The following is a 288358-nucleotide window of genomic DNA, read 5'->3' as shown; positions in this document are numbered from 1 at the left end:
AAGGGTGGAAAGTGGCTAGCAGGTTTATCTAGGTTCATCCTCTTTATCTGCGTGAAAACAGCCCTTTTCCAGCCTCAGCTTCCCAGGCCACCTCTCCCCACAGCACGTGGTGGAGATGAACGTGTGTTACAGGCACCAGTACCATATATCACCCATAGAAAGGTGTGGGGGAATCCAAGGAGATGGCCCCCACTTCCTTGCTGCCCAGCAGCTGTGCCAGCCTGGGGGCTGCCACCTCCGGCTGTTCATTTCCACTGATCCAGAGTCAGGAAGATGAAATCAAGCCACTTTATGGCTACAGTTTAATTGACACTCTTACTCAGCAAGTAAGGTCTCTTAGTACACACGGGTCATGACCATCCTAATCTGTGCTTCTTCTCACATTTATCTGCCCTGGGCATGGTTAAGGGACAACTTCCACACTCTGGTAAGCAGAGAAAACAAGCATTATGCAGGACACAGAAAGGTTTTTAAGTTCCCAGGGCAGGAAATTGGATGGGAAGTGGAAAAGCTACTCTGACTCTTCCCATCGCTATCAAGCCAGAGGCAGAATTAGGCTGCTTCTTTTGTTCTTTTTTAATTTTTTTTTTTTTCAAGTAAGATGCAGTCATTGATTTCATGTGATTTATCCCACATATAAGATGAGGGAATGGATCACAGGAAGAATGACTGCAAGTTGGGATCCCAGTGGAGTTTGTTTTCTAATTCAATCATCAAAGCATTTTATTCTTCTTCTTTACTTTCAACCCTATTATAGCTAGGAGTCCCAAATTATGTTTGTGGGTAAGTGCTATTTTGCATCTTCATGGGTGAACCACTGAGCTACCGTCGAGCTCTCACCCTGATTTTTCTGATCCCAGAATCAGCAGGGTGACAGGACTCAAGCATGGAGACTGTGACTGTTCCATACACAGCCTTGTTGGCTCCAGGAATTTGAAATGTGCAGACCAAAACAGAGGTCATAATTTCTACAGCATTTTGGTATTCAAACCCCGTATGACCTAAATGTTTTAGGGCAAGTCATAACCAGAAGGGAGCACAGTGATTTTATGAGAACCTCTCCTGCAGACTGCTGCCTATTGATCTTTCATGCCAGGAGCAGACCTGGTGAAGGACAGAGCACCTTTGCAGCGCTCAGAAATGGAATACCTCACCTGCTGACTTGGTGAATTTACTGCTGTCCATTTTTCTTCCCAGGATCATCATTCAAAACTTTCCTCTCCTAAAATGTCATCATGATTAGACAGCTGAAGGGAATGAAAAAAGGTAGAGCCATAAAATGGCATAGTATAGTCAGAAAGTAAGTTTAAAAGTTATGCGTCTCCTTCAGATTCCTGAGAACATAAGCATTATTGCCTATTTTGGCCTCTTGAAGTTAAATGACTGAAGTATAATATCCAGTCTTATCTAGTCTTATTTGCATATATTTAATTAATCCTCTATTAATGCTTTACATCTTCACTATTCTTACTAACAAACCTTAATTCTTGTGTGGGAATGAAAAGCTGGTGATGTTGTACATGACTAAATAGCTCCAGCACATCACATCAGACAACATACTGGTCCATACTGAAGAAAATAGCAGCTGAATTCAAGTTAAATATTTATATTTGTAAAGTAAACACAACGAACTCGTTTAAAATGGCCCACACATAAATACACAAGAGTTGATTTTATGTTACTTTGGTGCTCATGAGTATTAAATGAGTTGGCTTGATATTAATGAAGGAAAACAGAAAAATGAGATCTACAATAACATGTCTATCTAGAATAGACATACTTATTATATATGCTACTATATGTGTATGTGCATCTTTAAAGAATCAGGTGCAAATTCATTGAACCAGCACTAAGAGAAGCTCTGCTATCTCTGGTTTATACAGAGGAAGTGAAATTGAGCCATGAGGAAGGTGACAACTTCAATGTCACTCTGCAGCTCAGCCAACAAGAAGATGAAGGTTTGCTAAACCTCCCCTCACACTTCACTTTGCACATGTAGGGTGCTTCATCTGCCTTTTGTTCCAATATTTGATTAATCAAGTTGCACTACAGCCCTGGCTTTATTACCCTATGCAGAGCATCTTTATAAGTACCTTTGCTCCTCTTCAATTGGGAAGGATTATGCCTTCTTATGGCAAGGGAGCAAACTTGTCACTACTCCAGCCTCATCAAGGTTCCAGCAGCAGCAACAGCAACTATCCTGGTTATAAGTGAGAATAATAATAATTAAAAAAATTATTCTGTCATGGCTTCAAAGTTTCCTTATTCAGCCCATTCAGCAACAGTGGTAACTTCAATTTATGACTTAAAATAAATAAATTTTGTATATTAGATATTCAAATTTGCTTTCCACTAAGGGGACATGTGACTTAATCCCACTTGATGCTCCGAAGGGAGAGACTATATTGACTTCCATTAGAGGGAGATCTGGCCCTGCATGGCTACGTACATAGTCCATCTAGTTACACAGGAGGAACCAAATGGCATAGTTGAATCTATATCCTGTAACTGTCAGAATAACCAGCAAAGTACAATTATTTGTGATTCAGAGTTCATTTATTTACAGTAATGTTTTGAATAACAAATAAATGAGAAATTTTAAATCTGCTCATGGACAAGTTCATTGTTATGAAAAGTGGGGAGGCTCATCCTATAAATAATTTATTGTGAATTGGGTGTTCAACACCAGTGCTAAAAAAGCAATAAAAGTCTTTGATTGCAATCCTTTTTTTTTTTTTTTAATTGATTTTTAATGATGGATTTAAGCCATATGTGTACCTCTGGACTTTGAACATCTGTGAAGGATTGTTTTTACCCCTTGAATTTTACTTCAACCTAATATAAAAATAGGAAATACTTCGCAAGGTAGAGGTCTAAATGCACAGATTGGACACACTTTATGTTTCAATTACTTGGGTCTTGGACTTTGATCAAACAAAATAAATCAGGGACACATTTACACAGTACAGGTATTGAATCTGTGTGAATTGTTTCTAAAATGTAAACCAATTATAATTTTTCTTCTTTTCTATTTTGGATAATGGGCAAAAAATGTATGCCCAAAATCACCAATTTACTGCTACAAATTGTTAAAAGGTAAGTGCATTTGCATGCTACTGCTGCATTTCACTTGCTTTATCTTACAGCTGAAAGATAAAGTTCCTGGGCAGCACTGCTCCAGGCGAATAATTTCCTTTAAAAAATGGTCCGAAGCAAAACTGTTCTGTGAGACACTATGGGACACCACCAACCAAGGAAAGGACCATTCCAGGCCATATCTCCAAGTGCAAGTGATGCATCTTTTATTTACCTTCTTATATCAAAAAGTAGCAGCATGTACTTTTAAAATCATAGTTCTGCTAAAGCAATGTACCATCCTATATGCACAGTTCTTGCTTCAGAAGACAAAGAAGGTAAGAAAAACCTCATCCAAAAGTTATTAATGATATAGCTTAAAGAGTCATTGGAGAAGACCTTATTCCATCTGAGGGTCAGATAAGAACCCTGGTATCTGGGAAAGCCCAGGAACTTGGGATGGGGACTTCAAGAACATCTCACAGCTTGAACACAAACCAGCCAGACCTGGGGGGCTGCTGAAAGGGTGCAGAGCCAGGGGCAGCCACACTTCCCTGCTGCTCAGACATTGATACTATTTTCATGATCTCTGCATTTTGTGCTCTGAGTAGGAATCACCCCCATTTATCCAAACAGAAAAAATGCACAAAAATTAGCTCCTGCCAGAGTTATCCAGAGCCTGAAATCTTAATTTTCCCATTTGCAAAAGCAGTCAATAGTTTAGTCTGTATCGAGCGTCTCAGATCCTATTTACTATTACACAGGAGCTTCTTTTGGGAGAGGAATACAGATTTTTACAAATAATCATTCCAGGCAAACATTTGATGAAAATTACTAAGAAGGAAAGTATTGTCTCAGAAATAATTTCACTCTCCAGGAGAGGGAAAAACAAACAAACAAACAAAACTTTCATTTTTGTGGGAAAAACCTGAAACATGAGACAAAAATGCTAAGCATTATGTTTGGTAAACGTAATGAATGTGGTGCTTTATTGCTTTTGGCACTAGCATATATTGTTTTCCAGCTCCACCACTCATGTTTCATCACATGCAACCTTACACAACATGAGATGCATTCAACTTTGGTATCTTATGTAATATGAAATTCCCAGGAAAGAGGGTGGGATGACTCAGACGGATGAAGTGCAGCCGCACAGTTGGCCAGGAGAAGACAAGCTCTAAAGCATGGTGCATGGTAATGGTCCTCATGATTACTGAGGAACGAAGCCTGTGAGATGTACAGTGGCTTCTGCTGCCCACAAACCTCCCACAGGATTGCTGGGAGGCATTAAAAGATTACTTATTTTGCAGTAGTTGCAATCTGCAGCATCCTGAGTGTGGGTTTTCTGAGGAGGACCACACAAGTCTTGCAGCTTTTGATGTTACCCCGTCACGGCTCTCTGCTGATCAGCCGTCAGCCCTGACCATTCATGTCTGCTGTAACCAAGACTCAAACAAGAATTCACATGTTCGGCAAGCAGCAACTTATTTCTGGGTCAGTCATAACCTTTTCCTGCTTTCAATGATCTCCGTTGCTCTTTGGTTATCTCCAGCTTAAGAAGGTTTTTGCATATTTTGATTCAGTCTATCACTGTATGAACACAGAACATATATGAATACAAAATTCAGCCTGTGAGTACGGAGCAAAAACTTATTTGTGTGTTCATCTGATGGAAATCAGTCCAACTCTATTATTGGCTTTGCTATTGGCATTCTAGTAGAAGAACAGAATTTGACTTGTTGAGGCTGATTTTCATGAAACATTTTAAAATTATTTATATTCCTTCTTCAGGTATTAATTTAAAGGACTGAGTGAGATTTGGGACGTTGCATTGAATATATTAACATGTAGTTTTGAGGATATTTCTGGGCATGTATGCTAAATGTGAAGACTCAGTATACTTGCAAAATTGCAAGTATAAATCAAATAACAACTAAACCGTTTCTGCAGACCAATGGTTTTAAATGCTCGCAGCAGCTGGAAAAAGTGCAGACTCTTTGCTATGCAAAATTGGCGTGTATAGATTTAGAGCATACACAGACCTTTGCTAAACTACAGCAATCCGTCATGTTTAAATGTGCTTGTTGTTAGCAGGGCACAAGCATGATTTGATTATCGTGTTGTTCTGGAAAAAATAAAATTTGGAAAGGCAAGAAACAGAGCTTTTGAGAATCAGTTTAAGTTGGAAATGGCTGTTACGGTTGTAATCTCCAGCATTTTCTGTTTTGACTTTTTAGAACTTTTCTTGGAGAGAAATGGACAAGAAATTTGCAAAATACTGATGAATTCACAAAAGCACATGACCTTCAGAGTGAAATTTAGGACTGCAGCAGATGAAGTCTCATATTTTTAAAATTATTTATATAATTTGTTATCAATCTTAGCAGGTAAAAATAGCCTCATAACATTTTCAAGATAAATCTTGCTGGTCCCTGGGGCACAGATGGGTGCTGGGCTGCATCTCCAGCCCAGTGGCACCTGTGTCCATGGAGATGCCACCCAAAATCATCACTGAAGCAGAAAGGACCCCCAGGCATCCAGATGGGGAGCAGGATGGAGAGGAAGCTGGACTGAAGGGGGTTGTAAAGCTCCCTGAGTGAGGAAGACAATGGAACAAAACGGAAAGAACTGTGAACTGCTTTGTGATTACCAATCCTACCTCAAGTCTCTGTGGTATCTCTTGTAGCTAGTTAGATGAGAAATCCAGACAGCTTGCAGAATTAATTAGACTAAGGTTCACTAGTTTTACAATGCAATACTCACTCTGAGGTTCACAGAACCACCATTTCTTACAGCTTTACTTGTATAATTCACCTTTTATGAAGCGAGAGTCTGGGTGTTTGTGCTACTTCCACCAGAAGACTTCATAAAGATGTGCCACTCCAAAAAAACACCAATCTTAGCAAGTACCTCCTTAGTTATCAGTATGCAAGGAGAGGACCTGGGCACCACATAGAGAAGAGCTGGTCCAGGGTGTGAGACCCCGTACACTGTGTCCCTCACAGACTTCTCTTTAGTCTGTCAACAGGCTGCAGCACCTTGTCTGATCACTCCTGCTCCATGTCAAAACTCTGCTGTAGGTAAGATGCTGTGGAATGCACAGCAACCATCCCAAAGCTGGAGAAATCAGTATGTGAACATTGTTAAAAGGACTTGAAGATTGCAGCTGCACAGAGAGATGGATCTCCAGCATTCTGGGAGGAGTGGCTGACAAGCCAGAAGGCTTTGTTGCCATCCAGTGAGACCTGGACGGGCTGGAGAGTTGGGCAGGGAAAAATATAATGAAATACAAAAAGGGCAAGTGTAGAGTATTGTATCTGGGGAGGAACAGCTCCAGGTTCCAGTATAAATTGGGGAATGACCTATTAGAGAGCAGTGTAGGGGAAAGGGACCTGGGGGTCCTGGTGGACAACAGGATGACCATGAGCCAGCACTGCCCTTGTGACCAGGAAGGCCAATGGCATTCTCGGGTGTATTAGAAGGGCGATGGTTAGTAGGTCAAGAGAGGTTCTCCTTCCCCTCTACTCCGCCCTGGTGAGGCCTCATCTGGAATATTGTGTCCAGTTCTGGGCCCCTCAGTTCAAGAAGGACAGGGAACTGCTGGAGAGAGTCCAGCAGTCATGAAGATGATGAAGGGAGTGGAGCATCTCCCTTATGAGGAAAGGCTGAGGGAGCTGGATCTCTTTAGCTTGGAAAAGTGGAGACTGAGGGGTGATCTCATTAATGTTTACAAATATATAAAAGGTAAGTGTCACGAGGATGAAGCCAGGCTCTTCTCAGTGACAACCAATGATAGGACAAGGGGTAATGGGTTCAAACTGGAACACAAGAGGTTCCACTTAAATTTGAGAAGAAACTTATTCTCAGTGAGAGTAACAGAGCACTGGAACAGGCTGCCCAGGGGGGTTGTGGAGTCTCCTACTCTGGAGACATTCAAACCCGCCTGGACACCTTCCTGTGTAACCTCATCTGGGTGTTCCTGCTCCAGCAGGGAGATTGGACTAGGTGATCTTTCGAGGTCCCTTCCAATCCCTGACATTGTGTGATTCTGTGATTTCCCAGGCTGTGTGAAGAGGGCAGTGAGTTCTGATGGAGCTGTGTCAGCAAAAAACAACAGGATGCAACTATTTCTGCCGAAGAGAATGGGGAGAAGAGGGTAACATGGGCACTGGCTTTTAAGGAACTCTTGGATATTATGACTGCCTAGGTTTTCTCTTGGCAGAAAAAGAGAACAATTGTCACCTTCTTTGCAGAGCAGAGATGCTCACAAGCCAAGTTGTGCATGGGATTAGCTATCACAGAATGCTTTGCTTCCCTCCACATACATGCAGGACTGCAGTGCAGCATGCTTGTTTTGGGTTTAGAATAACCACGGTTACTCCATTAGCTGCCATAGCCACAAATTTCATCTTCACACAGTGGCAATTATACTTGAATTTAAGGGAGAGTTAACTGACACAGCTGAATTAATTATCAATAGATCTACATCCTATTTTAATAAAGTGCACATGGGTTCCTCTTGTAAACAGGCATGTTCATAATGGGCAAACAGTTGCAGGAGGTGAAAGTAGATACTGTCACTTTTCTTTAGTTATAATGCAGATGGGAATTAGGAATAATGACTGTGTCCTGGCACTTTAATAGGAACCTGAGGAGAAAAACTGCCAAAAGCAGCACTGAAAAGCAGTGACAAAATACTTATTATTTTCAGCCACAAGCATGTGCTGAGCTTAACTATACAAATGACCTTATATATCAAGGTCTTACATAAGAAATGAAAATAATTCCTGTATTTTTATTGTCCAAAACAAACAAGCAAACTACAACCAAATAGTGAGCAGTTCTGTTATTTTCTTTATGCTAATGGTGTTTCTAAAATCCCCTAAATGCAACAAATGTTCAGCTAAACTTGGAGAAAAAAAAAAGATCTGATAGGCAGAATCCAAGTAATATCTTCATTTTCTAATAATTTTTCTTTCATTTGAACATTGACACTCCTTTGTTTTCCTTTCCAAGATGCAGCAGTAAACCACTTTAAAAGATACAAATAAAATTTTCTTAAATTTGGCAAGGGAGAATAATGAATTGGTTTTATAGGCCTATAAAACAACCTGAGTCTGTGGGCATTTGGAAATAATGGTGTCAATTAGGATCTATAATGTATTGTGGGACATATCATAGAAAATATGGCAGCAAACTCATTTTTTCCTTTCAAAATGATCACCTGCAATATGCAATAAAATGCTAGGATGTACTCATAAAAGAGTCATTGCAGTATCCTCCCTAATATATATGCAAATATTTCATCACTTTGAAACTTCGAGGCACATGAGAAAGCTGTAACAAATTAAGATCAGCTTCCAGTTGCCATATAAATCAAAGCAACAGCTCTTCTCTAAATAAAGTACCTGCTTTGGGAAGTAAGCTACTTTGATGAAATGCTGATGTGAATTGGCCCTGCTCGGCATCACTGCAGTTGACAGGCAGTGCCTGGCTCTCATCCTTCTTTGCGGATGTTATGAAATCTGCCGTGGCTGGATGCTGCTGTCCGGCTGCAGGAAGGCTTTGCTGCACGTGCTGAAGTGCCTTATGTTGTTCTCACATTGAGACCGTCACCTTTACAAGGTGAAAACTTGCACTCTAGAAGACATTACAGTCTTCTTTGGTTACTGCACCAAATCGGGTACCAGTAATGATATCCTAAGGCTCAACCACTGCTGCTCACTCAAGGCTTCAAAAAGCCTTTACTTGTTCTAGGGGAATCCCAAAAGTTGAGAGGCAATAAAAAAACCCTGGTTCAAACCCCCTTTTCTGAAAATCTTATTTGAGATCATAGACAGTGGCGTGTTCTCTACTCTTTGTACTGAAAAGCACAATAATTCTGCAGGAGACTTCACCCTTCGCAGCAGCAGGAGGCAGCAGGATGCCTACCCAGATTAATGCATTTCTGGAATAAAGCAGCCTGAAGGAAGTAATCAATATTTTTCAAAAGTTTACTTGAGTTGGAAAAAAATACATAGTGCTCTCTAAGACTGAATTGCCACAACAAATGATTACGAAGAAGACTGAGCAGAAAGTCAGGAAGGTCAAATTAAATGAGTGCCTGCTGCAATGCTGCAATGGGCCACATCCATTCAGGAGCAAGAGTTGCTCAAGTAGAAGCTTACATTTTTAAGGTTCAGAACGTATTCTCACCCTCAGTGGATGGAGAAAAAGATCATTTAATCTGCCATGGAAGGCCATAAATGAGAATTCATTTGTTCATAAGCTGACGGAGAAGCACAGAAAAATGGGATTTATTTTAATAGGTGGCAAGAACCAAAGGATACAGATAGTTTATCAAACTCTTTTTTGCTTGGCCTCCTGTGTATGCGTACTTTTCTATGCATAATAAACCTTTTCATCCATCTCTGCCAGGTGAACATTGAAAATAGTATCTAGATGTCTAAAGAACTAAGAAACTCAAGCCAGCTACTGAACAAACTAGATTTGCAGCCTGCAATTTGTCCTGCCCAGTGTCTGATATTGCCCTGCTGCCCTCTCTTTTTTAAGACAAACTAAACGGCACCATGGGTGTGGAAACGGACACTCTGCAGTAGCTCCTCTAATCTCCTGCCCTGCTAATGCAGACTTGTTCCCTGCTGACAAGCAAGTGTATGCTCCTTCTACTCTAACTTTGAATGTGACAAGTAGCAAAGCTCCGTTGGAAGTTTATTTGACAGAATAATTGATTTCACTGTCAGAAACAGACCTGAGAAAATAACTCATGGCAAATAATGTATTCAATGAATACAATTTCTTCCCCTGCCCATGCTAAACCTGCTAGAAGATCATGAGTCCCTTGACTGTATTCACTCTTTGGGTGTTTTGCACATTGATTTGCCAAGAGGCAGAGAGCTGCTCATTGCAGGTGGATTCCTACAGGAGTTTGGGTTGCTTTGGATGGTTATGTTTGGTCCAGGGAAGCAAAATTTCCTCACTGGATACAAAACTCATATTCAGCAGGTAGATATGAGAAAACAAACGAAGCTCATAATCTCTCAGGAAAAGAAAAAGGATGAAATGTGAGTGAAGAGCCGAAGTCAGGAAGTCTCTTACTGGTGAGGAGAACACACATTTTATACAAGATGTTCTCTAACACTTTGACTGTATGATCAACATCATGGGGACAGGTGGTTTGCTGAGGCAGTCTTCTTCCCACCCAGCAATGTTTCTGACTGAAACCCTGTCAGTGTGCATCATCGTCAGTCCTTCACTCATGTAAGCACTGTACAGACCGTAGAACTCAGTACTAATTCACATCTATTTTAGACAGGGTCTCTACCTAATAGCAGAGCTGAGAATAAAGCTTGGATCTGACTCTCAGCTCTTTTGGCTCACAGTATTTCTGAAAAATTTCAAAATGACGACACGCAAAGGAAAAAAAAAAAACAAAACAAAACCAAAAAACCAACAAACTTCTGCATGCTCTGAAATTTCAGAAAAGGAAACATGGAAACATTTTCATAAACTAAAACATTTTAGAGCGAAACTCCCAGCTAACAACTGTCATTGAAAGCTCACAACTTCCCTCCAAGAACTAACATTTCTTTACCTTGCCTCTCTGGGGAAGAGTTTGTGAGGCTCATTCCTGAGGTGAGATGTTTTATTCTTGGGCAGGCACAAGGGGGAAACAGTAGGAGAGCAGCAAGGTTACCAGTACCAACGACCAGTGCCTTCAGATTTAGCTTGGTCTTATGAAAAGCAAAACATGCAGGAGAGGAAAGAAAGAAAAACCACTGATCTTGGCAAGTGCACAGCTGTAACCATGGGAAGGAATACTTGCTCCTATCAGCAGCATGGAAAGTCCAACACTGTGGGGGCTCACATTAACTGGTTTTATATTCTTTCATGGGAAAAGCTTCTAATTCAGTCCTGCTGATTGCAAAAAACGGGAGTTTCATGTTTTGAAGAACTATAATAATGCCTTTGTATGTGCTATTACCATGGAAAAAGAAGAGAAACAAACCTCTTGCTTTCACATTAGAGATGAGTGCTGGGTAACACTAGAAGTGGGTTGGATGCCATGAAAATAATTCAGGTAATATATTTGATTCCCATGAGGATGCCTTGTTTGTAAATTACTTTTGGATCCTGCACTCCTGTGGTGAATTATCTACTCCACTTAGCTCCCCAAAGCAGCACTGATTGGTAAGAGTGGTCTCCAGACCTCCGCTCCCCTCCTCACCTCCTGCATCTGGTGACAGAGTTCTGTCACTCAGGAGGGAAGCGCCAGGCACAGGCTCTGCCGGCTGGAAATGCTAGTGGGAAGGCAGGACCCGTGGAAAGGGCTTTTACAGGCAGTTTAGGGGCTGAAGTATTTTGGAATATTTCCATGGAATGGAAAAAGCTGATATTCATAACAGCAAGTGGGTAACACCCACCAGCCTGCTGGTGGGAAGCACCTGCCTTCTCTCTACAGGAGCTGGGGACCCAGAAATACATGGTCCTGAAAGCCAAAGGGTGCTTCCACTGAAGGCAAATTGGAAAAAGAATCCTCTGTGAAACCAGCAGTGAAGACACATTCTGTCTGTGCAGACTCAACTCCACTAAGTTAGGTTCAGTTTTTATGTGGTATCCCTGTGGTCTCAGTTTAATGAGAGAACTTGCAAACCGGAAACAGATATGTGAGCAGCCTGATACAGAAAAAGATGTTAACAGTGGAGGAGTATGGAGGGGGACAGATTTGTTGACTAGGAGGCTTGATCAAGAATGGCTGTCTATCAGTTTGACGTTAGCAGAAGAGCATTCCTGACAACGTTGCAGTGCTCACCACCAGGCTGGCAGCCGTTCCGCAGGAATCAATGTCCTCTTTGTAACCAGGTGGCCATTGCAGCCAAAAGCTAAGGACTGATAGCAAGTAGAAACTGAGCTAAATAGCTCTTGCTCTGAGCTGAACCTCTCCAAGGTCTATTGTTGCTAAACTCACAGGTAAACTTCTGTATGTTAGTTTTATCTATAACAGCCTGCTTTAAATTATCCTTTGTTTCTCTTTTTTTAATTATTTATAATATTTTGTTATGTTCCCATTATTAATTATCGACATTAGCAATCAAAACGTGCACATCCTCATTGCTATGTGGAGCTCATAACCAGACTGACAGATGCAATCTTCCAAGAAGAGAAATGATTGTGGGCTCCCAAGCGCAAGCCGGAGGTTGCTCCCCCCTGCACAAGGACAGTAGAAACACAAAAAGTGCTGGTTCTCTGGACTATCTGAGGAAACTTTAATAACCAATTGGTCAACTGCATAGCAATGAATTTGGAACACAGCTTCACATCCTTTGGTTTGCTTCCGTTTTATTAGACAGACGTGCAACATTCAAAGAAAGATTTTTGAGTAGGCGCATCTTTCTTTTTGCATACCCACCAGGGCTCGTGCTGGCACAACACACTAGGTGTGCATACGAATATAATTTGGTGCACAGAGTAAAAAAAGAAAAAATCTATTCCTTCCATGATGTTTTCCCATTCTAACACTTCCCAGATTTTCATAATACTTTTTTATGCCATTTTGTCAGCAAAAGACACCACTTTGGATGACAAAATCAGAATGTGCTCACTCCTTTCCTTGCACATGGAGGCCACTAAGTCCTTGACAAGACAAGGTACTGAATCACAGTGTGTTCTTGGCCTGCATGGATGTTGGTAAGGCCATTACGCTAGAGCTGGAGCTCAGCAGTAATCCCCAAAGGATCTGTGAGGAAGTGCAGGTTCTTGTATCTGTACCCCTTTGCTATCTGTGCAGGCAGAATCCCACTTGTGCGATTCCTTTTAAAGAACCGCGGTTCATAAAATCAATTCAGAGCTATGAATTTCAATGAGAATGTTGTGTTGTGTGCTAGGCAGCCAATAGTCTGCCTGGCATTTCAGGGGTAATTAAGGCAGTCATCTTACCTAATGGGATGGCTGAACCCAGAGAGTTTAAAGGGTATGTTTGGATAAGCATATAAAGCTTATCCCAGCCCCTGAGCCCAGAATAAATTATACTCCCAGCCTCAGTAGAATTATCATTTCTAGCAACTGGGGACTGGTCACATTTTCTTCAGCAACGTCATCTTTCATCCAACTAATGTCTAAAAAAAATACAACTGCAAACATTTATAGAAAGTCTAGTTCTGGCACATCTGAAAATTACTAGAGCTCTAGTTTGGCCCTAACTAACTCTTTCACAACTAATCACTAACCTCTGAGTAAACACTGATAGTTCTTCAATGTTACCTTATTGTGTTTTCTGTCCCTGCCCTCCCTTGATGCTTGAATGATATTTCCATTGGACTGGATCAAAACAATCAAGGCACTAGGAAGCAGTGGTTTACTAATGTGGCACCCATGGCATTAAAAAGAATAAAAAAAAAGTAAACAAGTGCTCGAACAAAAATCAAAATATGGAAAAAATAACATTTTTTATTGCAGGAAGCACAGATATGAGGGAAATAACTCTAGAGGGAGTGTAAAGACATATCAGTTTTAGAGAAAGGAGAGAACATGCAATCTGCTACATGATTTGGGGCTTTTCATTTGAATGACGCTGAGTAACCCTTCTTTTTAACCGATGCCTAGGAATACAAATTGTCTACTAAATATCTGCAGCTGCAGTCTGTTCTGCTATTAAAGCAGCTGCAGAATGTCACTGCTGTTTGCTTTGCATAGAAGAGTGAAGGGGGAAGGATTCAAAGAGAGACAAAGACCATGACAGCATTGCTAAGACCTATGTGTTAAGCCTGTGGTTTTTAATGTTTCCCCTTTCCATTTCCCCTACTCTTCATGGTTTGTTCAATAAGAGAAAGGGATGTGATAGCACAAGGATAACTGAACATCCTGGGCTTGGTCAGACCTGTGTTCATTTTGAGACAATTAGTATTTACCACTTACAATATGGTTGGATCTAGAAGCCCCAGTCATGGAGCAAGATCTTCTTTTTCATGGGACAAATGCAGACTATGTCGATGTAACCTCTTAAAGGACTACAGATTTATTGATTTTTTAAAGAATGTCTGTAGCATGCAAAATGTATTCCATAATGCAGCGGATCACACTATAAATAACACACAAATGGTATACTGGAAGCCAAACAGAATGCAAAGCACAGCTTTATCAAAAGCTAGAAAAGCTCACAGCATGCAAAAAAGATTACATTGAGCCTCAAGATACGAAACTCATACGACCCTCTGGGATTAGATATGATGTGCATCTTTCACCTTCAAATACCAGTGATTAGCAAGAGGAGTAGTCATAAGAAGGTTATACACTATCACATTGCTGAAGTTAGAGCTCTCTTTAAAGTCCATCTTATCTGTAATTCAGGAGTGCTAGGAAACCAAAATCACCTTATTTTAAAAAAGAGTGAACTAACTATAATACAATGTTAGACAACAAGACAAAAATCAAGCCGTCACATTTTAAAAATTTTATTATAATCAAATAAAGTATCTGGTTTAGGACACTCAGGGAAACACTGTCCCTTTACAATCAAGTATGCCATGTGTGTGTGGAAATCTCAGAATACCTGATGGTCCTCTTCAGCTCTAAATTCCTTCATTTAATGTCAGATAATATCTCCACTGTTCAGTCAGGAAGAGTGTGAAACCCACTATCTTCCCACTGCCTTCATGGGAGATAAGGGCTTTGGTCTGTCTGACTTTGAGGGACACACCTGCTCACGGTATTTAGTTGTCTGAATAGATCTATAGAGAAGGCAATGTGGTTGACTTCAGAAAATAGAGACTGAGAGTAATACAATACTTTAAATCATTTCAACTACACGTATTTATCAGAAAAAAAAAAAATCCTACCAATCTACTAAATAACAAACTTACTTAACTTGCATTTAATAACATCTCTCCAGCTCAAGGTATTCTTTAGCTACATTTTAAAATCCAGACATTATGCTAGTCAGACATACTTGGAATAATTTTGGTTTGTTTTGAATGGCTAATCAATTGAAAGATTATACCTGAGTCCTATAAATTAAACTTAAATTTACAAAAAATATAGCCCAGTTGCATCATACTTGCATAGTGCTTCAAGGTAGGGATATTATGATTAATAACAAATTTGAATGTTAGTTTGTTTTATCTTTCATATCAAACACATTATTAAAATATATTTAATCAAACTTATGTAACATACAATACACATAGCAGTGTGAATACAGGTTTTTTAAGCAGCTAAAGTGTCATTGAGAGACAGATGTGCAGTTCCATGAAAATAACTCTCATGTTCCACAGCAGGAGAGGAATGGGAGCAAAGAGGAAAAGGAGAGGAAAGAGAGCGAAGGTTTAAATCAGAAGCAAAAAAGACATACAGAGATGCTGAAGGGTGCTTAAATATATTGAAAGAAAAAATGCAGTGGCTCTGTAAACATTAGACTAGTCTCACTTTCATGCTATTGAACGTAATATATAAACATTAAACACTTCAAGATGGGTTTAGGTGAGTGTTTGTGGATAGCCTGACGGAGTCAGGGTGGTAGCATAGCTGAGCATTAACTTCAGTCACTGGTACATGTGTTCATCTGGACTGACAGAACAGGGCTTGACAAGTTTCACTGCATTTCAGCTCTATCAGTTGATTAAGACATCTTTTCAGGAGGAATCATCTCCAAAATCTCCTCCAGCCAGTATTTGATGGAGTGCAACTTGTCTGTATGTGACAGTACAGCAATCTCTTGTCAGCGACTGCGGACAAGATGAAACTGTTCTCATCTCACGTGCTGCAGCGCTCATCTCCATCCCTGCACCCTCTGAACTGAGGGCAATCAGGCAAAGTTTTGGGCTTCTCTCTTTTCAGAACGTGTTTTGTTGACCTCTGTGTCAGCACGCAAGAGAGAAGTTCACCAAAGAAAAGAGAGCCATGGAATGATTCACCTGGAGCACTGTGTGCAGTTCTGGGAGCCACAGTATAAAAAAGACAGTAAGAGTGTCCAGAAGAGGGCTACAAGGTTGGTGAAGAGTCTGGAGAGGAAGCCATATGAAGAGCGGCTAAAGTCACTTGTTTTTCTTCAGTCTGGAGGAGACTGAGAGGAGACCTCATTGCAGCTACAGCTTCCTCACAAGGGGAGAAAGGGTGGGCACGAAACTCTGCTCTTTGGGGGCCAATGACAGAACCCAAGGGAATGGCAGGAAGATGTGCCAAGGGAGGTTTAGGTTGGACATCAGGAAAAGGTTCTTCACCCAGAAGGTGGTGGAGCACTGGAATAGGCTCCCCAGGGAGCCCCAAGCCTCACAGTGTTCAAGAAGAGACTGGACAATGCTCTCAGACACATGGTGTGAACTGTGGAGTTGTCATATGCAGGGACAGGAATTGGACTCGATGATCCTTGTGGGTCCCTTCCAACTCAGGACATTCAACGATTCCATGATTTCCTGAAAAAAAAAGCTGAACTGAGCAATATTCATTGAAAGAAAATTATCTGAAGGGATTCATTGATTCTACACTGTAACCTGACTCTTTGAGCAGCTCTTTTTCGTAGTGCTTCTTTACAATTAGGAGTGAATTTCAGCTGGCAAAACAAATAGCTCAAAAACTGCAAAATGGGTCACCTGGGACTGCAGACACCATGCCAGTGTCAGGAATTAAACCTGCCTCTTGTTTCGCAGGGGTTTGTAAGGCCTCCTGGGACACCAGGACAGTGCCAATGTCTTCAGGGCAATGAGCCACTGACTACGCTGGCACACTGGGGAATATCTGGGGTTGCTGCTGCCAGTGTGCTCTGTTAGGAAAAGAGCTCCTCTTTATTTGAAATAAACGCTCATATTACTTTCCTTCATGGTTATATACTTCAGTTGAAGTTAAAGGACACTTGCCATATTTTTGTGTACAGCTTACAGTTGTTTCATTACGTGTGGTGTCTGTAATAGCCTACACAAAATGCCCTATGACAGAACCTGGCCCTACCAAATCTGTTTAATGTGGATTTCTGTGAAGCATAGCAATATCTTTGCTTCATGTAACAAATGATTCTGCTTTATTTTACCCATCCTAAATAGGCATAGTTCACATAAGAACTTTCAAGCTGCTCTAAGCAACAGCATCCTTTTGTTGTATGAAATACTTAGATATTTTTACTGTATCAACAGAGTGGAACAACTTAAATGTCTGGATCTGGCTTATGACTGTGCAGAATATGTTTATAAATATGGCACTTGATGATTTCACTTAAAAAAAAAACAAACAGTGAAGAAATGTTTTTGTCAGCCCCTCTGACCGATGAATCACGTTTGTGTTTTTAAAGTGTTGTATAAATTGAACAAAAAACATCACCGTGTAAGTGAAAGACATGTCAGATATTTAAACCTATAAGAATTCAGTCAGTCTGAATGTGTAAACACCTTTCATATTACTGTTTAAAGTATCAAAGCTGCTTTTCAATTAAAAATCATAGTTTTATTCAAAGAGCAACTTTCTGTAAAGGTATACTCTCTATTGAGAAGAAAAAAGAAAAGAAAAAACAACAACAAAACCCCCATATTCTGATAAACCCTCAAAACCCTTTTTGTTCACAGATATTTTTGACAGAGATGCTGCATGGCTGCTGTTCACCAGACCTCACTGCTGATCTCTCCCTCCACTGCTGAAGTGTAAATCCATTGATTCAATTTGCTTTTAAAGCCGGTTTTCCTTCTCTTTGCCACTTTTTCTGGAGGCATTTTTCCCTGGTATTATAAGAACTCCTGTTTATTTCCCTTTTGGATTTTAAACCAGCAGTTTGGAGCAATAACCACATTATTTGCTCCACCGATTGGCTGCACGAAGCTGCTACAGACATTTTAGTCAGTAACGGCAGCTGGCTAGGCAAAGGCAATGGTAACTACTATCATAACTATAAAAATAAAACAAAGTTTAAGATCATAACTGTAGCAATAACCTCACCCTAATAGTATAAAACAGAATAGGACACATTATGGATTTTTTTTTTAATTGCCATCTGTCACAATTTCCATTTTGGGTCATTCTGGAACAATTTCATAGTCTTTTCACACTAAACAAGCTTGGAATAAAATACAAGTCAGAAGGAAATGAGATATAGTATTAAATCAGCTTGTCCTGGTAAGTACAAACATTGGCATCATCACTCTGATTTATTTCTTCCTATCCTTTAGGATGACAGCATATGATCTCCATTCCTGTGAGAACGTATGAGCTGGAAAGAAGGGAACAGCACTGAGGCACAGATCATTTCAGTTTGGGTAATCTTGAAATCACAGCAAAACAGAAGGGGTACAGAAAGCAAATAATGTTACCTCTGTCAATAGGAGTTTCTAAAGAGGTTTGGGTTATATTTCCTACTATCAATTTGTCTCCTGTTCCTAATACTTGCTGATCACCAGAGAAGACCTCTCTGTGAAATCTCTGACCTCTTGCTTCCCTCTATGCCTTTTCCAGGCTTTCCAAAGCAAGAAGGTCCTTCAGGTAGAAGGGCTCAGCAACAGGTTCTCCCCAACTCATCAAAACTACTTCCAGTGTGACTGCGAAGATCACAGCAGAGACTTTGAGATCTCCTATGGGCAGCTAGACAAGGTATTCTGACAATGTGACTAGGATAAGAAAAGGTATCAAAACTTTATGACAGAACAGACTTTATTTTCTAGAGCTCTGCGATTTATACAAGAGAGAAGAATCATAGAATGATAGAATCATTTCAGTTGGAAGAGACCCTCAGGATCATCAAGTTCAACCATAACCTAACCTAACTCTAGCACTAAACCATGTCCCTAAGAACCTTGTCTAAACGCCTTTTAAAACCCTCCAGGGATGGTGACTCCACCACTGCCCTGGGCAGCCTGTTCCAATCCCTGACAACCTTTTCTGTGAAGAAATGTTTCCTAACATAGCTAGAAGGGGTACGATAAAAAGACTGTGTTATCATGCCACGAGAAACGATACTCTTTCGCTGTTTAAGAAATCAATACTGTTCATAAGAACTAAGTGAAAACTAGTGAAAGGATCATTACAAACAGAAGTAATAAACAAAGGGATACATTTTATATATTGGGAATGAGCCAGCCTAACTTTTGCAAATGGCAAGCGTGAGCCTTGTGTCTATCCAAGATTTGTAAAGGGGCGTTGTCAGTGTCATTGAATGAATTGATATGAATGATCTGGCCAGAGGAAGAGCAAAGGGACAGCTTTCCACAGCAGAAGAGACCATCATGGAGCTGACACATTGTAACACCCCTGTTGGTCTCAGCTCTGCAGCCCCCCTGACCCTCGCCCTCTCTGCACCCAAAATCTGCTGTCTGCACCTGCTCTGTGAAGCAGCCCAGATCACACCAGCAACTGACCCATCCTCTGTGTTATCCACTGCTTCATTAGTCTTTGATCTTCCTGGAAACTAGATTTGTCATGCTTTTAAGCTTTGCTGAGCAGGTCACCTATATGACTGCAGCACACAGCCAAAATTTCCCTCCATGCTCTGGCTGCCCACTGTGAAGACTCGCAAGACATCGCTGCTGCCAGCGATGACTCCTCGCTTGTAATCAAAGAGCTATATCATATTCGTCAATACTGACCCCACTTAAGCCAAGGCCACTGTATAAATTTCTGCCATCAAATCTATATCCATTAGGAGTATGCAAAGCTGTGGTCTGTGATTTACGGTTACACCAGCTGAAGACCCCAGCATAGATGGGATTATACTCTCTCTATATATATCGGTTTAAGTTTGTTTCAGTTTCCACCTACAAAAGAGAGAAGTTGCTGTGGGAAGAGCATAGCTGGAATAATTTAACTACAAATACAATAGCATTTTTTTAGAGCATGCTATGTAATACTAGCTATGCTGAAATGATTTTGGGGAGGTGTAGGTACAGAAACGTTGTCACAGAAGGGGAAAACAGTGCTTAGGAATCTCCCAAAATATGAAATTAAAGGGTGTTACTGTTAATATTTGCCACCAGAAAATGTGTCCTTATCTGGATAGCTACATGTAATTTTTTTTAATTTTGTTTCTGTTGAAATTATTTTAACATTGCAAGGTTTGTTTATTGAAAATATTTTAAATCTGAAATTGTTTAGTTGTTAACAAACTGAGTTATAGTAAGTGTTTATTTACAAGTTTTTACATATACTTCAAACTCATAATTTCGCCAACTCTTCTTTTCCAAAGAAAGGGATTTGTGTACTATAACTCTAGAGAATTTCCTTGACTTTATCTTTTCCTTTTCTAACAAAATTAGTCTGGAATTAGAGAATTTTTTATCACCATGACAAGTTTTCAAGTATCACTAAATGTAGGAGTGAAACAGAGTATTCGGGCAGAGGTCCTTGAAACAAAGTAAGGCAGCTGCTGGCCTGTCAGTATAAAACATCCTACAAATGCATAAATGTGTGACATATGTTCACTGGAACATTTTTGACATGATTTTGGCTCAACATACTCTATATATCTTTTCCTAAATGCTATATATATACTCTTGTTTAATATTCACAGGATTGTGTACTGTTTCCCAAAAGCATAAATTAAAGAGACAGTGTTTCTCTGTCATTAAATGTTTATGTCCTAAAATAACACTTCAAGGTTAAAACTAGTTCCCAATTGCTACGCTAAAAACAAAATACCATGGAAAATATACATACATGCATATTTTCAAAGTCATATAAGTGCTGTATGTTGCAGGGAGAGAAAATAATTGATCGTTTTTGTAGCAACTGAGACAACCCGGTGCTCAGTTTTGAGCAGCTGAGGGAAATCTGGCTGTTATTTCTCTTAAATGATTAATTGAGCAGCGTTGCCAGCATTACATCTAGCGCAAATGCTTTCTAAAGAAGGTTTGAAATTCACTTCTTCCTGTAGCAAAGCTGTATCATTTAATAATTTATCCCCTTCCTTCCAAGCTCCAGTTTGCCTGTTCAAAAGGGAAAAATGCTTTCAACAACCAAGCATTACCACCTGGTAATCTCTTTCTTCCAAAGACACAGACTGACTCACAGCCATCCTAAAAGAAATCCCCAAAGTATTAGGCACCCTGCAAGTAGCCCATACACCAAGGGGCAGGGTGGGAGCAGAGGAGAGAGGACAGGAATTTGGACAGGATCCCAATAACCCAGAGTAGAGCACACTAGCGAAGCTTTTCCGAGGTTTGCACACCATGGTTAGCAGAGAAGACCAGCACTGCTCATGTCCATCACAAGTAGAAACCCTTGCCTTATATTTTCCCTTCTAGCTCGGCTTTGACAGTACTTTGGTGCTATCACCCAAGCCATGAGCATCTTCCTCCTACCAGTATTTTTGAAGGGTCTGCTTGTGGGTTGAAAGTAGCCAGTGGGGACCAGGGGGTGCTTGGTAGTGGGATGTGGGCTCCCACTGGCTCCCTGCAATATGCTGGGAGATGGTGACATGACTTTTACTTGATCGCTGGATTTGGCTGGGTCCAAAAAGTCGCTGCTCCAAGATCTACCAGCAACACTTGCTCCTGGACAGGACTGGGGGGTTCCGTCCATCGCCCATGTGCTTTCATGCTGCCACTGCCACCGGGTTGGGGCTCTCAGGCTGCACACTGCTTGCCCCTGACAGGGCATGAATAATGTGTTATTTACATAGGCAAAACATTGTTTGTATATGATGTGCCAAATTGTATTTGTGTATCTTTTCAGACTCAAGCTGAGATTTAAGAGTCCATTTCGCTCGGCACTAGGAAGCCTTGTCAGAAAAGTAGCAAATTCCTTCCTTCAAATGAAAGAAATAGAAATTTTGCTTGGCATTTTCTATATTTAAAGGATCTTAATGTTTTACAAAGTGATAAGTTACATATTATTAATTTTTATATGAATAATATTAATTTTTAAATGAACTACATATTGGTGAATAAGTCTGTATCCACAAACTTTTTCCAATTCTACTGTTATTTATCTAGTATAATATTATTTCAGTCATGAGCAAAGGCCGCTACAGTAAACCGTTGCCATCAGTAAGTTCACTCAATATGTTTCCAAGTCTGATTTCAGAAACTGTCATTCTCGTTGCAGTTTTCATGACTGTTTAGGTACAAATCCCACTTGCAGAAACAGTGGCACAAATGAGAGGCAGCAGCTGTGTCCGGATTCATCCCGTGGGTTTGGTTTCTGCGTTTACTCCCATGCCACAACTGGGACATGGGAGAGTGACATTTGCTGCAGCAAAAAGCATCCAGGAGCATCAGCACCTTCATTAGCCTGAGCAAAAATATATCCTTGCCTTGGCAGAAACAAAGAAATCAAACTGTTAATTCAAACAATAACTGGCTTTTTCAATCAGGCTACACAATTACTTTTGTGATTTAGGTTGAAACAGTTGCAAATTATTCCTGTCGTTCATTGGTTGTGGAACATTTGAAAATACGCAGAGTGGGAAAGATACTGAAAATTGCTTGCAGCTAGTAGAAATACAATTTCATTCTGTATTAGAAGATGATGTATGTGTCATTCAGTGCCAATGGAAAATTTTATGTCTTTTCCTTTTATGCCTATTGTTAAGAAAAGTCAGACAAGAGGCATTATTCACAAAGGCTCATCAACTCATACTGTCATGAAAAGTAAGATGGCAGCGATTAAATCAGGTTGATGCTATAAGTCTCTTTCTGCTTCCTGTATGAACAATCAACCATCAAAGTAATTCTTGGACATGAGGTGTTCCAGAAGGCAAGTCTGGAAAAGGAGAGCTACATCAGAAATGTCTTGTTTAAGAAAATGGAATGAAGTGAACAAACAAACAAAGTTAAACCCAAACAAATAAAATCGGAAAGTCATTCCAAAACAAGAAAGCAAAATTACTCTTAAAGTCACCTTCAGATACTTTGGAAACAGCCAGAACAAAGGCGAAATCTTCTGATGACCTCATTTGGATTCTTAACATTTATTTGAAAGCAGGATCTAAGCTGACCAGTAGCATTTGCATATAGCAGCCTCCAGACAAACTGCAGCCTCTATTGTTCTCAGTGAAGTAGGAATAGTCGGTTGCAATCTCTATCCATTCATAGAAAATAACGTGGTCGAGAATTTTTTTTCTTAAGAATTTGAGAATACATTTTTTTCCTTAAGAATTAGCTTTATTCACAGCAGATGATTTGCTATATGTTGGAAGCAGTTGTAATTTAAATTCTCAGTTTCCATAATATTTAGAATTGTATGTATTTTGCTCTACAGTTGGGCATTAATAGAAAAAAGCAACTAAAATCTGTCAGTGTGAGCAGAGTGCTAAAACTAATAAAACAAAAGAAATTCTAACTCAGTTATAAGGGAAAAAAGACTGAACCGGCGGGGGGGGAAGGAAAGAGTTAAAGGATGTATAGTCTCTACTGTGTTGCAAAAGGAACAAGATCAATTCAGATTTTTGAAGATTGCCTAAATATCCATGAAGGCCTCTCCATTCTTTTCTCAAGGTTTCCTTTTATAGAAAACCTCTTTACTTTTAACGACAAGGGCTGGTTGCAGAAATTACAGGGTGAAAGCAAATAGACCCCGTTATGTAGCAGATCACATTCTGTGATCATAATGGTCTTTTCTGCTACTAAAATAAAGCAGTTAAATATTCTCAGATTTAACAAGCAGTTTACAAAGCACTTTGACAGCCTGCTGGAGCAAAATCTGTAATTAAGATTGTCTGGTATTATCTTAACAGGGACAGGCAGTGATACGGCCACATGTCCACTGAGAGGTGAGAGTGTGCATCGCACAAATCAGTGTTAATGAGGGTCCTTGGGCTTCCTTTGCCCTTTGCTTTCTCAGTCGCCAGTATTTCTCCTTCTTATCCAGAAATCATCCCTGAAAAATTCAAGGTCAGGGGGAACTATGTCTTAATTGAAAACAAAGCCCCATTGAGTAAGAAGATCACTACATTTTACTCAATTAGAGTCTATGTTTGACACAGTGAGCCATAATTTATCAGGGAAAAATGTGCCTGTAGTTATACAGCAGCCCTTCAAACTGACCCACATCCTTGGGGAATGAATCTTGCTCTTGTATTCCTTTGGATACATATCTACTGAACGTTGCTGATGGCATGAAGGAGAGGTTTGGGAATTGTAGGTCTTTTCATTTGTCTCGAAGCTGTCTGCCATAAATATTTTTGCCTATGCGATGTCTGTGAGGCTGCTAAATGAACAGGAGAACCGAGCATAACAGTAGCTATTAGCAAAGCTGACTTCTCAGCTTCTGTGGACAATACGGTCAATTTAACAGCAAAAAAAAAAAAAGGAGGAACAGCAAAACATTCCATAGTATCTAAATATAGATTCGCTATTTGAGTTTGGTTCTTTGTCAAAGCACTGCTTTGTTAAGTCACCACTTAATTCTTTGATTAATGGAGATCTTCAAGACCTCTTCTGAGGTTATTACTTTCTCTGGTCCCACTCTTCTAAGTATTTAACACCCCATAATCTCTAAAAAGCACACTTATGATATCTGCTTCTTTTCTATCAATATTCTGTCTTGTGGTTTGCTTGGAACTGGACACCTTTGGGACCTGGCCTTTATAATACCAGTTGTATCAGCCAAAGAGGGACACTCGTGCCTGACATCGGCTTATGCGTCATGCAGCAACACCTCTAGAAGACAAGCTGTCAAGCTCCTTGGTGCCTGAAGGATATCACTGATGTCACCAGTGCAGAAGCTGAATATATAGGTGTTCCTTCTTAGCAGCTGAATTAAAGGCACTTCACCAGCTAAATGATAACAGTCTGTTGACAGAAGTTTTAGGACCAGTAGAGAAGAAAATTTCATCCTAAAGTTCCTGGTAAATGGCAGAATAAGTGTACATGGTTACTGGAGGATATATGAAGGGCCACGTTGTCTTTGTAAAGACATTTTAAAGATACTTCAATGTCTTTAGAAGTGCAGCTATGTCTTAGAAAAACTACTGCTTGAATTCATTCAGGAACAGTAAACTTTTTGCTAATATAAAACTCTCCAAAAACTCATATATTTCCAGTATGAGACAAAGTTCAGAGGCTAAAGGTATGTTTAGATGACAGAGAGTAAAACAAGGTTAACCATTTTTGAACTTGTCACACATATGGTACAAATGCTTATAGAGTTCTTTGCCACATCACTGTTTCAATTTTCGTCTCACATTCTTTCTTTCTGCTTTTTTTTCCTTCCAACTACTTTTTTTAGATGAGGTTGATATTCTGCCATTTAGCCTACACATCGCTCCCATTGATGTTCTGCTTATCAGGAAGGAACAGTGTATTTAAGAGTTAAATATCTGAGATAACTCTTATTCACATATCCTTCCTGCATGTTGGCTGCCTCCACACCCATACATAATTTTCCCCTTTCCTGTACCTTTTCCCCTCCCTCTTCCTTTCTCCCCAGTTTTCCTGTTTGATTCCCTCTATTGTCCCATTTACCAGTTCTCTCTGACTCACCCTCAGACTCATTTTGTGTCAGTGAACAGTGAAAAATCATTTGCTCCTCACGTCATTGCCTTCACAGAGCATTTCACCGATAGTGTCCACTTGGAGAAAAGAGATTTTTGGTGTAAGAAGCTGTCAAGCCACCATAATCAAACCAGCACTCAGCTCATAAAACCACTGCCTTGTATCAGGAGCAGACTCAGGTTTATATTCTAATTCAGTGCTTTGCTTTGAAGAATTTGAAGTTTTGCTTGTCTCAGAGTTCTGGGAGGGCAAGAAGCTCTGGCTTAACAGGGAGAGTCTCACAAAACATATCATGCAATCTCATCATGCTCCCTGGGGCTGGCTACAGTCACTGGGAATTATCCCTATGAACTCTAGCTACTATGGCAGTTTTTACTTCACTGAGTGGTGGAGAATAGACAGCTGTAATTTATACATCAACAGATCTGAGGATTTAAGTCATGGAGCTTAGAACAAGGGATGAATTGTGTTGGTCAAGTATTTTTAGCATAAAAAAGGCATCTGTAGCCAGAGTAAAATGCTAAGTGACCTTGTACTTGACAAGTGTGTTCCTTCAAAAAGAAAGACAAAAACCTCAAAACTTGGAAAAAGAAAATGTTTCATTTAACTATAGTATCACCACATCTGTATGCCTTCCACTTTTTAATGAGTAAATTTTGCAAAATTTCTTATGTTTCATTTTAAAGGTTGTCCTTTGTATGGTATGTGGGTTGTCACTACTGACAGCACTGGTGTCAGAAGTCACAAGCATGGACTACTCAGAAGAAAAATGAGACAGCTCTATTACTGGCAAAGGTTATGGTAAACACCAGCATCCCAACACCGCTAACCATGCAATACATTTATCTGGCATTGCAAGGAAAAGCTTTTTTTCCTGTTCTTCTCAGCTATGACCAGGTCCATCAGCTGTTGCTCATTTCTATCTTCTCCTGCAAATTCATACTACAAAGAGCAGCTTCCATGTTCCTTCAAGACTTCCTGTCCCAGCCAACTTTTTTCTCCTTCACCTGGGACACCTCCTTCACTCCTTTCTCTTCCTTGCCCTAGACAATGCCCTTCCCTGAACTGAACAAGCTCCAAGCTCTCTAGAGAAATCAAACTATTTATGACCAGCAAAGGGAAAGAAACCACAGCAGGGGCCACATTACCACAGGTGCTCTCTGTGCTCCACCAGCCTGTAGGTTCCTCCTGGGGTTCAGTCACGAAAGACAAAATGTCAGTGATTGATTTTGTGAATCCTGAATGTCTTAGTCCAAATTTGCCCCGGTTTCTTTTTCTGCCTATGCGTCTGCTGTGGCCTTGTCGGAAAACCTCGAGACAAGTGGATCCTCAAGGGGACCTGCCCCCTGTCAGGCTTTAGTAGTCTGCTAGAGAATTCAGCTCCCTGCTGTGCTGCCTGAAAAACGCTGCAGAGGTAGTGTCAGGTGAAATGCCCACCACAGGATGAACAGAAGATAAATGTGCTCTATTACACCATTGTGTTTATTGATCCCATTCAGGTTGTGCTAGCTGCAAGACAAATAGTCCAGAAATCTGAGACAAGAACAATATTTATATGTCTCTGTATATATGAAATATAGATTGGGAAACTTCATATATCTAATGAAAACTTTACACAGGTTGAACAGCACTATTCCTAGTCTTGTGGATTTCTCTTGTACTGTAAACAGCTACCTCCCTTGCTGCATCTCCGAGAATAAATAAATCACACAATGCTTGAGATGGTTTCATATTTTAACAATCCTCTTTTCCTATTGTGTGGCTTGGAGGGACTTCCTACATTTCATGTGATCAACATGCAAATTTGAGAGCCTCCCATAAAATCCTGCAGTAAACCGGATATGTTTGCTCCAAACAGATTTCATCCAGTAACAATTCACTATAAATTCAGCTAGCATCAACAAACTGTTATTTCCCCTCATGTTCCTCTAACAGCTTTTCCCTCATGTAGAACAACAGGAGAAAATAGCTACTATTTGTCCCCAGGTTGAAGTATTTAAACAAAGCTAAATACACTGTCTACCAATAATGACAGTACCCTGGGAGTCAACTATGTTCTTTTTTCATTGTAAATGTAAAATAGTAAATGGAACAATTGCAATGAACTGGATTCAGTAAGTGTAGTTCACAATTAATGCAGAAAACTGAAATGGGGATAGGTTATTAGAAGTTTACTACTTGAGATAAAAAGCAATTTCAGAGAAGCTGTGTTTACCGAAGTGTAGATAATACAGACTTTTAGCACATCATTAAAAAATTGTCTGAAAGTTTGACTCTGCCACTATATTAGAAAGGAAAAAAAAAAATAAAGGGGAATTTCCAGTTTTACACATTCTGGAATTCCTACCTGCTAATTTTCAGTGCTGAAGATAGGGATAATAAGATGACAAGGTAACCATAAAAACAGTAAGAAAAATGTTCTCCCAGCAAATATAATGCTGTATAAGGTTGGGAGATGGCAATGAGCCTTATTAGCCATTTAAGTAATGTGGATTAAAATATATACTGTCATGATTCATAAGCTGCTCTTTTGAGATAAATACTATTAAAAACATTTTTTAGCTTCTAAGTAGTGTTACCAAGGGATAAAAGAGCAAACGAAGTAGATGCTTAAAGAAAACTGTCAACAGTAACTTTGGGACCAAACTGGTGCTGCATTAAAATGGTTTGAGACTGCAATCAACAGTTGACAGAGCAATAAGAGGGTGGCAAAATGGGTTGATTTATTTTATAGGGAACCTAAACATTGTGTTAATGTTGACAGCTGACAGTGAAAACACTTCTGAAAATTGAGTTCAAGACAGAGGTTTCCCGATAGCCACAAGATGTCCTTGGAACAGGGTCTGCATCTCAATAAGCTGGATGCCACCCACAGTATATTAGAAAGAAATTAGTTAAGGTTGAATGTAATTATAATGTCAGGTTAGTTTCTAGTCTGAGATCCATTGTTCCAGTTAGGAACCATGTTGTATTGAGAAAAAATTAGCTTGTTTATAAATGCACAACAGATTATTTCCAGACCAAACATCGTGCTTCTCTCCACCATTCTTCCTCCTCCTACTGTTTCTTTTAGTTTAAAATGCAGCTATAAAGGCTCGCATCTTATCTCAGCTGCTTTTGTCAAGACAGCTAATGAGCTGGGGCAGGAAAAGAAAAAAAAAACAACAGTAGAAATGGGGTCACGGAGAGGTTAAACATCATGAATTTATTCATTGGGATTCAGCTCACGCCCTTCTGAAATGAGATGTCATCATTAAAATTGTGGATGACACTGTTGCACAATGATGCTTCGTGACAATCTGTTAAAAAGACATGAAGGAAATAGTTTTCGTTTAGGCTTCAATACATCACTGTGATAAGAAAACAAGTCCAAATTGAACAATGTCAGAAAAATCCTGAAAACAATCTATCTATGTAAGATGTTTCTAAAGGAGAAATGCTACAATTTAATTTAAAAATAAACAGCAAGCATCTTGGTATTCTTCTCTTTCTTTCTTTTCTGAAATTAGCACTTGTGAGACATGAATAGCACGAACATCTTGGAAATAAAAATATTGCTTATTTCCTCTCAGTACTCTTGATACAGCAGAAACGTTGGCAAGGTGTTTTTAACAGGAATGAAGAATCTAATTTTTTGAAATGGAGAATAAGTAGAGCTACAAACAAACACACTGCTGCAGGCAAAGCAATTTCTACCTGAGACCTCACCAGAGGAAAGATTACCTGTCTCACAGCCTACACCCTTATTTATACAACCCAGGATGGCATTTGCACCTGATGAAACAAAATGCCATTCACCTTCTCATTCACCATCAAACACAAACCATTTCTGCAGAGCTGCTGCCCAACTGCTTGCTCCTGTCTTGCATTTTCACAGTTGGCTGCCAGCTTCATTAAGTGGATTAACATCCCTGTTGAACATCCCCTTATTTGCTGCAAACTATACCTGCACTTTCGGAAGAACATTTTGGATTTGAGTCCATCACTTAAAGTGCCTCCAGCTCTTCCTGACTCGGTGTGGTCTGCAAACCTAATAAGCCTACTCTCTATTCATACATCCAGCCTATTATAAGTGGATGTTTCAGTTATGAATGGTAACTTTCCAACCATCCTTGAAAACTGCCTTTTTTTTAAAGAATTTATGGGACTCTGAAGATAACTGAGTTGCCCACTGAAAGGCTGCTGGCTCATCAGTGAGATTTACAGCCTGCTAACTGCTATGTAATAAGGTAAATACAGAACTGCCGGGTCATCAGAGAGCCTACCACAGAAAAAAAACTGAGAGCAGTTTCTGTTCCATTCCAAAGCCCTTTTTCTCTTGATAGGAAAAAAAAAAACCACCACCTCATCTCAGTCTGTGATTTAAAAAGAAAGTTAAGTTTTAATAAAATGGAAACTTTCCATTTCAAGATAAAGCTCATCTCCTAGTGTTTCCCTTTAAATGCAGTTGGTGAGATTAAAGGAAGTCAGATCTGAATAAATACTGTGGAACGTTAAACAGGATTTCCATCAAATAACAAAATGCCCTGCAGAAGAAAGCTGGCTCACTGATTATTCTCCAATGCTGTATAATTACCCTCCATTATACCATAACTCTCCAATTTGAAACAGCCTTGATTTCACAACTGAGAAAACAATATACAGGAGAAAATAAAGTCTCATGAGATACTGATTTTATTGGCAGGGAAGCACGCACATGTCCAATAGTTAAAATACACTTTAAATTTATTCTAATGGAATTGAGATTTCCTGGAAAAAAATCTTATTATTTTCTAGCAGAACTTATGGCACTTTCTCTGCTCTCTATTGGCTGTGTCTCTGCTTTCATTTTGCATTGCTCTGGAATAGATTGACATTCTGGATAGCCCTTGTTGCCATGTTTCATTATGTCACAGCATTTTTGTAATCCTAAACTTTCAAAGACATTGCTGTACACCTACCGCTGGATCCTTGTTCTTGTCATCAGCTACCCAGGGAAAGCTACAGACTGCAAACAAATTCTTCTTTTCTCTTCTGAGAGTCAAAACATAAACCAAACCAAACCAGAACAAAACAAAACCAAACCCAAAACATATTTATCTGTGATATGAGCTACTAAGTAATGTATCTGGGTGCAATAAACTTTTTAATCAGAGCCAATATTAGCTGAGCTCCAACATTGTGAAGTACAACATACCTGAAGGATCACTCCTGCCTATGGAAAAAGTACCTCCACATCGAAAAGAGGCTGGTCCTTTCTCATCTCAGTATATTTACTGACTACAGCTGTGTAACCTTAAGTAAGACCGTCACCAAATGCAGGTTCTTCTAGTATTTTGGCTTAGATGAGTTTTTCAGAATATTCTACAAGATGGGGTTTTTTTAGGCTCAAGTAAACAGATACATAAGTTTGGTTCAGAGAGGCAGAAGTAGAAACTGACCTAGAAAATATCACATAAATGGAACTGCAAACACCAATCTTAGTAAAAACCTGGAGGAAAATGCCAAGTAGAATTACACATTACCCTGAAAAGAACAAAGCAATTTTTTTGATTATTATTATTTTTATTTTTTTTTCCCCCCAGAGATACTGAAGTATCTATTCTGGGTCTACAGGATTACGGTGTGTTTTATATTCCAGGTGTCCTCAGTTCACTCCCTTCACTACTGAATTTAAGACATTCAGTCTGCAATTTGTCCCATACATGTGGACGAGTGCAAGCAACAGAGTTATGCTGATTGTGACAAATTAGTACATTTGCCTGCAATTGCTGTCAAATGTTGCTTGGAGGCTGAGGTGATTGAGGAGTGGAATAGCAAAGATTTTCCAAGCAAATGGCAAAAATTCGCACATATAAGCATGCAAAAGCTCAATTGGAAGGTGGTAGTAGTGGACAAACTGCTATCCACAATACTGAACACAGCTAGGGCAAAGAAAAGATCATATGTAAAAGAAGAAAATTTGGGGGAAAGTTAAATCTGAGATTCTCCTGGAAGACCTAATTCTGCCAAGGACTCTGTTTGAAGCGGCCAGCTTATAAGTAGGGTTTGGAGAGAGGTACGGAAATGTCATAAAATTACTTCTTTATTTTGAATGGTTGCACTTTTCCCACAAAAATGATGATGTTTTTCATGCAGCAGGAGCTCCTACATGCCAAACCAGAGCAAGCCAGAATCAGCAAAAGCTTTTATGCCACTTCCTCTGAGAAAGGCAAGGTACAGTGTTTCATAACCTCATCACCATCATCCAGTCTCTTTGAAGGCGTTGCTTGTTTCTTTTGCATTTGAAACCCTATTCTCATTTCTGGCACAGCCTATAGGGACAGAATGAAGGTAGCTGTGCTGTGTGACCAGGCTCTTATGCAAAGGTCCTGCTTTCTGTTCTGCTGCTTGATTGTTCAGTCCTCTGCTGCTGCACACCAATATTAAGTACAGAACAGGTACATTGATTGTTACATATTTCACAATGATGCCTTTCATACACTGGTAGAAATTACATCTGTGCTAAAACTGCTGACCCAAATCCATAATCCTGACCCGAGTTTCCTCCAAAAGGAAAAATGTTTGCAAAATAGAGATATGCCTGACCTCAGATCTTGATCTGGAGAGATAAGAAGACAGGGCTTTGGGACAAGAAGAACTAGTATAGCTTACATTCTCATTTCTGGCAACTGCTCACTCTGTGACCCAAGGGAGTAGTTTCATCCCTGTGTGCCTTGCTTTCTTCATGTAAACAGAGGTAATAACACTTACCCTTATAAAGGTAGTTGGAGGTCTATCACCAAAGGCAGCTATACATATTTACAACTCCCTGGGAAAGTTTGTGTTTTGTTTCCTAGAGAATAACCAGGATATGCGGCTTCTACATAGTTTTGACATGTTTACTTGTGGCTGCCCAGATCAGCCCATTGCTAATACAAATCTCCCTAGGTCTATGAGGGCCTCCATATATTTATGGGTGGTGAGCACTATAATTTAGCTGCAAATACAGGAAGAAGCTCCTGTTTGGAGCCACTGTTTCTCTGTTACAGTAAATTTCTACACCAGTTGCCTTGTTGCAGTGTAGCAGACATGCCGGGAAATGAGGAGGGAAAGGCAAAAGACGCAGCTTTTTGCAGCCCTGCTATGTCTCTCTGGGGCCTTTGCGGCAGACCCTTCTCTCCATGCCCAGATTTGCTAACGGGAGCCCCGAGACCCTCATGGGCTGCAAGGTGTCTTTTCACGATGCCACCTGGGTACATGCTTGCTGTCACTGCTACCTGCTCTTTAGCTCAGCCTTGCTCTCTGCTGTGCGAATTTGACATTTTTATCTAAAAACCAAAACAAACAAACAAACCCCAGATTTCTTTGTCCAAGGGAACAGTCAGTATTCAGACAGGCGAGAACTGGGCTGATGTCTGTGGCAGCCCTTTGTGGGTCAGCTGCTGGTGGCAGCTCCCTTCAGAGCTGCTGCATCACGTTAGTACAGCTAGCCCCGGCTGAGTCACTAACCCCAGGATAGACAGGGTGAACACCCTTCATTACAGGAACTTTGTCAGCTAGATACATGGCCTTTCTTCTTTAACTTTGAAGTGGTTTTGCAGTCATACAGAAGGTCTTTAGTCAGCACAGCTTCCCTACCAGGCAGCAAAGTAGTTATTAGGAGCAGGGATGGAGTGTCAAGAAAGAAAGAAAATGCACTTTTGCATTCATTTGGAGATTTTGTATTCTTTAGCTGGTATTCCTGCAAGGTGGGAAGCATTTCAAAATTCAATTAGAAGAGCCACCATCTTCAGCTGTTCCCATCTTGTGCTCCGAGTGCTGCACTGACCCCAGCTGTGAGGCAGAGTTGAGTCAAGGAGCTGCAGCTGGAGGAACACGGGCTGCCAGTACATATGGCAGAGGTGGTTCCCCATTGCCTGCCCTCTTCTTTGTGATAGAAACAATCTTATGCTCCCATTTCCCAGGCCCTAAAACTGGTTCTGCCTGCAGAAATCACCTCTAAGTGTCGCTAAATTATGAAGCTCCTTGCTTCCCATTTAAAGGCTATCTGACAACATATAGGCAAATAGGTCAGACTCTGCAAAGGCTTTTCTACTAAGTCAGAAGGCATATGCAGATTAGGAAAAGGTAAAAAGCCTTGCCTGGAAAAGCATTTTACTAACCCTAAATGTCCATTGATTTTAGAGCAGTCATTTCAGGGGACCCATTTCTTATACCTCTTTACCCAGCCTCAACCTTTTGTCTACCCCTTATATTGAGGGAGATTCCCTCTTTATAAATTTGCAGTGCTTTTCATCAAACAATGCACAGCCACTTCAAGCACCTTCAAGGAACCCAGACCTTGTCTGCTGGGGAGAAAAAAAGAAGAAAATGAAAAGGGAAAATCTCTCTGGTAGATGAATTAAGAAATACTGATACACTTGAATATGTGGTCTTTCAGGTTCACAACTCTTGATCTCAAGTGGTAGTTCACTTTTGTAAGTGTTTGTAAAAAGTCTAGTCTGGCAAGAAAAGAGAAAAAAATGGAAAACAACATAGCTACCCAATCAAAAAGCTGCTTGCAGAACAAGATGGAGCTTTTAATCTAAGGTAAGTCTCAACTTTTCTGGCTTTTCATTTAAACATCAGATACCGCCTCTATATGTGAAATTAGTATTTATTTGTGTTATAGTATTACTCAATAATTGATTCACAGAGCAGAAGTTCTATGTAGTTCCTTAGCAAATACAGTCAGAATCACAGAGCTGGTTATTGCTGCAAAGAGAAAAAAAGATGGAGATGCATAAACTTTATTCCAGATCTTTTAACTCAGTAATTTCTCTAGTCTCTTGTCTTATGTAGCTGATTAGTTAGTTGGTGTTTCTGCCATTTTATAATCTGTGATTTGACATAGATTTGTATATGAGAAAGCTGTATTTTACCTTGATGTTGTCTACATGTATGAAGTCGTGAGTGGCTTCATTTACCTGCAGAAAATTTGGTTGGTCTAACAAGCACATACTGACAAGAAAGTAATTCACTTGATTTTCAGGACAGTCAGGTTTTTGCACGTCATTTTTATTTCCTTCTTGGTTTGGCTTTTCCATCTTCTCTTTTTTTTTTTCTTTTCCCAGTAGCTGCAATACCGTCTGGTTTACATTACCCTCTTCTTTATGGTTATAAATAACACCTCTGCTGAAAAGCAGATAAGAGACAACTAGGTGTTTAATGACAGAGGCTGTTAGGTACAATAGGCTGCTATGCCCTCCAATACCTACATGATACTGAGCAGAGCGTTGGTGGGACAGCTAGTGAGATACTGCTCACTGGCTCCAAAAATTTAAGCCTTCTTTTTCACCTTAGAATTCTTTTGTGAGACATACCTCTTCTCAGCAATATCGTTTCTTCTGCTATGAAATGCAATTATTATTACTCCTGCTCCCTTAATTTAAAAGGATTTACACTAAAGGATGATATCTCTGAAAGTTTTAAAGTACTAAACAAGCTAAAAGACAAGAAAGCTTCCTAAATAGACAAAAAAGTTATCCACTGAATGTTTTTTCCTGCTGTACAAACCAACATAATGGTTGTTAAAATTCAGTGTTCAGGAGATTAAAACCTTCAGTTTGGAAAAGCTCTGAATGCATTATTTTCAAGCCAAGGAGACTACTGTCCTTCAGAAAGGACTTCGAATTGTCACTTGTTTTTATACAAAAGATGATACTCAGTTAATATGATGGCAAAGTTCATACACTACCCTGTAATTAAAAAAACAGAGGAAAGACAGACCACTTGAAAGGGTTTCCCGCTGTAACAAATTCTGTGGATAATAACATTTTCGTACTGCCGTAAAAAGCTACTAAGTTGGCTGTAAATTCTCCAGCAAGGGTAATGAGTAGTATAGTTAGCCTTTCATTTGTTTTGTAGTCTGATGTCTAATCTTTTCTGAAAACAAAAGCAGAATGATTGCACTGCTTGATCAATTGTTCCAAAGTATATCTTAAAGAAACAGCTTTGCTTACCCTTCAGTGCCTAATTTCAATTATTTAATAAAGCAATACCATTTGCATTTCTGAGGTATGTGACTTTTGATCTGTACAAATAAATACTCTGTCTGATTTAATTCTACTCTTATTTTTTTCTCTAGCAACTCACTTTTCATATCTCTTTGTACATTGGCTCCAATTTATTTTTTTTAATTTTATTTTATATTTAATTGAGTGTCTCAGACGCTCCCATTCCCTCCTTCCAACATAAATTTTTGTGGCAGGAACAAATTTCTTTCTTCATTTGCCAGCAGTCTCTTAGCACATAACTCTAGGTGAAGACCACTTCACAGAAGGTAGCGTTTCAAATCTTAGAGGGCTTGATCTTTAAATTTCTTTTGCACCCTTTTTAACCTCAGAACAGAAATATAGCAAGTTCACAGCTTGCTTTTTTTTGTCCAAAGTATAATGGGACCTCTCCTTCTATCCTCCCATTTCCTCCTGAAATGAATTGAAATACAGCCCTCTAAACCTCCACTAATTTGTTTTGAAGCCAGCTACTTCCTCAAACAGTTGCAAAAGATGAAAATTGTTGATAGGAGCTGCAAATTTTTTTCTGTTCCATTGCTACATGCCACTTAAATCCCTGGCTTTGCTTCCTTATCTCTTGACACATGTATCTGAGCTATCATGGATAAAAATCACAAGGCTCAAATATATGTTCATTTGACCTACAAGAGGTTTGGTTTACTTTCTGCTGAGCAGTTTGGTAATGGGCTGTGAATGTGGCAGTGGAGGAGCTGGGAGCAATGAGCTGGGTTTTTAGCATTTAAAATTATCATTTATTTCACTTCAGGGGTCAGATTTTTCCACCTTCTCTCATGCAGCTGCTGGGCCAAGCACTTGCAGAGCCGGGTGTAGCGGTGTCCATGCACAAGGAAGGCAGAATGAAGGGCTCTCATGTTCAATTTGAAAAAAAATACAAAAAAAAAATTACAAAACACATTCATTTGAGCTCTGGAATTCAAGACAGCATAGGGAATAATTTTACCAAGTCACTGATTGAGAGATTAAAACTTGTCTTTCGTATGTGCCTGGTAGTACTAGCAAAACCAACTCTTCTGAAGGCTTCACATGACTGAGTTGTTCAGACAAAGCTCATGCTCCCTTTTTATGTTGCTGCAGTTAGCTTGATTTCATCTGAGTAATTCTCATTCTTCACATGTCATGCTCTATGCTTGCCAGCACATTTACATCCTAAGATGATTGTGTCACAACCCTCTGTACAATTTCTTTTTCTTCGCTTCTCAAATGTAGATGTTTTCTTTCTGGGACTGAATCCCAGTTTCCTTCTGTTTGTTGTTGTCCTTAGTTTTTGACTTGTTTGGGGCGAGGGGTTTCCACAGTCCTGTTGTGGGGGGGGGAAGCTGAGCTGCGACTGATCTAGCACTTGACTGATGTACTCTGTTTGTTTCATCAGCTTTCCACACAACCGACCACAAAATTTAACCTACATTTCTAAAGCCTTTCAGAAAGCTGTAAAAATTATCCACTAGGCCCATTGATTTGGTCCATGGGTTTTTTATTTTATCGTATTGTATTTTTTTGTGCTGGTCTAGTACTTTGCATCTCAATGTTCCCATTAGTAAAACATAAAAGGGGCATCTAAGGGCCACATAAGCAGGGAGACATGCAGCCATCAGACTCTGAATCATGGGAGGCGGGGTTCTCCGCTTTTGTTTCTACTGGCATTGGCAGTGTTCAGAGCCCAACAGAGTCTGTAAGAAAGCTTCTTCAAAGTGCAATTCTCTTGATGCTTGACTGGGTTTGTCTATGGGTTTTTTGGCCATCACTGAAGCATTGACTTAAGAATCACTGAAAACTATCATCAATTTCTGATGAGCAGGACTTTACCAAGCAGGTGTTTAAACAAAGAACAACAAACTCCACTTTTCTTTCCACCCCAGCTGCTTCTGATCCCATTGAATACTGTCAAATGGTTTAGACTCATGCACGAAGTTTGCCACTTCTGAGTTGCTGACAGTGTCTACCTCAAGGTACTACATGCTGTGTGTTGTAAATTATTTGAATGACATAACACAAAATTTATCGAAGTATTGACATCTGTTATGTAGCACTATTCCCACTGGCAACTGGGAAAAATAAGACAAAGTGACTGCACTTTGCCATCAGAATTTTTATTTCCAGGAAATGCAGACATTTCAGACAATGAATACAAGTATTTTCTATGCCATATTCAACCCATGTACTCCAACACAAGTTTTATACTAAAATACAACCTCCCACTTATGGCTGGCTGTGCTCTTACATACATAAATATGTAAGAGGGATAAATTTTCTGTAGGCTTATAGTGATATAAAAACTTAATAGCAGACAAAACCAGCCTCCTTGTCTTCCTGCCTTCTAAAGGACACTCTTCATCAGATGTGTGCCCTCTCTATCCCTCAGCATGTTTTCATCAATACTGAAAGGCCACGCACTACTGTTGCACATCAGAAGATCCATCATGGATTTATGGGTCCGCACAACAGAAGGTATAACGTTTCACTCAGGGATACATTCAGTATCCAAAAGACTCATCAGGATTAGATTTAGTTTTGTATTGAAGACTTTTTTCTAAGGGCAGTATAATCAAGTAAAATATTAGATTTCTTGGCAAGCATCAAGTATGAGTACCGGAAATGTCCCTATCACTTACTGTGAAGAACACTGTTGCTATAAAATAACCACCCCTAGCCCATAGTACCACTATTTCATCACATTTTAAAACATTTTTGCATCGCTGTGGTAAGATATTAAGCGCAGTTACTTTTTGTTTTGTTTTTAACCTTCTAAAACACTTCAAGTCAGGACCATCATATTAAGTGGGGAAATAGAGAAGGTCCTTTTTAATTGAGTCTTTCTGCTCGATCCACACTAGAAAGAAGAGTTATTTTCTTAGGTCACCAATTCTTTGATAAGATCTGTCTGTACCCAGCTATCTGATAAGCTGGGAAATAGAGATCCAATATCAACTTCTTTTCTTATTAACTTACTCGTCTGTCAATGGTACAGGAATCTGCAGATACAGTCACTACTAACTTTTCACAATAGTTTCTTAGAAGTTATTTAGGAATGCAAATCCTAATTTTATTTTTTTTTATTTTTTTTTAAGTCACTAATGAAATACAGTTGTCTGAAAGGAAGAAAGGAAGAAAATCTCATTGCACAGTAAAGACAACCGACAGTTGTGACTGAAGCTCTTGCCAGCCGACAATGTTCTTAGCACAAATACATTTCTTACCCCTGTGGCTCCCTTGTTTAAAGGTTGTAAATCATATCTCCTAGAGATATGTCTTGGCATTAGCAGTCCAAGTCAGGAAGATTTGCCACTGCTATTCAGAGGCCACTTGTGTTGTACTGGTCTGGCATTTTGACTAAACAAGTAATAAATCAGATTGCTAAAATGTTAACTGGGCTAACAATCAGGTCTTAACGCCTTATAAATCAGTAGTTACCTTTTTTGCTCACAACAAGATTTTGTGTGAAACACTTTGGACTAGGATTTTGAGATGCATCCAGGCTTTGTATTTTGATCTGTCCACCTGACTGTATTTAATGTTTAATGTTCTGGTTTGAAATTCAGCGTTGCTACTTCAAAAGAAAATGGCCTGGAAAGATGATTTAAATAAATAATGATCAGTCATTTACTATTATACAGGGGACATTGCAACATAATGTATATTTTAACACCAACAGGGTTTGTATAATTAAAATATTGTACTAGTAATGTAATTACAATGAAACCACAGTTTAGAGCTGTTGATTTATTTTTGTTAGTGTGTGCATATATAACTCAAGCCTTTCCACACATCTTCTGTATGGATTTTTTTTTATGTTATGATTTGACTATATCTTGCTTTCCGTGACTGAATCCATTGATTTGCAACTCTCTCTATGATATTTAAGCTTTAACTTTAAAAAAGGGTGCCTAGCATATCTCCGAGCATGCCCACTCAATTCTCTCTTTTATCAGACAAAATTATCACGAAGAAGGAATCACAGGAATCCCACTCTGGGCTGTGCTAGCCATTAAAGCTTGACCTGTGACTCTGTGGCATTCTTCACGTCTCCTGTGCAGTCATTCCTTTGCTGCTACAGAAACTACCAGTTATTGCTGGTAGCAATGCTGCTTTGATCACCTGCCTTGCAGGGCACATTTGCTATAGAGAAAAATTATGTATACTGTTCCAGCACAGCTAGAAAAGCAAAACTCAGCATTTTCCTCAGCTTCTCCCAAAGTTAATAGTGCCTAAAAGAAAAACATGGCAAGTTTAGGCATTATTTTGATTATGTCTGCACAGTGAGGAAGATGCTCAGCTGGTAGGATTGCTTTAGAGGTGTGATAACTGTAAGCAAAATGATGATCTGGCTCCCTACCTGGGAATTCCCTGTTCTGTGTTACTACTGCTGCTCAGTTATTCACGTGAAAGGTGTCGATTATTTCTTTTTCCTTAAACACTGAAAATAACAGTCTTTATTTCCATTCTGAACCATCACCTTCTAGTGATACATCAGCTTAAATTCGAAAGCTCATCCCCAAGCTTGTTCCTTATCTTGTGCTATGTTTTTCACATACATCTACTTTATACTTTTAATATTCTTTAAATAACTGCACGGACATTTCCATAACTATACAATAATTTATTTTTTTCATACAGATTTTGTTTCATTAAGTTTTTTAAAGTTGCTCTGGTACTTCATTTCATGAACACAATCTCATAAATGCTACTGTGAAATAGACCAAAACAAATCACATAAGAAACAGAGTCTTAGTAGTACCAAGATTTTCTTTTCTTCATTGCACACGTAAAGTTTTTCTAGTTAATTAAGAACAAACACGCATACAGCACAACTACCTCTTACAACATGGATTTCATTTCCTTGAAGCTAAATTAAGACCAAACAAAAATGTTCTTGTTACAATTCTGATCTTCAAAGGAGTTTATTTATTTCCTTTTATAGCTCTGGACAGCCTTGAGCTCTCTGTGTTTAGATTAAATCAGCTCCAGAATCCTCCTGTCCCTCTTAGCTGTAAACAACACTGAAATGTGAATGATACTTCACGATTAAAGCTGAAACCCCCAAGTCAGGGGGATTAAGTGAAAAGATGTTGCTGAGAAGCAAAAGCAGCCCCAGCCAAGACTCCCAAGGTCTGGAGCCCCTGCAGGTCTCTGGTGCTGGGCAAACTGCTGGGAACAAGCACCACATTCTCTGTTTATTTACTGGGACTGGTGTCTGTTCAAAATACACTAGCAAGAGTTATTAGAAGCAGCACTTTAACGTATGTGATGAATCTGTATGACACATTAAATACATTTCTTTGTGTTTTCTTTCTTTGTCTTAAAGCTGAGACTTTTGTCTGCATCTCTGAATTACAAAATGTAATCTAAAGTATTTTTGTCCACTACATTGTCCTCATTTGTAAAGGGTTTATGTCCTCCGCAAATTACTAAAACACATAATCATGGCATTAAGTGACTAGCCAAATATACTCCTAATTTTTTCTTTGCAGTATTCAAAGAAACATTTCGAACCCATAAGCTGCCTACGACAAAAGAAAATACTGTTGCTGCTTTTCCCTAAAAGCCAAGCCAGCAGTACGGTCCTTCACAGGAGTGAGGAACGAGTGTCCGGTGGAGCCGTGCTGGAGCGTGGTGGCCTAAGGACACTGGCAGCAGCGCAGGGATGGGGCTGAAGGCTGAGGGGTCAGCTAGCACAGAGGGAAATATCACAGACACCCACTATCTTACATGACAGGAATGGGCAGACGTATACCTGTCAAACTAAATTCTCGCCAATTTTTCTCCGCTTACATGCAGTATTGAAACTTGCTGGTTTTCTGTTCAGACTTGGGAAAGGAGTATCAACCTCCACATTTGTCTGTGTCTTACAGGATAATTATTGTTACAATAGGAGGTTTGCTTGTTTGTTTTATGTCTCTTGTCTGAATGAACAAGTTGCATTCTGGATACTTCGATGTGCAGAAACTTTGCCTCTAATAGGTTAGCTGAGGATAGGCAGTTGTTTGAGAGCTAGAATGAAGGCATACCAGAAAATTTATTTTGAAACGTTATCTTCCTGTCGTCTACTGGATTGTTTAATGATTTTTGATACACATTTTAAAAAGGCATAATATGTAGAAAGTCCTGTTTCCAACATGAGACATAGTCTGTATAGAATGTACTTCAGACAGAAGATCCCTTAGACTTAATAGCCTTGGCCCTCCATCCTATAGCTCCTGGCTAGTACCAGTGCGCTCATTCCCATGGCCACTAAAAGCTCAGCTGTTCACCTGAAGTAGACTACCTGGCTAGACTACTTGCAAACTCAATTTTCATGATAGTATAGAAAATCTTACTCAGAATAATGCTATTTACAAAGTGCTTTATTACATTCTGGATGTTTCTGTGCTGTCACTTGAGAAACTAGCTGAGATTGTCTTTGATGGATGAGCAGTGGGTTATAATCCAGGCTTTACCTTCCCTCTCATGTTTGAAAATGACAGTAGGTAAGCCTCACTAGAAGCTAGTGGAGCCACCACAGATTGATATTAGAAAGAAAATTACAGTGTAACATAATATTCCAATATAATGCAATATTGCAATAATCCCATATTGCTACTGCTTATTCTTAGCATATTGCCATTGCTGTTTCTTCTACTGAGGAGCAATTGTGTGGGCCAAGCTGCTGCCTCATCTCAGGTATAAAGCACCCACTGTGAGATCTCCCTTGTGTAATCCTGGAGTTTTCCATCCTGATCCCTGGATTCCATCATTTTCCAGGAACAATTCCTCAGTAACAGTGAATTGTTGAATACCCATGGAAAGCAGTCACTGTATGTGGGACATAAGCAGGACTGAGAGAAAACTGAATTAGAGAAAAGAGGAATTTACACCTCTGTCCATTGTCAGGACTGCATAGCGCTCAGACTGACATGGTATACATGCACCCTATCAAGACTCCTCTGGGAAAACTCACCCTATATATGAAAGAAATGCTGCACTGGGGGCAAAAATGTGATGGTAGCCCACATTTCCCCACCACAACAGGTCTCTATGAGGCAATGGACACATCTGGGGAAAGTTTTGTCCTCAGACATCCCCCCTCCTCCCTCCCTCAGGGTGTGCAAAGAAGCTGTTCCCCACCATTTCTCACCCGAGGTGCAGGGGAGTTTGCTGGTGTGAGTGGGTGCAACACTGCTACCATCAAGCCTTAACACCATGGTTATATTCCTGGGTGAAAGCTGCCTGGAGAGGGACACTTCCGTGGCTTGCTGTGACGTTGCACAGACCACTGCCAGCATCTTTTCTGCTAACAAGGGTTATGCCAGCAAACAGCTGGGGTGTCATGGCAGATGCCAAAAAAATTATGTTGACTTGGGTCTTGATTTAAATCTGGCTGACTCTAAGAATCAGGGACTGCTCCATATTCCTCCGTATCCTTTATGGCTCTTCATATCACCAAAGACACTTTCCATTATCTGATCCTGACCTTGCAGTCCCCCTGGAGAGTCCTGAGTTCAGCATTAATTGAGAGGTCAGACACCATGGTCACTGTGGTCCCTCCTGGACTTTTAATTGACAGGTCAAGGAGACTGGTCGTGTGAGTACTCAGATGGGTAAAATTAGCACTTTTGAGTATTTGAGCAAAACTGATTTTCTGATACATCAAATAGGAGATTCCTACAACCAGAAGAAAAAGATCTCTTGAAAAAAGCTAAAAGAGAGTGGTTATGAAAATATGACCTAAATAGTGACATAGACTCAGTCTGCTCGCTCATAGGCATATGTGCTCTTATGAAGGCATACGAGTGCATACAGCAGAATACGTGCCCTCTGGCACAGATGTCAGCTGGTTCCTCACACCCTGGGCTGCTCGGAGACTCCCATCTGGGCATCCCAGCAGCGGCTGCTGGTGCTGAACCAGTGGGTGAACAAACCCTGACTTCACACGAGGTGAGGCTCCAAATTCTCTCTCTTGCCAGTAACAGGAAGAAAATAATCTAGTTTAAATAATTCCCCAACAGAACACAGGTTGTGCACAATGACCTGCTGGCCGACTTTCATTATATTGCTTTTTATGTCCTTAAAAATAAATAAATAATGACTAAATTGGATTGCTAGCAGTTAATAAAAAGTAAAACAGTGTTTATCAAGAAATTTTTGATGAATTATTCACTGAACTCTGGTTAGGAGAAAGAAACCCATGAAGAAGAAAATTATTGTTTTATTTTAAATGAGGGTTGGCTATAAATGTATTCTGATATTTTTGGAATAGGTTCCGGTAAACACAACATCAACTTATATTGGATAGAGGTTTAATTGTTAAAATAAACATTCCAATTAAAATGATAAGAGGTATGGTGAAAACATGCTATATGTAAACTTTACATAGAGCCAAATATTTTTGTCCCCCCTCAATGAACAGGGAACTATGTCTGCCATTGCTCTGTGACTAAAACGGGTCAGAAGAGACAGAAAAAACTAATCAGTGCTGTGTTAAGATTACTGTGCTGAAAAGAACAGGAGGTTTATGAGATCCCCGACAATATTTTAGTACTTGAGAAGAACATACTAGTCACTGAAAGTGATTGATACAGTCTGTTAAGAAGGGACTAATTCTGTTCAGTAGGGACTAATTCTGTTCAGTTTATACTGGTGTGTGAGGAATTGTGTTGTCTAAAAGCCAAAAGCTATTTCTTTTAATGAAATTCATGCTTAATTGATATGGATAAAATCAATTTAAAAGGCTTTCATTTCCATTTATCATTATTTTTGTTACAAGTAACCGATCATCTGTAGTACTGAAAAGCCAGTAAAGGCAAACATCTCCACCAAGCTTGTCACTAATTTATATCACCATACTGGGCATGTTTCACAGGTTGTCTGCCTCTTAATCTCTTCTTATAATTGCAGAAATAACTGTACTTGCCCTCTTTTGCACAGTACTTTCAGATCCAGAGGTGAAAGTGCTATAAAAGTATTAAGTGTTATCTCACCAGTGGCAAGAATATTAAAAATTACTTCTAATCTTACATGGAGAAAATGCTGCCAAATCTGAATGTAATTTTTATTGTGTCCTTTTCATATTACACAGGCAATAATGTAGCCGTAATAAAGCTGAAAAACATGATTTTGAATTTTTTTTTTTTTTTGTTTTTTTTTGTTTTTGTTTTTATTGCATGTAATTTTGCAATTACTTCCACAGCATAGCTCAGGAGACAAATGAGACTGATAAAAGTAGTTAGCTGTTTCATCTTCAGCATGCATGATGGTTCAAAGATTACTGAACTGGATTTGCAGCCACCCTCTGAGATTGCAGATTGGCCACGAGCTGTGGGTGCAGTGCACCTTCCCCAGAGAAGTCCTTCTCATTTTGCTCTGAGCTACCCCTCCAAACCCTCCCCCCGCCCACAAAGGTCTGGGGGCTGCTAAAGCCACATAACCCACCGGTGAAACGGGCCACTTGTTTTTCTGCTGCTGAAAAGCAGGAAAAGTCGGATATGGACTGGAAATATTTCCAAAAGACAAAATTAGTCACAAGGAAGGTTTCAGCGTGATAACCTAGAGGAGGAAATCCTATCAGTGTGAGCAAGAGCTAGAATAAACAAGTCACTACAAATACTTCTTTCCCCTTTAATAAATATTTGACTGAGGTCACCAACCTTGCCTGAACTGGACCTGTATTTGACAATGCAGACCATTCCTCTGTCTTACAGCTGAAAAATGGTCTTGCTTGTTTTAGAAGTCAGACCTTGCAAATTTGTTTGCACGCAAGTTTTTCTGTCCTGAAAATCAGCAAGAAATCGAGAACTATTATTACTCAGGTATATCATAAAAATCTAACGATGTGGTTTCTATTGTTTTTAATGAAAGATAGTTAGTGAATACTTATTATTTGTCCTTCTGTTCCAGCCCACCACTCAAATGGTTTCTGAAATGTGATGCTGATCACAGCACCCAGAGCCATTTGCCCATGAGGGGCAGTCAAACTAAATAGTGGCCTTTTACAGCCATGCCACCGTGCCATGTTTGTCACTAATGATTCAAAAGAGTTTAGGTGACGTATCTGGGATGTTTCCTGCACTTGGCTTTAAAATATTTTCACAGTTAGCAGCTCTCTTGGCATTTGCTGTTAAGATTATTTCCTTGTATGACAGATTTAAAGTGCATGGTCTCACTGTACAAATATGCAAGTCATCAAAATATTTGAAGTCTCAAACAGTCAGAAGCAATTATCTCGAGTTTGGAGAAAGACACATTTGGTTTCAGAAACAAGCATGGCAATTCTTCCTCAAATCCTCCAAGCTGACATCGTAGTTGCACTGAACATGCTCTGCTTCGCTGTCAAAAGCAGAAAGCAGCTGATAGCTCACAATGAAACTGCCTGGATCCCTGGTAACCCAGAATGAGAACAGCCTCATTTTCCCTATGTTGACTCTGCTGGAGCACTGACTTTTAAAAAATGTGCTCCTCCTGTCTGTAATGCGGTGTTTCACATAACCAAATATTTCACAGAAAATGCAGCAAAGCTGTTGTAACTCTGTGTAAGACAATCAGTAAAATATCTTGTGCCCTAAAGGCTAAAAAAACACAGCACAAATAGCATAGCTGTTTGAGAGCAAAAGCGTCCAGTAATTTTCTTATCTCAAACTGTGTCCTGTAAATAGGGCATAAAAAAGACTGAGACATCAAGAGTTTGCAGCTTAATGGCCATCGCAATTCATGGTAGCTGAGGAAAGGGCATTTATGGGCTGGTGCTTTGTAGGGAACGCAAGGGGAAAATTCTCAGACCCCAAAACTTCATGCTTGATGTCACATCTACTACCTTACCATAGGTAGCAATTTCCAAAGCCTTTGGCTTTGCTATGGGTGTCAAAGTTCACAATCTCCATCGTCCTTAGACCAGTTGTGGCAGCAGAGTGGGCAAGCTCCCAAAATGTGAGAGACTGTCTGCATATATACAACTGCAAATTTTCATTAAGTCATGCATACACCAACTACTGACATATTATCCATACAGTTCAGCCTGCTCCAGACCATGGCAGGATGCCCATGACGGTGCTGTTTTGCTACTTGAGCCACTAGTAATAAAATTACTAAAAAATTAATAGCTGTAAGTTCACGTAGAGAGACAGAGGAATGAACTTTGCTTTCTTCTTACTAAACTCAAAATACATGCCAGGTTTGACTTCCACAGCCTATGACACATGTATAGATCTGGATGTTTAAGAGCAATAAGCTTTCTTAGACATTTTTCCACTGCTACATTTCTTTTAATACCATTCAAATCTGTTTTTCAGTATGTTTCCAGTGCATCCAAAGAACAAGAACAAAGTCTTTCTGTGGCTAATCTAGTGACTGTAAATTCTCAGGCCATAGTGAAAGCTTGTGTGACCTCATGGATAAAGTGTTTGCTTCATATTTTGAAGGTCATAAATTCAAATCCTGTTAATAGTCTCCCTTTATTAAATGTCTCATAGCTTATTTTCAGCAGCATAATTACACACTAGGTCAGTTAATTATTACTCAGTTCCTCCAGCAGCAACAAAAAGGGCGAACTACCCACTAAAAACAACTTAGAAGGTAATACTTACAAAACTATTAGCAGTTTAAACAGTCCAATTAAATAAGACAATTAAGTAGATTCCTCATTAAAGTAATTTTCTGTTCTCATAACTGTACAAAACTTTTGTAAGTTTTTTTGGGAACTGGGGAGCTTGATGCATTTCCATGAACGTAAACGTGCCGTGACTGGGGCTCACATGTGTGAATCTGATGAAAGAATTTGGCTGAGGAAACTTAAAAACACACATATGGGAGCTCTTTGCCAGCGAGAGAGATCTGTTTTCTTTAATAGACTCTTGTTTAACTTATTGAAAGATGTACCACTGGCTTTTCCTGAGTTTATTGGGAAGAAGAGCCTTATTCCATACTATAAGGGCAAATGAAACCTTGTTTTGAACCAATATTTCTAGGAGACATGAGAACATAATACAAATAAAAAGAGACTTCTCTAGGATTTTATGGTAGCATATGAAAATTAATGTGCTGCTTCATTTAGTAGTGGTAATATTTTGCATGGAAACAGCTTGCCTTTCTTGACGTGTGAGAACATATATTTGTTTCTGAGGACTCAGTGGCAATGCTTTTGCTTACGTCAAATAACACCTGATACAATAAATAACGATCCAGGGAAAACTATTGTGATATAAAGTACAGCCATGCATTAGAAAATCAGACTGGGTATTTCAGTCATGTTTCAGGATGTTAAAGAGATTTCTGATTATTAGTTGTGTTTTATTTCCTGATGCCCTCTTTGATTACAAGTGCTGGATGAACGCAATGGTGCCAGACAGCATGGACATGACAAATTACTGTAGCTGCTCCATCGGCAAGCTTGCTCAGGGAAGGTAAACCTGACCTGCCTGTCTCTGGCCATGATTGCTGGGAGACCTGGACGAGATCGCAGGATCTTTGCACTCGCCTCTGGGCACGTGCTGACGGACAAGTGCAAAGCTGGGGAGAAAAGCCTGTGATTGCCCTGGGTAACTGCAGCTCTGCCAGCAACATGTGGGTGGGAGGGCTGAGGCAGTCCTTGTTGAAAGAAGGGAGATCTTGATGGCTACAAAAGCCTAAACAAACCAGTCCTGAAAGGGGTCTTATACTTGTAAAAAAGTGCACAGTTTATTTAAAGAGCAGGTTTTATCACAAAATCATAGACTACCAGACTGAAAGGGACCACAGGGACCATCTTGGCCCAACATTTTTAGTGTAACAGTTTTATCTTAACATGTCAGACTTTAAAAAAAAAAAAAAAAAGAGAAAAAAAAAGTTTAAAATGACATGGATAAGAAAACAAATGCATTCTTTCCAGAGGTGACTTTCAAGCTAAAGCCAGGACCATTTGTCTTAAAGCTCATTTCACATCAGGATGTGTTTCTCACAATATGTTAAGCCCTAAGGGGATGCTAAGATGAAAAATGTGTTTTAATTATTTTGTATGGGTTAAGTAAAGAGACTTGAAACTTTATCTCTGCTTTCTACAGCTATCCATGCATGAAATGAATAGAATTATATACTACACAGCAAGAAAAATAGAATACCAGCAGTACAATGAGTTTCAAATTCAGCAAGGACCTCAGCACTAGGAGGAGAGGGTAGCCACTTTTCTTTGTAGAAATAACCTCACAAAATTCCCTGGTAAGGTGTATGTGCAAGATATATATGTATCTTTGCAGATAGGTTGTCTTGTGATTTAAAGATGAAATTAATTTTCAATAGCAGATTAAAATCTCTGAGTGCAAGTGGAAGTTACCAGTGGTCACACATGATCATATTGATTATGCCACAGGTGAGGATTTACCTTCGCTATCATGCAAAAATACTTAGTTATTCCTGTCATGTAGAACATAACTTCTGAGGCAGGAAAAGAGGTGCTAGAGGGTAGCCTCATGTATGCTTTCCTTCTCTGGGGCAAAAAATGAACCACTGTTGCTGTCTGAGTTTATTCTCCTTCATGGCTGCAGCCAAAGGAACTAAATATTTCCTTCTTCCAGACTGCTGGCCAGTTTGGCAGTCAGAACTGAACTTGTGCATACAACAGAGGATGAAAGAACACTTGAAAAGCGTTCAGTGATGAAGAATTCATCTGCTGAGCTGTGCCACAGAGACTCCGAGGTCTTGATTTGAGATAATAGTAAAGAAATACTGATGAGCCGAGGGTAGCGAATGACACTTCAGAATCCTCTTTTGGAAGAGAAGCGCTGGTTTTGCACATCTGTGTATTCCACCATACACAAATCTGTAATCAGTAAAGCCAACCTTGATGTTATATTTTTGTTATGAATTTAAAAGCACCTTTTATATCCCAGAGGTATAGGACACAGCCTGTATATTTGATGAAGATTTATTTAGCTTGTGCATTAACACGCTTTCTGATCTTTTAGACTTAATTAAAATGTAGCTTTATCAACGACTAATTTATTCATAAAATCCACTGTCACTAATTTAAATTTACAGCATGCTACTTATCAAAGAAATTTTCTTTGTTTCTTACATGATTGAGTGCTAAATGATTGTTCTCTAGTTTCCAGAAGATTTTTTTAAAAGGAAGAAATTAGAGGTGATAGTCTAACAGCTAAATAGTGCTCATGAGTAACAAGAAATCAGAACTGTGCATTAGAATACAAGCTGGGAAAATTATGCATCTTGCTACTTTATTGGACATTCAATTAAGAAAACTATATGATAACACGTATTTTTGTTCTTATAGTTTTTTCTATTTTTTTTTCTAAACCATAATTCAAAAAGGCAGAAAATAATAAAGTTTAGGGAAATTGATACACAAGCATATTATATACACAAAAATTTTTAAACTCATCTAGATTTCTTCAGTTGTGGCTAATATGATTTTGACTGAGGCTACAGAATATATCAACCCCTGCCTAAACAATGTAAACTGAGAAAATGACATCCTGCCCTTCTCCCAGCTCCAGAAAACCTGAGAAAAATCTAAAGCAACCATACTGACCTATGAAGTAAAAGTCTGAATATTGATCCCATTAAGATCAATTATTATACTTGTCTGTCAAACTGTGGCCATGATTATGGTTTCCTGAGAACAAACTTATTTGCAATTTTGCATATTCTGTGTTTATTTAGGTCAGTTCAAATTCAATGAATGGTTTCAAACAAAAGAAAAAATAATGAAAAATTAATTACCCCAAGCAGTGCAGAAGAGCAAATGGCACCCCATGGCTCCTTGCCAAAAAAATAAAGTAAATTAATTAATTTTAAAAGGTGCATTTTTATCTTTGGAAAATCCAGAAAAATAGCAGCAAATTGAGGGTTCTAAAATATTTACCATATAAGGAAAGAAAACATACTGAAAAAAATATAATGTTCCAATCCAAAGAATCATTGCATTAGGATTTCCAGTGGTAGCTCTTCTTTACTGCATCCATTAGCACTTTTGCCAGCTATAATAAAATGCAGAAGCAAAAGTTAACAGACTGATGTGGGATGCAATAGAAGTAAAGGAAAAATGTGAGGAGAACAGGAGCAGTCCGCTTTACTGTATTTGTACGACCAAAGTTAGACACGTCTGTGCAGGTTTGAGCCCAGATACATATGTTGCTTTAAAAACATTGGAGTGAATGAATACAAGAAGTTAATAATGCCAATTACTGCTCATTCAGTAGAGGTTTGCTCAGGATAATTATTCATCAAACAATGAGGGTGCTGCCCATTTCCTCTTGGAGAGTATCACACAGACCAGGTCCCACTTTTGGGGTCTCCTGAAGTATTACACCCAAGTTAGTCCCCTTTTCTCTTTTTAACTATAATCCCTTCCTTTCAGTGTTCATAGATTTCAAGTATTTGAACAGCCTCACAAATGTTTGTGGTTAGTTTAAGAGTCTATCTTTAGACAACCCTTAGTACTGTGTGTATTTGAACTATTTGGTTTGTGTTTTGTTTACATGCTCTGTCCTGCTACTGTGCCACCCATAGAAATCTCTCATCTGCCACCCCCAAAAACAAATAGCGCAGCAAAGTAAACACGTAACATGAGAGGGAAAATATAAAACTGGGAGAGGCCACAAATATATCTGATATAACAAAAAAGGGATCAGGATCTGGATTTCAGTTCAGTGAGAGCGTTGATTGCCTAGTAATTATCTCTGACCTACTGCATTGGATTTTCAGTCTATAAGCTGATATCTTTCAGATAAACCAACCTCAAAATGTACTACTGAGTAACCATGAAATACAGAAGTGACTATATGAGAAAATTAAAGAGTTTGTCTCAAAAACACATGAGAAAGTAGGGCTGAAGTGTGCAAAACAAGATGAGAGGCACACAGACATGGGAAAACCAAATTGTTGGGTGCATTGTGTCAGGGCTGCGCCTTGGACTCTGAAAACAGCAGATGAAGGTTTCAGGCACTGCCATAACCTTTTTGAGGTATTTGTACTGTGTCAGCTAAGGCTTCCCACATGGACATCTCTGCCCCAAACCCTCATACTATCAAAACTCCCAGCAGTTTGTTTCAACAGAAAGAGAGTGACAGGATTGGCTGCTTGTAATATGAGAAATCTGAGTTCTCAGGAAAATGCTTTAGGATGCAGTGAAGTGTGCCTTCTGACAGAAAACAAACAAACAAACAAAAAACCCCAGGCAAAGCAGTCACACAAATGTGCCACAGGAATAGGACAAAACCCCACTTCTGCTAAAATCGATGGGCACAGTGCCACTGACTGCACTTTGTACAGCACTCTGCTACTAGGACAAGGGGCTTTAATCTGCTTATTGACATAAAGAATCACTTCCTATAATACTGATATTCAAGAGACTATTTACAGAAATAAGGCATTTCAGATAGTTTTAATTAATGTCATTCATGACCAGTGTGTCCTAAAGGTCCCCAGAAACTCACAGTCCAGAACTATTAAAATAAAAAGGAGTCTTAAATTGCAACAGACTTCTCCTTGGCTTCCAGGTAGGGAAGAGCGAAATATGCAGCAGAAAACAGTATTGACATGTTGTAGTTACTGCATTAAAACATTCAGTAATGGGCAAATAACAGAAATTAAGGTAAACAGAAGGGTGTGCATTTGTAGAGGTATGTACTATATGTCCCAGGAGTGCTGTGAACACAGAAATGAAGTCCAAGGCACTCAGCATCCAAGACAAGCACATTTATCTTTGTGACTGCACACATGCTCATTGTTCTGTCTGCACAATGGCATACTCTATCAAGAACAAAGTATTAGGGTAGAAGTATTTACATGTTTTTAATGTATACAGCCCTTTTGTGTAATGAGTATTTCATTGTTTCTGTGTTATGGTGTATACAATTACTGTTAGGATAGTTATTTCTCTCTGTAGGGCTCTATAATGCTGTTCAGACTTTCAGTGTACATTTCATACAGTGACTGCAGTCAGAAGAATAATCAGCTTCCTTATGACTCCTTCATTAAATTTTAACCTTCAGTTTCCTATACCCAACATAGCTGTCACAAAATAAATACCAACTCCGTGGCCACTTGTGTGCTATAATCCTGGAACCCTTTGCTGTGCAGTGCTACAGGAAAAAGGAAACAGGTTTTTAACTCCTCGAGAACTGAATCATTGCCAGCGCATTAAAGTGTAAACAGTGGCAAGCATAAAGGAAGAGCAAAAATGAAAAACAAGATTGTGAAGGTAGAGAAGTCGATACTGCAAAGCAACAGGCCCACTCCAGAGATGAGAGAAGCTAAGAAAGCTCACCTGTCTGGAGGTGGTGTCAAAACAACAGCATGAACAAGGGCATAGGAAAGCAAAACCAAAACAAACCAATTAAACCCAGTACTTTATATTTTGACCTTCATTTAATCCAGTAACATGACAATTATGGGCAACATTGTTTTTAAATGACTGCTTTACTCAGGAAAACTTTAAAACCTGATGTGCTTTGATAAGCAAAATTCCTTTAAATTAAACCTGAAATAACAGTTTAAAGCTAAATGATATAGAGGAGGGAATTAAAATTCTGGAAAGGTTGTAAGGTTAGGTGAATGAACTTACCAGCAATTAGAAAATAAATGCTGCTTTCAGATATCTATTGACAGAATAAGCAGGACCATAGCTTATTATAGGATACTCTCCTAGGAGATTGAAAATCAGGTTTCCAGACCCTTCTCCACAAGCTTTTAGATATTTTATATAGTAATGATTTCTTGCAATATGAGTGAAAAAAATCATATAAAGTAGACATTTCCCCTTACGAGGTCTGGAACTTAGGCATTAACACACAAAATCATCTTCCTATTTGCTTCTCTTCTAGACAAATTAGTCCTAGAGACAGAGCAAGGGAACGAGCTACTGCTACTAGGGTTTTCTTGACTTTTTAGTGGTGCTTTGACAAGAGGCATAGCACTCTTCTGAAGTTTTTGAAGCCTTCAGTGCTTTCACACATAGCTCTGTGTTTTCATATCAGCCTAGAAATCTAGAGAAAATTTAAAGTCTGCTCTAAACATAAGAGGGACTTGAACCCAAGTTTCTGATGAAGAATGCACTAATCACAGCATCTGACTGACTGCATGCAGGTACCAGGGACTGCTTCTAAGTCCTTGATAACCTTTCCTGCAGGAATACTCTGTCTCAGAGCCCAGCTATAGCTAAACCAAAAAACTCTTAGATGTAACCAGAAAAATTAAAGCAAAATCCTCTATACCAAACCTGGATTTGTTTCTTGGTTTTGTTTGGTTGGTTTTGTTTGTTTTAAAAAGCATCCCAAACTCTATGAGGTAGAAAGAAGTTAAAGAGATATATTTTGCCAGAAACAAGACTATCAAGTGCTGGGAGTATAGCCCAACAACCTGAGAGATTTCTCATTAGCCACTAACAACCAAAGAAACCTAGAAACCCTTATTTCCCCTCAACTCTCTTTTTCAGGATTTTAACTCCCCTGGGCTCCACTTGGCACCCCAGGTGAAGGAAATAAGGTCTGGAGTCACAGTGTGGGTGTTGTGGTATATAAATAGTACACTTGGAAGAAGGTGGAATTGTTCTTATTCCTGAGGGTGATCTGCTAGCAGAGAAGCTCTATTAGAGAGTGTGATGTACATTGAGACCAGATAAAATGAAAGTGGTGAGTGTATTTTGCTTTAATTAAGGAAAAAAAAAAAAAAAAAGCAGGAGAAAATAAGGAATATGTGAAATTACTTATTTTAAGCTACTTTTTCCTGTGGGGGCAAATTCCAGTACCGGGAGAAGATGGACTTTATATTTCTTGATGCAATGTAGCAACGAGTACTTAGTGAGACTGAAGGCTATTTTGTGTATGGAGGGATGCCGCCTCTGATCGATTTTAAGGAAAAAGAAAGAAGGTGAGTTAAGTTATTTATGCAATGTTTGAAGCTTTTTTGTAGATCTGTGCCAAGAAGTAAGGATGGTCTAGTATAACATTTGAAGGCTATGTTCTTCAGTTTCATTCAACATTTGCTTAGCCCCGCCATAATGATTCTTAGGCTAACAATAATTTTTAAGGATGCAGCCAAAATATAAAAATACTAAATACAGGATTGTACTCATATAGAGAAAGGTTGTACTGCTTCTTCATTGGCTTGCTGATGACTCCAATGTCTTTTCAGCTTATGATATTAAGCCATTAAACAGTTTATGTAAGCCAGGGTGTAGAATTAAAGAAGTACAACAAAGCGCTTATTGTAAAGGTAAATATCTGAGGTTTGGGTTCTGTATGTAAATGGTATGTTTATTATGATCCAAAAGATGTAGAAAATAATGCGATAATGAGAAAGGATTGAGTAATTAAAGCCGTATTTCTGCAATAAAATATTTGCATAAACGTTCAAGAAATTCATTGGAGTTCAAATACAGTGTGATCGTGAAGAGTGTAATTAAATTATAATTTAAAATATGTGAACCATCTGTACTGTAATGTGAATCACAGTACTACATTTGGAATATTGATGATGAGCTTTGTATTATGTAGTAAAATAAAATCTATCAAAGCTCTGCTTATTTTCCAGTCCCTTTAACATTTGCTATTAATAGAGCATTCCCCTTGGCCTTGTCTAACTTATTACTGTGTTAGACTTCTGTGGTTCTGTAATTGCTTCAAAGACCTTGCAAAAGCTGAATCTAACATGTTTTATCTTGTAAATGTCTTGTTTAAGTTCATAGTTGAAATAAAAGGAAAGACACTATGAGAAGTAGATGAACCTGCAGGAGAAACCTTCAAGTGAAGAAATCAAAGCACCGGAGAGTATTCAAAATAAAAATTCTTCCTCGATTGTTGTTTTTATGCTTTTAGCAAATACATGAAAAGGTAGCAGCTGAACTTAATTTTTAAGCCTGTTGGAGACATACATTTGTCTTTGATACTTTGACTTCTGATGGCTTTTTGAGCTTAAGAGAAAGCTGTAGGAAACATACCAGGAAAAGATAGCTGACCTACTGAGCTAACAGGTACTGTCGAAAAACACTGGTTTATTTTAACAAAATAAACTGTAATTACCTTCTTTATTAAAAACAACACACAGGAACACTTCTGCCCCTGGCTTCAAGACTGAGACCCCTATGAAGATCAGCAGGATTGGGAGCAGAAGTTCAGAGGTGATGGTGTGGGTGCTGCAAATACTCCTCTTCCTGGACGCTGCTTTCCAGAAGTGACCAGGAAAGACCACATCCTCCCATTGTGCGTGAGCCTGAGGCCTCTCTCTCCAGCCCTTTGGGGAGGGTTCTCACCTGCATTGAGCCTTTCTGAAAAGGAACAGGTGGCACTGACAACCCACTCACCTTTAGCTCCCACTAATGGACTGCAAAACTTCAATATCAGGTGAAGAATTTTTCTTTAGTTTGCTGCTTTGATGGGTAATATCATGCTTTGCTTTCCAGTTTTACTTGGGTGCAAGGATAGAGGGCTGAAAGTCAATGTCATGGGGGTCCAGCAGCATGCTGCCAGGCAATGCTATACTGCAGCCTCCTTCTGCTTGACCTGGCTGCAATTTCCACAGCTGATGGCTTTCAGTGGGATTTCATGCCAATTTGAGGAGGCTGGGTAGAGGAGAGGCAAACCAAGGGAACTTTAGGAGCTCTGGTAGAGAGAAGAAATTGAATGGAAGCACTCTCTGAAGGGAATGATCAAGAAGTAGTGGGAAACAAGTAATTGAGAAGCGATGACCAGCCTTTTAAATATTCTGAAAGAGAAGTAGAAGGGGCAGAAACAATTTTTTATGCAGACTGGGCTGTACAGCTGGACATCCTGTTAAATCAGACAGAAGTGTAATCCAAATTGATACTTTGTAGGGTAGGTCAATGAAGTTCCTCTTTGCCCTGCATTTTCCATTGGAGAATGACAAAAGGAAGACTTTGCTCCTTTGTTGACAAAGGTAAAGAGGAAAGCTCTTGATTGTTTCAGAGAAATGATGTTTCTTCTTGGACTGTGACATGAACTAATTATATATTTTAATTACCAGGTTCCTGAAAATCTGAATATAGCTAGGACTGGATTTGTCATTCCATGCTCTTGTAAGCTTAAAAAAGAGGAAGGATTAAAAGGTGGGAGGAGGGGGCAAGGATGGATGGTTTTCTCCTGTTTTTATGAAGGGAAAAAGAAGTAATTGAAGGGAGAGGGGAAAAAAGAGAGAAAACTTGGCTTCGTTTGGATATTTGATCTTACTTAACCTTAAAAATTAAAATATAATAAATGGTCAGGACTCTAGAGAACGTATGGCACCAGGAAAGTCAACCAAGCTTACCCAGAAAAAAGAATTGATAACTGCATCAGATATCCTTCTGTGTTATGCAATAACGTTATAGAGAAGTCTCTATTAATAAACATAACATCAAAGTTGTGGCAAGAGTCCTGAACGGCTGATCTTCCCTCAGCTGTGGAGGTTGCACGTGGATCAAAACTTGATTTCAATTCAAAACTTCTGCAAAAGATAAATGATACACTAGCCAACTTTCTTCTAGCAAGTTTTGTATACTGAGTTAAATTAGTTATGAGCAGAAACTCACTAAAGTAAGAAAATTGCCATAAAATACTGCAGGTCTATAAAATCCATTAACAGTGATGCATTTCTAATCTAGTTCCTGCAGCACATTACTGATAATTGGCAACTCCAGTATAAATCACTCTGAGGGCATTCCTGTTATCTATATTAGCTGGGGACTCTGATCCTACATGGTCAGATGGCCATGGTGCTCCTCAAGCTGAGGAGATTCATGAACAGTACTTTTGGACTAGATCTGTAAAACACTCATGTGCCTTACAGGCAAAGCTTAAAATACAGCTGTATTGAAAATCCCAGGTGGATAACTTCCTTTTTACAATCAAACCAACAAATTGTGTAGACAGCCATAAGTTGTTAAAAGTAATGTAATTGTTATTGCTTCCTACTTCCTGTAGAGTAGTATGCTGGCATAAGTGTGTGTGTGCTTTGGTGGTTTATTTTTGTTAGTTAATTGCACCTGATGTTTCATTCTTTTATATACATGTAGAAATATTTGCGAACTGACAATTTCCTCACACCTAAATGGTCCTATTTTGCTTGAATAAATATTTCCTAGTACTAAGAGTGTAGAGTAAATCCCAACAATGTTGTTCCTTTTGCTACAACAAACCTAAATCTCCATTTTTTTTTCAATTCTCAGGCATAAATCAGAGGCTATTATTCTTAACTTAAGAAAACTTAAATAAAACTGAACTGGTTGCTCTAAATCTTTCTTCCTATTTTACACAAAAAATAAGGAAAGTTAATGTATTTCTCCAGTGTGAAATATGGATTTGTTAGATCAATTTTTAATCAAATTTAGTGTTTGTCTGGAGCAATTTTACTTTCCATAGCTCACTGAGATTATCATGGATGATTTGCATGTCTAATAAATAATGCATATTCCAACTAGTTTGTGGTGAAAACCCCAGAACAAAGACAGTGAACTCCCAAAGGACTGCTGGCAGGCAGAAATTTAATATAAAATATATATAGATGTGTCTTAACTTCCTCTCTAGACTTTAATTGGAATATCTGAATAAGGTCCCTGTTCTTCTTCCTATTGTTCAGATTTTGACTTTCAACACTTCTCTGAGCAACAGCAGTAATGCAGCATAGCTTTACTTGATAGAAATAATCTTCCAAAATTAGCACTGTCTGGTTTTGCCACATTTAATATTCAGTATTATATTAAATCATGCAATGATGTCATTAGCTTGGTTAAAAATAAAAATGGAGGGGAGGGGAAGAGAGGTGGCATGGCACAGGCTTATGAAGTGTGTTCCCACCATGAGCTTTCTTTTTTCATCTCTGGAATATGGACCTGCAAAAAGCACTAGGAGCAGACAACTGCACATACCTGGCCTCCTGGGTAGGTCTAAAAGCATATTCTGTATCTTGAGCAGGTTTTCATATGCATGTTCATGTCACTTCTTGCAGAGCCCAATCAGAGCCAGAATGTTGAGTTATAATGCAGTGTTCTTATACCATTTTTTTGACCACGGCTGTTATTGCACCTGCATAGGGAGGCTGTGACATCAAAGGCAACAGATGAAAGGGAGAAAAACCAGTAAATTTAGGATTTGATTATTTGTGTAAATCATCATAGATATGACATCTCTCTTTGATGTAGCCAGCACAGCAAGAGGTTAGGAGGCCATACTTAAAATGTAAACTGCTTCCCAGCTCCTGTGTTGGCCTTCCTTCAGAGCAAGATTTTGGCACAATACAGTTCCCCTCTTTCATTTTTTCCCCTATTTTCATCACTTCCATATACCAATTGCTTATTCATTACTTGTGCAACTGCTGGAGAGAGCAGTACCAAAAGATGTTGAGGTGCATCCCAATCTCCCTTTTGGTTACTGAGGTCTTTAAACTAGCCCTCCAGATATGGATTATGAAAGGATATTTCTATGAAGCTGAAATCTGCCTGCTGGAATCTCTTGGAAAATGGGCTAGAAGCAACACAGTAGAAAGTGATGGTTCTTGCAAAGCCAAGCCCCCACTAGCAACAGCCAGCTTCTCTGTGATGAGAAGTAGCCTAATGCTGAATGTCACTTGAGGTTCCTCTAATCTCAAATCTCACCCATATCAGATTTGGAATATCTGTTTTGCATCAATAAATGGTGACTTAAAGCTTTATGTTCAGAGTCTTGCATTAAAACCATTTCTTTAACAAAGATAACTTTAGCTCATTTGCTTAAGGTATTTAGCTGGGATACTGTTGTTGGTGTCTGCCAAGTAGAATGGGTGTTTATAAAGGCAAAGGTCTCCATTAAAGGTACCAGATAAAATCATAGAAAACATTTAGGTTAGAAAAGAGCTTTAATCTTAAAGATCACTGAGTTCAACCATTAACCTAACACTGCCAAGTCCACTACTAAATCACGTCCCTAAGTGTCACATTTACACATCTTTTAAAACCTCACATCACCGGTGTATTGCAAAATAGCATTGCTTGACTTAGCAAGTTTGGTGTGAATATGTTTACATGAGCTGCAATGCTTCTCCTTGATGTCACACACAGCATGCAATCTGCAAGGCAGGTTTGCTGTGGGAACCCTAGTGAGCAATTATTTCAGATTACAGCTCAGGCATACCTTGGACTCACTCCTGCCAACTTCAACTCATGAAAGAAATCTCAGTGAAGTCAGGAGGATTAATTCAGTGAAACAGAGTTTTTATATCAATATTTTTAAGGCATGATCCTATTCTTGCATCTGAGTAATTTCTTATGCCAGAAGACATCAGTCTTCCTGTGGTTTTTAACTAAAAAGTATCTTTCAAACACGGAATTTCAAGTCTCTCCTCTGTATAATAAGCTGGGAGGAGTGGCTGACACGCCAGAAGGCTGTGCTGCCATCCAGCGGGACCTGGACAGGCTGGAGAGTTGGGCGGGGAATAACCTGATGAAATTTAACAAGGGAAAGTGTAGAGTCCTGCGTCTGGGCAGGAACAACCCCAGGTTCCAGTATAGGTTGGGAAATTACATATTAGAGAGCAGTGTAGGGGAAAGGGACCTGGGGGTCCTGGTGGACAGCAGGATGACCATGAGCCAGCACTGTGCCCTTGTGGCCAGGAAGGCCAATGGTATTCTCGGGTGTATTACAAGGGGGGTGGGCAGTAGATCGAGAGAGGTCCTCCTTCCCCTCTACTCCGCCCTGGTGAGACCACACCTGGAATATTGTGTCCAGTTCTGGGCCCCTCAGTTCAAGAAGGACAGGGAATTGCTGGAGAGGGTCCAGCGTAGGGCAACAAAGATGATTAAGGGAGTGGAGCATCTCCCTTATGAAGAAAGGCTGAGGGAGCTGGGGCTCTTTAGTTTGGAGAAGAGGAGACTGAGGGGTGACCTTATTAATGTTTATAAATATATAAAGGGTGAGTGCCATGAGGATGGAGTCAGGCTCTTCTCAGTGGCAAACAATGATAGGACAAGGGGTAATGGGATCAAGCTGGAACACAAGAGGTTCCACTTAAATTTGAGAAAAAACTTCTTCTCAGTGAGGGTGACAGACACTGGAACAGGCTGCCCAGGGGGCTTGTGGAGTCTCCTACTCTGGAGACATTCAAAACCCACCTGGACACCTTCCTGTGTGACCTCACCTAGGCGCTCCTGCTCCAGCAGGGGGATTGGACTGGATGATCTTTTGAGGTCCCTTCCAATCCCAAACATACTGTGATACTGTGATAACGAGGAAAGGATATGAGTACTTTGAACTTGAAGAAATAAAGATGTTCCTAAACTGGAACTCCTTGGCATCTTTGTCATTATGCTACATATATGGGTAAAATATCAGTAATCACTTTGGGGATAGAATACCTCCAAGCTCAAGTTAAACTGTTTCTTGTGGACAGGCAACTGGAGACACACATATGTACTGGCAAATTACCCATAGGATATCACAGTGATCTATCCCATGGGGCTGCTGAGTGGATTAATTAGTAATGCTTGGTGAAACAGTCACAATTAGTGTATTTTATGAGCTTGTTTTTTCTTTTTCGTTTTGTTTTTCATCTCATGAAATTGCCTACACGAGTCCTATGGATTTTTAAAAATGCATGTAATTAGAATAATAGTCCATCTGGGTTTCAAATGCTTATCCAACAAAGCAACCTACCTGTCTGCACTATCATATAGCAATTGTGCAGACAGAAGTCCCCAAGTGATACAGAAAATGTATTCCCATTTCTTCACCTGCCTTCTGAATCAGACAGCTGAAGGGGGGAGCTGGTTCTTGCATATCTGAGACTAGACATCTAGATATCTCCAAGTCTGCCCAGCTCCAGGACACACAGTGAGTATGGGTCTTGCTGTGAGAGAGTAGGGTTGTTCACTCACCCTTCAGAGTTTGTTGTATAATGCTGTGCTAGTTCGACTGAAAATGGGTTAATTTTCTTCATGCAGTTAGAAAACTTTCTTTTTCATAGCTAGCAAGCTCATTATTTGGACTTAGTTTGAAAACAAGAGAACACACCAGCACAGAGCTTATGTTTTTAATTGCTCTGGTCTGAGAGCCGAGGACACTTGGTGCTCTTCCCACAGGTGTGAGGCAGTGAGGAAGGAGGGCATGGATGGGGCAGAGCTTGACTGACATCCAGACTGATCAATAAGAGTATTCCATTCCATTAGCATCACACTTCACATTTAAGGAGAGTTAGGACCTTCTGTTTTGCTCTTCTGCTCGCTCGCTCTCTCTGGTGCGCAGCCAGGGGAGTTTTGGTCAGGACGTTTAGTTCAACCTTTTGCTGTTTTGCAGGGGCCTCTGGGCTTTTCTGCCTTTTTCCTTTTATCTGTCTTTTGGATTAGCTCTTCAGGACTGGGGTATTGTTTCCTGGGACTGGCTGCTTAGTGTGGATGGAGTCTGTGAGGAATTGCCTTGAGTATCTTTCATTTCTATGTATATATAAATATATATTTACTAGTAGTGTATTAGTATTTTGTTATTTTAAACTGTGTTTACCTGAATCCAAGTTTCTCCCTTACCTTTTGATTCTCTCCACTATTAGAGGGGGTGAGCGAGTGGCTATTATGGTTGTTTTGCTAGCTCAGGTTAAACCGTGACAAATGCTCTACTCCAAAATATTTCGCATCAAGCAACAGTGATATCCTTCAGTAGCCTGTGCATCAGAGACTGAATTTTGCCTTCAACACATCAGTGGTAAGCTGTTGCAGACAATGACCTACCCACTTAAGTAATGAAGATGACTTAAAAAACATAATACCATGGGTGGTGACTTTAGGAAGAAAAAAAAAAAGGTACATTGTTGGGGTAGCATTTGAGCCTCTATTATTGAGGAAAATAGATGATCTTTCAGAGCAGAGTAGTAGTGGCTTAGAGATACTGTAATGTTTCAATTCAGAATTCCAGACATCTTGGAGAGAGGAAATTGCTGTTTCCTATCCCATAATAATGTATTATTACTTTAAAAATACTTCAAATGCATCCTGAGGCATAGAAAATTATCCTACATCTTGAATACAGATTATGCACAGACTACACAGAATAAAACAGGAAAAGTGTTCTTTGAAAAGCATATTTCATATATGTTTGTTTCAGCGAAGAAACTGGAATTTCAGCTGCTCTACATCAATTTTAATTGTGCTGATCAATACTGACTGGAATGTGTATGGTAGCCTGTTAGGATCAAGTGAGGTAGTAGAAAAATGTTACTCTTTCTTTACAGGCATGTGGCATTTTAAGCATGGTAATAAGAAAGCAAGCAATTGTATCTACATTACAGATTTTGTATTTCACAGCAATAAACCGCACTTTGTCTCTTGTGGCAGAGGAGTGAATTAAATGATATGCACGGAAGCAGAACAGTCATTCTCGTTTTAGAGAAAAAAATCCCTTGGTGATTTAAGAAGGAACCAGGCTGTTTAGCACCTATGGGCAGGTGGTGTGTTATGGAAGGGATTAAAGTTCTCAAATAAGTCAACTGTTCAGGATTTACTTCTAGATTCCTTGAGAATTGCATCTAGGAAAAATGTGAGAAATTTATTTTCCTGTGAACTTTCCTGTAAAGGTAAGATCCAGGTGTAATTCTCAGAGGACCAAAATGGATCCAGCAGCAAGTAAACTCTCTCTCTTACACATGCTCTTCACCAGCCCTGGGAAACAGCAATGAGGCACATTTGAAATCCTTGTTGCTTTCATAAAAAAAAAAGAAAATTCTGATTAGATTCATCATAGGGTTAAGAGAATACATTAAGGAAGTCTATCATAATTGGAAAGTGATTAAGTCTTTCTTTGAACATCTGTATGTATAGCAAGAGCATAATTTGTTGGCGTCTGTCATGTAGAAGGGAAGAGGAGCAAACCTCTCTGTGATCACAGCTGTGGTATTTATTCCAGCATAGACTTCTGCATGTGGATCCTTCATATCTCAGCACAGTTTAAGTCAGCATGCTTATTGTGACAAGGTCCCCAAACCTTTCTGGAGGGGTGATGCTGCTCCAGCAGCTGGGTCTCCAAGCGCTCCTGGACAAAAGCATTGGCTTTGAGATTGCTGATCTGCCACTGTTCTACTGTGCATAGCTTACACTGATTAGTTTTGATGGATGAATTGCTTTGGAAATAGTATTATACATCACTGCACTCAAAGCGAGTCTTTCATTCCCTTACGGATGTGATTACCCTCATCCTCCTTTTGACAGCATTTTGTCGGAGAGGCAAAAGGCAGCCGGGGCAGGAGGGGGAAGCTGAATTCTCAGCCCTTCTGAGCAAGAGCAGTTGGACCTGCTGCTGTTCACCATATTGTGCAAAATCTGAGTGGGCTGACAACATCAAATAAAGTATTGCAAATTACATTAACAGTAGTCCAGGTAACAGCTTCTTAAATATCCGGTGACTGATGCATATGAATAGCTAAAACCATTAGCCTTTCCTACTAATATTTCCACTAATGATTTCCAATTGGTTTCTCTAACGAGGAAAGCCACAAAAGGGAAGTGAAAACAAAACCCTTTGGTCTGTGCTAGGTAAAGCTCTTCAGCTGGAGAAAATGGTACAGTTTTAATAATTGAATCTTGTTTCTTCCTTCCCTCAACCCCCCAAGCAAACAAGAAAATTAACAAAAGAGCCCACCTAATAATTGGCTTTATGTCAGTGTTTTGCATGTAGCACTGAAGAGACAAAATCCTCCTGGAAAGGCCTCAGGCAAGCTGCAGGGATGCAGTATGGCCACTTTGTGTCTGCTGCTTCAGCCCCCGGGCTGGCACAGCAGCTGTTACCTTCTGCATCGCCGAAGAAGCCTTTCCCAGCTCGTTGTTTTGCATAAACACAAAGGGTCTTTCCTTCAAATCTCCCCTCAAAGGCAGCTTTTTAAAAGCTGGCAAGAAGCCTACCTCTCCACTGAGCCTTGGGCTTTGTGAGACCCCTTTCTGCTCTGTTGCAGATTTGCTTTTACAGCCCTGTCACCTTGCATTGGTTCTGTCTGTGGGGTAAATTTGGTCAGGTAGCTCGGCTGCAATATCTTTTTGTATCTCTGCGGCTAACTCTGCCAGCTTGATGGTAGGTAGGTCTGTATGCGACAGTTAACATTCAGATTTTTATCTGTCTTGCAACTCTCCCCCCTGTATCTGCACACCTTTGGGTGTGCTTGGCAGCTTCCTAGTGCAAATAATTTCAGAAATAGCTATGGATTTAGATGTGTCAAAAAAACTGTTCTGAAGATTTTTATATTTGTGCTTAACGGTATCACAAACCAAGCTTTTGCTTTATGCCTCGTGTATATTTATGTACAATAAATCTGTATCCAATTCCTTTCTTCTTATGCACATAGAACAGAAAACTCAATTAGGATTTCATTTGCTCAGTGCAATGCCTGCTTTCTGAGATAGCAGGCATCAAGTTAGTTTTAAGTGACTGCAGTGTTCTCTTGAACCTGCAGTTTTCCCTTGCAGCTTCCTCTGGCTCATCTGAGGCACCCCAAGGGTTATGCAGTGGTCTGCACTGCTGCGTCCAGCACCCATGTTGTCAGGTTAACCCTGAGCTCTTTCCAGGAGATGCTGTTTGCACACACCTCCTTTCCCAGCTTGCTGCTTCTCCAGGATTTGCTAGGCATCCCTGGGGAGAAGCTCTGGAACGGCCTCCTGCAGAACCTCTGCTGATCAGGGCTGTTCTCATCACAAATGCAAAAATGAAACCTATCCATTCCAAAGAAGCCCAACCAAACAGAAAGTGGTATTTAAACACCCCATCCTGGTTAGGGCAAATGCTGATGTTTTCAAGAGGCTTGTAGTTTTGATTTTATTTTATTTTTTTTGCCCACCAGCTACACAGCATTGACTGTATTGCCACCTCTTTGAAATCAATACACTGAATTCTAAACTTTACTTTTCTTTGATCAGACCCCATATCACTGCAGGCTTCATGGATTTGCTTCCCTGTGGTTCCTGTACAGACAGGTAGCCAAATCTGTTGGCCACACACAGCAAAAATTAGGGTCTTCCCGTTTATACTCTGAAACAAGGCTCTTCAGCAATTAGATAAAGGGAACCAGATGAGGAAAAAAATAAAGCGGGTTAACTAGAAGGACTCTTGTGGTGGCAGGGTAAGAAGTGGTTTGTGCATGACACGAATGCAGGTCAGAGGGATGGGAGCACAGGTTCTTCTCTCTTGCTGGTGGTTTCTTGCTTTTTCCTTGCACAAGGATCTAACAAGGACTTTCTTCAGACTCAGCCATATGCAGGTGAAAACCTATCTGCAGTGGTTTCACTGCTCCTCTGTGCTCCTTCTCCTCTTGCCCTGTTTGGCAAGTCATTCAGTGTTGACTCACAAGCCAAGGTTTTGTCTCTGGGCTGTCATTTGAACTCTAATAGAGGAGTTTGTGATATTACTCTTAGGAGCAGGAGGTAGTCAGCCAAAATGGACCCCAACTTGAGAGCTCACATCTGCCTACGTGTATGTAAAAATGTCTTCATTCCTGGAAATGAATAACTATGTGTTTCTGTGTTTCCTACAGGTGCTGTGCAGTGTTCCTGGCTCAGGTCAACTGCTTCATTAGGATGAAGGAAGATGAACTTCACCATTACTCAGGTACTCTACAGCTGGTGCTGCACTCATTTCAGGGGGGACAGTGATGGATAACTACAAAATTACAATGTTCCTGTCCACATAATGGGTTTAATTATCAGAGTCCACCACTTGGTGCAGCCCAGCTGCATCACCTGCTGCTGCCATGTTCCCCAGAGCCAGCTCTGATGTTTGCATCCTGTGGCTCTGGCGACGGGGACACCAGTGCCCATTGTCCCCCTCAAGAGAATGGGTCCTGGTTCCCAGGGGCAGCCCCTTCACCCTGAAATGAGGCACCAGCATCTCAGGTTACCCTATTTCTGATCACATGGCAGAGCCGTAATTTAAAAAAAAAGCTCAAATAGACATATCCAGTTAATCTGATAAAATGTCAAAATACTTCTGTGTACAAGATAATCATCTGCAGGCTTCCTATGAGTGCTCACTGAGAATAATGGCAGCCTTGTTTGGAGAAAATACCTGGATAAAACAGCACCTTTTGAGGCAGGTAATCATCAGGAAGATATTCTGATAAAACAAGCTCTATATTAAAAATGAGCTGTAGCTCTTGCTGCAGAACTCCCCACAAACAAATACTGGCATGCCGGTATCACAAAAGTTAAATAAACATCCAGCTCTTGGATGTTAAAACTGATGTAGACTCCTTACCTCCAGTGCAGCTTTTTCTCCTTTCACCAGATGAGGCTATGAACCGATGTAATGAGAAACTGTGTCTTGAGAAGTAGTTTTAGGAAGGGCAAAAAAGAAGATGATGGATAGCTGGACCACCTTGTCTTACATTTGCCAAGTGCCTCCATTCTTATGGTTTTCATTTTTTCTAAGAATATTCAACCTAAATCGTGAGCTGAAATTTCCTCTAGTGGAGGTCATCTTTCTGGGAGTTTTATTTACTGTTTACCCCAACATAATCAGTTCAGTGATTTTTTGAGCAGGAGAAAATGAAGTATTCTACCTTAACCCACAAACACACACCTGACTGTTCCCATTTTGAGACAGAACATTTACATCTGAGGAAGGAATGACCTGTGTATCACAGGAGTTTCCAGTTTCTTGACATGGTAAACTTTTCTCTTTTGACATGACAACATCAATAGTAATATGCTATTATTTTTCATATATTATATTTTCACATATATTTTCACAATTTATAACGGTGTAATAAATAGGATTACTTTATTTCAATTCAGACTGTTTCTATTCTCTCATTTCAACCCCTTATGGACAAAGAGATAGATGGCAACAAGGCATATAAGAACTGTAAATTGGAAATGAGTCATTGCTGTAAGGTATAGCTTCAAACACAACTTTCTCCATTTCAACCTGAGCCTAGGTTTTCATCTCACTTTTCACTATGCAAATTGTTAACAGTGTAGCAACAGTAAAGATAAAAAACCCTCCAAAAATAAGAGTTTCAGAAAGGCATGAGCTTTTTGCTTTAGGAACTCCCTCTAAATCAGAGACTGCCTTGTAGGCATTTCATATTTTTCTATTGTAGGTTTCCTGCACCTCTTTCTCTCATCAGAGATGGGATATGATTGATCAGAACCAGGAGGATGATTCTATTAACTTTATTTTGAAGTTCATTTTAAGCTGGAAGTGGAAACTTGAGACAATCCTCATGTTATTGAGAAACTAGAGAGAGTCTTTTATAAAAACTCTGAATTGAATTTAAACTCTGGTCTCTTCTTTTTAAAATTATCTATTTTTTTTTTTTTTCCCACTACCTCCTCTCTTTTATGAATGGAGGTTTTGTAAGGTGGTAACTTCTAGTATACTGTAAAGATTCTGGAAGAAAGGAATTTCAGTGTCAAATGTACCACTCAGAAGCAAAAATCACACTCCAGCGAAGAAATTTATTTTCACAATAAAAACAACCCTTTTCCTAGGTGCTTGGGGAGTAATGGTTCAATTCTTCATACAGGAGAACTGCATCTATTTAGTGTTTTAGAGGTCCTTATTAACAATACATTATAAACCTAAGTCCAGTATGATTCTCACGTCTCTATTATTAAAGATGAAATGTCTCAGACCAGAGGCAGCAAATGAAGACTGTTATATATTTCATGTGCACTGGAAATTTCAGATAGTCTGTCTTAGATGCAGTTTATTCTTTTTCTTTGCAAGAAGAGCTTTCAGCTTATGGCTGAGGAAGGGGGGTGGGGGGGAAATACACCTTTTCTGTGTTGTTTTGGATTTTCTTTGTTTCCTTTTTATTACGACAGTCACCTAATTACTCCCTGTACATGTGTGCTTCCTCTTCGCCCCCACCATCTCTCTGCTGCATCCTTTCTGGGTTTCCCTTTCCATTTGTTTTCTGCTTCAGCCCCACTTCTGGGCCTACTGATCCCTATGTCCTTGTCCTAATTTCTTTTCCAGACTGAACTCATTTCCTTTCTTGGCCATGTTTCTCCTGACCCAGTCCAAGCTTCCTTTACACCTGCCCAGAGTGATTTTCCTGCCAAACCCAAAATATGGTATGAAAGTCTCTTAACAAGGCCAAACACTGAAAGATGCAGAAAATAGTTGTGTTGTATGCTGTGTTGCTGTTCCCTTATACAGCTCGTGGTGATTCAAGCATGCATGCCAGTGAAGACTGGATCAGATATTGGGTAGCATCTATCTCAAAAACATTTCTGAGCATAAAAGGACAGATGCAAACTCTCAGTAAATTCGTGCAGCTCAGTTGTGATAATAAAATGATATTTTATACCAGATGTGGATTCAATCCCTGGAGAAGGAAGATACCAGAGATTATGAAATAAAGCACACTGGGTCTGCTGGTTTGTTTGTTTACAGTGCAATAAACTTCCAGAGCTTTGTTTTGTATTACGATGACATTGCTGGCATGTCTGTACTTTATCCCATGGAAAAAATTTATCCCAGCCTGTTCTGGTTTGTTCTGAGCAAAAACTTCTCCATTTATACTGCCCTTTTCTGTTTCCTGTCTCACACTTGGAACTTTGGTTGCTTTACGCACTTTAATTTAAAAGTCCTCTAAGGCTAGTCAGGCACTGAGCATTAACCCTGTAAAGAACTAGGTTTGACCAGAACTTGTAAAGTTTCATTCCTCACAGCCTCCTTTGCTTTAAAATTAGCCAGTGCAACATTTCCCACATTAGCTCTATGAAAAATGTATCATAGGAAACGAGTTACTATAGGAAGTTACTTCATGGTATTCAAATTGTGAAAGGAGCCTGTAGTCAAAGATTAGCTTTTGTTTTAAATCTGGCTGAACCAACAGGAAAGACATAGAGAAAATGGCCTTCTACACCCCCACATGCTATACTGTGTATGTAATTTAATGAGTGTTGATGGCTACAGATGGTAACGTATGTCACAGCCACCATGTCTCAGGCTGTGATCTTACCACATCTTAATGTAGCATTCAGGTCTGGTCTGCCTTTGGGAAATTTCCAAAGAAAACCTAAGTGTTATAAAAAGTGACGCTGGTGATTTAAAAGGTGGCACTTTCTGTATTCATCTTTAGCTAATGCCTCAGCATGAAGCTAAAGAGGATTGTGTTTCTAATGGTGTTACGCTTTGGGGTAGATGCAGAATGGTGATCCACTGCTCATGTCTTTATTTTCTGTCATTCCAGGATACCATATGCAAAAGTTTTGTTCCTTAAAAGGCAGCTTGGAGACCATTGTATTTATGCAAGAATTTGTTTCACGCTTGTATTAGGTCTTTGAAGTGTGTTAATGTAATGTGTTGGGTTTTTTTTTCTGTCACGCATACTAAATGTAGACTCTGACCACTTTTTCTTGATGATCTTTAATGAAATAGGGGAAAACATCCATAAGACTAACTTGCAAAATGCAGCTAGTGTGTAACCAAGTGCTCTTGCTACTCCTACATTTTATACAGCAAGATGAAGTTTCAAACCTTAGTTCTTGCTTTATATTCTTAGCATGTTCATATGTGCATATGCAATCCAAGCTTCTGAATGCACATAGGCACTTCCTTGTGCTAGTAGTTATTCTGACTTGATGCACTTAGATGATCTTTTTGCTCAACTGTTTCAAGATGCATCTGATGGAACTGTCTGGGAACGCATCCTAGCACATTGCATATATCAAGAGACAGATAAAAAATAGATGGGAAAAACACAGTCACTTGATAAGGAGCCTAATAACTTCTCCCTGTTGGTGGTATCTACAAGATACAGATGTGGAAGATAGCAAGAGGTCCTAATTGGTTCTGGTAGAGGGACACTGACAGCAAGAAAAATAAAAAGGTGGTTATAAACCAAATATTTTTTCCCCACCTGAAAGAATGGCTGTACTACTGGTAAATACAGAATGACCATATCAAGTAAAAACTGATTTCATGCTTATTTCCTGCTATTATTTAAAATAGAATATGGCCATGTTTTCAGTATCCCCCCTTTCTCCCAAGTGCATGTTCAATTTGATAGAGTATCTCCTGTTGGACTACACATTTTCCTGTATATTCCCTCTACTATATCAGCACCTCTCTGTGATGAAGATCAGCTGTACCACATCCCAGGTGCTTACAGAGGAGCCAACATCTTTCTGAAAACTCATCTTTCTTCTTGGCACTTGAAGGTCAGGGGATGGTTTTGAAATTTCTTTCTCTCCCTCCAATTACACATGACCAATTCTTTTCCAGCCCTTGGAAATCATCAGTTCCTCTGGGCTGCAAGTCCAGACAGCTCTAGTGAAGAAAACCTCAAAGTATAAAACTGCTGTGGACTGGGGGATTTGTTTGCTTCGTATTGAAGAGACTTCACTCAGCCTCAGGGTTTCACTGGGTTATGTACTGTGAGCACAGAGCAAGGCAAGTCAGGATGAGGAGCACTTGCAGAAGCAGCTGCAAGATTCAAAAAAATGAAAGAGAGAAAAAATAAATCTGTGCTTCAGCAAAGATTAATCAATCAGCAGGCAGCAATCACTCCTGTTATATATAAATGTAATCTGTGTAAAATGGAGCCATGGTAATTAAGTTCGCAACTTTTTTTTTTTTTAATGTGGCTGGAGAAGACATTTTAAATCATGGTATTCCAAAAAAAGCCTATGCTTCTGTTTTAAACACATTTTCTTTCTGAAACTTTTACTTCTTTTTCCAAATATGAATTTACCTCCATATGTCATAGCCATTCCCAAGGAAAGATGTCTGATACTATTAAAACATGTACATGAAAACTTGGGCTGTAATACCAATTTGAATGCCATAAGGTTTAATGCCCTCAGTTACCATGCAAAACTCTGATGATATTTTGAGATATGTATAGGGCACCAGCCTGTGGCTTTGCCAGAAATCCAAGGTCCAAACATCATTTTACTACATTGCCCCAGCAGTAGAGAGGGCAAATTCTCATCTAATTTCCTCATCAAGCTGCATTGGCTGTACTGGATATATTATGGGATGCTGACATGGATCCACTTTCTGGTGCATTTGCTGGAGAGGAGTAAATGTCCCACCTTCGTCCAGCATACTCACCCATCTCTTTGGTGTTCTTATTTCTCTTACAACACAAGAAGGAAATATAGGGGAGAAAATGAGTTTGTCAGACTACTATGATAGCAGATGTCATGGTTAGACACTAAAATAGGCATACAATGTGTCCTACTTAATAACTAAAAATGTTATGACACCTTTTTGCCTTGCCACTTCCATCTTTCATTTCACAAAAACCCTACGCAGTGATTGTATTATTTTGAGTTCTAATCAGAACAAATAGCAACATTAACAGTTAAATGGTTAATATAAACCAGAATGTGATGTAAAAGATTTTATTCCTTTCAAGATAACATAATAGCTATATTTATAATAATGGGGGAGGGGACACAACACCTACTTACAAACTCATGTCTAAATCCAAGAAAATTCTTAATCATTCTTCTTAAGGCAACTCCAGATATTCATGTGTCAACCTCTATTATTTTGTTTCTTATGCCGTAGGAAAATTCCACTTACATCATTGACTTCCTGTCACTGTGGAAAACAGTCTCTGGTAAGGGCTCAGAGTTAGAATTAGCCCTCATCTGCCTTGTTCTTTAGTTCTCAACCACACTAGTTAAATTACTCAGAAATTATTGGTGCAATCTTTTTCTTCCTTTCTTTCCCAAGCATTTCCTCTCTATTAAACAAAATCAAGTTTCTGCAAGCCAGAGCAAAAGTAGGATTTAAAGTCACGGATGCTGCTCAAAACAAAAACCTCCCTCAATTTAAAACCTGTACTGGCCATAGGGAATTCCAAACCTGTAGGGAAAATCATCGATTTCTACCATCGAGAAGAACTGCATTACTTATTTGCAGATCTTTAAGGTCCAACAATAATGCCTACATTGTCTGAGCAATGGGAAAGCCACTGTTTCTCACAGCTTAATCCAAAATGCTGCCACTTATTTTAGATTAGGATTGCTGCTGCACGTCAGAGCGCCTGATAGGAGATGCCCTTTTTCCTGACTGTCTTTTGACAGAGTTATCAAGTACCAGATACACTATTGGGAAGTTTCTGATGGTTAAGTATGTGGCAATGCCCTTTGATGAACTAGCAATGGGGATGTGTGATTTTTTAATTCTTGGAGGATACATGTGGCTGAAACATTGGTGTGACTGAATTAAGATGAGTGTGTTTAGATCTTGTCCTTCAATCCCTATTCTCAGTCTCGCTGTGCATGACAACATTTATTTGTTACTCATATCTGGCAAGCATAAGAAACAGAGGAATAGAGATGATCCATATGGTACTGGCAGCAATTTCATATATTTATAGCATTATCAGGGATATTTTCTTCAGGCAACATAACAGAAAGGGCAGCTGATCTTCTTACCCATTTGAGTGTTGAGAAGAGATTCAGAGCCTAAAATGGCAAACATTATCTTTCCTTCAGAGTAATTGCTTTATTGGTTTTATATTCATAGGCCTAATGGTGTATTTCAGGAAGGTAATGGCTCCTTACCTTAACTCTGGAGTAAATATTTGTGGGCTTTTTTAATGAGCATTTTGCAACTCCCTGTCCTCCTCCCTCCCTATCCCCAAGTGAGGACACTTCCACACGAGGAGGAGGAGATGTCACACTCATCCTTTCCCACCCCTCTTTTTAGGTTTCTTTTTCATCTGATGTGTTTGACACAAGCTCATTCCAAGGGCAGAGATTTCCAGTCCAGGGTATATTCCTGTTTACTCAAATTATTTTGCTGAGAGAAATGCCCCACTGTGATATCAAATGAGAAGAAAACAAAGTGGGAGATTTGATTAATGAGCTGCGTATTGATGCGGGGTTGTGTGGGCAGCGTGGTCATAAGAGCAAAATTGCCCAGCTAAACCTGGGTGCTGAGAAGGCTTCTCAAAGCATTAAGATATTTGCATGTTTCATTGTCTAGACTGGCATCTTAATTCAAGCTGTTGGATGCACCTTATTAATTGTGAAACTGGGAGGCTTTGCCATTTGTTAGCTTACACAGGTAGTAATTAGTCACTGGAGCGCACTTATTTTTTGTAATTAACTTTGTGACAAAATTTCGCTGTTCATTATTTGTGGAAAACACTCACAAAACAATCAACATGCATTTTACTAGAAATACTGTTGAATGCCCTTGTTTGCTTCAAGCTATTCCTTTCTGATATTACCAGAAATCCCCCTACCACTTGCTATCTCCTTCATCTTATCATGCTTTAGACAGACTGCATGAGGATGGGATAATTAGTACTTCCCAAATCTCAGTCAGTGCAAGTAAATAACAGATAATTTTAACAATCTAATATTTTTGTTTGTAGCTATACCTAGAGGCTTGGCATGTATCTATCTACACTTCAGTAATATCAATGACAACATAGCAAGGCAAATACATTAAACCATCTATCTGGTTTAGCCCTACCTAGATACAAAGTTTGTTAGTGGTAACATATAATTCTGTGATGCTCAGTGTACCCTTCTCTGTTATGTTACCTTAGAGAATGTGCAATGTTTATCACCTTCAGACGGTGAATTAAGAAGATGATATGTTGATCACAGGTTGATCCAAGTCACTTTGCTTGTTTAATTCCAGGGTAAATTAAGTTTTGTTTGTAAGTCAAGGCTGAGGATGATGCAATATGTGTCTTTTTTTTCCATACCCTTCTATTTTTATGGGAGAAGAACACACGAAATTCATCTTTTCAGAATGCTCTCTAAAAACAAAGGAGGAAATGGAGTTTGTTAGACAGTATGATCACAGACAAATATTCATTGGAAATGTCTCCTTCCAGTGAGCACCCTTCCACACCCTCAGGCATTGTGCAGATATTACATGCATTCAGGAATACAAAAGATACCAAAACCTAGTCCTCTCACAAACATTATTATTTTCACTACCCTCTTGCCAGCTGGAAATAGGTGAATCATTAACTTTGATGTCTAGGTGGTGAAAAAATATCCATCTCTGCAAATATGGGTAGGGGCAGATCATCATAGCAATAGAGAGACATTGACTCTCCATACCACGTAATCCCATCCTCTGTATGGCCTCTTTACTGCTAGCGAGCAAGAACTTTACTGGAAAAGGGACTTAGTGATGAGCAAAACAGAAACACACTAAGAGAAACTCTAGTTGACCTAAAGGACATTGTCATTCTACCAAACCCAAAGTGAGATAACAAAAACCCCTCACGAGCAATTGCACATCAGCTTTTCTTGTCCCAGGGCTTCCCAACCCACCTCTGTGTAGGCAGGTGGGTGCTGGCAGCCTGGAGCAGGGCATGCACCCCAAAGATTCACGATGGTGAACCTTCCTTCCCCTGTTTATTCAGGATCATGTGCCACTGCTAAACAGAACTTGGAGAAAAACCCTATATAAATAGAGATCACTCTTGTATTTTTAAGAGCCCCATCCCCAACAAGGCTGAAGGTGTCCTTCAAGGTTTCTCAAGAAACCTGAAGTGTATTCACTCTTAAGCCACCTACAAAGGAAGAGCAGGGAGGTCTGTCCAGCACCTCACCCTGACTCCTGCTTCTGTCCCCACCCTTCCAATTCACCTGCTCAGCCCAGAGGTGGTCCCCAACCTCTCAGATAGGAAAGCCACCAACAAGGAGACTTGGAGTTGTTGCTGCAGAAGGCCCTGCAAACTGTGGATTAGCCAAGCACTCCCCTGGCTTTTCAGCTCTTTCTTTATAGGGTCCTATTTTCTCTTCTATCCTAAGAGCAATTGAAAAAGGCAGAATATAGATTTGTTTTGTTTGTTTTTCAAGCAAATATATCACCTCTTTATGAAATCAACCCCAATCTTTAATAGATCTCATCCCCATTCATTTAAACAAAAGGGAGCTACCAGGTACAGCATTACTATTGTCCATAATTCTGAAAAAGCTTACATTAATATAACACAAATTGGCCTTCAGGAGTCACAGGGCCTAAACATAATGGTCCATCAATTCTAATTTTCTTAAAAAGTGATTGGTATGAACTGTGTTGGAGGAGGGAGTTAAAAATCCTGCATCACACAACTATTTGCTTGAGCTGCTTTGCAAAAGGACAATTTCTTGCCAGCTTTACACTCTTAAATGCAACCATTGCCTTCTTGGGCAAGGGAATGTCTTTTTTGAGAAGTTCTGATCTTTTTCTCAATAGAAATAAATGCTATTTTTTAAATTATTCGAAGCTTCACAAAATTTCTTGGAACAATGAGTTCCACCAGTCACTGAGTGAGCATGTATCTCTTTAAACATGGCAAACATAAAACCCATCCAGTGAATGCCACTTGCCATTAATTTTGTATTTGTAAGAATGGCAAGCCTAGCTTACCTCCTTTATTTCCTTGTTTGTTCTGCTCAGTTGTGTGTTTTCTTTTAGTCATCTGCTGCCTAAAGCGAGTGGTCTGATCTCAGTCACTCAGGGCAGCCATCCCTAACCCCATGTGCCCATGCAGGGGCCTTTGAGAGCTGACCTGAAGTCACTCATCCTGTTATAAGGTGTGTTCCCACCTCTTTGAGCCCCAAACAGGCAGCAATTGCTTTAAAATAAGAGTATCACATTTGCTTGCTTCAAAGGAGCAGTTTCTTGGCTCTCCCATTTCTAACTGTGCCTTCCAAGTCAGCCTGACATTTGAAAAGAGAAGAATTACTTCACTTTCATTGTGGCTTTTTGAGGTGAGTAACATATAGGTTATTTTGTAAAATAGCACAGAAGACCATAAAGCTTTAGAAAAAGGTTCCCTATTTATTGCAGAACACCTTGTTTTCCTTTTAGTGCAAAGACTAAAAGACACAAAGACCCTCTTTCCATCTAATCAGGTTACAGCATCACAATATGGCTCTTTTTATAGGGGTCATTAGATATTTTCTTTGGGGAAGAGAGTTCTTTCTATAGCTTTGGTGAATTAACTCTTTTGTATGTAACAGAAGTTGCTTCCCTCAAGCAAGCTATTTTAGGCTCTACAAAGCAATCTCAACTGCCTGGAAGTTGCACGTTTATTTTATCCCCTTTGTTTGCAGAAATACTTACTTTCTGAAAGAAAAACACTATACAAACTTCATGCTACCTCTTTCTTAGCTGTCTTTATTTACATACTGTCCTGTTGTTCATATGCCACTCAGCCTCTGAGGAAACTTGGAATAACTACCACAATATTCAAACAGCATAAAACTTGTCATGAAGGCTGTCAATGAAAACTCTCTGGTGCTTATTACCCAATCTGAATTCTGCAGAGCAAAGGCAATATGTTTGAATCTCTACTCACTAAAGCACCCATTTTTAAAAGGAACGCTTTTCAAATTTAAAAAATAGTTTTCATTTGGTGGAGTGGAGCATGTATTGGTTAGTATCATATGAGTTTCTTTCTGATTTGCAGCTTCTTTTCACATCAGACGAGGTTCCACAACCTCAGATTCCACCTAAGAACACGGCACTCTGCTGGCAGCACCTCGCAACTGCAGTTAAACTCTGAAGCAGATGCATAGATGTATGTAGTGGTTAGACAAGCCCTTTGCTGCAGCTTTCCATTGGAGAAATACAGGAGAGAAAGTTACTGTTACATGGCTCTTATTCACTAGCTTTTCACATTTGGAGAACTCCGCTACAAAAAAGCATTGTTGCATTAGAAAATTCTGTTCTTCTGTGTCGAGATTTGCTTATCTGCTACAATTAACAGTATAAAAATTAATACTCTCCATGCTTTTTATCTATTCATTGCTGAAGCAAGTTGTGCCCCTGAAGCTAAAGCGCCACGATGAAGCAATCCCTTTCCAAAAAGAGGGGAAACAATAATATGACTAAGCAGGCAGAGGAGCTATTTTGAAAGAGCTGCAGTGACCTTGGACTAGGTAGCAGCTCCAGCAGGAAAAAGACTGAGTCACCTTGCTCGCAGGTTACTGTAGGACAATTAACAGATTTTACCATAGCTCCAGATGTTATCTACAAGGACAATAATATCTCATTGTATTATACCCAGAGGGGATAAAACTACCTCATGCCATCCATGGGAAGAGATCCAAGCTGTTAAATTCTTTGCCTGCACTCTGCTGTTGCAGAATTGGTGTACAAAGCTGGATGGCCTCAGGCGCCAAGGACACAGGATGCCTGGTGGGATGTGGGTGCAAGAGAGCAGTCACTCGGTCATCCTGCTGGCCGCCCATGACTGACCCTACAAAAGGCTTGAAGAGCAAGCCGAGCAGTGCTGAGCAGGGGCAGCAATGGGAAAAGGTCCCCGTGTAAGTGTTCATAAGCCAGTTCACGTCCTGGAAATGTGGGGTAGGAGGACCAGGGCAGACACAGTGATGCTTTTAAAGAGGAAACAGAAGGATAATTCCTAGGGAGAACCACCCCTTTTCCCCCCTTTTCTCCCCTCTGTCTGGCGGGAAACACAAACACTGTCAGTCCCTGACTGTAGTACAGGGTGTTTCAAAAAGACGAACCCCATTTTAAATCACAGCACAAGGTGTTTTGCGTCCGTCTTTTTGAAACACTCTGTATTTTACTTGCCAGCCTTTGCCAGTTCCAAAAGTGCCAAACGCTCTCCCTGCTGTGAAAGACTAGATCGGGATTGCAGATGTCAGTCAAAAATCTACTAGCTCCTATTATATCCATTGCATTGTTCAGTGGATCTTAAAAAAAAAAAAAAGGGTTAAATATTTCCAAAAGAAGATGGGAAAGAAAAATTGAAGGAGCTACCTAATTCTTAACATGTTATATTTAAGCAAAAGATTTTTAGGTATTGAAAGTGCCCTCCTAAGTGTTTTCCACAAAGCTAGAGTAAGGTGATGGCATCTTAGTAAAGGTTGAAACATCCAACATTTCAGTCATAAAAACACATCAGGAAATCCCAGATGATCATGGTACACAACCACAGGTGGGGCATCTATTGACCACAGCACATTGTGATTGGGACGAGCAGCCTGGAGGGGTGAGATCTGCAACCGCCAGGTTGGACAGGTGATGTTTTTGCAGCCCCCCCCACTACTTTTTCAGGTGACTTGGGATTTACCTGGCTCTTTGTTAGACTTTTTTTTTTAATGTGGCTTTAGAAGCCAGTCACCATTCTGTGTCTATATAAAAATTATTTTGGAAATGACAAGAGCAAGAATAATTAGAACCTACAGGATCCTCCATTTTGGCTGGCAGCACTTAGCACAATTTAAATCTGTCCTTTCCCTTTCTCTCACTATTTTTTTCATATACATATCTAACACATGAAAATACTTTCACAATTTTAATACTACTTTGAAAAATCAAATAATAGAAAAAATAAGATGTTGCTTGAAAATTATTCCTGAGACATCATGACATTCCAAAAATGTCTTTAACCTTATGAAAAGGACTGGCTGCTAGTCAACACTGTTTAACTTTGTTACCACAAGCAGAAGTGCATGATTTCTCTTCCTTGAAGCGAGTCTAATTCTCTTTGCACATTGTAGGATCGCCTTCCTCCAGCAAATTAATCTCTGTTCTGCTTGTGGAGGAAATTTTTTCCTTCCCAGATTATACTGGAATATTGTAGTGGTTTCTAGAGAATTTAGGACTCCTGTTGCTGCACTTTAACTTGAATTTCAGCAATTCTATAGGCTTTTCTCCCCCACCCCCACCCCTTTTTTTTTTTAAGGCTATAGTGGCTTTCCTTGCATTTTTGTTTGTTTGTTTTTAACTTGTCCATTTGAAATCTTTAAAAACATGGTTTTAGTTATCATCAGGAGACCATTTTTGTTATTTCTCTTTACCTTCAACAGTACATACCTTCAGTATAGATCTTACTATTTCCTCTAGTCTTCCACATTGGCGAGCTGCTTCACCCTTAGTCATCTTGTTCCATTTGGTTTATTTCCTAAATACCTGAATTTGCTAAACAGTCTGAACAGCCTCATCTTAATTAGCAGTCTCTGGGCCAAGCAGTCATGTAATTTAATTCATCATTCCTTATACTTCGGGACTTTTATTTTTACCTTTGCATGATATCTGAGCTGTGACTCTGCTGTCCACCTCTAAAACTGGGACAAAGATGCTGCCAGGATTGCATCAAGAGAAGTAACAACAGCAACCCTTTGAAACTCCAGTTGAAGCTGGGTCCCAGTGTAGGTCTTGTTCACCATCTCCAGGAGGTCTTCCATGAAAAGACAAGCAGATAAATCAGATGGTGGAACAGTGGTAAAAAGAGGTGACATGGTCAGGCTTTATTACTGTCTCTGCAAGGAAGAAGATGCTGTTCTTCAGGCTCCTAATATTGTCCCAGCTTTTTGATCACACTTCCTCCTGATAATGTGTTTTGCTAGCAAACAATATTAATTATTATGTCATAAACTGAACGACCCAAAGCAAACAAATCAAATGCAGCCTGGCGGCAGAAAATAAACAAGAAAGCCATGGCAACACAACTGAAAAAGTAGTGGGCTGCTCTTCAAAAGTCTTTTCAAAACTGATATTGCCATGTTGTGCTCATTCAGTAACCTTTTAAAGAACAATCCTCTTTAGCCAAATATTATTTTGGCAGGAAAACTTAGGGAATAAGTTAATAAATCTAGCAACATCTAAGAGCCTTTTGAAGAGTATTTTCTTCCACTCACCTCTGCTCCTTACCCCACTCTCTCAGTTTACAGTCCTGGCTTTTGTTTGTTTCACATAATAAATAATAGGGTATATCGGTAGCATGCTACTAGAACCTGATACAGCATCAGACTCATGTAAGATGCTGACTCGGATGCCTGTTGGGTGGAGAGTGATTTCTGGAAGACCATCAAAGCCTGTGGCGCGTGTCCCCTCTGGGGTGCGGGTGTGGTGGCTGCTGGAGGACCCTGCAGTACATGCCATGCTGGGGAGAGGCTCATGGGTTCTGCACAAACTAAACTGTACACGGAGCTCTTCTCCCCCCTTTCAGCATGTTTCAGCATGGTTTTCATCCATGGAGATGTACAGGTATCATTTATTTATAGCACGTTTTATTTTTGTCAAAATACATCAAACACAAACTGCTGCATTTGGAGTCATCCAAGGAATTGAACTTCAGTGTGTAACTGAGCGTGCAACAAATCAGATGACACACAAGTTACACAAGTGCCAGCAAGCCTTCCCTCTAGATTTTGAATGAAGCCAAGACCACTGCATTTTCCATTTGGAAATCTGCTCACCCTCACAATAGTTAAAATACAGTTATGGACATGAAATATACTGATAATCTTTGTAAAGTATATAAGAATAACTGAATGTTTCCCCTAAACATAACTACTACAACAAAAATCAGCTTTAAAGCTTCCTTTAGACTTACAGATATTTGGCCTATGTTTGCAGTGCTGTCAATGAAAATATCTGTGAGTGAGACCTGTCACCTACAGACTGTGGTAGGGGTTTACTAGGGTAACAGCCAGTCAAAAAGCAGAGCTATGGGTGGAGATTTCTAGATCTGAGTCCTCTGGGGAGCGGAAGATGGAGAGGAAACATCTACCCGGCTGGGTGTCATTTTAACACTAATGTCACTGAGCAGAACTGTTCTCACCTTAGTTCTGGTTTACGGTCATCTTATTTTTATGCTCTGCAATTTCATACTGTAGTTATTTGAAGACAGATATTACCTCAAGATTAATAGGTCTTCTTTCCACAGTCCTAATTCTTCTTTAATCCTGATGAGAACAAACAAAAAGGAATGTATTCCACCTCTTAACCAGAAAACGATCAATTTGAACCCAAGGGAAATGAACACTTTTTCTTTCACAACTGCTTCCTTCTTCCTCAGTGAGACAGGTTTACTGTTCAATTCTATTTGGTTTATTATATTTACTTGTTTTCTCGGATTCATTCATTATCACAGATAAACTCAGATTTACCTCTTGCTGATCACAAAGCAAGCTATCAGAAAACCCGGGGAAAATGAATGCCCTGAAATTGCAGTGCTTCTAGTGGAATCGTTGCTGGTGCTGACTTTACTGTTTGGAGGTTTTTTTGGAAGGAGGTGGTAAAAGTAAACCACTCATACAAGTCTTTCTTTATCTGTTCACCATTTGAGTTGAAGTAATAAAAATAAAATGATGATAGTGTTTAATGGTAGTGAAGCAATTTTTTAGCTGATGTGAATAGTCGGAGATTCTGACTTCTCTATGGCTGTCCCCTTCTCAACCAGCTAATGTCCAAGTTAGAGGGTGAGGTAGACCACTTGTGAGCTCACATTTTTGTTTTGACTTAATGTTGTCTCTCCTAATCTTGACATCATTTAAAACACCAGGGAAGAAAGAAATTTATCACCAACTCATCAGACTTCTGGTTCTGTAATATATACATCAGTATTCATTTTCCTATGCTGCTCATCTTCATTTATCAGGCTGCTTCTTCTTTTTTTCCTTCTTCCATATGCGAGTCTAGAAGCAAACACTTCTTTCTCAGGCCTAGGACAGCTGATTTTTCTTTTTTGGGAGAAATGCAGAAGCTGGTGACCTGAATTATGACAGAATAGCTGTAGTTAGAGAAATTATGGCTTCTGATAATGGCTTCTTCATTATCTTGTCTTCTGCAGCATGAATACAAGATCTATAGTTTCTGTTACAATAGCAGATATTTTTGTTGATAGACAAACAAAAAACATCCTTAGCCTGGAAATAATATAATCTACTAGCAGTTCTATAAAACATTACACTGATGGCAGATAAACGATCATTTTGTTTATGATTTGCAAAACAAAACAGCTGTGTTAAAATAGGAGCTATATTTATTCAGATACTTTCATTTTTTATGTGTTCCTTCATTATTTGGAGCCACATACTTAAAAACAAAAACAAAAAAAAACAAACAACAACAACAACACAAACACAAACAAAAAACCGAACCAAACCAAACCAAACAAACAACAAACCAAACCAACCAAACAAACAAATAGAAGTAAACTGGAAAGCTCTAAGCTTGCCAATAACTTCCCAGACCTCATCTTTAACATCAGCTCTCTGCAACTAGGTGACAATTTATTGTCTTCCTGGATTATGCAGATGTTGAAAACATCATGAGGTTTTCTTGGTTCCACTGAGTCCTGCTAGGCTGCTTGGGCTTGCCTTCACAGTACTGGGATTTGGCCAGCCCAGCTTTCTTGGACTCTTTGATGTTCATATGCTCTGCTGGGCTTCCTGGGATTTGCTCCTTCCTGATTAGAAAAAATAAGTGCTTTCCCAAGCCCATCAATTCCTGGCACTTCTCTGAGCTGTGAGTCACAGGAGGCTAATTGAATCAGTGGTGCTCAGTTCCCTCTATCCTGGACCTGCCCCCAGCAGCCAACACGGACATCAGGGAATTGCAGCTGGGAGCTGCTGATATGCTGGATACATTAAAAAAAAAAAAAAATATATATATATATATATATTTTCTGCATAAAAAGGAGCGAAATTGTGACAGTTAAGTGGCATCTGAAAAAAACATTTACTGCAAAGAAGGGAATAATGCATGTTTATGAGGGCTGTTCTTTGGGATTTTTTTTTCAGGCTGAGACAGATTTCACACCTCCCTATTTATACTTGCAGATATTCTTTGCCATGTATGCCTGAGCTTGCTGTGTCTCCTATATCTTGCCCTTTCATTCGTTGTTTCTAACAAGAGAGGCAGGTTCAGCCATGCCCCATGCGAGTGACTCCAGCAGAGCAGACTCAGATGGGATATCGGGGATGCATGGCTGGGGAGGGAGCTCCAGAGGAGCGCAGGGCTGCAAGAGGCAGGCTAGGTAGTCCTACCAAAAGGATAGTCCTCAGCATCTTTCCATGCAAACTGCTTTCACAGCTCCTGTGGTAGCTGTTACATTTCTCAAAAGAGAATAGAAAATGCCTCGGTCTGGAGACTGAGCCATGTAGAGCCCGTGAGACAGAGCAGGGCACAAGCCTCCACCTGCCAGGCAGCACCGCAACCACAAGGGCAGGCAGTCGTGTTCCTTCTTGCAAACTCCCATTGAAGAGGGGAAGTACAGACATTTTGCAACACCTTTCATTGCAGTTTCTAAAGTTTACAGAAGAGCCAAGACACACAAATTATATAAAACAACAAGAGAAGCTGGATCTTCATGTTTAACATGAGGTTTGTGCTGGAGCTGTGTGTCTGCAAGGCAAATGAGACCTTCTGGAGGTTTTTGCTGGGACATGTCCTTTTAGCACATGTTGTCTTTCTTCTAGATGGCCTGATTGCAGGCATTCACTAGTGTACAGGTAGTGCCACAATTTCTTTGTACCAAAAGGCCTAGAGGAGAAAAATATGCCAGCTGTGACTATCTAAAGAAAAGCCCTATTGATTTACATTTAAATGCAGCTGTCACTTGCTGATTATAGCCAGTAAAGTAAAGGCAAACAGGACTGCAGGGCACTTGTACTTTTATGTGCTCGCAAAGCACCTCACTTTGCTATGGACATATCTGAATAGCACAAGGTGTCAGGAAGGACAAAGGTGGCAGCCAATGCCAACATACTGGAGTGAACAAGCAGCCCCATTTTTTCAGCTTAATACGCTTTTGGTGAGGTGCACAAGCAAAACCCACCCACCTCTGCTTCTGTTTTGCTCCTCCCAGGACACCAAGGAAAAGCATGGTGTTTTGGCACCAGGGCTCTCGCCCTCGTCCCGCTTGTCCTCTCATCTGGCCACATTTACTGTGGATTTGGGGGCTTCAATATCTTGCAGGGAATGGGGGAACTGGGCTGCACAGCGGGAGCCACAGCTGTTCTCCTCTGCTGGCTCCCTCTCCCATGTCCCACGTCAGGGCTTGCATGCATAAAGCACTATTGTTCACAGCCGAAAAATTGCCAGGGGAGCACTGGACGGTATCACTGCGTTACGGCATCAGAAACCGCACGTGTGTTCCCTCTCCCACCCGCACAGGAACACATGCAAACGCTCATCCCCAGTGTCCCACTGAGAGGGTATAAAAAATCAGGGCTGACTTCAGGCTGTCTTTTAGCAAGCTCCTGAGGACCACTCAGCTCCTCAGAGGGGTGGGAAGCAATGAACATCCCCACTTGACTGCACGCTGGGTGTGCATTTAAGTACTCCAGCTCGCACATCCAAGCTCAGCAATGACCGTAAAGAAAACCTGTGTGATATCCGAGTGAATAGCTGATGTTAAACTATGCAGCAAATTCGCTGCTTTTTTGTGTCTCACTTGAGATGGAATATTTGATTTTTACATGCAATTCTGGGTGTTTTCAAGCCTTCTGAAACACTTCTGAGTGTAGAGTAACACATACCAGCGATAAAAGGGAATACTTCCCCAGCGCGAGTTTTTAATTCTGTATGTAACAAACACTTCTTTCTTTAGTATTTCTTTCAACTCTATTTTTGAAGTAGATTTATATCTGCCTCATGTTTTGCTCCAATTTCAATCTTCTGGCTGTGTTCATTGCCAAGCCAGCCTAATGCCCACATGAGCCCCATTAAGCCACATGCTACTGTATAGGCAGAAGTATATTCTTTTTTTTTTCTGGGCTGAGCTTTGTTTGTCAAATCTGGGCCTGTTTTCACAGATAATGACTTCCTTTTTGTCTCTTTCTCCTTCCGTATGCTTTTTCCACACACAATCTTTTCAAAATGTAATGTGACCCTCATACATCATTTTTATCAGCCTTATAAACCCAGCATAGTACATAGTGTGATGTATGTAAATTCATGCACCTAACAGCAGTGAGAAAAAAAGAAAAACAGCTTTTAGCTCTCTGTCAGGAACAGAGGACACCTCTATGTCATTCATGTCATTTTTTTTTCTATTTGAAACGATTAGTTTCAGCAGTGTTGTATTCAGGATTTAAAAAAAATATAAATACCTTGTTTTCAAGTTGTCATAATTCATTTTTGGCATTTTTTCAAATTGTAGGATTCTGAAATTCTTTTTCAAAGTCACTTTTCATTTTGAAATGCATTTTTATGCAGCATTATAAAAGACTATAATCAACATTTTTTAAAAGTAACTGACCAAATAAAATTTCAGTATTATTTCACAAAACAATTGGTAGCTTTAGCCTCTTTTTCTCACTGCTAACGAAAAAAAATATTCTGGAGAAATGCAAAAGCATTCTTTTCAGTGTAGTATTCTTCATAGTCATATTTGTAGAGTGGTGTCTGTGTGCTAGATACAGAACCATAACCAATGAGGGCTCGCTGAACTGACCTTAGCCATTGAATTGGCACTCAGCTTTGCTGTGGTGTCCAACCATGGTTTAAGTTTGGAAATGTATTCTGCAATAGGAGCAGTATTTTAGTTAGGGGCACTCCAAGAACAAGGGGGAAGTTGTACCAAAGTGGATATTTTTCTTTCTCAATGTCCTGTGGAGAAAGCCCACACCAGCTACCAGCACCACTGCTGCAGAGAACTGTAGTCCATGACATGTCAGCAAAGGGTCCCCATCGCTGTCAGGTCCTGCAGTGTTGTGGAGAGGGAAATGCAGGTCTTGGTGTTACAAAAGCACCCTTGGTGCACATGGGGCTATGAGGTTTCAGTTTGTTATGTTATACCCCTGCCTATTGATACTCCCTGATAGCATCTGGGATTTCTGAGCCCTACAGGGACTTCTGTAAATGAAGTCGCCTCAACGATGTTTGTCCTGGACTGAATAGGCCAAGGCAGACAACTGATAAGGGACCTACAAGCTTGACATCAATACACAGTTGTGCTGTCATAACAATACAAGGGTTACCTCAGCCTCTAGCTTACAACTTCTCAGAAGTCAGGAATGCTTATTAAGGGGAAAGATAATTGGAAGCGGTTTCCTCGAAAGGAAAGCCACTCCAGGCAGCTGCGGTGTGGAGGGCAGGCCTTCACAACGGTGCCATTGTTTAAAAGCCATTGACGTCTGCAAACAAAAATCTATTTAACTCTGTTACAGAAAAAAATATCAGGAATCTGTTATCCTTCCGCTCTGAGTAGAGTTGATGGAGATTCAGCAAAGCTACCTACATCTGTAGATAAAACAAGGTTATGTTTCTGAAGGTGTTAATATGGATGCCACAGATATCCTTTGAGATTTTTTTCTCCTCCTCTGGTATGTGTGTGACTAGGGCACCTTGGTGAATATCGGGAGTCATGCAGGGCCAGAGGAGTAAAAATATTTCTCAGCAATGACTATAGTGAGGAATATCGTGGTATCTTGTCACTTTAAAATATTTATAATTAGGTTTAAATGAAAACTTTTATTTGAATTCTCCTATGTCTATCAAATTTTTCATATGTTACTGGCACAAGATGAAGCCATTAGTTCAAAGAAGATCTACCTAGAACAGAGAAAAAAGTGTTTAATGTACAAATACCTCTAACATACAGACACACAGATAGGTAATCCTTACCCTAGAGCTCTTTATTTTAAATTTAAAAAGCAGAGTATGAGAGACCAGCAAGCCAAGCAAAAATATCTCAGATCTGTCACTTCTATCAATAATTATTCTTTCCAATGCTACAGTAGAGACTGCAACCACATTCTTTTGGCCATATCCTGCACTTGCCTAATGTCTAGTGTAATTCCTCTTGTTGACTTTTACACCACTCAGCATTTTAGATCCTCTGTTATGTGGAAGGCAGAGAACGGTTTATATTTGGTTTTCAGAAGCTTTTTTTGCCAAACATGTGGCAGATAGAACCTGTTATGGCATGTCCTACATTCTTACAGATTGGATGAACCGAGGTATTTGTGGAGGTACATTAAATCTGTGCCCTTTTGTGTCGTAGTCTGGGTCAATACTGACCAGTAATTAACACCTCTGAGGGAAGTTTCCACCAAGAGAGCAATTATAGGAACAGCAGTTCAACCCTCTCTCCCTGATGGGCCTCTCCAGAACTGGAAAAATGATATTTGTGAGAGTATGTGTTAACTTTTTGATGGAATAGCTTACGTTGTGTGCCATCTGCGAACACACAGACCACCCAGAGCAAGGCAACCCTTGTACTGCTGAATTAATTTCCTTCACCATCCCTGCGGTTTCGGTAGAGCAATCTTCTTGCCTTATTTCTCATCTCATGACTATGGAATTCCCATTGAAATCAAAATTTGCTCGTGATTTTGTATGAATGCTCAATGAAACTCGTTGCTAAGAAATATCAAGGCAAACAAAAGATCTCCACATGCAGAGGAGCCCAACTGTAATTCCGACTTGAGTTACAATGACAACAGTTATGTCTACATGCACAGAGTACACATCTATGTAGGTCTGCTTCATCCTCTTTTAGTTAAGGTGGAGTCGAATTTTCTTACCAAATCTAAAAAAAAAGGGGGGGGCAGTTTTAAGTGGAACCATATATATACGTATTTGTTCTAACTCTTTTTTTCCACATTTCTACCTTGAAGAGCCCCTTCCTTTTCATTCTCCCTCTCTCTCTCTGTAACACACACATATGGATACACCCATGTACGTAAATTATGGCCAAAAATGAGAGAACAGAAGTGAAATAAGCCATAGGGAACTTCTGTATGTTTCAAATTGAAAAGTGAAGACACTTGTGCCTTTGTGGAACAAACATAATTTTCAGGTTTAAAATTATTATATTTACAGGTATGCACATGTTTCTTTGTTAGCAAAAATATATGTAGCTGGAAGAAAATCCTTCAGAGCCACCAGTTGTGCATCAGTAGCTCCAGTATGCTTAACACTCGATGAACAGAGAGGTAAAAGTGAAGTATGCATGATGGAGCTATAAATAACATCATTACAGAATCATAGAATAGTTAGGATTGGAAGGGACCTTTGGAGATCATCTAGTCCAACAAAAAATATTACAATGTACAATGTTTAGACAAATCTTTCATTTTCTATTCCTGAGCATTTTTCAATGGCTGTCTCTGAAATGAGAAACAATGGAAAAAATGGAATACCTAAATGCTTAATTCCATCTTTTACTTTTAATTCAATCTTTTTGACACAGAATAAATTATTTAAAGAAGTAGCTTCTACCTGAGATGACACTTTTCAGTTCTTGGTTGGAGAGTTATGCTGCCTGGGCTGACTGAGGTGACATTCTCCTCTGCAGTTACAGAGCATATGCCATGTCCCTGCCTTACAAAGCCAGCCAGAACAGACAAAACATATTCAGAAATGACCTGAAAAAAGCGTTTGTTTTTTTTTTTTTGCATTCTTTCAGCTTCCATTCTGTTAATTATGGAATTTTATGGACTGCTATAAACAAATTATGCTCCTTTTTATGAAAATTTAGATTTTCATGTTTTATTTTGTTTTGTTTGTCTTCTTTGGGGGGTGTCAATGGTTACAAAACAGAATGATTGCTGTAATGGTAATGGCACTCTGGGAAACCCTCACAGAAGAGGTTTCTGAGCCAACCTGGATTTTAAAGCAGCCCCTATCTCTGCTATTTCAACCTCTTTTCCCCTGACAGATGGGACAGTCCTCTCCTGGAGGATTTATAAATCTGCTGGATTTATAATACGTGCCTCAGATGACCATGCATTATTGAAGAGCTCTCCAGGTAAACACAGGCTGCTGGATTCTCTGGCTATACAAGGGAAATCAACGAGCCAAACCTGTTGTGACAGCAGCCAAGTCCTCTCGTTTCAGTTTCCGACTCCTGCCTGAATCCAAAGGAAGCACCTTTCCCACCGTTGCTGTGGTCAATGAGAACCCACCCTACAGACTTTCATGGGTTTTTATCTGGGGTCCTGGGTTTCCCATCTTTAATAATGGTTTTTACCTGTCTTCGCTGGCCATAAATAAATCTAAGCTTGACATTACAACATTCTCACACTCTTAAACAAGGACAGAGAATTTCTTAAATGTTTTATTCAGAAGAAACAAGGTGAGGATGTGGAGCCCAAGAACTTACATGGTCCATGTAACTGATAGACAGAGGTGATACAAGGAGCTCTCTGAACGTCCAATAGCTCTCTCTTCAGCTCAAAGCATGGCTCAAGGACTGAACATAATCACCCCATTTTGTTTGGCTTTTGAACAAGCAGTCGACACTTCAGCACTGGAGAAATCAATGAGCCTGAGTGACAGCCACAGAAGGAAACTGACACATCCGAAACCTGTTAAGGAAAAAGTGCATGTAGATATAGCTGGCTGTCCCAAGGGGAACCAGGAGGGGAAACGAATAAAAGAACAAATACAAATAAGCATGCATCAGTGTCTGCAAGGTGGATAAAACTATCTGTCTCTTAACTCATCCTGGACAGAGGGAAAATCATTGCAGAATAAACATTACTGAAGGTGTCAGATTGTATGAACAGCTCCAAGGATCAGGGTAACTCTAATTACAAGTGCTTAATCCCACCCAAAGATAATTCTTTCAGCCCTCCTGCTCAGGAGGTGGAGCAATACACACTGCTTTGTATACTCCAGGATACATCTCTCTTCTTCATATGCCATATGAGCTAATGTACTGCAAGTTTTGTCTGGTATTTGCACCAAAGAAAGAGTAAAGCATGTTGCTTGCTGGTTAACTAGCATAGAAATTTAATACTGACTGGTTTACTGGCTTACAAATATATTTCAGTAATTACAAGAACCTACTGGATACACCCACAAGGTTAAATCCTGGAAATTTTTCCATTGATTTAAATAAAGCCAAGACCGACCTCAATTCAGTAGAAGGAAGATGAACATTTTACCTTCTGACGCATCTCAGTATTTTGAAACCTTTCCTTTTACATGCCATATTTCACATATGAATATACACAAAACTTCATGGTAAGCTCTTGGCTTGTTTAATCTTATCTATGCTTTCTTAATTTACAATAACTGAACATGTGGAAATGGATGCATTTGCATAAGTTCAGTGTTGTTCCAAATTTTTTCACTTAATAAATGATAGTAAATATGCCAGTGAAATTCATGCTTAAATAATCTCTGGTATTCTACTACATAAAAAAAATGCGATACTCCCGTTCCTCTCCATTCACAGTACAGACATTGATTTCATGTTATCCTTACAGCCTGTATTACCAAATAGTTTTTTTTTCCAGATTCTAATGCCAAGTTCTAGTATTTTGGAAAGCACTTGATACACATAAGAGCCAATTCTATAAAACACTTCACAGTTCACATGTTCCAGTGTAACACTGACAACATGTTGTTAATTAGGAAAATCAAGTTTGCCCAAGGAGAGAGAAAAGGTTATCAATATTAATAAAGGCAAATTTTTCTCTCATCATCGGAATTACATATTTCATAATAAAAAAAACAAAATTATATTCTTCAGAGAACAGAAAGAAAACCAGTTTTGCCAGTCATTCGTTGAACAAGGATAGAGAGGTGGTCTGCAGGTTATGATGAGTAAAGTATCTGTTGTCTGGAGTGGACATGTGGCATAATGCAGCAGAAGCTTACAGATATGTTTTCAGGCTCAAAAATACTAGTTAATGTGGATCTAGCAGTAAGTATAACAGGGCTTTTCGTTTCTGTGATGCAGCATTTCCAAGAAGCTCAGAATCCAAGATGAAATTTGGCTCAACAGGATTAACTTTAAATGTGAAAGCAAGACATGGATGTCAAATTAGCAGACAAACGGAGGAGAAATCTGTGTAAAAGAATAAAAATGCAACTGCCCCGCTGGCACTGAAGTGATGCTGGGGAGAACAGAGTGCAAGAGCAGGAGAGCAGGGTGCTGCTCTGCAGTCTAACATGTGCAAAGCAGAGAGTCCACAGGGCATATGAGGATCACTGATGGTTTGTGGTTTGTTTGTTTGTTTTTGTTTGCTTGTTTGTTTCTTTGTTTGTTTTTTAAGGGGAGGCCTATCAAGTTATATCAGCAAGGCTTTAAGGAAATACACCAACTTGGAAAACAGAAAGGAATCAAGACATATTGAGGATACCACTCAACGCCTTTGCAAACCCTATAGGAAAAGAGTGACTAGTGTTGGTGGACAATAAAAAGAAAGAACTTTGGTGGAAGCAATTCATACAGCACTTGCTCAGTAGCACAGACAGGTTTTGAAATCAATGTTGATAACTGAGAAAAGATCTGTGTTGTTTATTACCTTGAGACTTCTTTGTTCAGGAACAAAGGGATGAGGGACCTACCAGGCAGCATGGGGTCCCAGCAGCCCCTCTGCCCAGCGGTACCTCCTGTGGGTGCAGGGTGGGGGAAACCTCGGCAAATTCCCGAAACTACAGGCACCCGCTTCAATGCAGGGGTTGGCACTTCCAGCCCATGCACACAAATCTACCTGCAGCAACCACCACTGAGCAAAACGCTGTTTCCATTTGCAGCTTGTCTCATATATGACACAAATTTATTTTACGATGAACCAATGCAGGCAGAATACAGAAGCATTTTCTAGAAAAAAAAGGAGTCAGTTTACAGCAAACTACTATAATTCCAACGATAACGGGAGGATTCTAATCAAGGATTGTAAAGTATTGTTCCAGTAATCAGTTATGAATTTTTTCTACATTTAGTCATCATTCAATTTGTATCATGTATCCTCCAGAATATCACCTTTGACAGTGGTGAGAAAGCTGGTGTACATGGATTTTTCTTGCTGCAGAATTTAATTGTGCCTTATGGGGATTCCCTTCTGTCAGTGATTAGTTGGCTATTGATTGACACATCTGGAGGAACTTTTTATTTTTTTTTATTTTTTTATAATTGATCTATAAGCAGATATTTGAAATAAAACACGTTAGGCAAGGTGTACTTTCATCTTTTAAAATTCTGCTGGAAAAAAAAGAACTATTAACAATCTGTAGATATCTTGGACCACGTCCTTTGCTGATGGGCAAATCAGATATTATTTCAAAGAGAGAACTGGAGTCAGAGTCATGATTTCCCTTGTACTTAAGGTGCTTGAGGTACTTTCCCAATGCGTGGTGCAGAAATCAGCAGCTGACAGGGACAGATAGTCCCTAATTGCAGGATTTTTGAACAATGTGCCTAAACATTACAGTGATGGGTTCAATCTCAGTTAATGGAGAATAGGAGCCCTGCCTGCTCAGGCTTTCTTGTGTGAGCAGAGAAGATGGAGAGCCTCCAGTGCATCCTATGGCCAGGGAGTGTGCTGAAGTGCTGTTGTGGCCACCGGGTTTTTCCAGCCACAGCCTGAAATCACAATGTGCACTCAGTTTAATATAACAAAGATCTTCCTTAGTTGTTTGGGCTTGCTTTTTTTTTGTTTTTATAAAAAATTATCATTATTATTATTATTATTTTATAAGACATTCTATTATTTTCGTGAGGCACAACAGGTGCAGGGAAGATTATTCAGCCACAGGCAGAGAGACCTAATCATAAGGCTGCTGTTTAGATGGTACCACCTTGATTATCTAAATGTAATGGGCATACTGAATATATTTGCATTATTAAGGCCTTGGCTAATGGTAGTGCTTTTAAATGTAATTAATAGCTATCTGGCGATAAGATTATTTTGCAAAACAGGGAGGTTGTAATAATTGAGGTTCAGATAACTGTGGCAGAAATGACAAGAGCTAGTATGAAATTAGAGGAGAATTACGCGAAACATCAATTTTGAGGACACTATCAAAACACATAAGCAGAAGACTTCCAGTCACAGTACTTATTAAGTTTAACAAAATGTATGATAGCAAAATTACATTTAGAACATTGAAAAGAAAATAGAAATGCCATATTAGGTTTAGAAAGGCAACTGACAAATTTATTTCCTCATTTAAGAACAGTTTACTTCCTTTCTTATTTGAGAAGTGGTCATTCTCACTTAATTCAAGGTCCCTTTGTGTACATGTAACAGGAATAAGATATTTTCTTACAGTACAATCAGCAGTTTTTAAAACAATGTACATGCTTCAAACGAGCTTTTATTGCCTTAAAAAAAAAAAAAAAAAAAGAAAGAAAGAAAAAAAAGTCAAGTAAACCTGAGAATGAACATGCAAAATACATGGGCCTCTCAGAAGGGCAGGACTACACCCGCACCGAAGGCAGAGCACGGCTGAGCTGTTTACCCGCTCCCCCAGACACCGTGCGGATGGGGCAGCCCCCAGTGCAGTGGGCAGGCTATTTAAAATAAAGATAAAAAATCTTTAACTTTTTTTCCCCCTTTTAAAAAATAACAGAGCTCTACTATACCCTGCTGAGAGCAACATCTGTGCAGACAATTAAACCCTTTTAGACTCCGAGCAGGGGAAACGCAGAGGAACTGGCCCTTTTCTACTACATCCTCTGAAGGATTACAGATAAATAAAAGATTTTGCAAATAGCTAGGCACATACATAATTACAAAGAAGTCCTGCTGATTTGTTTTTAAATAAATTTGGTTAACAATGAAGTTTTATTTTCTGAAAAATACTTACTGATATTGGCACTTGGATCTGAAATGTAGCACTAATATCTTTGTTGTGCATCCCCTTTGGAAGGAAGCCAGATCTACGCCGACAGAATCAGCAGCTGAAAAAGTCCTTGGGTTTTTATTCTTCAAATTTCATAGGAAATTATTTATCAAAACTTGATTCAGGATGATATGACACCAAAAGCTCAGCATACAGCATTCTGGTTTTGTTCTATAAGTGTCTTTCATTTTCCTGAACTTGTTCCGTCATTTGGCTAGGCTGGGGCAAGTGATGCGGAATGTTTCTGCAAGATATTTTCTCTAATGAAGTTCATATTGGTATGATAGTTAAGGAAGAAACTCCAAATAAGGATGAATGCCACTGTGGCATGAGTAGTTTAAATGTGGAGCAAGTTCAGTCCCTGTTCAGAAGGGCTTAAAATCTAAATGAACAAGGTAAGTGGTGAGAAAGGAAATGGAAATGTAGAGTCGTGCAAAAGGAAGATGAATAAAAAAGACACTATTGCAGATTCCATTTTAATGGCACTTTCTGCTGAAAAATGCTTCTGCTGAAATTATTCTGACCCAGGACTGTGTATTAACAGCTCTCAGCACTAATCACTGTACATACTTCCTAGTTCACATAACATTCTGTAGAAACAGAAGTCCTTACATTTATCAAATTACATTTCATTCTGGGAAATGCCCACCACCAGTTCCAGGTTTCCAGGAAAACAGGCAGATTAGCTGCGGATCTCCTTCCCCGCACCCATCCTGCCAGCCTGCTCAGTCCCTTGTGTTGCCCCAGGGAACTCCGAAGAGCAGGTGGGGGTTTTCCAGGGTGATTCTGGAGTGTTTTGGTTCACTTTGATAGGAAGAGGCAACACTAAGAAAAAGTACACCGTGGGAAATATGTATCTCCTTCAACTTGAGATGATAGGATGTGACAGACACAATTCCTATCATAGAGGGGATGCCTTAACAAAATCTGACCTGTCAAAGCTTAACCCCTTGCCATATATATAGTGCAAGACGCAGATGTTGCCTTTTATGACACCACCTTTTTTAAAGAAAAGCTCTCTACTAATGGTGCAATAGCAGGAAACAAGTTTTATGCTGTTTCTAAAATCTCCAGACCAATGCGATTCTCTACATACAACATCAAGTTTGTAACAGCCAGAAAAATTTTGACTTCACAGATTGGAAGCAAAAAGGGTTTGCCTCCTGAGCTCCAGGCAGAGATTTTCAAAAATAATTTGCCCTGCAAGGCTAGAAACATAAACATAGCAGTTCACTGTAACACCAACAAAGCAAAACTACTCCTGTATGCTTCCAACAGAAAATGGAAAATGACAGCCTTTAAGACAAGTCAGGCTATTTCTTTTGAATTTTAAGAAAACATGACCTACAGCAAAAACAGTTCAACGCTAAGAAAGTCCAGGGCAAGGAAGGGAACTATCTCATTACTACTCATCTGGCTCCCCGCCCCAGATGATTTTTCCCCTCTCTTCCCAGCACCCATATTTCCGTGCTACAGAAATATGTGGGCAGAAGCTGGGAAAGAGCTATGATGTTCCCGTGCCAGGGGCTGGGTGACCACCGTGGCAAGGCCACCATGTACACAACAGCACATCGCTCTCCTCCTCCCAGCACATTTGGCAAGAACACGGAAGCTGCATTTAACCAAAGGCTTCTCTGCCTTCACGGGTCTTCTTAATCCCTTCCAGCACCCTAATGAGGTTTTGCCTCCCATTTTTAGATCATTGCACCATCAGGGAAGTTATAAAGTAAATGTGAAGGTAGAAGATAAGGTAATTAATCTTTGGGCACGTCCACCGTGTAGACTGCACTGTCACCTGGACAGTGCATATTCTGGGTACAGCTGGGTACACACCTCATCGTCTGCAAACCTGAGCTGGGCTGGCAGGAGCACCTCCAGAGAGGACAGGAGCCTGGATAGGAAGAAAGGTTTGCGTATAAACAACGGAGAGAAACTTTCCTTTCTGAAAGTGTGATTACGCTTCATATTTAAACATATACCTCAAATCCAGCCCAATGCATGATAATACAATGATATAAACAGCAATGGTTTCAAAAGGCACCAAGACTACAGCGATGAAAATATTTATTTCTGTGTGAAAATATGAGCTTCCCTAACAGTTAGTGTGCATTTAAATATTTGTTTTTAAATGTGGCTCACGTTATAGAGAAAGACAAATATTTGAAAAGCAAATAATTGTTTAATTAACTTTTCACACCGGGTTAACTTCATAACAAGATTTACACTACATGTAATTATGCGTGTTTGTCTAATAAATGATCATGAGATGAAAGAAAACACTCCTGCCAAAGCTGAAACAGTCAAAACTTAGATACCTGCAGTGCCTCCCTGTGGTAAAGCATATGCTGTCCCTGCTCTGGGAGATGACTCCACTCACCCAGGGACTTCTGCTTTCAGGGGCGTTGTGTATGAAGGAATTAGTTATGTTTGTTTTCATGTAAGGACCAAAGCACGTTGTGCCTTTTTCCTACTGTGCCTTGACATAGTGACTCTTAAATCAAACACAAGCTTTCGAGTGGTGGGAGCATTAGAAAGCAGGTTCTGGTAGGTTTGCTTTGTAAGGAAGTCAATCCTTTTGTTTCCTCCGCTGAAGTCCAGGCTCAGAGAGGCCAGCTGAAGATGAAAACCTGTCTGTACAGCTCTGAGTGCCACACACAGGCCACCCATCGCTGCTGCAATGCCAGTTTTCATTGATTTTTGCCAGTGCTTCACAGGAAAGCAAAGCAGCTTTGCTATTTTCTCTCTGACTTCAGAATGAGTTCTGTGTTAAAATTCCTACCAATTCCTGAGCCTGACATATTCAGGAAATGTAATGGGGGGGTAATGGAAAAAACAATAGCAAGAGAAACATCAACAGAAACATTTTAAGGAGATTTTCATTCTCATTACCTCAAAATTAGATGGAAGCAGTCAACCGTAAAATAGAGGATGGATCAAATGCAACTGACAGTGGCTTTTCTATATGGATAGTGATTCATCCAGAAATTTTAGCCTCAAACAGAGCTTGCATATAAATAAATACTAGTTAGTGTAGGTGTTCTGTATCACAGCAAAAGCTTCAGGACAGCATTTATTCTGGAATAATCAAAGAGCATATACTGCAGTCTGTAAATAAACTATTCCCTAAGGAAAAACAAGGCAGAAATTTTAGTAATTACCACTACAAGAACATTTCAAATAATGAAGAGGTGCAAAAGAAATGCTTGCTGTGCTCATTCTCCCTCTTCTAGTATTCCATTTCTGTTGCTATTTCATTCCTTGACAGGCACACACACACATATATATGTACATACATGTTAAGTTACATGTACCAGTGAGATTTATTGTTAAGGTATCTAGCAATCTGAAACCTGGCATATCAAAGATCACCAGGTGGGCTTTGCTTTTTGTTCAGGGGAGTAGTCTGAGGGCGAGTTTGACTTATTGCTGATTTTGACAGCTATGGAAGAGCACGTGCTTGCTCTGCATGGATGCATATGGAGAGCAGGCACAGAGGAGCACATTAAGACAGAGGTACCTGAATGCATGAAATCAGCCCCAATATAATTTTATTATACTTGACTGTAGTTGTGATGTAAGACACACAACAAAATATTCTCATTTTACATTTGTTATGAGAATGCAAGAATCTTTGCTAGGCATTTTGCCAGTTGGTGTTGTACAAGGAATACACCTGCTGGGGTCCTCCTCGGTGCAACAAACGAACTCAGGCCATCGTTACTGTTGTGACAGAAGCTCCAGCTATGGATTCAACCATAAAAAGTGGCTTATAAAGAGGACACAAACACAAAATCTACATGCTTTCTTTATATTTTCTTGGCTCCGCATGTAACGTTTAATTCCAGATGATTATACCTTCTCAGCCCTTGGTTTGCTGTGGTAGCCTAATAGAGGATGTACGTTGCTTGTTCACTTTTGCAGTGAGGGAAAGCCCTTTCAGATCACATTACTGTCATTTGTGTTGTCAGACATGGGGCAGGAATGTCACGTTAGGAGACTGAGATGCCTTGGCCACTCACTACCTGGATTTAGTTACAAAATCCTCAGAGGACTTCAAGACTTCAGTGCCAGCTTTTCCTCAGTGTTGAGTCAGTCTTAATACCCGTCACTGGAAGCAAGATCAGAGGATCATAGCAAAAATCACAGTGATAAAAAAATTGGGTCAACTGACCCCATCCACTTAATTTTTGCACTCCATAACAATCAATAATTTACTTCCTGGCTAAAAAACCAACCAACCAACCAAACAAAAACCAAACCAAACCAAACCAAACAAAACAAAACCAGTCAAACAAAGGAAAACAAACCGAAATGAAACCAAAACAAACTAGCAAACAAAACCTAGCATGACAAAGGAGTTAATTTAGTATAAACACTCGTGAATGGACTGCTGAGGAAGCCCTTATTTCCCAGGAAATTCATATCTAAATATGCGAGGAGCAGAAGCTGCTTCAGCAGCTGAAGATCCAGCCTAAAATTAGGCAACACCACCACAGTGACTGTCAATACTGTTTGGCTGACACAACTTTTTCAGTAGAACAATAATATTTGACAAAGCAGAGGACTCATTCTGCATGTCAGATTTCTTTATTTCTTTATGACAATTCAACAGCAAAGACTGTATTCAAACCCAATATTTTAATGGAAAGCCTTATTTGCGGCAAATACCACTGTTGAACTTCATGACCAACTTAGTGTAAAAACTTATTTGATGTGAATGTCTGTATATTATTTGCCTTATTTTTATTTTGGTAGACCTACCATAAATTTCATATGCAAACTCTTTTTTACCTTTGATTTTTTTTTTTTTTTTAATCTTAATAGTGATGCACATTTCCAAGCCTTAAAAAAGTTAACAATTTTATAGCATTTGGTAGGAAAAAAAGAAATATTTTATAATCAACATTGTAGTTACTGACAAACCTTAGATATTTTTATTCTGATAAGAACTTTCTGCTGATTTTACATAAGACATTGTATTTGATTAAGCTTTCTGTCTTAGCATACATCATTAACCTCACCACAATATGCATTTCTGTCAGTCTTGTAACATTGTGCCTCAAAATGATTTGGCACAGAACGCATGTGAGGGTTAGTTACTTACTGTAAAGGTAGTGGATAGGTTTTACATGCCCCAGGGAACAGTCACTCAGCAGAAGGGGTAAGCAGTTTCTGATAAATTATTGTACATTAAGTAACGGTAGAGCCAACTTTATATGAACATCATGAATAAACTTCAAGAGAAAGTTCTTATTTTGCCCAGCTCCAGATTAATCCATCATCTCAGTATTATCAAATTATTCTGTGCTTTAAGGGGCAGTTCTGTGCAAAAAGGTTAGTGCAATATTCTGCTAACCAAAGTTTACTTATTTCTCCTCAGATGATTGTTCTCAGGAGTGGCTGTTGGTGCTTAACACGTAGGAACTTGTCTGTTGTGAACAGGGTAGGGGTTGCAGAAGAAATTGGCTCTTGACTATCCTTTGCTTGGGATTCAGCCACCCTTGCCAGGAAATTTCTTACCATTTTCAGTGAAGCTAATCTTGAAAACAGGAGTGCAAGTGATGCCGTGTGGCTCTTCCTCAGGAAGAGCACTATTGTTTCAGGGACATGACCTGCCCTGGTACCCCCAGCAGATGCCATCTCAGCTGTAACAGCACTATTAGAAGAGCCAAGGCACAAATTCTCCCGAAATCCTGCACTGTTTTTCCCTGGGAGAAATTTGCAGCCCTGAAGGGAGGGAGACAAGGGAACTGGCACACCAAGGGACATGTGGCCATGGCACTGTCACCTCGCAGGTCCCCATTACTGCCCTGTCTGTGGGGAGGGGATTAGAAGTCATGGGGTTCAACAGAGGCATTGCAGCTGCTTCTCAAGCAATAAGTTATCATTCCTCATATATTGTCACCTGATGTGAATGACAGCTTTCATTTACAATTTCCATTCGGCACTTTGTTATATGTTACCTTAGAGTAATGCAGGTACGTTTGAGGATGACATTAGCAGTGACATAAAGTGACTATGTCTTACCCTTAGGATTATCTTATAATGTGTTAGAATTATAATATTATTGGCATTTTTTGTAAAAATAGAACTCTGCCTTAGTTACTTAATCAGTGAAAGATGAAACATTTAATTAACATAAAACATGATGTATTTTGCCTTCTGTACAGCCTGAAAGCTCCAAGGTTTTTCCTTTTACTATCAAAAAGCCTTCTCAGTAAATCACCATATGATACCAGAAGTAAAGACATAAAAGTCTTGTTCTGTGTTAGTCAGAGCCTTATTTAATCCAGGAGATCTTTATTTTTTTGTCAAGTGTGAAATACAGTAATTTGCTTTAAGGTGATGTGGGATAAAGTCTATACAGCACCTATATCTCACACAACTCAGTACAGAGCCTGCATGCGTTTGTACTTGCATGCTTCAATTTTTTTTTTTTAAAGGTGTATTGTTTTTCTTTTTTTTTTTCCCCATAGAGAATACATATTTCTGAATGTTATGTAGATGCTGCTTATTAATTAAGTTTAGTTCCTGCTGTTTCTTCACAGATTATTCCTTATTAGCAGCTTGGGTTCAGCAGAAAACAACAAAGTATTCCAATGATGAGATGATTAGCAGGGGCTGAGCCTTGTTAACTGTCACTGTGTTGGCAGCTCAATATGAGCTCGTTTATTTGGGTTTATAAGCAGCTGTAAGTAGAGTCTTGTAGGGAGGGTTGGGGTAGAGGTTTGGGTTGCTTGGTGGTGATATAAATAAATAAATAAATAAATAAATAAATAAATAAATAAATAAGTAAGTAAGTAAGTAAGTAAGTAAGTAAGTAAGTAAGTAAGTAAGTAAGTAAGTAAGTAAGTAAGTAAGTAAGTAAGTGAATGAATGAATGAATGAATGAATGAATGAATGAATGAATGAATGAATGTATATGTATTTATCCTCTTCTCTGTGGCCCCTACCTGGATGCTGGTATGTGGGATCTGTGTTTGATGCTTTCAGCTCTGCAGATCAGCTGTGCAATGACTGGTGGAGGTAGCCTTTCAAAGCATATGTTACAGTAATGTATGTAAAAGATCTTTCTAACCAGACTTTTTCCTAGCATTTTTGCTTTATTCTCTAACTGCATTTATGCTGAAACAGCTGCCATTGCAGGCCAAATTTATATCCAAGTTTTATTCTTTAGAATTCCAAGTAATTTTTATATTAATGGTGCTGCTTCAAATGCTGCATTTGAAGTATTATGGGTGCTTTGCTTTCCTTTCTTAAACAAATGGCATCACAGCGAGAGTCTGTAAAGCGCCACTTAGCATCAGGAAGTCTATCAGTAAGGCTATTGAACTTCAGAGAACAGTTTTAATTTTCAGTTTTGTTGCTTTGCAGAGCTGTTTTACTGGATAATAGGCTGCATTTCTGATTTAGAGGGAGGGTTTTTTTTGTGTGTGTGGTTTGCTTGTTTGTTTTTAATGAAGACAGTAAAAGCCTAGCAGCTTCATAGTAATTGATGTATTAATGCTAAGCTGTAATACAGATTCACTGGATTCAAGACAAATGGTCCATTTTCTTGATGTTTCACTGTCAGTAGTTACGTCCCATTACTATGCACAATGGATGAGAAAACTCTATCCAAAGAGTATGGTATACAGATGCTTGAAGGAGTAATGAGATGCATTCACTTTCTTTAAAATAGATAACAAAGCTAAGCAAGCAATTAAAAACCTTCTAAATTTTTATACAGAGTATGAAAAAAGGTTGAAATTGATTTTGCTTCTGGAACATCAACAAAATTAATTACTAGTTAACAATGCTATCTCTTCATAGACCAGGCGACAGTAACACAGTGTAGAATGTGCTACTTCTCAGCTGAACTATACCATCTTGTGGGTTCCCAGGAAATTACAGTTTCGATATCAAAATTGTCTTCATTAAGTTTGTCAGTCTAAAATTGCTGAAAGCATTGCCATTTTTACAGCTAAGTGGAATGCTATGAACAGAACACTATTAAAGCTTTTCTGCAATTCGTAGCTTCCATTTGTGACTTTCCAAGCTGTAATGATATGTATATACCCCACACATTCCAGTGTTTTCCAGTTATTTGATAAACTTCTAATTTGACCTGTGGAAGTTTTATAGTGAAACTAGAAAGAGAATGATACAAATTTTCTGTTGTTATTTAGGCTTTTAAATCTAGTGACAAGGAAATTGGAACAAGAAGACTTGAAGAAGTAAACAAATAAGAAGCATTAGCAGTCATCTCAAGAATTCCTTTCCTCCTCCTGGCCATTTAAGGTGTCCCTAGTAAGTGTCAGAGATCCAGTACAGTTTTGTCTGGGAACTGTAGGGGTGGTGTCTTTTGTTGGGGTTTTTCTTTTTTTCCATTCGGAAGTGATGGGAACCTGATGGTGAACCTTCTGTTCATTTGATGGGAATCTAACTTTGAGTAGGATAATGCTGAATTTAGCACCTGATTGTAGCGGATATTTAAAAAAAAGTTTAAATGTGTGGAAGCTAGTGACTTCAGCAGGGTCTCACCAACAGTCAGACCACGAGCTATTAAAAAAATCCCTTAATTTAAAACCAAAATTGCCACAGCCACCATACACTGTAAAAAGTGCTGTTAAGTAGTCTAGCTGTTAAAGAAAAACAAAAAAAGGTTGTGGACAGGTGTTTGTGGGGGACTACGGTGAGTCCATGGATTCCCTGATGGAGGGCATGGGAACAGAAATTAGCCTTGAAGATGTTGGGGGCTACCCGTGAGAAAGATGGGAGTAACAGAGTATCTGGAGATGTTAGGGCTGTACCCGTGAGAGAGAAGGGAGTAGAAGGGTAACACTGATGATAGCAAAAATAGCCAATGAGATGTTACTGCTGTAACTTGTAACCAATAGTGAAGAGACACGTGAATTGGTAAAACTGTATAAAAATGCCCTTGTGGCAATAAATGGGATCTACTACTTTCATCCTAGAAGAACTTGGTCTATGTCATTTGTCTGTCTCAACTGCGACAGGTGTTGAAAAATAAAACTACTGGGTTCAGACCAGTATATTCCTCTGTGGCTGGAAAAACTTATTTTTTTTCCAAGCACAACGAGTCTATTAAGTGCTAAATATCAAAAGACCAATTCAACTCTCATTAATGTGACCGGGAAGGCAAATGAGAATTAAATCAGACTCGAAAGAGCTGACTCTGCTGTCCCTGTGTGGGATGACATGCCTCTCAGTAACACATTATGATCTACCCCAGTCTAAAATTTTTGGTGTCAGAGCAAGTAAAACTTGAATGCTATGAGAACTAAACATGGCATATCAATAACAGGGCTCCATGATGCATTATCTATTCTGGGTTGTTTGGGTTTTTTTTTTTATGGACACACTCTGCTTAGTGACATGTGAGCTTTAGCAATCTCCCCTGAAGTCTTGGTAGGACAAGTATGGGGCCACCATTTTTGTAAGGCAGAGAAGAAAGCGGTGGCTGGGCAAGGGAAGGAAGAAATAGCTGACTTCTGCCAGCTACTTCTGTAACCAGTGAAAAGTGGGTGTGCATGTTGAGAATAATAATGCCGCCCATGTCTTGCTCAGAAAAATATGATCATATTTCATTCCTGTAACATCAAAAGAGAAGGCAATGGAGCAAAGTCATTTTCCATTGTATCTGCCCCTAACTAAGATACAAAGTGTTGTTACAAATTTGAATGTGGTTAGTAAAAGGAACCAGCAGAGAAAAAGCTTGGTAAAAGAATTGGGGAGGATTAGATTTACTGATTCATCAAACAGATGCTGTACCCTCTGAAGAAACAATTGTCTCAGATGAGACAGAGGAATAAGACCAATAAATCTATTTTCAGATAAAAAGCTATGAAATTATCCTAGGAAATCAAGAAACTAAATGAGACGCTGGAAAGAAAGGGTGGGAAAGTCTTACACTTTGTGACTGTATATTTAACAGAATATGTTTAGTAAAACCCAGCTTTGCCACCACATTTTGTAGTGGGAAATTTACAATTTCATTATGAGACCTAGATTTTCCAGTTACCATGCTAGTCTAGGGCCTGAAATAACACCTTGGGGAGAAGAAGAATCCAAAATGTTCCTGTGATAAACCAGTGCGAAACCTGATCTCTCGGACTGCTTTCGAGGATGTTCCCATTTCTCAAGCAACTTGGTTGTCATAGCATCTCCAATGAAGTCCTGCCAGAAATATAGAAATATCACCTCTGAGGGGTTTTATAGGCCAGTAAAACAAGCTGGCTTGTACTGCCATTGAGACATGGGGCATAGGCTTTAACAACAACAAAAGGATTATCAAATGTTGCTTTATATGAGTAATGGCAAAACTGGTCCTCTGGTAAAAGCTCCTGGAAAAACTCACACAAGGCCACTGATGAGGAAACCATTTGTTTGCCTCAAACACAAAGAAAGAGAGAAATATAACAAACAGCAATATTTACTCCACAAGTCAAGAACTGTAGCTTTCATCTTGGTTGCTTTAAAACGGTACAGCTTCGCAAAACACACAAAACCTTAGTGAGCTACGTTGACTGGAAATGTATCACGTACTGCCTGAAATCATTCCCACCCCACAACTGACAGGTAAAACTGAAGTTAATTCTTTAAGGGTGCGGTCATTGCAGCCTGTAGACTTTATTGCTGGCCGAGCTGGAGTGCCGGTGTGACACGAGGAGCTCGGCAGCAGTGCCCGCACCGTGGTGCCGGGATGGTGCCTCTGCTGGGTCAGATCAACTGTCCTGGGCTACACTGACCTGTTGAGCCCCCAGATAAAGGGAGCACAGGCAATCAACCTCAACTGAGGACACCTACAAACACAACTTAGATCCTAACCCCAGTATTGAGTGCTAGTTTAGATACCCATATTTTATTTTAATATAATACAACTAAGCTTATTGAATTCTGACATAACACTAAGACTCTAAGAGAGCATGGCTTGAAGAAATGACTGATATATATTGATACAACCATGTGCTTTGAATTTTGACTGAGGTATAATTCTGCCAGGAAAACAAATATTTTTGTTAACTGCTTTCAATGGTCTGAAAGTTATCTTCCTTTTCTTGGTAGTTGCTGTAGCCTCACGGGACAATTTGTCTCTTTTCCTGGTATCCAATGGCTGGGTACAATAATGTCAGCAAAGTAGAGATAGTCGGGTTTCTGTGTACTTAAAAAAAAAAAAAAAAAGAAAAATATTAGAATAATTATTGGCTCCCAGAATTTGGAACGGCTTGTTTTAAACAAATCTTTTAACTTATCAGTGAAATAGAAAAATTAAGTCAAATAATTAATGCTGTACATTTAAACAGGCTGGAGAGGACAAGCTGGTTAGTCTGTTGTCTGTTCTACAATCATGGAAGGCTCCTGTGATGTGCAAGAACAGAATTAAAGCAATGAATGCCCAGCTGGTTTGTAGCACATTTAAAACCAGGATTTCTCTAAGAAACAAAAAAAATCTAATAAAAACTGGTTTGATAGTGGTTTTGTGAGTAGTAATACTAGGATTCTTTACAATTTTTAACTGAATCCCATATGAATGCTGATAAAACTTCACTGCTCAGAGCACAGTCTGTGTTCAATACACTGATACAAGTGGACTGATAGCTCTAAAAAATGAGTTAATGAGGTATCCTTGTTCTGTCAGGATGTTTTTAGTGGCTCTGTTGAGAACCATGTAGTCTCGGTCAAATACTACCCCAGATCTTTATGAGTGGTCTAGAAGGAAGTGAAATTATTTCTGATAAAAATATTAGCTGACAGCAAAATGTGTGGTGTAGCAAAATGATAAGTCAGGTTTTTTTGAGCAATTTGGAATGCTTTTTGACTGAGATACAGCATACACCATATGAAAACAAACATGAGTGGTAATATCTTCACACGAGCTGCCTTATCGCTTATTTTTGCTTAAGAGGAAGCTGAACGCAGACAACATGCATTTTAATGCAGCATAAAGTTTGGTATACAGGAACAAGGGGCATAGGTCACACCGAGAGGATAGCTGTTGGTATATCCCTGGACACACTAAGATTTAAAAAGATATCTCTGTAATTTCCTGACTACAAAGTTCCCCAGTGCAGTGCTGATAAGTAAACGGATTCAACTGCAGCACATAGGAGTACAGGAATATCTTCCTGGAGCCGTGTGGTGACATTTCCTTTATGTATCATCCTAATGAAACTAGAAACTACTTCCTGGGAAGACCTAGAAGGTCCTCTGAACAGTTTCCAGCTTCACCACGTGCCCTTGCAGGAACAACATTAATAAGGCAAGATGATCAAGGTCATCCTAAAGGGACTCTGACATCTCATCTCATGAACAAAGCTGGGGCCTGTAGATGATATTAGTGTGGGCAGGATTGCAGCTGCCTGCAAGGAATAATGAAAATGCCAAATGCCAAGACCCACATTACTCAGGAGAGTGATGCATCAAGCAGTTGGGGCTTTCGTGGTCTCACATTCAGCTCATCAAATACAAAACACAGAAACCTACCCACCAGATCTGCTGAATTCATGACCGGTTTCTATTCTTGCTACACAATAAAACTATATGCCTATCATGATATCTGATTATAAGCCAGAGACTTCTCATGACTATGTGAGATAACAGGTACACATTCAATTTTCAATTAGCTTACACAGGAAAAAAAGGTGTTCAATTTTTTTTTACTTTCCTATAATGTGTTGCACCAAACTACAACTGCTTTTATTTAATTCATCATCCTTCTACTTGCTTCTGTACTTTTTGTGCCTTGTAGCAAAACATTTCAGCAGCATCATTGGACACTTAGGAAAAAAACAGCATTGAAATGCATTAAACTTGACAGCCAGATGTGTTGATCTGTTGACACTGGACACTATGAGGTTGCTACTGAGATTTTGCAGTGGAATATGAGCTGGACAGTGTTGGGATTAGATTGCTTTTCTGTATCTGGAGGTGAAAGCCTGATGAAGTGTTGGGCTGTGTTATCAACAGAGCTGTAGGCAACATGAAAAGTGCAAAATGACCTTTTCTTCACTTTGTTCTTACAATTTCTGAATGGTGGAAACACTTCCTAGCACAGTCTTAACTGTGTTTAAATTTATTTGTGTTAATCTATAGGAGTCAAAACTCTACCCATGTTTATGCTGATGTACCGCCAGAGTAACCCCACTGACATGAGCAGAGCTACTCTGGACTAACACTAATGCAGTGTGAAGTAGAAGTTGGCTTAGGATGTCTCTGTCAGAGTTTACTCATAGACTCTAAAAACTGTAGAGAAGAAGGAGATCTGAGTGTAAAGTTTCTGGTGGGCTTCAGGGAAGAATTTTGGGGTTTCTCTTAGTTTTAAAACCTCCCTTCTTGTTTCTTCTCTCTATTTCATTCATGCTAAGCAAAAAACTTTCTTCAAGAGCCCAGCATTTTAGTTTTATGAAGCAACTCAGGTAGCACTTCCACCAGAGACGGTCACAGTTTCCACAAGCTTTAGTTCTTTAGCGGCTTTCCTATGCCAACAAAAACATAGGTTTGTTTTAGTTTCGGTCTAAATAACAGGCATAAACTCTGCTGGGGGTGATTAATGATTTCTCTCCTGCTTCCTACCCCAGCAAGTTCCTCATAACTACTCTTTATCAAGGCAAGACAGGGAGTCACCGCAGCCGGCACCGCTCTCACCTGAGCTGCTCAGCAGGACCTGGACACAGGGGACCTGCTGGCTGCCATCCTCTGCCTGGCAAACCAGCTTTCCTTATCGTCTTGTTTTCTTCCATGCTGGCCTGTGTTTTTACCTCTGATATGTAGAAATAATGCAGTGTTTGTGACTTTCACATCAGAGTCTTCACATAAACAAATTGTTCACCTTTCAGGAAGCGAAATTAGGGGCAGCAACAGAGAAGAGAATTGATCCCAAGAGATTTGTCACACTCTTCCAGTAGCTCATTGAAAACACATCTTCCTGACAGTACCAGCGACAGCATGGGGAGGTTTATGTTGTTTTATATCTACCATTGTTGCTTCAATTTCAATTATTTTTTTTCTTAGGCATTAAAATAATGCTTTTTTCTTTTTTAGAAAAAAAAAAAAAAGGTCAAATTGTTATTCTTAAAATATCTCCTGACTTTGGCTACATCTGAAATTAAACCTCTAGCTAATAATATAATACAGCTTCAATAAGAATGTTATCTGTTGTTTGTGTTTTTTTGCCTGAAAGTTGGCTGTAAAATTTTATATAATTTTCTGTAAACATTTTTATTTAAAAATTACTTTCTGGATCCTATGAAATAGAACTTTGAAATACTGAAACACTTCAGGAATTTAAGGTTTGTTGTTTTGGGTTTTTTTTTTCCTTTAGTGAGTGGTTATATCTAGAAATACATCTAGGACAGCTTCACATCTGTGGATACAAAGGCTTAAGCAAATTCTGTTTCTGAAACAACTTAGGAGTATTTACATTCACCATATTTGATCAAAGTTCCAACTGCAAATATTTAATTACAAGGCCTGTAAACTGACACATAGATATTGTTTGATTAATTTTCATATGGGAGTTGCAAAATTTTGCTTTGTATCATTGATGCTAATACAATGCAAGGGGCACCTGTTATTAGTCTGATAGCTGATATTTACAGGCATTAGTTGTGAGTGTCTAGAATAGTAGGAAACTAGTACTTCAAAACCTATTTTCTAGATATGTTCCTGTTTTCTAGATGTTCTGTTTTCTAGAATTTTATGCAATTTGCTTGCCTTAGAAGTATGGCATTTAAAATGCAGATGTTGATTTTTCATATATTTTAATTTACTTACTTTTGTAATAGTATTTTTAATTTTGGACATTTGGGAGAATAGGCCAGAGGAAACTCCAAACTGTAGGCACAGAAAAGCTTGAACAATGTTAGAACAAGACTGTGTCTGTTCCACACATAAAATATTCAATTAATCATCCATTCTGATCTCTTAATTTGTGAATGGACTAAAGTCCTTCCAGGGAGTGTCAGAATGCCCACCACATTTCTTAGTGCTGTGTTTTCCACGTGGAGCTCAAATTTAGCTGGCAGATGTGAATAATCCCATGTAGCGAGAAAAATCTCTAGTGATGAAGAGATGGTGAATGTTTGAAGAGTTATCCTAGCTGAGGCTGTTGTTAACTTATGTTTGTAAGGCTCTCCCTTCACCCCATATGTTCTTTTTTTCTTTGCAGATAAAGTATTACTGGTCTTTTTTCTGCTGATTCTAAACACCTCATCTAAAGCGGGTGCGTTTTTTAAAGACAAAGAAGTCACCTAGATACGCAGGGCTGCCTTTCGAGAAGACCTACTGAACTGCTCACTGCAGGCAAGGGTCGCTGCACGCCTGTAGATGGAGTTAAATATCAAAGAACTGGTGCAGACTGTAACAGCATTATGTGATCCAGGCAGTCAGACAGGACCGACCATCCCCTTTCAGTTGTCGTGTCTGTTTACTGTCCAGCTCCTTGCAAGAATAAACTTGCTATCTCCTACTGAACCCACTAGTGCAGCAAAAGCGGAGCACTTTCAGGCAAAAAAGTCCATCTCTAAGTCAGTAGCAGACACTGGAAAGTGCAGAGCTAAATACAGGCTGAGGACCACTGTGTGTGAGAGGAAAGGTCCCGGGAGATAACAGTGGTGACATGGGGCGGCCATGCAGGGAGGAGTGCTGGGCAGCAGGCTGCCCGGCCACATGGACCCCCCCAGATGGCTGCGGTGCCCACCAGCCTGTAGCCCATGGGCATGTTGCTCCCCAGGCTTCTGCTGGCTGCCAAATCCATCGCCTAAAGGAAACGGGGATTTGTGGGAGTTAATGGCCTGAAGTATCTCTTTGCATTAGATGACAATACCATCCAGGGACAGGAACCACCACTTCTTTCTTGCTAACTGCTTCCAGACAAGACTCCTGCTAATGTTTATTTGAGCTCCATTTTTTCATCATATCCAGGGGAACAGGGGAGAACAAAGCACCTTTGACACCTTATCCTCACAGTGACAAATAGTGCTCTTCTCACAACTCCACATTACTCATACCCTCTCCTTATTTGTTTTCCCCTAACTTCTCTCTTTCCTTGCTTTTCCATGTTGAAAAATCCACTGCCAGGTTCATGAACTACAGCACAAGGAAGGGCCACTAAACTCCCTATTTGATGATTTGTTACGTGGCTATGCTATATTTACTTCGTCAGCTTGATTGTTGCCTACAGGTTGGTTTACCACCATGTTTACATCCCTGTTTACGTTTAATGGTTACTGAATTCAAAATCAGACTTTTGCTTCCACCAGCACTGCTGGCTTTGGGGACATCCCTACCCTCATGCTTGGCAGTGACTGCAGGCAGACAGGGTCAGGGCTTTTGGGTAACTTAAAGGTATCGCTTTTTCCGGATGAAAGCGCTGGCTCTTGGTCGGGAGGACACCTCACCGAGACCACAGGATGCAGTTTTCATGGGATGCTTCTGCACCCGAATGCTTCACCTCTCCCACCAGGGCAGCGGAGGGGCAGCGAGGACCCCCTCAGCCCCTCCGGCGGCCGGTTGTGGGGCCGAGCGGCGGGACGCGGTGCAGCAGAGGGCGCTCCCGGCCCGCGCTTGGAGCACGGCGGCCGGGCTGGCGGGGGCGGCGGGGTCCGCGCTGCCCCGCACCGCGCTGCCGTTTGCGCTACGTGTACTTGGAAGTTTATCGCGGCACAGCGGAGCATCTTCCCGGGGATAAAACGCCTCGGCCACCGCGCAGCCCCTGATTTCCTTCAAGATCTACTTTAAAAATAACACCCAGCACCCGCCGCCACGTCCCTCGGTGTGGGGGGCAGGAGCGCCGCCGCAGCCGCTCCGCCCCAGCCCGGCCGAAGGGTCTCCGCCGCCCCGACTCCCTGCCCAGCCCACGCCAACAGCGAACGCCTTTCGGCGGGGAGCTGCGTCTCGCTCCCGAGCCGGCCGGCCGGGCGACCTCCCCCGGCAGCCGCCTCCTGGGACGCGGGGGCCGGGACAGACCCCAGGTGCCCGGGGGCCCCCGCCGGGCGGCCGGGGCGGGGCGGTGGGCGGGACGGCGGTGGGCGGAGCGGCCAATGGGAGGCCGGGGGGTAGCTTGTCCCGGGCGTCAAGAGGGAAGGGATCAATGAGCGCCGGGCAAAGTTGGGGCCGGGCGGCGGCGAGCGCCGCGGCCGTGGATTACAAACCCGGCGGCGCCTTGGGTAGCCGCTGAGCGGCCGGGCATGGTGGCGGGGCGGCGGCTGCTGAGGCGCGGCGGAGCGCGGGGTCCCCGGCGGTAGCGGCGGCTGTTGAGCGGCGATGCGGAGCGGCGCCCCCGGCCGTCCCCCAGCCCCGGAGCGGCGGCGGCGGGAGGAGCAGCAGCGGCTGCAGCAACAGCAGCAGAGCGTCCCGTGAGCGCGGCGCGCCGGCGGATCTGCCCCGTCCGCGGCGGGGCAGGGGGAGAGGAGCCTCCGCGGGTGAGGAGGGAGAGAAGGGGCCGGGAGCAGTCGGGGCGGCTGTGGGGGGAGGCGGACCCCCGGGGGGCTCCCCTGAGCACCGGGACCGCGCTCCGGGGCGCTGCCCCCACCGGGGCGCCATGGGCCGTCCCCCCGCCGCCCGCGGGGCTCCGTCTCTGTTTCTGCTGTCGCTGCTGCTGCTGCCGCTGGGCGCCGCCGCGGAGCCCCGCCAGGTCTTCCAGGTGCTGGAGGAGCAGCCGCCCGGCACCTGGGTGGGCACCATCGCCACCCGCCCCGGCTTCACCTACCGCCTGAGCGAGCACCACGCCCTCTTCTCCATCAACGCCACCTCGGGTGCCCTGCACACCCGTGCCACCATCGACCGCGAGAGCCTGGCCAGCGATGTGGTGGACCTGGTGGTGCTCTCCAGCCAGCCCACCTACCCCAGCGAGGTGCGGGTCCTGGTGCTCGACCTCAACGACAATGCGCCTGTTTTCCCTGACCCCTCCATCGTGGTGACTTTCAAGGAGGACACGGGCAGCGGGCGCCAGCTTATCCTGGACACAGCCACTGATGCTGACAGCGGCACTAATGGTGTGGACCACAGCTCCTATCGCATTGTGGCTGGCAATGAGGAGGGGTGTTTCCGGCTCAACATCACCCTCAACCCCAGTGGTGAAGGGGCTTTCTTGCACCTGGTTTCCCGGGGTGGGCTGGACCGGGAGGCTACCCCCACCTACCAGCTATTGGTGCAAGTGGAGGACAAGGGCGAGCCCCGTCGGCGAGGGTACCTGCAAGTCAATGTCACTGTCCAGGACATCAATGACAACCCACCCATCTTCAGCCAGACTCTTTACCAGGCAAGAGTGCCTGAGGATGCGCCGGTTGGGGCCAGTGTTCTCCAGGTGGCAGCAGCTGATGCTGATGAAGGCACCAATGCTGACATCCGCTACCGCCTGGAAGGAGGTGATGGTGGCGGTGGTGGGGAGGGGACTGGCAGCCTCCCATTTGAGGTGGACCCTGAGAGTGGAGTGATCCGCATCCGGGAGTGCTTGGACTATGAGATGCGGCAGCAGTACTCGCTGACGGTGCAGGCAATGGACCGAGGTGTGCCGGCGTTGAGTGGCCGAGCTGAGGCCCTCATCCGCCTGCTTGACGTCAATGACAACGAGCCCCGGGTGAAGTTTCGCTATTTCCCAGCCACCTCCCGCTTTGCCTCCGTCGATGAGAATGCGGCTCCTGGTACCGTGGTGGCCTTGCTGACGGTGAGCGATGCTGACTCCCCTGCAGCCAACGGGAACATCTCTGTGTCAATCCTGGCGGGAAACGAGCAGCGGCACTTTGAGGTGCACAGCAGTAAGGTACCCAACCTCAGCCTTATAAAGGTAGCAGCTGCGCTGGACCGGGAGCGCATCCCAGCCTATAACCTTACAGTGGCAGTGGCTGACAACTATGGGGCCCCACCCCCAGGCTCCCCCACTTCTGCCTTTTCCCCTGATGGGGCGGTGACAGCTCCTGTGAGCCGCTCATCGGTAGCTAGTTTGGTGATCTTTGTGAATGACATCAATGACCACCCCCCTGTCTTTGGACAGTTGGTCTACAGGGTGAATATCAGTGAGGAGGTGCCCCTGGGCAGCTACGTGCGAGGCCTGAGTGCCACGGACCGTGACTCGGGCCTCAATGCCAACCTCAAATACAGCATCGTCTCAGGCAACGAGCTTGGCTGGTTTCGCATCAGTGAGCACAGCGGGCTGGTCACCACGGCTGGCCCTGAGGGTGGCAGTGCTGGGCATGCTGCAGGCACGTCCGTCTCCAGTGGGCTGGACCGGGAGACTGCTTCTCAGGTGGTGCTCAACATCAGTGCCCGTGACCAGGGTGTGCAGCCCAAGTTTTCCTATGCACAGCTGGTGGTGACCATCCTGGATGTCAATGACAACAAACCTCGCTTCAGTCAACCCGAGGGCTACCAGGTGTCCCTTGCTGAAAACTCCCCATCGGGAACTGAGCTGCTGGTCTTGAGTGCCACAGATGGGGACCTGGGGGACAATGGGACTGTCCGCTTTTCCCTGCAGGAAACTGAGCCGGCACTGGCAGTGGTTGGCCCCTCCTCAGTGACTCCTCGACGTGTCTTTCGCTTGGATCCTGTGTCAGGCAAGCTCAGCACCATTTCACAGCTGGACAGGGAGGAGCAGGCTCACTTTTCCCTGCAGGTTCTGGCCACTGACTTAGGCTCTCCTCCGCTTTTTTCGATAACCCGAGTTAATGTGAGTCTCCTGGATGTGAATGACAATAGCCCCGTGTTTTACCCTGTGCAGTATTTTGCCCATATCCAAGAGAATGAGCCAGCTGGAACCTATGTGACTACAGTGTCTGCCACAGACCCTGATCTGGGACCCAATGGGACAGTCAAGTACAGCATCTCAGCTGGAGACACATCCAGGTTTCAGGTCCATGGCCAGACAGGGGTCATCACAACAAAAATAGCCCTTGACAGGGAGGAGAAAACTGCTTATCAGCTGCAGATTGTGGCTACTGATGGTGGCCATCTTCATTCACAGAACCAAGCCATTGTCACCATCACTGTCTTGGACACTCAGGACAATCCACCTGTTTTCAGCCAGGGCATGTACAGTTTTGTTGTCTTTGAAAATGTTGCCCTAGGTTACCATGTAGGTACTGTTTTTGCTTCCACCATGGACCTCAACACCAATATCAGTTACCTTATTACAACAGGTGACCAAAGGGGCATGTTTGCCATCAACAGAGTGACAGGACAGATCACCACAGCCAGTATTATTGACAGGGAGGAGCAAGCATTTTACCAGCTGAAGGTGGTAGCTAGTGGTGGAGCGATAACTGGAGACACTATGGTCAATATAACTGTCAAAGATTTAAATGACAATTCTCCACACTTTATTCATGCAGTAGAAAGTGTAAATGTGGTTGAAAACTGGAAAGCTGGGCATACCATATTCCAGGCCAAAGCTCTTGATCCTGATGAAGGTGTTAATGGCATGGTCCTTTACAGCCTTAAGCAAAACCCAAAGGGCTTGTTTTCAATCAATGAACAAACAGGTGCCATAAGCTTAATAGGGCCACTTGATATAAATGCTGGCTCTTACCAGGTTGAAATCCTGGCCTCGGATATGGGGGTGCCACAGCTGTCCTCCAACTTTATCCTGACTGTCTCTGTTCATGATGTAAATGATAACCCACCTGTGTTTGACCAGCTTTCCTATGAAATTACGATTTTGGAGTCAGAGCCTGTGAATTCCAGGTTCTTTAAGGTGCAGGCTTCTGACAAAGACTCGGGAGTGAATGGTGAAATAGCTTATAGTATAATTGAAGGAAATACTGGGGATGCCTTTGGCATATTCCCAGATGGTCAGCTGTATATAAAAAGTGAACTGGACCGTGAACTTCAGGAAAGATATATTTTACTGGTTGTTGCCTCTGACAGAGCAGTAGAACCGCTCAATGCTACTGTGAATGTGACTGTAATTCTGGAGGATGTAAATGATAATAGACCGCTGTTCAACAGTACCAACTATGTATTTTATTTTGAAGAGGAGCAGAGAGGTGGTTCGTCTGTAGGTAAAATAAATGCTGTAGATAAAGACTTTGGGCCAAATGGTGAAATCAGATATTCGTTTGAGCATATGCAACCAGATTTTGAGCTGAACACTGTAACTGGGGAAATAAGAAGCACTCATCAGTTTGACAGAGAAGCTCTTATGAGACAAAGGGGAGCTGCAGTATTTAGTCTCATGGTAATAGCAACAGATCAGGGGTTGCCAAAGCCTCTAAGGGATCAGGCAACTGTACAAATCTACGTGAAAGACATAAATGACAATGCCCCCAAATTTTTGAAAGATCTCTACCAAGCTACTGTATCAGAATTGGCTGCAAATCTGACACAGGTTCTGAGAGTTTCTGCCTCAGATGTTGATGAAGGGATTAATGGATTGATTCACTACTCTGTAATCAAGGGAAATGAAGAAAAACGGTTTGCAATAGACAGTAGCACAGGCCAAGTGACCTTAGTAGGCAAGCTAGATCATGAAGCTACTGCATCATATTTGCTTGTCATCCAAGCAGTGGACTCTGGAGTGGTTTCCCTAAGTTCAACTTGCATGTTGAGCATTGATGTATTGGATGAAAATGACAACAGTCCTTCCTTCCCTAAAACAACCTTGTTAGTGGATGTCTTGGAAAATATGAGAGTTGGTGAACTTGTGTCATCTGTCACTGCCACTGATTCTGATTCGGGTGACAATGCTGACCTCCACTATAGCATTACAGGAACAAACAATCATGGGACCTTTAGCATCAGTCCCAACACTGGTAGTATTTTTCTTGCAAAGAAACTGGACTTCGAGACACAATCTCTGTATAAGCTAAATATAACAGCAAAAGACCAAGGAAGGCCACCACGATCATCTACAATGTCAGTGGTAATACACGTTAGGGATTTTAATGACAACCCTCCTAATTTTCCTCCAGGGGACATCTTTAAATCTATTGTTGAGAACGTTCCTGTTGGTAGCTCTGTCATTTCTGTGACTGCTCATGATCCAGATGCAGATATTAATGGGCAACTAACATATGCAATCATTCAACAGATGCCAAGAGGTAATCATTTCCGTATAGATGAAGTCAGAGGAACAATATTTACCAATGCTGAAATAGATCGTGAGTTTGCTAATCTCTTTGAGTTAACAGTCAAAGCCACTGATCAGGCTGTTCCTGTGGAGTCCAGACGATTTGCTTTGAAGAATGTTACCATTTTAGTGACAGATCAAAATGACAATGTGCCTGTGTTCATATCGCAAAATGCTCTCGCAGCTGACCCTTCAGTTGTGATTGGTTCTATCCTAACAACAATTATTGCTGCAGATCCTGATGAGGGTGCCAATGGAGAAGTGGAATATGAAATAATCAATGGAGATACCGAAACTTTCATTGTGGATCGCTATAGTGGAGATTTAAGAGTAGCATCAACTTTGGTGCCTTCTCAGCTCATATACAATCTCATAGTTTCTGCCACGGATCTTGGCCCTGAGAGAAGAAAATCCACTACCGAGATGACTATAATTCTGCAGGGGGGTGACGGGCCTGTTTTCACTCAGCCAAAATACATAACCATCTTAAAAGAAGGTGAGCCAATTGGGACAAACGTGATATCTATTGAAGCGGCGAGTCCGCGGGGCTCTGAGGCTCAGGTGGAATATTACATTGTGTCGGTCCGATGTGAAGATAGGAGTCTTGGGCGCCTCTTCACCATCGGGCGCCATACTGGTGTCATCCAGACTGCTGCCATTTTGGACAGGGAACAAGGAGCACGTCTCTACTTGGTGGATGTTTATGCCATTGAAAAATCATCTGTTTTGCCCCGCACGCAACGAGCAGAGGTAAAGCTTTTTATTTAGTAATTATTTACGTGTTTGCTTTATAAATGAGCCACTTAGCGTATTTGTTGTTAGCTGTTTTTATAGATGGCAGTGCACAGCAGAAAACCTGAAACCTAAGTCTGTTGGTTTGTTAAAAATAACCTTTCAATTAGTATACCTCAAACTGTTTTCCTCAAAGCTACCTCTAGAAATTTGGGAGAGACTTAGACATAGTGCTAGTCTGGCTACCGTAGACACAATGTTGGTCAAATAAATGTTAGGTGCTAAACTTTAGGTGCTAAAAGCTTTAATCACAGGCAGTTCAGAGTTTTGTATGCTGCCTTCTTTTAGCAGTCATTAATTAAGTCTTTCTATTCCTATGTGAATTACAACCAAACTTCTTTCACTACAGTCGTCATGGCAGTATTTGTCTGAGAATTGGCCAGTAGGGGCCATTGCTCTCTAAACAGCTTATCTAGTGTCTCAAGTCTTGGATGTGCCTGGTGTACATGCCAGTCAAGTCCTTCAGATAGGTCTCCTCACGCATCTCCAATTTAGGTTACTTCTTTACCCTCACTGATGAGCATGAAAATTGTACTGTTTCTGTTCTCGGTTGTGAAAGATGGTATCCTTATCACAAAGCCATTTGATTTGGTGTTGACTGAAGGGTCTTTAACTGTTCTCTGCACGATTAGCTTGCATAGCACAGGGTGGCAAACAGGTTTGAAACATCAGCTGTGAAGTGTGTTTTATTTGCTCTGTCTGGTAACTGAGCTGCAGAGCTGATCACTTACAACATTCTTACTGTCTTCTGTGGGAAAACCGAGAAGCCTGGTGTGAAAGGGTGCCTTGTGTTTGTTTTAACTTGTATTATCTTCTGCAGCTGCCCTCTGCACTTCGCTATGAGCCTTTTAACTTGCAGTTCCTGGAAGTCTGAGGCTGGCACTGCTGAGTGGGTCAGCCAGCAGAGGATGCTGGTAGTGTGTGGTGGTTCAGCCATTTCCCATGCCAGCTGAGCACATCACCTCAGTATCGCATAGTTCTGTGCATCCCAGGTGTCACCCCCAGCTATGCTTCTACTTGGGAATTACATCTCAGTTTTGAGTCACTAAGTGTGGTGGTTTGGGTTTTTTCTTTTTGATTTTAGCAGACGTGTATTTCTAATTCTTACTTGACAGCTGCCGTTTATTTTTCTCTTGATTGGCACTTTGTTGTTGTTTTACTGTAGTTTTAATTAAAATAATTATAGGTATGTAACCTGTCCCTATACTGGCAGTGAGTGATGCTCTATGAAGTGGTTGTTAGGCAAGAAATTTGAGCAGTGTTCAAACTCACATTTCATAGCATCAATGAAAGAGTTCATTTTAGTGTGTGTACTATATAGTGTTGATTATAATGCTTTGAAGAGCAATAGTGTATTGTAAAATGACCTGTTCCAGTAGTGCTGCTGGTTTAAATAATGCATGCTATTTTTATTAGTACATTCCTGGTTTATATATCTTTGTACCCTGCTAGCAATTTGTAAAAGACTAAACCTTTACCATTTTTTATTCCTATTATTTTGTCTTGATGTACAGTTGTTTTGAGTATTAAGCCTTCATCAGTGGGTATCTGGATCACAGTCCAGTAACTTTGAGTCTGCCTGCATGGCTGAAACATTTCTTGACTGAAGAAGGACATACAGGAGACCCTGTGGTTGCAATAGGCTGGCACATTGTAAAAGTATTTAATATGAATATTTACTGAGCAGGGAAGAGAACAACCATTGAAACTTTAAACAAATTTTACATTGTTGAAAACAAACCACTCCTCAAATCAAAAACAAATGTTTTATTCTGTAAAGAACATTGAAAGCAACAGTGGGAGCTGGGATTTCATATTACTGGTTGCATCTTTATAGCTTCTAAAATGCTTCTTCCCCCAAATGTAATTAGCTTACTGTGCTTCTTTAGAAACATATTATAAATTATAATCAGCTATCAACTTTAAAAAATATAACCATATGCAGTCAGTCTCTTGACTGATTTAATTTCTCTGGAATGGCTTTTGCTGTCCCACACTTGCACAAGAACTGCTACAGTAAAATTCTTTGTGCAAGTTGACTGTCAGTAGGTGCTGAATAAGCAATGTAGCTTTTTCTGTGTTTCTTTTGGATCTTAACATTTTGTTCGCTTGGGTAGTGATTTGATGTATCAAGTGCACACATTCCAGTCTTAGAGTTTACTGCCAATCTTCTTTCATTAAATAATAAAGCAGCCAGCACCCAAGTCTGTGAACATTATCTCTTCTCTTTGGACACTCACCTTAAAGCACACTGATCCTAAGTCTTGGTGCATCAAATGTGTAATTCAGAAGCTTTCATGTTTTCATCCGATCCTGGTTTGTAAGGTGGTGGTTTGAGGGTTGGTGTAACCAGAACACTGACAAACAACAATGAATATATAGATATAAATATATAAATTACATCTATAATATAAATAAATACATATATTATATATATATTTATATTTATGAATATATAAAGCCACAAAACTTTAAGTGTTCTTTTGTACATAACGTCTTAAGCTTTTTTTGATATATATGTGGCATGATGGGCACTGGTTTTAGATTTCTCCATGAGAAGTTGCAAAGCATTGATGCAGGTATGCAGACAAAACCTAATAGGTCTGGCACCAGTGTACATGACAGTTTTCTGAGCAAATATAAGCTGTGTGGATATAAGTCTTTTTCGTTTGTTTTCTGGGTTCTTTGTGAAAGAAAACTTGAGTATTTTATATATATATATATTTTTTTTTTATTTCCTCTCTTATGAAGAGCATGGTGGGTTTTGTTTCTGAACCTGCTTAAAGGAAAGGGAAAAAAACAACAATGGGATATGCTTAACAGCTCCTCCATTCTTCTTCGCTGTCTGCTATGCCTTCTGCCCTGATGCCAGACATCATCTTAATTGCTCTGTGCCATGTGGGTGAACTACTGAGCACTCAGAGCCACTCAGTGTTCAACTTGTTGGCTGAGATTGATGAAGAGAGCAGCAGTAGCAAGAAAGTTAATAGATCTTTTGTTTAATGCAGACTTTAGGAATGGGTTTGGGTGGCAGATACCTGGTGTGAAATAAAGATATTTGCAGCTTTGGAAGAGTCACTAAGCATTGTCTAGTCAAGATGTAGTATAAAAGAAGAGCAGACTTGCGTGAAACCACTTGTTCTGTAAGTGAATCAATCCATGTCCTTGGGAAATTCTGCCTCTTTTTTTTTCAATCAACTCTATTGAAAAAATCCGCCCAACTCCGACTGAAAGTCTCTTTCCAGTCTTTTTCATCCATCTATGCGGTTTGCCTTGCAGGGTCAGACTAGTGATCCATAGCTACTGGGGCTGTGTTCCAGCCTTTGCAGAAGAGGGGTCCAAGGCAAGAGCTATGCAATGGCAGGACTGTGGTGAATCCCTTTCTGAACCAATAGAAGCTGACACGCTTTGAAACTGAAGGTTTACATTTTATTTTCAGTAAAGCAACAGCAAACAGACTAGAAAACAAAGAACTGTTTATTTACAGTTTGTGAATTTTCTTTTTAGCATTAAGGTTTCATATTAGTGTATGCTTCTGTGCTTGTTAATATTATTACTATATGGAGAGAAAAAGTGGGGTGTTTTCAGAAAAGTGAAAATCATGAAGTGAATCTTTATGCTTAAAGTACCAAATACTTTGAGATTTGCAATGAAAACACAAGCAATCATTCCTTTGTATTTTAGAGCCAAACAGTGTAATTTTGGATAGCTGTTATTGAATTTGCAAACTTTTTTTTTTTTAAAGTGGACTTTTAGCCTATTTCTGTGTTATCTACAGTGACAAACCAGATGATTTGACATTGTGTGAAAGTGTTATGTGATCAGTCTCAGTTTTTTCCCCTCTTGTATTAATCATTAGGTGTTGTACTGACTGTTCTTCTCTGAAAAGAAATAAATATAATCTAGGTGTCCTGAAGGGAGCCCTTTTGTTTGCTGTTTTATGTCTTTTTACATGTTCTGCTGAAGGAAAAAAAACCTCAACAACTGCTTAGCTCCTTTCTTTTGGGTCTCCAACATAAATTCTCTTTTTACCTCTTCAGGCAGGGCTGAGGGCTTTACTATCATGATTTTATATTTAATGTAGAATGACTAATGCATATTGGCATCACTTGAAAACCACGTGACTTTATTCAATCCTGCCTTCCAAAACAATAATCGTATACTGTGATATTTTGTGTGGTCGTATGTTGTGCCCTGTTTCTTGGATGGCAATAATAATAGAAACCTAGGGACAATACCTCATCTTCTGTGGTGTGTTACTAGGGATTAAACAGAATTAGACAGAATGTCTAGTTTGCATGCTTAACCCTTTAGCGGACAGCTTTGAAAGGACCAGTGGGTTTACTAGGGACCAGTGGTGCTAACATGTGTATCATGTTGTGAGAGATTAGATGGTTACAGTTTGGGTGTTGAACTACTTGTTCAGTTAAACATCTTTCATGTATTTTAAGTAAGTTGATAGTTTCTGAGGAAGGGAGAGAAGGATGTAAATGAAGAAAGTGTACAAACTTTAAATGAAAGATTTAGTGATGGTATTGATTTGAAAGGCAGAGGCAGATCAGTGTTCCTGTTAGCACTTTTTATCTGTTAACATGCTCTTGTCTCCATTTTCAGACAGGGAAACACGAGGCACTGAGTTTTCTTCTGCACTTGCACATTCGAAGCTTCCTCTTGTGCTACATTTCATGACTGACACTATTGGGAAGCTTGGACTTGCAAGTCAGGGGAGGCTTTTGTCCCTCAAACCCATAGTCTAGAAAAAAGGATTCTTGAATCGGGTAAGATATGGGGATTTTAGACAGTGCTTTCTGCTGGCATAGTAAAGATCTGGAAATAAATGAAGACAGGCGGAATGAATGGCCTCTGTCCCGCTGGAAATAACATCATAGCACATTTCATCTTGACTCAGTGTGAACTGCAGCCATGGTCATAAAACCATGATCGCATGGTGTAACTCGTTTATGTGTGGCTTTTTGTCTCAGCCTGGCCTAGATCCCGTGGCTTAGCTAGCTCCGTGTCACTCCTGCATGCTGCAGCTCCTCACTGGACCTAGGAGTGAGATGGAGACACTCAAAAACTGCCTCTTCCACTGCCTGTATCTCCTGCAGAGCTTCAGAAACTTGGACTAAGAAAGGGAAGAGGCTGCTAAAGCAGTTGTGACAGAGTGTGTTGTAGGAGAGGCTGCCTGAGCTGTAAGGAGCGTGGTGGTTCCCTTGTGGTGTTTGAGCTGGGTACCACCACAGGGATGCGTGGGTGCCACCAAGGTTACGTGTGGGCAAGACCGACCTAACATACTTTTGAGAGAAGGAAAAGGGTGGATTGGTGAGGCAAAACTCTTCAGGTGTTACTTTTCTTTCCAAGCTGGCTGATGGTGGAGTGCTTTAAATTTAGTAAGAGAATTTGAAACACACTTCAGAGAAGTCTTATCTGGCATGTCTCGTATTTACCAGTGCAAATAAGAACAATGGAGTACTCCTTGTATTCATACTATTTATAAACCATTTTATTCTTTAATGATGCATGGCACATTAATTGTAGCTTGACAAAGGAAACTACTTATGAAACATTTGAGTAAACAATTAAAATCTGCTGCCTTGTCCAAGCTCCAAAGCCATTTTTTTACCCTAGTGCTGATATTGCTGATTCTGAGAATCATGTAATTATTTAAGTTATTGCTGTCATTTGTACTGATCTGAAAATGGATCTTTAAGCTCTTCTTGAACCGAAGTGGGAGTGAATGTGCCTTATGTCAAACTGTTCCAAACCGATTTGTGGGTTTCAGTTCAAAGTTGTCCCTTTTTTTATGCCCTCTCATTTCTTTAATGATTCTGCCTTGCTACATTTTCTTAATATCTAGAATTTCTCATTTCTTTGCTGTTTTAGCAGCCTCTGGGCATTTTTGCATGTGAGGTCACTTCATAATCTTTATGTTAAAAGTCACTAGACTTTAAAAACAACATTCATTATTATGGAAAATATTATCTTTCATGTCTCTAATGTAAACACTAGAAATAATAGCCAAAAACCAGAGCAAAATTTTCATGTGCTTATTTTTGCTAAGTGTTAAATTCTTCATAGGAATCTGTAAATGATTCTTGGCTTCTATCAATGTTAATGAGCGAGTCATTTTCCATGTAAAATGATACCTCCATCCCTGAGCTGCTGGAGTGCAGGTTTCTTTCCATGTGTTAGTGTTATATGAAGCAATTGGCGGCTGTTCATTTAGGCGAAATTCAGAAGGTGGTCACCTAAGCCTGCCTGCCCTCTTGGTGCTCCAGCTCTCATCACTAGCTTTACTGGAGTAAGAGTACAATTGTTGTTGGCTCCTTAAATCTTTGCTGTTGCCTTTTTCTGTGAATATCTTGAACCTTGAGAGAGCAAGTGCTGCATCTCATCAGAGGATATTCATACCCTTTTGACTGACAGGAGGAGGCTCCAGGTGTTTCCATAGTGTCTTCTGAGTCTTTTCAGAGGTTGGGTGTTGTTGAACCACCATTCCAATGGCTGCTTCCCACCCCTCCAATAACAAGGTGCTCATCTTGTTTATATCAAAGCAAGCCCTTAGCATGACATGGTTATACTGGTGCAGTTTGTTTTAGCTGTGTCCAGGCTAGGGAGCAGCATTACTGTTAAGTCAGTTTGGTTTCTTACCCATATAATTGTGTCTGTGCAAAACCTGTGTGTAAGACAAGCCCTAATACTCTAGGGTTCTAATTAGAAAATAAATTTATGGTGACTAAAATTGAAGTAAAACAAAGAGTTTTCTTAACATATTCTTGTAAGCAGGAAAAGTGATGCCAGATCAGTATGGTACATAAGTACCATACTGATTTGTTTCAGTAAATTTATAGCCTGACTTTACTTTGCCAAGAATAATACCAGATATGTTACAAAAACTTTGTTTTGCTATGATGTTTCTCTCTATTCTAATAAATCTTATTTTTAATTAGACCCCCTTAGCCTAGACTGTCACCCAGGTTTGTGTTTGTAGTGATCTGTTTTTGTGTACTTCCTCAAAGCAGTAACATACCTAAAGGACAGTAGAACGGATGGAAACTGATTGCTCTGCTTACACTGTAAAAATACATATAGTTGCATTAGTTAATGCAAAATTATTTCAAAGAGCCTATTATGAAGTGGTAATTTATATGCCAACAGCTATGCAAAAAGTAATGAAAACAAACATTTGCCTTAGCATTTAATGTTCTGCAGTCTTCTCACATACGCACTGTTAATAGGCTGTCGCTTGTATTGACATAATGATCTTCAATTAGTGTATAAGGGTTCTACTATATTTAATGCAACCATCCTGACATCCAGCTCTACAGACAGAAAGGTGTGCTCATGGTGCAAACATTCAGCAGCCTCTGAGGCTCAGAGAGACAGAAAGGCCTTGGAGGGGTCTTTCTTTTGGAGAAGAGCATCTTCTTGCAGCGCATCACCATCCTCCTGTCTCTACCCTGTGTCCTGGAGGTGGCATCTACTAGCAGAGTTTGGGTCCCCTGCAGCAGCCACATAGGGGAAGCAACTCCTAAGAGCCCCATGAAGTTGGTCTGGATCCTCTAATACAGCAGAAACATGAAGAAAGGATGTATTTCACATGTCTTTAAGTGAAACAAATGGGAATAGCTTTGAGATGTGCCATATGACCAGTATATGAAGAATTAGTAACCTTAACACAAAACCATAATCAAGATTTTCATATATCTGTATTTTCCAGTCTTGTGGCTACCTAGGCCCTTCTAAATATGTGTGTATTTTAAGATGTGTCAAAATAATTCTCTCTTCAGCCACTAAGTTGGATGTGCTTGGAAAACAACAAAACTGGGTCAAGCAGCAGTAGTTTTCTTCATAGCATCTGCCTGTACTGTTCTCAGTTCCTATCAGGTACCTACCTGGACTGCTCCCAAGCGTGAGTCAAGCCCCAGCTCACCATTACAAGCACGAAAGCATGGAAAAGGCGAGGGAAGCATTCAGTTTTAGGAGATTCAGAGGGGAAATATGAAAGACACACATGTTTCTTCCACACTACCTGTGGTACACAACAGGTGATGAAGGTTCAGAGCAAAGTCGCTGTGTTTGGTGTGGTATATGTGTGCCTGTGCTGTGCTGCCATGTGTCCCCAGCACCCTGAATGTTGTTTTGTGTTTTTGTTGTTTTTGTTGTTTATTTTCATTTCAATAAGTATGGGGGCATCAGAGAACACTAAAGCTGCTGTTCCAAGGACTGACAGGGGTAGGTGTCTCCTGGGCCTGTGCTGCCCACTGCTCCAGCGTGGCAAGAGGTCCAGAGCTCCTGCCTCCCTTGGGAACTGGGTTTAGTACCAGCCTGCCATGCCTGGAGGGCATGTCATCTGCTTCTTACTTGATTCTGTATGAATGGCACTGATCGAACTGATGAGCTGGAGACTTTGTGTCTTACAAGTTAGTGACTGCCTCATTCCCGGGCCCTTGATCGGATGTATCTTTTATGAGGCAGCTTATTAGCGCAGAGCAGAATGATCACTGTCACTGGTGGGGATGAAGAGTGGGTTTACAAGCTGTGATAATAGAGCGGCCGCTTTTGGATGTCACTGTCAGAGCGTGGTGATTCATTCCTCTCCTCTCTCCTGCCGAGCGGAGCAGGAGCATGGCCGTGGCACCCCGGGAGTGGGGTCTGAGGTCCTGCCAGTGGCCCCTGCCGGGGGGCCAAGGTGGAGCTGCTCCCAGCTCAGTCACCACTCTGCTCCGATATTGCTGCTGCTGTCAGGTTAACATCTACTGTGAAGCAAAGAAAGAACAAAAGACAGTTTTTTGCCTACTCAGCAATGCTAGTGAGTGTTAATTTTAATTACAAAATATTTTTTCTTTCCTTAAGGGCTCCTTTAGAGATATATTCAATTTTAATGCTTTTGAAACCTTTTTGAATGTGTTTTTATCTAAAATATGAGTAACATGTTAACTTTTAAGCAAGCACTTAATGACCTTATTAATGTTTATAAAGGATGAGTGTCACAAGGATGGAGCCAAGGTTCTTCTCAGTGACAACCAATGATAGGACAAGGGGTAACGGGTTCAAACTGGAACACAAGAGGTTCCACTTAAATTTGAGAAGAAACTTCTCAGTGAGGGTAACAAAGCGCTGGAACAGGCTGCCCAGGGAGGTTGTGGAGTCTCCTTCACTGGAGACATTCAAACCCACCTGAACACCTTCCTGTGTAACCTCATCTGGGTGTTCCTGCTCTGGCAGGGGGATTGGATTGGATGAGCTTTTGAGGTCCCTTCCAATCCCTAACATTCTGTGATTCTGTGATCTAGTCCTCTTTGGGTTTTTAGGCAAACAGTATATAAGTTTTACTTACTGTAGCTGCAAAATTTCTTGAAATATAATCCATTCTAAGAATGCATATATGATGTTTCAGCGACCCAAATCTGTAGTCTTGTTTTAAAGCTATGCACAAAATTTATATCCTGCTTGGGCTAAATTAATTTGAATAACATCCAAAACTAGATAGTGCTGAATTAAACTCAGCAATAGCAGTTGGCTTTCAAAACAATAATTTGCTGTGTAGCATCCTGAAGCAGCTGGTGAAAGAAAAAGAAAGAATCACATCCTCGGGCATAAAGATATACAGACAGAGAAAAGGTACTAGTTCAGGTTTTAACTGGAGGTATGGGTTTGCCACAGGCACTGTGCATGTGGAAATATGTGATTATGTTTCCCTTGCAGTGTACTAGGAGATATATTGTTCCTTGGAGAGCTAGAGGGAAAAGTGAGTTGAGGGCTTTTTTATGTCAACTCCTTTTTGGATCATTTTTGATAAATTAAGAGAATTCTACTGAAATAGTTCAGAGGAATAAATAAGATGCCTGAGCCACGATACACGTCTGTAGTATATGTGCTTAAAGCTTGTATTTTCCGTGGGGGTTTTCTTCTATCATATTACATTTCAGGTTTCCTGGTGCTTTTCCCCAGTCCACATTCTTTATTCTTTTCAAAACAACAAATCTTTTTAATCCATCAAAATGTCATGCTGTCTGAAATATGAAGATATGTTGCAATTACCAGGCTGTTTAGAAACAGAAGGCAAACTTAATAGTTTATTGCAGTCTTATTCTTTCGAGACCTGCATTTTTGTTTGTGTATATTTGAATGACTTTTTTTTCTGAGCATGATTCTATTCCCTTTGAAAGTTGCCTAATAAAGTTTTTATGCCTGTCTGCTTTGAGAAAAGAATTTGGGCATTTGTGATTTCAGTGAACAAATTAATGAAAATCCAGATTTTAACCCCAGTAGGGTCATGTCAGATTGTCTGGAAACTAATTTATGGCAGTGGTGATCCTATATGAAACCAAGGTCTTTTTTCCACTGTTTTTTCTCTCTAACAACATTCTTAACCCCTGTACTTCTATTTTTTGAGAAGTCAGCTTGTTTAATTTTATTTTTATGTATAAATTTCTGAACTCCAAATAATTCCTGTGGTCAGCACTGAAAGTCGTATGGGTTTTTATCACCTGTTTATTTCTCCGTGCCTAGTTGGCAAGCAGAGTTGCAGTTACTCAGAATAAGGTTAAGCAGTTGCGTTGAGATCGTAATTAACAAAATGTTAGCACCGATGCCTTATATTATTTTAAGCCCTGCAGTCGACAGACTGAGAACACTGCCTGACCCGTGCGCTGGTGGGGAGGGAGGAAGCGGGAGTGCACGTTTGCTTGCAGGGCGGGATGATATTGGGTAGGAGCAAGCTGCGCACATGCCTGCCAAAATACTTGGATCAGACTAAAGGAACACAGATGGCTGAGGCTGATAAAGGTGTCTCTTATTGTTTTGTTTTGCCTTTTTTTCTTTTCTACTCCGTACTGTTTTGCGTTTGTGTGTGAGAGAGGGGCAAGAGGGGAGGAAGGCGACTACGTGAATATGTTTATTTTAATAAGTTTTTACAGTGTAGGAAAGAAGTTGTATAAATTCAATATTCGTGCGTGTCTGTGCTCAGTAGGATGCCAAGGGCTGGAGCTGAGCCCTCCTTTTAGATTTCTGTAACGAATGAACAATCCCGTGTCCTCAGGGATTTATCTCATGCTGTCTGGCCTTCAGTTCTTATCTGCTAATAGAAAAATCCCGATGCAGCACTGAAAGTAACTGCTAAAAACTGGACTGAGAGGTCTTAAAAGTGTGTGTCCACTTCTCTTGATAACCAGCCTCGATGCTGGCTCTCCTCTTACATGGCCTCTCCATGTCTCCTTGTTCCTCAGGTGATTCATTACCATGATTATTTGCTTTGTGTGATGTGTTTTGATATGTGTAGAAGTGTATATACACACATATGTGTACAATCTTGTCCTCTGAGGAGGTAGTGCCTATGTCTGCCTGCAGCTTGTTTGGCAGAGGAAGCCAAGCTACCGCAGGACAGGGACGTGTAGGGGACGAGCAGATCTCACAGACTCCGAATTTGAGCAAAGTCCAGTTCTTCTTATCATTTGTTATTTATTGTTGTAGAAATTATCCAGTCGCCACTATCTAAAAATGGTATGTCTGCTTGCAGAAATAAATCATTGTCACCAGACATAGTGGTTGTTCCAAGTACGTTGGATCGGTTACACCCATGAGCAACACCATCCATCAGGGCAAGGCTGAGGAGGAGGGAATAGAAGTCAAACCTTTTTTTCCTCCTCCTATTTAAAGCAAAGTCTTAAATGGGAGATTGCATTAGCAGGCCTTAAGAAAGATTCTTGTTTTGTAAGTGATGGCAGTAGTGTTCTTCTGCTCATGACAGCTGGAAATCCCGAAGATGTTCTTGCTAGTGAGCATGAAAGAAAAATGGTACTTCAGATTATGTTCTAGGGCAAATAAATTTCATTTTTAATCTATCTTTCAATTTGTAGGAATTAAGTTGTGGTATTCTGTTTTTTCATATAAATTAATATATTAAAAATATAGTTCCAAAGCAATACTCTTAATGGTATACCATAAGTAATTCAGACCAAACCTCATGCAAAACAGTGCTATTTTGGTCTATTGTCTTCTAAATACACCTTCTCTCCTTCCTTGATCACCCCATATGTATATGTTTTTAGAACAGACTATTTTTTGGTGGAGCAAAGCTGCTGAGAATTGGTGGAGATTGTGTTTCATTCTAAGATTCAGTGCTATACAATGAATGTGCCTTTTTGATGCCTTGAGGTCTCACATGGGCAAACAGTCTTTTCTGTAAACCCAGAATAACGTTATGAATATTAATTGTGGCTACTACTATACAAATAAATAAATGCAGCCCAGCTACATTCCCTCTGAAAAAAGCAGCCCTTTGTGGAAGCAGGGAAATGCTACTTTTTTTTGTGTGTAGAAATGTATCATTGTTATTACAGCTTTGGCTGTATAAGGAACTTATGAGCACAAGAATCTGGAATTTATAAAATATTGCTAACAGTGGACTGACTTTTCTTTGAATTATGCTAATTTTCCATCACTGTAACTATATTTTATTTAATTAAATTACTCTTCATTTACGTTGGTATAACCAAGCAGAAAATGAGGCCCCAAGTAAATAAGAAAGACGTTCTATTTGTGTAAATTAAAATATATATTGAAAGTGACACAGCGTAAACACTGAACGTCTAACAAAAATTTGCCTTTGCCATGGAAATTAGGAAATCAAGGCATTCTGTAGTCTATAATTGGGCACTTTAAATGGATGTAACTCAGTAAAAAGGAATATAAGACAATAGTATTAGCACAGTCCTCCAATGAAAAGAACTAGCAATAAATTACAGCATGAAGTGGGCTACAGGACAACTTAATAGAGAAGAGTTTTGTAGGATCCTCCATCGAGAAGTCAATTAAACTTGAGAAATTAATTTGTGAACATACACATTGCTTGCTGTTCATATGATTTAAAAATAAAATGGTGCTTTATCTAGTATTAATTTAGAGTGCTTTCTGTTATGGTGTAGTTTTTAAAAGACAAAAATTAGCTGCTTTATCTGGCCCAAGTCAGGGGTTTGGTACTTGATGTTTACATAGTGGTAAAAGAATGGAGAAACCATTTGAAGTAATTTGGTGGGGGCAGGTTAACAGCCTAAAAATTGTATTACCATCACACATGCCACATCTATTCCAGCTACCAATAGCTGCTTGCACCTAAGAAAAGCAAAGAACAGGAGGTGGTTTTTTTTTAAAAAAAGAGCAGCATTGAGTAGGGTTGTGTTGATATGGTTACCTACATAATCTTATGGATTTTATCTTAATGGAAATATTATTTAAAGTAATATTTCTTGGGAATAAGAATGGTTCCTTAGAGGGGGAATATTTAGGTTTAGAAAATGTGTTTGAGAAATCTGAGTGTGTGGGCATGCATAAAGACCTAACTCCAAAATCCTGTTCTTTACTTCTCTGGCTAGTTCCTTGGAGACCAGGAGGACTATGACTGTAAGGCTAGCAGAATTTGACCCAGACTTCTTGTAGGCAACCTCCCAATTTACAGGAAAATGAAGTATCTCCTATGCAAGATAAAATGTACTGCTTACTAAATGGGGAATGCTTGAGAAATGTTTACATGTGCAGTGTGTGGAAGGACTGTTCTCCAAAGGCAGTTTGAATGGAGCTGTTTTACTATTGTCAGGATCAGCAGTCCTTTCAGTTGTGGTGGTGAGTTTTGGTGCTACTTGGAAGCTCTCTGCAAGTTTTCTCTCTTACAGTCCCCACGTTAAGCAAAAACCAACACTATGGTTGAGGTATTTCTTCATTTGGCTGTCCAAGTGCATCTAGTGAACTTAAAGGTGAATTTGGAACATGTAACTTTAGCTTTGTAAGTCTAGTAAGCCACTTGTCAAGGCTTCCAGTATCTCCTCAGGAAAGAATGGCAGATCTCCCAGAGGCAACCAAGAAGGGAAACGTGCCCATCTAACATGGTGCTGGAGACTCGCCCTCCCAAAATACGCATGCCGGGATCTGTGTGCCTATGTAACTACATTTGAGACACCTAAATTTGGGTGGTGAATCCTGTAGTAGACACAGGTTTTTCTCTACATCAGGAATAGCGACCAGCAAATGCTTATAACATCCTTGAGAGCAGGTTGGTGGTAAATGTTCTGCCTTCCTATGGCCCACAAGTTCAACTGCAGATGGAAGAGTATGCCTGTGTATTAAATTGTTCATAAACATTTAACCAAGGCTACATGGCAATGTCCTGTTTAGAAGAAGGTCAGTTTACTAGGTTTTTAAAACAATTTAATTCAAGAAAGTTGTATTGAAAAGGAAGAATTGCTTTTAGTAGGCTGAAAGATGTTGTCTTTTACCACCACTCCAAAATATATTTTAATATGATTATAACAAATACCTGTCTGTCCGTATATTTCTCCATTAAAACAAACAAACACAAAGTCTAGTGTTTAAGATAAAGGATTCCAAAACAGAAACAATGTATTAGATTTCCTTCGGGATTTTCACAGACATTGATTAATTGGGACAGTCAGCGTGGCTTGCTTTTTAGAAAGAAAAAGCTTAATGATTAACTAAGTTCTTTTTCTGTCCCCCCTACCAAGCATATAAAATGCTTATAAAAGAATGTAGAAATGAAGCAGTTGGAGTTGTTGTTGTGCACAATAGAAACACAGCCAAATATTTCACAATATACTATATATAGCCAGAAACATTAATTTCCATGTGATAGCTGTCAAGACCTGAATATAATAATGTATGTTCCAAGTAATTTCGGTGTTTTCTGGAGATTAAAAAAAAAAAAAAAAAACAACTGTTATTCTCTATGCGTTGTAGATAAAGTGACACCTATATCAAACATTTTACCATCAGTTGTTTTTACATATGTTGCAATACTGGATTTGAAAACTGGGCATTTGATTAGTTATTACCAATTCTAAGCCAAAGGACATTGTTTTGCCTTGATGTTTCTAAATACCTGGTGAAAAATAATGAGACTTGAGACGTGCCCTCTGTAAATGTGTAATTTTTTTTTATTGGTGTCACCTGGGGAAATGAGAAATTTGTTCTATGAATGAGAGAATGGTAAGGCAACCTGTCTGATGCAACTGGCAATGGCTGTCATGTTCCACTTGTAATTCCATGTTGTTGGTGACTGCCAGCAATGACTGTAGCATGTTGAAATGTGTAATTGTCTCTTGAACGAAGTTTATGTAATATTCAGCATTTCTTTTACCTAGATCAAATTCAAGTCTGAAATTACATTTTCAAACTACAGTAATGTATAAAATTTGTGTGTATGCTTTAGCAAAATATGTTATTGAGATTTGTTATATCTAAATATTTATCTTCTTATTTGTCTTTCTAAACTGGGATTTAATTTTTATTTCAAGGGGCAGTGAGATGACAGCTGAGCTTCTGTTATGTTTTTGGAAATTATTTGCTTTTACATCATACAGATCTTCCAAATTATTTAAGCATACCTCCTTTGCATATGGGAGCCTGCAGAGCAGAGGTGCTCTCAGGAGGGGTCGGTTGATCTTGAATGAACTGGATTCAACAGGAACAGCCTGATGTGTGTAATAGCTGTAAAGTTTTTGGAGATACCATGATTTGTAGGTCACTATAGTTTTTTTGCTCGCCTTCAGTTACATCAGTTGCATTTCTGTGTTCTTAACATCTCTCAAGACCCCTGGTTTACTTTCTGGAAAATCTGCTATTTTGGGGACGTATTTTCCTTCTATTAGCTGATAGCACTTTGCAAATTACTGTGGCTTTTATTTATTTATTTTTCACCCCCCGCCCCCATCATGTGAAGAAGAATAGTGGGATGTAACTATATGATTCACCACACAGTACATAAACTTTTGTATTTTAAAAGTTGCGGTAACCTCAAATCCATTTAACAGATGTTACATATAGATGGGTATTAAAGTTACAGCAGGGTAGCTTCAAAGCAGTGATGGAAATGTATCTATTTTGGAAGTTTTATACCCTTTGTAAAACTAGTTTATAAATATGGCATTGTGGCTTACACAATCAATGTCTGTCCGTAGCTTCTAGCTCAATTTTCTTGTCCTAGGAGTCCTCTGAAAGACTTTTTTGCCCCCTCTGAGTTGTTATACTCAATCAGTTGCAGTTTCATAAGTGGAAGCTTCTGCATACCTAAGCATTTGAAATTTAGTTTTATCTTGATGGATGCTGGAATTTGGTCTCTTGCAGCATGTGAAGAGAGTTGTCAGAAAAATATATAACTTCAAGTACAAGCCTAACATACACTTTTGAGGGAATGTTTGTGTTACAGGCGGATAGGTTTTGTCTGGCTCCTCTGACTTTCTAGAACATTGACAAGATGATGGCATGGTGGTGTGATGGTCTCACCTCAAAGACTGAATTTCCTTTGAAGGATGTAAATTCTGCTTTTGACTTGTTTGTATTTATCTTTACTGTGACATTGGCTTTATATTCTGAAAGTGATGTGCATTTTTAAAAGTCCTTTGGAAAGAGCTGACACATCTCTTTCCAAAGAGGCAGTGGAAGTAGGTGAGCTGCGTGGTGGCTGCTCCAGCTCTGCTTATTGCTGCCCTGGCTCACTGCCTTGAAACAAGCAGTTCCATCCTCACATTGTGAACTCTTTCAGGAGGCTGACCCAGCTGAAAAATAGCCCCCAAAATAGTTATTACTCATCTGGGTCAGTTTTCCTAAATTGTATTGCAACGTAGTGATGCAAGAGCTTGTGTTGGCTGGCAGTGAGGGGCTGAGAGGCTGGGAAGAGAAAAGGAGGATGAGCAATGGCTTAAGTCCAGTTTCCAAAAATTTGATAATCCTGAGTGTTCTTCCCCTCACAGAGTATTTTGATTCCATTGGAAATTTCACATCTATGTCTAGGCATTGTTGTCAAAGCTTTCAATACATTTGCAGCATCTGGGCATCTCCTAGAAACTGGTTCCTTTCTTGAGTGCCTGTTTTGGGTGGAAATGGGTGCCTCTGTAAGGCTGGACTTTGCTCTGATGGGAAGAGCCACTGTAATATATTCTTGACCTAACTGCAGCAGCAGATGATAACCCTGTTTTCTCTATAATCTTATTTATACTGAGACTTCATCTATTTTTCAAAGTTTTGTATAAAATTATGTTATCTGTCCTTATATATTTTTTGAGAGGCTTGACTTTTTCTGGCTTTATCAAACAGATAACAACGTTCTCGATTTTTGAACATGTAACCTGTATTTAATTGCTGTTCTTTTGAGGCTGAGAATGCTGCAGTAGCTAGATTTCAACTGTCTTTTGAGTCTGCCAAAAAATAACAAATTTATCTAAGGATTTAGTTAGCAGTGCAACTGCTTCCTCATTTCAAATGCAGACTGGCCTGGCTGGATAATGGGATCCAGGAATGAGTGGAATGAAAGAATGCAGCTGCATCCTACTGCTACAGGAGAAGTCAAGGTCAGCCACAGCCACAGCTCCAGTGATCACTCAGGACGAGCACTTGGCCAATTGCAAAATGATCTTCCCAGGTACAGAGGTTCCTTGTTATTGAGTACCCTGGCAGAGGAGGAGGATAAACACCCATCTCTATCTTCAGAGTAGAGAGAGCCTTTGATGCATCCTGTAGGAGAGCTGGTCAGGGCCGAGTGTTGGAAAATGGGGTGACGTATCATGCATGTCACCTTCCCTAGGAAAGAGGTGAAGTGGAGCCCCTGCTCCAGCTGCTCTTGCCTTTGCCCTGGCTCCAAATCTTGTAGGCCGTATCTCCAAAGTATCATCTCAGGAGGAAAGTCAGGCAGACCATGAACTCTCTGTGTCCATGTGCAATGATGCTATGGAGAGAAGGAGGCTTGCCCCAAGGGCTCCCAATTGCCTGCCTCTCTCTCTGTTTTGTGAGCCTCTTACCAGGGCTATCGCCCAAAGTGAAATCATTGCAAGGCAATTCCCCGTGTAAGAAGTCAGGCCTTGACTTGAGAGGAACACTTTAAAACAATAAGCTAACAAACTTTTACTTTAGAAGGCAGGTGCTGTTTTTTTTTTTCTTGCTGTTGTACTCTAGCTTTCTCTGTCATTGACTGCATGGTACTTTTCTATTAATTTCCAAGTGTTAATTATACATGTGTTTTTATTTCAGTGTGCAGTCATTTGTATTTATTGTTTTTATTTAACACTTCTTCCTGCTCTGTTACTGGCAGCAGTATTTGATTTATTTCTGTGATTAATTCTTATCCCTTTTAAATCCATGGAGCCTTTAAAATAGAAGAAAGAAATCCTAACAATAATAGTAGCATTCAAGCTCCTTTATCTTCATTTTGTTCCAGTGCAGTGGTGGATATTCCAAATTCTCCATGGTAATAGAGAAGTATTTCAGAAGCAAACATCTTGCCAGATCTTTGCATTTTCATTACAATTATTGCTAAGGAGAAAGAGTACTTTATCAGCCATAGGCTTTGTAGCACCAGAACATGGATGTTTAAAGCAGATGCAAATGAGCGTTCTCTTTTCATTGCTGCTGAAGTAGTGCAATTTTTTTAAGAACCAAAGATCTTTTCTAAGAAAGACTTCACTGGCATCTCTTTGGTAAGCAAGCGGCGCAATGCATCCCTGCGGTTTCTTACAGGCAGAACAGAAAAATCTCCTTTACTCTGCCTATTTTGTTACTCACAGATTATATGCATTAGCTGTTATCCCATTATATGGTACATTCATAACTGTTCTGTTCAGGGTCTGAAGTAACCAGGTTGGGACTGTGTATAGTCCTGCTGACAAGAAAAGAGTACAGACAAAAAGGACTTGAGTGTTTGGCTACTGTGAGGACAAGTAATTAACCAAAGATTTTTATTTATTTATAGCAGTTCAACATGTTTTTTTCTTGTATGTTTACCTGTCCAACGGTTAGTCTCAGGCAGACATCCCCCCTCTTTCACATATTGCATCTGACTTCAGCCTCAAACGGAGAAATAATTTGTTGGTCCTGAAGGTTCTGCCTGATCTTACAGTGGCGCAAATAAGGGTCTGTTCTTACGTTGTAGACCTTATAAAAACAAGGGTTGGAAACCGTGGGGCTTCTCTACATGTATCAAAGAACTGGATCTAGTTCTCTATTGCGGAAAAACGGTGTTTCCTGAAGGGAGCCCAACTGGGGAGCCTGGCTACCGTGATTGCGGGGTTGGACGCTGGGTGCCCTTGGAAGGCAGGTGCAGGCACTTGGCTGGAGCAGCCTGTGGGACGGGCGACCAGCACAGCCAACGAGCACTTACGTTTATTTTTCCACAATAATGTTGAATTTTTATTTAATTTAATTCCCTTAATTTAATCCCATAACTGAGGTCCAATTTAGGACTGAATTTACAATTAGCATTTGTAGCGTTAAACCTGTTAATATCCTTTTATTTTACTTAGCGAATTTATGGGATGAACATGCTATCTTTCAGAAGAAATAATTTTGTTATTTTAATCTAAGCTTTCTTAGACTAAAATAGTTCTCGTTGAGTAAAGGCTAAGAATGAATGTAGCACTGTCCTTGAGCGGACCAGTTACGGAATACTTCAAATTAAGGATATTCATCAAGTAAACCCACAAAATAAGTGATCTAATAAAAAAATAGTGTTTAAAGAGCTTTTATCTCCAGTGCAATTATTTGCATGAGTCAGTTGAAAAATATTTACCATCATTCACTGACATCTAAGAAATTAAGTAGCTTCGAGCTATTCCTATTGTAGTTACCTAATAATTGCTTAACTACCTATTGATGCATGTATAATACAGATGATTAATTCTGAAGAAATTACATATGATAGCTAATGTGGTATGTGACTTTGTTAATTCCTAAGCTAAATGATTATTAATAGTGAAAGTTTAAAAAATAATAATAGTAATTATAATAGTAAAATTCCCTACATAACATAATCATGGTGTAAAATTCCCTACATAAAGTGAACATGGTATAATAGCTTATTAAAAATTTGTCCACCTACCAATTATTGCCTGTAGGGCAATGGAGGTTTGTGAGACTGGGATGCAGACGTAGGATCCAGCCATTCAGTTATGGGCAGGACAAGTACAGTTAATACAAGGCAGAGTGCATGAAATTGTCTACATTTGGATTCATTTATTAAGTGCCTTCACCAGGGTATGATGTGGATTCCTAGCAGCATGGGAATATGCATGTTGGCTGGGAAGAATAAGAAAAACCCACTGTTTCTTGCTATTGTAAGAGTTGAGCCTGGAAGACAACATTGGAGTCAGGTCTGTCGAGAATGTGTGTCCCTGTGTCAGCTATGTATGTGGAATAATACATAAGTAAAGAAAAAGGAATTGTTTCTCTCTTTAGAGGCTTCATGCACTTATGAGTTTTTGTGTCGACGGATTATATTTTGAGATATTCTTTTTACATAGATAAGTAGTTCAATCCAAATGGTAGTATCAACTACAGAAGATTTTACGCTTAGCAACACACATTATGGATTATGTAGAGGACAGGCAAGAAATGGATGTAATCATCCTATCATCAGCTTTGAGAGATTTGTATGGCTCTGTTGCTGGAACTCATCTGTCTGCTATGCTCCTGAAGACGATGACGTATCTTTCTATGGAAAACATACTGGTATCTCTTGAAGGTATTACTGTCTATTCTTTATACTGTTATCCTGGTTGCTTTCTGTCATAGCCTGGAAAAATTAACAAAAAAAAAAAAAGCAGAAAAAAAGACTACTATAATGGACAGATAAATTTCTGGTTAATGTCTACAATACTGGGCATCAATCCCAACCCAGACTCTGTCACTCTCAGGAGATTATGCAGTCTGTGCCATGACAGCTCACCCAAAGTGTGTCAGAAATATTAGTCACCTGGTATTTTAGTTTAATGAGCTTTACAAATGCATATTTGGCAGGTTTGGATAGATGTCTCTAATATTTTTCCCACAGTCTGAGAGGTAAGTCACATAGCAGCATGCCCTGTGGGGCAGATACCTAGACCAGTACTTGAAACACCTGCGTCAGCCCCATTAACTGGTACCTGCTCACTGAAGGTCAGAGAGCCCCAGTGTTGTCCATGGCTGTGTCTAAAGGCAGTTTTCTCCCACTGCTATTGGAAAGAGGGGTTCTTTGTGTTGATATCCTTACGGTGGTTGAAATGGTGCATTAAATATTAGCTTTTGATTAGTGTTGCATGTGCTTAATTTTTTTCTGGTTTATGAAGAATAGATGTTCTCTGCTTTGACTCTTACACTGCTTTTCTCTGGTCCTTTTTATTGCTTGAGCTTCTCCCTTTATTTTCACAATCCTGCCTTGCAGGTTGTCCACATCTCTTTATTGACAGGCTGTCTTGGCAGTAGGAAAACCAACAATTCTTATTAATTTCAATTCTTAATTTTACTTTATTGCAATTTTTATTAATTTAAGCTTGGAGGAATATTGGTACTAAAGGGCAATTAGAACTGTATCAGTTTGATATTGCGCTACTTTGCTGCTTGGTGTAGTTAAAGAGCTATTCAGGTAACCTGATTAACAACGGAAGAAGTCATCTGGATGTAACTTAGTTTCATTGATTTGTCAATGTCTACCTGTGCCGCAAACTGCTGATATAGATGAACAGCATTTCTTGACGAAACTTGATAGAAATTTGTGTTCATTCGTATTATATTATGAAATGTGGAGGCGAACTTCAAATTAATGTTTCATATATTTCATTTAAAGTTCATCTTACACTATCACTAATAAAAGCAAGTGCTTAGTTGTCCTCACAGCACAATATTTAAAAGTTTTGGAGTTTTTTTGTCTTATATGAGCCGCATCTTCCTGTTTTCAGAGATACAGTTCAATTGTGGTCTTGCAAGCTGCATGGGATTACTCATTTCTTAGGGTCAATCAAGTTTTTCTTATTTAGCTTGCCGTTAACATGTTGGTTTTTTTTAAAGTAATGCTCTTAGAAGGTCATTTGACTTTTGAGGGCCATTCACTTTGTTAGCCTGAACACTGAAACCTTGTGTCCTTGAGTTCTGATTAGTGACACTTTAATAAAGTCATTTGAAGTTCAGTAGACTGAATTTTCCACCTTTTCTAATGTTTCTATGGTCACAGGGAAGCGACCTGTATTCAGTCTTTTAAATGCGAATCTTTTAAAAGTTACTGTGCAATTTTGTGTACCAGACTTCTTCATGGGTTACAAAAAGTGCCTTTTTTCAAACAGCTACACCAGTGTCTTTTCTCTTCTGTTTTCCTCCTCTCTTTCCAGTGATGTGACAGCAATTGACTAAACTTGGGTCTTTTAGGATGACAAAGGATTGAGAAAAATCTTAAAGGTTTTTATTGCTGCACTTTTTTTTTTTTTCTGACTAGGCCAAGGCAGACAAAGGCCTTTCCACTTGATTAGATAATAAGGCTAACGTGGGCTTTGAGTGAAAAATATCTTCGCATTCTGCTCTTCTTTTCTCCTCCAACCAAAATAAGAGAGAGGGGGGAAAAAGAAAACTATGCCTAATCAGCCACAATTAAATCTTTCATGGTGAACTCACTTTGGAGGAATTAATGCATTTTGTATTGCCTAACAACTCGAGTGAACATTAACAACACGTGAGAACTGAGGGGAAGAAAAATTATGGCTGTCTTTTTGGTTCTCAAGGAAGAGGGGAGGCAAGTCATTGACTTGATTTTCATGGGAAGATTGACTCAGGAGCGCTCGCATCTCCAGGAGCGGAGCGAGCGGGTATTGACAGCTGGGCTTTGGGGAGGGGAGTGTGCGGGAGCATTGATTGTGCCAGGGGTTGTTGGGGACAAACAAGAGAAGAAACAAAGCACGGAGAGGGAACAGTAGCTGCAGTGTCCCAGGGCTGACGGGCTGCTTCTCCTCGGTGGTGGGTAAGTGTTGCACTTTGACTTGAGCAGTTGTGGTAGAGAAATATTAGTATGATGAAAGGGGCTGCCCTTAAGTGAGAAATAGTTTGCTCTTAATGAAGCCGGTGAAATGTTGCCATGCTCCTCCATGCACACTGTGAAAGGGTACAGGAGATGCTCTCTCAGCCCTTTGATCCTCCTCACCATTAAAGAACAGCTCATGCCTAAGAAAGTTGGGAATCCAGATGTGTTTTCCCAAGGTAGCTTGTAGTACTCATTTGGAAAAGAACAATAATTAAAGGTGTTTTTTATTATTATTTTAAAGATTTCTTTCTTCTGACACCTGTTCTGTTCATACTCCATGATTCAAAAAATATTTTGCACACTGAGGTGTGCTCACATTGAACATACCAATCCACTTGTTTCCTCTTCACCTGCACGGGTCCATGGCTTCAACATAGTCATCCACACATGCCTGGAAACACAGATATTTGCAGAGTCTCCTCACACCTTCCCCTCTAAGCAAAATATGCTTGCCCCATCCTCTGCTCATTGTGCAGCCCCACTGCCCTTGCCATGCACATCCCAGGCGTTCTCCTCCTCCCCTCTCCACTTATGCGTGCTTTTTCCCAAAGCGGTCACAACCCTATTCACTTGCCTGCAAGACCTCGTATCATCATTTGTCTCCTTTTACCCAATTAATCTCTTGTTTTCCTCTCCTCCCTGCAATCTCTTAATCCATTGTTTTCCATGCTCGCTGAATGCCAGCAGCTCTACCCTCAGCCAAGTTTCCTTCTTATGCAGTGTTTTTCTAACATTTTCCTCTGGAAGGTTTTGATGCCTTTTGAGCATCACATGCAGGATACAGAATTGTTATTGGAATTAAATATTTTTTTCCATCACTTAAGGTGAAGTTGCAATATGTTAAACCCTAATCTAGCTGGGCTATTAAAATAACTTAAACCAAACAGAAACACGAATTGTATGTGGTTTTGCAGGTAAAGAAAACATGAGAAGAGTCAAACCAAACAAGGCTGGCCCTTAAATGCTGCCTGAGAGAAGGCTCTTGCCAGTCCTTAAGGCTTTCACCTTGTTGCTTCATCCCCACAAATGCAGTTGTCAGTGCTGAGTCCATGCTCTCATGTAGGCTCTGAAAGACGGGTGTTCCCTGTAGCAGCCAAGCTAAACCCTCTCCTTGCTCAGGGTCCCTCACCTGGTTGTGTAGCCCAGTCCCAAAGGTTTCATCACTGCATGCAGAAAAATCACCACCTAAAAGTGCAAAACCTTTTTTTTTTTTAAGTACTTAACCAGGTTTTGGCAGCACAAACCTTTTCTGCTATGTCAGAAGTTTCTTCAGTTCATTCAACTAATTCAGGTCATTTAGAACGGGGGACCTGGTTGAAAGTTGGAAAAAATTGAGAAAGCGTGTTTTTCTTATCCAAAAATAATGACGAAACTTGGAGAATGAGATCTGCTAATTGCGGGCTTCTGGGCAGCAGGATGACAAGACACATGGACGTGACAGCTGGGTTTTTCCTTCCAGTCTCTGAGGGCAGAAGAAAGGTAACGAGGTAGCTAACTCGCTGCAGTCAGTGTTATGAGCTTTTGTCTGACTAGGGAATGAATGACTGGATTTGTTTTTATTTCCCTGTATTTATCAGACTCTTTCTTAGCATGCATTGCTGAGTTACCACAGTGTCTGTGGCTGTGACTTTATAGGTGGAATACAGTTAAGTACATCTTCGTAGTCTCGTAGCCAACTATTCATGAATTTTTTTTAATTGCCCATTGTGTGTTTATGAGCATGTATCAAGATAAGCAAACTTATGAAGTTTTAGTTAGGTGTATATACGATGTTCATGTCGATTGTGGCTTTGTTTAGGAAGTTACTTCATCTGGAATGTGCTACCTCGTTCTTCTCTCATTCCAATACTTATTACTAGTTTGGGATTTTATTTTATTTTACTTTTGTTGATTACTTAGCAGATACTCTTTTTTAAAAAAAAAATATTTTAAAAGCTCTCCTGAAATTCACCAGCTGATTTTCCCTTTTTAGAAAGCTGAAGTTATTGTTCACGTGTGCAGCTCTTAAACAATTTACACAGTTGCTCTGAATTTGAACTGTTTTGTGCAATGGCATGTAACAGCTATCCAAAGCAAAGTCCACAGTTTTTGATGCTGACTGAGAGCAAACCAACTCACACTCCCCAGCATCCAAAAAACCCCGGGGTTAGCACTGCACAAAGATCACTATAGGAAGCGGCTGAGGGTTTTTTTACCACTGGCTTTTATCTGAAGCCCTGCTTTGCTTGAGCTTTAGAAATCAAATGAGCAGAAGAAATGCAGTAGATGATTTGAGATGTGTGTGGGAAGAATGGAAGCTGAAAGATTGGCTTTCTTAAAGCTTCGCTCAGTTCCTGCCTTCCCAAAGAGACTGCGGGGAGGTTATTCTTCCTGACTGCCTTTCTGCAGCAAAGTAATTGCTTTGAGGATGGCACTGTGGAGAAACACTTATTTCAGATTATCTTTGTTTTAATGGAGGGAGGAAAAAAAAAAAACAGAAGTAGAGAATTGTTTTGGGTAAATTAAAGAACGTTATGGATAGCTTAATAATCATTAATGGCATCATTAAAATCAAACAGAATCATAGATTCCTAAATGTGGCGGCTTTAACTCTTGTTGTACTTCACATAGCGGGAGTCATGAGTGCTGGAATATATTACAGCTGTGCTTTGGGAGCTCCTCAGTCTGGATGCTTTATGCTTTTAACATAGTGGAGGTGAAACAATGCAAAGGAAGGAGGAGGATCAGGTATTAAGAGTTCCTGGAGCACCTGCCAAATCAAATCCTGACCTCAGTTTAGACCTACAGTGCCTTAATCGATCAGTCTTGGAAACCACTTCCAACTGTAATTGGTTTAATCTCTAATCTTATCACCTCTCCTGGTAGATTATCCATTTTTAGCTGATTTGTGGGCCAGCAACCTGCACGTCCCAGTGAGCTGATGCTGTCAGGTTGCTCCTGTTTGCGGCATTTCTGTAGCTGCCTCGTCCCTTTCTGGGAGCTCAGTGCCCCTCTAAAGCGGGGAAAAGAACTGTTTGGAAAAGTTACATGTCAGGAGAAAATGCTGTGTGAGTATTCAGAGAAAGCTACATGTTATTGCTACTCATTCAAGACAAAAAAAACCATCCACTTTCATTGAATTCAGAACTAGCATATTAAGATTTCAAATCATGATGCTATATGTTGGAGATCAACAAATGTAATACAGCAGCTTTGACTTAAGTATAGCAATATCTGTAAAGAACTGAAGGCACAAAAAATGAAAAATTTATTCTTACTAATTGGCAGTTGCCTGCAGAAATAATAATTTAATTCCAAAGCTGTTTCATAGCTTAATGGCTGTTATCCAAAATAATTCTTAAGTTGTAGCTCTCTTGTCTGAAGTTAAATGAAAGATTTCGGATCTACCCACTGTGCTTGTTTAACAAAATGTTTCCAGCAGGAAAGTAGGATGGAAAGTCTCCTAGACATGTGTCTTTATTTGTCAGGACATCAACATGACTTCTAGTTACTTGCGATACTTTCATTTCTACCCCAATACAAAAAGCAAGGGTGAAAGCATTTTCATTGCCAGCCCCCAGGCTCTAGACCTTACTGCTGGCCTTTTGACACCCCAAACTTTCCATTTGTATCAGTCTAAACCTTGAGTAGATTTATTCTCTCTCTTCAGTTTTTAGTATCGATAGTTTACCCAAGTTACTTGGCACTGTTTTGTTTTTTGTTGTTGTTGTTTGTGGGGTTTTTTGTGTGGTTTTTTTTTGGTGTATGTTTTTGTTTGTTTATTTGTTTGTTTTTTGTTTGTTTTGGGGTTGTTTTTTTTATTTTGGTTTTTAGTGGGTATGTAGCTGGACATTGCAGAAATTTAACATGGTGTATTTCTAATTTTTCTGAAGTTAGTAAAAAGTCCCATTGCCATTGGTTGCAATAGGATTTAATGATCTTGAAGAGCAAGCTGATTCTCTGTAGTTTCTCAGTTCTTCTGTGTGCATTTTTAGAATACAGGCACACATTTAGACTTGAAATTTGGAATAGACAATTTGGATGATGTAGTTCTTGTAAGTTAGAGAGCTTTTATTTAAAATGCATGTAAATGATTAAGTGGCTTGGCAGCCAGTCAGAAAGATTGCTTAAATACCGCAACATCACAGTAACTTTAAGTCGGAAAACCAGCCAGTAATTTAGTGATATCATTGAGAAACATACCATTCGTTCAAATCAAGTAAAGACTTAATACACAAGGGATAGACATCATCCTTGGCTTTGACCACTGCTGTCTCGTACAATCCTATACACGCTGCTTTTCTCCATTTTAAGCAAAAATTAATGTTGAGTATTTTCTTTAGTCTACTGCAAACTTTGTTTGCTAAAGCCATACAAAACATTAGAGCACATCCACTCTAGAATTACAAACTCTTGCTTTGTGCTGTATTCATTGGATTAAGTTGTTACTGTTACCTCTTCAAGAAGAAGAGACAACCTCTCCTTGGCAATGCTGGAATAGCTTCTTTATATGGAGTGGCTGTGCTTTGTTGTAGTAGTTAGTAAGCTAACTAGCAACTTGAGCTTGCCAGTGGTGATATATCTTTCCACCTATAGAAAACAGTGCAAATTATGATCCAGAAATCCCTGTCCTTTATGACTGTAGGCAAGATGAGAAGTAGCATGGGCAGAGACAGGCACAGAGGAGTGAGCCTTCTGAGTTTCATATCAATGCTGTCCCTGTGGTTTATATAATTTTCCATTTCTACTAACTTTTTTACCGAAGGCACTGTGCAGGCCAGTGGAGTGTCATCCAATGTGGACTGGAGAATTTCTGTTCTAGTTGCAAAAGCCACCTCGTAATTCTGCAGCGTTGCTCTAATTAACTACTGTAATGAATCTCTGTCAGGCTTGCACATAATTCCATGTTTGGTCCTAATGCTGTGGTTGCAGAGCTTGCCTATAAGCCATACACACATTTATACCATGGGAAATGTATTTTCTTAAAAACAGACAAGGGGAAGCTAACAACCTGTGGCTTGCTCTGATTTTCTTTGCAGAAAGGCTAAGCTAGTCATGTAAATTGTCTCTTAGAAGCCACTGGCTGGAGGCACACATCAATGTATACCAGTCTGAACTGTCATTTGCTTCAGAGAGGGTTGCTGCTGCTCTGGCAGCGACTGTGCCACCATGCTGGGGTGGTTGGTCTGCTCGGTGCTTTGGGGCCGACAGCATGCTGTGACTTTCCTTACAAATCAAAGTGGCTTTTAGGTTCTTTCCAGGCACAGTTCTTGGGCCTCTTTATTCCCGCAAAGGTGAACCTGCCTAAAATTGGCACAGGCAGGCAGGCAAGAGTCAGGCTGCTTTTTCAAAGAGTTGCGTGCATCGCAGCTGCATCCTGTGATTGACGCGGTCGCATCCGGAGAGTAGCAGTCCTGCTGTTTGGATCCTGTGGTGATTTCTGTCTGCAGCGTGTCTCATACACGCTCCTCGGTGGGTGCTGCAGACTCTGCCTTGATAAAAGGCCTCCTTGTCACCGTGTGTGGCTTTGAATTATTTTGGAGCTGAAGGTAGCAGCTGTGGCAGGGCTCCTCCCAGCCCGCACAGTGGTCTGGTTTCCGTACCCTCTGCTCGTGCCCTCTTCTCCCTCATACACCGCTGCACGTCTGTAACATGCGTGTCCGCTGACCGCTTTGTCCAACAATGACTGGAAACACCGATTACTGGATAATTTGGCTTTGCTTGAGGGAATAACAAATGAGACTTGTGTGTATTATGTTTAGCAATGCCACAGCTTTAGGGGAGGCAGTGCTGATAGTTAGAAGATCCATTTTCACATTATTTTAGGTCAGGGCTTGTTTTCCCTGCATGTCTTGCAGCTCCGTTTTTGCACAGGGCAAGGGCTTTTGTGGAGTCTGAAAGCAGAGGGTGCCCTTGCCCTCCCTGCCCAGTGGCCGTGGAGGTGGCCAGGGGAGGTTTGCTGCATCCCCCAGGCAGTTCCCCACCTGGAAGCCCTGTGTGCATCCTGTGGGCAGATGGGACCAACCCACCCCAAGGGTTTGGGAAAATGACACCGAGGAGTTCCCGTAACTCAAGCAGATCTTCATGGTCCCAAGGGCAGGAGCCAGCCTGAAGGCACGAGAAAGCCTGGTGTTTAACAAGCTGCCCGGCGTGTAATCCAACCCTCAAGCTTTACTGAACACCACTTGGTGTGGTTTTGGTCTGTGCGCTGTGATGTGTGCTTCCTTAAATTACATGTATCAAGAGCATTAAGATAACATTTTTTTTTTCCCTCCCTGTAAATGAAGGTGTTTCCTGAGAGAGTGCCAAAATAATTCCTATTTGTTTCATAGGAAGTGTTTGTGGTGTTACAGAAATTGCAGCTTTCAGCATTCAATGCCTGTCGAGAACAGATTGCTCTTTGGAAGGTTTCTTAATAGTATAAGCAGTTAAGACACACAAATGCCCCTAGTAATGACAAAATAAGAAAAATGCCAAAATTGCATAACTAGAAGACAATTTAGGCAGAAATCTGCTTCTTAAGCCCAGTTCTTCCATCTAATGATCTGCTTGTAGTTAGGGATATCGGGCGACTGCTACCTGGTGTATCTGCAGACTACATCACTAATGTATCAGTGTTGAACTGAACCATGAGGTAATTTGTTCAGAAGAAAATCTACCATGTAACTGAGACAGAAATGGGGAAAAAAGCTAGTTTAACAAATGACTTTTCATCCTCTGTCTCACAGGTCAAAAGTACTAACAGAATAATTGACTAAGTATGGAGCAAAAAGATCTTTTATAGTCACTTATATTGCAGAAAAAACGTGATCATATCATGTTTTTACTAACTTGCTTTTTAAACAAGTAAACAAAAACCTTGCTTTCAGTCCTGAGCAGCTCTGCAGCACTACTGTCATTCTTCTTTCCATTAGCAAATTCTTTAGACCCTTCCCCCATCTAATGTTATTCCTCACATGACGAAATTCAAAAACTCATTGACAAGCTGCAAATGATGTGTGAAGCAAACTCCGGGATTAAGTTTATAACCTTCCCCAGGGGAAAGGAATTTGGAGGCAGGAATGAACTTGGGATAGTAAAACAAAAGGGCACAACTGAGATGGATCAGGAAAACTCATATTCATATTTACCTAAATGAAAAATGCCAGGCAGTCCTAGTTTATACGGTATCCCAGGGGTTTTCTGCACAAGTATGTATAGGGCATTATTTTATAACCTCTTCTCACAGGTTTTACTGCTCTCACTAATGAGAAACCACATCTCCCTCTCTTCAGCTTTGCAGCTGGGATTTGAAAGTGTGATAAATATAAATGGTAGAAGATGGAGGGCTTATGTCCCATGGATATGTTTGCATCTTGGGTTTTGAAAGGCATATACCTTCCTTCTGGGGGGTTGTAATTTACTACTGAGTTTGTTGTCAGATGGGTGTGAATAGGCTTTGGGGGTCTTTAGACACTGTTAAATTGCAGATGTTAATGAAGTGACGGAGCGAGGGACCTCCTTCCCCACAGTAATCAAAGAAACAGCTAGTTCCTTCACATATCCACAAGATTATTTCCTTTCATCTGCCAGTATTAGTTTCTTTTGAAGTCATTTAATCTTTGTTCTGTATAAATTGAGAAAAGTTATTTTAAGCAGCTCGGTGGGCAAAAGTGAGTCTCGTGACCAAGCGTTCACAACAAAGGTCTGACGGCAGGAGTTAACCCCTGTCACCCTGGCATCTGGCCCCCACCGAGGCTGCCTCTAGTTAGTTGGCCAGTGCTGTCAGCAGGATGACAGCTTGAGCTTCACTGGGCAGAAATGGGGCTTTACTGGAAATAAATTGTGGTTCTCTCTTCAGTTATCTAAAGCAGCTTAAGGCATGCCAGTGCTGCCGCTTCTAAAAATAAATAAATAAAATACCTGGATTATACATGCAATGACAGGTATAGATTGGGCCTTGAGTAATTCCTAGGTAAGATAGATAACTTATTTCTGACAGTCTGCTAGGCTGTGACTCTGAAGAGTAGACATTTCACTTTTGAATCTGAAGTAGAGTGAGCCTTGTGGAGTTTAAATGAAGTTCAACCATGCCCATAAAGTGAGCAGGGCACTTCAGTCCTATGGAAGGAGTGGTAGTCTGATCAGAGCAGGCTTCTCAGTGCTCTTCTGTGTACATATGTTACTCGACAGAGCTTGACACTTGGGCTTTTGGCTTGTTTTTGTTTCCTGACAGCATACTTATGGAAATGAAAAATCATGATGCCTGGCGAACGGTTGCCAAAAATGCAGAGAACTCCAATATAAAACTGAGCTTCATCCGCAAGACAATACAACAGGACAAATTCCTCTTGCCAAATTAAGATGTATGTTTGGAATGAGAGGTCAGGGCCCTGTGTCGTTACTCTGTCTGATGCTGCATTATCACCAGTACCATAAATTACTGTCCTCTCCATGGTTAGCTGTGGAACGTCACTGCTCTCCCTTCTGGATTTCAGAGCTGTGGATCACGTTTTGTCTGTCTTTCAGGGAAAATATCACTTTTTTTTTTTCTTTAGGTTGCTACATGCTTTTGGCACTTCTGCTCCTTCTGCATGGGTCACTTTTTTTTTTAAGGAGGTACCATAGTATGTAAAGACATGAAATGTGTTCTTTTACAGACTCAAGATAGAAAATATTTGGCAAGGTTTTTTGTTAGATATCTTTTGGAAATACACTAATTCAAAACTGCTATGAAGAAATAAATTCAGGATGAGGAAAAAGCATTTTAGTAATAACTAGTCTTTTGCATGTAAGAGTGAAGTTGCTGGTATCATGTATTTTTTCAGTTGCAAAGCATGAGCTCATATTTGCCTTTCCAGCCCTTCTCTCAACTCTCGTAGCCTGGATCACAGGCATTCCTTTTGTGTGCGCACCAGGGATGATGGAAAGAGGCGACAAATGGCTGACAGAAACTAGCAAACTGAATTATGGAAAATACACAAACACATGTTGTCTTTTGCTGTTCCGCTAAGTATGAGAGTCCCTTGTAGCTGCAGTGTCCCTCAGAAAAGGCCTGGGCTCAGTCCCTGTGAAGCCCAGCCTTTGGGAGCAGGGTTTGCTTGGGCTGTGCTGGGCAGAGGGTGGGGGTCCTGCCTCCCCTCGCCCCCTGGGGGGTTCTGCCTTCGCCTCTCTCCTGCCCCTTTGGGAAACATGAGGCTGAGTGTTCTTGGGACTGACAGAGGTCTTATGGTGCGAAGGCTGGGGATGATGCCTTGCAATCTTCCCTTAACTCTGCTTGTGTAAACAGTTGTACTCGCTGCATTTCAGAGAAAGGAGCTTATATTTAAGTATCTGCTCTCATGAGTGTTACATCCTGAAAAGAAACTGGGTTATTGCAGTGCCTGATGGGGTTTTCCTCCCAAAAGAATTGAAGTATTGCCAATTTTGATTTCTGAAGTGCTCCTTAAAAAAGCAGAGACATACATGCACAATCTTTGGACAGTTTATGATATCTGAAAATGTGCTTTTGATCTTCTCACTCCTTTTATTTTTTAAAATAAAACCAAAGCCTATGTGTTACCATGCTTTGTCAGCACTCTTCATGACTGATGTTAATTTTGTTAAATATTAAAATGTCTTCAACAGTGGTAGGTAATTCAGCATCTGCTCTTCTCAGTCCTTGCCCCTGGGTGGGCACGACTGTTGGTGTGCTAGGGTGGCCCCTGTCCCCAGCTGTCAGAGGGTGTTGGTTCCCTGTGACCTGACACCTGGCTGGCAGCTCCAAGTGGTGACCTGAGGATGAAAGGCTGTGGGCTCCTCCTGCCTGCCCTGCCCAGGGATGCTGCTGTCAGGAAAAGGTGATGACAACAGGTGACATTTTACAGACCTAAATTAAAACCAGGGGAAGGCAAATCACCTCGAAGTGGAACACCCTTAACAGGAAAACATCTGAAGACACTGTTTTGTTTAGTACTCTGGAACAATTCAGTCTTATAGCCCAAATATTTTTTCCTGTAACCAGTATCAAGTCCTGAATATAATGCTTTGGCTATGTTTACTAAACAACGTGGTCAAAAAGTCTTGTTCCTGCTGAATAACATAATTCTTGTTGGTACTTATTGTTATGTTGTAAGGTTGTGTGTCATCCTGTGGCTTTGAGCTGTGATATCCATCACATGCTTCCCTATTATTACTTAAACCCTTATGGCAGAAAACATGCACATTCCTTAGGCTGTTTTGCTCAAATTTTGGTGTTGTTGCACCTGTTGCTATTGTCTAAGCCAGAAGATGAAGATAGTAAAAGCAGATGGAAGCCGCAACTATCCGGAACCGTGGCAATGGCCAGCTGTGAGATTCCCTCAAGCCAGACTGAGTAGCTCATGCTGGATGTCTGGCCTTCTCATTTTCAAACAGGCTTTGATTCTCCTTGCCCTTTCTTTGTAGTCCTCATTTATAGTAAAAATAAAAGAGCAGATTACTGTTTTCTGTCAGGAAAAAGGAAGAGGAGACCTTTGCACGGATGTTCTTTAGAGGTTATCTCAGATGGTTTTCAGATGATCATAGAAGGGAAGTGTGCCAAAAAGTTGAATCATTGCTACAGTGTCATACCAGAAGCTTGAGTTTTCCAGAATACTTTTGTGTCACACATAATGCCCACATCTTAGATGCTGAGCTCTGAAATGTTTCCTCGGTGATCCTGTGGTGCTTTGATGAGGAAAAAGTCTTTTTGAATTACAGGGATTGGTTAGCTGTCTTTTAGAAAAAATAAATTCCAAGTGGTCTTTGTTAGCCACTGAATGATAGGTTATTGTGGCACAAAATAGAAGTTCACTTAGACTGCACATTTTTGTTCTGAAATCGGCAGGAGGAGGAAATGCTGATATGGGTGTATACATGGGAGGAAGATTTATCAAAGAAGCATACATTCACACACCCTCTCTTTTTTAAAGTTATGGTCAGTAAATGATAGGCTTCCTTCCCTTATTGTTCAATGCCAAATAGATTTCTAACAAAATTATTTATAAACACATCCCTTTTAAAAATATAAAGCATCACCATGTCTGTGTGGGGCCTCAGTGTCCAGTTTAAAGTGGGAGACTAGGAAACTTGAGGCAGACCCCCCAAGACTTTCCTGTCAGCACAATTTCTCTTCAGAAAGGGAAGATGAGTAATGTGAATTAAACACTGTACTGTCAATAGCTTGTGTATCAGTTTCTTGCTGCTTATTTTAATGTGTATTGACTGCAACAGATACTACTTGTGGTTGGCTGATTTACAGCTGTAACTCTGAACATCTTTTATGGCTTTCTTGTTGCTCGTACGTTGAATAAGGCTAACGGTGACAATGGCAGTAGAGCTGTGTGTGTATGAGTGCAGTGGAGAGGCCAGTGCCACAGCAGGTCGGTGCTAGCAGGGGGAGCTGGTACCCACTCCCTTGAAGCATGGAGGGGTCTTCTGCCTCCTCCATCATCACTGCAGCTCAGTGCCATCTGCTCTTAGTTCCGGCCTTGTCTTCCAAGAAGCAGGTAGCTTTGAGTTTATAAAAAATGCAATCAAATGCAGAAAAACAACAACAACAACAAACTACAAACAAACAAAAACCCAACCACAATCCAACCTGCAGTCCTAAAACATTAGCTAGCAAGTGAAGTATTTTCCCCAGACTGAGCCAAAATACTTGTATAGAAAGTTTGTGCTTCGTTGTTAGACCTACTAATCATATGCTATTTATATTGTTGAACTCGCTGAGACAGTCAGGATGTAGGTTTCAAAGTAAATGAATGTGTGTGTGTGTGTGTGTGTATGCTTGCGTAGCCTTCCTTCTTCAAGGACATTCTTCCTGTTTCCTTTTCAGTGTTTCTCCTAAAATTAGTTTCTTTCTGTCATAAACACAATTGGATACTTTTATATTAAATATTATAAATAAATGGGAAAAATGTCACTGGTTTTAATAGACTTTCTGTGGGTCTGAGTGGTGCTGGTAGTGATTAATTAATACCACTTGTTGTTTTACTTGGTGGTGTTTAAGCTGTAGAAAGCAGGGACGTGTTTAACCATAAATGACCAAACCATCTTCTGGAAGGCTTTGTTTATAACTGTGTTGAATGAACCGTAATTCTGCAGAAATGTTTCTTTCTTTAGACTTTTTTACCAATCTTCACATTTTAATGGGCAACTGTAGTTATTTTTATTGTTCCCATTTGCCTAAAGAATTAAAACTTCTTTTTCCCTCCCTTCTTCCCCCCGTTAACATGCAGCCAGCCCTGCAGGGAAGACGTCCTGGCCCAAGGCAGAAAGAGGGGTTCCCGATGGCTGCCACATTACAAATGTGCCTGCAGAGGAGCAGCAGCGGTGTTTGCAAGTGTAGGTCTCTCGTACACCTCAACCAGCTCTGCATCACCCCTGGGGAGGGGACACTTCAAACCCTGGTGCATGTCCCCCATGCAGCTGGACCAGAAGTAGTTTGGGGTCCTGAGTGGCTTAGGTTCCTACTTTAATCTGTCCTCTCAGAAATCACTTAGTTTAAAATCCTTCATGTTTGCATACTTCACTACTCTGTTTTAAAACCTAATTGTTAAAAAAAAAAAAAAAAAAAAAAAAGAAAACAAACCAAGAGCAGAAAAATTAGTGAAACAGAACAAAGTGAATGGAACAAAATCCAGTGATCTTTCCGTTTGATCAAGCTGTATTTTGCTGTACTGCAGCAGGAGCAGCAGGGGGAGCACAAGCTAATACATAGTTCCTTTACCAAGAGCTGTCCTGTCATCAGTGATGACATTTTGCTTGATGGATAAAGATCAAGAATGAAAACAAAACAAAACAAAAAACAGCTTAGTGAGTTTGTCATAGGACAGGAGGATAATACCCTCTATATTAAATATAGAGGGATAACAAATGAAAATGTATCCTATTACAGCTTCTGTTTTAAATTTTAGGTTGTGCTTTCCATGCAGCTCCAGGTTACATGATGTCAGTACAGTTTCATGCCAGGGTGCAACTGAGGGAAGACTGATGCAGTGTGGTAATGTCCTGATAGACCTGAAGCAGCAGATTAGTAATTGTAGGTATTCAAAAAGAAAATGATGGTGGCAAACAACTGGCCAAGTTATCTTTGGTGGGTGCGATCAGAGCCATGAGCTGGTCGGGCTCTTAACGCACATGGCAGCCTGACCAGGCCACCAGGCAGTACTAAAAGCAGAATTCCATTTTCCTTGAGTTTGCAATCATGTACAAAAGAGACATCTTTTCCTTGAAGTTCATTGTGTCATTTGAGACCTGGGGAGTGGGGGCTTTCTTCATCCGCACAGCCCTTGCCACCCCACCAGGGCATGCATGTGGAGCCGATTGCTGTCACCAATGTCACCGAATCATAATTGTCACTGTCATCTTAACCCTTAGGCCTGGGATTTTGTCAGCTGTTTTTTCCATAATCAGAACTTTGGACAGGACTAAATTTCCTCCTATCAGTCCCCAAAGCAAAGTCCTGAATAGGGTCAAAAGGAAAGATATATAATTTTTTCCCTCCTGGGAGTTTTAATAAAAAAAAGCAAGCTTTAAGTTTTTCCTTCAGATTAGAGATTGCCAATAGCAAATTTTTGCTTTGTTGAATTATTCAACAGAAGCAAAGGTTATTGAAACATGCACAGATAGATGACTACCCTGGCAGCACTGGGGGCAGGAACCATTTCAGACAATAGAGAGAGCAGAAATTTATTTTCACAGAAAAAATAAACCACTGGTGTACTTTCACACATTCACCCCTTCCACCTTGCTGTTTTATTCAACGGTCTACTTTGTTTCCAAGGCCAGCGCTGACTGTACACCGGGGATACGCATGGACCGCTAAGAAGTGAGCGGTTATCTGAGCAGGTCAGGCAGCGAGTTCATTGTTTTCCAGGAACACTTGTTCAACACGCAATTGTGTAATGCTCAGAGCTATGGCGCAGGAGTTGGACACACAGATGGTGACCTTTATTATTCATTACCTGTGAAATTAATTACCAGCTCCATAGATTTTTAATGTAATTTGCTGGATAGCTGCTTTTAAGCACCTTCTGAAAGTATTTATTATCCTAAGTGTGGATTTTCGTGTTTCAGAGAAGCTTCCCTCATGTATCGCATTTATAGCTCTCCCTTGAATCTCCATGAGTATCAGCTGGACCCTAAGCATGTAAGCTGCACTTCCCAAACCTCTGAAGGGTTTTCTGTGTGTCAGAGCACCAGTTTGCTGCCACCCAGGAGCCCAGCTCCTGTGGCCATAAAGAGAGGATTAGTTGATGAATCGCTTTGGACTTTGAGACCTAAGAGACCACCATGACATCAGGTCTCTGGCATTACATATCTGACACAAAACACAGTTGTAGTATATCTTTGTAATTGAATCCCTTTCCTTACTCAGAAGCAGGGAACTAGAGATGGGAAGCTACAAGTTGGCATCACTATGGCCATCCCTGTTACCAGTGATGGATAGAAACATGGCTTTATCCACTGTTGGCATTTTTGCATTTAGGAGTGTCAGACTGATGTAGTTTTAACAAAAACCTCCATATGCTGAGAGGTAGAGTTATTTATTTTTATTTTCTCTTTAAAATGGTGTTGGTGCTATTTCTGCCATGAATATGAATATCACTTATCACATGCCTTCGCTTAGCTTCAGCCAGCTGGTTTCTATTGAAGAGCTGATCTTGTATCTCCTGCAGGAGAGCTCAGAAGTGATATAAGTAGCACCTGAAGTGCCGCCAAATTCAGAGTCTAGTGTCATTTGTACTTCCAGCATTGGCTGGTCTTGGTTCTAACCTCTTCTGTTTGTTTAATATAAAAGTTGTCAATTGATCTGTGGCAGTTTTGTGTGAGTGAGCAGTGAAGGTAGTTCTCTTAACATGTGCCTCTGTCTTACCAATATCCTCTGTGGAGAGAGAAAAACGTACATTCACAAGAGAAAACCAATATTGTTGTTTATGAGTAATATATTTTTTGAGATAGACAGCATTAAAAAGCAATACATTAGCATACCTGCCTTTGCAGATGTACAAAAAGTTCAGAGCGTTTGGGGTGGATTTACATAGATGTTTTTGCAAGTGAGAGACCTCTCTTCAAATACTGAGACAAAGGCAACTGGGTTTGTCACTTTTCTTTCCTTCCCCCTGCCCCCAGAAGAGCAAAGTTTGGCCTCCAGAGCTCTGCTTATGGTCAGTGCTTAGTGTTCCCTCTGATTCTGCCTTACTGGTGATACGTTTTCATAGGTTTGTCTCTGTTGTATCCCAGCAGGTAGGTAGCTATCACAAGGAACAGCAAAGAAGTGAACAGTTGCACACCTGGTAAATCCATTTTTTTCTATTTTATTAGATCCAGAGATTTTTTTGCTTTATCCTAATCCAGTTTTCAGCTAGTAAATTCTGTCAAGGCATTGATCCTGTTTCCAAAACCATTTTCCTGGGTCTTGAGGGACTGACCATCAAGATGAGTGTAGGGCTACTTGGTCTGTCAAAGGGGTACTTGCAACAGCACATATTGTGTCATTTTAAAGAAAAAAGTGGCATAAGGAGCTAGCAACTTGCTTTGTCTCCAGAAGAGATGGAATGGGATGGTTCACTACACAATTGATGGAGCTGCACAGTAGAGCTCCCCACCAAAATGTATTGTGTGTGCTAGAAGTCGACATGGATTCAAGGGAATGTTGGATAACATATAGAAACCACATCCTGCTTGAGAAGTCCTTGAACTGAAAATGTCTGGAAAGTGGGGAAGTGTGGGAGGAATTATTCTCACATGCATCCATGTGCTTTTTTTATTTCCATGGTTTTAGACTTGCGTTTTCAGCCCCAAATTGTTGGGGGGTGGGGTGGGGAAAAGGAAGGGAAAGCCCAAACTCAGCAATAAAATACCTTTGATCTGGCCCAGTAGGACCATTCTCATGCCATTACATAGCAGTACAGGCATCTAGAAGACAAGAAGGCACCAGGAGTGATGCAGCCTAACAAGACGTTTAAATCAACTGCATTATTATGATAGTATCTACAGAGTAAACAGAAGGCCAAACAGCTTTTGATCTTCATAGGTATTTAATAACTGTGTCAATGCTTTGTAAAGAGAATGTTCAAATAATTGTTGTTGGACTGCTTACCTTGAAGCAGAAGTAATTTCCACACCTCTTAGTGCAGGAAGGCCATTTATGTGCCCATCACCTAAATGACAGCAGAGAGGAGAAGGGAAGGCTGAGAGGAGATGTGCCAGCCCTGAGAAACACGAGTGGTTCCTGCAGCTTCATCGCTTTATTGGACAACAAAAAAAAGCTGTTTTTGGCTTGCTGCATCAAGGGAGGGATTGCTTAGTCACTTGGACAACTTTTTAATAGCAAAGTTAGTAATGCCTTGTAGGGGTACACCCAAGGAGTTTGTAAAATGATTTTTAATATACATTTCTCAGAGTGGTTTCAGAAGTTCCTGTCTGGCGTACCACAGGTACAGTTGATCCTCTCTTTGGGCACGAGGCTGAACCAACTAGTTGATTTCCAGATTTTTCCAGCCTTATTTTTTTGCTTGTACCGCAGGACAAAAGAGTTTGGCATTGTTTTTAGGACTGCTGATCCTAGGAGGGTTGGATAACTCAGACATACCAGAATTTTAGGCCAAACCAGAATATAGTAAAACTAATAAATAGCAATTCAAGCTGCAGTGTCCCAAAACAGAAACAAATATATTCTGAGCTGGAAAATAAGTTAAGAATTTTACAAATGAATTGCTGTCAAAAGTAGGAATTTTTTATGTGGCTTCTTACCTTTCTGCCTACTAATAACTCTTAGTCCTATAAACTTTCTAGGTAGTTTTGAAAAGAAATAGCTACAAGTTTTTATTGTTTCCCTTTTTCTCCTCTTCACTAGATCTGACAAGAGACACTGCCTTGCTTCCAATCGTTTGTCTGTCTTTAGCAAAAGCCCACCTGAGATGTCCTGGTGATCTGTTAAGGCACATGCTTTCACTGCAGACCAGGACATTGCATTGTTCTGGTGAGAACAAGGACTGCCAAAAACAATACTGAGCTGAGATTTCAGATTCGTTTCTTGTCCACTGTTGCCTCCTTGATGTGCATCGTTCAGCTAAGAGGATGTGTTTCACAGTGTCAGGAAGGGCAGTGTTTTTCCGGCCCCTGTGTTCATTTCTCCATGTTTTTTGTCATAATCTCGATGAATAATGAAAGCTTCATGCAAATAAATATATTTGGTCTAGTTTGCAATTTCTCAGCTGCTGTGTAGTGTGTATAAAAGAAAAGGGTTTGCGATTTGCACTGTTGGGGATGATGTGACAGAAATTTACTGTTTAAAAAACATGGGCAGAAGCCAGTTATACTGTCTGCCTTTCTCAGGACATCTTGAATGTAAAAGATAGCACAGGTTGCTAAAATATTCATGTACTGGTATAACTCTAGGGAGGAGGATATATCACCTGAAGAGGTCGAAGTGGAGACAGATAAATAAATAAATAGTACACGTTCAGAAGCAGTTGCTGTTAAGGAAAATGTGAGAGCACCATAGGTTTTATTCAGCTAGTGTGAAGTTTCTTATAAAATCTGTCAAGTATCAGGTGGGACATGTTTGATTTTTTTGCTGTCAAGGTTTGGTCATTATTGTATAATGGCATTATACAAATGTGTAGGTTACAACTTTAGCTTCATAGTGTCAATATTTGCTTATAAAGCACATGGGTTTTGAAAATACATACAGGTATATATAGGTAAATACAGCAAATAGCTTTAAACCCCACAAAGAAAACAAGTGCTGAGATAGGATTTAATTATTATTTTTAAATTCTATTTTAACCTCTGTTTCTTTGATTAGAAGTGGAAGAAGCTATCTTCCATCATGTACTTTGCCACCTAAAATAGTGTTGATAGTTTCAATCTTGAGTAAAGTATAAAAATAATTTGGAAGATTTATATTTTTGTGAATGTTTGTCATGGATGTAACCGAAGCTTCAAATCCTAATGTCCTGTACAGGTGGTATGCCAAAATAGATGAATACTGTTCTCTGAACTTTACAGATGATAATCTGTCTACCAGGGACAGATTTCATTAGGAAAGTGATGGGGGTAATTAGAATGAAGGACAGACTTGCAGAAATAGGAGACATTTGTTACTAAGAGCCCTATAAAAATATTTCCTTCTGTAAACACAGCTGCCGTATGAAATGTTATTTTAAAATATATTGTAAGTGTCACATAAATGTCTAATTGACAGCTGAGATATCGCAGAATGTAATCTATGTGTATAGGTCAGGAAAAGAAAGTGATAATTCAATGACGATATTGTTTTTGACACAGTAGTCGCAACTTCAAATTTTATCTTTGCATTTCATTTACAGATTTAAATAATGTGTCGCTTTTCTTGTTGGACTTAAATCTTCCAGGACATTCCTCCTCCCCATAACACTGGTTTCAGCTTCATCAAAAGCCTGTTTAAAACACTGTAAGTTGCTTGTGGAGGGGAGTGGAGCAGTGTATTTCCCTGCATTTTTATGGCTGGATCTGGCATAAAAGCCTTCAGTTGGCCATGTGTAGATGGCAGCATTTACCTACTGTAATTTCTCCTTAAATGACTTCGGGCGATGGGGAAGATTAATTCTCAATGTTGGAATGAATCATCTTTCAAAAAAAACCCCAATAAGGATAAAAACTGATTTTGTCCCAACCCTGCTCGTTTTTCTTAAGTCAGCAGAATAAGGGAAATATTTACGTGGGGAGGATGAGCGGGTGGAAGATGTGTGCGCTGCTGGTGGCCTCTGTGCGTTTGCCAGGAGGACAACAGTCCTTCTACGGGGATGGTGTTTTTTCTACAGGGAAGATGCTAAAAGCAGTGGCTGCCTTTCAGGGTTTGGCTATTTGGGCTAAAAAAGGGCAGTTCTGGTCATCAGTGGGCCCTGATATGAAGCAGTGCTGTGGGACCTTGCCCCTTGGCCATCGTGCCCGTGCCAGTAGCTTGCCTTTCTCAGCAACATATGAACTCACTATATGAATGGTCTCCAAACTGTTTTCATGTAATTGAGGTTCAACTTTTTTAAATGAATGGCTTATTTCTTGAAAGCTTTGAAGTTTCACTTGAATAACAAATGTGCAGGGTTTCTTAGAGAGCTCTCTGTAGGATTTTTCTTATGTATTTAAAAGTTTTTTAAGTAATTGCATGCAGAAGGATTAGGACAAAAAAATAATCTTGCCATCAAGTCTAACTTCTGGACAAGTAAGAAACAGTTTTTGGAAAGGAAAAAAACACATGGCACAGAATGTGAATAGCTGGCAAGCACTGCACAATGCAACCCTCTTCATTTTGCAGCACTGGGAAAACTTTTGAAGGAAAAATTTTCAAATTGTGTTGCTATTTGCTTTTGTCCTAGTTTATTCCTCAGCTCTGTAGCACACTTATAATCTGTTAAAGTGCTGTTATTATTGCTCCCATCACCTTTCCACTAAGCAATCCATTGCAGGCAGCTCACAAGCAGCAGACTGACTGCTTCTGAGCAGGCAGAGGCGACTTAGCTGGTGTGCGTGCGATGCTGTGAGAAATGCCCTGCCTTGGTTCCAGGATCGGCTCTTGCTCTGGTAGGCTGTGGGCTCAGTCTTAGCTGAAGGCAACACTTAGGTCAAATGATAAAGCAACGTTCCGTGTGGGCTAGTGAGGATCACAACTCAGTATTCTACCTTCTATAAACTCAGATTAAAAACATACAGTGCAGACTGCCTCTGCCCCAAAGAGTTTGCAGTATAAATAAAATCATCAGAGCAGAGTGCACTGGGGAAAGTGGAAAGGAAATACCTCAGCTTGGAAAAAAACCCTCTTCAAATTATTATTGTTGACTCATATTTCTGGCTATTATATTAAATACAAAATGAGAACAAAAACAATACCTGGAAACCCCATGGTGTCCAGAAGTAGGAGGAATCTCACTGTACGGGGTTTTAGTATTATAAGATTTTTATAAGAGTCCATGACTTTGCAAGTTCTGTTGCCATAAGGATTGGCAGTGAAGCATAGTAAAGTAATAACAGGGCAAGGCGTGGAGCCAAATACTTCTGTTTGTAATTTTGGTGGTGATGTGCAGAGCAGCAGGAAGAGCAAATCAAATGCAGATGTTTTTTGTATGAAGTCTTGACTTTCATTGGTGATGGTGCTCAAGGTGGTGTTGACACTGAAATACCTCCGAATAAAGGTTTGTGTTTAAAAGGGATGCAGACAGCTGCCCTGCACACCATGGATGGTGCCATGCTGTAATCTGGAGCTTCATTTTGATTGCCCTCTCAGTTTTCTCACTCAGCTCTCTACAAGGATTGTCTTATCAGCTGCGGATAGTAACTGTTCAACTAAAATGTTTCCTGAACTGTGGGGGTACTGGGGGAGAGTAGGGCCAGGGTTCCCTGTCTGGCGATGCCTGTGTGTTTCCCAGCATGGGGGCTGGAGCTGGTGTGCCTGCTTTGTTCCCAGCAGGGCTTTCTCCTGCTCCTTCTGACACTCTCCTCCCTTTCAGGGCTGCAGCATTTCCTCCTGTTGATGGCCTAATTTGCTTTTGTTACTGATTTTTAGGTACGCAGAATGATTTATTCTCCTTCTCTTCATGCTTTACGGCTATTTCCATATAATTTCTCTCAGTCTTCTTTTTATGGACTAAATCTCAGCTCTTTCAATTTCATTTGGTTAGTGGGTCATGTTTAATAACTATTATCATCATCATCTTTTCTGACCTCTTTCCTTTGGTTCCACACCATTACTGAATTTCCATACTGCAACTTGATCTGAGTCCTGTAGTTAAGGTGAGTCTATGGCTAACAGAATGGAAAGATTATTTCTCATGCCACACACATGGCACTCCTGGTTTTATGCCCTAGCATGTTGTTTGACTTTCCAACAGCTGGGGCATGTTATTGGCTTGTATTCAGAAGGGAAGACCTCCTCTAATAGAAAGATGTGACATCTGTGGCTTTTCCTCTGTACGCACGGCCTGTTTTTCCATCGCTGGAGTAAATTTGGTCTGTTTGGTGCAATTGGCTTTCTGCTGTCTATCTCCTTGTTATCTTTTAGGTGCCTATGAACCCTTTATTTGGTTGTTTGGGTGTCATCTCTCTCCTTTTGTGCTCCTCTAGAAAAGAAAGTCTGTGCAAAATCTCATGCTGATGGCTCAGGCATGAGCAGGTAATTTTTCCTCCTTCCCTCCCTCGCTTCTCCTTCAGGAGGAATCCATCATGACATGGAAACAATGCTGGGACGTAACTGCTCTCCAGAAGGTACATATTAAACAGCTGATACCTCCCATATCATGTTGGAAGGTCACTGGTAAAACAACAGAATATATTGACTACGCATAGCCGTCATGCTGTGTTGCCCACAGCGTTGCCTCCTATATTGTTCCTGCTCTCTTGGGAAGGATATCAAAGCATGCAAAGAAGAGAAATAAAAATTACGAGAAGATTGCAGGTAGAGAATGAGACCAATGAAGAAAGCCTAAGGGAACTACTTAAGTTTTCAATAGTCAGAAAACAGATGCCTTAGCCAGTATTTAATCAACTTATTTATTTACAGAGATATATGTATGTATTAATGGTAGTGGAATAAATGAAAGTAACGAGGTTTGAAAGGAACAGTAACCTGAGTCAACAGAAGGAAATAGGTAGATTTTGGAAAACTGTGCCTTCTGTGGCACCACCACTGCCCCTAGCAGCTAGAAGAGGAGGGAATGAGTTATGTGTGAAGTCGAGAGCAATGTCTTGAGTGATCTTTTCTTCTCTTTTACCTAAGGAAGCAGCAGACCCTACAAATACCACACTCCAGTGTGCAAGTAGGTGAATGCTCTGTCAATGAAAACAGTATTAGACTCTTCCCTAATAAGTCAGATTTAGTTAACACTGTTATATTAATACACCTATAGTCATGTTAACCCATTTTTAACTGTGCAGCTGTATTTTCAGTGAGCTACAAATGACAGAGGAGATCTCACAGTGTTTTTTTAAAAAATGGGTTATCTTAGCAAGTAGAACTTGTGTCACAAGGGTGTGTACCACCTCTGCTTCCATAGGACGAGAACACAGATAATACAAATCACACATCTTACAATATTTGGACCTCCTCCAGCTGGTTCACGTGTGCTTGGCAGAGCTGAGACTGAAACTGAGATAAATGCTTCATAATAAGATATAGCCAGTATTTAATATCTTACCCTGTTTTGAAATGGTCTTTCTGAGACTTTATGTAGGCTTTGAGGGTATTTTGTAGCTTTCATTTTGAAGTACATTACATTTCAAACTCCCACTGAAACTACTGGGTTATCCACCCCTCCTACCGAGATGCCCCTGCAGCTGGTCACGTTTTGCTCTGAACTAAGTGTTGATTTGATACCTTCAGAAACCTGCTTCCTAAAATATTAGGGAGGGTTAATGCTGACAGCTCTCTTTGGTTTAAAATGTGGTGCTTTGCTTTCCTACCCATAAAACTTTTTGTTTCGAGGAGAGTTTTTACTGAAGTAGATTTAACAGAACATTTTTATTAAATCCTTTGTTTATAAAACACCATTGCTAGCCAATGAATACTTATTATGAAGCTCTTCTATGAAGATTTTCTCTTGCTAATAAATTCCGGGAAGGTGGCTCTTCCAGTTTCACACAAACCCTTTTGTATTTGAAAACATAAAGCCTAGTCCTATTCCACAAATCTTTTTTCTAACTGAACTTTTGTCCGGTGTGTTGTTACTGAGTCCCATCAGTGGGTTCATGCCCACTACGTGAACTTAATACTTGCTTTTTTTCACTTGGCTTGAACAAGTTGTGAGATGATCTCTCTTCATGTTTTTAAGGTGGTTGCTGACAGTGCTGAGCAGATAAACACAAGGGCAAGCAGAGGCTTAAGATCAGATGCCATAATTACAGTCGTACTAATTTGTTCTTGTTTTCAAGACATGCATTGATAAGTTGTTAGGAATTAGATTTACTCTTTTTTAACTGTACCCTGTAAGTGCAGGTAGTTTGTGACAGGGTCTGCTGTGAGGGTGGCTTCTGCTGAAGCACTGCTCTGAATCAATTGGACTTTAAAGCTTAATCTGGTACCAAATGCTGTAACAGCCTCCTTTTTCTCTTGTGCATCAGCCCTGTACAGTTATCTAGGTTACTGGAGCATTTGGCACTTGGCAAGCGTTATCCGGCCCTATGCCAAGTGATACACACAACTTTCGTTGCTGTGGTGCGTATGTTGTACAAATAAGATTTTTATGCCTACAGGAAAAAACATCAACTGAAATTCTTGGTCACCTTTTCTTAGTCAGGTTTTAGAGAAACAAGATGGTATCATAGCCATTGTGCAGAGTTACACAATTTGAACGGACATGTGCTAAGAGTAAAATAAATCTTTTTAGTTGGCCTTATTTTGTTACATGGTTACTGTTTTCTGTTTTGTAGCAGATGCCTAACATAATGGACTGCTTTCTGGCATGGTTGTTGAAGTCAATAGGATTTACACCAGCAGGAATTTTGATGTAATTTAGTTATTATTTCAATACCAGGAAATAAACTCAAGTCTTGGGTTTTGTTTTTTTTTTTTTTTTTGTTTTTGTTCGTTTGTATTTTGTTTTAAAAAAGAAAAAAAAAGTACTGCTCTGTTTCTATGTACTCCGATGATATTATTTGTCAAAATGGTAATCAAATCTGTGGTGTAATTAGACTTATTCTTAGTGAGATGCACACATAAATGTACCAAAACATCAGAGGACCTGAGTTATCTTTGTACATAAATTAGCAAATTTGATAAGGTGCTGTGATATAAAGTAGGTGTAGTACAGAAAGCTTAACTAAAAAATACCAGTGAGGTCAATAACTGTACACTATAAAAATTAGTGCAGAATTTGATACGCTTTCTGTGATGATTTTATTATTTCAGCAATGTATTTGTCATGTTGTAGCTGTGTATCAAGTTAAAAAGCTATGAATACTGGAAATCATGGTTTGCTGCACACTTTCTAAATTTACAAAGTGCTAAGTTATTAAAACAACACTAAATACTAAGCCCAAGAATTATAAGTTTGAAGATCATTGAGCTCTTACTGAAATACAGTGAATAAATATGATTTTGAAGCTACTTCAGTATTCTTAATGAGTATTTACACAAAGTAAGTTATGATAATAATATGCTTCATAAGCTGCTTTCTAATGCTGTTCCGACCTCTGTAGTATTTTACTGCTAGAAATGTAGGAAAAAAACTTTTGTGTAACATTAATGGAAAAAAAATGTCTTCAAATGTGTCAAACTACTTTACGTAATTATCTGTCAGTAGAAAGTTGATTTAGAATCCCTATTTGCATTGCTGCTGTTCATTAAGTACCTGCTCAGCAGCCTGAAAAACAAGAAATGAGATGGCAGCAGGTATGGATTTACTACAAGTGCAAACAGGTCTTTAATGCCCTCAGTACGTAGCTTGTGTGTCTTGGGGGTGTCCAGGCAGCCTGATACCCCAAAACACTGCCTGAAGGATTCTGTACCCTGTGTGCCCAGGCTGCAAAGTCGTGTTGGGAAGCTCATTCTGCTTTGCAAGTTTTTTCTTTGTAGGGCTTTTTGTTATTGTTGTTTGCTTGCTTTTCTCTTTGTGGTAGCTAAGGGCTAAGATGGGAAAAATGTTAAGACCAACGTAGGTTGTAATTATCATAGGCCTCAATTGTGGCTTTGCTGCTACTCTACATAAAAGGTACCGCTGTCTGAAGTCTGCAGATCACGGGGGAAATGGAAGGAGTTTGCTTTGCTCAGTTCTCTTTGGCTCTGGGTCAGACCTATTGCACAGCTGGCCCTCTGCGGGCAGGATGGATTTGGGAGGGGAGAGGCAGCTCCGCGGAGCTGCTGTCCAATCCAAGTGTAATATCAGTATCCACTACAGAGAAATAAAAGGTTTCCCTATGTTTTTGTGGCCCCTTACACTGGGATGACAGAGCAGGAACTGAAATTTAATGTCTTCCACCATGCACTGCCAAGGGTACCCGCAGAGGTGTGGTGGCATCACTTCAGTGCATAGAGAAAAGCTTTTTGGAAACCTCCCACCTGCTCTGAGCTGAATTATTGCACAAAATGTCACAATTAGTTGCAAAGAAGGACAAGGAAGAAAAACATTGGCTAAAAGTAACTGGACAAAATACTGAAAATATCTTAAATCTACCTCTCACCCATCTCTAACAACATACAAAGAAACAATTTAAGACAGGGAAAAATATTATTTTAGTAGATATTAAACTGCAAGACATAAATACAGACAGTGATTGTTTAATCTGAATTCCTACAAGCTATTATAATCATCAGTAATCTGCTACTTAATGCTTAGCAAAGCACACACTCCTTATTGTACAATACCTGCTGAAACAAGTGGGTAGGCAGTAAGTAAGTTGCTGTGAGCTATTAAAGAAAAGCACATTGCAACTATTTGTTGGTTTTATCTCATGAAAGCAAACTGTTTAGAATCAATTTTTCCTGTTTGTAATTATATTATGTCAGTTTCTACCTAGCTCTAGTAGTTTAAGTCACCAAACGCTCTGTGCTGTCGCTAAATGTGACCATTTTGGTGACAAATAGCTAGCAAGACAAATTTTCTCCACATCATTTCCACATTTATCCAGCAGTAATTCAGCAGACTTTGAGACTTAGTATGACTGTTAGTAAATCAGATTTACTTCTTTTTCTAATCTCATTTATGTCCTGTTTGCACAAAATCAGGTTCTTTGGATATTTGTTTTTTTTTTTTTTTTCCAGTCATATCACAGCATCCATGATTCTCCAAGTTTTGGTCTTCATTAGTTAGATGCACATTGTCCTTTTTTTCCTGCGAATTTTCCTTGCAATGGAGAGAGTGGAAGAGGCAGTACTTAGCTAAAATTTGCACTGTTTACTAACTCATTTAACTGATTATTACCACATGTGTTTCTACTGTTTCCAGGTTCTGCATTTATTCTTCTTTCCAAGTTAGCTATAGCAGCTAAAATCTTCTTTGTAATAAATAGTGTTAGGTACAAGTATGCCTGCTACAGGGGTATGATGCAGCTTTTCACTTGCAAGAATATTTTGTTCTCAGGGAGTTATTTTCACAAACTGGAGGAGAAAGCTGAAGTTTCCTTCCTGGGGTGTAGGAAATAAATGCAAAAACATCTGTATTTCTCAAGTCGTAGAAGCATACAAGATTTCTATTTGTGAAATATCTCTTAAGGATGAAAATGTTCTGTGAGGTTCTAGTCTGGACTGAACTTGCAGTCTAATGTCTATTTTCTTCTGGAGGTCATCTTTTTTTAATAGACATGAGAGTGGTCTTCCAAGGCTACAACCAGTTTTCTCAGATGAAAGACCTTTCAGCTTTGCCCCAGCATTTGTTGTTTAACTGTTCTGCTTCCAGCCTTGAATCTCTAGGGTGCTATGGGCTCTGAAAAGGCAGCTGTTAAATTTGGGGGCTGAGGAAGTAGAGAAGCACAGACTCAAACAAGAAAGTTTGGCTATGTTGACCACAGGGTGCAGGAAGCTGGCACATCCTGTTAAATATCAATTTACCCTTCATGTTGAAAACGAAAAGATAGCTGTCATTGGAGATGGGAGACATGGTAAGACATTTCCGTTTTGCTCGTAGTGTAAAAAGGATAATTAATAAGCCAGATTTAATTCCTATGGAATTCGAACTCCTGCTGGCTGAAGCAGATGCCACATTACATCACTGCTCTAAGTCTAAAGCAAATGTTCATGTGTGTCGTGGTAGCTGGTTCTTCTGGGTTGCATTCACTTTGTCATTTTCAGTATATAAAATAGGTTAGAAAGGGTACTGCAATGACCATTCGTGCAATTAGAACTGGATTTTGAACCCAGAATATTAGCAACTTGCACCAGATTTTTAATAGTGGAGGAGACTGGCAGAACAGTAACTTCTCATGAAAACTTTCAGTTCAGGCTAAAGTGTGTGTGTCTGTCTGTCAGCCTTGCTTTCAGCGGTAAATGCCAGAGAAGAACAAGCTATTTCAATAGAGTATAAACTGATAAATTCAGGTATGGTGTAAGTGGTATATTTTTCTGGTTCTGAAATTTCTTGATCATCAATAGTGTAGTGGCGCATAAAATTATGGTAGAGCAACATCTGAGTCGAGCCTTCGGTTTTGACCAGTGTGCTGTGAAACACGCCATTGCATACAGAAGAGTTTTATCTGAGGATGCTTGCCGGTGTCTCAGTAGACTAAAGTTGCAGGGATACAGGAGGGTATGTTGCTGCAAGTCAAATGCTGGAAGAAATGAATTGTTAATATGCCAGCTGTCTCCTGTCTGCTTCTTACTTCCTGAGCTTCACATCCGCCTTTCCCAGTGGATAAAATGACAAGAGGGAAGGGGCTTGTTCCAGTTGCAGTCAACTCAGGTGCACTTGTGAGTTGTTTATGCTAATGACTTTTTTGTATTTGCTTGGAGGTCTGAAGTTAAATTGATCTCCAGAGACATTCCCGATTTCTTCAAGCCACATGGTGGAGACCTTGGGACTGACGGACAGGAGGGTTTTAACAGAGCTGAGCTTTATAGGCAATGAGGCTGTGTGACTTAGCTGTAACTTTTCAAATTAGCACATTCTTTCCTTACTATGAGAAATTTTTTCCATGGATTCATTGTTTTGAGATTAATATCCATGACTGTTTTCTAGCAAATACAAAGTTTGGCTGAATAAAGTTATCCAGCTTCTCAGCCTCATCTAACAGGCTGCCCTGGGAAGTGGTGGAGGTGTTTAACACCTCCCTGAAGGTGTTTAAAAGCCATTTAGACGAGGTTCTTAGAGACATGGTTTAGTGCTAGAGTTAGGTTATGGTTGGATGTGATGATCCTGAGGGTCTCTTCCGACCAAAATGATTCTATGATTCTGACCATGAGCACAAAGTTGTGTGCTTGTATGCACCCTGATTTGGACATTCATTACTTTTCTGTGGCCTGTTGTTAACAAGTTTGGAATTTTACTGTGGTCTCAAGAACACAGGTTAGCAAAGTTGGTTAAAATGTAGATGGATGACATTGCTCAGAGAAGTCCTCTCTGTTGCATTAAAGAGTAATTAATTTAAAGACTGTAAAATAATTAATTAAAAGACTGTAAAATATAAATACCACAGCTAGAAGGAAGGAATGGATTTTCTATAGCATTTATTAATGGGAGGCAGACTGTGGGTTCTGGCTGGCTAGACAGGAGAACCATAATGTTTCTTCTGGCCTTTCTCATTAATTTTGACAGATTTGAAGGGTTTGCATTTCTGCACAAACAGGTTTCAATTAACCCTTTTAACATTCCATTATCATAGGCTCATTTTAATTCATTCAGCAGTGTTTACTGAGTGCTTTAGTCTGTGCAACATGTGCAAAGGCATTAACCTTGCTGGAGTCTCTCAGGATTTGTTTTGGGGTAACTGAAAACAGAATGTGAATCCAGTCATCAATTAGCATTGCTACAAATATTTCCCTTTAATTTCTTTTTACTGTTGTTATTTTAACCTGAATTACGGTAATCATAACCTGTAACTTTCTCCCTGAAGCATAATGCAAATACTTAAAGCATTTTGCTTACCATCTCGTGTTGGGGAATTACTGGGGCCTGGCTAGAGAACATATGTGAATTATTGGACTTCAAGAAGTAAGAAACCTGTTGTGAACTGTCTGATGATGCCTGTGTAAGAATTATGTTTGAAAAAATGCGCAGGTAATAGTTATCAGGAAAATGTTTTCAATGTGCCAGCAAGCTGTAATTCATCATTTTAAGAAATATCTTCTTTCAGATAAATATAACATCAGCAAAAGGCACACAGTAGGCTGCGTGTCGCTAGTTCATAAAGCATAAAGGAGAGGTAAAGATGCCTTTTAAAAAACATTTAAATACTGTGTTGAAAACTTCACGAATAAGCAGATGAAAACTGTAAAGCAAAGTAATGTATCTGAAGTTATGAGAAATTTGTATTATTCTTAATATTTGTAAGTCAGGATGGTAACGTAAATCTGTTTTTAGTGTTAAATGTGCGATGCTCAGCAGATACATGGAAACAACCCTGAGTATTTGCTTGTGTTGGAGAGAATAATTTCCTGGCTATTTTTAATTTCTGCGTCATTAAGTCTCATTTTAATGGATTTCTGGTCAAGTGCATAATTAGCCTACCCCATAACTAATAATGAGAGAGTTAAGGGCCAGGCTACATATGAAGAATTTACCATATTTATTGTAGTTTCCAAGCCTTCCATTCCCTGCCTGTTTCATCATCAACTAGCATGTATTGCTTCCTACCAAATGTAATAGATGAGTATATTTCTACAATACTGTAGAAAGAGAGCAGCATTTCTTAACTTTATTATCTGTAGCTATTATAAGAAAAAAAGAAGTTCTGGGGAAAGTTATTTTAAATTAAGTTGACCTGGAAGATGAAGACATTAAGACTTATGAATATAACTGTAATATAAGGTGTAGCGAAGATGACAGATGGTGCTTTACCAGCTTGGCAGATACTTAACTTTTGCCACACTCTATTTGCAGAGGTGTTTAAAACTTAGGACTTGCATTGTGTCTGTTAGGTTCAAGCAAATTACCATACCTCTCCTAAGCATTATAAGTGACCTTTTATCAACTAGAAATATTGGTGCCTTGATCAAATTAGAGGATGTCTGGTTTCTGAGATACAACAACCAAAATTCCTTTAAGAAGTTGATGAGTGATGATGAGTTAGTGAGAGTGGTGGTACTTGTCAAAATTTTCAAGTATCTAGAATGAGATGCAGCTTGGTTTTTAAAAGGCAAACTGAAAGAAACTTCTGTTAAATCTAATTTATCTCATTTTGTACTAAATTCAGCCAAATACCAACCACCTGCCCATCTAAAAGTACTCTCAAGACTTGTGCCAGAATATTCTGTAGAGTCTGAATATGCATAGGTGCTTATAAAAGTATAGTCCAAAGTTGATGGCAGTTTTCACTGATCATCCATTTTTTTCTTCATCACACCTGTAAGTCTTCTCACAATTTGCTGCCCATTTATTCTTCGTGTAAAGGGTGGTCAGACATTGGAACAGGCTGCCCAGGGCAGTGGGAGAGTCACCATCCCTGGAGGTGTTTAAAAGGCGTTTAGACGAGGTTCTTAAGGACATGGTTTAGTGCTAGAGTTAGGTTATGGTTGGATGTGATGATCCTGAGCATCTCTTCCAACTGAAATGATTGTATGATCATAATGGGGTGAACAGGATCTAGATTATTTCACTGTTATGGTCATCACTGTAGCAATAGATGGTGAATATACTTTGACGATGTGCTCGTACATTTCCATGGTAGTTCACAAATCTAAAGTTACTGTGTGATTATTTTCTCCTTTTTCTGATGCTTGCAAACTGTGGATTTTCAAATTAGTGTGTCTTTTTTAGATGATGTACCTTAGGATTCCAAAATGGGGATACAGTTTATCTTACCATCACTTGAAGTATTTTCTGTATTAATGGGAGCTTCTGCTTCTCTGCATTATAGTTTAGTTACAGAAATGGCTGAAGAAATGACTGCATTATACCCATGCTTTTGGGGTCTTTTTGAGAACTCAGAGCAAGGCAAAGAACTCTTGCAAGAGGTTTCCTTCCTTCCTTTGTCATTAGCCTCCATACAGCTTTTGGATAACGTCATATTCTGACTGTGAAAATGATAAATGATGAGGGATTAGGCCAGCAGCCAGATCTGCCATAAACTGCACTATGCCAATCATATCACCTTATTTCTCTGTGCCATTTTTTTCCCCTGTGAAACAAATACAGTAATCACTTTACGCTACTACAAAGATGTCTTTAATCATGTTTTAAGAAGTCTACTGAAAGTTTGTAGTAGGCAGCTATTGAAAAATACAAAAATTGATGTTATTAATTTCTCACAAAAGCTAATAATGCTTTTCAAACAGTATGTTTCTAGATAGATATTTATATTTTCAATTATAAAATATTTTTCAATAGAGCATCTCCATCTCTGCTTCCTATGTAATGACTTGTAGTAAGAGAAACAAATCTCTGCAAAACACATTATGAGGTCTTTGAGGAGTAATGCTTTCCCAGTTGTCCTGTCACCTATCATTATGAAGTTATATTGGTAATTCTGTTGTTGTCACCATTAACACTATGAGCTAGCAGATGCCTTTGAGTCATTTCCATTTTAATTATTCAGAACTCTTTTGCTGCCCTATTTTCCCTTTTTTTTTTTTTTTTCTTTTTTCCCCCACAGGATTATTACATTTGTACCTACATATATGTTTTGCTCTGACATTCTTCTATGTTATGCTGAGGAAAACCAAACAAACAAACAAGCTGTATCATACTCTTTGGAATGATCAAACCAGGCTGAGATTTGGAATTTTAAGTGGTGGTGGTGAAACAGTAAAAAAAGGGGGGAGAAAAATGCAGCATTATTCTCTAGACCTCTCTGTGATGCCCAGGTTCATTGCTGTAATTTTCTTACTAAGAGTCAATATATGACTTCTTTGTTTTACTATATTAACTTTTCCCTACCCTCTGTCTTTGTTCTCCTACCCTTTAATATAATAGAATCCTTTCATTGCAAACCGTTCAGTTTTTGTCCTCAAAATACTTTTTCTTTGTTTGTAAAACTATTGAAATGCTTCAATTGTGAACATACAATGAATGATCATTCTCTAATCTGTTCCACATGGATAGAGGGCCAGTTTGTACATCCAGCACACAGGACTTGTTGATTTAGTTAAAAGCAGCAAGACTGATGCTGTTGCAGTTTAACCTACAAGATCACTTAGAAAAACCACCCATTTCTTAAAACTTACAACATGCCAAAATATAAACACCCCATTGAAGACATCATGCATATTATCACCTATGAGGAATGAAAAAGCCAAACAAAGAATAAACACAGAGAAATTGAGCTTAAGTTCAGTCTTTCACAGGAAGAATTATGTCTTAGTCATGCATTCATAAGCATGCTTAAACTCTGGGAAGAATTTCTGTATCTTTTATGGTTACGTGTGAAAAGTCATTCTGATTTGTTGTTTTTGTTGGTGGTGGCTTTTTTTCTTTCTCTTGAATGTGTTCCTCCGAAGGGAACTGGTAATTCTCAGCACTGATACAATTCTTCCCATACGTTTTTAAAACTCCAGAGGCTCGTGGTAATGACTGGTGGTGGTCAACTTTCAAAGGATCAAAGATTTGGCATGGTCAGAATAAAAATTGAAAAACCCAAGTGCTGTAACGCAAGGAGTAGCTGAGGACATCAGGATATCAGACAGGGACCTGAACAAGAAAAGTCTCTGGTTTCTCTTGTACAGGAAATACCATGAGAACAATTCTGTTGTGGCATTTCTGCTTTTTGCCACACTAAAATTAAGATACGCAGAAATGCCAGTAGACTTCTATTTTTTCCCCCTTTGAAGTATACTAAGATTATCAAAACTCAAAGTTAGTTTTGACTTGATTGAAGGGAGGCTTTGGTTTGGTCGTTCTTTGTCTGGAGTAACCCAACTAGCTTTCCTAACAGCTGTGTTTGTGCTATCATTGTCAATTGCTGGTGATATTTCTGACTCAGTAATCACGACTTGTTTAGGACTATCCACATTAAAACTACATTGTTCTCCTGTTCTTTGGGAGCAGGTGGCTGTGAAGTGTCCCCAAGCCAGTCATGGAGGACCAGAGGCTGCAGGACAGCATGTACCACCCGGCATTAACCTCTGTCCTCTCCTCCCAGTGTGCTACATTAAAGCTAGACAAAAAGAAAAGCATATCAGTCAGCCCTTTGAGGAAGGAATTAACCACAGAAACTGTTAAATAAGTTCACTGTCCTCATGTGTTGTGTCTGACTACCATCTCTCTTAGCTCTTCCCTAAAGGTGTCACCTTTTAATGCATTGAAGTCAATGAGAGATTGACCGCAGTGCAAAGTCATTGGTATTGGGGAAGAGTGCTGTAATAAAGTACTTGGATATTGATATAGGATTTGGATTATTAAAAGTTCTCTTATTGACTGTAGAGCATTCAGAGTATAACCTCATAGGCTGGTGTAGGTTCTACATATAAGGAAAGATGTAGCAGATCTTTAGGAACCAGTAAAAGTCAAATCTCTGAATTTATGCTCAAATAAAACACTTCATCTTCTTTATTAAGTAAGATGACTGTGAGAATCCCACATAAGTACACTATTTCAGCTATTCCAACTATTTCTGTGAATGCCTGTTTCCTTTTACTTTTTCTTCAGTGTACAAAGTCATACATATATATATATATATATTTTTTTTTTTACAGAAGTGATTCAATGGTAAATTTGAAAGGTACCTCTTAATTAGTCTTTAATGCTTTATTTTTCTGAACTCTTCTGTATCAAACACATCAGATGGCAGGGTTAAGAAAATTCAAAAGATAAATGTGGGAAATGAAAATTGTTGTTGGCTGACTTCAAGAAACTATAAATTGTGTTTTAGCCATTTTCCATTTTCCCAGGCCGATAGAAGTGGGTTATTCAGCTATTCTGAACATTTATGGAGATCAAGGTGTGTAGTTATATGTAAATTTTAGTCTTCCCTGTTTGCTAAAGATCCAATGTAGTTCTCTGTATTCAGCTTCAAGAAGGGTCTTACTGCAAAACCTCATTGCTAGAATCAGCAGCTTTTTAAGGAGGGATAATGTAGACCATTTGTATGATCTTGGGCAGAAAAACGAAGTTTAGAGGCATGCGGGCCTTTACTCTTTATTCTTTTTATCTTTTTTTTTAATTTTTTTTCCCAAGTGCATGAGTTGGTCTAATACACACTGCAGCAGGTTACTGTTAGCAAGAAAGACTTTTTTGGTAATTGTAGTAAAGGTGCTATAGTCAGGACTGACCAGAAAGAAAACTGAGGTAAGATTTGCATGAAGATACAGCTGCCTAAATAAAGATTCTAATATATGGGAGAAAAGTGGATAATGAAGGCTAGTTTACACAGAAAATTGAAGTTATTGGCTGTTTTGCTCATTTTTGCTGAGGTCAGCAGGAAAAGCAACGTAACAATATATTTTGAAGACATAGATTTGGAAAGAAAAGGGAAACAGAATGATCATCTTCTCCAGAGCTAAGTTCCCCGCACCTGCAGGGTTAACCTTTCTCATCGTTTGCAAGACCTTCAAGCAGCCTGTAAAGCCTTTGAAGCAAGGGCCGAGGAATGGCAGTGGAGTTCAGCAACTTACTTTCATGAACACCTACCCCACCAATGGGCATTTTGTTGTCCTTTTGCCAAGTTAACAGTACTCATGGACCTATTTTTTCCTCCAGGAGGAGGAGAGAGGCCTTTCCAGTTGGTTCTCAGCTGCCTGACCCCATAGTGGAGCAATGCTCCTGCTACCTTTGACTTGGGGTACATGGCTCAGTAACGCTGCACTGAGAGTAGCCAGTGGACCCTGGCTGAACGCATCCGTTCCTGTTTTGGAAGAGCTGAACAGCTCTGGTTTACTCACTGTGGTGACCATTGTATAGCTCCCCAGCATGGACACTTGGAGGATGTTGTCTGTGTCCTGCAAAAAAGACCCAACCAAATAAACAAAAAACAAAACCAAACAAACAATCAAAAAAACCAACCAAACAAACAGAAAAACCCCATACATTCCTAAATGGCTGATTAGAGTTAAGCCTGGTCTCTCTCCTTGCCAAATTTCCTTGAGAGTAAGGATGAAGCTGAATCAATCTAAGTTGAATCTGTTTCAGCCTTCCCAGCAGTAGTGTTTGCCCCCAAAATGTTTCAGAGGAGGTAAAATGTTTTACAAGACCTATGTGATGTATGTTTGAGCGGACCTGCAGCACCTTTCACAGCCGTGCAGCAGAGAAGGAGGCCAGGGGAGTGTACATATACAGCGTATAGCCAGGCAGTGGAAATTCACTAGCACTAAGCAAACTCATCTTAACAAACCTCCTTGTGATCCTCTGAGCACCCAGAACTTGCCCGGCTGGCAGAGGAGACTCTGCTGCCATAGCCTCGATGGTCAACTGGGTCTCCTGAGGGCAACCACAATGAGAAGGTTCATCTGTGGCCACATAAAAAGTCCTTTCTGGCCACAAGTGGCCTGTGGCCATGGGTAGGGAACCCTCCCCCATGCTGCAGGAGAAAATGTGGAGCTGCTTCTGAAGTCTGCAGATGAGGAATAAGGTGAAGAGAACATTTCCCTGAAATCTGTAGGAGGAGTGTGCCTACATGAAGGATGTGAAAGTATTTGGAGTTTCTGGCCCTGCAGTTCCCTGCTGACAGCTTGTTGATGCTGTGGTTGAAACATTTTAGGCATTTCTAGAAAATGGCCCTGTCCTTAAAAATGTGAAACTAGAAAGTAACACTTTGACCTTGTGTGTTTTATTTGCCCAAATCTACTAATATAGTGTTTCTTCTCCAGAAGGTGCCGATATAAAACCCTTGTAACACTGCAGAACGTCAGTCTGCATTCAGTACATATCTTTAGTTCCCTTCCACTCACAGGAAAAAAGAAAAACAACTTGGGTTTCTTAGTGACTATAACAATGCTTCTTCTACCATGGCTCTGGATAAAGAGCTTTCTTCTATTGTTTGGGCAACTTTCACTGATGAAGTAGATTTGTACTATTGTCCCGATGATTGAATGTATTTTAAATGCCACACCCGTAGGTTTAATTAGGTGATTTATTTAATTTAGAGGTGTGACAGTCCCATCTTTGAACTGCTAATGCTTAGCTTTTCTGTCTTTATCCTTCTTTTTTTTTTTTTTTTTTCAGTTTTTTTGGCATGGACAGATATGTTCTTACCAATTAAATCCATTTCTTATTACATGGCAGTAGACCTCATTTAATTAAATTCAAAGTTATAAACTAAATGGTTCCCAAATGTATGATATTTTGAGTATTTAACAAAAATTAAAAAAAAAAAAAAGTAAAACCTCACTGGAAAAGTGTTTGCCAAGCGTTTGTATTGGTTTGGCAGGTATTTGGAATGGGTTTTGTAACTAGAGGTAGTGCTAGACACAGAAGAATTAACATCTTTATGAGAAAAACACCTCTTTTATCTGGGGAAATGACATGGGATCACATGTGTGCGTGAGTCTCAGCGTGCACGGATAGGCAGGGAGAGGATGGGTGGAGGAGGTTTTCTGGCCCCTGCGGTGGCCAAGCAGCACTGCTGACTCAGCACTTGAGGGAGGGTCAGAGCCGCTCTGCTCTCTCTGTGCATTTTCACGTTGATAGCACAAGTCGTACCATCTATTTACTCAAGGTCTCCTGGACTGAGTGCAATACTGCCTGGGCTGTAACTTGTGCTGCAAACTGTTCTGAGATGTTCCAGTGCAGACTGGAAATCTGATGCTCTCAGGACCGGCTCAGCAGGAAAGGCTTTGTGACGGCTTTGACGTGTCCCTCTCCCTGTGCCTGCCCTGAGCAGGTGGGCTGGGTGGCAAATTGGTCTTTGTTATATGGGTGTGTACACGCACATGCGTACATGGGTGCCAAATACATTTAGAGCAGCTTATGATCCTTAGTGCCAGCTCAGCTCTGTGTTGGTCGCACTGTGTTGCCATTGCTGGGCAGACCTGGGAAAGGTCCTAGTATGTTAACTGGTCCTGTTGAGCATCGTTCAAAATAATTTTTTCAACCAATCAATTTCTTTTTTAAACTGTATGCGTATTAACTGAACTACACATGTTACTCGTTTACCACTACTGGCAACATAACCTGTATTTCATTATGGTTTTGGTGGTAAAGGGGGGGAAAAACAGGACTGCTTGTGGCATTTCTTACAGTTTTTATTCATTGTACCCTTTTTACGTATATCTCTCATTTATTGTGAAGTTGGATTATTTCAGGTTTCCATGTATATTATCCTATGTTATGGTGTGTGTTTTAAAATCAGAGTGATGTTTTTTTCTTAAATTAGCCAAGGTTTGAGTATTGCATTCCTTAACCCACTCTTAATTCCCTCTGTTGCATGTGAGACTGTGCCTCTTTTTAGAGAGCAGTAAATTACGTACCACTTAAACAATTACCTAAAAATATTGATTTCAGGAAGCACGAGAATGGCAACATGGCTTGCTTGGCCTTTAGACTTTTTTTTCTGTTCCAGCTTTTCCAACAACAGAGTCAGCCCACAAAGCCCCACTTTTTGTTATTGAACCCCACACTTGTCAAGCCTTCGCAGGTGTTTTGGGGCTGGAAGTGGAGGTACCGATGTGCTGTCCCAGCTAGTGAACTTCTGGTAGGTTGGTAGAAGTAGTCACCTTTGCTGGAGAAATGCCATCAGTCGTGGCTGTGTGCATGTAACACACCAGAACAATAAATAATTGGTAATTGAAACATAGCCTGAATTGTTTGCTTTACTTGCCCTTTCTGAAGGCTTGAATATCCAACCCTTCCTTTCCCTGTGCCCTGGGGTGTGTAACACAACATCGTGACAAATCTTTTCCTGGAGTGACCTGACAGGGTGTCCAAACACATGAATGGTTTAAGTGGAGGGAGTAAGTCTGGGCGGCCCAGAGCACATCTTTGTGTCTGATTCCTGACCAGGGAGCTGCTGAGCAGCCGGGGTGAGCGGCCGGATCCATCACTAATGTCATTAACGGCTGTATCAAGATATATGGCTTGTGTCCCTTTCTGTGATTTATGGTAGGCTTGCAACGATTAAGCACTACAAATAATATTGTCTGAAGTTAATTGCTGTACCCTGTTTCAGTGTTCATTTGTTTCCATGAGCATGCAGAAGGGCACTATTTATCAGCCACATGTGTTTACTCACGGACTAATAATGCCATTTCCCATGTTCCTGGTTTTAATGAATATTCTGCCCAGGTACCCCTAGCACAAATGGATATCATACTGCATGTCTGCTAAAACCGATACTTGCAGCTCTCTCACAAGAATGAGCCATTTCTTTTCAGTGGTGGGATCATCTGACTTTGCCGAAAAGTTAGATGTAGCCACAGTAGGTAACACATTTCCAGACAATGCCTTATTGTCTGCCTAGGCGAGCACAGGCTGGATGCGGAGACCTTGCATACCTACTTAGAATCAAGTTTAAATTACCAATATTTTTGGCATTTTTATGTAAAATGTTCTTTATTATGGTCTTCTCATAGCTAAAGTATGAGTCACTTGCAAGCCATAATAGATTTTGGCTATGCTTCATGATGAAGTGTTCTGGATGCAGTGAAACATTTAATCAAGGCTGCAGGCAGTGCAACTCTCAGTGGTCACCTTAACAACAACAGCAAAAAAAGAAGAAACAAATTAGGGCATCTTTTATTTGCAACGTTAAGATGAGTAGTTGTTAGACACAAGAAAGTGACTTCTTGTTTGTTTTAAATAATGATGAAAGCAGATTTATACCGATTTTTTTCTGATGTCAGTTAAATCACTGAGTTTGTAAAAGCATTCTCATCTCTCAGTGTTTTGTTTTTTTTAGTAAATATTGATGCTTTATTAAAGTGAGTTGGTTGTAAAACATCAAACTGCCTTACTAAACTGTACTTTGAAACTGTACTTTCCACTGCAACAAAGTTACGTGGTGTTAAAATACTGAAATTTGAACCCATGGATTAAAATTACCTGGGAAATTACAACATTACATAAAAATCTTATTAATCATGTTTCCATGTGTGGTTATTTAATGGAGAAAATGAAACGCTGACAAAAATGTGTTGAGACCTATGTTTCTAAACAATTTAAAGGCTGATAATCAGTAGTAATTCCTGATTTTGTGAGGGAAAAGGAAATATTGCTATAATCCCTATACAACATGGGCTCAAAATGTTGTCTTTGGCTGCGTCCATATGCAGTCTTTATGGTTCACATTGGGGTGATTGGAGTGGCAGTTTTTGAAAGTTAATTTTTGTGCCCTGGTCTCTTTATGTGGAGAGTTCCTCAGTTTCTAAGGCCTAAGCAAATGACCAACACATCCATTTATTGTCTAAGTGCTTGTTACCATCACCTAAAATTAGGGACTTTGCCTGAAAAGCGCTAGAAGGAGTTTTCATTATATTCAGTACACTGATATTTTTTCAAAGGTGTTACCCCAAAATTTGAAGATCAAGTGGCTGCTGCTGCCCCTGGACATTCAGATTTGTCTTTTTCCTAAATAGTGCCTGTTAGATTTTTTTTTTTTCCATTTTCTCCCCAGCTGCAATCTTCCCATTGTTAATAGTGGGATTCTTAACAATTTTGTATTTCTATTTAACACATTTGCTGGCCTTCAGCACAATAGACTAATGCAAATTTTATTGTACTAGCATGCACTGGAATTGTTTGCCTCCTGGAAAATGGGATATGCAGATGCCTCTTTCAGCCTCTTTCTAAGCAAAAGCTGTTGCCTTGTCTCAGAACGTTTTCTTTAAAAATGGGCTTTCCATCCTCTTGTGGAAATTGTAAATATGCATAGTCTGTAGTTCAGGTTTTCCACCTTCCTCAACTCTGGTATTTTTGGTTATTCAAGTAATTTTAAATCATGAGTGTTTGTTTTTCTCCCCTCATGTTTACTGTTTCCCAGTATTTTCCCTCTTTGCAGGCTTCAGAGCCATTTCTGCAGAAGTGACTTACGTGCTGTCCCTTTGCTGTTCCTGACTGGATGTGAGGAGCTGCTCCCACCACTCTGCAGCAGCTCTGCTCCAGTTAGAGCACGGTGGGGAAACCAGTTCAGGATAGCACTTGGTTTTTTATCATTTTTAGAAGCATTTTTTTTTTTAGAGATTTCCTGGGGATATCAGTAATTTTTGAGATAGATAAATAAGTAAATTTTAAAAGGATATTTCTTCTTTTCTTTCTGGAAATCCATTCTTGCTCGCTTGTACTCTGGTGCTTAATCTCTCTGTTCTTTTGCCTTCGCAGTTGGGAGGATGCACGCACGCACTGGTCCTGCAAACATTTAGTATAAGCATAACTTCACTGATCTGAGTAGCCAATATGATTGCTCACATCAATAAAGGAATCCACACATGCAGGTGTTTTTTTAGGATTAGCAAAGTATTGTTTGCTGGATGAACAAAAAGGCCAGAGTTATAGAGGTGCTATGACAAAATGACTCGTGTTGGCCAGGTTCTTGTGTTAGTTGCATGTGATAAATCAAGAGTTGAATTTTTCTCTTTTATTATCTAGAACAATAGTACTTAGAATATTTAACAAGGGATGGGGAATAGAAACTTTTAATTTTTTTTCTGCTAAAATTAGTGCTGACAATGCACTGCCATGGTCTCCAGCAAAGAATAAGCTCCTTAATTGTTTAGTACGAAGGATAATAGAATGGCTTATGCAAAAACAAAAGTCTTCAAGGCAGTGTGTGCCAATGCTACCTTTAGGTTAGATGGTATCTCTTGAGAGATGCAGAGAACATCACGGCAGCAAGCAAAGGGAAGAGGAATGACTCAACAACGTATAAATTGAAAGAAAAGCTGTTGCCTTTCCACTCTCTTTGATCTTTAATCAAATAGCTGTAGCATTTGAAGAAGTCTTGAGCACGTGAGACATCTGGGAGTTCTTTTCGTCTTCGATCGTGTTCTATCTATCAATCTCTGATTGAGCGTGTAGCATGGACAAGGGTGGCTGTGAGCAAGAATTACTGCACACATTTTGGGACTCACAGGAAAACTTGTTGCTGCCTCGTGAGCTAATTCAGGTTTCCTGTGGCATCTTTTTTTCCTCCTCATTTTCATTCAATAGATGGAAGAACTTTAGGTAAGTATTCTGTCTGTAAACCCTCCTGACCTTAAAATAAAAGAAAAATAAATGTTAATAGGTGTAATAAAATAGAGAGATAGATTCTGGCCAAATGAGCCCATTGGTTTATAGAAGGTGTTACAACTGGATAGAATTTGGCACATGGCCTTACAGTAAAATGTTTTATTTTGCATACCTTTGTAGCTCATAAACCCAGTAAGTTTGATCACTAAAATAATTTCTTATTCCAGACTGCAACTCTCATGTTAAGCTTTTTTATGTTGAGCGTAGATTTTGTCTAGCCTGTTCAATCATAATTGTCTGGAGTACTAGCATTTTTGAAGTGGGTTTGTTCTTTTGCTCTAAGAAATGAATCTTGGTCTTTTAGCAAGTGTTTCTTAATTTAACAAATTATTTTGAATAAGTATAAAAATAGATTATTCTAAAGCAAACTCATATTCATTTTGGTTAACAAAAACATCTATCTGTTTTCTTGCATTCTATCATAAATGGCTTCTCCTTGCCTCCAGAATAAATTGTTTCTAGAACCATCCACAAATAATGACGCTATTGAAGACTACACTGCAGCGTCACTCTTTGTTAAAAGCCTCTTTCACATGGGCTTCATAAATACCATTGGTTAATTCAAACAGTGTATTTTCTACTGTATTCAAAGTAAAGACAGCATTTTAAAACAACAGTAAGTTCCCACTAACTTCACTCTGTTCAGGCTTATGGCTTTAAATAGATAAATAGATACTATATGCTTTATGAAGTGAGGTCCTAGCCTGATTCTTTCTAGCTGCTAAGACCTGAGCTTTGTCTGAATGGAGACTAGAACTCGTATTATTCTTACATCTACATTTAAAGAAGTGACTAGAGTAAAATCTGTTTGAGGTGAGTGCTGCCCTACCTCAACCTGTTCTGAATTTGTTTATGGAGCAAAAGACCACAAGAGACTAATTTGAGCAGCAAATAAGAATCCTAACAAGATGAAAGTAATTAATGCTTCCTCTGTTTTGAAAATGTCTGCAGCAGCAGGCTGCAGCAATCAAATTGTTGCAGATGAACATGAGTCGACCATCTCTAATAGTGGCAGGGGCATGGCGTTATTCTGAGAGTGTTACTAAGCATGCAGAGTGAGAAATTTGATTCAGACACAAGGAAATTTGTGGTGTTGTTTGACTTGCTACTTTTGCTAATCTTTAGTTTGTTGTATGTCTGTGGTTTTGCATCTTAGTTTAATACAGGTTGAATTGAGCATAAGCCAAATGCACAAACAAACAAACCAAAAGCAAACAAAAAACCCCACCCAACCAAAGATTATTTCAATAGAAATTGATATGTAAAATTGCCATGTTTATTTTACAAAGCACAGTAAATAAGCAACCCATTTTTTTACACAAACTGTGAAGAAAAGCTTAAATTTTCAGTCTTTTTTCTAGACACAATAAATGTGTGAGGGGAAAGCATTATGCTAGAATTTATACAAAAGTAGAATGTTTTTGTGGAGATTTACACATATGTGGGTAAAACAAAGCTTTCTGATTTTTCTATTTCTCCTTGCATAAAGCAAGACAAGATTTTTAATCTTTTAATCAGTTTTCCATCACACTTACAAAAGATGTAGAAGTGTCTATGACTATTTATGTTCCCATGGCTTTGTAGAAATTCAAGGCTGTTCAGGAGAGCAAAACCCAGATCAGTGCCTGGACGAACAGAGAGTGCCATTCAGAGAATCAAAAGGTCAAAACGTGTGGGGTCTTCACTACTTTTGCTGCTGCTGTATTTTATTATATGTCTTCCTCTGAGTGACAGTAAGAAGTTTTTGTTCCTATGTTAAAGGTACTATCAGTATAAATGGGAATCAAGGATATGTCAGATGAGAAGTTGCAAAAGTTTTTGGTCAGTGACTGGCCAGAGCTCTCAGGGGACTGATTTGTGTGTGATCCTCATCAGTTGCACTGATTGATGAGTTTGAGGTCATGCAAGAGTATTCCCCATTTAGACAGATTTGGAGAAGGGGAGATGGTTATCAGTTTCCATGTAGCCTGGGAACATTGCTTCCTACAGTCATACAGATGTTGTCACCTAGTGGCTCCTTCCTGTTCCAGAGACCAAGATTTGAACAAATCTCTTGCTCCCTTTTTTTCTTCATATTTCAGTTTTCAAGGCCCTTGATTTCCTAGATACTTACTCTTGTATTTGCTGTTGTTGCTGGGGAGTGTTTTGCCTTCAGTGCAAGCTGAGATTGCAGTGCATGTTGTATAGAGCTTTCTAAACATGATGCTTGTGTACAGCTGGCAGGTAGTACTGCCATGGCCACTCTTGTCTTGCCTTCATTAAGTCTGGGGCAGAAGTGTACATACTTATTAATTGGTAGTATGCAATACCAATTGAACCATGTATTTCAAGAATCTGAGTGACATACATTGATATTTTCATGCAAATGTAACATGGGATTAGAAGGATAGATCAGCTGGTTGTGGGGGAGACATTTAGTTTAGATGTGATAAGACATGCTGAAATCTTCCAGTGCCCCATGGCAATGAAAGACTTTTGTGGTCATGGTTGCCCTGTGAGCTTCTGCTTGGGATGGAAACTTCCAACATGATTTAATCATTAAATAATATTTCTGATCTCCTGAATGGAAGACTGCACATCCAACTTACACCCTAACTCATTCAGGATGTATGTTTTATTAAATGAGGCCTTTGGCATAAAACTTATTGGACCCTTTTATTTTGGGGAAAACATTTTTTCCTCCGTTTTCTCAGATTTTTCTCAGTTTTTCTCAGAGACGTAATATTTCTGTGAAATTCCTGTCAGTGGTCAGATCGCATTGCTTAGGTTTGCAGTACTGTGTGTAAGCTGAAGTAATAAGTCATAGTAGAAGTAAAAAGGGATGCTAATTGCTTAGCCAATAGTGAATTACAAAGCAATATGCATTATCTAAGCTTTGTGTATAAATAGTAAATTATACTGTAAATGCTCTTTAAAAATATTTTTGTCTCTAAGCGTTTCTCTTATTCGAGAATTTCTTATTTTTCCATTATATAAAGCATATCTTCAGTATAAAATATGTTGTCTTTGTTGATGTGTGAGCCGATTTTTCAGGATAAAATTACTTCACCTATTATTATTCTTCTTTTTGTCAGTTCTCCAGAATCTGACTTTATAATTAATTTATTTTGTCCCACAACCCTTAGCCATCTGTATTCTTGGATTCTGACTGTTTTACATTATGCAAGCTGTAGGCCACGCACAGCTCCTAACCCAAAACCCCAGAAGTTGTCATATATTTTTCATATGATTTTTACAAAGCGCAATCTCTCATCGTGAAAATGGATTCTGGGGGTGAAATGTCACCTGCAGCTGAAACATTAGCTGTGCGTTACGTACATGGTGTGAATAGATAAATTATAGAGCTGTGCAGCTGCTTTACCTTGAAACTGTATCTGGGGAAATGATGTACTTGGAGCAGAGGAGCACAGTTTGCTGTGCCAGTTCAGGGGGCAGCACCCGCCGGGCCAGGATAGCTGACAAAATCCTTCATTTGTCATTTCTGCTGCCTCTCGCCCATTTCTCTGATTAATTGTCACCCGGATGCAGCAGTCACCATGAAAACCAAGGCGGGCTGTTTTATTCTCTGAAAGTTTGTGTTTGGTTAGACAGTTGTCAAATCATGGCTTGTGATGCTACTTGTACTTCCGTTAGGGATTTAAATTTGATGATAAAACCTTCTGAGTTCATCTGTCTCAGACCGTGAAGTGTTTTATCTAGTATTTGTGAATGACTGAAAGAATTAAATATGATATAAATACAGAATGGACATTTTTTAGGAGCCCATTTAAGGCTTATAAGACCGGTTTTGTTTGCACTTCCAGCAGATATAGCTATAAAATTAATGTAATATTTCCCTTGTTTTTAAAGACACTTTAGTTCTCTTTAATGCTGTGGAAAAGTTCTGGCAGGCGGACAGGAACAGTAGCCTACTGTGGCCATAAATATCGAACCCAAACAAAACAAAACAAAAACAAACAAACCAAAAAAAGCTCATTTAAGCTATGCCTCAGGTTCACTTAGATTCCCAGGTGGAAGGTACCTCGCTGTGTGGCACGGCAGGTACTATGGTGTAAATAATATTTGGCCTGTCAGCCCAGGTATCTCCTTTGAATCATCCATATCTTTGCCTCTCTTTCCATGCAACAGCCCAATCTACCTTCCTTCTTGATGAGCAATAAAGACAGACTTCCTTCAGCTACTCATTCTTCTCATTCGCAGGTCTTCAGTGTTTGGTGGCTATTTAATATCTTGGGTCCAAAACCAGCCTTTTTTTCTGTGATAAATGTAGAGCAGCTGTGTTTGCTCTTTCATTATTTTCTTTTTTTTTTTTTTTTTGAATATTACATGCCATATCTGGCAACAGGGGAAAACCAAGCTCTGCAGATTTTTAAATTAGCATCAGCAGCAGGATGAGAGCTCAGCAATCTTGCGTATGTAAAACTATGAATAAACAACACATAAAAACCTTTCAGTAACTATCAATACTACTTTGAAAAGCCAACAAATCAAATATAGCATGTGAAAAGAGCATTTGTTTAGGTGCGCATAGACAAGGGCAGTAGATGCTGGTGGGTGCTTCTGAAGTAATGTTTATGTTTGCATTTAGAGGAGAGATTTGAGAGAGAAAAACAGATTTATTTTTTTATTATATTTTATTTTATTTTATTTTAAATGAAGTGCAAGGGTGTTTTTTCCTACCTCAGAATGGAGAGTTGCCAATATATAAACATTTCAGAGAGAATTTTACACCACCTCATCTTTATGTCAGGCAGCATTTAACGGTTGAATGGTCTCCTGCCCCAGGACTTGTCAGCTGTCCTCCAGGGGCTGACTTTGAGGATTACAATGACAGTCTATCAGTGGATCTTTTCCAATATAAACTAGACTAGGACCATTTAAAATCAGGTGCTATCAACAAGTCAAATTAACTTTATTTATGTTAGGGGCTCTCCTGTGAGTATTTTATAACAATGTGGAATTTTAATATCCGGAGGGGCTTTTCCTGTTGTCAGTGTGATTTGGGAATGTTCTAATTCATGTGATTAAGAACAGTTTAGCTGATTCCTTTCAAAATTATGTGATTTGTAATGTTCAGGTCCCATCAACATCTAACTCAGTTCTCACACAACTTTTTCTGATTTCTACTTTTTACAGGTGGAAATAACACTTCAGGATATCAATGACAACCCACCAGTATTCCCCACAGATATGCTTGATCTGACTGTAGAAGAGAATATAGGAGATGGATCTAAAATATTGCAGCTGACAGCCATGGATGCTGATGAGGTAGGAGAATGGTTTCATATTTTAATTTCTGTACTGAAAATGCTGTTCTGGACATACAACTTGTTCCCTTGTTCTCTTTGTGAGATCTTGGCCTTGGGAGTTATTGCTGTTATGCTTTAAACTGCATTTGGCCCATTTACAGAACTATTCAGTGTCATGGCGTCACACTCAGGCAAACACACACACAAGCAAGCGAGTCAAACATTTTTTATTTGAAGGCTGCTCACTGGCTGGCATATTATGAGTTAATGTTTTCCTAGCATCTCTTATTGAGCACTTCCACTAGTGACAAAAAAAGCCCTGTGTTCTGGTTCTAGGTGGTCTTGTTTTTATCAGTCTCATCATACACCATACATACACCACACTTCATGCTGGGCCTCCAGCTTGTGATAAAAAGTTATTGACATTCAGTTTAAGACCACAGCTTTAGGTCTAAACTGACTTTAAAGCAGAGATGTCAAAGTTGAGTCCAATTCCAAGGTTTGTAATAAAACTCATGTGAGAAGAGCCTTGGAGAAGAAGAAAACTTTTTATAATGCATGTTCACCCTTTCCCAAGAACTATTTAATATCACTGTTATCCTCTCCTAAAGAAAGTTTTATTTCACCAAAGAGAGGAGAAAGGAAATAATGCTGAAATACATGCTCTGTACATCAACCTGTTTGCAAAGTCTTCATACCTGCTTAGATTCATTGCTGTGAAGATACTGCAATTAAAGAGCCGTTAAAAAACTACCAAAACTCTTTGTGCAACTGATATGAAGGAGTTGGCCAGGCAGCTCAGTGAGGGATGCTGCGGTCCTGCATGCACGTCAGGCAAATACATCAAAATATAATTCGATATATTCATCTCTATTTGAAAGTAAGTTATGTGAATGTTAATCATATTGTTTCATTCACTTGAACTGATTTTATTTCCATTGGGGAAAGGCTTAAAAAGTCAATATGAGCATGGAAAGAAGTTTGTGTTGTCATTAAAATATAGGGTTACACTTGACAACAATGTGCAATTCTTGCATTCAAATAATAAGGTAATTCGGGTCCCTCAAGAGAATTTTATTTCCGGCATTTTTTGTGTTAGCTTGGTTAGTTGTCCTGTGATTGCTAATTGATGTACTTAACCTTACTACTACAGGGGGAACCACTGACACACCCCCAGGAATGCTACTAATGTGTTAGGAACTTCTTGTTCTTTCCCTTATATCCTGGTAGCAGCCTGACATATAGACAAAAAATAGGATTTTTGGAAAGGTGTATGTCTGTATCAGAAAATGTAGCTGTTTGTCTTCAGATTAGGAAGAAGTAAATATTGAACTACCACTCTCTGCTGTGGTATTGCAAACGTATCTAAGATTTAACAATGTATGATACTCCAGCCTCTTTTTGACCATTTCTAAGTTGCACCTAATATGTTATTCATTCTGAAGTGCTCAACCCAGTGGGAATTTGTTTGTTACCTTAGACAGGAATCAGTCAATCTTTTTATAAAAAGGAATTATTTCAATTTGCCTATCAAAATATTTGTAACTCAAAACCTTTACAAAGATCCCAAGTTTTTTACCAGCATGCAGTTTAAGGTCAAGGTACTTGCATTTTTTTTCTTTTTTCTTTTTTGTTTTCCCTCTTTACAGTTGAGGCTACAGTGAATGCTCCTTGTTTTTCATATAACATTCCTTCACTGTTACACTTTTCTGGCCTCTTTCTTTACACATATATGTATGCATAGATATACAAGTGCAACCCATACATGCAGCTCAGTATAACGTAGTTGTGTGGGCGCACTGCCTTTACTATGTGCTTTCAGAATCAAAGTTTTACCTTCAAAAGGGTGACAGAACCCTTTGTGTACAAAAATCCCTCTTAAAAATATTTTAAAATTATAATATGAAGGCAGCAAATTTCAAGCCCTTGTCTGTTAGCAGGACTTCATAGAGATCTGAGATGTAGCAACATTCTGTAGGCGTTAAATGGTACCAAAGGCTTTGTACTATTACAACAGCTTCTAGCACCTTGCAACTGTTTAAAGCCATTTGTCAAAGGGAAATTTCTGTAAAGGTTTCTAAAAGGTTTTGCATATCTATATTTTGCTGTGCCTTTCACCTGACTCGTATAGAGTGACTAATTTGATTAAACCAGTATAACACTTGGCTGCTGTTTTAGCTGTGCTCTGTTGTGAGGACATTGGCTAGTCAAAGGCAAACAAGTAGTGAAGAATGTGGTCACCTCTGAAATCTTAAATTCTCATCAGATATGTTTGCGAAGGTACACAATTGCAGGAAAGCATGTTATATCCCCCAGGAACACCTGAGCACACAGATGCTGTGTACACTGAAGCACTCCATGCAACTGTTCAGTGCTGGGCACCTGTAGAAGTTTGTTTTCTTTCTAAGTTTAATTTATTCAGTTAGCTCTGTCCAGCTCTTTGAAACAACGCTCCAGAAGAAATGTTTGGCACAAGCCACTCTCATAAGGTCAGGTAACTAACGCTTGCGTCTCATCTCACAGATATGAGTGGGCATTTATCTTTGTTAATTTGCTTTTTTAGGCAAGAGTGCTTGAAACAGGTGTGCAGTTTCTTTCACCCTGGTCTCTTTGATCTGTTGTTCACCGCAGAAGTGGTGAGGGCACAGTAAATAGCTGGCTGTTGCCCTACTCACTCCCCATGGTCAGCATGGGGAGTGTAGGTACTCGTGTCTGATGTTGGAGGTTACCAAACCTTCAGTACCCTGAAGCATGTCTTAGAAAAAGAAAGACGTGACCCCAGGATCTCTTTTTGCTTTCCCTTAAAGACCAATGTCAGTCTGCTAAGCAGAAAAAAATATAGCAAAGTACTGGCTTTCGGGGGAAATGTCATCCAAGCCAGTGCACGGCGCTCCAGCCAGCCGCCTGCACCCCCTGGACCACCCTTCAGGCTTCAGCATCACACTGCGCAACCCATCCCCAGGACAGGGGATGAAAACAGCTCAGGTAGCATCATCTCTTTTACTGGAAAACCTCAGTACTCCTCACAGCTAAGACCTGTAAGGTGGATTGATTTTATTACTAATATATACTGGATCCACAGGATTTTTCTCGGTATTAGTGACAGGGTAGGACTGAGGCAAAAAGCATTGTGTTAATATTTTTTTAATGGAGGTTTCAATATTTTTTTCTGTTTTAATTGAAACTTTTAAAGGAGACAAAAAGAATGATGATTTTTTTGTATGTTCAAAGTCCATATGAATCCTTTTTCTCAAAGGATGAATTAGATATTTTGTTTGACCCCAAAAGCAAATGCTTTTGACTTCCCGGGCCTGCCAGCTCAACCCAAGAGATCAGAACTGTGATTTTAGTGACACATGATGTGTAACTTTGGGGCTGTTTATTCACAGGGATGAGTGCATTTGCATGCATAAACAGGCCTTTGGGGGGCTGCTCCAAGGCACCTGTGCAAGCGTGGTTTCTCTGAATTTCTCCTGGCCAGGAGCTGCATCTCTTGCCACGCGCAGTGGTTGGTGGCCCTGCCACATGGCCACCCCTGGTTCTCCCTCCTCACATCCCTCCCTGTCCTCTTCCATTCATCCCACCTCCAGGGAATGGGAAGGGCAAAGCTGATCCTCCTGGCAGGGATTTAATTTAACCTTTGGACATAAAACAAGAAGAATAAACACTGATCCCCATTAAGAAGGCAGATGTTACATTGCTCAGTGACACCGGCTTTAAATTAAAACAGGTATCAGAGCTTTATGGTACTGACTGGATCTGTGATCCTTTCATGAACAGTGGAGCGAAAAGTGTCTGGGTAATCTCATCATTTCACATCTCATAAATAAAAACTGTGTGTGTATGTGCCTTTACTGGGAGACTGAAGCAGGGACTGGGCAGGGAGGCTATTTGTTAAAGGAAAATGTTCTCGAATATGTTTGCCAAGCGCAGTTACTGGAAAGACTCTTGTCTTACTGAAAATTGTGGTGTGGTTTTCCTGGCAAATAACTTAATTTGACCACTTTCGGTTTTACTTAGGGAGCCAATGCCCTCGTCACATACACGATCATCAGCGGTGCGGATGATAGCTTCCACATCGACCCCGAGTCGGGAGACCTGATAGCCACCAAGCGCCTGGACCGGGAGCGCCGCTCCAAGTACTCCTTGCTGGTTCGTGCTGATGATGGCCTGCAGTCCTCGGACGTGAGAATAAATATCACTGTTAGCGATGTTAATGACCATATCCCTAAATTCTCCAGACCAGTGTATTCCTTTGACATCCCAGAAGATACCACTCCAGGTAAATAGGAAATGGCCCTAAAATGGACTGGCATTTTCTTTTTGTCAATACACAGGGGGTCAAGGGGGATGGGGTAGCAAACCTGACTTGTCCAGGAGGCAGAAGATGCTGAAGGCATCTATCGTATGGGATGGAAAGACAAAATGAATCACATCATGCTGACAGTCTGCTCGCTAGGAAACCTGTATTGCTAGTGGGGCCAAATTTCTTTTCAATGGGAAACAGAGAAATGGTTACTACTCAAAAAAATCCTAAATGCAGAATAGGAATTATGCCTGTACCCCCATAGAAGCTTCTGAGTGCTGCTACATTTAAAAAAAAAAAAAAAGGTAATAGGAGGAACAACTTGCAGGATACAAACAGTATAACCTATCATGGAAATATGTCTTGGTGATGCTAGTATTGATTTAGCAAGCCATCTTCAGTGAATATGGCTTTATAGTACTTAATTCATCAAGGGTAGGATTACAAAATGGGTGACCATTTTGTAAATCAGTAGTACACTGATTCCTTAATATTCCCTGCATGCGCTCAATTACTAACCCTAACATCATATTCTGTTGATCTTATCTTTGATTTCTGTTTTGACAAGGCTTTTTGTACAAAATTTAACACTTTTAAAATAATTAATTTTCATTCCTAAATATGATCACCAACCTCTTGAGTTGCTGTTTTCTTCTTTTAAATGTTTCATATGCAAGAATGCTTTGACATTTGAAAGTTGGCTCTTAAGCTGGAAACTCTTTAGGCTCTCAAAAACAGTTTTCAAAAGATGTGCTATATTATATGTCTCAAGATGAGAAATGAATATTACTTGCAGTAAAACATTTCCAGTGTATTATACAGAGTCCTAGTATAAAAGCAGTATCTGCATGTATTAGTAACTAAAGAATTTTAGGAACTTGTTCTAAAACATGGATTAACAAAGGAGGTGTAAGGGACATGGTGATAACTTTCAACCTTTTATTACGACTTTGACTTATAAGCATGTGAGGCTCAGCTCAGAACAGTCAAGATTACCATTATGCCTCCAGCTTTTGCACTCTGTCCCACAGTCACTATCCCAAAATTCTGTGGTGTTTTGTATTAAAGGATTATAGTACAATCAGCTGTGCCTCAGGAATTTGATCTGGAAGTAGTCGAGATGTCTGGGTAGCACGGAGTGATTTGATTGCTGATCCCCAGCTATGTTCTTCCCTCTTGTCAATCAGAGCAGACCTGTTTCAGCAGGCCTGGAACTGGTGAGCATAATTCCCTCCACGTTAAGATAAGGCTTCTCTCTTTAATCATTTATGGGGTGTAGATTTGTGCCATGTTCCTGGCTCAGCAGCGATGGATGCCTAAGGAAGGAACAGGCAGATTTTGCACTTGAAGTGCTGCAGCTTCTCCTGTTCCCTTCTCCAGCCATCCCAGAGCAGCCGGCAGGCTCACCCGAGGGGATGCAGTGTGAGGTTTCCCCTTCGGGGCTCCGTTCTCTGTCTCAAAGTGTCCCCCTTCCCCTTGCGGCATAAACATAAATGTTAAAGCATTAACTAATCGAATCTATCTAAAAGATAGTAGCAAATTCTGCTGGATTAAAGGAAGTTGTAGCACTATTCCTTATTACGATGATAAGCAGTTTTCGTTGTCACGTTGCTCAAAAATAGTTAACTGTACTGAAATGCATGTAATTCATCTGGCTCCATGGAAAAAGAAAATTAAATTATTTACTTTCTTGGAAATAAGCTGATCTTAATTATAATTAGTGTTTGAAATACTAAAAAGTGACACTTAATTTCCAAACTTTAGTAAGATAGGTCAGTCATGCGATCGCAGCTATGCAGAAATGAAAACAATGGCACAAATTCACAAGGAGTTGAATTTCAAAAAACATTGAAGAACAGGCCCCTATAAGGTTTCTAGTTTTCTAACCACAGTTACCCTGCAAAGGCACTTTTCCAAAAAGCAGAGCTGGGATATTTGATATGTACTGACATTTCAGTTTCTGCATCTAGAAAGAAATATCTAGAAGGTTTCAGAAGTCCTATTTGTCTATGAGGAGATGAGGGTCCTTTGAGTAGTAGAAAGAAAATATCTAGTAGGAGAAAAGGTATTTTTGACCCAGTTGATAATCTTATCAGGACAAGTTCTCATTTAGAGATTAGAACAAACTTCCTGGCCATTTCTTGTTTCGTTTTGTTTTGTTATTTTTTATTGGCCCTTTGAGATAATGAACTGAATACTGTTCCTGTCAGCCTTGAAAAACCTTTCACAGAGACTAGTCATATGATATTGAGGCTTGAATTTTTTACCAGAGGATATGCCTTATTCTAGAGAGCTGTTTGTTGATGAGCTGGCTCTGACCACGCCAGTGACCTGCCTTTTGTGGTGACTTGTTTTGTTGTTGTGCTGTGCAGGTTCCTTGGTGGCAGCCATTCTAGCCACTGATGATGACTCTGGTATCAACGGGGAAATCACGTACACTGTAAGCGAAGATGATGAAGAGGGTATGTTCTTCCTGAACCCCGTTACTGGAGTTTTCAACCTGACTCGCGCGCTGGACTATGAAGCGCAGCAGTATTACATCCTTACTGTCCGTGCGGAAGATGGGGGAGGCCAATTTACTACCATCAGAGTGTACTTCAATATATTGGACATCAATGATAATGCACCAGTGTTCAGCATGACCTCATACAGCACATCTTTGATGGAGAACTTGTCTCCAGGATCTGCTATTCTCAACTTCAGTGTAACTGATGCAGATGATGGTAGGTGTTTCCTCATATTCTGTATCTCTGATGATAAATACGTGTTCCATGTCAGCAACGCATTCAAAGACTAGAAAGGGCAAATTCAGGCTATCCTTAGGATGCCAATATGTGCTTAAATTCACTGCATGCTGTATAAATAGAGGTTGTTTTTCTCATATTTCACATTAGGTTTACGAGGGTGGTTTCTTCCTTATTTTTATTTGTGATAAATTAAGAATATAGTTAAATACTGTTTTCTTGATATTGCTGTTGTGGAAATGAGTTGCGGAGTTGTATTTTACAACAGTTGCCCACCATGATTTCTCTCCTGGTGCTTAGGTTGCAGTTTAAGTTAGGTGTAAGTATTCTTTCAGATTGTTTTTTTTCTCAAAATTTATAATATGTTCTATATATTGTTCTAGCAATATGAGACTCCACCTTCAATCATCACAGCAGATATCCTTAAGTGTACTGTAACTTTCGAGTGCATCAGGAAGAGAATTGTGATCTGTAAAGTACTGAAAGTGGAGGTTAAAAACTGATTAAAAGGGATCATGGGAAATTTGCTCTTAAATTTTAATTTGGGGATAATTTGTGACATCTAGAAGGTGTTAACATGTTGGAGTGTAAAAGAAACAATCTTTACAGCTTGCTTAAGCATTTTGCCATACCATTTATGTTCAAGCAAGAATAATTGTAGAATATGAGCGTTAAATACATAAAAATCATTCTTTCCATAGTGTACTGCATTTTCTTAAGTGTCCACAGACATTGGTCAGGGTGGCTTACTGTAAAATTATTCATAACACTCATACTGACTTTTCAGGTGAAGGTTATTTTTGTGACATGTTAAGCAAACTTGTCTGCTCTCAACTTGACAATGGCTCAGCAAAGCCCATAGAAATGCCTCAAACTGAAATGTGCACTTCAAGCACAAAGCATCTACATGCTTCAAGGAATCCCAGTTTATGCACGTAAAGCAACTGAGCTGATCGAGATTATTCAGTAAAACAGTTTTTCCTCAGGAAATGCTGGGTTGTTGAACTCAAACATTTTTGTGGAAACATAAATTTTGTGCTAATGGATAGAACTTTCCATGGTAAAAATTGTGCAACTGGTTTTGAGATCAGATTGAGAAAGTGAGAGAGAAGGGGTTCCATAAGATAAGCCAACAAGTCAGAAATTATAACTTAGTGGTATTGGCTGTTCTTGCATGGGTCTGTCTTTCAGCACTCTTGTTAAAGCTTTTATATTAAGTAAACTAACTATGAATTGGATGAGGAACTTGTGCTTGTATCACGCATATCCAGGGAAGTGATGGATCCTTCAGACCTGCAGATAAATGGACTTGTGTCTGATCTCTCTCTTCTCTTATTTCTCATTTTCCTGTTAGGAGTATAATGCTTGGTTTTAAAACTTTTCGGAAGTTAATTTCTCTTAACCATTATGGGTCTGTTTTCCTTTTCTCTTGCACCTCATACAATTAATTTCCATCTGCACACAGTGAATGTAAACTATACCGTAGCACTGACATACCATTTTACATTCATCATGCACTCAATTATGAAGGAAGCAAATGAGTATTTGAGGAATAATGCAGTGAGAAGTCAGACAGATATCTTGCTGTTTATATTTTTTGGCACAGATACTTTTCTAACAGGCTGGATTTAAAATTAATAGGGTAGAAATGTCATTCCAAGAGCATGCCAGATTGAGTTCCCCAATAAGACTATAACTTCAGCAAATGTTATGATCTATTGGTGTTTCTGTTTCAAGCCCAAAATTGTTATCCTGTTTTTTCATATATTTTTCTAGACTACAGAAATAACTAGTACCATACTCCTCTACATGTGGCTCACAGATAATGCACTCAGTGCACACAAATACAATTCCATTGTTTGTTTTTGTTACATGATCCCATAGTTTGAAGGAGGTCTGAAAAGACATGATTTCATAATGAGGTGTACCTGCTGTTTTAGCATAAACACTGATAAAAGACAAAAAACATGGTGAGAGTGAAACTGTTGCCATTGTCATTTTCTTGTTCGACATAGCCCTTGGGAAACAATAGCTCTTTCTGCCAGCTTGGACAGTTTCATATACAGATGCATAGTAAATATCAGCTATGGCTCTTGGTTATTTACAGAGCAATAAAGAACTCAGTTTCCTGAAACACATTCATTTTTAGATTCAGATTTTGACTTTTTTCCTGGTAATTCAATGTGGAAAAAATTAATGTCTCTTAGGCAAAGCACAAGCTCGTCTATTTGTTAAAAAGTATAGCAAGATATTCCTCCAGGCACAAACTGGTTGGATTTCTATGGGTATTTGCAGAAGGGGAGGGTGGGGGAATTAGGATTTTTTTTTTTTTCATTAGTAGAGAAATAAAAATTGGGACAAGACTCTTAAAAGAGCATCATTGTGAAAATGGTGGCTCCCTGTCTGAGCTCTCACTCAGTGTTTTATCAGATTAACTCTCAGATTAAATAAACCCGGAGCTCAGCTAAGAGGATGCCCCTACATTCTGCCTAAGAAAAACATAGATTCCAACCTGGGGAGAGTGGATGGATGAGGTTTACGAAATAATAGTTCATTAAGTGGCAGTCCTGGCTCCACTGATGTTTAGGCCAATCTCCTTCTGCTTCACAGTTTTATCTGTATAAGCCTTAGCAACATCAAAATTTGTGAGAGTACAGGACAACAAGAGAAAAAGTACATGAAGGTGAAATAAAGAAGAACAAGCAGTAAGTTTAATGTGAACAAACATCACCATAAAAAACACTGGAACAAAAGAGGGGTTTTTAAAATAACTTTTTTCAGTAACATCGAATTCCTACCCGTCTCCAAAGTCAAATGAAAAAATCTTGAATTGCCAAAAATTACTTCACTGAAATCTGAACACTTTCGTCCATATAATTAGTCATTTGAAAATACAGCTGAACAAAATATAGAGTAGCATTAAAGTGTCACAGTGCTTCACTTGATCAAAGTAATGTAGAAACACTAATATCTGGCATATAAATATATTAATTTCTTTAATTGCATTAAAATATTTTGTCTTTCATCTTCGGGTCTATTTATCTCATAATTAAGTTCCTACAAGGGAAGAAGAGAGCGGGAACAATGTTAGTTAGAGTACCCACTGGGGGAAAGACAAGTAAGACTGGTGTTACCAAGACCGAGCATAATCAACAGCAGAGATTAATAAATCTAATGCAGGAATGATTCTCTTATCAAAGCAATTCAGTCAGGGAGAATTACAAAACGCACGGCAACGTAATCAGCTATTTTTGCAGACAGCTTAGTTTCTTCACATGGAAAAGTGATTTTCAGGAGTAAATCAGTAGCGAGTTGTCTTTTAATCTGCTAATCCTAAATCGCAGTCTTTATGACCCAAAATAACAAACCAAAATTTTCAAAATTAATTAAAATAGGAGTAAGGGAAATGTATAGATAAATACATGAGAGAAGATTTATTTCCATTAAGTATTACCAAAAATTAGTTGTCTACAGTGAACTCTGGAGTTGCAGTGGCAACATACGTTTGTTTCTTGCATGGCATATTTAACGTCATTTCATACCCTTGTTAAAACTCAGAATGCATTTCCTTTACCAGAATTATGAATCTCTTCCTTGACCATAATTGCTAGTTCTGTTTTGATCATGAGATGAGCACTGTTCATCTGATATTTTGGAATACCATGCCATATATGGGAAGCATACTTCTCCCCACTATTCACTCTTGGCCTGCTCCAGCTAGGCTTGGGAGTTTCTGTTTGTGGGGTTTTTTTAATTGGATGGAAGAATTAACAAAATAATTACATTAATAATAATGTTTCTTAGTAGAACTGAGGAGAAAGGAGTAAACCAGCTGTTCGGTGAGCAGCAGAAATATTGACTCTTGGGTTTCTGAAAGAAAACCCTTCACAACCACTGTAGAGGAAGAAAAATTACTCATTGCCACCATGCAGCTCCTGCTGAGTGAAACAGAGAGATGAGCTCTGCTGGCCATTCCCTCTGTGGCCACTCCAATTACCATCCTTCCTTCTCTCTCTTTTCAACTCTTGTCAGAAAATTATTATTTCAAAGGCTTCTGCTGCACTGTGAAACTTAGCTGAAATTAGCTGATGGATTCAAAAATTGTGATGAGGAGGCTGAACAGGGAGCACGGTTTTACTGTCCTTATTTCCGTATGAAATGAGGCCAGAAACATTTGCATCTAGGTCAGCGGGGTGAAGTCACATTCTCTACCTTTTTACTCCCCACCCACCAGGCTCCAACTCACAGCTGTCCTTCAGCATCGCGTCCGGGGACAGCGGGGGCCAGTTCGGCATTGACAACAGCGGGGTGCTGAGCATCAGGCAGCCTTTGGATCGGGAAAGCCAGTCTTTCTACAGCCTTGTTGTGCAAGTCCACGACATGGCCCCTCTCCCAGCCTCCAGGTTCACAAGCACGGCCCAAGTTTCAATTATTCTTCTGGATGTGAACGACAGCCCTCCAAGCTTTATCTCCCCAAAGGTGACCTACGTCCCGGAAAACACACCAATAGATACGATTGTGTTCAAAGCACAGGCGACTGATCCCGACAGCGGTCCCAACAGCTACATCGAATACAGTCTGCTTCGGCCGCTGGGAAACAAATTCAGCATCGGCAGTATTGATGGTGAAGTGAGGCTTACTGGGGAGCTCGACAGAGAAGCCGTGTCCAACTACACCTTGACTGTGGTAGCCACAGACAAGGGCCAGCCGTCCCTTTCTTCGTCTACAGACGTGGTAGTTATTGTCCTGGACATTAACGACAATAACCCCCTTTTTGCCCAAAAGCTTTATAAAGTAGAGGTGGGGGAAAACACTTTGACAGGGACAGATTTAATACAGGTGTTTGCCACAGATGGAGATGAAGGTACAAACGGGCAGGTCCGCTACGCCATCGTGAGCGGGGATGCCAATAATGAGTTTCGGATTGATTCTGTGACGGGGGTGATAACAGTTGCCAAGCCTTTGGACAGAGAGAAAAAGCCCTCCTATACGCTGACTGTTCAATCAGCCGACCGCGGGAGCAGCCCAAGGACCAGTACCACGACAGTCAATATTATTCTGAAGGATGTCAATGATTATGTTCCCACCTTTGAACTTTCTCCCTACTCTGTGAATGTCCCTGAGAATTTAGAGACGCTTCCAAAAGTTATTCTTCAGGTGAGTATATTCCACAAATGCATATGTATCTGCTGCAATTATTATCGTGCCCCAGTATATGGTATTAAAATATACTGTCTTTCCTTCAAAATTAAAAAGGTGCAAGACAATTGAAAAGTTGTCTTTTGGCTGTAATCTAGTATGTAGTGGATGTTGGTTTGTTTTCCTTTTTATTTGTTTGGGTGGGGGTTTATTTTGTTCTGTTGTGAGTTTCGGGTTGTTTTTCTTGGTTTGGTTTGGTTTTTGTTGTTGGTTGGTTGGTTGTGATTTTTGTTTGTTTTTGCCAAAAGTTTATACTATGCCTTGAAGTTTTGTTTGGTTTTTCCTTACCTATTTTTCCACCTACACTAGGATTTCAACAACTTGCTCTATCTCTCATCTCAATATCAATTTTCATGCAACAAATCTCTCAGTCTGATCATTGCCTACATGGGATGAGGCTCTGTGCCAAATGCTGAAAGAGCACTAAATGGATACAGCTGGCAGGACATGCGATGCTTGCTTTGCTATGGAGCTCAGCCTATACCAGATCATCTGTGGTTTTCACTGAGCCCCACTAATTCTTTACTGTATTTATGCTTGAGAAAAATAAGTAATCAGCTATTTAATATTTTCAACGTACACTTTTAATCCATCACCTCAATTAAGTCATTTTACGATTACATCTAATTTATATTAGCCCTTAAAGCATTTGCCTTAATTAAATGTATTAATTTAGATTATTGTCACAGAGAATGTTTCCTCTGTCCCGATAAAATTTTACAGACCCTGAACTTATCAGTTCTTCCTATTTCTTCCCATGTGTTTGCATTACTTTTTTAGGTTGTAGCAAGAGATGACGATCAAGGCCTGAACAGCAAGCTCACTTACGTGCTGGTGGGTGGCAATGAAGAAGGAGCCTTTACTCTCTCGGCCAGCGGAGAGCTGCGCCTGGTGCAGAGCCTGGACCGGGAGACGAAGGAGCAGTACGTACTGCTGATCACAGCTGCTGATTCAGGTAAAGCAAACATGCAGTCTCTTCTTGTGAAACCTTGCCACGCGGAAACAGTGCATTCTGGTTAAGAAATAAATATTTTCATCATGGTCTGAAACTTTAGTGGATGGAGATTGTACCCAAGCTTCAGCTTAGATCTCTGTGGGGAGAACTGGGCTTACCTGCCTGATGTCAGAGGGAGTTCAGTTTTGGGGGATCAGGTTTTTATCCTCATATGTAGTTGTCTGATGTTAGTAGACTTCACTATAGATTTCAGTGGCTTGACTTTTGCCCGCCAGTAGTAAGTGGTCCTACCTAGGTCATGAGAGCATTGTGAATGGCAATTAAAAAAAAAGGTATATGTGTATATATGGCAACAAAACCCTATATAGTGTTGTCGTTGGAAATGTGCAGACATGTCAAATCAATGTCTAGAAACAGCTATGAACTACTCAGTTAATCTTACGAAAATCTTACCCCTGAGAAGCAATGACAATTTACATTTCAACATTTTAGTTTCCTGCTTTGCTCAGCATCCAGTCATATGTTTGCTCCAGAATCCCAAATGTATACCAAGTTCCCTCCCAAGTTTAAGACATAGCCATGAATTCTTTTAATGAAGATTAATTACACTTTCACTTGAGGTGTTCGAGCACAAGTTTAGTTATAGATTTTGGTATGAATATTAGTAATGAAGACATCCTGCATCATATTCTGGACTGATCTCTGGTCCCCTGCAGTCTAGTGGATTTAATTTACTTCAGAACTAGTTCTTATTTTCTAATAATAAAAATAGAAGCAAACCCAACTTGTTGACAAGTGGATACAAGTTTGTCTTCTGCCATATTGTGTGCTGTATCTTGTGTCAGTGACAATATCTGTGGCTTATATTTTCCTATTGCAGCAGTGCTCAGGTATTTCATAGTATGAGCACAGCTGAAGCTGACGTATCATTTGTCTTGTACTTTGGCTAGAGATACTGTATGCATTGTATTTTTAAGCTGGCTTTCCATTACTCTGTAGCCACAAACTGCTCACTTGTGACTTGGACTTGCTTGGGCTTGCACGTCCTTATGTTCCTTCAGAAGCTGAGGCTGGGTATGTAAGGGAAAGCAGATCCCTGACGGCTGTTTACTCTCCCAGTCCAAGTTGCCAGGAGTCAGTTACGACCGTACAGAACCCAGCCCTTCATACAAAATACCCAGAGTCTGAACTGATAAAGGGATGTCATGCGGTCAACAATTTTTGTTCCTCTTAGAAAAAGAAGGGGAGCAAGAAGTCAGTTGTACCCCATGTCTAGCACCATGTGTCAGCCAAAAGTTTGACAACAGCACAATCTTTTCCTAGACTCTGGTTCCTAAAAAATATGAAATCTGGGAGAAGATTTACTCAACCATACCAAAGGAAAATATTTGTGTTGAGAGATGTATGAGTTTCGGGTAAGCCAAAGGAAGACTTTAATATGTGAATTGAGCATGAGGCCTTCGCTGTAAGTGCCTGACAAGAACAGCAGCATGTTTCATTAGGTCCTGTGTCTAAATGTGTGGATATTATGCTGATTAAACATGACTTGAAGCTGATTTTGGTTTTATGAGGTTTTGTTTGGTTGGTTTTATTTGCTATGTTCTTATAAAGCTAACTCTAAAGTTATTATTCCCTCCTCCCAGTGTTAAAAGACAGTAACAAAAGTGTTCAGAAACAGTTGTTCAGTAGTAACTTCAAGCTAAATTAAGCTGTTCTACTGTGTTTAGGTTTACAATCTGACTGGTCCACAGTTAGTGTAATTTGGCATAGTTGTGTATAACTTTAGATAATATCTTCTGATTAGACTGAAGACTTGCTCTAAATTCATGCCATCAAGAAAACATTTTAAACTATGTTAGTTGTGGAGAGTCTCTGGCTGTGTGCTGTGAACAAGCCAGGGCTTGATGCGGCTGTGCTACACGGAAGGATTTCCCTGAGACACCAGAGACAAAAGGACAGTAAACAGAAGCCGGTCTGCCCTCAACCCAGGCTGCAGGAGGGGCGTTGCCGCTGCGCATGAACAGTCTGTGAACAGTGCCCTGCAGCCAATCACCATAGTGGGGGGGGGATGAGTGACTGTGAGTGTAACCAATTGTAGCCTGCACTTGCCGCATGGCCTTTTGGTATAGAGTATATAAGGCTTGGAAAAACGTGGTCTCGGGGACATTGATATTCAGTGTTGTTTAAGAGTTCATTAAAGAGTACGGATGGTAAATTCACATTGAATTAGACTCCTTACTCTCGCCCGGCCCGCCCGTTCGATCAAAGAGCTTATGCCGGCGTCTGGATTCGTCGAGTTTGCTACCGCCACATTTGGTAGCAGAGGATGGTTCGTTAGCAGAGCATAACGCTTCGGATCTACATATGGTAGCAGAAAGATGGATCGTTAGCAAAGCATATCGCTCCGGATCGAAATTACTGCGGTAAGCAGCGTTCATAAAAACGGAGCCAAGCCGGGGTGTGGGATAGTGTGCTTAGTCCGGTATCAAAAGACGGGCACCAGTCGAGCTGGCCACTCGCATCCTACGTTAAGACCGCGCTGATAAGATAATGGATATTGAAACAGCCGCGGCACTGCTGACGACTATTCTCTCTAAGAGAGGTATTGAATCGTCACAGGAAAAGCTAATCACATTGATTTTTTTAGCTCAGAAGTGGGGACACTTTGGGGAAGTTCCACTTTTGTTTTCCCCAACGGAATGGAGATCAGTGGGGGACACTATGTGGGACAAAACTATCAGAGGGGAAGAAGAGAAAGAAATTAAAGCTGTGAGAGAATTGTGGAAAACCGTATTAGAATCATTAGAAGTTTTGAAATCGGAACAACGTGCCGCCCTAAGAGCCGCGGAGGCGCTTGTCCCAGAACAAACCTGGACTGATAAAACTTGTCGTCCAAAAGAAAAGAGGGGCCTGTGGGCTACTCTGTGGGGTCTGCCTGCCGTTCGGGGTGGTCGCGGGGTCCCGGCTCAGCCAATACTTTCACAATCCGATCTGCAACGCGGATTAGAAACTGCGCGGCTCGTAAACAAAGAACCGGAAGTTTCCCCCTCCGAGTCTCTGGGGCAATGCGCCAAGAAGGCGGAAGTGCAACTAGTCGACTGTCCGGATGTGGGAGGTCCTGAGTGCCGCCCTCCTCCTACCGCTCCGCCTCTGCCCTGCCCCGAGCCGGACGCCCCCCCTGCCTCCGAGAAAAGCGCCGGACCGGCCGCGGCGCAGCCGCCGGGGCCGGGGCCGCCTCAAACTTTGCCTCCGCAAGCACCCGCGGAAGTTTTTTGTGAGCCTCCTCCTACATCATTGGGCTCGCCCCAAGCAGTAGAGCAGTTACTGCAAGTCATTACCAACAAGCTTGAACAACTTAACTTAAGAGTGTCAAATGTAGAGAAAAATAAGGAACAAATTGAGTTTCAAAAACCAGCTTGCCCTTCACAAACAATGCCATCAAAGGTGCCTATAGATTCTACTGACCAGCCACAGCCCCGACGTAGCAGATGGTCAGGGGTCATCAAAGATGCCATTCTAGAAGGTGATTGGTCTCCAGCAAAATTAGCCCTACCGGTAATTCAAAATATGAACACTCAGACAGCGGTATGGGAACCACACGATTGGAAAATTTTGCAGCAAGCAAAACAAACAATCACCAACTATGGTATACGTTCAGAAGCGACCAGACAAATACTGCATTGGATTTTTACCGCTGACTTATTGTGTCCCATGGACTGTCAAAATTTAATGCGCCTATTATTAACTCCAGCGCAATTCCTCCTGTGGGAATCAGCTTGGTATCAACGAGCGCAGCAAGAAACAGCAAAACACACCAGTCCAAATGACCCATTAACCAATGTGGTACCTGATGCCTATACAGGTCGTGGACAGTATGCTACCATAGAAGTTCAACTGCGATTTACAGCTGAAATTCACCGAAAAGCTGCACAACTTGCCCTAGATGCCTTCTTAACCTTACCGGGACCATTAGCTCCCTCATTCAGCGGAATACGCCAAGGCACCACAGAAGATTTCTCACATTTTATTGACCGGCTACATGAGGGAGTAATGCAAAATCCGGACTTATCAGAAGAAATGAAAAATCAAATGTTTCGGCTGTTAGCTTTTGATAATGCAAATTCAAAGACTAAACAAATATTAGCAACTCTGCCACCAGGATCATCAGTAGAACAAATGCTGACACGAGTAGCCAGATCAGAAGAACACCGAAGTGCAGAGGTGATGGCTGCCGCTTTCGAAGGGGTCATGCAGAGATCTCTCCGACAAGTTAGCCAGCAAGTCTCATCTACAATGCAACCAGTTGTAGCAGCAGTTCAGCGATCAACAAATAAATTCTGTAAATCATCATACAATTCCTGTCATCGCTGTGGAAGTAAAGAACACGTCCGAACGAACTGTACTGCAGCAGTTTGGTGTGATAGATGCCAGTCTAACACTCATGCTACAAAAATTTGCCGGAGATCGGGAAACGGTCAAGTGAGCGCGAACGGAGTGCGCGCGAGGACACAAAGAACATCTCCGAACCTGTATCACAATCAGCGACCAACTGTGAACCAGGCTTCTTTCACCTCAACAAGCCAAGCACCGCAGGAAGCCTCGGAGTTGATGTGGAGACAGCAGTAGATATAACATTGACCAATACTGCAATTCATAGAATACCAACTAATGCTAAAGGACCTTTATTTAGACAAGATAGTCTCATTGGAGGCCTATTGATTGGCCGTTCTTCTGCTAGTATCAAAGGTCTTATAGTAATACCAGGTATAATTGATGCAGATTTCACAGGAACTGTTCAAATCCTGGCCTACACTCTGCATCCACCAATTTTTATTCCTTCTGGAAGTAGAATAGCTCAGGTAGTAGCACTGGAAAACTGCCTACCAATGCTTCCAGGAGTTCCTCCAGCATCCTCAACACAAAGGCGTGATAAAGGATTTGGATCGACCGGTCCTGCAGTTTGCTTCACCTCATCAATGACTCAGCGTCCCATGTTACGTGTGCAACTATTTCAGTCTGATTCTACTGTTGTTGTAGAGGTAAATGCAATGCTTGATACTGGAGCTGATGTCTCCATCATTAGTCAATTTAAATGGCCACGAAATTGGAAACTTCAAAAATCAATCTCTTCCACTGTAGCTGGAGTAGGGGGTCAAACTACTCCAAATATAAGTGTTGATCCCATTTCCATTAGCTTCCCTGAAGGTCAATGTGTTACCCTTAGGGTGTATGTAATGGAATTGCCAAGCAGCCTTGAGGCGCTTATTGGCCGTGATGTCTTGGGTCAACTTGGTGCCGTGTTAACTACTTCACCTTTTCCTTAGTGGTCACTGGAAAGCAGTTGCCCAACCCTCCATTGACCTGGTTAACAGATAGCCCAGTTTGGGTTGACCAGTGGCCATTAACAGAAGAGCGACTGCAAAAGGCACGTGAATTAGTAGAAGAGCAATTAGTTGCAGGCCATATCAAGCCTTCTACTAGTCCATGGAATACCCCAATTTTTGTAATACCAAAAAAGAGTGGAAAGTGGCGATTATTACATGACTTGCGAAAGGTAAATGATCAAATGCAAGCCATGGGTGCTTTACAGCCTGGATTACCATCACCTGTAATGTTACCAGAAAATTGGCATATTCTAATTATAGATTTAAAGGATTGTTTCTTTACCATTCCTTTACATGAACAAGATACACAGCGTTTTGCATTTACACTGCCTTCAGTAAACAAAGCGGAACCAGCTAAAAGGTATGAGTGGGTAGTGCTACCGCAAGGTATGAAAAATTCTCCTACACTGTGCCAAATGTATGTTGCATGGGCACTTCAACCTATTCGTGCATCATGGAAACAAACAATTATTTATCATTATATGGATGATATTCTGTTCTGTCAACAAGCTGAGTTCACAGAAAGTTCCATAGTCCAAATTACGATCAAACTCAAAGAAAAGGGGTTGGTTATAGCTCCAGAGAAAGTTCAAAAGTCTGCACCTTGGAAATACCTTGGTTGGTCCATTTGTGATGCACAGATTCGTCCACAAAAAATTGAATTACATACTGATTTACAAACATTAAATGATGTCCAAAAATTGTTAGGGGACATACAATGGATTAGAAATTGCGTAGGTATTACTAACAATGATATAGCACCTCTTACTTCACTTCTAAAAGGAGGTGATCCAGCTAAGAAAATAAGCTTAGAGTCCGTGCATCTCAAATGTCTTTCTGATATTACACAAAAAGTACAGACAAATTGGTCTAGCCGAAGACTTTCTGATCGACCAATTTCCCTCCTTATTAGCAATCTAGAACATCCGTGTGCAATCATCTGCCAGTGGCAAAACAAAAACGGGGAATTCCCCATAGATCTTGCTACAGATTCTTCCTTTTGTGCCACTGTCAGATTGAAAACAGAAAATGATTTGCGATTATTAGAGTGGATTTTTCTCAGTGTCCAACCAAAATTCAGTATTCAAACGAGACCAGAAGCAATTGGAGAATTGATTCGAAAAGGAAGATCTCGAATACTAGAAATTAGCGGTCAGGAACCAGATGACATCAGTATTCCGATAAATGGAGCCGATTTAGAATGGTGGCTGAGACATTCGATGCCTATACAGAATGCATTATTAGGATTTATAGGCAAGGTACATTCACGACAACCAAAAGGTAAACTATGGCAATTCCTTAGAACAAATCAGTGGTTAGAGAGAAGCAAAGTAAAAGCAAAACCTGTTGAAGGCCTTACAGTATATACAGATGCAGGAAAACGAAAACACCAGGCAGCATGTGTCTGGCAAGAGAATAGTCAATGGAAACAGCATTTAATTGAAGGTTCAAAAGAGGATTCATTGCAGACTTTAGAGCTCACGGCAGTAATATGGGCCTTAAATAATTGGCTGAAATCTGCTTTAAATGTTGTCACAGATTCTTTGTATGTAGCAGGTGTAATACCCAGAATGGAAAATGCCCTGTTAAGACAATCGAATAATCCTCGATTAGGAAAATTGTTTGTACAATTGAGAGCTATTTTAAATCAAAGAAAAGGACCCTGTTGTGTGATTCACATCCGCAGTCATCAATGGAATCTTGGTCTAGGTGAAGGAAATCAAATTGCAGATAGTTTAGTAAGTTCAGTACAGCACATGCCTCCAACAGATAAATTCCAACAAGCGAGACAAAGTCATGAGAGCTTTCATCAGAATGCCAGAGGTCTCCAAAGACAATTCGATTTAACTTTAAATGAAGCAAGAAGTATTGTACAGGCATGTCCTCAGTGTGGAAGCCAGATGTTAGGTATAGGAATCGGTGTCAATCCTCGAGGTTTAAAAGCCTTAGAAGTATGGCAAATGGATGTGACACATGTGCCAGAATTCGGAAGACTTAAATATGTGCATGTCACAATTGATACTTTTTCAAAAATGATATGGGCTACTGCTTTACCAGGGGAAAAAGCACTACATGTATGTAAACATCTTACAGCTTGTTTTGCTGTAATGGGTGTCCCAGAAAAGATTAAGACAGACAATGGCCCTGCCTATGTTAGCCAGAAAGTTAGAACTTTTCTAATGAAATGGGGAGTGAAACACGTTACAGGTATACCTCATTCCCCAACGGGCCAAGGAATCATCGAGAGAGCACATCAAATGATTAAAGGGTATTTGAGCAAACAGAAGCAGGAAGAGTCAGATTGTCAACAGCGTTTAGCAAAGGTGTTGTTTACCTTGAATTATTTATGTCTAACTGGAGATCATGAGGAGCCTCCTGTGATCATTCATCATTATCAGATCAGACTAGGAAGGAAAAAACACTTTACCGGAATTCATGGTGAGATATCGTGATCCCACCACTGGATTGTGGAGGGGACCAGTGCCTGTTGTTTTTGATGGTGGAGGGTATATGTGTCTCTCCACAGATCAAGGTCCATTGTGGGTTCCAAGCCGAGCAGTAAAGCCGGAGTTGAAACAAACTCAACCAAGTCAACTCCCTGCAGCAGAACCCTCGGAGGTCACAGAGTGAGGTGTAACCTTTGCATTGATTTAGCTGTGACATGTATGCGTACTATAGTTATATAAGTAGATCTTTAAACACCACTACCTCTTGAGTAAGTTTATCAACACCCAGAACATCGTTTGTTATAAGTTGAGTATCTTTAGACCAAAGTTCTTGGAATTTGTTTAATCAATCCATTGCGATATTTAAATGGCAATGGAATACCTCAGGTTTATTGCAAAGTGCACTGTTTATGTTGATTGTTGTTGTTATTTGTGTGTTGTGTATAAGTTGTTTTTTATCACATATCAAAGAAGGATTAGTACACACAGCTAATCAATCCTGGCTTGTCCAAAAAGAAAAAAAAAAGGAGGAATTGTGGAGAGTCTCTGGCTGTGTGCTGTGAACAAGCCAGGGCTTGATGCGGCTGTGCTACACGGAAGGATTTCCCTGAGACACCAGAGACAAAAGGACAGTAAACAGAAGCCGGTCTGCCCTCAACCCAGGCTGCAGGAGGGGCGTTGCCGCTGCGCATGAACAGTCTGTGAACAGTGCCCTGCAGCCAATCACCATAGTGGGGGGGGGATGAGTGACTGTGAGTGTAACCAATTGTAGCCTGCACTTGCCGCATGGCCTTTTGGTATAGAGTATATAAGGCTTGGAAAAACGTGGTCTCGGGGACATTGATATTCAGTGTTGTTTAAGAGTTCATTAAAGAGTACGGATGGTAAATTCACATTGAATTAGACTCCTTACTCTCGCCCGGCCCGCCCGTTCGATCAAAGAGCTTATGCCGGCGTCTGGATTCGTCGAATTTGCTACCGCCACAGTTAGTCATGTTTTATCTAAACTAAAACATCACAGGAGAATGTCTAGCTTCTGTAGAAGCCAATGCCAAAACTTCCCTTGAGTTTGTGGAAGCAGGATGTGAACGATAGTCATAATAGATACTTAAAGTACTTTAAATATGTTACATACTTAAGAAATTCGAGGAGATCCTTGTTATGTTTGAATTAGTCATGCTGAGATCAAGCAGTCTAGGTGGTAAAGAACACTCTAGCATATGACTCGTTGGAGACCTCTTAAAGAAGCAGGTTTGTCACAATAATGTGGAACCAAGTTACAGACTCTGGGATTTCTGTCAAGCTACTCTCAAATTTTATATTACTGTAGATTACATTATCATATATAGAATGCACATGTACTTCCGTAGACATTTGGCAGCTGAGTTAGAAAATTATTATGTGGGAGGAAGCCTTTCTTCAAGAGTTACAGCTTATCAGAAGATGTATTACTTTAAAGCATACAAAACATTACAAAAGCTACCAGTATGGGTCTGTGATGGATATCCAGGTGTTCACACACTGACCTTTGCTGGTCGGTGCTTGCTTCATTAAATAAGGTAGGTCTGGCTGTACTATGAAAAAGATGGTAATGACACAGCCCTGAAATGGGTAAGAAAAATGTTTTGAGTATTATGTTCTTGAGTAGCCCCTAAACGTTTATAAAAGAAACTCTCACAGGCATGTCCGGTTCTTTGTCTAATGTAACTATTTCTTTAGAGTGTCTTAGTTTGTATTTGTTTGGTAGTGCTTCTGTTCTTAGAAATAAGGATTTTGTGTAGAGGCAATTTGACCAGAAATACAAATGCAGAACAGATAGTGCTCTTCTGTAGGAAAGCAGTGCCTGCCAAAATGCTGAAGAAAACAGACTGGTCTGAAGTTATCCACATCCGTATTATCTTTGAAAATAAATCAAGGGAAAGGTATTATAATTTGCACTTCAAGTTTGGCTTTTATTAGCTGTAATAAACAATCTTTTTGATTGTCTGTAGCAGCCCAAGGAACAGTCTTGCCATATATGGTCCATCTTATTTAGGTATTTCTTACAGATAAAAATCATGGTCGACATCCATATGCAGTGAACTCTGGAAATGTCTGGGTAGCACATAAAGAGCGAAATTCTGTCTGTCTAACCAGCTTCCCATTTTTCTTAGGATCTGCATCTCAATTTTTATAGGCTACACTAACTAGTTTAAAATGTTAAAGGACACTCTCCTGCTCCCATAGAAGTATGTGCCAACTCTTCCCTTTCTTTCAAGGAAGCAGACACAATACATGCTTAGAAGCACCTTTAGACAGAAGAACTTAGGGATTTTCAGCTTTGTTTTGGCTGTCTTCCTGATCTCCCTATACCTAATCGAGGATTTTGTTACATTTATTATTACTTAATGAACTTGTGACTGTGGTTCTTATAGTGTTACCGTGGCCTGCATACAGAGAAGTTGATGGAAGAAGAAGGATTTTTAATTTTTCATCATTTCTATGTAGAGGTACCAGTCCAAAGTATTGAGAGCAATCTGTGGCGTCAGGAAGGTGCAGCCGCTTTGGTAATGGCTGTTATTTCATCTCCGGTACCTAATGGGTTTTATAGTGTGTACTGGCAGTACATCTGCTGCATCTGTCTGTAGCAGGTGAAGGATTAGGAGATGGTGCAGCAGCAGCAGCCTGTGCTTGTGGGGCGCTGAGCAGCAGAGCTGCATGTGATGCAGTGCCCACCCCGGCTCGGCAGCCTGTGGGATTCCCAACACTGTACAGACAGGCTCTCCCAGAGCCCAGGGCTTGGTCCCGGGCACGTGGGAAGAGTTGCTGAGTTTCTAAGAGTCAAGCTGAGCAGGTCGGACAGGAATGGCTGATGAAACCATGTGCACCAGCAGCAGAAATTTGGGCGGTTGTTGGAAAAAGACATTCCCAAGCCAAGGGCTCCCCTCAGACCCAGAGAAGTCAGTCATGATACACATTGTCCTGGCCCAACTAGTCCTTAGCTTTGCTTGCTGCCCTCCACTCGGTCCTCAGAGTAGATCTTGCATGAGCAAAGAGTCTTGCCTTTGGTTCGCAAGAGGGAAAAGACTGATAACGAGTTTCCTGATGTGTGGCTCAGTGATTTGTGGCCATGCAGCCTGCTTCATGCCCAGTTTCCACAAGACAGTCTGCACAAAGGTTCTTGATTTCAACCTTGTTTTATCATCACTCTTCCCTCATTCTGACACTTCCACCCTACTCTAACTACTTCTGGGTCTCAGATACTAGACTGACACTCTAAGCAGTAGGGATTTATGAAGACATGAAAAGCATTCCTCACCAGGAGCATTCAGCATCTTCTAGAGCTGTACACCTGTTGTTTTGATCAAGAGAAAAAAAAAACACAATTCAACCACAAATTTCAGTCATCCCTATGTAGAGTCCCACTTGCAGCGCAAGCTGTAAACCAGAGTGTGTGAATTATAAATATAACGACAGGCAAAATGATGGACTGTGGAATAACTTGATAGTGTTTAGATTGCAGATGGTCCCCCAAAATGTCTGCTAACATGAACGCCAAGAAACCTACAGGCAACTATTTGAATGTGTCTTTATGGGTCTGTTTCTACCACATAAATCATTTGGGTTGCTTCGCTATACCCTACTTCATGGCAAAATGGTTGGGAAAAGAGACTTTCTAAATTTTTTTTTCACCCCATCTGGTGGGGATGCAGTGCTGGGTAAACATTCCATTCTGGCAGCATGACAAGAACTGGTGCAGACACTTTTATCATCCCTGTCTTTAACTCTTTGAGCAATTTTCTGGAGCAAATGTTAGCATTCCAACAGTCCTTCTCCTTTTATTTATTGGTTGCAGCGATGTAGAGTTGCACATCTGGAAACCTGCTAGCTGCCCAGGACTACTGTTTACATAAACTGCAACCACCATCTTTTGCTTCGGTTGGTCAGAATGGCATGTTGCCACAGTAAAACTAAGATCAAGATGTGGCGTTTCTAATTAGAAGCTGTGTTCCTGTGGGACTTTTAAAATTATTTTTTTAAAAAAAAATATATTTACCAATTTAGATAAATAGTTCTGAAAGAAATGAATCAGTGGACTGATTATTATATTTAGTTAGCTGTTCTTTGTATATATCCCTGGCCTGTATGAAAAACAACCATATGTTTTTTCTTTGGAAAATGTTGGCCCCTGGCTTATGCGTTCTTTCCTTCAAGAATGTACAAGGGCAACTAAACAGAGGTTATATCCTTCTCAGGAATTCTTTTTTGAGATAGGCTTTTGGTTCCCTTCAATCCTGAAATCAAATTAAATCTGACAACGGAGCTGAATTGTTTTTTTAATACATTTTAAGATATTTCCCAGTTCAAGGTGATAAGTAAAGGCCGACTGTATTTTCATATTAGAAAAACTGCAGCCTCCGTATTTTCTAGCAATGGTAAGAAAGAGTCTGGAGGGTTAACATTGTGTGAGATTTATGAGACTGGGCTTATAGACATTTATGCTCAACCTGTTTTCTTAGCATATGCTGTATTTCTACTTAACATACAGTCTACATTATGAAAAAATGTTACCTTGAAAGAATAAATTGTGTTTTTAAAACAAATTCAGCTATTTTTAAAACTTAGTCCTATCAAAACAAACAAGCAACTCAGAAATTTGGGTTAGAAATGTCCTGTTTTCCATGCTTTCTGTACTATTTCTAAATATACACACCACTTCAGGCTTAATGAGCTAAATGAAGCTGACTTATGCTTTCCGTGGTGCTTAGCAGTTTACATGATGATTGATCTCTTCTATGTTCTTGTTTTGTGCCACAACTGTTTCAAAATGAAAGCTCGTTTCTGTCCCAACCTCATCTATTTCTTTGGAAGTTCTTCCTCATGTCAGTGCTGAGTTGTACTCAGTCTAGTTGTAGTACTTTACTAGTTTTATTAGTTTAGCTCTTTTGCTACTGATACTATCATTTCAGTAGTTTTGCATGGTTTCATAGTTTATTCTAAATCACATGATGGGGGAACTGAAATGACAACAGGCTTGTCAGTGATTTCACAGCATTTGTTTTGCATTACCATCATCTGATATCATGAGGGAAGAGAACTGAGAGTGGCTCTTTGTAGTTGTGGGAGGCTAATAGCAGGATCTTACTCTTTCACAGAGACTAGAAACTGTTAGCACTTTTTAATTTTTCTCTAGAAGACAAAAGCTCAAAAGGTATTTAGGAAGTAGGATTATGGCAAAGTCAGTCTAATGTCCCCTAGAGAGTAATTGTCTAGGAAGAATGTATCCATGTCTATATGGTGTGACACATTTACTCCCCAAGGGAGATGAGGATTTAACCCATTGCTTCAGAGAACTGCCCCACAAGGTGCATAATCTAGCCCCAGAATACCATTTGAGGGATTTAGTCTTCTGTTTGGAGTTAAACCTTCATTATTAGATCATTATTTTCAAAACAGTTCAGCAAGAGTCTCTGGGCTAAATCCAAGTGTGTGTGTGTTACGTGAGGTGGGGTGCAGAAGAGATGTATATTCAGATTGGCAAAGGGATGTATATTCAGATTGACCAGTGCAAACTGAAATATCTGTGAAAACAATGAAAGTTTTTTCACTTAGGTTAAAAGCTTCAGCTTTAAAATGAACTCAAACCGATGGTGGCTTTTATTTGGACAAGGCAAGCAGAGTTAGAAATACATGTTAAAGATGTTTATTGTCTATAGTTCAGACATATATTTGAACTTCTAGAAAAGTCCTCAATTAAAGTGCACGCCTCTTGATTCAAACACTTCTCGCCTATGTCATTCCCTTTCTGCTATCTGTTGGGATAGCAGAGAATCCAGCGAGTAATTGACAGACATTTCAAATGGGATAAACTGCTTCTAAGCTGGGGCTTGTCAGGTGAGGTGTTGTCCATTTCACTCATTCAACAAGAGAAAAAGAAGGGAAATTATTTAAAATACTGTAACATCTTCTAATTTGCTGGTATTAATATATATAAATATATATATATAATTGACCGATTACTAAACTGTAGCCTTTAGAAGTATTATTCTTCAGAAGCAGATATTCAGAGATTTTGCTTTGACAGTCAGAGGTAAGAAGGTTCAGAAACTGGGGTGTTGGAAGTGCACTGGTTGTGGCACAACTGAGTTGAGCGAGGGACATCAAGCACAGGGTGTGCATGGTTGCGCTTTGCAATACAAAAACCCGCAGACTACCCGCACAAAAATATAGTAATGTTAATCAGGTCCAGATGGCGTTGATGAGAACTGTATAGGTTCTAACTCGATATGGATGCAAATCCCATGATTGTTTTATTGGATTTTTTTTTTAGTTTGTTGTTGGTTGGTTTTGGTTTTTGGTTCGGGTTTTTTGTTTGTTTGCTTTTAATAGAAGACAAGCAGAATCCTAGTGAGGCTAACATACTTCTCGTCTTTTAGAGTGTAGGAAAGCAAAAGATAAGATGTAATAACACAGCCAAAAATGTTAATCTGTCTACAGATATTCTTGGAATTACAGTTGAAAATATCAAGTTTTATTAGGTAATTAAATCTTTTGCTGCTTTGTATCCCTAATAAGAAATACAGAGAAATGGTAGAAACGTTCATTATTTATTAAGTTATTTTTGTTAGATGCAAATGTCAGTGAGAATTCTTGTTGTCTCAAGTAACATAATTTTACACCCGCTAAAAAGACTTAATAATCAGTGTAGGTGATGTTCTTGCTTACACTATCAAGTTGCCACATCACTGATGAAGTAAACAGGAATATCCAGTAGTTCAGTGTTGTTTCTCATTATCTAGAGTTTCTTACAAGAACCTTGTAAAAATATTAAAGGAAAAAAATAGAAATAAATGGCTACAAATAACAGTTATGGCATGCCTGTGTGTGCCATGGAGTGTCAAAGCTGATTTTTTTTCCTCCTTCTTGAAGGATTGGTTAGTCTAATAAAAACAATTAGCATCATCTTTAATGCAGGATTACAGATTTATCTGATTGAAGTTTGAAATACCTTCAGTCAAAAACGATAAAAGTATTGATCTATGGTAAGCTGAGATCAACTGCACTATGTACTGTACTGTATGGAAGACATAGTTCAAAGAATTTCTTACCACTCTGTTTTTCAAGTAACTTATCTACTTGGTACGGATATTTATTCTCCTTAATTTCCACCCACACTGGGATGGAAATTTCCATTGCGCCATTGGGAAAAAAGTCCTTTCTTGCTTTGGTTGAAATACCATTGTTTTCTCAAGTTGTGTGATTATATCTCATGTTGTATTCTGAATGCCACCCTGTGTTCACAAAAGACTCATGGGCACTTAGCACAATATGTAGCAAATGTAAATGTGATGCAGTCACTTCAGGGGTCTGCTCAAATCAGGGTGAAGTTCATTAAAAAAGCCAGTTACTGTCCTGATCCTCAGTCTCATCTCACATGCATGGTCTCAAGATCTTCTTTTCTCAGACCTACCACTGTTACAGTGCAGCTTTATCAAATGTATAATACATTGGACAGCCAGTTACGCGTTATTACCAATAACCAGTTTACTGTGAACATGTATGGGGGAGTGATGAAAAAGTGAGAATTGAACTTACGAAATACACCGGGGCACTTCAGTTTCCACGGTGCAGAAAAACGTTTTTCACTATTGATTCAAATGAATGAAAATGTGGCTGTCAGATCTTTAAGCTGTCTTCACTGTTGTCCTGGCTTTATTTTTTCTTCAACTCTATTATTTCTTCTTGATGCTAGTTTGAGGTGAAAAAAGTGGGTATATCTTGTTGAAAAAAGTTTCAGGTAGAAACTGGAAGACAAGCTAGAATATAGTGCTTAATATGTCAGATTTAGTAGATGATAAAAAATTTCAAGTAAGAAAGAATTGTCAATTTGCGAATTTTCAGGCTGTTAATTTCCTCTCTTATCTCTTCATTCATCCATCTTGCTATGATTAGTCTGAAAGCTTTAAATGAAAAGTAATTTAAAATTATTGTTCTTCTGCTTACATCATTGTTATATGAAATTCTACTTCAAATGTGCTAATGAGTTCGCTGAATGTAATCTGTTTTGCAGAAGAATAAGATAATTAGAGAAGTCATTATGCTATGCAAGGAAAATTCCTCACCCTTTGAGAAATGCTAAGATCTTAGAGTCTTGGCGATCTTAAACTATTTTTTAAATCAAATGTTACACCTTATAAATTGAATGTCTGCTAGCTCATTCTTCAAATACAAAGCTACAATTTCAGGAAGCCCTAATTGCAAGGATAAAATGAGTAAAACATGCACATATGGTCTGAACACTTATACTGCTGGTTAATCTTCACTATTTATACAGGGTGTTTTTAAAGCATAATTCAAAATCATGCATTACAGGAATTTCGCTGTGGGATATTCAGGAGTCGCAAGCAGTCAAAAATTGCCTTAGTCAGCACTCCCTGCAGGAGCCAGTTCCTCTATTTTTTCTGTTTACAGCAATAACTTATAACAAGGAGAAGTAATTTGGTGGTTTTAAGAAAACATTTTTTTAAATGTCTGTACTTTTCTTTTAAGTGGCAGTTCCACTTTCTTTGAATCTTACTTTGGTCACCAGAGGCCTTGGCAGTGCACATGGTCATGCCTACCCTCTCAGAACCTCAAGAAGTGCAGATATGGGAGGTGCACCCTTACAAATAGTCATTTACTAGTTTTTGTTTTATATTCAACTGTGAAAAATTGGCATAAGGATTTTTTTTCTGGTATGTATTTACAAGAAGGCAACTTCTCTGGGATTAAGTAAAGTTCTGGCTAAGAAACCTGCAATACCTGCATGTGTCTTTTCTGAGCACCATCTCCAGTGACCTGTACTTTAGATGTTAATAGATTACAAGTGTATGTCAAGAATTGTATGCCACATGGGATTAATGCATTGGTCTTTCGTGGAAGGAGAATGAAACCTGACAGCCACAAGTCACTTACTGGCATCTGCTCACGTCCCGTGTCCAGCTTAAGCTGTGCATGGTGGAGCAGGACTCGTTCAGCCTTTTCATGCGTTTTACAGTTTACTAAACAAAAGCATTAATGGGGAAAAATGCTGAACTGGATTAATATATTATCTACTATTTTTCAAATGAATAAGTAACAAATTTATTGTGTGTGTGTTGGTAGAAAGAGATGGTTACATGGAATAGCTTGAAGTTGTGCTAAATATATACTATACTCTTGCTTTATTGTATCTGGCATTTTCTGAATCTGTGTCTATTGTAGAAGGTCCAACTCTGTAGCAGCATGACAGCTTTTTTGCCTCTCTTGGTAAACAGCTGCAGGTAGCTTGTTCTGATGAGCAGATCAGAGGAAGAGAACAGGGGCAGGAGAATGTGCATGTACATCAGAGGTCTTAAAACTGTGTGTGCGTGCAAGTCTCACCCTTTCAACAGTGTGTTAAATATATTGCAATGTAACGTCGTGCCTGTTCAGAAATTGCAAAGCTTAGTGCCGTCATTCAGGAGTTTTGGTAGGAAACTATCAAAAATTTTAAAATTGTGTGGATAAAAACAGATGAGAGATCCCATCTTGCACCACTATTGGTAGTAAGGATTACTTTGGTGGAAACAGAGGCTGTCAAAACATGTGTGAGCATGTGCATTTGTACACATGCATCAGTCTAAATGTGACTGGACATGTCATTGCTTGAGCAAGTTTGGACTCCATGTAGTAATTTTTTTATTTTTACTTTGGTGGCTTATTTGCCCAAAAGTTAGGTCTGTTTGCTCCCAGCTTCTTTAGGCTGGGAAGATGAGGGGAAAAAGTTAAGGATTCTAATATCTGATGCAGTAAAGCGAGTTGTTTGTTTTGTTTTCTTTTTTCCTCAATAGATCTGCAGTTGTGCAAGGATTATCTGAATAGTTCCTTTGTTTTTGAAATACAAGTTCTGTTAAATCAGTTTCAGGAACAACTACTACTTTGTACTTAACTGTGAAAAACTCAGATTTGACACACTCAAAAATATGGAAAATGTAGGTTCCTGCCTGGTCTCCCTCATTCACCAGTCACCTACTCAACTGAAGGAGAGTAGGGCTAGCTTCTCAACTTTTAATTATATCTGTTTGTTAACTACTTATTTCAGCTTTTGTCTCAAAATAGATACTTTGACTAGTTATTTAAGACTTACTTAGCATGAAAAACTGAGTAAGAGGAAAATAAAATGTAATGCAGGAAGGAAAAAAGTGTAATGCAAGCTAGTAGCATTTTAACTTGCTTTATCCTCACAATTTAAAACTCACCATTTGTGTGAGGCTCAGCACACTCTGTCTGCATTTAAATGCATTTAGAAAGATTGTCTGCTTTATTGTGAGAAAGGCCTCGTTTACTTGAGTGAAAAAGTTAATACTCTGCAATAACACACACGACTTCTAGCCCTGGGACTCATTCACCAAGTGTTTGACTGGAGAAGTGAAATCCGCTTTGTTGCAAAGCAACACATTTAAGCAAAGCAAAAATTCCATGTCTGTTAAATCGCTTTCGAATTTTCAGGATAATGATGTGTTTAACTTAACACAAAACATCGTAAACTGCCTGCAGTATGAGTTTCAATTAGTCATTTAGATTCATTTTATTTAATTTTAATCCCTTTTTTTTTTCATTTTAGTGAAATGTATTGGGAGTTTTTTGCTTAAGTTTATTGTTAGTTTTCTAGCACTTACTTCTGATATTTAAATGCTGGCAAAACTTTGAGTTCCGGCTTTCCAAAAGGAATGATAGTTTTACTATCTGCTCTACTAACTAGGGCACAGACAAGACCCAGAATCCATTAAAACTTCAGACAATATGTGGATAATGTGCTGAACACATTCTCCTATTTCTAAATTTTACTATAAGCCGTACAGTACCACACAGCCAAGATAACTTCCAATAGCATCATATTTTCCTGAGTTTTCTTGAAGCATTTAAATGGTTTTGTGCATTTCCTTCAGTTGTTTGCTTTTACTGATGCAGTCCACTAAATACTCTGATCATTCCCCACTGGGGCTGGTGTCCAGCTGTGGTGTGGAGAGCTAAACATACTCTGGAGCAGATGTGTTTGGGGTTAGAGGGAGCTGAGAGAGCCTGTTCTCTTCATTCCCCAGACAAGGGTGGATGAAGATAGCATGTGGTGCTCCCTTCTTCTAAGGGTACACGAGTAGGTGAAGTCAAAACTGCCTTTAGGTGCATCTCTTTCAGATGACTTTGTGGCTAATGAACTTTGGCACAAGTTAGGGGAATGAGTGGTTTATGATGAGTTCACCTCAAAACAGTTATTGTCTTCTCTTTGCTGGTTAACCTGCATTTGGGAGGTAGAAATTGTGTCAGGTTAAATGATATTTCTCCCCACTGTCATCTTCCTATGTCTAGTTTCTTTTCTTCTACTTGCGTTGGTGCACGTAGCCAATATTTTCTCTGCTGGATGGGGGGAGCAAAAGGTTGACAAGGCTTGTTCTAACTTGTAAGCTGACACATTTCCAATGTCATCATATTTTTGTGGTAATCAGCCACAAACGAGCTTTGATGAATGGGGTAGAAGACCAACTAAGATTAGGTAAGGTAACGGTAGGTCTTTGCCAGTCCCCTCTTGCTGAAGAAGGCAGAAGTGAATGATAAGGGAGAAGAGAGGTCCTGCCCACCCCATGGCTGTTTGTTCATGTCATCTTCTCAAAGCCCAGGACTGGCCAAGACCAAGGTGGCCTCTTGTAACCTCCCCCTGTAACTCGTCCTCTGCCGTGGGCCTCCGAAGAGCAGGCTCCCAAGGTCTGCTCCTTCTCTTCATCCCCAGACACATGTTTACTTGCAAATGTAAGCAAAAAGCTTGAATTTTTGGAAGAACATCCGTGGGAAGCAATTTTCTTCCTGAACTCAGCATTACTATTTTGACACTATCCCAGGTTAATCTTTATTTCAACAATGACGTGTGGACATTTGTGGGACTGTCTGCTTAATGTATATGTACAGCTGTCACCTAGAAAATAAACTGGTCAGTTCATAGAAACAAACCACAGCACATGGATATAGCAAGTTCGAAATAGTATTATAGTAATGTCGCCTTTTAAGTTTTAAAGATTTGATGTTCACTGAACAGTCAATCCTATCTGTCCCATTTAGTTTGCATAGTTAACTTTGTTCTCTTGTCATTAATCACTTGATGGCTCCTTTATTCCTCCACCTTTCTAGGAAGCATTTTTTGACATGAATATCCTAAGCCTCTGTGAGACATGGTATTTGGGGATTTGCAAAAAACCTAATAGCATAGTGTATAATATATAATAGTATAGCACTAGAGAACTACTCTAAATAAGAGGTGTCTGACGAATAAATAGCTGCTGCTTCTGCTGAAAAATAATTCAGACTATTATGAAAAATGGGTAGAAATTTCAGTGCAAGTTCACTAAGGGAGAATCGTGTGTTTCTTGGTGGCTTTAGCCCTCGGGGCTGTTTCTAGGGGCACACAGAGGCTTGTGTGGCTGTGTACAGCAATTTTATATAGCTTGTGAACATGTCTGGTTTATTAAAAAAGTCTGGGAGGCATCCTGAGTGCTTGGCTAATATTCCAGAATTTACACAAAACTTACTATGCTTATGCAAAATATTAAGCTCCGTTTGAAGGAAAAAAGTTATGATGCTCTAGCATAATAAGAATAACCAACTTGGGGAAGATTTGCTATCGAAGCAAAATTAAGAAATCTGGGAACTCAGCCTGACCATGGAAACTACTTATTTCACCACAAATATGACATGTACAGTTTATGAAACCTACTTATTACCAGGGGCCAAATCCTGTGGTCCTTATGCAAGCACAACCTTCACTGAAAGTTCACTGAGGACGGTAGAATTTGGCCTCCAGATATTTCTTTTCCATAGAAAATTACTTCATTTGTAATTTCCTCTTCTTATATTTCTCAGTAACTGCAGAAATGTGAGCTAGTCATTTAATTTCAAGTGAATAAAATCTTCGAGGGCTCTCTGTGAATTTGCAACTCTATCTTTCAGTGTAATCGAATAAAAGAGTAAGTTTGTGGACGTGATGTTTTACTTAGACAAAAAAACCCCATATTTGGATAACTTCATAGACAGGAAACCAATGTAGATGCATGATTTTTTCCATCTAAGTAAAATGAGAATGATTTTGGGTTTTGACCTGAAGAGCAGTGACTTAGGATGTCAATATTGGACTTCTGGGATATTTCTGCCAGCAGAGCGCGGCCACAAGCTAGTACTGAATGGGATCTGAGTTACTTACATTACCTTAGTTAATTTTATTAGTATGGTGCTCAACTTTGGCTGGTATATTCACTTCTCTAAGACTAATATAAGTGTGTCCGTACTGCTCTGTGCGGTGCCTTGTAGATTCACCCAGCAGGGAAGTAGAAGTGGAAAATAATGGCACGGCATATGTAGGGGGCTGAGGCAAGGGCTGGGATTTGACCCTACAAACTCAGATTCCTCAGCTAAGAATGGGGACCGGTGCTGGTTGGAGTCAAATGGCTAAATCAAAAGCTGTGGCTTCCCGTGGCTGCCAGGTGGGACCGGGCCGGCCTGCAGAGCTGTGCTGAGCTGGTCCCATCGCCCCAGCGCTGGGTCTTCTCTAAAGGCACGGGTTGAAGGGGCTGCTGGTCCCATCGCCCCAGTGCTGGGTCTTCTCTAAAGGCACGGGTTGAAGGGGCTGCTGGTCCCATTGCCCCAGCACTGGGTCTTCTCTAAAGGCACGGGTTGGAGGGGCTGCTGGTGCCATTGCCCCAATGCTGGATCTTCTCTAAAGGCACGGGTTGGAGGGGCTGCCGCTGCAGTTTATTTTTGTGAATAAACAGACAGCATTAATTTTCTGGCGTTGGCTGTTCGTTAGCAAATACACATAAAACAATGAAGTTTGGGTTTTAACTGTGAGTTAGCTTTCTTTTCCAGACTGAATTGCATTACTGATGGTCTTTGAAAGTGACTTAACCAAAATTAATTTCTGAATTATGTATGGATTGTTTAGTCACCTGTGAAACGCAACTACTTTCAACTTTTCATTTCATTAGCTGTGAGATGAATGTCGATTAAATGTGTATGGAAGGGCAGCGCTTGATGACACATGCAGCAAACACTGCTGAGGACTCTGTTTCATTTAATGTAGTAATAATAAGCACTCCACAGGCAATATTTCAGCAATCAAGAATGCTTTTCAGTCTTTTCTATCTATAAGTGTTTGGCTAAATGACAAAATCGGGGGGGAAATAAAAGGGGTAAAAAATGAGTCAGACTTATTGCCTTAATGTAACCTTCCTGGCCGAAAGTGTATTATTTGGCAAAGTGGATTACCTCAGACTAAAGCAGAGAAAGGCCTCCATTGTGCATGGCTCTGGTGTGAAACCTACACTCTTTGGCGTGCACGTTCTTCCCTCAGTGCTGTGATCCAGCCCATCTGATCAGCAGGCTTCAAAGTCAGCCTTGCAAGATGTGTGGCACGTTTCAGTTCGAAGCTCTTTCATTCAGTCTGTTTGTGCATTATGCCAAGTTACTTTGAAGTATTTTGCAGTGAAAACCTTCCTTCCTGCGCAGAAGCTGCTCTCAGCTTCTTCCTGCGATGCAGTGTGGTGGTACTTCAGCCTGCAAGGGTTAAAATGGGGGGAAATGGGTCATTATTTTTCCTTTTACATGAGAGCTCGGTGTCTGGAGCCCTTGCCAGGACTGTGCGAGCCCTAAGAGCAAAGCCTGCCTCCTTCCCAGCCCTGAAAGCTTGAGGCCCAGCAATAACCTTGGGTAGCAGCCACCCAGTCGTCTGCTGGGGTGGAAGGACCAGGACGGTCACACAGGGGCTGCCTGCGTTTCATCAAATGACAGCTCCGTAAAATATATTTGCCTTGCAGCAAGGGCTTGAACCAGTCTCTGGGGTGCTTTTTCCCCAGTCCAGCAAACGATGAATTTATTGTATCTGTTTGAGATTGAAGGGGAAAGCAACGCAAGCTTGGGTAAAGCATGCATGGTCATCATCAGTCATTTGAGTAAAAGGGGTGTATCTTATGTGTTTTATGCTTCTCTCATTTTTTCCTATGTATTCAAAGAACAGAATGATCCTGTTTTTTCAGGGACCTTCAGTGGAGAATTTGGTTACCAGAAGCTGTCTTGCTGATTCTTGGCTCAAAATAAGCGTAATGGGCTGGCAAAACTAACATGAACTTGTAAAATTTTTCAGTGTCTTTTTTTGAATTTGACAACAATAAAAAAGCTTAGGAGGATAAATATTGAGAGGCTGCACATGAATAAACGTGCTATTTCTCACTCGTTTCTGCTCATCCGAGTTAAGTATTAGAATAGCATGGAGGATGAAAGCTGTAGGTTAAATAAGTTCAGTCCAATTTCCCATAAGCCAATATCCCACCTGAGCAAGCATTATTTGCTGCTCTAGATGGTTTCTTCTACAGAGAAATCAAGTCTGAATGGATGGGTCTGGAGACTGTGCAACCTTCTCACCCGCTTGGAGAAGGTCTTCCCAGGTCAGGGGTATGACCGGCAGTGGAGAAGCTCTGTGGAAAGCTGGGGTTTGCCACTGTTTCCACTCTATTTGTTCTGCGGATAAATAAATTGAGGGCTGGAGTCTTCACGGCTGTCAGTGTGCCACCTTTGAATGTCTTCTCTTAGAGAAACAGGAAAGTCAACCACATGTTTAAATTGGTCCTAATTGTTACAGGAAGGTTTCTGAATGGTTCCAAGACCATCTTTTTCCACTGAGCTTGTATTACAAAATATTTCTGGAATTAGATGAAGCAAGAAAAGATGATTTTTTTTTCTCTCGCAACTTATACTTGTTGTTGAGATGACTTTGGGACAAATATGTCCCTGTCCTGTATGTCGAACTGGCTTCCTTTCTCTGTGAACTGTGACCTGCTCAAGCACTAGGCTTTAAATTGGGGATGGCAGACCTCGGTTTAGCATGGTGGTATTTGTAACTTCTAGCATTTTGTATCCCGCTTTCCCACAGGATCTCCTGCCCTTACTGGCACTGGAACCATTGCTGTCACGGTGGATGATGTCAATGACAATATCCCCACATTCGCCTTTAACATGTATTCTGCCACTGTTCCGGAGGATGCACCTACGGGGACAGATATTTTGCTCGTAAACTCCTCAGATGCTGATGCTTCTACAAATGCTGTTATTAGGTAGGTCATTTGCTGTTGCTTTATGTAATAATGCCTCATATCTTGCCTGAAGATTTTTTATCTCCAGTGCCCATCACTAACATGCACTAGAGCTGTAAGACACAAAAGGACAGCTGTGTAAGTGCAGTTAAATTCTTTCAGCAAATCTGGGTTTTTTGTCGTTTAAAGGCCTTTAGAGTTGTGTCAAGAACAAGTTGAGTTGAAGTACTGTTTTAGTTTTTTACTAAATGAAAAGCAAACTAGAATTTAACTTACACATGAGTGTAATTATTAATAAGGGAGATTTATATTTCTCAATAACTGTAGAGGTAGATAAATGAAAAGAATAAAAAACAAAGAAACTCTGAAACTCCAGATCCTGTCATAAGTCGATTGAACACTTCAACTTACAGTCTGTACATGTGGATTCTCTTCATAAAGAAATATGATATAGACTGTGAATGTTCTTTGTTACTGACTATCATCAGCTTGTGTAGCCTTTGGAAAGGCTTTTCCCTTCTATTTAACATAGCTTTTAGAATTGAGGCCTTGCAATGAAGGATGTAGTTTATGTATATAATACAAATCTTGTGAAGTGTATTCCTGAAGAAGCTAGAAACAACTGTTCTTGGAGACTGACTGACTTCTTAAATACTAATCAAAGGAGCTTTTGGAAAAGGCTTGGTGGGAGAGAGGAAGGTGCAGTTTTCAAACATCATCAATGAATTTGCTACAAAAGATAACTTTGCACCAGAGTCAAATATATATATATATGGAGGGTTTTTTTACAATTATGTTCAAATGAAATGAGTTACTGCAATAAAAGTACAGAATGTACTTTGCAGTTTTAGACATCTTTAAACTTTAATTTTTAAGCCAGACAAATTTAGAAATTAGTGTCAATTTTTGCATAAGAATGTCGAAACTGGTAGATAGTGTTATTCTTGTGATAGCATACATATGTTTGAGGAAGTCTTCAGTAGCTTAATTTGGATCTAAAATGGTTTTTCAAATATAACTGTACTTTAGATGACTGCTTATGCATACTTGGATGCTCTTATAATAAACTAGCTGAGCAGGTAAAATATCACCCAACATACTAATATGTATGTTATGGGAGACACTGCAGACCACTGAACACTCAACAGAAACAGTTACCTGCCTTTGCAGCTGCTTTCACATCTTTTCATGTAGTAAGCAATTTTCTCTTGAAGCCATCGTGTTCCCTGGGTAAGTCTATGGTCAATTAATGTCTTCACTTTAGAGCCCCATTTATAGAATTAAAATTACACAAGGCAAGAAGTGAAGTTTTTCCCATCTGGAAAACCAGTAATAAAGTTAGAATTTGGCATTTTTTCCATTAAATGCCAAATGATTTCTACAGCTCAGATGATGCAACTAAAGTGGACACTGGGCTAAACACTGGCCATTCCCAGTTCTACAGACAAGAGTAATGAAGATGCTAAGTAGCAGTGACAAGCTGAAGATTATCCACTGAGGACTGATTTATTGCTAATAGAATACAATGCAGTTTCATATTACTTTTTAATTGGATGGACATGTAGGTAATCCCGTCACGTCTAACTTTTGTGAGTGCAAACACCCGCAACTGTTCCCATACTTAAAAAATAGGATCTAAAAGTAGCTTCTTTATTCACTTTTGTTATTTCTCCTCAGTTTATTCTTAAAAGTGTATAAGAACATCACTGTGGCTGTATATTAAAAAAAAAAAAAAAAAAGCACACAAAACCCCCCCACAGAACTATGTTCTAGAAAAGCAAGTGTATATAAAACACTTTAACATTTTCTTTCTGGCTAGCTACAAGCCAAAAATAGGAACTTTATTTTTTGGCATCTTTAAATATTTGCAAAACATCCAAAATTACCATTTATTAAATTGTGGAACAATGTAGCTTTTAATTCTATTCACTCTCACTCTAAGAAACTATTTCTGGCAAGCTTCTTTAGAAAAAAAAAAATCCATACAAAGCATGAGTGATTGTAATGATTGCATCCCATAGCCAGAAATTATCAGGGCACTCTCGAATTTCTTTAGTGTGGTTGAATTGCTTTAATATCTCTGCCATTAGTCCTTGTCATTCACTCAGTACCTCATAGTAGAATAGTTGATAATTTTTTTCCTTCGTAAGTAGCTATTTTAAAATTGGTTTAATGTTTTGTTTTGTACTTTTTAGACTCAGGAGCATGCTTTGTTTTTCTTGGACAGATTTTGTCCAGATTCAGCATTTACAGTAATGCAAATCTTAAAGTATGACTGGTATTACAAAACTGTCAAAAGCCAGAGGGATGCGAACACATATGGTCTTGTCAGAGGTGCTGAGCAATAAAAACTCCTTCTCAGTCTTATTAGAGCCTGTTTAAAAAATATATATATTTGGTTTCCAAAGATGGTATGTAAAATCCTATGCTGAGATTTTCATGTAAAGTCAAAAATAGGCTGCGTTATGCAAAAAGTAGGTAATCCTGCAAAACTGTTATATATCCATATGTGCCAACTCTTTCTCTCTTATTTCTGGTGGTAATTTGTGAAGTCATTAAAGCAGACTGATGAGATTGTTAATGGCAATGCATGCTGGACCAGTATTATTGAAGATAGTATAGACAAGAAGGGTGAGCACAGACTAATCAGGAAGGCAGATTTTAAGCACATCAGTCAGATTATTTTCATGCTAGTTGTCATGTTTGCAGAACTTTGTGATGTTTTGGTTGGGTTTGTTTGTGGGTTTTTTGTGGTCTGTTTGGTTTGGTTTGGAATTTTTTTTTTTGTATCTATCCTGAGATACTGTCTGGAAACACACTTTTTCCAGTTGGTTTGCATAAAATTGTACTCAGATATGACTCAGAGTATCCAATGGCAAGCGTAATTTGTCTGTCTTTAAAGAAAAATACATCCATAGTGCCTTTCGAATATTAATGCTTGAGCCATTCTTTATATGTGGAAATACAGAAAAGAAAGTCCTTGTCTTCTGTGACACCTAACACAGGGTTAAAACATAGCAAATCACAGGAGAAATTTGCCAGTGCTGCTGGTATTTGGGACATTTAAGTGGTGCTTTAGGCTTTGTGCACATTCTTTCCACCCTAGACGCCATAGCTGGAGAATAATTACATCTGGTCATCATATTGTATCATAATTAAGCAATTAAAGCATGCTCTTGGCATCCTGTAGAGATTAATGACTGAATATGAGAAGTTGCCACAGCTTATTACACAGACTGGCTATCAAACTTCTAGGTAAAGCTTCTGGCCCATATTATTATTTCTGTCATAACCTGTTTTGATTTTAAAAATGTGAAAATACGAATATTACTCTCTCTCATAACACCAGTTTTCTTCTGATTCTTATAGACTCATATACTTTAAAAAAATGCTATGGTGCTGTACCAGGCTCCTCTGAAGAAGAAGTGCTAGTGGTTTTTGCAATGGTTGTGATATTGAATATGACAATTGTTCATTTTAGCCAGGTTTTTTTTTTCCTTTGTTTTGTAGAAAGCCCATTGTCTGAATTAATAGAAATTTAATATTAACTAGTTACCTTTAAAAATACAACCCAGTGCTCTGTATATCTTCAAGATTTATTCTGTGCAAACACAAGCTGGGTAAGCATTCAAAGCAAGAAGACATTCACTGTGCCAGTAAGCCAGAGGTAGCCCATAGAATGAACTGCAGCAAGCACACAGTCATTTCTTATCAAATCAAATGCATATGCACACACAAGCGCATGGACGTACACACATACCAACACACTAGTCAAGTATTATCTTCTGTTGCAAATTAAGTCTCTATCAATGTAGTTCTGTGGTTGCTGATTTACTATGATATATTATGAATTACTATGAATTGTCATTGAAATCTTGAACTTGAATAGCAAACCTTAACTCAGTATCAGGAATAAATATGAATTATAAATCCTCATAATATTTTGTAAAGTAGTAATCCTTTTATTTCAGAAAATAATAATATTCAGTTAAGAACATGTCAGCCTTTTGGAATAACACTTAATGCATTAGCCAGGGGAAATCAGTACTAGAGGATGCCTGTATTAGACCACTTACAATTTTAAGAGTATGTCTGACTGTATCTCCAAACATATAAAGGCTCAGTCTGCTCCTCATTTATTAAAAATCTATCTTTGTTAAGCAGCTACATTTAGAAATCTCCAGAAATGTCATGTATGACATGTCTCGAAATACGGAGAGAAAAAAGTTAAGACAGATGGACTGTCAGAAGAAAATCTGTGTGTTGATATCCATCAGCGTGGTGATCTGAAGAGTGTAGAGAATTGCTATTATCTTAAGGCAGCAGGCTGCCTTATGAAATACTAATCAAGTTTTTCTTCCCTGTTTGTTTGGTTTTGTTTGTTTGTTTGGAATTTTTTGTTTTGTTTTCATTTTGGGGTGTTTTTTTTTTCTTTTCCAAACAGCTATAAGCTTACTGGTGGCGATTCGCAATTCACAATCAACCCATCAACAGGACAAATTATCACCAGTGCTCTACTCGATCGAGAGTCAAGGGAGAACTACACTTTGGTGGTGGTCGCGAGTGATGGGGGCTTCCCCAGGGCTCTCTCCAGTTCCACCAGCGTGCTCGTCGCTGTCGCCGATGTGAATGACAACCCACCCAAATTTCAACATCATCCCTATGTCACCCATGTCCCATCACCTACCGCTTCAGGTAACCTGATCAGTGACAGTGTGTGGGATACTTCACATTGCATAAGCACCTTACAAAATGCAAAGCTGTGCCGAGAGAAATGTTTCTGAGATGTTCCTCAGCAGCTGCTTTCCAGGTTGAATTATCTTTGTGTTGCATGGCAATGAATAATGGCAAGGCTCAATATATCACCTGAAATTTAGCAATTTTATTTTAGTTTGTTCCTTCCATCCAAATCCAACTATTTTCCTGCAGCGATGTGAAGAACACACAGTATAAATGAGAAGCCAGCTTCTGATTTGAAAGACCAAGCAAGTGATGAAATTATTTGGCCAGTGTTAGGAAGGCAACAGCCCCTTTTTGCTCTGAAAGTTTCCTACCACATGTAGATGTTCTCTTGCCACCCCAAGCAATTCTTAAAGAGGATTTTGTCAACCTCTTCCAAAAAGGCCCTGTCTATATAAAATGTTAGTTATGTTGTCTTTCCTTGAGCCAAATGGTAAAGTAAAATAAAAGTAAAGCCAAGCAGCAACCTTTCTTTTGTGGCAACTGCACCCAAATTAAAGTGACTTCACTCAATATAGGAATTAGTTTCTGATTCAGTTTATGTTTAAACAAGCCTAATAAACAATACATTAGAAGTGGGTAAGTGTAAAACACTAATATTTTCTATTTGCAGAACTAGCATTGGAAGGGGGAAGGATAACATATGTATTTGCATGGGACTGGGGACAATGTTCTGAAAGATGCTCCTATTCTGAGGGTTTTTTTCTAAGTTTTAAAATGGACTAATGCTGGAACCTCTACTATATCAAAGCAGTAAATGGCTTTTAAAATATGATCACTATATTACCACAGATTTACCAAACTGCAGTCAGAGTGGTTGGCTGTGAAGTCAGTGACACTGGGCATTTTCACATGCATACGCATACATGGATGTGCGATGCCAACAGAGAGGATTCCAAGACAAACGCTTTACAAAACAAATTTCCCTTTAGCCGAAAAAAAAAAAAAAAAAAAAAAAAAAGGCTTATTTCCAGGTCTTGGGGTTTTCTTTCTAAATTTTAAACAATTGCAAATACTTCTTCTTTTTATGGAAGAATGAATTTGTTTACATTTCTCCCCTGTTTCCAGAACAGCATTATGAAAGTATATTATTATTGCATTGGTGAATCTTTGTGTATTCTAACTAGGGCACAGTGCCTTTGTAACGTTCTTTTCTGGGTGTTTTGTTTGTTTTTTTTTTTTTTAATGTGTTTATGAGAAGTACGTGTAGGTTTAACTGATGTTTTCTGGCAATATCTTTTGGGAAGTTTTTTGTATGAAACCTGTTATAAGTAGAAACATATAGAAAGCCTAAGCTATGTTTACTCTGTTTTTAAATTAGCAAAAGCCTAGAGGTCCGTGCACTTTTCTTTTTACTTGCAACTTCCCCAGTTGATAGTTCGCTTTCATTTCAAAGGAAATGTTAATATCTTTTCACGTTATTTTGACAATGGTGTTACTAGCAGGCATGGTATCCATTAAAAACAAAAAAACAACCAAAGCTTTCCTGCAGTCTAATGTAGACTCTGAAGTAGCTTTTCCAAAAAAAGAAAAGAATAAACCCTCAAAACTTCTTCAAGGCTTTTGCTTTTATTCCAATCGCAGGATATCTAGCGTACACTCTTAAAGAAAAAGCTTGATTTCCTTGTTATTTTTTAATCAAGACTAAAAGAGAGAATTAGTATTATTAATATAATCTGGTTAACTGAAGCAAAAATCTATATTTTTTTGTTCTGCTTCTCACAAGGACTTGAATACTGTTCTTGTCTAAATATTTCTCCCTCTGGATTACAAATCATTGCACATGACAAATAGTGACATGAAGTGTGGTTTTCAGGGGACACTGTCAAAGTTGTCCCTGACTGTAAATGATTTTGCCTTAAGAGGTTGAAAACAACATGATTTTTATACAGAAGTGGTATTTTCTATATTTCAGCACCAGTAAAACATCAACAGAGCGTTCTACAAATTGGTTGGACAGTGTCAAATTTGAAAGATGTGTTGTGTGTTAGATCTGTAAACTCCAGTGCAAAATAACACCCTGGATTCTCCTTGCAAATAGGCAAATATAGGTGTTAATGCAAATGGTGCCTGTATAGTTGAGCTCATTGTGAAGCCTAAATTCAAAAGACCTGAAACATAATATATTCATGTTATTGCATTACTGTGCAATAGTTCTATATTTCTGTGATTTTACTGCTCAGTGGGCCAGCATGCTTTTAAAAATGCAGTCTTGTTAGTTACTCTCTTCAGAATGCTCTTACAAAATCAGAAGCAAGAGGGTATTGGAGACAAAGGAGCAGCAGGGAAATGAGGGAAGGTGGGTCTGTAGAGTTAATGTCCTTGGGTGCTGCCTGTTCACTTACATAATCTTAATAGTCATTGAATTCCAGGTTTGTTTTCATTTGGTTTGGTTTGTTTTTTTTTACCTGGATACAAAAAGTATTAGTAATTTAAAAAATAAAAATAAGATCTTACTAGATTTCTGGCTCTCATAATGAGAATGTTCCAGAATTGGGATGCTGGGCTTGCAGATAATTGCAGGTCCATTTTCCAGTGCAGATGCACATGCAGTCCCTGACATCTGTACATGTGTTTCTCTGAATGCAGTGACCTAGTTTTCAAACCCGCTTTTTCTCGCCATGTGCCTGTTTTGCAGGCTCACAAACTCACCTGCCCCTTGTTGAACTTCTCGTGTGAAAAAAGCAGTTTATTTTCAGAGCAGTGTATGGAAGAGCATACAGCTCCAGGATGAATAGCAGGAAGGGGAGACACTCACAAGTGATTCCAAGTGAAAAGCTGGCATCACGTTGCCCACCATGGGTGCATGCATTAAAGAACTGCCCTGTCTCTGTTTCCCTTTTAGGCTCATTTGTGTTTGCAGTGACCGTCACCGATGCGGATGCTGGCTCCAACGCCGAGCTCCATTATTCCATCATGGGGAAAAACTCTGAGAAATTCCACATTGATCCAGCAAGGGGGGCGATCCTGGCTGCAAACCCGCTGGCAGGAGAGTCTGAAGTCACCATTTCTGTCCATGTGAGAGATGGCGGCAAGTACCCCAAGACAGATTCTACAACCGTCACCGTGAGGTTTGTGAACAAAGCAGAATTTCCTCGTGTTCAGGCTGATCAGGAGACCTTCACATTTCCTGAAAACCAAGCAGTTGGTACGCTTGTCACCACCATTTCTGGGTCTTCAGCCAGGGGAGGCTCCTTGTCTTACTACATCGCCAGTGGTAACCTGGGCAACACTTTCCTGGTTGACCAGGTGACAGGACAGCTTTCTGTTGGGCGGGCATTGGATTTCGAAGCCATACAGAAATACGTGGTTTGGATTGAGGCCAGAGATACGGGCTTTCCTCCCTTTTCCTCATATAAGAAGTTGGAAGTAATGGTGATAGATGTCAATGATAATGCACCAGAGTTTGAGCAAGATCCCTTTATTGCAGAAGTAGCGGAGAACCTGTCCCCACGGAAGATACTGACGGTGGCTGCTGTCGACAGGGACAGTGGTCTAAATGGACAGCTGAATTATGAAATAATTGAGGGCAATATGGAAAATAGTTTCAGTATCAATCGAGCCACTGGTGAGATCCGAAGTGTCAGGCCCTTGGACAGGGAGAAATTGTCTCAATACACGCTAACAATAAAAGCTTCAGATAAAGGCACCCCTCTCCAGAGCACAACCGTCAAAGTTATTATTAATATTTTGGATGAAAATGACAATGCTCCGAGGTTTTCACAGATATTCAGTGCTTCTGTGCCTGAAAATGCACCTCTAGGTTTTACGGTAACCCGAGTCACGACATCAGATGAAGACATTGGTGTGAATGCGGTCAGCAGGTACTCCATAAGGGATACGAGTCTCCCATTTACCATAAATCCCAGCACAGGGGACATCACCATCAGCAGACCGCTAAACAGAGAGGACACAGATCGCTACAGAATCAGGGTCTCTGCACATGACTCTGGGTGGACAGTGAGCACAGATGTCACCATATTTGTTATGGACGTCAATGACAATGCCCCACGATTTACAAAGCCGTCCTACTACCTGGAGTGTCCTGAGCTTCCTGGAGTTGGGCTGAAGGTCACCCAGGTTTCAGCAACTGATCCCGATGAAGGGTCAAATGGCCAAGTCTTCTACTTCATAAAATCCCAGTCTGAATTCTTCCGAATTAATGCAACGACAGGGGAAATTTTCAACAAGCAGTATTTAAGGTACCAAAACTCCAGCGGTTCAAGCAATGTCAACATTAATAGGCACAGCTTCATTGTTACTTCTTCTGACCGAGGCAGTCCTCCGTTAATGAGCGAGACAACCGTCACTATTAACATAGTAGACAGCAATGACAATGCACCGCTATTCCTTGCTCCTAAATATTTTACTCCTGTCACTAAAAACGTGAGGGTTGGCACAAACTTAATTAAAGTTACTGCAGTGGATGACAAAGACTTTGGCTTGAATTCTGAAGTGGAGTATTTTGTCTCTGATGAAAGCAAAACTAATAAATTCAGATTGGACAGGAGTACAGGCTGGATTTCTGTGTCATCTTCACTAATGGGTGATTTGAACAAAAACTTTCTCTTTAAAGTGAAAGCAAAGGATAAAGGTAATCCTCCACTCTCATCTGAGGTAGCTGTTGAAATAGTTGTGACAGAGGAAAATTACCATACACCTGAATTTTCACAAAGCCGTATGAGCATTACAATCCCGGAGAGTCACTCTGTTGGATCAGTCATCAGGACGCTTTCAGCTCAGGACAGAGATGCCGCTATGAACGGATTAATCAGATATAATATTTCCTCTGGAAATGAGGAGGGCATCTTTGCTATTAATACAACTACCGGTACACTGACACTAGCAAAACCACTTGATTTTGAGTTGTGCCAAAAGCATGAGCTAGTTGTTACTGCCACGGATGGAGGATGGGTGTCCAGGACAGGCTCCTGCAGGGTCACTGTTAATGTAATTGATGTGAATGATAATTCTCCAGCATTCAGCCCTGAGGACTACTTTCCCAATGTGTTAGAAAATGCCCCCAGTGGGACAACTGTTATTCGTTTAAATGCCACGGATGCTGACTCTGGACCTAACGCTGTGATTGCATATGCTATTCAGTCCTCAGATAGTGACCTCTTTGTCATTGACCCCAATACTGGAACAATCACCACCCAGGGATTTTTAGATTATGAAACAAAGCAAAGTTACCATTTAATGGTAAAGGCTTTTAATATTCCAGATGAAGAGAGGTGCAGCTTTGCTAGTGTCAACATCCAGTTAGAGGGGACAAATGAATATGTGCCCCGTTTCGTGTCCAAGCTTTATTATTTTGAGGTTTCTGAGGCAGCCTCCAAAGGTACTGTTGTAGGTGAAGTTTTTGCTAGTGATCGTGATATGGGAACTGATGGAGAAGTCCACTACCTTACCTTTGGCAACAGCAGAAAGAAAGGCTTCCAGATAGATGAGAAAAGTGGCCAGATCTACGTTTCAGGACCTCTTGACAGAGAAAAAGAAGAACGAATCTCTTTGAAGGTCCTCGCAAAAAATTTTGGCAGTATTCGTGGTGCAGATATAGATGAAGTAACTGTTAATATCACTATACTGGATGCCAACGATCCTCCTGTTTTTACTTTAGGGACCTACAATATAAGAATCAGCGAGGGTGTTCCTCCAGGCACCCATGTCACATTTGTGAGTGCCTTTGATTCAGATTCTGTACCTAGCTGGAGCAGGTTTTCCTATTTCATTGGGTCTGGCAACAACAACAGTGCCTTTTCCATCAACCCGCAGACAGGACAGGTGACAGTCACTGCAGAGCTGGACCGAGAAACACTGCCTGTGTACAACCTGTCTGTGCTGGCCATTGATTCTGGAACACCATCTGCTACAGGAAGTGCCTCTTTATTGGTAACTTTGGAAGATATCAATGACAACGGCCCAACATTGTCCACCAGCCAAGGAGAAGTCATGGAGAATAACCGTGCAGGAACACTTGTGATGACACTTCAATCGTCAGATCCTGATCTCCCACCAAACCAAGGTCCCTTTACATATTATTTGCTCAGCACTGGCCCTGCAACCAGCTACTTCAGCCTTAGCACCACTGGTGTTCTGACAACAACAAGAGAGATTGACAGAGAGCAAATCAGCAATTTCTACCTGTCAGTGATTACGAGAGACTCTGGCGTTCCTCAGATGTCTTCCACAGGAACTGTACTGATCAAGGTAATAGACCAAAATGACAACCCATCTCAGCCCAGAACAGTAGAAATCTTTGTTCACTATTACGGCAACCTCTTCCCAGGTGGAATTTTGGGCAATGTAAAGCCACAGGATCCAGATGTGCTAGACAGCTTCCAGTGCTCCCTCACCTCAGGAGTTACCAGCCTCTTCAGTATTCCCGGGGGCACCTGTGATCTGCACTCGCAGGCAAGGTCCACAGATGGCACATTTGACCTGGCCGTCCTCAGCAATGATGGGTTACATGGTGCTGTCACCAGCAGTGTCCGGATTTTCTTCATGGGTTTCGGTAACGCCACCATTGACAACAGCATCCTCCTCCGCCTGAGTGCCCACAGCGTGCAGGATTTCCTAACAAATCACTATCTCCACTTCTTGCGCATTGCCAGCTCCCAGCTGATGGGGCTGGGCACCGCCGTGCAGCTCTATGGGCTGTATGAGGAGAGCAACCACACCTTCTTGATGGCGGCCGTCAAACGTGGCAACAACCAGTATGTGAATCCCAGTGGTGTGGCCACCTTCTTCGAGAGCATCAAAGACATCCTCTTCCGCCAGAGCGGCGTGCGGATTGAGGCTGTGGACCACGACTGGTGCCTGCAGAGCCCCTGCCAGAACGGAGGGAGCTGCCTGAGGAGGCTGGCGGTGAGCCCTGCTCTGAAGAGCCATGAGAGCGTCCCTGTCATCATTGTGGCCAACGAGCCCCTTCGGCCCTTCGTGTGCAGGTGCTTGCCAGGGTACGAGGGGACTCTGTGCGAGACCGACATCAATGAATGCCTGCCTTCCCCCTGCCACAATGATGGGACTTGTCACAATTTGGTGGGGGGCTTCTCCTGCAGTTGCCCGGAGGGCTTCGCTGGCATGGCCTGCGAGAGGGACGTCAACGAGTGCCTTTCCAACCCCTGCAAAAATGGTGCCGCCTGCCAGAACTTCCCCGGAAGCTTCAACTGCGTTTGTAAAACGGGGTTTACAGGTACGCTTTTACTTCTTTATATCTTACAGTCAAGAAGAGATGGAAGGAGGACAGAAACATACATTTTTATCTCAAGATACATTCTAGCTGCTATTATTTGAATATGAGCGTCCCCAATAGGTGAAGAGGTCATGAAAACTGAGGTATTTGTAGTTATGAAAAGTGAGAGGACCAGGTGCCCACAGTGCTATTTCATTTTATCTCTGTCCTCAGCAAATCTCGCTTACCTGACTTGCATTAAAACAGAAGGATTTTACAAGAACTATTTTAATTTATTAAATATGTAGAAAGCATTTCCAATGCTTAAGTTTGATCTTTCTGTTATTGTTATGCATGTTGTGGTAGCATGTCAAGCCTGCTAGGAGTGTGCCAAGCAAGAAAATTGACCTCTGCCCCAAATTATTTAGTCTTACAAGACAGAAAACTGATGAAAGATATAGGAAAAAAACAGAATTCAGGCAAAATGACCCAGCATGTCTGTTCTATATATTGTCCCTTCGTAATTTTTTTTTTTCATAAAAACAGAAATGGCTGCTGCATTCCTACCTCTTCTGAGTAGTTTTTCTCTAATATTTATTACACATTTGAATGCAGCAGGATTTTATCCCTAGAAAAGCAGGCTGAAGTTTGCACTAATCAGGGGAAGGCTCTATTCTCTGTTGTCTTGAAGGAAGATAATGAATTTTATTTGCAGTCTTCAAAGGGTACAGTGATTAGCAAATTAAATTTCTGGCTGCTTCTGAAAAGGTTCTGGGTGTTTTCAGTCATTCTAAGAGAAATATCTACAGATTTAGATCACAAATTCTCTTAAGCCACTTCAGCCATTGTAATACATAGTGTTAGAGGCTGGATGAAAATACAGAGATGTCCACTGAAGAAAAAGAAAACTACTTGGTTATTGTGACTAATTATACCATCAAACCTGTGGCCCACTGAATTTCTCTACTTGAAATTGTTCTAGCATGACTATTTTCCAGCCTGCAACTTCCTTTGTTATTCAGACTGACATTTGGGAAAGCAGCCCTCCTCCAAAGAGCTTGCAAGTTTGAATTTTGTATACACACTTGTTTTGATCAGACAGAATCTGTGTCTGCTTGGGTCTTTTTCCACCTGTGGTTCCCGTGCACATGAGAAATTTGCTCATTTACTGGGCTTTACATCAGGAGCAGTAATACTTTTCTTGTTATCATGGGATATGAGGAGCATTCAAGAAAAAAATAATTTTTTGAAACTTTTAAAATAATTCAAACAAATCCACCAAAGTATCTGTAGAAAATATGCTTTAGAAAAATGTCACTTTAAAAGCTGTGTGTGTCAGAAAGCAGTATGGTTGTACACTGTGGTAGGATTCCCCTCGCTGAACTTAAGACGTCTGTAGCGTAGGTGGCCAGGGGTGTGGGATCAAACAGGAGTTGATCAGGGGATTAGCTCCCAGTCTTTAATTATAATTTCTGAATGACAGATTCTCAAAACAAAAACAGAAATAGGGATTTGCCATTGGATGGTGGTGCAGGGTTACATCTATCCTGTCTTACCGCTGCTGTGAAGCACCACAGTTATAAAACGTGTGTACCACAGCAGTGCCTCAGACTTTTTGTGCACAGCCTTTGAATAAAATGCAAATTTTGGCTCAAACTTTCTACCATTTATTCATTGTGTCTGTAGAAAATGGACCCAAATGAAAATGATAATTTACGATTCCATTTTATTTAGGTTCAGACATTCAGACGTTCCTGCCGTGCTTAGAGCACCCTAAGTGAACAACAGCAGAAGAAATTAAAACATTGTCTAGCTCAGTATGACATTTAAGGAAGGTCTGAACAATTTTAACCATTGCTAAAGCCTCTTTTTACAGACATCATAAAGAGTCTAACCAGAGGAGATAAGGCAAGGCTTTCATTACCTCTTCTAAAGAGTATTTCTGTATCTCAGATGCCCCAGGGAAGCCCAGGTCGGCACAGCCATGGTCATTATGATGTGAGTGTTCGGGCTTGCCACCACTGCCACCAAAAGTCCTTAGAAACCAGTGGGTTTCTAAGGACTAAGGCGGTCAGGGGGTTGACTGGTTTTGGTTTTGTTTTCTTTCTTAAACTAGGTTGGTACAGGAGATGCCACATACTTAATTGCAAAGGAGGAGGTTAATTCCAAAATAAAAGCTTAACTACTTCATTTAAAGTGCAGCTACATCAGTTGATACATACTCAGTGTGAAAGGCCTGTTGATATACAGGACACTGATGTGATCTTTTGTGTGAACCTCGCCAGTGTTCTACTGAGCCTCAGGTCAGGAGCAATTATTCTTAATTGACAAGCAGTTCTAATTAAGCAAACTATCCAGGATTTTATTTCATGTTGTATTAGTGCATCAACTTATATTGCCAGGAGCATGGCATAATAATTCTAGGGCACCTATCCCCTGTAACTCTTTAGGTCATTAGCACCAGGATTAAATGGGCATATGTTTGCTGTTGCAACCAAGCAAAACACTTCATTAACTGTAGCAGCATACTGTAATATATGCTTCTAGCCTATAATTTGAAACATTAAAGAAATGTTCAGCTGATATTTTTCTGGTATTAAAGCTCATATCTTAATGTTCAACCCTTATGTCAACTAAAAATAAAGCCCCACATGTGACAAACTCAAAAAAAAGAAGGTTTTAACTAGGAAAATGTGGTGAGAGACTCTTACAGTTTGAAGTGTTGGATTTCTTTCATGCCATGAATTAAATGTGGCATCTGAAATGAGATTTCTTAAACTCCTTGTCAACACAAATAATTTTAGAATAGACTACCACTGAGGCAGACATTTCTGTTTGGGCGTCAGATCTTTTTAAATCAGTTGGTCATTGCAGAATCAAGAATTATTTAAGTGTCTGGAGATTAATTGGTCAAGATAGAAAACAAATGGCACCGAAGTATGTAATTAAATAGCAAAATTTCTTCAGAGTTGAATGTCAGTAGAGCTTATTAGATAAGATCACAATTAATATTCAGTATATTTAGACATTTTATGTCTGCAAAAGCATATTTGAAATTCTGCAAATTTAGTATTCAATACGTTCTGCAAACAAATGTCAGAATACAGATTGTTTGAGAATGCTTGACATAGAGACTATTATGTCGTTATTATACTGCCAACAGAAAGAGAACACAGCTGCTTGGGTGTCTAAACCTGATTCATACATGATTAAAGATAGCCATAGTGAATGTAAAAATAAAGTGTGTAACTTTTTCTTTATTAATATAACACTTGAGTGTCTCAGGAAAAAAAAAATCAAAACAGTAATTTCTAATTCAGTTTTCTATATACGTAGCTTTGCTGCTTCTCTTGGAACAAAAATACAGTCTCATAATTGAATTTGCATGCTTGGTAAAAAAAAAACCACACAAAACACAACAAACTTACACAACATTGCATATAAGTAGAAATTAGTATTTTCTGAGACAGAGTCTCTGTTCGCTGTAAATTAGAGTACATGAGCTGTGGACCTTTATAATGGTTTACCTGAAAACTGAGAGTCTTTTCCTTGATTTATTATGTTTTGTCAGCTGCATTTCACTTCATTATACTGCAAAGGTAATTTAGTTCTTTTCACTGAATAGGATTATAAAGACTGATTACCTCAGAGCAACATCATTAGGGTTTAAACAATCTGTTATAATTACATCTCCTAATGATGATCAGGTTTTGTTTTCAAAATAATCACTTTCTAGAGGGAATATACTTTGTGATTTACAGTAGTTGTCTTCCCTTCCTTTGAACCCTTCATTTCCCGTTTTCCACAACTCATTAAGATGAAGGAATGTAGGTTTGTGAAATTGTTTCAAATGCAAGACTAAAATATTAGAACAACCACTTTAAAAGATGGACACAGAGAACCACAAAAGCTGATACTCTCAAATCAGCTGAAATCTAACCCAAGAGCATTCAGTTAGTATCTGCTTCTGTTACATTTTTCAATTAAAAAAATCCAGGAAGTTAGATTTTTTTATAAGCCACTGCATGTGATATCATCAGCTTGAGGTGATGAATGATAAATGCTTAGTGTTGTCTGTTATCAGTTATCCAGTGTTATCTTAATTTTCCTGGTCTTCAGAAAAAAGATCTTTCTGACATAAAAATAAATACCCTGAATGTTTTGATAGTTCAGCTGAGATCTGTATACTCAACTAACTGTAACATTCACCTGAAATGGTGTTACTGGGGATGGCTTTGGTTTGGAGTCTCCTTGTTTCCCAAAAACTAGCTGAGATGTTTCCTTTCCCTTACTGGATTTGATACCCTGAAATACTAATCTAACATATATAAATAGCTTAATTCTTTATGCTGTCCAAATAAAATTGTTCCCCAGCTGAGAAGTGCATAGTAGTCTGAATTTGTGAAAATAAATGTTTCTTGAAATTTGACTTGCATAAAGCGTGAAAACATGTACATCTCATAATTTTTTAAGGAAGGTTGCTTCGGTGGGATAAAAGTCTATCAGAACATTACTCTTAAATTCATGGTCTTACACTTAAATTCGCAGACTGTTGTGGAAAATGACCTCTGAAAACCAAAACCACTCTGGTTTTGTGAGGTTAAAATCATTGGCTTCATCTTTCTGAAAAGCAGTAGAACTGAGCACTGGGGTTAAATGAGGGTACCTATATGCATAGTGGCAATCAGTTTCTTATCCTGTTCAATCCAGTAAGATTCCTTGAATGATCTGGTTTATATGTGCAAGACTCTCAAAATAGCTAGTACTTGTGTAAGTTCTCTACTCACTAGAAACAGTCCTCTCTACAAAAGTAATATCTAAATATAAACATAATATCTTAGGCAGAACAGGAAGAAGAATGGATTTGCAAGCTATTTTTTGTTTTTCCAAATCTGAGTCCTTACTACATATCCTATTGCGTCTGAAACCCACTAAACAGGTGGCCCATCAGCACAAAAGTGAACAAATACAGTCTTTTATTGAGATATTGGAAAGCTAGTATTAGCACACTGCAAGGGAGATAACTGAAATTGATGGGACAACCTGCTGCCATCTTGGATGGCTCTACTTGCTAGAAGAATAAGAAGTAAAAAGAAGAAAAATTAGAAGTTTAGAAGAAGTTGCAGTTGTATCACAGCAACTTATCTGGAGGAATCTCCATATTGAAGAAAAGACAAACCAGAGCAAAACCCTGCTGGGTAAACCACTGAGCAACCTGATCTAACTTGGGAGGTTGCCTTGCTTTGAATGGGGCTTGGATATAGTGACCTCCAAGGTCCCTCCATCCTAACTTCTTCCATGATTCCTGGAGTATATGTCCTTGTTCAAAGGCCTAGAAAGATTCACTTCTGCAAATCAAGTCTGGTCAATAACAACAGAGAAATATAGTTTAGATTAGAAGGGAAGGTTAAGAAGGTGTCATTTGAACACTGGTGGACCATCCGAAAAACAGGAGTTGATAGAAACTCTCTGAATCTCAGCAGAGTAACCAATGCAGGCTGCCAATAGTAGCTTGAAATATGGAGACGTTTCCATAGAGGATGGACAAGGAGTGTGTGAGACTTTCTATCTAAGATGAGTCCAAGAAGGGACTGACTTGAAGATGGAAGGAAATTTGGATGAATATTTTCTGTCCCAAAGCAGAAAGAAGATGAATGTCTTAAGAGTTTTGGGTGGCCATGTCTGGATAATTTGTTTTAATGAAAATTAGTTATATACTGAATAGAAATAACTTTATGTTCTTTTGGTAGTTACATGACATTATATTATACTGTTTACCTATTTATTTATTTGTCAGTTTCTGGCTTATAACTCTCATCATGTTTACCAGGTTGTTCTAATGAGATTGCTTTATCAAGGTCATTTATTTTAAAACCTTAAACAGAATGGCTGTAGTGATAAACTGGGGAAAATATGCCCGAGTTATACTTTTTTCCTGCCAATATCTGGCTGAAGGACTCTTGCTTTCTAGGATAAGCATTCTTAATATGCATTTAAAGAGGAAAAGTAAGCTTCAGAGACATCTTCTGTTGGATCCTTATTCCAAATGTAAATAGATACGTTTTTCCCAGGTCTTTAGCACTTCAGTGAATGGCAAAAAATAGCCAAAATGTCGTCTTCATTTTAAATAAATATTAGTTTTAATAGCTCTGATTAATTGTTTAATCAGAGTATTCGTCTTCTCCTGTGTCAAAACAGTTGGAATAAATGCAAACACACTTTTATTAGTTTCATGAATTATTCAAACAATTGTTAAATATGAAGAAGATGTTGTTATTCACTGGTTAAAATATGTGCAGCTAAAATAAACATCCATATTCTGTTGCTGACTCAGCAAATATGACAGCTTTAATGCTGAGAACAAGAGTATTTAGTTAGTTTGAATTGCAAAAAAATAGTAAGCCTTATTAGCTACACTTGGGTTTTTTTGAAAACTAGGAAGCATCGCTGAGCTAATTTAAGTATCTGTGCCGTGCTCTTGCTATGTGTTCTCCTTGATAAGTCGAAGATCTGTACTATGTACATGATTTTAAAATAAAGAAAACAGTAAAATCTAACATTAAAAAGTTAGCTCATCCTTCAGTCATGCCAATTAGAGAATAAAGTATAAATAAATACCCCCAAAGCATAATTAGATTCAGGCACTGGAAATGTTTCCTGGATTTATGGTGACTCTACAAGTTATGTATTAACCACAGGAATCCTCCAGCGCTCCGTTTCCATCCTGCTCGCAGTTGCACATGGAGGGCTGCTGCTCACATGCAAGAATTGCCTGCAAACTTCTTTAGCTTAAACAGAAAAGTAGATGGAGGAAAAAGGAGGAAGAAAATATATTTTCGAATTAGGTGACGGAAGTTAGGAAATTCTGAAAATGCCAGCAGAGTTAATATAGCACAGTCCTGGTTTTCTGCAGTTTTAGGAACCAGCAATCCCTAAGGACTGTATAGGGTGCATTGCTGTCATATGGATCGCAGGACTGTGCTATATTAACTCTGCTGGTGTGACATATAAGGATTATCAGATATATGTGACATATAAGAATGAACACTCTCTAAGTTCATGTTGTACTCTTAGTTTAAACATATATTACATTCCTATGGTGTGAGGAGTAAAATAATTAATTATCACTGCAATAAGACATGTAAGGCAGTCTTAACCTTTGCTAATTAACTGTGCGCATCCTGGCCTAGGTGAAGTTCAAGGAAAGGTCTTGAAGAGCATAGTTGATTTTGCTAGTTTTTGTAGAGAAACATGAGGGCCAAACACGACAACTCTTTGAAGTTTTCACTAAACAGGCAGCAGAAGGAGGAAGGCAGGTACCAAGACTGGAGTGTTGCTAAACTGATAAAAGCTAAGCAATGAAAAGTGCAGAATTGAAGACTAATAATTTTGCAGCTAATGTTTCCATACAAAGAAGATTTTAGTTTTGTACAATGAATCTCCTTGTCGGTGTACAGCATCTGTTAAAATCTTCACTTTTTCTCTTGGTTCCCTTCCTTGTTGAAATGAATTATGTGATTTCAGTTTATTCTCTGGTGAATAATATTTACCACATGTGACAATGTCTTCTTAGAAAAAGACTGTATCCAGGGTAACTTGTTTTAGCTGCAGAGGACTGTGGTCCCTCCGAGTCAGGAAGGAGGTTGTAATTGATGAGGAAAAATAAGAAAAATCATATAATATACAATAGCAGCCTGTGTTCATACATGGTCCAGCACTGATGATTACATTGTATTCAATAGGGTATTTTTTTTTACTTTTTTTTTAGTTCAGTATGAGCTTTACGTCATGATAGCACTTTTACAGACACCACTCAATGAAAACAAACCAAACTAAATTAGCAATAATACTTATATGAGATAATTACATTGAGACACTTGCAAAGCAAAGTTAATTTATCTGGGCTACATAGCAGCTCAGCATCATCTCTCTGTTTCCTTCCTCTGTTTCTTCCCTCCCTGAGCTGCAATTGGTCCCTGGCACCCTCCTTCCTTCCCATGTGCCAACGAACCACGTGTCCAGCATTGGGACATAAGCTCGTCACCTAAACACCAACCTGACTTTCCTATTGACCTGAGTACTCTGACCTGGAAATTGCTTTTTTTCCTCCCTAATCGCAGGGAAAACGTGCGACTCTGCTGTCAATTACTGTGAATGCAACCCCTGTTTCAATGGTGGGTCCTGCCAAAGCGGGGTGGAGGGGTATTACTGCCACTGCCCCTTCGGTGAGTACGCTCCTCCTTCTCTCAGCTGTGTCTGCCCTTTCCCTGTTGTGGCTTATTCTTACCTATGGAAAATGGATAGGTGCATATAGGTATATACACATACCTGTGAACAGGTAATGATCGTCTCCTGGCCCTGTCTTCTCTGGTTTTCCTTGGCTGCAGGAGGGAGAAGCTGATATTTTTGCCAGTGCAGTGAGAGATGGGAGAATGCGGGTGGGGGATCACTGTGGCTTGGCTGGGGAGCACAGCGGGGGCTCAGAGCAGCACTTGCTCTCCAGAATAATCACAGATGCTTTTAGGAGGGCTGAAGAGTAAGAACATAGTAAATAACATCAGTGTTCCTGTGTTCTGTGCTCCTGCAAAGTGTGGGTATGTTGCCATAACACTGACTCAGAAAAAGGGATATTGGGATGATACTGAGCATAGAGGGCTTGGTTTTCTTTTGAAAAATTATGTACAATCACCTGCATAATTTGTCAAAATGCTTGTAAAGCAAGAATTAGGGAGCACATGCATTTTTCTTCAAGTGAGGAGCACAACATTAGATACTGGCACTTTTATAGCTTTGATTAAGAAAACCTGATCAAATCAAAACAGCTTTCTCAGCCCATACAAGTATTTGCGCATTCGATTTATTGTATGGTAATAAGTTTTGAGTTCCAAAATCAGAGTACAATTCCTAGAATCAGAGAAGCATGTAGAATTTAATTATCAAATTATCTAATTATCAAAAATTTAGTTTGTGGAATAAACCAAATAAAGACATAAAATAACATAGATATTTTAAGGTATCAAGATATAATTGCAGCAAGATTGGTTCTGAATGCAGATGAATCTAGAATTGTTATTGTTCATATAGAAAAGCATGAAAATAAGTACAACGGCTTAATCAAAAAACAGATAAACCTGTTTTAAGGCTACTGAAAACCCTTGCACAAAAATATGGTTCTCAATACACATTTGAAACTACCTCTGAATAGTTTTCTGCTAACATGTGGAATAACTTCTTTATTCTATTTCCTTTGTTTTATGTTTCCTCAGAGTTTATTAATTTCCTATACAGTCATAGTCCATTGTAAATGTAACTAATATTAATAAATTATTTTTTTTCTCATTGTTGCTGCAGTAAAAAGAAAAAAGGGAAATCATGTGACAGAGATCTGAAAATAAATGTGTAGAATACACCTAACTATTCAGGTCAATAAAAACATGGAAGGCATAATGTTTTAATCACACAAATGTTTAAACCATAAGTGTCAAAAATGAACAATCACTTGAGACAGCTATAAAGAGAAAAATAAGCTCAAGCTGTGAATTTGTTTTCAAAACTGGATTAACAAATGTCTGATGATATGACATATCCAATACCAGATTTTACTTTTCATTTTGCAGGTGTTTTCGGGAATCATTGTGAACTGAACAGCTATGGATTTGAAGAGCTGTCGTATATGGAGTTTCCCAGTATGGATCCAAACAATAATTACATCTATATAAAGTTTGCCACTATAAAAAGTAATGCTTTATTGTTGTATAACTACGATAACCAAACTGGAGAGCGAGCAGAATTTCTGGCCCTGGAAATAGCAGAAGAGAGGCTAAGATTCTCTTACAATCTCGGCAGTGGCACGTACAAGCTTACCACAACTAAGAGGGTGTCTGATGGACAATTTCACACAGTTATTGCCCGGAGGGCTGGAATGGTAAGAAATGCTACAATGAAAACTTAAGACAAGTTCAGCCAAGTCACTTTGGCTTCCACATGAACTCAGAGGAACATAAAATTAGTAATGTTATGTTTGCTAGCAGAGCCTCCAACTTTGGAAAAAACCTCCCTCATTTCTGTCTTACTCCAGCTCACTCGAAGACCTATAATGGTTTGTTTAGTATGTTGATGATAAAGAATAATTAAAAAAACATGTGAAAGGCCTTATACTCTAAATGTGAAAAATGAGAACCAGGAATAATTAAATAAATTACTACACACGAGGCTAATTAACTGATGCAGATTGCAGGGATGATTATCGGGAAAGGCTAATTAACTATAGTAACTACAAAAAGCCTCAAAATAATTTTTCTCAACATTTGGAAAATAGAAGTGGACAAACTTAAAATTCCAGGCATCTCTGACCTCCTTAGGCTAGTTTAGAGATTTTACCTATCTCATCAGACTGGAAGCCTATTTTTTCCCTGTAGCATACATGTAAAAATTTCACAGATGCTACATTGAGAGGGTTTTTTGGGGTGGGAGGAGGGGAGTTACTTCTTTTTTTGTCCCCCAGAAAGCATCTGAAGGGAGGAACTCTGCCAAAAACTGAACTGGGCCAACTGATTGCCATATGCCTGGTACTCTGACTCTTCTCCTGCCTTCATTTTTTTTTTTTCCCAGTAGATGTTTTCTATTCCTCTTCTCTCATTTTTTAGTAATATTTGCAAAGCAGAACATAAACCAAATGCTCTTTGAATTCAAACCAGGCTTTTTGACTCCACAATGTTTGAGTTAGAAATGAAACCAAATCTATTTGCCGTCCATAATCAGTAACTATTGCACAATAGCTCCCTTCTTAGGCAGGAATGGCCAGCATACGTGGGGTCCCAGATTCTTCCCACGTTTGGAATTAAAGTCATGTAAGAATAATATATGGTTGGGGCTCCACAATTTTTTTTATATATTTCAAGACAGAGGTGATGTGGGGAATAGAAGAGTAAACTGTTCTACCCAGCATGGCTCCCCCTGAGTCCTTGTAGAGGTTTCCCTTTACTGTGAAGTGCTGCAGAAGTCAGCACTGCTGAGATACAGCCCTTTTACAGTTTTCAACTGTCCTGTTTGGAGCACCCTGCTGAAGAGCTTCAGGTCTGGAGTGAGATGTCCATAGGCAGAAATGTCCCGAGAGCAGCAGAGGAATGTAGTATCTAGTGGTCTGAGGTTTTGTATAGGAACAGGTTGTCTCCTGACCTTCCTAAATGGTGCTTTTAAAAATTCTCATTTAAAGGTTCTTAAGCCTGAAACTGCATTTCGGTTTCGTAGTGCGAGACCTGATTTCTCCATTTATTGAAGGGGAGATAATTTAGTGTTCAGCTGGATTTGCAAATCCAATTAGTGTGTGTTTGTAGGAGTTATATATCCAAATAAGATGAAGGATAATTGTGATGTCGAGTAATGATTCTCTTTCAATTTAACTTAATATCAGATACGTAATAATCACAGCTTCAAAATAGTAAAGCCCAAAGGTGGACTTAAATCTTGAAAGGTACCCAGTTCCCATTTTAGCAACTAAATCAGTGTGATATTTCTATTGATAAGATTTAAATGGCTCAGTATAAGAGTGCACCTTAAAAATTGCAACAAATAAATGAACTACAATTAAGGAAAAAATAAAGCAGGCAAATGTTTAACTTGTAGATAGGCCACAGGGCTAGGCTATAGAAGAGATAACATAAAAAGGTCTGTTTATAGGGAATTTCAGTTATGAATGCTTCAGATTGAAACCAAATGCTTAAGATAACCTATACCTTTTATATATATACATATATTTATTTTTTTTTTATGTTTAAACCTTTTTAGTAATGTCAGCTGTTTACAAACACAGTATGTGAAAAGAATTGCCTTTGTCGTAAATATTTCTGCTGCAGGAAAAATGTCTCTCAGGTGTCCAAAACTGTATAAAATAGCCCCCAAATCTGTCATTTCCTACAGCACAGTGGGATTTCATCGGAAACTGGTAAAATCATTAAGTTGTCAGTCCTGAGCTATTGCGGAGTGACAGGATAGAAAGTCTCATAATGCGGCAAGGTAACTGTAGAGTAATTCTTAAGTAACAAGCAGGAACATTTGAGTAACATTAGAAAATAAATTGTATGAACTCTGGTCCAAGTAAAATATATTCTCAAATATCCAGCCCTTCAGCTGGGGTTGTAGTTTGGCTTTCACAGCGCATAGCGATGTAAGTTAGGGAGATTACACTGACTGAGCTAAGAACAAAAAGCTCATTTCGTTTTTTATTGTTGATATTCTGAAGGAAAATATGTAGGCATGTGATGGCCTACCGACCAGCTTATTGTTCTTTCTATTAATTGTTTCATTTATACAGAACATATGATCTGCTTTGGAACTGCAGACTGAGGTTTCTTGGGAGAAGCAGTCTGCTCGTTATGTATGGAAATAAAGCAAAGATAAGCTTTCATTACAAATAGCAAATTGAACAATTTAAGTGTGCTGTAGGACATGATTTGGGGCTGAGAACTATGAACTCATTTGGTCAATACAAGGCATCAGCTCACAGTGCATATTTGGAAATAGCATGGACAATCTATGGGGATTTCAACAAGATGTTGTTAGTGGACTTCACTGGAGGCAGAAAAAAGCTATTGCACAGTAATGACATACTGATAGCTATTGCTGTTTGCTCAGCTCCTGTAAAGTAATCTAAATCAAAATATAAACCAAGGCATTTTTAAAAGTGACGTGTGATTTAAATTTGCCATAAAACTGTACCACACATCTGGTTGAAACATGAGAAGCTGATATGTACAATTTGGAGATTATGTTTATTTTTCTGAAAATTTGTTTTAAGGAGTAACTAACCTTCAGGGTTTTTTCCTTGGCGCATCTGTTATTAATAAATCACTGTGGAAAAAATTCTTTGCTAAATAAGGAATAAAATAAAAACTCCTTTTTAAATGAGGAGGAATTGTTTCATGATTTAGTCAAAGCTTTGGTTAGACTTTTAGAGATTACAAATAAAATGTCATGATTTGCTTTAGCGTAAGTGACTGAGATGGATAATGAGGTAACTTGATTGGGGATTGCTGGCTTGGGGATAATAAAGAGGAAGATTGCTCTAAGTGCTGATGATGCCTTGTACTTCTCCGAATGTCAGCTTGGTCCCACTATAGGTATCCACACGTTTTACCATTAACGTGGGGCAAACAACCTTCATGACGTATCAGCTTCAGAGTTACCTTAATCAGGTCCACTTGGTTACTATTTGAGTCCTGAGTGGTCCACTCGGTTGTTATTTTTAGCTTTAATCTTGCGTGCTTTTACTCCCAGCTTTTGAAATGTACTTTCATCAAATTCAAACAGTGTGTGTAATATCATGGTCAAGCCCAGAAGAAATGCTCTTTTTGTTTGGAGGGAGCAGCTCTGTTCTGATGAAGAGTAGGATATGGCATGCGCCAAAGTAACTGCAAATTTGAGGAGTAAAGCAAACAAACACGAAAGAAACCCTACCCAAATCTGAAAACTTGGTGTTTCACTGATTCCCTGTATGAAGCAGTCAATTAGCTCATTCTCTGTTAGTACCCACATGTTGGTATTCACTATGCTGATGTAGAACATAGCTGATCAGTGGCTCTGAAGCACCCTGCGGTCCTGAGTGAACACAGTAATATACAAGTGTTCCATTCTAGCCAAGTACTAAATACAATGTATTTAATCATAAATATCTTATATGGTTGGGAACTACAGCCTTGTGATATTCAGCATATTTGTATGTGTGGCTTTTGCAGGCAGCATCACTGACAGTGGATTCCTGCTCTGAGGATCAGGAGCCAGGCTACTGCACTGTTAGCAATGTCGCTGTTTCTTCTGACTGGTAAATAACTCTTCATTCTGTGTGTCTTTTTTGCTGTAAAATAAAATTAAAATGAAAAAGAAATCATCCTCCAAAGCCAGGGAAATTTGGAATAATGATTACATGCCCTTAGCCAAACCTCAAACAAAGGATAGATACTTCAGCTGCACTACTTCAGAGGCATGCAAAGGCAAGGCTCTGGAGTATCCTTTTTTCCCATCTTTGCAGAAACAAATTAAATTTTCTACATACACTGCTACTTGCTAACTCTGGCTACATTTCTGCATGGAGTTCATTCACAAAAAGGAGTTTATTCAGAAATCCCCAGTTCTTGACTCTATCTCTGTCCCCAGCCTCTGATGGCACATAAGAAGCATATGGCCATGAGTAGTCTGTGCTGTGGTGTAAACAACAATAAGACTTACTGCTTAATGCTGTGAGATTTCACATCATAGCGTAGGAAGAGTTAACAAATCAGAATATCAGGTGCCCATAATTACTGATAACTTATAAATCTTAGACAGTAAAACACCAATGTACTTGTTATAATCATCTGGCTCTTAAGTACTACACTTTGACAGTTTGAAGTTCGACAGTATTTAGCGCAACAAATCTCCAGCAAAGCCTGTTCTACTTTTACATTTTGAATCGGATCTCTCTTACCAAAAAACAGGCTCAGACTCAAAATGCTATTACTCTAGTAGCACCCGTATCTCACTCCAGTGTCCAGTTTTTGGCTTTGATTTGGGGTCTTCATTCATTGATTTATTTAGTTATTTAAGCTACATTTGTCATCTGTTATGAAGGTATAAGAAATAATATCACTGCTTTCCTAAAAAGAAGTAACTTCTTTGACATTGTTTTCGGTAATTTCCAGATGCTATCTTGTACAGTTTTCATTTCTTAAACATTGACTAGTACAGAGAACAAACCTTATTTATTATGTTTACCATAACTAACTTAGAAGCCTTTCTATCACGTCTTTAGGTCCTCTTTGGAGATAGCAATAACTTTAATCCTAATTACTTTTACTAATTTCTTACAATAATCACAATCCTACTTCCTGCCTTATGTGGTTTCTCCACTGGCAAAGCTCTTACATCTTTGTAAAATAATGAATCCATCTTCTAGCTATTTAAATATCATCTGCAATTTAAATCATAAGTGAGTAAAAACCTTGTTCATTAAGATTTCAACACACTGCTCATTCAAGTGAATCGAAATTTTGACATGCAATAACTGAGTGTGAATGTAGAGTCATTCCCTTTATAACTGTTAGTTCAAGCACTACTGATCTCTCTGTCTCCCCTTCTAAATATAACATACGAATTTTGGAAGAGGAGCTTCAGCTGCAGACTGTAGCTGATGGTCACAGCCCCTGTGTTGCCATTGCTATCTTAATGTCTGATACTGATAAATTATTTTTCTGACTCTTTTATAGGACTCTTGATGTACAACCAAATCGAGTTACTGTTGGTGGCATCAGGTCTGTAGAGCCCATCCTTCAAAGGAGAGGACAGGTGGAAAGCCATGATTTTGTGGGCTGTATAATGGAGTTTGCAGTCAACGGACGTCCCATGGAGCCCAGCCAGGCCTTGGCAGCTCAAGGAATCTTAGATCAGTACGTCTGCTATATATGGTATCAAATGAACTGCGTTTACAATAAAGGAAGCCGTCACGAAAGCTAGACGCTACTCCATTCAGACACCGTCAGATATTTCTTGTAAAAAAAGTGACTGTAGGATTTATTGTAAAGTGTGAAAACTTTAGGAAGAAACTGAATTTGAATGAAAGGTTCACAGAGATTACAGAGGCTTCACAAGAGCAACATAATTATATTTCTATTGCCAATTACTATTAATGTTGCTTTGCAGGCTGAAATAGAGTAGCCCTGTTACTGAGTTTCTTTATTAATTCCACCTGGGTTTGGCTGTACTCATACAGTTTACTAAACCTCTACTCCCTCCCATTTCTTTTTAATCTACAGTGTCTGTTCTGTCAGTTTGCCTCTCAAGTATCACTGAATTTCCCTCATATCCTCCAAGTGGTCTTTCAGAAATGATGGACTATCTGATTCTATTGTTTTTTCATCTCAGTCACAGTTGTAGCAATAATGTCAGTCTTATGTTCAAATTTGTTAGCTCACCCTTTCTCTTTCTTCCTCCATGTTCGCTCTTCTCTGTGATACAAAGTCTCCAGAGGTCTATAACATAAAAAGCACATTTAAAGAGTTTTGACTTCTCTTGTGTAACAGATAAAAGGAGTTTCACTGTCTCTGAATTCCTTTGTCTTTTGGAAACCCATTATAACTTAATGCTGAAAACTGGGATCTGTTTAGAAACATGAGCTGCGTGTGGAGAAGAGCCTCTATGCTTTTGCATCTCTAGGGGGAAGAAAGAGAGTATCGTTCAAACACATGACGCTTCCCAGCACATTTTCTCCACTTATTTGCACATACGTTCTGCAATATCTACTTTTCTGATTTGTTTCAGATGTCCCAGACTAGAAGGCGCTTGCGCGACCAACCCCTGCCAACATGGTGGCACGTGCGTTGATCACTGGTCGTGGCAGCAGTGTCACTGCAAAGATGGGCTGACGGGAAAGCACTGTGAAAAATGTATGGCGAAGGTTTTACTGTCTTTCTCTTTCATGTACACCTAACTACGGTTTAACCAAATGTCATTAAGAGTTTATTTTCAGGGGCATGGTATAGTTAATTCTATAAAATAATGAAAAAGCAGTACGCGTGCCTCTTTAAATAATTAGGCAGGAAAAGTCCACAATGGACTATTGTCCTTTCATGAGTTAAAAATAGCAACAAATTACATATATTAGGTTTTTTGTGTGATATATCACATTTCAGATAACTTGCACTCATTTAAAACTACTACTTCCCTATAATGTATAGTCAGTAACCAAAATAAAGATATCCCAAAGGAGGGATTTGTCTGCCATGGGGAGGTAAAAGGGTAAGGGAGGACCCTTCCCTTCACCTAAACATGGTGTGTATCTGCTTATGGCTTCTCTGAACTGTAAGGCTTTTAATAAAATGACGATCAGATTATGCGCAAGAAGGTATGGTAAATGTAAATGAAAGCAAGCCATTTACAGTCTGGGGTTATTAACTCACATATGGGTAGCTCTGTAAATCAATACAGGATTGTCTAGGAAAGCAAAGTGATTTATTTCCATGTAGTTGCACTATAATGACTGGGCTTTGTTTTCTTACATGTCCCATTATTGTTTAGCTGATTTATACGCTTTTATTGCACCAGTTTACAAAAGAATTCAGCCATAATTTTAACAGCATTTGGTAGTCAATGTTCTGCCATTTTTTATTCTTTTTTTATGCCATGACAAATAGAAAGTCATTATCTCTGCCCTGAAGAGCTTAGAGTTCGATATATCATGAAACCCTGCTTGCAGTAATGGAAACAGTAACATCCCTGGGAAGGAATTACAGTTCTGAGAGCCAAATTTTTTTCCTTACTCCCTCACTTGTTCCCTAGTGAGTTTTAATTTACTATTGACTGATAGCAACAGTAAATTACTTGCACACTCCCACTCTCAAACACACATTCTGGTTAAAGCCAAAGAACAGAGAGGGTGAAATTGCCGTTCGCTCCTGCTCTCCCCCCTGACCTGCTCTGAACTTGATCTCTGCTCTGAAAGAAAATGGTTGTTATTAGGCAGATGATGGCTATAGCTGTAACGAGCTGCCTACTCAGCGCTTCCCCATCCATGTCCCAGATATTACTGCCGACACCGCCCTGTCGCTGGAAGGCAAAGGACGACTTGACTACCACATGAGCCCAAACAAGAAGCGGGAATACATGATGAGACACGGCACTCGAGGCGCTGGCCCGGGACCCCCGAATGCAGACCGCTTGGAAGTGAAGTTCAGGACAAGAAGCGAGAACGGCATTTTAGTTCACATCCAGGAAAGCAGCAACTTCACTACCGTGAAGGTAAGATTGCAGCTAATGCTGAGTTTGATTTGATTGGACTGCCTCATGCATAGTGATCAAAATCACATTTTTCCATTACTGTTTCTGTTTCCTTTATAAAATATTGGGTCTTTAACTGAGGCTAGGCACTGCTCCAGTATCATTCATCTTCTCAACAATTCCCTTGATATTTGCCAAGGTATCAGAAGATCTTGATGCTTTTCTATCTAATCATTTTTGTCCAGACTCCAAATAGTGACTGTTCTAAGGCTGCAGGAATGGTACTCATTGCCATATTTGTTATCAACTTTAAGTGACACTCTGCAGAACAAATCGTTTTGTTATTGGCCTTTTATCTTCTGATTTCTCAGGCCTCAAACCCAGGCCCTCTAGTTAAACCCCGCTAGCAATTGCCAAAAAATTTTCGTTAATTCCTATGAGCGTGGCTCATGCTTATCAAACTAGGAAGCAAAGGATGACTTGAATTCATGAGGTTACCCATAGAGCAATATCAAATTATTTTGAGATATGTAGCTGAATTAGTGCTTCAAATGCCACACCATTGTTGTTTCTTTTTTTCCCAAAGAGTTTATCGCTGCAGAAGGTACCTTTCTCAAGAGAAGGCTCAGTTCCTGGCTATGACTCAATCCATTTATTCATAACTCTAAATGAGTACAGCAGTGATGTTGGCAAGCCCCTTTATTGGGTTGGTGTAAGCTCCAAGTTTCTTGACTGCTATAAGACTTTCCAGGTTTTTTCCCTGACTTTGAAAGAAACTCATACAGAAATTCACACTTTCTAAGCTTCAGCCCCATCGAAATTCTCCACCTGCCTGATTCTTGTGCTGATCAGAGGTACAGAGCTTTCCTGACACACCGGCTGCTTTTAAGAAGCAAGTATGCATTACTTCCCTGGCGTGCGCTTTTACCGCATCATTTCATAGGAAGTTTCTGCCTCAGTCGTATTAGCAGATAAGATCTCATTATTTTGAGTTTTGGAGAGAAAACCAAATACTCCCATTTTCTCCCTAGTAGAATTTGCTAGGTCAGCTCTACAAGCATTATTAAAAAAAAAAAAAGAGTGAGTTGCCGTTCCTGGCTGAAAGCACAAGTGGTGTGTTTATGCAAACACTCTTATTATTGTTAATATTGGTGAAGTTATACAAGCAAGCAGAGGGTGTAAAGTCCCAGACCCAGCTGTGCGCAGGAAAAGAACAGAGGTTCACCTAGTAACAGATGCAGCAATTTAAGGAAGGAGATGTAACATCACTGTACTGATTACTGCCAAAAGGTTCCCAGATTATGCTAGTTAATAAAACTGTAGTAATTTAACCGTAGTTAGTACAGTACAGCTCCTACGATGCCACTCGTACCTGGAGTAGGTGTCTCGACAAGCACTGCCCACGGTGGTGGCCCAATATGTTAGTGAAGCCAACCCGCACGTAGGTCTCTCTGGCTAATCAGTCCACCCCCCGTGCAGAAGATGAGCTTTAGGGACTTCTGTTTACAGCTCTCTTATCCATCTTCAGAACAGTCAATTTTATAACTTGATTTTTGGGTGTTTTAATATGCCTGTTATCCAAAGTGTAAGTGCTCATAGGAAACTGGCATGTGTTTTTAATATTAGACTGTGCTAGAGAAAAGCTACAAGTCCTGTGGCTACCTCCATGCCTCCACATTTTTCCCCTTGTAGTTAACTGGGTTTGATATAGTTGGCATTGAGGTAGAATTAGAGCAGTGGTAATAAATGAGACCCACTGAGGTTGCACACAGCTGATTCACTAAATGATGGATGTAACCTCCCCCTAGAAAGCCCCAAGAGAAGCCTTTAGAATATAAAGGGCTGCTTAATCCAGGAAAGATACAAAACCTAGAAAATTAAATTAAACAATCGTGCGATTCAGGTAGAAAATGGTGTATGTGTGTCTCCCTGCCCTGCAAAAATAAATAAATAAATACATACATACATACATACATACATACATATATAAAAGGAAGAGGGTAGGGGATTTGGCTTATTTTCCTGTAAACAATGTGTGGAATCATAGAATCATTTTGCTTGGAAAAGACCCTCAATAACACAGAGTCCAACTGTTAACCTAACACTGTCACTAAACCATGTCCCTAAGAACCTCATCTACATGCTGCAACTAATTAACTAATTCAATTAGAAGTACTGAAGGTTAAAAGTGAAATTGCCTGTCTTGTTTTAGCTGAAAATCTCATCTAAAGTCAGATTGGATGAGCATAACTGTAGCTCAAAGATCTAGGAATTGTACAAGTAGAGAATGTGGATTACATGTTACCATGTAAGATAGTGTGTGCTTGATGAGGGTGGTGAGGCACTGGGACAGGCTGCCCAGAGAAGCTGTGCCCCATCCCTGGAAGTGTTCACGGACAGGTTGGATGGGGCTTTCCACAACCCAGTCTAGTGGAAGATGCTTCTGCCTGTGGCAGTGGGGATTGGACTAGATGATCTTTAAAGGCTCTTTCCAACCCAAACTATTCTGTGATTCTATGCATGTAAAAAGTTGCAGTAATAAATCAGAACATAACTCATTTAAATTATGTCTTATCCTGTGGGCTATAAATCTGTAAAGGCTAGTGCTCAGATTTAAGACAAAAAAAGAAGCAATTTGTTCAGTAAAGGAGACTGTGAATATTAGTAAAGTTGAATCATCCTTGTAGTTAGGAATGTGTTTGCTTTAGTGGTTCATTCTTTTCATTATTTCCTACTTGTCAGTTGCTCTGACATTTAAATAAAACCCAGAAATGGGTGTTACTCAATATTGTCAGCATCAGCATTTGTTTCAAATTTAGAAATATGTTGTGCTTCAAGGAACCAAGAAGAACATTCCTTTTTTTTCCTGGTTGAAGAAGTCATGGACTGGTCTTGTCTCTGGAAATTTTATTTTCCAAATGCCACTAGTATAAGTTAGTCACATGCAATTTTAAAGAAACAGAAATAGAGCTTAAGAGTCATAAATCAGTGTGGAAAATATCAACTGTTGACAGGTAGATAATTCTAGAATTCTTGTCTAATGTGGAATTAGAAGTTACAGTTCTGTGCTTAGTCTTCCCATAAGTTTAGAGGATATTGTATGATATGATATATTTATTTTTGTTCACATAAAGACCAAAATACAACACTGTCTTTTCATGGAGCATAAAGACAAACTAAGACTAACAAACCAATTAAAGGTTACAAACATAAATATATGTATATATTCTGCCCAGATAATCTTTTTATAAATACTTTTGATTGTCACCGATGGTGTTTAGTATAATAGTCTGTGTGACTGCATGTCCAAATATGGGATTTTCTTTGCACTCTCCGATGGTTTAGATGTTTGCCACCTGTGTTTGCCAGTAACAAAAGCATCCTATTTTTGAGGAGCAGCTTTATCAAACAATACATTTTCAAATAGTCTGAATTCCAGCATTTATAAATGAAGTGTGTGCACATATTAACCATTGTATTTCCTGATCCAAATGGAATATGTGCTAGATACATTCATTTAGGCTGTTGCCAAGACATGAGCATGGTCTTACAGCCATATTAAAGTTGGTCTGTATGAACAAAATCCTCAGCTTGCATCACTAAAGAAGTAAATCCAGAGCATTTAACAGCCTCTGGAAATGAGAGCAGCATTCTTGTAGCCAGTGTGTTGCCTCACAGTTCTTCCCAGGCCAACGTTATTTTTCCTGGAACAAAGCGCATAGAGAGCTTTCCACAAACCTGGGGCTTCAGCCTTTCCTGGACTACATGTGTGCACGTTCTGCACACTCGTGTTACATATCACAGACAAACCAAGCTGCAGCAAGGAACACAGGGGCAAAACTGTCATGTTATTTACCACGTGTGACCAAACATGCAGGGTCTGGAGAGGAGTATGGAGGGAAATTTGCAACAAGTTGTAGAGCCACCCTACGTGAGCTGTACACAAGTCAATACAACCTTAGGAAGTCAGCTGATATATGCAATATTTGAGAAGCTGGGGGGTTTGGGTGTTCTTTCTTTTTAGCTCCTGTATCTTAAATTCACATTTGCACTGATCTCATTTTAAGATCATTTCATATTTAGTGAGTAAGAGGTTTAAAACCCTGCATCTCATGATTCTGTAGAATTGCAAAGCATCATTCGTAGAGGAAAAGCCAAAATTTTTTTCATGTAATTTAATAGTACCTTTGTTTTTTTTTCTAACAGCTCACAAGTTTAAGAGCTGTTTGCTCAAGTAAGCACCGTTTGAAATTCACACAAAATAATACACTTTGCACCTATTCAGAAAGGTTTTTAAAATACAAATATTTCTCTGCAAAATGCAAATTAGCAGCAAAACCAGATAGGAAATTGGAGTCTTGCTCAAATTCTGCCATGCCTTATATATTCCTACTGTGTCATAATAAAAACTAGATGCAAGTTTTTTGGGGCAAGAACAACATCTGTTTACTCTGCAGAGCATTTTCCGCACTTGCATTGAAGAAGGAGGAAGAATTATCCTTTTATTGGTTAAAATGTTTTGTCCTGCACATGCCCTGTGGCTGACCTCTCAATAGGTTCTTCTCTTAGGAGATCAGCCAGGGAATGAGTGGATGGCAGTTCTAAGTTTTTTTATGGGTGCAAATATGTATTTAATTGCAGACAACTTTTTTGTACTAAAAAATTAATACATTTTTAGCACGAAACTATTATTTGGGAAAAAATACAGCCCGTCTTTGAATGACAAATGGAGCTACGTATTACCAAAGCTGTACTGAATAGGCATTACATTGGTGATGTATGTATAGAGACGGCTATGTGCCTATCAGTTTTAAATTATGCATTTTGCTTTTTTTCTCATCAGATAAAAGGTGGCAAAGTGCATTATGTTTCTGATGCTGGAATTGCTGGGAAAGTGGAAAGAAATATCCCAGAAGTGTACACTGCGGATGGCCAGTGGCATTCGGTACTCATTGAGAAGAACAGATCTGCTACTATCCTGTCGGTCGACAAGACTCATAGCAGAGATATTCTCCATGCCACACAAGACTTTGGTGGACTAAACGTTCTTACTATTTCTTTGGGAGGAATCCCATCAAGTCAACCTTTCAAGAGCACAGTTGCAGGTAATTTTTATTAGTTTGTTGGGTTTTTTTTTAATATAGTGCACATAAGCACATTTGAACACACAAAGGGTCTCTTATTTGCTTAGAGCTTGCAGAAAGTACTGTAATAATTTATAAGCAACTAACACACTTCCATACTTTGCCAGAAAAACTGCAATTTGAATGAATAAGGATTGCAAACTTTATTCCTTTAATATGCATTACAGCCTTGTTTCCAAAAGCAAGCACTCCATCTGCAGGGCTTTTTGGAGGTGGGGGGACAGGGTTTACTTGCTTGTCTGTAAAACAGTTGTTATGATTTTGTTATGCTAATGGAAAAGAAAGGGTCTATTATTTACCTGGGTCAGAATCTGGAAAATCAAGGCAAATCTTTTACTCAGGCGAAAATGCTAAATGAGAACTTTGTCTCTGTAGGGGGTTGGTAAGTACTGCAGGATTTAGCCTGTTATTAATATGATTAAAATATTTTCTGCAAGACCAACTTCCTCCTGCTTTATCCAGCTGTCAAATGGAGAATAGGATTTACTTCTGAGCAACAGAAACCAAGGACAATAAAGAACTACCCTCTGACTGACATCTAGTTGTTAAGAAGTAAATCAGTCTCCTTTGAGAGTTAAAGCAACTGTCTTTGACCCTGGCAAAGAAGTAGATAACATATATTTGATATCATTCCCCCAGTGATAAGTAAAAATGGAAGTAATTTTTAGCTAAAAACTGTGAGATACTCCAGACAATGGAGGCGTAGGGTTGATGGAGTTTTTATATTGAAAAATCTTCCTGACTTCAAGAATTGTGACCAAATGAAGTATCTTTGAGTGGTGCAAATTCACACTTCACTTTTGTGTATTGTGAATTTGTATGAAATTTGGTACAAAAATCATATGAATGCTATGCTAACCTTTACCCTTTTTACATGTATGTTTTATGAGAGGCTTATGCATGGAAAATCAGAGGCTTTTAGGAAAGCTGGAACAAAGAAAATTGAGGACACTAACTTCTCACCACTGCCTGATGCTGTGGAAGACAAATTAGGAATGTCTGGCTTCCATTAGGAACACACAATCCAAAATCTCTTATTCATATGATTTTATTTTATTTTAATATTGGATTACATTGTGTGCAACATACGAAGAATTTACAAGGGGGAGGCATAAAACTCTGCATGAACTCAGAGAGTCAAAAATATCTGCAGTACTGTTAAAGGCAGACAAAAACATACATGAGTGACAATTCCAGGGCTGTGGATCTGGTATATCCAGTGTCTTTTACCTTGGGTAGACCTGACAAAATCCCAGTTGCTGTTTATCACATCACTGCTGCAAGGGACCACCAAGCTCGCGGCAAGGTAATCATCCATTTTGCTTGGGCTCCCTCCTGAACCTAAATCCTCAATTTCCTCTTTATTTGGGAATGTAAAACCAAGAGAAAATGAAAATATAAGTAACGCTGAAAGAAAATACAGCTCTTTCAGAAGAGAAATAGTATAGAAATAGCATGTGTGAAAAACGTATAAGGCTTTCATGTCCCTTTACACCACCTGACTTGCATCTCTCAGTGAAACATATTTGATGTTCATACCAACTCGTATTTCATTTCCGACATCAGAGGGTGTTCAGGTTTTAAAACAATATCCTTTGAAGATTATAAATCTGTAATACCACCTCATACAACTCGGGTATATTTGCTATTTCATGACAGAGTCAATATTCATAACATTTATCTCTGTGCTAGCTATTTTTATGGAATTTTCCACAATTATTCATGAAGTTACATTTGTAGTTGCTGTTCTTCCACTACAGCAATATCCTTGCAGAAATGAAACCTTTTCCAACACTAGTGATACACTGAAAATTTCCTTCTGTTTATTGTTTCACCCAAGCGTGATGCTTCAGAACTGAACAGTGGCACTTTCCTTCTCCCTGTTTATTATTGCGTAAGAGCTGACAAATGTGGCCTTGAATTAAACCTTCCTGTAAACCTGGCATGGTGTTCTAAAGACAAGCTATCGGAAGTTCAAGAGAAAGAAACATGTATCTTACAGCGACAGCACATGTGGTAAAAAGGAGCATAATTTGCAAACACATCTGTGCATGCCATTTTGTCACAGCTCTGGGCAGAGGTCAGCCTAAGGTTGCACCATCCAAAAACCATCGCAGAAAGGATTAAGTCTCAGCAACACAGGGAATTATGAGGCTGGCAAAAGGCTGGATTTCTCTGTGACCTCACACTCAACCACACAATGGCCGAGGATAATCCATCTCCCTGGGTGCTCTCAGCACGGAGACTGACAGGATAGTGCTACAACCAAGCAATGGGAACTCTGGAAAAAGGCCACTTGAGATTCAGAGACGTAAGAGTATTGCCATGAGCACCGTGGTTTAGGGGACAATAAAACAGGAGGCTTAGCTGAAGCACAGTAGACAACTTCAGCTCAGAAAAGGAGAGACTGGAAAGCACACAAGCAAATGGCAATTGAAGCAAATGTTTTCTGCTAACACAGCCAAGCCAGCTGTGAATAGGTTTCTCTACATGGGGATAATAAGTTTTAGAAATGTGGGAAAATTAGGAAAGAAAAACATTCAAGTGTATTGAATGAAGTAATTTGAGGGGATATTTGTTTAAATTCATTTTAAAGACATTAAATATTATTAGAATAGATGTTTCCCTATAGTAACCATCTGAATTCTTGGCTTATTTACTGAACTTTAGAGCCCTTATTTAGCTTCAGTGAAATGGGTCTATAAATTGAAAATTCAGTCAGTTTAGCAATATACAGGGTGTTTCAAAAACATAGACCAAATTTGACATCGCTATATCTCTGAAATGGGGTCCATTTTTTTGAAACACCCTGTATTTAGAAAATACAAAGTTTCTGCGAAATCCAACCATTTGCTCCTTAGTATTTTGGCTAAATAATTTTTCTTCAAGGGGAAACTACATTATAACAAACACCTGAAAATATAACCTTCAGCCTTCCTTTGATGAGTCTATCTGTAAGAAAAGCAGTCTGCAATCACAAAAGTACCCATGTGCATTGCAAGCCTCAGGTAATATCTGCTCAACAAGTGACAGAGTGGAGTCTATATGTGAGCAACCTGGTTTTACCCAAAATACATTTTTTTCATTTTATATTATGTTTGATTTTTTTTTCCTCACTTTGAACTTAATTCATGGTTTCCAAGCTTGAGGTAGATATTTCCTAATTGGACAGTAATTTCTTCTCCCATGCAGCCTATATAATTCTAAACAGCCAGATGAAAATGTCAAAATATATTTAGGCTTCTGCTTACAATTGTTTGTTGGTTTTTTTTCCATATTTAATGAAAGCAATGGGAGCGCAAAATGTCTTAGGGGGCTTCTAGAAAACATGATACATTAATTTCAGCATCTTAATTGCAGGTTTTGGTACATTTTATTTACTCCCCTAAGAATATTTTTGTTGCTTTGAAGTCTTACTGATAAAATTAAAAACTGTGACTCTTTCTGAATTCTTATTTGGCAGACTTAGAAGAACCAAATATTTTTTGCAAGATATTTTGTTGTCATTTATAGAAATGCCATGCGTATCTCTTCAGAGAAGTTACTTAATTACTTTTTTTATCTTTAATCTCCATATTTATGCACAGCTTAGATGTGAAAATTATTAGTTTTAAAATACACATGTATAAATGTTATATCAGAAGCTGCAGGGATGAGTAGACTTTACGTAATCTTGTTTGGCTTAAAAGTAGAATTTAATTCCTGTCCAATATGAACCCCCCAAAATTACTGAAAGTTTATTAACAAAGTAGTCATTACAATGTAAAAGGAAATATTTAACAGAAGCAACAAAATGTTCCTTTACACTTGAGCCTAAATGAGAAAAGCGCAGAAAATCAGATACTGAAACATCTGTGAATGGGCCATCCTTCTAACAAAATGGTTACTCAGATTTTACACCAATATGGTTAATATCACATTTATGTTAATTACCATTTTTGCCACTGTTATGGTTAATATCACAATTTACATTAACTACAATGCAAGATAAAAATGTGGGAAAGCAACCATAAGCTTACACACAAGATGCACTTGTGAAAATATGGAGGTTTCACGTGCGTTACTGACACTGATTTACCGCACGTGCTGCTTAAACCTGCATCATGTAATAAGGCTGATTCATGGCATTGGGTTTTCCATTTTGTTTTTTCTGTGTTTGTGTTTCCTCTCTCACTTCAGGGGTAACAGATCTTGACAACCAGTGGTAAGACAAGGGGTAATGGGCTCAAACTGGAACACAAGAGGTTCTACTTAAATTTGAGAAGAAACTTGAGGGTGACAGAACACTGCCCAGGGGACTTGTGGAGTCTCTTTCTCTGGACACATTCAAAACTCACCTGGACACCTTCTTGTGTAACCTCATCTGGGTGTTCCTGCTCTGGTGGGGGAACTGGACTAGATGATCTTTTGAGGGCCCTTCCAATCCCTGACATTCTGTTATTCTGTGAAATCTGCTATCAAAAGGCTTCCCCTTTAGTGTGATGCTCAGCATGTCTTTGATGTTTGTTGACAGTAGGTTCTCAGTCTTAAGGTCCCAACATGACTGTTGTTTTTTCTCCTAGGCTTCGATGGCTGCATTTCCTACATCAAGTACGGTGGGGAGAGCCTTCCCTTTGCTGGCAAGCACAGCCTCGCCACTGTCTCCAAAACAGATCCCTCAGTGAAGATCGGCTGCCGTGGCCCTGACGTCTGCGCCAGCAGTCCCTGCTGGGGCGAGCTGATGTGCATCAACCAGTGGTACGCCTACCAGTGCGTCCCGCCAGGTGCCTGTGCCTCCAGCCCCTGCCAAAACGGGGGCAGCTGCGAGCCCGGGGTGCACGCCGGCTTCACTTGCAGCTGCCCCGAGGCGTACGCGGGACGGACGTGTGAGGTGGTTGTGGCATGCCTGGGGGTCTCATGTGCCCCAGGCCATGAGTGTAGAGCTGGGCTCAATGGTGGCCACATCTGCCTCCCATCCCCACACCCTGCCGAGCTGTCCCTGCCCCTCTGGGCCGTGCCAGCTATTGTGGGCAGCTGCGCGACGGTCCTGGCACTTCTGGTCCTCAGCCTCATCCTCTGCAACCAGTGCCGAGGAAAGAGGTCAAAAGCCCCAAAAGAGGAAAAGAAAAAGAAGGAGAAGAAGAAAAAAGGGAGTGAGAATGTGGCATTTGATGACCCTGACAACATCCCGCCCTATGGCGATGACATGACTGTCAGGAAGCAGCCTGAAGGGAACCCGAAACCCGACATCATTGAAAGAGAAAACCCTTATCTCATCTATGATGAAACTGACATCCCACATGCCACAGAGACGATCCCCAGCGCCCCACTGGCTTCCCCTGAGCCTGAGATCGAACACTACGACATCGACAATGCCAGCAGCATCGCCCCCTCGGACGCCGACATCATCCAGCACTACAAGCAGTTTCGGAGCCACACACCCAAGTTCTCCATCCAGAGACACAGTCCCCTGGGCTTTGCACGGCAGTCCCCCATGCCTTTGGGAGCCAGCAGCTTGACCTACCAGCCTGCATATGGGCAGGGCTTGAGGACAACGTCTTTAAGCCACTCAGCATGCCCAACTCCCAACCCCCTGTCTCGGCACAGCCCCGCGCCCTTCTCCAAATCGTCAACTTTCTACAGGCACAGTCCGGCGAGGGAGCTGCACCTCGCCATAAGGGAAGGGAGCCCACTGGAGATGCACAATGACGTCTGCCAGCCCGGCATTTTTAACTACGCCACTCGGCTGGGGAGGAGAAGTAAGAGTCCGCAGACCATGGCGAGCCACGGTTCCCGACCGGGAAGCCGCCTGAAGCAGCCCATCGGGCAGATCCCTCTGGAGAGTGCTCCTCCAGTGGGTCTGTCTATCGAAGAGGTGGAGAGACTGAACACCCCTCGCCCCAGAAACCCCAGCATCTGCAGTGCCGACCACGGCCGGTCCTCTTCTGAGGAAGACTGCAGAAGGCCTCTGTCCCGGACGAGGAACCCGGCTGACGGTATTCCCGCGCCCGAGTCCTCCTCCGACAGTGACTCCCATGAGTCCTTCACCTGCTCTGAGATGGAGTATGACAGGGATAAGCCCATAGCATACACCTCCAGGATGCCCAAGTTATCCCAGGTCAATGAGTCTGATGCAGATGATGAGGACAACTATGGTGCCAGGCTGAAGCCCCGGCGGTACCCTGGCCGCCGAGGAGAGGGGGCTCCAGTGGGGGCACAGGCGACTGCCACCGGCACAGGGGATGGCTCTCTGCCTGCAAAGCTGGGGCAGCAAGCAGGAAGCTTCAACTGGGACAACCTGTTGAACTGGGGCCCAGGCTTTGGGCATTATGTGGATGTTTTTAAAGATTTGGCATCACTTCCTGAAAAAACAGCAGCAGCAGCAAGTGAAGATAACAAAGGTGGTACAATGAAGCCTGCTTCCAAAGACGGGGAAGCGGAACAGTATGTATAGGCTTTATCTCCTGGTATTGCCACAGTGCAAAGCCATGGACCAGTCAAACCATTATATGGTTGTAGAAAAGCAAAGATCAGCGTTTGAACCCCAGGCCAGTTTGGTTGGAGGAGACTTTAAAAATAATAACCAATATGCTGCTGAAAGAGACTTAAAACATTTTTAATTTAATTATGCTTGGATGAATTTATTTCTCCTGCATGCATTGTATTTGGAAACAAGATATTAGGCATGCAGCCTTTGAAAAGGGTTTCCTATTTACCATTGTTTGGTTTGTGATTCTTAAATTAATAATGCTTTGTTCTAAAACTGAACTAATTTTTTTTTTTTTAATTGTGAAGGATGTGTATATTGTCTTCAGCTACTAACGTGTTTTACGATGCAAGAGTATTGAGGATTTAATTTTTCTTAAGAAGTGCATGGAAGAAGGATGGTGAATGAAGGAATTACCGTAGCAAGGTGTCTCAGAAAACATAGTTACCATATCCTGCAGTTGCTCACATGTAACTTTATGGATGAAATCAGCTTGAATAATTGCTGGCAACAGTGCTGTAAGTCTTATTCCATACAAGAGGTGCTAGAAGCAGCTCAAGCCAGTCAGCACTTTAGGAATTTTTTCTTTTCAGCTTGTTTATTTGGGGGATTGTTTTTTGTTTTGTTTTGTTTTTTGACAAAGTTGTGTGAAAGCTTCTGAATCTCTATGAAATATTTTGGGATGCTTAACCCCGGTCCCTGTCTTCCCCACCTCTGTGCTTCCAGTTGGAGGGCAGCGACTGGCATTTGTCAGCCCAGCCCAGCCAGGTACCCTGGCTCGCAGCAGCATGACCAACGGGAGCAAGGGGAAAACAAACCCTCCCATCTCGGCTGTGCTGCTGCTGCAGTCTGTGCTTCTCCCCAGATTTCCTTTTCCCATCCGTACTATGAAAAGGTAGGAATAACACTCCCCCACCTCACAGGGGTGTTGTGAGGACTAATTAGTTAACTCATCCGAAGTGCTTAGACTTTATAAAGCACTATAATAAGTATTATTATAATTATTCTTAAAGCACTGCCTAGCCTTTGTGACCTTGGAGTGGCATTTTCTGCATTTTGTGATTTTCTATGATGGAAATTATTTATTGTATAGAAAATTACTGCACTCTAGCATTTTGAAATGGATATGAGGGAAAACTACTTGTAGATTCATTAATGTAGCTTACTGTTTGTCCCAAACTCCCTAAAGTTTTACATAAAGTAGAACCTCACAAAGTCCTTACATCTTCATGCAGATCTGATGAACCTATTGTACTGTGTAAAAACTTCCTTTTTTTTTTTTTTTACCTAAGCTGTGTTTTTTTATATCAATATTTTCCTATGCTGAATAGTTTTCTTACTTTCAGGGAAGGTAAGAAAAATACTTTTTTTACATTTGTTACTTATGTAACATCCATATTTTTCACATTTTGATAAAATTGTAACATACTGTATGCTTTCTACCTGTAAATGCCAATAATAGAATTAAAATATTTATTTAAAATCTTTGGTGTGTGTTATTGGAAACCTTTCATCTTCTCTCTCTAATTCCCACTTGTCGATCTTTACTTTTACTAGCTTTTTATTGAGAAAATGTGCTTTCATAAGCAAGTTCATGATGCAAAATACATATTCAGGGTCCATTCACAGTGAAGGCAGCCCTAGTATCACTGTGACAATTAAATTAATCTCTCTGTGGAGGTGCAGCACAAGCCCAGTGCCACTGAGTCTAGTATGGCTGTCCCTTACGAAGGGATGAATTTCACCCAGGGTGAGACAAACTTTCAGTGTATCCCTCTTGTATTTCATTAGTAACCTTGATATGATCAAAAAGCAGTAGGCTTCACCTTTCTCGGAGAGATGGGAAAGAGGTGGTATTGCAGCATTGGGGTGTTGTTGGACCTAAGATGATGTAAAAAGTACCCAATCTCCTTTCAGATTTCTAACAACATGATAAAACTGTATTTTAGACCATAGAGTTATATTAGTAGTAACTGGTTTTACATTTGTTAACCGAGGCTTCCACCTCTATTCAAAGCTGAAGCTTTCCAGTGCATAGATAGTTAGGAGTGTGAGAACAAGAACTTTCTTTAATAAAGCAGCAGTTGAACAATAAATAACTGCATTCTTGTATATTTATAAAAGAGTAAATCAAACTTAGACAACTTGGAGAATGCAAAGAGTGAAAAAGTTAAGACTGCAAGCAAGAGGTGAGTTCTGAGGTTACACTTTGAATTAGTGATATTTTGTTTAAAGAACTTAGAAATAGAATAACAATTCAAGTTTTTTTATCTGTTACTTGTTTGGTTTAGAGTTTTTTTGTTAGCTTGTCTTGGAACTGGCAGCGAAGAACTGACTCTTTCTGGCTAAAAATGCTGCCAGCTTCATCTTGCCCCGCAATATTGAAAAGATAATGGGCCAAAGTAGCACACATTTGTACATAAGTGGTTTCATCTGAAATAACAGGAGATCCACAAATGATTTCTGAGTTTGAGAAGCTGCTGTAATTAAACATCTGTTAAAAAGCTGTATGTTTAGTTTGAATATTATCCTTTAATACAAACTGTACCACATCCAAGGAGTGATTTTAATAACACATGAAAACTTTAACAAATGAAATCTTTTAAATGTAACACCAAACACATTGAGAACTGCATTATGCCCATTAAGCATTCTAAGATTATCAAAAAGTTTTGTTAAGAGAAAATAATATGCAATGTGGACTTATGCAAAATTTATGTCATATTTTTAATGCGGTTTACAGTTTGTCAAGTTGTAGTGCATTTCTCTAAATTTTGACACTTTCTATTAGAGACAAAAATATATTCTACTGATTGCTTTGTTTCCTGTTTCTGAAAAGGATAGAGATGTTTTGACACTGAAACATATGATCTACTTCTGCCTTTTTTTAATTCTTTCATTATGAGGAACAGAAAAGGGCTCCAAGTGAATCATGTGAAACAATCATCCAAAGTTATTAGAGCTGTGAGGAGTGAGCTGCAAAATTCCCCTGGTTCATCATCCGAACTGCAGAGTCCTGTTTCAAAATCTGGGACTTATTACAAGTCACAAATATCTGGAAAAGAAAACAGTCTGCACTGCTCACTTCAGTGCACAGGAGCCTCCAAACGTATCTCATGTCAGCAATTTGACTTAAAGTGACCTATCTTTCTACCAGAAGCTTGTAGAGAGACTCTTTGGTTTCTTTCTTGTGGGATCAATGAAGGAACTGTGCCACTGTCCACCTTCTTATAGAGGGCTATAGCTGATCTGTCATTGCCATATCAGATGGGCATGTTTTCTCCTGATGACTAATCAGGTGAAAATGGACAGGGGTATGGCAGATTTACTCACCATTCTCTTGTAGACCTAAGAAAAGGAAAACATAACAGAGTTTTGAAATAATGTAATTTCTGGTGGGGGGATAAATTCTTAAAAGGAGTGAAATCTAGATTTGTCTGATCCAAAACATTCCAATATTTTTCATCAAAGTTCTGTAATTTAAAATACACAAAATAGAAAGATGCAATACATTTAAAAAATAACATGAAGTTCTACATACCGGTAAAAAACATGCCCCATTGACAAGCTGACTATGAGCCTATACTTCAGGCCACAGCCTGTGTCAAAGAGTATTGGGTTGTAGTACAAAATCCAGCTGGAGCTGAATTATTCCAGCATGGAAGTGAGAAGGCTTGGGGCAAAGGAGGGTGTGGGATCTTACTGATGCATTCAAAAATGGAGTATGGAGCCAGACATTCCTCAGAAGTGCACAGCAAAAGGACTAGAACCACAGGTGGCCGTAAGGTAAATTCCTGTTGGATATGATGGAAACTGTTCTGGCAATGAGAGCAGCTAGGTGCTGGAAGAGATTGCCCAGCAGTGGTGTGACATCCCTGTCCATGGAAATACTTAAAACTTGCTTGGACCACTTAGTGATGAACCTCATCTAACTTCATAGCTGGCACTGCTTTGAGTGGGACGTTGGACCGCGTGACTTCCAGAGGTCTCTCTCCCAACCTGAACAGTCCAGGTATGTCCAGCATCCTCCATTTCCACTTTGTGTTGTTATAGAAAGAAACACGAGACATGCTGACTCCTATAGCACCCATACATTTGAAGGTTCTCTCCATCAGATGCACAAATGAGGAGGGTGGTGAGCACCTTGAGCTGGTATCAGCAAATAAGCTTCACTAGAGCTGTTTACTGTATTTTTTCTGTGTAACACTGATCCTCTTTAATTTTCATCAGCAAACTCCTATAGGTGATAATCTGAAGTGCCTCTGAGATGATAGGATAGATTTTGTGCTTTTACCTTGCATACTGATCACCTCCTGTGCCACTTTGAGAGTATTGTCTTTTTATTGTATTGTAGTTATATTTCTGAAACATAGAATTCAAATGATAATATTATCCTTCAGTAAATATTTAATTTTAAAATGTTGCCATGTAAAAGGCACTTTCCTAACTGAAATCCATATGAGGATCCTAATAAATGTTTTCTGTTGTGGGTCTTCTTTTGAAATTTGGAAGGGAGAATTTGGGAAATAGATCTGAGGGAAGAAGAAGGTGAAAAGGTTGATCTCTGCTTTCTCATGTTAGTGTTTTATTTTTCATCCTTTTCTCCTTTCCCATGTCCATCTAGATATTCATTCAACGATCTGTCTTCTACTCTTTGAAGTCAGGGTTTCGTTCATCCAAATCTGCTCACTTTGGTTTTCTATAAATAGCACTGAATGAGGATGAGTGACAGCATGTGTTCAGGTTACTGGTGAGCATCACAGCCTGCCTTTTTTGAAAATGCGGATATTTGCATTTAATTGACCTTTCCCATATTTTGCATGAACCTCAACTTTCATTCAGCCATGCCTTACAAAATCTTTTTCCTGCAAGCAAATCTAGTTGGATTCTTAGTTATTTTTTTCCAGTGACTTCCAGGTTTCATCATCCTTCTGTACTGAGACGATCAGCAGCATATAGAGTGTTTCCAAGTTGGAATTTGTGTTTAAAAGTAACTTTATCTCTGTAGGAAGACTTCACAAACTAAATTCTTGATAGAATCACTCTTCAACTTCATGACCACATTTATTTCAATTAGAAGCATGTACGAACAAAATAGTGCTGTAATAGTAGCAGGTGAATTTCTCAACTTCTAAACGTAAAGGGGAAGACTCTATAAAAGCAGTGCCAGAAAGCCTGGCAACCTGCTAAAGCAAAACTGTGGTGCATTTCAGTTGATTCCATTCTCCATTGGGATGAAAATACTGACAAGCATGTCTGCTGCTAATGATGAAAACCAGCCAACGATGAGACACCCTCAGGAGAGATTGCATAGAGCCATCTCATGGGCAGTATCTGTCAGACCTGGCCACCTTACAAGCCTCAGCTGGGATCCACTGCTGAGAGCACCCAAGGCAAGAGGCTCTTGCAGGGTGCTTCCAGTTTTTCAAGAGTCCTGGCTGAGGGCAAGTTCAAAAGCAGTACTATCCTCTGCCTCAGACCAAAATTGAATGGGGCGGTTGCCAGGGGCTGCTCTGAAGTAATTCCACATGAATGACCAAAATCTGTTCCTCTAATTTGCTGTTTACTAGGGAGGTAGAAAAGGTTCTCAGTCTGTGGTTCCAAGGGAGTATGGATGCATTTTTCGGAAGCTTCCACCAACGTGGCTTGAGCTCTTCAAGCCTTTCTTCAGCTCAGAACTCACGAGGGGCTGGTTATGGAAAGAGCCTTGCACAGTGCTTTATGCCACTCAAACAGCAAGCATGCTCTGCCTGTTCTTTGTGGTTCTTATGGAACCTATGGTGGCTTCTTGCGGCTTTGCATCATCTCATATTTTACACTATCTTCCTGCTTCTCTACTTTCAGCATGGGGCAAAACAAGGATCCAAAAGGGTGTTGCTTTCCTCCCCTCTCTTGCAATTGGAACTCACAATTAGCAATAGATGAACAATGAGTAGAAATGGTTCCTTCCTACCACCAGTAAACAAGAATTCTAAAGTAAATGCATTTAATTCAAATCGTCTTAGAAGGAACATTTTCATGGAGTCATAAAAAAGTGTCAACTAGAAGACAATGAAGATGAAAGCCCCACATCAGAAAATTAATTTCAGTCTGCACAAATCAACAGATTAAAACCCAAAATCATTACAGTTTTTCTAGGCTTCTGCCTCGATGATGTGGAAGATTTCAGATAATACACCTGTGTGACAACTGCTTTGTTAAAATTGTCAACAGAAGGAAGTGAGATAGCTTGGGGTTGAAATCATAAAGCAATAGATACTGAAGATCAGAAGCTTCAGTGTGAAAAGATATGCCACACTGAAAAGCCAGGAGTAAAAGAGGAGTTTGAGAGAGCTGCAGCAGAGCAGAGAAGGCTGTAATGCAAAGAAAAGTCTATATATTTTCCAAAGGACTTCCACCCTCATTTCCACAGTCAGCATACACAAAGAAACAGTTCAGGTGTGGAGGATCAGCAACTATTGTATAGCCTGAAAAAAAATATGCCAGCAGGAATTGTCTTTACAAAGGAGGATGGTTTTATGCACGCATGCATTAGTTGCTGCATGCGCATAAGCAATATATGTATGTAGATATTCAGGAACATGCGTTCAATATGGCAATTAATACCTTGGAAATTCATTAGCAAGATTTCACAACTGGAAAAAAGATTAGCAACCTCTTTACCCCCTCTTTGAGAACAGAACAAGCAACTATTCCGTATAATTCTGTTCGTTCTCTTAAAATACTGTGACTTTTCGTGCAGCCTGTCAGACAAGGAGTAGGGAAAATAAACAGGTCCCTGTCTTCATGTTTGTTGGTTTATTTCCCCTGAGTCTTTTAAAAGCCAGAGCCTGATTTAGTAATTAGTGTTTGTACTTGCATATGTTGTGCAATTAGCTAAAACAGCAAATTAGGGAATAAGAAATAACCATTATTATAAAAAACACATTAATATAAAACATATATGCCAGATGAGAAATGGACATTGTTAAGTCATTCAAAAAGCATACTTTGGTGTAATGATCTATAATGCTTCCAAATATGTATTGTAATTTCCTTTAAAATACAACTCCCTCTTAATAATGTAAGTCTTTATTAAAACAGTTTGTTAAACCTTGGCAAAGACACTATGTGACAGCATTGTTTTATAAGAATTCCTTGTAGTTTCTAGAAAGCTAAGTGAGAACTGGAGTAGTTTGTGTTTCTTAAAACAACTGCTGGTAAGCATATTAAAAAGCAGAAAGAGCCATTTTTTACAGTGAATATTCAATCGACCTGTAGAATTCATTATAGTCATTGAAAGAGGCTGGACTTTGTAGGGCCACACAACACCGTATGGCATAGAATACTTTTTTCTTAATGATGCAGAGATAAGACCGATGACACTTCCCCACTTTATAGGAAAGGGTTGCAATTGAGAAGGTGTGGTATTAGGAAGAAAGTTACTCCACTGCAGTGCCAGAGGCTGGGAACTAGTTTTGAGAAAGAGTGGTGAGCTCTGATACAGAAAATCCATCTTCAGCTTCAAGGCGCTTGAACCAGGCTTGAGTCCTAAATGCAACCATTGCTTGTGGTATTGCCAAGAAAAAGTTCCTAACTGCTTGTGAATTTCTGCCTAAATATTTATTCACAAGGAAGAAAACACTTTTGCAATGGGACATTGATCGGTATTGCAGTCTGAACCAATTACTGTCATCAAGAAAAAGGACAGGCACGTGCTTGTCATCTTCTCAGTGTTTCTGTCATTCCTCTTGTTGTCCCTGTTCTTCAAGAGCTTTTTGGCTGGCCAGGTGAGCAAATAATACTTTGGGAGGACAGGACAGAAGCACATTCTCTAACGATGGCTGTAGAAGTGATGACAATCACTAGCAAGTATTCATTTTCTGTGGGAAACTCAAGTTAAATGTCTTCTGAAGGTAGTGAAGGAGGCTATGAAGACAACCAAAGACAGTTTTTGGCTGTTATGTGCCTTTGTGCCTGAATGGCACAACCTGAGAATACTTTCCCCTTTCTAGAGCCAGGCATAGCCTAAGACCTTCTCAAGATACACAACCATTCCTCCAGCTGTACACTAATTTTCCAGTGTGTGAGCTGGAAAGCAGTCACCTACTAGTTAGGTACTGGCCCATCTGAGCCATCGTATAAGCAGAGGAGTGCCCTGACAGCCCAGGCACTGCTGCACCAACAGGCACCAGCTCAGAGCTACTGTTGTGTCATTTTGTCTCACTGCTGTTCTGGTTTTGAATTAGAATGTATATAGGCAAGATAGACTGGAAACTAGATTTTGTTGAGGTTTAATCAAAGCTGAAAGCACTTAAAGCTAACAACATGTAAGGATGAAATCTTTTAAAAGCCAAAAATTGATGTCATAGGTATATCCAATCTACAAGAGCACCCCAATATTTGAGCAATTGTATTGTGAAACTGCATGAAACACTGGCTTCTTAGAAATGCCACAGGAAAGCCAAATAACCAGATTATTTTATCCATAGCAAATATACTTCTACTAAAATTACCCACAGAATCTACATCGGATATCTTAATGATGTGCACTGGCTGCACTAGCAGCACCATCTAATCAACCAAAGCACAGCAAGTAGAAAACAGCTCCGGATGGAACAAATAGGTCTCAGAGGATGACAATTGTTCACTAATTCTCCTGAAGGAGATCATTCCTGGTGATGCTCAAAACTTGTACCCCCAGTTTTGGTAGAAAATGACTTTTCAGATAGGGCAAATCATGCACTGTGGGTGTCATGTGGGGCTTTTCTAATCCTGTTATGCTTATGGGCTTGATGCCTTTTTTTTTTTCCAAAGTAGTTTGCAGCTCGAGTCATGTGGAAGAGGTAAGAAATATTCTCATTACTTCAACATAACTGAATTTTATGATTGAAGTTTTTATTACAGTAAGAAGCAGTCTATTATGAGGAAGATTATATTAAGTTATTTGCACTTTGACTTCATTTCCTAGCATTAGCAGTGATTCTTTTGTTTGCTTTTCTTGTACCCCGTTTGGTTTTCTCAATATTAGTTTTGTTTACCTGCTCTTAGCATTAAAACCTGTGGCAGCTTTTTTCTTAAGCTAACGCTGCAGATAGCAATCCATGTGAAACTTTTCAGTACTGCTCAGCAGTCTGCGGTGAAGGGAGCCCTTCTTTTTTGTTGATTCAAGTACGCTTACTTAATTATTGCATCTGACAAGGTTCTGAAGTTTTGTCGAAGTTTCCTTTGCCTTCTGATTTTGGTTGCTTCTGTTTTGACTTTAAGATGTCCCTGAATGTTTGTCACAGGAAATGAACTTGGCTGTTTTGCTTTAAGTGTCATTCAATACTCTGAAAAAAAAGAAGTGGAGTACGGCAAATCCGTAATTGTGTCAGTTTTTCTTTTTCCATCCATGAAATGGCTAGATACGTACATATCTTACTGTTCTGCTCATGCGGTACACTGTGGCCTGGATTTTTAATAGGACTTCTCTGTAGCTAGTTTAGGAGTCTGTGCCTGGGGTGTTTTTTACACTTATAAGTGAACTTTATTACTTTTGTAGAGCACTGAGAGTTTATAACCTGGCAAATGTCAGTAACAAGAGAAAAGCTGTGGCATACATAACAGCTAAGGAAATCTTTTCCAATTTGTCTCATCAGCATTTCTCTGCCCTTTGGTGGGAAACACTGTCACTTTGTGAAAAACAAAGCTGCAGAGTCTATAGCCTCTGAAAAACAAAGATAACAAGGAAAACTGTAGAGTTCATGCACACCAAGCAGCAGGTTATGAAGCTAAAATCTGGTCTTAATAAATGTTTTTAATAAGACCAAATAGTGCAGATTCCTGGGTTTAGTTGCCTCATACTCATTTTTACTCTGAAGGGTTGATAGTCCTGGTGCAAAACTGGCACCTCTCTGCTGGAAACAAGACTGCTTTGCTGATTTATCACAGCTGAAGAGCTGGCTCTTCATTGCCAGTTCAGAGGAACAGCACAAGTCCCCAAATATCTGAGAGTAGATTTCTGTAGTCTCGTTGACATGCATGTACAGTTCTGAATTGACCAGTCTGGGTAAAGCACATTAGCCCAATTACATGATCCTCCTATAGGTATATCCAGGCTGTCTTCCTACCTGCGCACTGAGATACCAGCTGCACAAAATCTTGACTCAAATGTGCAGACTTCCCATGTTAGCAATTACCATGGCACAGTACACACACCCCAGGCATTTCCCTGCTAATTAACTAGTGCCATTATCAACGTGTGCCTGTTCACCTTTGGCCACAGTTATTAGAGCTACAAGCTGCTGTATTTCAGAATTAACATAGGGAGGGTTCGGTTGCACTTAAAAGAGTCAGAAAATGTTTAATCTGGCAACAGGCAAGCTCACAAGTAAGCAGAGAAACAGCAGCCCAGGGTAAATCTGTATTTCAGACCTGTCCACTGACACACACGCTCACACACATGGTAATGTCTCATTTGGACAAGATGCTCCAGCCCCTTAAAAAGTTATCTGACTTACAAACATAAGTGATCCATAAATGCTATAGTTTTTCACTGAGTGGCAAGGGGGTTATATGGATGAAGAATTTGTTTTGGTTTCATACTGTCTGTTGACTACCATGGCACAACAGTATCCCCGGTGCATGCCAGGAAAAAAAAACACAACAGATTTGAAGCAAACACGGCTGCCACCTTTGAACTTCTTTTGCTGTCTAAGAAATGTTTTGCTTCTCTAATAATAATTATTTATTAGGCTTCTTCTGCATCTTTGACTAAAAATATAACATGCAAGACATCAAGAGATGAGGTAAACAATGTCTTAAGCAAATGGAGCCTCAGCTCTAGATCCAGTGACCAGCTCGTGGCATTTGCTGTCTGATAACGCTTCCACAGCTCCACCGACTCCACTGAAGTGCCTCCTTAGTTGTGCAAGTATAAGGAAGAGATTAATCCTCCCCTTCCTGGCCTCGCTGTGTATTTTATACACCTACAGCTGTAGGACATCTGCTGAGACAGAAGATTCTACATAAATAAGATGTTAATGTAAAAAATGTTATTTACATTACCTAAAATGAGAACTGTTAGGGAAATGTCCAAAAGGCTGTGTATCTTTCCTGTGATGGCTGGATAGAGGTTTCTAAACAAAAAGCAGCAGGCAGCCTAATGTTTTCACGGGGACCTTTACATTTTTGTAAACCCTAAGAGTTCTGTGGGAAACAAAAAAAAAAAATCTTTTAAGATTCCTTTTCCACAGCCCTTTATGGTCTTAATTGCTCTATTGTACTTTCTTCTTATGGGTACTTTCCCCTGCTGATTGAAGCTTAAAAAATTATTTGGGAAGGTCACATACAACTTCAGATGACCTTACATAACAGACAAAATCCGCATGGAAAAGAGAAATACTTGTCCATCTTTGAAAGACACCAGGGTTCAGCTTCCAGTGTGAACCTTTACTTTTGCTTTTCTTTCTTCCAGACCCAGTTTGATGCCAACATCATCATGTTTAGTCTTTTTACTTGATCCCAGGTAGACTCTTGTTATCATCGGCAGCATGCCGTACATTCAGGGATTTGAGCCATACAACCCCATTTTCCGAAGCCACAGGTCACCTGAACAACTGTTTTAATAAGGTTATGCAGATCCCACTGCCAGCAAAAGGGTCACAGTCAATTTCCGAGCTATGGGATCATTAAAGGCAAGAGCTCCTGAGTTTTCTCAGCCAGCACAGAGTTGTGAGGGTGTGAAAGTGCAAGCAGCTCTGTATTGCCACAGCTGCAGCTGCACAAAAGAGGCTCTTTTGCTGCAGAAAATCGTACTAAATTTTCAGGGTCCCTCTTTCTTGAGTATAATGATCTCACATCTAGGCATGGGTGACATGCAAGGGGTTACCTATTGATAACAGTAACTTTTGTGACAGTCTCCAAATTTACCAGACTTCAGTGCTGAATCGACAAGCACAGTCAGCAGGGAAAAACATGCCATGTCAGCAGTATAAAAGGAACAAATCAAACCGTCAAATTATTTGTGGTTGGATGTTTGTTTCATGACTCTTTTGTCACTCAGCCGCCCTCCTCTTCATCATGGTTTTTTCTTTCCTGCAGAACTGCTTTGACACATTTTCCACTCTATACGTCACTGGAGATTGCTGTCCTGGGAGCAGCTGTGGTAGGACACATTCCTTCCTCTTTACCCCTGATTTCTGACACTATAGCAAGAGAACAGCCTTGACTTCAGAGTGTGACCAGGTGCTCCTGGGGCTCACGGATTACCCCACTGCTCCCTGGCATCTCTTCTCCTGGGGATGTAAACTAGCGCTCCATATGTATTTGCTCACTACAGTATTAAAGCAAAATAAAAAGATAAGAACAGGCAAAGCTGTGAGGTCTCCTCCTGGTGGGGTAAGATGTGAGGGTCTGCTGAGACCATGCTCTGTTGTGAGGATGTTTGGTTGTTCGCATATAGTCTTACTGTTTCCAAATTATGTTGATCCCAAATGTTGAAGTTTTTAAACTTCCATGAGGTATTCAGGTGTTTCACATTTTCCTTAACACTTTGAATCCAGCCACCAGTTATCTAGAGCATCTGTGATGTTTCTGAGCCTGTGCAGGACTTTCTGTGTTCACTGCCCACCTGGAGATGATTTAAACCACCACTGATGAGTGCAGTACCTGTGTTTCCTAGCTGACTTCACAGAAGCTAATCAAGCAGAAGGGAACCAAACCTGGGGTTTGGGTTTTGTTTGTTTGTTTGTTTGTTTGTTTGTTTGTTTGTTTGTTTGTTTGTTTTGTACAACCTGGGCGTGTTCAGTGCAGCTAGCAGACTGGAACCAGCAGTACTCCTTGTGACAGTGCCCAGACCAGGACTGCCTGGTGCCATACCCAGTCTCAAAGGAGTGTAAGGGGCACCAGCTTGGTGAAAAAGGGCAGGCTTTATCAGCAGGAGAGCCACAGCACAGCAGAGACTTGGCTGCTGGATATAACCCAAGTGTCCAGAGTGGAATAAGAAGAGAAAGAGAGGAGAGGTAAGGCTGCTGCACAGTAAGACAGTGAAACTACTTGATGGTCACAGAGATGCACATACAGACTCCACAGCAGTCTTGCTCAGTACAAGATCTTAAAACCATGCTCTTGCTCTGAATGATTGCTGCTGCTGGTTTGGCTCCTGGGCTAGGAGCTGATGCAGGCTGCTTCCCTCGTGCCTTGGCAATGGGCTGAGGGTAGGGCTTGTATGGGCACGTTTGGTCCTGCGGTACAGGGTGAGCCTTCCAGGCAGGTGGCAGAAAGCTTATGAGCACTAAAAGCAGTTTCTTGGCAGCTTTGGATCTGAGAGCAGATCACCCATACTTTGGACAGGTTTTTCTTTAAAATGCTACAAACAGCAAAGTAATTTCTCAGCAGTGTTTGAGAGTCACAATATATTTTAGTATTTGTTGTCTACTTGCTGTGTGAATTTAGGAGATACCTACTATCATGAAATCTAAACACACAGCATTAAATTGTGTCACTTTGGAAGAATCTCTAGCACTGGCCTCCTTTCCTTGCAATGAGTGACAGCAAACAAACTGTACCACTTTTCACTTCATGTTTCCTCTATCAGATGTTACAAAAAGAGCTCTGTCAAATACTGCACTCCAGGTTTGTGTGTGTAAGAAAACAGACGTGCAAAATGGACAGATGAGAACTTTTGTTTTTAAAATATCAGATGCCATTGCTTTTTACCTTAAGGAAACTCTGATTATTCCACAAACCAGTTCCTCCAGTCCCAGCTTGTACCTAGGTCTACCTCTCTGGGATGTGGTGCAGTGTCTGGGAATCAGGCAGCACGCAGCTCTTTGCAGTGTGCTGCAGCTCCGACCCACATCAGACACCCAGGCTTCTGGGAAAAGAAATCAGAGATGTGTGCACAGAACAGTGGTTTAAACCCAAATTTAGGAGCCAAGAGGCCCTACTGAGGATAACAGCATCCACAAGGAATCACAGGCTGAAATGGAAGCACGTGAGAAATGATACTGGGTTAAGTGGTAGAATGCAGCTCAAAATATCAAAACTTTCCTTTCTTCAAGCTATGCACAAAAATACTGCGGTAGCCCTCATTAACATATCTAATGAGTTAACTTTTCCCCGGGCCAGCGTGATCTGGGGTCAAGAATCAAGAACAAAGAGAAAAGTATACATAGGATATGTTTTACACCATTATGCTCTGGTCACACCACTAACCAAAAATGCTGAAATAGCTAAGTAAATGAATTCCTCTGACGCAGAACCGCATGAAAGGCTTTCTTAAGGAGCTCCCCACTCCAGGCTTGCCGCTCTGTTTTTTACCCCAAGGACACCAGCTGTGGTTTATCCTCTCCTCCCCTCCTTTCCCCACTTAAAAAGTCCTACATTCTTGCTGAAATGTCCGTTCTCCAAGCAAAGGGAGTTGTTAGTTAACACTTAAAATTAGCAAATCTGTACCTCATCTCAATAATGAATCAGGAGGAGGCACCACTCTTTACCAGAGCAAATGTTACCTATAAGAATTAAGGCTCTAGTGGCCCTATCAAAACAACCTTCTGGTTTCCCCTTGAATAAAGGATTATCCTCCAGCCTCTGTGTTCCTAATCCCACATGTAAGCAGTGATATGTGGGCAGCATTTAGACCCATTTCCTAGTTCCACAGTCTGCAAAGAACTTGAGTAATTGATCTGCAATTTGTTGTTCAGTCTTCCTGGCTTTGGATAACTTTTTCCACTAGTTTATACTGCATTTCTTTTAGCAGTTTATGTGATCTCTATATGGCTGATCAATTATATCTGGAAGCTGTACACTTGTAGGAAAAGCTCCAGAGAAAATGTAGCAGTTAGAAAAGTGCTGATGGAGGTACACCCAAAGAAATTTAACGCTCTGTCATCCGCAGTAGATCCTGAGGGTGGTCAGCACTGCTTGACCAGACAATGAGAAAAAGCTGCTCTGTGAATAGAACCTGTTGCTCTTTGGGACCATTCTCTGCTCCCCTTCTTGCTGGTTAAAGGCAGAATCATTTGGCTTCATTGATACCAACAGATGATAGAGCTGCATGGCGATACGTGGATTTCATGAGGGCTTTGTCGTTTCTAAAGGACTGATACCACAAATGTTGCTTTACCCCCTTCTGTTGTGACACCTATGGCTTTGGGAAGAAATCTCCTATGTATTTTGGGAATAATACTAGACATAACAACATCCATTCAGCTTTTCATGTCTTGGAGTACAATTATATGCTGCTCTGGTGTGTGGGTTCAATGCTGTTAATCACAAAATCATCCACATTGCATTTTTGATACTTTTAGCTGAGAGAGCTGTTATATTCAGCTGATGAAACCTATTCCTCCCTTGGAAGGATAGTTCTTTAAATAGCAGATAATGAGGGATCATCAAAAAAGCACCTGCTCAGGTTTGATTCCCTGTCCTGCCGTGCACTAAGCAGCGGTGCCCGTGCTGGCCTCTTCCACGGCAGCCCAGCATGAGCAGCCATGCCAGGCCTCGGCTCCTGAGCAAGCCCAGGACCCACCTTCTCTCGAAACAATGACTTCAGCCTGTCAGTTTTACACTTGTTAAAGTCAATCTCAATTCACCTTTATTCGTCAGAGTGCATGACTACAAGGAGGTAGTGATTGCTATCTTTTGGGCTGTTGAATCAGCCCCGTGTCAGTCCTGTGCTCTGCCCACGTGGCCCCTACATAGCATTACATAAAGCAGAGCCCTTCTGTGTCTTACAACTTACACAGTTCCTTGTGTAAACTTTTTCTACAAAAACAAAAAGCTAAGCCAGCATCTAATGATTCCAAAATATGGAGTAATCAGGACCTAATTACTTTTCCTTTGGTTTCATAATAACAGGAAGCATACTAGAGTGTTGTCGAAGTGGCTTATTTCTATAAATGCTGTTGGAAGAGTCTGCTGGCATTTATATTGTGAATGAGTTCATTGAAATAAAGACAGACTTGCTATGGATTAACTAGGAGCAAAGTTTGACCTTAGAATAGCAAAAAAATAGCAATATTATTCTTGCTATCTGCACATTGTCTTTACAAGAGCACTCGTCTTTGTGTTACTGGGTGGGGTTTTTTTTTTGGAGGCGAAGGATTGTTTTTAATAAAGATAAAAAGACCCTGAAAAAATAAATAAACTTGCTGAGATTAGGTGGGGCAAAGACTGCCCTCAGTAAACCACTGTGTTTCCAAAGCTTTACTCCTTCAACAGCCTGGCTCCGGAGTCATGACTGTGTATGTTTATTATTGTATTATCATTGTATATATTGACAGTCAGACTAGTAAAACTCCACTAGCATGATTCCACAAAATGTTGGTGAGAGAAAACAGTAATGAACAATCCAAAACAGTACTTGCTGAAGTTATTTTTGTCTGTCATGGAACTAGCAAACTACAGTGAGTTTGTTCATATGGCCTATTTCTTTACCCTTTTCCACACTCTCTTTCGTGAATTTTCTCCTCTCCTGTCTACTTATTTTTTTCTATCCATGTGGCATATGTTGGCGTCACACCAGGCCACAGAATATTTGGTTGCATTTTTCAGGAGGGAGGGAGACAATCAGGCTAAAACCTCTTCCCAAATCCACCAGCAAGCTTGGTAACAGTTTGAGCTGGTAGCAAGGATGGGAACAGAAACTTGAGAGCAATTGCTTTCAGACTCCTGGTACTAAATTATAGTCAGCCCACCTCTGAGACTGCATAAAATAACTTATACTATAGCTTCAGCACAATGTCTGAATGGCCTGTCAGGCTTCAGAAAGGTAAGGCAAAACACCCATTTGGCTCTGGGTTGTTGTTGCATCACTCAGCTGGAAATGTCTCCTCTATCTCCCAACCACTCCTTCCTCATAGTTTTTTCTTTTCTCTTTCTCTTTTCCTTTTTTTTTTGGCCTTTTGTTTTCCTTCTTGAGTAATTACACTCAGATTTTTGGCTGGTCAGAGCCTTGAATTTCTATAGTCCTGAAATGCAAACAAGGGTAAAAAAAAAATCCCTTTCAGAGGTAGAAATTCATATTAGCACTGAGCAAAGGGAACATTCTAGCACCTACCTGGCCACCAGTGCTTTAGAAAATGGTTTTGCAGGTGAAGGGGGCAATGAATGGTGTGATGTGGCATTGACTGCTGGATGGCCCCCAGCTGATAGCACCGATTGCTAAATGTCCTCTAGCTGAGCAACATCTGGTACAGTCCAGGTGTGGTCAGCCAGGGGTGCAGAACCAGGCTGGTGCTCTCAGCAATAAAGAGACGAAAGAGCAGCAGTGCTTGTTTGTAAAATCCACCTCCGGCTTGTAGCCTCATAAGGAAAAATATGCCTTAATAGAAGGCAGTAATTGGCAGAAAATAAGGGAGAAGGAGAACTCAGCCTGAGTCTCTGTTCTCATTAGTTTTGAATTAGTGGAACTCCATTGGCTTCATGGGAGTTATTTCTGATTTACAGTGAGATAGCTGAGATCAGAATCAGATGCAAAATATATTGAAACCCATTGTGTGACAGTCCTGCAAAAATGTCACAGATAACACTTTATTGTGCTGGGCTGCCCAGAGGCCCGAGCCCAGCAGGGCACCATACTGTACCCTGGTACCCTACCTGCAAAAGAGAAACAAAGGGTAACAAGGTTTTGTCGCCAGCCTCACATCATGTGAAACTCGGCTGTTGTGTTGAATATCACCATCCAGCATGCAACGCCTTTTACACAGAGGTAAGGAAAATCTATTGGCAGAATCAATCTCTGCTTCAGGAGGTGACCTCCCTACAAGTAAAAGGCTCATTCTGTTAAATACAGTTTGCTGATAAATAGTTTATGGTAGTGCTGAAGGCCAGCCTTGCCATGATTATTTATGCTGTGTTATAGTGTATCTGCTATGGACAAACTGCACTGCCAGTCCTTCAAGCGTTATTTCTCAAAATTGAATGTTCACTCAGCAGCCAAACTTGTTTTTGTCATTAATAACACTTAATTTGACAGAGGTTTAGTTTCTCCCTACAACTTTACTTTCAATACTATTTACACTGCAGAGATTCATTGGCTTCTCTCAGTCAGTACCAGTAAAATACAACCTAACATTAGTGAGGTTTGCTGTTCCTTGACCTTTTTTCTAATGCTTCAGTTACAGTGATTGCATTTTAATTGGGTAGGAAACCAGCAGAGTCTGGAGGAGGCAGCAGAACTGAAACCTGAGATAGTCAGTGTGTTACTGCAAGCCAGGTACACTGTGTGCTCCATAGCGGCTCCAAAAGCTATCTGCTCTCTGCTGACAGCTCAATTTTCACAGCGTGGGCTTTGCTCAGGTTTACGTCTGCACTTCTGTAGTTTTGAGTAGCTTGAGCTGTGCTATCTCAGATATGTACTGAGATAACCAGGAGCAGAATCTGATTTACAAATTAAACTTAACACTGAAATCAAAATAGTGATTCCAAAATGGAGGCATTAACATCTTTCAAAAGCCTTCAGAATGCTATGAGTAAAATTTGGGCTAGTTCTGCTTCTGTGCTCATTCAAAATCATGAGAAGAAATGAGCCAATTTGAAGGAAACAAGTTATATTTTTTTTTTCTTTAACAGAACAGCAGAAGTTATTGCTTTGTTTTGAAGATCTGCTTTTATTAAGTAGGTTAACCTGTTATAAAAAATACTTGTACATTTACATATCCATATGTACATTTGGTACAGGCATGGGCTTACTTCTTGACCATTTGCAGCAATTTGAGGTTCTGGCAAGACGGCATTGCTGAAATACAGCGAGAAAAACTGCATCTCGGTAAGGCCCAAAGTTGTTGGGCCTTTCCAAGCAAAAGGTCCTAAAAGTACCAGAAATCCTTCACAAAAACATATTCCAAAAGTTACCTTTTAAGGAAGTTTATGATGATTCAGATAAGACTGGAAAGAATTTCCCCAACTTTAAAGCACTTACCCATTTCTATAAACAAACTTAACACCTAAACTTTTGATAAATTACTCAAGGGTTTACCGACTGCACACTGCAGTGTATTTAGACACAGTGTAGATGTATTCTGTAGTTAGGGTCTGGTAAAGGGAGCGAGGAGAAATTAAGATGTGCTACAGTGATTTCATGACCTGAGCCATATTCATTTCGGTGTACACTGTTGTATTTCTACCACAGTATCTAACCACATGGCTATGATTCAGCTGGGAAAATAGAAGGTTTGTTTGCAGTGACATTTTGGGTAGCCTTAAAGCTGTCTTCCCCCAGCCTCAGCTGTGTGAGCTCATTCACAGCCTGCCTCGGCATTTGGGTTACAGCTGCTCACCGTATGTGTCCCAGCCCTCAAGCGGATACCCTTTTTCACTTAGTCCTGCTTCTCTTTCTGGGCTTGTCTTTGTCGATCAAAATTATAGACATGAAACATAATATAATGACATTATAGCCTAAGAAGAGTGAAAAAGGTAGGAAATCAAGGCTTGGTCTGATTATTCCTGGCGGAGGGCCTATGGTTTTGGGGGATTACAAATGGACTGGGACAATAGCGCCTTATGTCTTCAATATTGCTACCTTTCCAGGCTGGAGCATAAAACTGCTCAGACTGAAGGATTTTTAGTGAGCTGATGAGTGTGAGGTTGTGGATGATCTTGAAATTGATGCTTAATTTCAGTTCAGATTTAGGAGGTGGGAGGGTTTTAATTAATCCATCTGAAGGCAGTGAAACTTCATTGGGGCCACGTGGATATGGTGTGATCACAAATCATGGCAGTACCATCCCTGCACCCAGGCACCTAAGTGGTACTTGACTGACTCCAGCTGTGAAGGCAAAGCACTGAGCCACTGCTTTACCTGGTTCGTGGCTTCAAATGGTCGCATTCTGCTGGGCTGACACACAAACAGCTGCAGGATTGCATCCTTCTGCTCAGGGTGGCTTAGGTGCTTTCCTAAGCTTGTGTGGCAAATAGGCTGTCAGCTAGGTGCTCTTCTGAGGGAGGAAAACAAATCTAGGGGCTTTTCAAAGGATGGCCCAACCATTAACATCCATTCAGCTGCTTCTGTAGAAGGAGCTTTAAAGCAAGCAGGCAAGGGAGTAAAAGAGACAAAAACTGTCAACAGTCCAAATGCTCCTAAGGCTTATGCAATATGTATAGTGTTAATTGCCTTTCTTGCTTCCAAGCTCGCTCATCATCTTCATTTGAGGTTTTCCACAGATCAGTGTAAAACAGTTTTCTGTAAATCTCAAGCCTAACAAAAATAATCCTTTATTGTTTAGCACTTAATCATAGGTCACCACTTCAATTCTAAACAGAAAAATTAAAAAAAGACTGTAGCCTGTAAGGGAAAACAGAAGCACATGCTACATCAAATTTAGTAAGAGTCACTAAAATACATAGGTAGATCTAGGCACATATTTTTCTTGTAATTAAAAGTCAGTTTGGTAATCGTTGGATGAAGGGGTCTGTGCATGTCAGCTTCAAAATGGGCTGAGATCACAAAGAAGATTACTTACAAACTCAGATTAGCTGTGTCCTTCTGCCCTGAAGACAAGGCACTGTGGCAATACAGACCAAAAGAAAAGATGCTTCACTCATGGGAGATATTTAGTAAGTACCTTATTCATAATGTAAAAGCATTTTTAAAACATTTTTATATTCAATGCCTGATTCCAGAAACTGAGTTGCTGCTGGATGTTTTGAACACCTGGCAATTTGAAAAAGTATGTGGCAAATTATTTCTTGCTGTGACTTCAGCAACCTATTGATTTCAGTAAAACCAGGCTGGATTATGCTACGTGTGTGTATAAATATATGGGACCTCCTCAAGCCATGAGATAGGCTACCGTGCTCTTTTTCTGAGCATGTACAGATCCATTTTAAAACACTTAGTTTCTTTTACCACTTCTTTTTTTATGGCGAACAAATTTAATGTATAAATTGCTCAAAGACATTAAATATGGACCTCGACACTATCACTTCAACAGACACTTTGGTAACAACACAGCCGTGATCTGATGTTACTTGAATGTTACTTGTGTTTTTTTTTTGTACTCTGATCTAATTCTTGTTTCTCCCTAATGTTCAAATAATGTTGGCCTAATTAAAATCAGGCAAATATTTCATGTCATGTGTAATAGGTAATATAAAGTACATACGCAATGATTTAACTAAACATCTAAACTTTGGATAAAGAGAAGTTTTCATCTGGAATTAACTTCCTAGTAGACGTAGTCCAGTGACTGCTGCCAGTCCTGTCGCAGCTCTCCGATAGATGTTGCACTGGCCGTTCTATAGGGATTATTCAAGCACAGCAATCTCCAGACTTTTTTTTTTTGATAGCTTTCGTTTGCATGGGAAAATTATGCTCAATGATAACAGAAGAAGATAGAAAACCAGCAAATTTTAGTGATAATTCTGTGAGAGCGTCTCAGTCTAATCTCCATTTGGGTATGCTAGTTGGATTAGTATGAAACAGTAGCAAATTAGGTCTCTGGCCTCACAAAGACAAACACAAATATTTAACCTGGCAAAGGATTTTTAAGTAACAAACCCCCAAAAGTCTAAGAGAAAGTGGACCTTTAAATATTTTTAAACTGATAAAATATCTGTGCACCAGGCTTCAGCCACCGTTCAAGAATAGCACAGAGGAATTCTCTCCAGCCAGGAATATCTATTCAGAAACAGACATGTAAGTGATTTAAGTGGTTTAGTCCTTTATGAATGTTGAGAAAGAGCCCTCTCTTTTTTTTTTTTTTTTCTTCAGAATTAGAGAGATGGAAATTAAATGCAGGTAATTTTTGTAGCTCTGTCTGTGTCCAGTGTCTCCAGGTTTTAAAACACTGTAATGAGAGAAGATGGCTAAGTCAGTCCACTGAAGGAACAGGTAAAGGGAGAGCTATTTTGTTGCTGAAAGAACAGTACTAATATTTCTGTTACCTCCAAGTTTTAAGACTATCTAAATTGCAGCATAAAACTCTAAATTCCTTCCCCTTGTTTTTCAAAATTATGTATCGATGGAGTTTTTCCTATTCTGTTTTAAAGTAGCTATTTGCTGCTATTTTAATTTTTCTTGCCTTATTAAACAGAATATTCTACAGACTAACACAGCAACATTTTAAAAACTTACAATAGAAAATACAGAAACACACACATGTATTGGCAAGTTATAACAAATACGTTAAACTCATTTGCAGAAGTTATTACTGATAAAAAGAAACTGACAGAAACTGAGAAAGGTTAGGCATTTATGTAAAATCACATCTTTATTATGCAGGATTAAAAAGTAGTGTAAGAATATATAACAAAAAATAACAGAAGTCCTCATGCTTTGTAGCATAAGCCAACCATTAATTCACAGTGCTTTCCCTGGAGACCTTTTTTTCCACTTGTATTCTCCTTTTAGGCACCTCCCACTGTCTGTTATCTGAGAGAAATGATAAAGTAGATTGCTGCTCTGAATCAGTATGGAAATTTCTATTGAAGATGTTTCTCCCACTCTCCTTTCTCCTGACTTGGATGAGAGTGGGAGAGCCTATATGAGGAATCAGTACTAGCAAAAGTTCCCAGAGTCCAGTCCCCTTCACTACAATTCCTAATGCATTGTTTTTTATATCAGGAATTGAAAAACACTAGTTTAGTGTCAGGGGGAAATAATTATTTCCTTAGATTCTTTTTTTTTTGGGGGGAGAGCATATTTTAAAAAATTAGATAGCTGATAAATAAAATCTCTACTGTGAAGTAAAAACTTTGGCTTTTCTTAATTGGGATAGTTCACATAGAGCATTTGTCAGCTTCAAAGAGAATTAACTGTCATTTTCTTTGAGTACATGTATTATTTTCCCCTAAAACTGTGGTGCTGCACATGGACTCTGTTCTTGGTCACCTTCCATTCCTGCTCTACTGGCTGGAGAGGGATGTGAGTCAGACGGTGCAGCACCAGCCCCTCGACAAAAAGCCCTCCAGCACCCCTGGCAGAAGGAGGACAGCCCCCATGCAGCCCCCACCACACCAAGGGCCTCCAGTCAGCGTTTATAACTTGTTCTCCTCAGATTCAGGTGCTCCTTCACTTCCAGCAGCTCTGGGCATGGCCAGGGTGACAGCCTGAAGCAGAGCCCTTGAGGGAATGCTGATTTCCATGAACAGAGTCTCCTCCTGTCAAGTTCATCATCCACATGCCCTAGAGCATTTGTACCAGCACAGCAAAGGGATGAGCGGGTGGAAACAAGCGGTGGGGACTTTGCTGTCAACTGCATGAGCCCTCCAATAGCTTCAGGCTAAACACATGCCAAAGCAGCAGAGAAATATAGTCACCAAGAGCCCAGTTCTGTAAAGGCAAACATCTCTCTTTATTAAAAACTATGGACTTTTAACCCACCCTGAACTGAGTTTTGGAAGTTTCATTTGGCTTGCAGGGACTGTAAATTGCATGGCTTTGTATTTATCCAGAGCTCCAGTCTTTAATTCCCAATATACCGGAAATTATGCTCACAGACATGACCAGTCATTTTAACCCTAATAAGACACAGTGAGTTGTCTTCTTTTTTTTTCTTATGGCCAGTCAGAAACTGCCATTTCAGCTCATCTCTCCCTATCTTCTCAGCCTGTGCCTCTCACACACCCACCCCCATCTGGTTGCTAGTGGCACCTTTGTTGAATTTTTGTTCGTTTTTACCTCAATTAATTGTACCTGCATTGAATTGGAGCGAGAACCTGTGTGACCAGGGAGCTCAGCAGTGAAAGCATTTTCCCAGGAGAAGAGAATCGGTGAATCCAAGGTCTACTGCAATGAATGTTGAATAGTAAAAAAAAAAAATCACTGGAGTGAGTGATCAAAACCTAGATCTGCCCTCCAGGCTGGCACTTGCTTTACAGAGCTGCACTCCATCCTCTGGTTGCATAGTTAGTTCCATGTGAAGTGGAAGGGCCTTCTTCTATTCCAAATTCCAATGGATCGGTGCCAAAGCACTGCTGTCGGATAAACTCTTGGCACTAAGCTTAGAGGGCTTTGTGAAGGGTATTGCAATGTACGGTTTGTGGTGGCCAGTGACATACATGTTCAGCTGACTCCTGAAAATCTGTCATCAATTGCACCATTGCTTCTGGCTGTGAACGATCAGATTTGAAGGACTGGGTGGGAACTTCCAGTCCAATGTTACCAAAATCACAAGTTCCAGGAAACAAGAAGGGTAAATTTATGGAAGTGTTCCATATGCTAGATGGAAGATTCTTGGTTAATGGGGGAAAAGGGAAAGTGGGCACAGCTACCTTATTTCTCTGAAAGGAAAAATACCCTCCTTGGCTTTATTCACCCTTTTAAAAGCCAGCCCAAGCCTGTGAGTTATAACAGGATGGAGGTATCTTTGAGACTTAATTAATAAAGGATTTAGAGTCCTGGACAGACATCAGGATGCTCAAGTGTTGGTATGTGGCATGGCCAGATTTAAAACCAGTCCTTGCAGTTAGGTGTAGACAGACATGAATTCTAGTGCTGACACTTCCAGCTAGCTGGACCCCTGCCACCTCCTGCCTAGACAGCACAGAGTGGTGTGCCTAAGTAAATGTCAGAGAAGGAGACATGTTACCCCAGGCACAGCATTCATGTCTGGCTCCTAAAATCAGAACTGGTAGCATGGAGCCAGTGAGGAGCTCAGGCAGAGCAAGGTTGGGCTTGCATGCCCAGAGGCAGTGCCTCTCAGCATGGGGGCTCTCCCACTCACCCAACCACTGTACAGACATAGCCTCATGCCAGGGGCTCCTGG

The 288358-nt window shown here is 40.0% G+C and overlaps 2 protein-coding genes and 1 long non-coding RNA gene across 3 annotated transcripts; all 3 read left to right on the top strand.

Annotated features, from left to right (window-relative positions):
• Positions 1–55610: 55610 nt before the first annotated feature.
• LOC139827940 (uncharacterized) lies at positions 55611–89631 on the top strand. Its single transcript, XR_011739080.1, has 3 exons — positions 55611–55806; positions 65933–66006; positions 88757–89631. It is a non-coding gene; the product is annotated as an uncharacterized lncRNA (long non-coding RNA).
• Positions 89632–110744: 21113 nt separating this feature from the next.
• Positions 110745–265137, top strand: FAT4 (FAT atypical cadherin 4). Its single transcript, XM_065836057.2, has 17 exons — positions 110745–116491; positions 185165–185296; positions 189298–189559; positions 191956–192306; positions 196562–197484; positions 198307–198481; positions 222259–222439; positions 226863–227113; positions 230004–234353; positions 242453–242557; positions 243950–244257; positions 248066–248151; positions 249572–249751; positions 250623–250747; positions 251881–252098; positions 256921–257182; positions 261784–265137. Exons 1-17 carry the CDS (start codon positions 111221–111223, stop codon positions 263652–263654), a joined length of 15051 nt encoding a protein of 5016 aa, XP_065692129.2. The 5' UTR covers positions 110745–111220; the 3' UTR covers positions 263655–265137.
• LOC139827838 (endogenous retrovirus group K member 113 Gag polyprotein-like) lies at positions 200753–203271 on the top strand. The gene has a single exon (XM_071808076.1). The coding sequence runs from the start codon at positions 201032–201034 to the stop codon at positions 203105–203107; it is 2076 nt and encodes a 691-aa protein (XP_071664177.1). The 5' UTR covers positions 200753–201031; the 3' UTR covers positions 203108–203271.
• Positions 265138–288358: the final 23221 nt, after the last annotated feature.

Source organism: Patagioenas fasciata, chromosome 4 (genome assembly GCF_037038585.1).
Source record: "Patagioenas fasciata isolate bPatFas1 chromosome 4, bPatFas1.hap1, whole genome shotgun sequence".
NCBI classification, from domain to species: Eukaryota; Metazoa; Chordata; class Aves; order Columbiformes; family Columbidae; genus Patagioenas; species Patagioenas fasciata.
This window is presented reverse-complemented; position numbering and strand designations above follow the sequence as displayed.

What these genes read in the sequence shown, in the direction of transcription:
- FAT4 (XM_065836057.2), top strand. Translation starts at nt 111,221, where the DNA reads ATGGGCCGTCCCCCCGCCGCCCGCGGGGCTCCGTCTCTGTTTCTGCTG. An exon ending in GATCACAGCTGCTGATTCAG is followed by an intron (nt 198,482 to 222,258) that starts GTAAAGCAAACA and finishes GCTTTCCCACAG; the next exon opens with GATCTCCTGCCCTTACTGGC. An exon ending in TCTACAAATGCTGTTATTAG is followed by an intron (nt 222,440 to 226,862) that starts GTAGGTCATTTG and finishes TTTTCCAAACAG; the next exon opens with CTATAAGCTTACTGGTGGCG.
- LOC139827838 (XM_071808076.1), top strand. Translation starts at nt 201,032, where the DNA reads ATGGATATTGAAACAGCCGCGGCACTGCTGACGACTATTCTCTCTAAG.